Below are 288,358 nucleotides of genomic sequence, written 5' to 3' on the forward strand. Positions count from 1 at the left end.
GGAGCAGTTTGCCTCAATATCCAGTTGTTTCCATGGTGGTCTGAATCTCCAGAACAATACTTTCTCCTAAGGATTGATGTCTTTCACATTTCTTATCAATAGTCAGTGCAGTTCTTTTCTTCCAACCACCAAGCTTACCAGGCAAAGGGGCAGTGAAGGCAGTATGGTAATGACCCTCTCTTCATAAGGTTCTCCCATGGCTGCTGGATGTTGACCAATGTCTTCCTGTGACTCTGACCTCCTATTGAGTTGGTCTTCTCTGACTGCCCTGCCCCAGCTGTGTGGCCATCAGTGTGACAGGCTCCAGTGATGCTGCACTGGAATTGGTCTTCTGTGCTTCTGGGAACCTCCAATACCGAAGTCGCCATTTCCCAAGGAGGTCTGTTCCTCACGATATGTTGCTAGGGTGGGGTGGCACTCCTTATTCAGACTTCTAATGCCTTTTCCTAAAGTATAATGCTACTTATGTCAACCTCAAGTTGCCCATTGGCATCTCTTTCTCTCTTGGGAATTCCCTACCTCAGGAGAAAGGTCAAGTGTTACAGGATTGATAGCACTACACCCTTTCTGAGCAGTGGTTAGTGGGAGAACTAGCCAAATATAATGGATGACTGACACTTTTAGTTGCCTTCCCAGGAACTGCCCTCTCCCTCTCCTTTTCCTAATTGGACAAGCCCTTCTCTGACTATAGAAAATGCCAGTTACTGATTTCTGAGCCTCCCCTACAACTAATGCATAGACACATAACTCAATACTGGTTCATGGGACCTGAGGGGATGTCTGCTAAGGACTTTGAGAAAAGATGTCTCTGCCTAGAAAAAAGGAAGCATCCATTTTTCTTTTCTGAATGTGGTTGTGTCTGCATGATTGTATCTGGAACTCCTGCAGCTTTTTAGGGGCAAGAATGGAGCATCAATGTCACACCGAGCATAGAGGAGAAAAGTGATTGGGTTCCTGAGCTGTTGTACCAACCCTGGAACTGTCTGTCCTCCCTTGTCATAATGAAAGTAATGACGATGATGATGATATGAATTAACACTTCAAAAGGGTATGTTATATGCCAGACACTTAATTATTATGTGATATTGTAAATATCTGTATTGCTTAAAATGTATTTTTTGTTGGATATTTTGTTCTTTCCAGCTGAATATCCTCCTAACTGACATATTTATCACTCTGGTTCTTGTACTCACTAAGCCTTACAGGTCTTAGAGAGCCCTCTTTGGGAAGCAGGCTTGAGTCTGTGCCCTCCGAAATTTATGATGCTTCCACCATGAGAGAAATCATCTTTCCCTAGGTTTCCTCAGTGAAACCTGTTCTCATGTGCTAGCATCCTGGAGTCCACATGCAAAGGGTCAATTCACCATGGCCTTTATTTTTGACCTGGTGATCTTCCAGTTACATGAAAAACAAGAATTAGCACATATATAGTTCCTAGGCAACTGGTCTGTCATGAAAACTTCTGAAAATGAAGGCAAGGGGGAGGATGGGGGAAATATTTCTGAGAATCTTCCGTTATCTCATACCCTGATTCTGGTACATTGAGAAGCCAGTTGGAGTACTTTCAAAGGCTAAGGCTCTTCTGAGCCTCTGTGAATTAGTCCACTGAGTTGAATATTTATCCAGACATACCTACCCATAGCAATCGTTTTCCTTGAGAAGCTGGGACCACAGAATCTTAAGAGGAAAGAGGAAGGCTGAACTGCTGCGGATATCATCTGCCATCTTGCATCAACACATGGCAATAGACTTTGGGTGAGAAAGTACCTCTTAAGTAACCTTGGGTTGGGCTTTTTAGGGCCTTGTGACTGTAAGCTTCTACCCCAAATAAATACCCTTTATAAAAGCCAACAGATTTCTGATATTTTGTATCAGCTCCCTTTGGCCAACTAACACAATGGGTAAGGGGTATTTTTTGGAGGAATTGTGAGATGCATGATGGAAAGGGCCTAGATTGCTTTGAAGAGACTTTTGGTATATGGATGCTAAAGAGACATTTTATTAGGCCTTAGAATTAAATGATGAAACTGTTATTAGAAACTGGAGGAAAGGTAATCTGTGTTTTAAAGTTGCAGAGAACCTAGCAAGATTAACTTCTGATGTTTTATGGAAGGCAGAATTTGAAAATGGTGAGCCTGCGCATTTAGCTGAAGAACTTTCCAAAGTAAATTCAGAGAATGCAAGTTGGCTTCTCCTTGCAGCTCATACTAAAATGCTAGATGAGAGAAATAAGCTGAGAACTGAATTGTTGGGCACAAAGCAAAATAGAAAAATAATTCTGGAAATCCCAAGCCTCTGGATATCAAACCCCCAGATGATAGTGCCCCATTTCAGGACTTAACTAAACTTGGAACTTATAAATAAGGATTGAAAATGCAGTTATCTAGGAAGAACTTGTGGAAAGTCTTACTGTCTAATGGCTTGGACCCTTGCTTCTTGCATGCTAAACCAATGAGCTTTTTGTGAGAGCTGTATGAACAAAACCATTGTCAGCCTGGACTAAAAGGGACATGGACAGGAGATATGGAAGGGAAAAGAGCTTTAAGAGGAAAACCATGGAAGCTGAGATCTGGAATTAAGATATCTCCTTTGGCCAAGAGAGGAACCCCATCCATATGTACAGAGAGGGTGCATTTGCCTGGCATTTGAAGCGGGTTAAAGTCCCAGCCTGCTCTTCAGGGAGAATTTTGCCACCCCAGGCTACTGAGAGGGTGGTGCACAGTCCCCAAGGTTTTGGGAGAGTAAGGTTGGCCCCTCATAGGTCTGAGGCTGGTGGGCCTTCCTCCCATTGATTAGAGAAGGCCATGTCACCACCTCACTGCTATGAGAGAGGTGGGCTTATAGGCCAGAGATTATGGAGAATGTTGCCTCCCCCTCCATGTACTAAGGGGGTTGAGACTCTACCCCAAAGTTTGGGTAAAGTGTGGCCATCATATCAACGCCCTTGGAAAGTTAGGTCTGGAGCTCTGAGACCTCACCCAGATGCTTGAGAAGGGTGGAATAAAAGAAATGGCCATTGGGCAAGCCTGTGGAAGGGTGGGTCCATATGAGGCCCCAGGGAGAAGAAACCATCTGTATTAATTGGCCAAAGGGGTGCTGATGCAAAATACCAGAAACTGATTGGTTTTTATAAAGGGTATTTATTTGGGGTAGGAGCTCACAGATATCAGGCCATAATGCATAAGTTACTTCCCTTACCACAGTCTATTTGGAGCAAGAAGGCTGCCAATGTCTGCGAGGGTTCAGGCTTCCTGGGTTCCTATGTTTCTTTTCTCCTGGGGTGGGCTTCTCTTTCCTTTGCTTGCTGACTTCGCAGAGCTCCAGCTTGTCTTCAGCATCAATCTCCAACATCAGAAACCCTCAACTCTGTTCTTTGCCGTGCCTTTTATCTGTTAGTCCCCACCCACCAAGGGGTGGGGACTCAACACCCTAATCATAACTCAATTATGCCCAGGTACAGCTCAGATAACAATCATAATCCAATATCTATTTTGGAATTCGTAACCATGTCAAACTGCTACACCATCATCTTGAGAATGACTCTCAGATTTTGAAATCTAATGAAGTATACCCTGCAGGTTTATGGAATTGTAGGGGGCCCATGACTCATGTTTCCCTCTCAATTTCTCTTTACAGTAATACAAATATTTGTCCTTTGTATATTGGAAGCAGATAAATGGTTTTGTTAGTTTCAGAGGTCTAAAGCAAGACAGGATTTTGCCTCAAGACAAACTCTATTTCTTTAAACTGATTGTGATATGATTTTGTACTTAGCATTGTTACTGATTTAAGTTTTTTCTGAATGTTGTAAAGTCTTTTTAGAATTCAGAGGGTAGAGTGAGACAGTTTGGTATTGTTTATGAATTCCAAAAATAGACATTGGATTGGGTTTATAAACTGGTCCATTCCTCTGGGCATATTAGATTATATTAGATTCAGAGGTTTCACTTTTTACTTTATTAAATCAAGATTAGGGCTTTTATTTGACCATGTCATTAGGGTGACTCAATTTGAGTCCCTGCACCCACCGTCCCCCTTTGTGGGCTATATAAATTGATGCTCAATCAAAGACAGGGAAGTAAATAAACAGAAGGAGAACACAGAGAGTTTAGTTTTGGATGCTGGAGCCCCAAGAAGAGAGCTGAGCTGTTTGCCTGATAGTTTGCAGCTGAAGAGAATGGAGCATTTGAGCCTGGAAAGACATGAGCCCTCAGGAGAGACATAAGCTTTATGCGAGCCTATGATGGAGCCTTAAGAAGAGAGAGGAAAGCTGAACCCTTGTAGACATTGCCCACCATCTTACTTCAACAACTGGAAACAGACTTTGGGTGAGAAAGTACCTCTTAAGTAACCTTGAGTTGGACTCTTTAGGGCCTTGTGACTGCAAGCTTCTACCCAAAATAAATACCCTTTATAAATGACAACAGGGAAATGGATGTGGCTCAACCAGTTGGGCTCCCATCTACCATATAGGAGGTCCAGGGTTCGATGCCCAGAGCCTCCTGGTAAGGGCAAGCTGGCCCATGCAGAGTGCCGGCCCATGAGGGAATGTGGCCCTGTGCAGGAGAACCACCCTGCATGGGAATGCCCCCTTGAAGGGAAAAGCCGCCCCACACAGGAGTGCCAGCTGATGTGGAGCACTAGTGCAGCAAGATGATGTAACAAGAGACACAGAAGAGAGAAAATAAGATGTAGCAGAGCAGGGGAGCTGAGGTGGCATAAGAGAGTAATCACCTCTCTTCCACTCCGAAAGGATCCAGGCTTGATCCCCAGAGCTGCCTAATGGGAATACAAGCAGACACAGAAGAACACACAGTGAATGAACACAGAGAGCAGACAATGGGGTATTGGGGGGGGGGGGGGAGGGAGAAATTAAAAAAAAACTTAAAAAAAAAAAAGACAACAGATTTCTGCTATTTTGCATAAGCACCCTTTTGGCTGACTAATATTCTCCCCTTTAGGTCATGTATGGCTTTAACACTGACTTGGGTTAAATGTCTGTCCTACCCAAATTGATTTACAGATTTAACTCAATCCCAATAAAAATTGCAACAGCATTTAAAAAAATTTACTGAATTGGAAAAGCTAATTATGAAAATTATTTGTAAGGGCAAGGGGTCCTGAATAGCCAAAAACATATGAAAAAGAAAAAATGATATTGGAGGAATCAAGCTACCTGATTTTAAAGCATACTACAAAGCTACAGTGGTCAAAAGTGCATGGTGTTGGCATATGGATAGACATACAGACCAATGGAACCGAAATGAGAGTTTTGATATAGATCCTCACATATATGATCAACTGATATTTGACAAGGCCACCAAGCCCACGCAACCAGGACAGAATGGCTTCTTCAACAAATGGTGTTTGGAGAATTGGATATCCATATCCAAAAAAATGAGAAAGGATCACCATCTCATGCCCTATACAAAAATTAACCCAAGATGGATCAAAGACCTAACTATAACAACCAAGATCACAAAACTCCCAGAAGATAATGTAGGGAAGCATCCACATGATTCTTGCATTAGGAAATAGTTTCATAAACTTTACACCCAAAGTATGAGCAATGAAAGGAAAAATAGATAAATGGGACCGCTTCAAAATTAAAAACTTTTGCACTTCAAAGGAGTTTGTCAAGAAAGTGAAAAGGCAACTTCACAATGTGAGAAAATATTTAGTAACCATTTATCTGATAAGGGCCTAATATCCAGCATATATAAAGAAATCCTACATCTTGAAAATAAAAACACAAACAAAAAGAGCAAGAGATTTGAATAGACATTTTTCTAAAGAAGAAATACAAATAGCTAAAAAGTACATGAAAGATATTCAACATCGCTAGCTATCAGGGAAATACAAATCAAAACTACAATGAGATATCATCTTATACCTATTAGGTTGGTAGCTATTAAAAAACCTGAGAACTACAAGTGTTGGAGAGGATGTGGAGGAAAGGGAACACTCATCCTGGTGGGAATGTAAAATGGCGCAGCCATTGTGGAGGGAAATATGGTGGTTCCTCAAAAAACTAACTACAGAACTGCCATATGAGCCAGTCATTGCACAGCTGGGTATACACCCTGAAGAATTGAAAGCAGGGATATGAACAGATATATGCCCACCAATATTCATAGTGGCATTATTCACTATGGCCAAAAGTTGGAAGCAACCCAAGTTTCCATCAACAGATGAATGGATAAGCTAATTGTAGTATATATACAGTGGAATATTATTTAGCTGTAAGAAATAATGCAGTTTTAACACATGGGACAATGTGGATGAATCTTGAAGACCTTATGTTGAGTGAAGTAAACCAGTCACTGAAAGACAAATATTGCATGACCTCACTAATATAACTGAAGCAAATTGAGCAGACTTACAGAGCTAGAGTCTGGAAGATATGTTATCAGGAGATAGAAAGGCAGTAGAGGGTGGTAAGTTGAGGCAAAACCTGTGATAAGGTGGAAATGGGTGGCTGGGCAGTGGATGGGGTGATATTGGTACAGTGATGTGATTGGGGTTGATGGTGCTGAACTGTGAAGGGGATTAGGGTGTGTGGGGGGGTTGGGTTAGACTATCCATGGAAGTGGGGGGGGAGGACTAGTGGAAGGAACAGGTGTACTCTTGGGATTTGTATGTCTGTGATTAAATCTATAATAGTAGGAATGTTCTTTTGGCAAATATGGCAGGGCAGAATTTCTGGTGCAGGACATCAGGGATGGGGGGATATGCAGGATAGGCCACATCTGGGGTATGTTTCTATGGAATATGAAAGTATACACTTTGTTATACTTTCGGGTGGAGACCCACACAAATAAACAGAATACTAAACTCCCATCCTGGGGAGTCCTTCTATGTTCTCAATTAGAGGGCAAGAATCTCTGGGGAGCATAAACAGTGCCTAATAAAAGAAAACAGACCAATATGTCAAGCCCGCAAATATTATTGCATGTAACTTCAAAGTTTATTCTTAAAAAAAATGGAAACTTAGTGGTTATCATAGTTTCCAAGGGGAGGGGGAAGGAAGAACAGAATAGATGGAACATTGGGCATTTTTAGGGCATTGGAATTGTTCAGCATGATCTTGCAGCTTCGGATACAGACCATTATACATTTTGGCATGACCTTTAAAAGGGTACAGTTCAAAATTTAAACCATAATGTAATCAACCATGGTTAGTAGCAATGATTCAATATTTGTACTTCACTTATAACAAATATATCATACTCATGTATGATGTTATTAATAGGGGAGAGTGTGAGAGGAAGAGGGGGTTGGGTATATGGGAATATGTTTTCTATGTGACTTTTCTGTAACCTAAAGCTTCTTTGAAAATAAAGCAAAAAATTAAGACATTGGGGGAATATACAGAAGGAATTGTCACTGTACATAAAAGATAACAGATCTTATTGTAATGAAAGACAAACTGAAAAAAAATTTTTATTTTTAATTTTTGTATTTTACTTTATTACTACTATTATTTTATTATCTCTTGAATTTTTTGGCTTTGGTTTTGGGGAGGTTTTGGCTAACAAAAGGGTCACAACTGTGGTAGGGGAGGAAAACTGGTGTGTGATGTCAGTGATGGGGGGATGTGTGGGGAGGGGTGCACCTGGGGCATGCCTCTATGGCATATGAATATGTTCACATTGTCATGGGATGTTTCCTCAGTGGGTGGAGACCCACATAATAACCAAAAGAATATTGTGTTGCTATTCTGGGAAGTCCTGCCACACCCTCTAATAGAGTGACAAGAATTTCCTGAGTACATGGGCATTGCCTAGTGAAAGAGGATAGATCAATATGCCAGGTCCTTGATATTGATAGTTGTACCTATAAACCTTGTTCTAGTGAAGTTGAAACTTAGCTTAGTATTATATATTGCCTAAGAGTTATCTCCTGAAAGCCTCCTTGTTCCTCAAATGTGGCCTCTCTCTAAGCCAAAATTAGCATATAAACACTACCTTCCACCTGGCATGGGACATGACTCCTAGGGATGAGCTTCCCTGGCAGCAAGGGATTATAATCAAGCACCAACTAGTGATGCTTTTGGAAGAAGACCTTGATCAAAGGGGAGAAATATTAAATACAAATGAGTTTTTATGGCTAAGAAATTTCAAAGTGAGTTGGGAGGTCATTCTAGAGGTTATGCTTATGCATGTCTCAGGAGGCTCTCATTGACTGCCACAGGAAACAATGCCTCAAGTAAGGAAGTTCCTGAGGCTTCTAGAGACATCCAGATACTATAGGAAGGGCAGAAAATCTCAGGAATTTGGCACGCTGTCAATTAGACCTTACTGTGGAATATATACTCTATAATGTAACAGAATTAGACTCATTTATAATTTTCCTACATAAGGATCTTCTGCCCTTTTTATTTGAACCTATATTTAGCACTATATTCATTAAATATATGTCTCAAAGACTTAAATGGTAGGTCTGTTCATATGCTGGTTGAGCTCTGAATCTCAACAGAGTTACAACACTACTTTCCAGTTCATTGGACTTGCCCAGGACAATTAATAAAAGGATGATGAAGGACAATGTCCATCCAAAAAAAAAAAAAAAACCCAAATAGTATCTACAATGGCAACCAAGACAGTTCCATACATCTACCCCATGGGATCTAAGCCCCCTGTCAGTTAGAAACAGAGTGGGCATCACCATCCCCAAATCCTCAATATTAAGAATGGACAAACCTCAGGGGGGAATGCAACTATGGGCTAAAGTAGACATTATTATTTTAGCAATGGAAGAACTTATAACATTGATATAAAGGCAGTGGTCACCAGAGGTTCTAAGGTGAGAGAGGGAAGAACTGGTGCAACATGAAGCATTTTTGGGACATTGGAATTGTCTTACATGACATAGCAATGATGAATAAAAGCCATTATACATTCTGTCAAAACCTATAAAATTGTGTGGTGTACAATTTTTACAAAGCCTAAGGGTGTAGGAAATTTGGGGTGGGGAGAGGAAAGTTGTGAGCTGATGCCTACATGGACGAAATCTACGATAAAGTGGAGGTAAGTAGTTGTGCAGCAAAGGGATAAGACAGGGACAGAGGAATACTATTGGGTGGGGATTTGCAGGCTTGAGGGGAGCTAGTATTGGGAGGGTGGGTCAGATGGTCCAAGGAATTGGGGGCAGGGCTGGGGGAAGCAGATGAACATGGGAGATTGTCAGATATGAGGTTGAAATTATAATGTTGAGAAAACTCTTTAGAAAATATAATAAGGAAGGGTTACTTGTTTAAGGTGCTTAATGGGGGGGGTATCTGGCACAGGGGCAGACTTCTAGGAAGCGTATGACTGCTTATCTCATCACAGTGTGTTATATCATTGGGTGTACCCCCATCCTGGGGAGGCCTGATGTTCTCAAACAGCGGGAAAGATGCCTCTTAAGAGCATTGGTGGCTCCCGATGGGGGAGGACAGTGTAGTGTGTGAAGCCCTCTGCATTGTTGCAAGTATCTATGAATCTGGTCCATCAAACAGTGAAGCTTGGGTGTCACTGTAGGCCCTGAGGGGAGGGGGAGAGAGGAATAGAATAGATGGAAGCAGGGTAAATGGGGGGCAATGGAAGTGTTCCACAAGATCATGCAATGATGGATATAGGACATGTTAAATTTCACCAAAAATTTATAGAAGTGTATAGTCTAAAATGTAAACCATAATGTAACAAAAATTTAGAAAAGTGTACAGTCTAAAATAAAAACCATAATGTAAACCAAAATGGAACCATGGTTAGTAACTATGTTTCAATATCTGCACATAAGCAGTAGCAAATATAACAGGAACATGTAAAAAATCATTGCTGGGGAAGGGGGAAAAGAGTTTAATGTTGGATATATGCAAGTCCCCTGTATTGTATATGTGACTTTACTGTGATCTAAAACTTTTTTGAATTAAAAATTAAATTAAAAATTTAAAAAAAAGGATGTAGACGCTGAGGAAGGAATGAAAGAGTTTGCCTTGCCACTGTACATACAGGGTTTAACAACTATTAAATGATGAAAGGCAAAACATCAAAAACAAAGTTTTTTGATATTTTTCATTTTTTAATACCCCAATTTATTTTTTACTTTATTTTAGTTTTTCTAAATCAATATGTATTCTATTTCTAATCTTTAAGTCTATCATTACTATTTCATTTTCCTAGTAATTGAACTTGGCAATATATTTGGCTTCATTTTTAAAGAAGTTTTGGATCACAGAGGGGTTCAACTATGGCAGGGGAGGAAAACTGGTGTGGGTGTTATTGATGGGCAAAACATGGTTGGGAGGGATTTCTCCAGGGCATGTATATAGGGTATATAAAAATGTTTAGATATTTGTAGGGTATTGTCATAGTAAGTAGAGTTACAAATGACAACTGAGGGAGTGCTGAGTTCCTAGCCAGGGGAGCTGTCTCATTCCCCAGTGGAACAGCAACAGTTCCTCAAGTGCAAGGGCAAAGACCAGTAAAGAAGAATGGTCTAACGATGAGCCCTTGATACTGATGACTATGCTTATAAGCCATGTGTCTGAAATTTCAACTAGGCCTAGATCTGCAGGGTGCTAAGAGTTACCTCCTGAGAGCCTCCATTTGTTCAAATGTGGCCATTGTCTATGATGAACTCAGCATGTAAATGCATTACCTTCCCCCCAGTGTGGGACATGATTCCCAGGGATGAGCTTCCCTGGTGCCAAGGGATTACTACCAATCACCAGCTGGTGATGCAACTATAAGAGGTCTTGAATAAAAGGGGGAAATGGTAAAGACAAATGAGTTTATATGGCTAAGAGACTTCAAAATGAGTTGGGAGGTCATCAGAGGGGTTGTGCTTATGCATGTCTCAGCAGGATCCTAGAGATAGCCAAAGTAGATACAACCCCAGGTAGTGGTGCTCCTGAGGGTTATGGAGACACACAGGTTCTACAGTCATGGCAGATGGCTCTGAAGCTCAGTGCCTTGTCAGTGGACCCTACTTTGGAATTTGTGTTCCTGTGATGGAGTTGGACTCAGATGTGACCTTTCTACACATGCTGTCACTTTTATTGAACCTGTTGTTGGTGCTGGGGTTGGTGTATACTCAGGAGACATGAATCTCTGAACTGGCCATGTGCCAGCTGGGTCCTGGCCCTCAGCAGAGTTGCAACACCTACTCTCCAGTTCGTTGGACTTATCCAGGTCAGATAACAGGGAGGTGAAAATGGCCAACCACCACACCAGGGAATTGAAAGTGCTTATAACTGCAAGCAGTGCCCCCAACAGCCATGTGGGATCTAAGCCCCCTCTTGATTTAGAGGTGGAGTGGACATCACCATCCCAAGGTCCATAGGATGGAGGAATAAAATATGGATTAGAGTAAACTTATTGGTATTTTGCTATAGAACTATTGTGACTCTAGCAATGGAAGAAATTGTATTATTGATGTGGAGACAGTGGCCACGGTGGTTGCTGAGGGCAGGGAGAGGGAAGAAGAGATGAGATGTGGGGGCATTTTTGGGACTTGGAGTTGTCCTAAATGATATTGCAGGGACAGATGCTGGACATTATATATCCTGCCATAACTCACTGAATGGACTGGGTAGAGTGTAAATTACAATGTAAACTATAATACAAGCAGTGCAGCAGTGCTCCAAAATGTATTCACCAAATGCAATGAATGTGCCATAATGATGAAAGAGGTTATTGATGTGAGAGGAGTGGGGTATATGGGAACCTCTTATATTTTTTAATGTAACATTTTTGTTATCTATGTATCTTTAAAAAAAGACCAAAAAAAAAAAAAAGAAAAAAAAATTAATTGTGTGGTATAAAGTGAAAACTATGATGTAAACTATTGACCATGGTTAGTAGCAATGCTTCATTATGTGTTCATCAATTGTAACAAATGTACCACACTGCAAAGCAGATTTGGCTCAATGGATAGAGAATCCGCCTACCACATGGGAGGTCCAAGGTTCAAACCCAGGGCCTCCTGACCCATGTGATGAGCTGGCCCACATGCAGCGCTGATGCATGCAAGGAGTGCCAAGCCACGCAGGGGTGTCCCCCACATAGGGGAGCCCCACACGCAAGGAGTGTGCCCTGTAAGGAGAGCCACCAAGCGTGAAAAAAGTGCAGCCAGCCCAGGAGTGGCACTGCACATACGGAGAGCTGACGCAGCAAGATGATGCAACAAAAGAGACACAGATTCCAGGTGCCGCTGACAAGAATGTAAGTGGACACAAGAACACACAGCAAATGGACACAGAGAGCAGACAACTGAGGTGGAGGAGGGTGGGGAAGGGGAGAGAAATAAATAAAAAATAAATCTTTGAAAAAAAGTGTACCACACTAATGAAAGATGTTGTTAATGGGGAAAAGTGGGGGAAGGAGATGAGGTGAGGTATTTGGGAATCCCCCTATATTTTCGATGTAATGTTTATACAATCTAAAGCTTCTTTCAAAATAAAGTTTTTAAAAATAAAAGAAATAGTAAAAGAAAAAAAAACTGAATAGGAAGCAAAGGGGTGATGTCTCAAAGTTCGGTAAGAGGGATAAGCATGCTGAAGATGAGCCTAGCAGAATCTTTCAGAGCTATTAATAGAATTGCTGTGGAAGAGAGATTTAAGGAATTTGTGATATCTTGAATGACCACATAGTGGACTTTGGTGGCTCCAGAGCAAGTAGCTTCGGTCAGTTATTTGCCTCAGTTTCCTTACTTGTTAAGTAGAGTTTCCAATAATACCCTAGTACTCACTTCATAACCTCAAACCTGTTGTGATGTTTACATGAATTAGAACAGTGTTTGCCCCATAATAAATGCTTTGTAAAAATTAGGTATTTTGGTTTCTATCCTGTATGAACACATTTAGCAGTTGAGGAAAAAAGTGGGGCAAGTCAATTGCTTTTATCTCCTTACAGACCTTTCCCTTTCTCTGTCTTTGAAAAAGTTCAGGATAATGTATGGATTACAGAGCCTGTGCCAGAATGTCTTCAGGGATCATCTAACCTTGAGTGTGAGCACCATGGGAGTAAAGTGAATCTTGAGCATAAATGAAAACTGCAATATTCAGCTCTGTTCACTGTTTAAAGACTTCCCTTAAAGAGCTTAATATAGAGGATCAGCAGGATTCCTGGGTATTAAACACGTCTTCCAATGTAATATTTTAATGAGGTAAGTGTAAAACACAAACCTTTGAATTAATCTTTCCTTAAACGACCCATAAGCTCAAGGTGCAGAGAAAAATAACCTTGGAAAATTGTGGGGACTTTATTGAACCCAGTGTCAAATGCAAGAAAATTATGGGTTCTTGACTCCTAGCTCCCACCAGTGCTTGCTTTCTCTCTTTAAAATGCCAAGCAAAAATGAGTACCATGCCGAGAACTTGACAATGCTTCTTCTTTGTTTATCCCTCTCCTGTTTTTTTTGTCTGTGCCTGGAATTTTTGGGGCATTGGTTGGAGGACTGGGGCAGTTGTGTCCATCGTAGTTGTTCTCCATGCTTGTGGTTGAGAGCTTCCCGACCCAGGCTCCACCGTGTGTCCTCTGCAAAAACTGTGTTTCCTCTGTTAGCTCGCAGTTTATTTTTAACAATTGGTACTGAGATATTGTGTTGTTTGCCTGCATCAGAGTGTGGGCAGCTAGAAAGCACATGTGCAATTTCAGAATCTAGGAGCCGCTTATCTGGTGTTACTCATTATGAGGTGGCTGCCACCTCCTACAGCCGCACTTTCTAACTGGGCTGTTTTAGGTTGCCTGTTCTTATGCATCCAGTTTTAACTTATAGCTCTGTAGTTTAATTTTGTCTTTTGAATTCTTTTATAAATTATAGCATCTTGTGATTATTATTATTTTGTTTCAAAAGGAAAGGACTAGGACATAAATCTCTAAAATGTGAGAGAGAGGAAGAAAAATAACCATTTTCTTCTTTTTCTCCTTTATCTTGGACATTGCAAGATTGGCACAAATTACCTCAGAGGACTTGAAAGGCAGATTTCTGTGAGATTTGATTTGATGAATACATGGATTGTCCAGTTGCCCCAAAATATCTTTTCCACTCTTTGCTCTGATTTTTCCTTTTGACCTAAGCATTGCCTTTCTCTGGGAGGCTCTTTTAAAAGGGAAATCTCTTTGAGAAAGCTAATCAGGCAGTTTTTAAGGAATGGAAAGAATGAAATTCTTGGGTTGGTGGTTCCCAAATCAAGCTGCCATCCCAAGTCCCTGGAGGTGCTTATTAAGCATACAGAATTGTGGTCTCATCTCTGACCTACGGAAGAATCACTGTATCTAAGGAGGAGAACCTGGCATCTGTATTGATTTAAAAAAGCTTCCTAGGCATTTGAATGATTTAGGAATTACTTCCAGACTCCCAGTCTTGGAAGGCATATCTTCCTAGGAAGAAAGGAAGGACAGGGCAGCAGAACTGTATTGGGTCCTTTGGGAAAATCAAGATCCTAGTAGGAGAGCATAAGAGGGTCATTAAAAAAATTTTTTTAAAGCAGTGGAAATCTCCAAAGATAGTTTACTTATCTCACAGCTTTGCTCTAGGGTAACTGTGTCAGTGGAGAAATGTGCCTGATTCAAAAGACATCTTTTGATAAATTTCCTTTTTTCCCCCCTGGCACTTCAAGCATTGATGTCAGTCAATGAGGTGACTCTGTTTCTCTGACCTCAAGATTTTGCTGCTTTGGAGAGAGTAAAGTCATTAATTAATTAATTCATTCATTTAAAAGAATATATACATATATATTTGTTTAAATGAATAGGTTACTTCAATTTATTTGTAGGTATGATAATCATGGGTGGAAGTCCTGTTGATGTAACATCATTTTGGCTTATGCTCCTTTCTTCCTTTAGTTTTCTTATTTCTAAAATAAAAGGAATAGATTAGACTGTAGACTTGGGGCACATGAAGGTGATAATGGGCATATGTTGTTTTCAATATCTGAAAAAGAAGACAGGAATAAACATTATACATACATTTACTCTGTAATAATAAGTAAGCTAATCCCCAAATAGTAAAGTTTTTTTTGGTAATAATTGTATCAGTTTATTTTAAAACACTGGTTCACTCCTGTTGAATTGATGCTATGATTGGGAGTTATATTACTGATATATAAACAAGAAACAAACTGTTTGAATACATGATTGAAGTCTATTCATTCATTCATTCATTGGCTTAAGTAGGTTAATCTATCATCTCTAGAAACATTTAGATAAAAGAATCAAACATATTCCTAAGCTTCAATGCACAAAACAATGGGAGAAATATTTTGAATAGGGGTCCTATCCATAGCCCCACAAATATAAAATTCTATTCCTTTGGAAGATCTCTGTTTTATGGTGGGGTTCTTTAGGAAATAGGTTGTAAAAGGGAGATTTGCATACAGGAAGTTTATTGGGGCTTGCTCACAGGAACAACTTGCAAGAGTGATTGGGTAAGCCAGAAGTCCTCAGCTGATCCCAAAGAAAGCTCAGGAGCTGAGACGACCCTTCAGAATTGTGGCAATTTCTAGAGAGGGACTCAGTAGAGCTCACAGCACACTGCACTCCAGCAGGTATGTAGGGATGTACCACAACATCCATTCAAGCCTGGCTCTGCTTTTGTGCAATCACTGATGCTCTACTTCCTCTGATATTTGTGGACATTCCAATCCCAAGGATCAGCTTCTCACATATACTGTATAATGCCTTTCTTTTCAGACTTCCTAGTTACTAAAGAATGTTAAAAGAACAATGTGAGCAACTTTAAGATGCCACGTATTTTCATGATTTCAGAAGAGGTGTGGCAGTTTGAGATTATTTTTGTGAATCCCCATAAAGAAAAGGATTGTGTTTGTAAACTGGTCTGTTCCTCCGTGCGATGCCCTTTGAATATATTAGATTCAGTGAGGGGTGTCTGATTAAGTTTACTTGATAAAATCAATTTAGGACTTTGATTTGACCACATCAGCAGGGCATGACTCAGTTTGAGTCCCTGCCGCCTTGGTGGGCTGATATAAATGGACACACACAGAAGAAGACTCATAGAGAGCTCCAGAGTTGAGAGAGGAGAGAAGGCTCAAACAGCTGAAGCCTGGGGAGAGATGAGCCATTTGCCTGACAGTTTGCAGCTGAAGACAACAGAGCAGCTGAGCAGTTGAAAAGGCCCAGAAAGCAATGAGCCCTATGCCAGCCAAGAAGCTGGGCCCATGGAGCCTTAGGAGGAAAAGGAAGCCCAGGAAGGAGAGATCACGTAGAGATCACGTAGAGATCGCCCTTCCCTGCCCCCATCTTGCTGCAACATGTGGCAGCTGACTTTGGTGAGAAAGCAACCTTAAGCTGGACTCTTTAGGGCATTGTAACTAAAGCTTTTACCAAAACTAAATACACTTTATAAAGTCAACAGATTTCTGGTACTTTGCATTAGCACCCCTTTGGCTGACTAATACTGGAGGTGGGCCCATTTTATGGAATCTGCTTTGAGCAGCTTAGCAAACTAAAACACAAGAGAAGGGAAGAGAAGCTAACAGTCACAAGCATCTACCATGTATAGTTTGAATCTGTATGTACCACAGAAAAACATGTTCTTAAAGTTAATCCATTCCTGTTGCTGTGAATCCTTCTCAATCAGGATGGTTCTTAATTGTATTACTGGAGTCCTATATAAAAGAATGAAATTCAAAAGAGAGAAAGAGCCACAGGAAGCAAGAAGGTAAAACAGAACCAGAAGAGATGAAGAGAACAGGAGACACTGCCATGTGTCTTGGCCTGTGACAAGTTAAGGCCAGCAGCCAGTCTCAGAATGCCACTATGTTGGAGAAAAAGTGTTGCCTTAATTTGGACATTTTCCCAGCTTCAAAACTGTAAGCTAATAAATTCCCATTGTTTAAGCCAAGTCATTTCATGGTTTTTGCTTAAGCATCCTAGGAAACTAAAACATCCTATGTGCTTGATCCTAGTGATAAAAAAATGAGTGCGACACAGTAGGAATGCACAGCACAGATTTGCAATATGTAATTGCAGCAACACATTATGATTGCTCTGAAGGAAGTATGATTGAGATTCAATGGAGACGTAAAGGAGTGTGTGATTAGTTTACTTTGAGGGGTATTCAGGAAAAGCTCTCTATGAAAGGTAAAATTTGAAGTGACTCTTGAAAGATGACTAAATATTAGCCAGGGAGAAAGTGAAGGGAAAGGCATTTCAGGTAGAGGGAATGCAGTATGCCAAGATCTGGAGGCCTGGATTTGCTTGGGTAACTTCAGTCATTTTGTCATTGTTGAAGCTTTGGTTTGGAGGAATGTCATGAGTGGAAGAGCTTAAGCAGTGGACAGATGATAGAGATTGTTATATTTTGCCAAGGAATTTGACAGCATCTAGAAGGCAAAGGGGACTCACTGATGGATATCTCTCCCTCTGTTTCTCTCTCTGTCTCTCTTTTTCAGTCTCCATCTATATCATATCCACTTCAAGAGAGGAGTGACATTGATCAGATGCACATTTTTGAGAGCTCACTTCAGTCCAGTACACATCAGTACTGGACTAACGCAAATTGTACGCTCCTTGAGGATCAGGCCCTTTTGGTCTTCATTTTATACAAATGGTGTGGGTGCTAAGGAAATAAAGCTGAGAAAAATGGTGCTTAAAATATGCCTTTTATTCATATTTGCTTTTTTCCTATTAAATAAAAGTAAATTTGAGGACTCATATTTATCAGCCCTAGCCAACACTGTAATTTTCATTAAAATCAAACAAATCAATTAACCTTTGCCAGGCTATTTTTGAAATTCAGGATGGTGGTTTCTTTTTATCCCAAAACAATATAATAAAACTTTATACATTTAGAGCATTTCCTTGGAACATGTTCGACAAAGAAAGTATCCTTAGATATACTGAAAATATAGATGTAGAGCAAAAATGCACTCCTATATCCGTGATTCATCCATCCATCCACCTCCATCCTGGTCCCTCCGGGTTCTGTATGACACACCAGGGCTGCAAAGATGAATACATTTGCATCTGCTCAGAGAGCTCTTACAATCTAAGTCCAGAGACACATGTATAAACAGGTGATGGTAATATTAGATGTAGTATCATGTAAATGCTACTATAAAATATATTTTTTTAAGTAAAGTAGACATTTAATTTTGGGGAGTCAGCATGGTGACGTAGAAAGGGTAAAGCACTTAAAACTGGAATACCAGAGTTTAAGTTCCAGATACAGAATTTATTATTTAGATAACAATAAACCACACAGACATCTAAGTTTAAAAAACTAGAAACTTAAAGGAAATAATGATTGTACTCTATGTAAAAGAATCCGCTGAAAGGCCATTCAAATTAACAAGAGTTCAATAAAGTTTCTGCATTGAATACAAATACATAAAACCCAACAGAATTCACATTTATCTTTAGTGAGAGACAATCTGCAATGGGCAGGGAGTGTCCATGCACATACTTGCCAGGTATGCCAAGTATGCAAGGCGCTGACCACTCTACCCTGGCCATCTCCTGGTGTTGTGTTTGCAGCAAGCAACCTTAAGGGAAGAGGTAACCACCAAGGCAAAGAGCAGGCTTACTTCTGCTCACTATTCAAGCAGAGAATCCCCTAAGTTCTGTGCTCCTCTCCTGCCAACACAGCCCACTATGTGGCATCCATCATGGGCCTTTTGCTTGATCCTCATAGGATTTGAAGGGCATGTGGAACCCACATGACATCATGCTTTTGACTACTGCTTTTGCTAGGAATAATAAAGTCCTTTTTATCTGACTCTAGAGTATCATGTCTTCTGTCAGCATTCATAAACAGTAGTGGGCTGGCTTATTAGCTTGTAATTAGTATAAAATCTCAGACCCTCTACAATTCTTGACAATAACTACAATAGATAACTAGTACCATAATAAAGGAGATCTTACTGTTAGTGTCAATAAAAATATGGACTACAGAGTGGCAATTTATAGAAAAATTAGTTTTGACCTATATGAAGAAAAATGAACTTTTTTCAAGATTGAAAATGGAGACTTGGGCAAATATAAAGCATATTCCATATTCTTGTATGGAAAGATTAAATGTTATGAAAAATCAACTCTCTTAAAATATTTTTATATATTTAATGCAACTTCAGTGAGAATGCAAATAGGATGTTTGGAAACATTACTACATAATTCCAAAGATAATATGGATGGACACACCAAGGAGTCTATCAACACAATTCCAGAAAAGATAAGAGGTGAGCAGCACAGAAGTTAAGAGCATGAAGGTGACAGTATAGTAGCATGGGTAATGTGGCTTGGTCATTTGAATGATCTGAGCCTGGGTTCTATCATTTATAGATGTGGGACTTGGCCCAGGTACTTAACTTTCCTAAGCCTCATCTTTCTCATGCATGTAATGGTGCTTGCAATAACAACTACTTTGTAAGTATGTTGTATGGATTTAAAGCACTTAGCAACATGCTTAGCCCTTACTTATAACTCAATAAATACTGGTTGCAATTAGTTTTAACTGATACTAAAATGTATCACAAAACTATTTAAAACTGGCACTAGAATTCATAGAAATGAATCGGAATATCTATCTATCCTCTTCATCTATTAACACAGTGTAATTTATAAAAAGGGAAGTAACACAAATTAGAGAAGGGATACACACACACATATATATGCATATATACATACATACAACAAACTTTTGTAATAAAAGAAATATCACAGATGAAGAGAGAAGAGAAACACACACACACACATATATACATAAATATACACACATACACATGAATATAATGAAGTGTCAGCTTCGAAAAGTTGGGAGTCAGCACTGTACTCAGTGGACTAACAATTCAGAAAAAAATCCCTCGGAGCACACTAAACCTTATTGATATATAATCCCTTCCACTAGGAAGTATTTTATGCAGAATTCTCATCAAATAAACTCTTCTTTTGGGGTGCCAAATTGAATACAGGCTCTGGTGCAAAGGCTAATCATATCCCTTTAAGGGGAAAACCCTCAAAAATCTGATTGCCAAGTATTAGGGAAAAGTTGTAAATATGTAGTAGGTTCTGAATTAAGTTTAAGGTTATTTTAATTATAAAAGCATTAATGACAGCGGGAAATTTAATGAAATAGTGGACCATGAAATCAGTGTTATCATTTTAATACATAACAGAATATGACAAACTCTATACGATTCCTGTTCTCTTTCATGTCTATTACAATTTCCTTCTATTAGTTTCTACAAATAGAAAATTACATATAAAATTGAGTTTAACCAAATCTCTGTTAAAATCAGACAATCTGATTTGGTATTATATAACCACACTGAAATTTCATTTAATTTAGAAAGGGCTTCTCCTGGTGCCTTGAATACTAACTACTTTTCTAACAACACGTACAGCTTTGGATTTGACAGGGGAATAATCCTGGTGCTGAACAATAGATCAAGATTTTAACAGAAAGAATGAAGACGGATAGAAATGGAGAGCTTGACCGAAACTTACATAGGAGGGATTTCAAAAGCATTTTTTGAAATGGTCTGAAAATATTTACTCTTGCTTATCATCTTACAAAAGAATTCTTTTTGAGAAAAAGTTGAAAATTCATATGTCAGGCCTGACTGTCTCCAAATACAGCATGTGTGTCTCCCCTGTGGTCTCTCTGAAGAATAAAACGTCTTAGAAAAAAGTTCTTATGTGCTTCAGCTATATCTTCTGGAATGCTATTATAGCAGTCTGCTGTAAATTGGTAATTATTTGAGTTCCTCCTACTCTTACACTCGGATGAGAAATGCTTCAAAATGAAGTGTTTTAACAATTTAGTTTGCTGTAGAGAGAAGGGCATTTACTTTTACTGCTTGGTGAAGGGTTGTGAATTGAGGGAAAAGTGAGTGGGCTTCTGGGGAGCTGCTGGTGTTCTTGACCTGGGTGCTCGTTATAGGATATGTAGTCTGTGAAAATTAATTGAGCTATATGATGATAATATATACCATTTTCTGTATGCATAATATACTTAAATTTTTTTTAAAGTACTTACCTTAACACTCCCTGTTAGGAATATAGATACCTGAAATAATTTAATAATCTTGAACAGTAAAAATCTGTAGGTTAGCATTTGGTGGAAATTTCTAGGTTTGGCTTTATCTTGCATATTATAAATTATAGGATCCTTATTTCCTTTGAATCTAGCTAGTCCATTGTGAATCATCCAATGCTATTAATAGCTCCTAATATCCACTCAGTGAAAGTTTTTAACCATGCAATCCTACAGAATCTTAAAATGTGTGTCCTAAAAAGAATGCCCAAACCATTAATCTTATTATGGACGATCGAATTTGGACCTCTCTGCCAGCACCTAATCTGTATTGAAACCCTAGCACCTATCAGTCATTGAATCACTCATTTAGGCAACTTATCCTTCTGAATATGTAGAAATATAACTTGTTTCAGTCCCTTATGGATTTCAACATCCAGATAACTGTCTTTTCCCTTTTGGCTAACTCTACCCTTAGTGGCATGGCAGATGATTCTATCTCCCCACCCCCACCCCCCACCTCTAAATTTCTTGAGGCAATTAGTGCAAAACCAGACTGGGAAGCAATGCAAAGTAATAAAAGAAGCACAAAAGCAAGAATCAGAATGAAAATCCATTGGATTCAATCCAAGCTTTATAGTTCAATAGCTGTTCGGCCTTGGAAAACTCTTTGTAAAATAGGGGTCAAATATTTGCCCTCATGGGTTTGTTAAAAGGTTTGAATAAGAGAATGTATGCGAACATATTTTGTATGCCATAAACAGCAGTGCCAACATTATTACAGTACTGTGGGTTATTTATTATAGGGTGTTTGTGCTTGAGAGCATAGAATGTCTATCACTTTAAATTTGCATTTATAGCTCTCCTTGAGAGTCGCAGTCACAGCCACATCCAAGGTACAGGAGTGCAGCGTTGGTTTTGTTCCACTACTGGCCACTTCATCAGGCATCTTTGAAAGGCAGCGTGACTTAGCTAGGCTTGAAGTGTAGATGCCAAATTACAGTGCCACGCCTGGGGGGCAGGACCGTCCCTTCTCTCCTTCCAGAAGACTGCCTGAAAGAATTCTGCATTTGTCCTCAATTTGCTGTATTGGGTATTTCCCAGATAATGAATGAAATGTATATTGTGACAGCAGCATCTAGGTCATTTGAGGCATGTTCAAGCAAGACTTTACAGAAAATAATTAAATGAGATTAAAATTTTAAGTTCCATTGATGATGGAAAATGGGTCAGTGGGCTATACTAAAAAGTTGGTGTGTGAGTGTGTGGGGTGACTTCTTGAGATTCTTAGATTGAGAGCATTGATTTAGACGTAGCTCAAGATGACGAATCTTTGTGGGAAAACTATTGTATAATCTTGGATTGTCTCCTGTGGATCTTGGACCCCATCTCTGTTTAATGCAAGGAAAATGTTTTTTAAAATATCCCACTTCAACCCTGCTGGAATTCTGAAACTTGCCTGAAAGGGTCTGAAGGGTTACAGAGCCCCAGAGGGAGTTCGAAACTAAATTGAATTCTTTAGCTTTACCATTTCTTTACCCAGCTGGAGCTAACCTATTACATTATTTACTGCACTTCTCAGTCGTAACCTCTTTCTTGTTCTTAAGTCCCAGATAAGCCATAACTAATACTTAAAGAATTACACATTCAGAGGATAGACAGCTTAAAATAAACATAAAGATGTTTGCAATTCTCATGGAAAAATAACAACTCTCTATTTCAAGGAATATAGGCCATAAATATGCCCAAAGACCAGCGATCTAAATCTTTTTCAGAGGAGGCCGGATGGCTAAGCGAGTTAATTATTTTGTCCTCTGTTCTGGATGGAAGATCATGTAACTCCTTCAAATGCTTTCTGCAGTGCTACATACTAGAAGAATGGCACTCTCATTAAAGTAGCAATCAAGCCTTCCCTTTTGCAGTCACCACTTCATTATATGCTTTCAAAAGCTACACCTCTCTAACTATAACCCAGTGCAATTCAGAGACAGGAAAGGAGAGACAGGCTGGGGCTATAGAAACAGTCATCCTTCCTCCCACCTTCCACCCGCTCAAGACAGGATGGGGCATTTCTAAGGAGAGGGACCTGGGGAATGTAACTTCAGATGTAAACGGAATTCTCAGCAAAGTCGTTTGTGTCAGGTACAGGTTTCACCTGAGGCCCGTGTAAAGTTGGCAGAATGCACTGTGCTGTGAATTTCTGCAGACAAACATCTCCCTCCCTGGCCTGATATGGTATGTTTCATGATGCGTCCCTTATGTTAACCATAGGCTTGGCTGAGCTGCCTTTCAAAAAACACAAATCTTCTCAGGAGAGGTTCTCATTAAGCCACTTTCCCCTTTGATATAAATGAATTTCATACGGTGAGGAAGTGATCAAGGGAGTAGAAAAGGAAGGTGAGGGATGCCAAAAAATAAACTGCAGCTGTATCCAGTGCCTTTCTTAGGGAAGGCAGGGTGGGGGGACATCTGGCAGAGGCAAGGTTACTTGCAGCTTCTTGGCCTGCTCAGCGCCAGGGAAGTGCCCCGTAGGTGGGAGGTGGTGGTCAGGGCGGAGACCCTGCTTATGCAGCAGCGCCTTCCCGTTTTGGTTTTGCCAGCCCCTCAGGTCTCTTACTCTTCACAAACTCACCCTCCTTCTGGGTTGCCCCCCAGCATTTGGTTCTCAGACCTGTCTGAAGGTCACTCCTGGACATTTCCGTTTTAAGGCAGCCCAGCTAAGCCCGGATGGGTGCAGCACTCAGCTCACTCCGTCAGGGAGGGAGCCGGTGAGCATGAAAGCACAGCGGCTGAAGGACTTGAAGAGAACACCTGTGAGGAGAGAAGAAGGAAGTGGGATGCTGCGGCCTAGAGGAGGTAAAGCGGAAGGACAACTGAATGAACCTTTGAGCACCGGAAGGCCCCTTCACAGGAGGTGGGGATCACTGTCCTCTCCTCTCTCTACGGGCCCCATAGAAAGAAGGGAAATGGCTGGATTTAAGGAGGGGTTGTCATCCCGTTTTAAAAAAAAAATAGAGCAGGAGAGAGGGAGGGGTTTGGTTTAACCAGGTATGTACTAAAGAGAAAACGTGGGAAAAAAGAATTTGCGAGCTACAGCAATTTTCCAATTTTTTAAAAGTTATTGAATCATTTTTCTTTGACCTGAATACAACTAATCTAATAAAAGCTGAACTTGTTACTTGAACTGGGGGTAGGTGACTAGGAAGCCAGTCCAATAATCCCTCCCCAGTCTTTTGAGGCTCTCCTGAGGAATGCTAGACTTTGCTGAAAAAAAAATGTAAGAACACTGTTACAGCGTTTTTAGTTTGCAAAGCACGTTTACGTCTGATCCTAACAAAAGCCTCAATACCATCATAACTTCACAAATGAGGAGATGAAGCTGAGAAAGGTGAAGGAAACCGCTCACGCTTGGTTTAACGAGGACCTGCAGCCAGGTCTCCTGGCCACAAAGAAACATCCTAGTCCCCATTACATCACATGCTCTGCTGGCCTCCTCGGAGGTGCCTGCGAACTAAGAACCCAGAGTCTCTACCTTCTGGAACCTAGGTGGCAAAGCTTACAGGCATAACTTAATTTGAGAGTCTTTCAATTTCTAAGGCACAAAGCTAGAAGCTCGAGCTATTTGTGATTATGGAAGGACAGACAGCCATCAGGCACGCTGGGGCAAGGTGATCCTTATGTGTCTGACAACTCTTCTCACCTTGTAAGTGATCCAGGAATGGATGGTTCCCAGGGACACAGGATCAGCCAGAAGACCAAGAGCAGGCTCTGTGAAGCAATTAAGGGGAGAAGATGAGGTGGGCAGAAGAGCAAGCTGACGCTGTCAGACTAATTGAGAAAAGAGGTAGATGCGTAAGGGAAACGACCAGCTTGAAACACATTGTTAAAACCAGAAAATAAAGGAGGCAACGCCTGTTATTAATTTTAGGCCTTGTTCAGAAGGAGGTGCAGGTTCCGCTTCCATCACTCTCTGAGCACACTTTTGAGGTCAGTTGCATGAGGAACAGGAATCAATAATTGAAGTTAGTTTTTCAAGAGGTGCACATCCCCTGCATGCACAGTATATTAGTGGAAATTTCCTCCATTCCTTCTTTCCCTCCTTCGGTCCTTCCCTCCCTCTCTTCTTTTTCATTTCTCCCCTTTCTTCCGTTTAAATCTTCATGGAGAATTAGCTCTGGTGTTTTAGCTAGGCTTAGCACGGCTGCTGCTCTGCTGTCCCCTCCCTCTTTCTGCATCTCTTCTCCGACTTGCCTTCCCACCTCCTTTTTAATGCACCCACATCCTTCTCTCCCTGTACTGCTTCTCCCTCTCTCTGACTCCTCCACTTCTCTCTCCAGAGAGGAGGGTGAGGAATGAAGGGCAGTGAGGGGATTTCGTGGCATGAATTCATTCTGGCCTTATTCTGCGCGTTCCCTAAAATTCACTATCAGGGGAAGTTGTTGTTCTGTATTTTAAAAACAATTTTGTTTCTTTCTTCATGTGCTGATATGTTTTAAAATGTTCAAAAAATTTGTTTGCCTGCATGCCATGTATGGCAAGCATGACAGAAAGTGGCTATAGCAGGAGCCACCCCGGATGCCCGACTTTTGTTTCAGCTTCCAGGAACACCTACTGCTCCAGGACTCTGCAGCATGGGTGGGCAGCCTGGGCCAGGGCACAGAGTGTGGGGCGCTGTTCCAGGACCCCAGGGCAGCAAGTCAGGGTGCTCTTCCTGGCCTCGTGGGTGCTGGAGTCCTGGCTCCACTCTCCCAGGACACTTCCCTGATGCCACTCAGGCATTGCCTGATTGCCGTGGATGTGGCCTCTGAGCGTCGGCACCGTCCCAGCTTTCCCTTCTCTTTCTGCTGGCCCCTTCCGATCTGATTTCTTACATTCAATCTCTGGTAGCATGATCTGTTTGCTGTACAGAAATGTTGATGGTCAGAAACAAAAACAAAAACAAAACCACTTACTAAATGAAAAGGGAAACTTTAATATGCAGAAAATTATGATCAGCAAACTTGACTTTTTCCCTGGTCCAGTTCTCCCGTGTTTATTAGGTTGTTAATGGTATCACTGTCCAGCAATCCTGTTGCCTATTTTCATCTCTTCTTTTCTCTATCATTTACATGGTAATCATGCCTCAGCCCTTTTTTCCCTGTGTGGGAATCATTTACTCCTGACTCCAGAGCCCATGCTTTCTCTACCGATCCATGCCTGATGCCTGAAAGGAAAATTTCATATTAATAGAAATTTCTAAAGAATGTACCTTTTCCCCTAACCCTTTTCATATTGTTCCCAAAACATTAAACTTAAAGCCGCCTTAGGCTGTGGGCTATTTTCCTCAGGACCAGAAACAAGACCCCACCTCTTTTTTATTCTCCCTCAAAATGCCCCTTGGCTTGCCCCCTCCTTTCCATTTCTTGAATCACTGCCCTAGCACAGGTTCCTGTTATCTTTTATTCTGAAAATTACCACTCTATGATTCTTTCCCCTTTTCTATCCACCTTCTATTCTCTGGATAATATCCTTAAATCTGAAATATGATTTTTATCACTTCCTGACCTAAATACTGCTGCTGATTCTCTACTGTTTGGCATTATGTTGAAGCCCCCGATGATCTGGACCCAGCACACTTTCCAGTCTCAGCCCCATAATCTGCCCTCTCACCCCTCATTATATATCAGCTCCTGTTTAGACCATAAACCAGCTCACCAGACCCCTTTCCAGTTCCTGAACATACTATATAATCCCCAGTCTTTATGCTTGAGGTCAAACTGTATCTTGGCTTGGAACGTATTTTCCCATCTCCACTCATCCAATCCCTACTCAACTTTCAAGGTATAGTTCAAACGCTGCTTCTTCTCGAGAATCCCCTTCTGCCGATTAGGCAGAAGGAAGCAGCCCTCTCTGTTCCCATAGCACTTGGTTCATGCATCTCTTGTTATACTCACCAATCCCCTCCCCCACCCCCAGTATTGTAGTTATTATTACAGATCTGTTTTTTCCACTAATGTGTGAGCTCTTCAAGCTTTAGGGACTATTTTTCCCTTTGTGGTCAAAATATCCCTAGCACAGTTCCTGGTACTAGGCACACAATGCGATGGAGTCAGGGCCTTGGTGATTATGGCCTGAGATCAGTAACATTTACTGGCCCTGAAATCACCTTGTTAATCCTGTAGCTGGCTCACAGATAGTGGTATCCTTTGGGATATCCAGACCAGGAGGAGGGGCCCTGTCCAGGTGAGTGAAATAGGGTATTCATGTCTTGGGGTTTTGTCTGAAGCCTCAAAGCTGAGTACACCAGATTCCAAGTACCTCCATATGCTAAGGCAGATGGTAGACCGTCTATGAAGAATTAAAAAGGGAGTAATAAAAACCAGTGCGATCAGTACTATCTAGACTGTAAATGAAAAGATTAAGAATTCGTGAACTAAAGTAGTATCCAAACCAGGCTCCCTGATTTCACCCTTTCCTTTCTCTCTGATTTTATCAACAGAGCAGCCAGAGTTATCCAAGTCATCTGTGTCCCTCCTCTTCTCAGACACCCATGGCTTCACTCAGAGTGAAAGCCAAATCCTTACAATGATTTCCAAGGCCCAAACCAAAGCAGCCCCCCTTTACCTCTTGAACCTCGTCTCCTGCTAGTCTTCCTCTAGCTCTCCTTCACTCCAGCCATACAAATCTCTTTGCGATTCTTCAAAAGTGCAGATACATTCCTGCCTCATGGTCTTTGTGCTGGCTTGTCCTCCTCCCCTTCTCCCAGTCTTTGCATACAGGGCACCTTCTTTAATTTTTTAAATTTTTATTTATTTCTCCCCCCGAACCCCGCCGATCCAGTTGTCTGTTCTCTGTGTCCATTTGCTGTGTGTTTTTCTGTGTCTGCTTATATTCTTGTCAGTGGCAACAGGAATCGGTGCTTCTTTTTCTTGTGTCAGCTCTCCGTGTGTGCAGCACCATTCCTGGGCGAGCTGAACTTCCTTTCGCACTGGGCGGCTCTCCTTACAGGGCACACTCCTTGCATGTGGAGCTCCCCTATGTGGCGACACCCCTGCGTGGCAGGGCACTCCTTGCCTGCATCAGCACTGAGCATGGGCCAGTTATGTACAGGTCAAGGAAGCCCTGGGTTTGAACCATAGGCCTCCCATGTGGTAGGTGGACACTCTATCCATTGAGCCAAGTCCGCTTCCCCATGGCACCGTCTTAATAAGGCCTACCTTATGGTTCTGTTTAAAATCATAAGCCTACACTCTGTTTCTCCTAATTTCCCATATCCTGCTCTACTTTTTCTTTTTTCCACAGTACTAACACACCATAAAATTGGATTATTCATTGTTTTATGGTTTATTGTCTGTCTGTGGGTGAGAATTTTATCTTTTTTGTTCACTGTTTTATACTATGCATTCACTTGGCCAATGATTAGAATATACTCATTTTCTTTTTTTGTCATTATCCTTTCTTTAAAACAAGTAAATTTTATTAATGCATATTAATAAAGCATACAATTCATCCAAAGTGTACAATTAATGGTATTTGGTATAATCATGTAGTCGTGTGTTCATCACTCAATCACTATTTGTTGTTGTTACCGTGCTTCTCCCCTCGGTGTACCCAGCCTGGATGAGTGCACCGGAGCTGAGGAACCACACACAGTGAACACTCCGGGGACACAGGCTCGTGGCACAGGTCTGGTTTATTGAAAAAGTACAGTGGTATATATGGGTGAGTGAGGGGAGGTTGGATGGTGTGTAAGAACTGGATTGGTTATGTTTATTTGATAAGGCTGATTGGCTCCAGAGATTTTGTTACTGAGGACAGGGGCAGTTTAGGCGGGCTCACAGGTTGTTTACTTGAGCACTTCAGCGCCATCTTTGAGGAGTGAGTCTTTTGTTTCACCCACAACTATTAGAGCATTTTCGTTATTTTAATAACAATAATAATAGTGAAAAAAGAAATACAGGCAAAGAGACAAACAAACAAGAAAATGTCTCACCTCTCAATCTCTCTATGCTTTCCCTGTTGTACATAGTTGCTATTTCTGGCTATTGTACAATTATTTATTTATTTATTTGTTCAGCAGTTTTACTAAAATATATTCACATATCATACAATCTATCCAAAATGTATAATCAATTGCTTTTAGTATTCTCACAAAGTGCATTCATCACACGAAAAATTTTAGAACAATTTTGTTACTCCAAAAAGAAAATCTCCACACCCCTAAGCATTCCTTCCACAGCCCTACATAACCACTAATCTAATTTCACCTTTATAAATTGACTTAGAGTGACATTTTATAAATATGGCATCGTATTATATGCTGTACTTTGTGTCTGGTTTCTCTCACTTAGCATAATTTTTTTTGTCTGATATTAACATTTTATAGTATTAACATATGTTTGTTCAGCTTCAAAGAAAAATGGTCTTATATATGCAGTTTTACCCATATTCATATTTCACATGTGGTTTTACTGTGCTATAGGGTTCCATGTTACATTTTTTAGCTTTCCTTTTAGTAATATACATGACCTTAGACTTTCCCTTTAAACCATTTTCATACCCACATAATAGTACTGCTAGTTACAAACATTTTGTTGGGCTTTCCCCTTTTTTATTCATTTCCAAAGATTAATACATCTTTTTTTTTTTTTTTTTTTACCAATTCTGCACTAGTTAACCCTTAGCTTTCCATTCTCTAAATTCATCCTATTTTCTGGTGACCCATATTCAAGTTAGTAACTCCATGAGATTATACAACATATTTAGTTCATAGCAATGAAATCATACAGTATTTGTCCTTCTGTGTCTGGTTTTCTTCACTCAGCATAATGCCCTCCTGGTTCATTCATGCTGTCATATACTTGACTTCATTTCTTCTTACAGCTGCATAATATTCCATTGTGTGAATGCACCACAGTTTATTTATCCATTCATCAGTTGATGGACACCTGAGTTGTTTCCAACTTTTGGCAATTGTGAATAATACTACTATGAACATCAATGTGCAGATGTTTGTTCACGTCGCTGCTCTTAGGTCTTCTGAGTATATATCCAGTAGTGGTATTGCAGGGTCATGTGGCAAATCTATATTCAACTTCTTTAGGAACTACCAAACAGTCCTCCACAGTGACTGTACCATTCTGCATTCCTACCAATAGTCAATAAGTGTTCCTATCTCTCCACATTCTCTCCTACACTTGTAGTTCTCTGTCTTTTTAATAGTGACCATTCTGATAGATAGGACATGATATCTCATTATAGTTTTAATTTGCATTTCCCTAATTTAGTGAGTTGAGCATTTTTCCATGTGTTTTTCTGACGTTTGTATTTCTTCTTTGGACTAATGTCTATTCAAGTCGTTGGCCCATTTTTCAACCATGTTATTTGTCTTTTTATTTTTGAATTGTAGCATGTTTATATATTATGGATATTAAATTCTTATTAGACATGTGATTTCCAAATGTTTCCTTCCATTGTCAGCTGCCTTTTCATCCTTTTGACAAAGTCCTATGAGGTGCAAAAGTGTTTAATTTTGAGGAGGTCCCTTTTATCTACTTTTTTTCCTTTTGTTTTGCATCTTTGGGGGTAAGTCCAAGACACCACTACCTACCACAAGGTCTTTAAGATGTTTCTAGTAGTTCTATGGTCCTGGCTTTTTTATTTAGGTCTTTGATCCATTTTGAGTTAATTCTTGTATAGGGAGTGAGATAGGGATCCTCTTTCATTCCTTTGCTTATGGCTATCCAGTTCTCCCAGTACCTTTTGTTGAAGAGACTGTTTTGTCCCATCAACATGGACTTGGTAGGTTTCTAAAAAACCAGTTGGCCATAAAGGTAAGGGTTTATTTCTGGACTCTCAATTCTATTTCACTGAATGGCATATCTATCTTAATGCTAGTATCATGCTGTTTGACCACTGTAGCTTTGTAATAAGTTTCAAGATTAGGTAGTGAAATTCTTCCCATGTTGCTCTTCTTTCTTATTTTAGAATGCTTTTGGCTATTTAGGTGCATGGTCCCTTCCAAATGAATTTGGTAATTGCCTTTTCTATTTCTGTAAAGTAGACTGTTGAAATTTTGGTTGGTATTGCATTGAATCTATAGATTAGTTTGCGTAGGAATGACATCTCTACAATATTTATTCTTCCAATCCATGAACATGGAATGTCTTTCCATTTGTTTAGGCCTTCACTGATTTCTTTTAGTGTCATTTTGTAGTTTTCTGCATAGAGGTCCTGTACTTCTTTGTTAAATTGATTCCTAGATATATGAGTCTTTTGTTTGCTAATGTAAATGAATTTTTCCCTCTGATTTCCTCCTCAGATTGTCCATGACTAGTGTACAGAAACATGACTGGCTTTGGCATGTTTATCTTATAGCCTGCCATTTTACTGAACTCATTTATTAGTTTAAGTAGCTTTGTTGTAGACATTTCAGAATTTTCTAAATTTGGATCATGTTATCTGTAAATAGTAAGAGTTTTACTTCCTCTTTTCCATTTTGGATGCCTTTTATTTTATTTTATTTTCCTTGTCTAATCACTCTAGCTAGAACTTCTAGTACAATGTTGAGTAACAGTGGTGGCAGTGGGGATCCTTGCCTTGTTTCTGATTGTAGAGGGAAAACTTTCAACTTTTTTCGATTGAGTATGATGCTGGCTATGGTTTTTTAATATATGCCTTCTATCATATTGAGGAATTTTCCTTCTATTCCTATTTTTTGAAGTGTTTTTATCAAGAAAGGATGCTGGATTTTGTCAAATGCCTTTCCTGCATTGACTGAAATGACATGTGTTTTTTTTCCCTTCAATTTGTTCATGTGGTATACTACATTGACTGATTGTTGAACCACCCTTACAGACCAGGAATAAAATGTCACTTGGTTGTGATAGTTAAGTATTTTGATATGCTGTTGGATTCTATTTGCAAGCATTTTGTTGAGAAATGTTGCATCTATATTAATGAGAGATATTGATCTATGTTAGCTTCATAAAATGTGTTGGGTAATTTTCCCTCTTCTTCAATTTTTTTTTTTTTTGCAAGAGTTTAACAGGATTTGTGTTAAATCTTCTCAAAATGCATGGTAGAATTCACCTATGAAGCCATTTGCTCCTGTACTTTTCTTTGCTGGGAGATTTTTTATGACAAATTCAATCTCCTTAAATGTGATTGTTTTGTTAAGTTCTCGTATTTCTTGTAGTATTTCAGTGTAGGTTTTTTGTGCATTTCTAGGAATTTGTCCATTTCATCTAGGTTGTCTAATTTGTTGGCATACATTTTCTCATAATATCCTCTTATGATTCTTTTTATTTCTATGGCGTCAGTTGTAACATCCCCTCTTTCACTTCTGATTTTATTTATTTGCATCTACTCTCTTTTTTTCTTTGTTTGTCTAGCTAGGAGTTTGTCAATTTTATTGATTGATCTTCTTAAAGAACCAGCTTTTGGTTTTGTTGATTTTCTCTATTGTTTTTTTTTTTTTTTTGTTCTCAATTTCATTTATTTCTGCTGTCATCTTTATTATTGTGTGCTTTGGGAATGGTTTGCTCTTCTTTTTCTAATTTCGCCAGTTGTTCAGTTAGATCTTTGATTTTAGCTCTTTCTTCATTTTTAATATAGGCATTAAGGGTTATAAATTTTCCTCTCAAAACTGTCATCACTCTATCCCATAAGTTTTGGTAAGTTGTGTTCTTGTTTTCATTCATTTCAGTGTATTTACCGATTTCAATTGCAATTTCTTCTTTGACCCATTGATTATTTAGAAGTGTGTTGTTTAACCTCCACACATTTGTGAATTTACTTCTTTTCTGTCTATTATTGATCTCCAGTTTCATTCCATTATGATTTGAGAAGGTGCTTTGTATAATTTCAAACTTTTAATATTTATTTAGAGCTACTTTGTGACCTGAGATGTGTTCTATCCTGGAGAAAGATCCATGGACACTTGAGAAGAATTTATAACCTGCTGAGTTTGGGTGCAAACTTCTGTATATGTCTGTTAGGTCTAGCTCATTTATCATACTGTTCAAGTTCTCTTTTTCCTTGCTGATCTTCTGTCTAATTGTTCTAGTTAATGATATCAATGGTGTGTTGAGGTTTCCAACTATTATTGGAAGTTTCCAACTACTATTGTAGAGATGTCTATTTCTCCCTTAGGTTTTGCCAGAGTTTGCCCCATGAATTTTGGGGTAACTTGGTTAGATGCATAGATATTTATGACTGTTATTTCTTCTTGGTGGATTGTCCCTTTTTTTAAATATATAATGACCTTCTGTAGTTCTCAAATCTTTCTTGCATTTAAAGTCTGTTTTGTCTGATGGGAAGTAGATTTAGCTCAACTGATAAGAGTGTCCCCCTACCACATGGGAGGTCCAGGATTCAAACCCAGGGTCTCCTGACTTGTGTGGTAAGCTGGCCCATGAGCAGTGCTGATGTGCACAAGGAGTGCCGTGCCATACAGGGGTGTCCCCCATGTAGGGGAGCCCCATGAACAAGGAGTGCACCCTGTATGGAGAGCCGCCCCACATGAAAAAAGTGCAGCCTGCTCAGGAGTGGTGCCGCTCACATGGAGAGCTGATGCAGCAAGATAACACAACAAAAAGAGACACAGATTCCTGGTGCCACCAACAAGAATGCAAGTGGACACAGAACACACAATGAATGGACACAGACAGCAGACAACTGGGGGGGAGGGGAGAGAAATAAAAAAATACATCTTTAAAGTCTATTTTGTCTGCTATTAGTATAGCTAACCCTGCTCTGTTTTGGTTCCTATTTGCATGGAATTTCTTTTTCCAACCTTTTACTTTCAGCCAGTTTATATCCTTGGTCTCTTATAAGCAGCATATATATGGCTAATGCTTTTTAAATCCATTCTATCAGCCTATATCTTTTGACTGAGGAGTTTAATCCATTCACATTCAATGATATTACTGTAAATGCATTATTTACATCCACCATTTTATTCTTTTGTTTTCATATGTCATATCTTATTTTCATTTGTCTTTTTATTCTTGGTTACCCTTCCTGCTATTCTTGCCTTTTGTACTCTCCTCCAAGTCTCCCTCTCCTGTCTTTTTCCTTCAGGCTGTAAGGCTTCCTTTAATATTTCCTGCAAAGGTTGATTCCTTTTTATAAACTCTCTTAGTTTCTGTTTATTTGTGAATGTTTTAAACTCACCTTCATATTTGAAGGCCAGTTTTGTTGGATAAAGAATTCTTGGCTGGCAGTTTTTCTCTTTTAGTAACCTGATTGTATTATACCACTGCCTTCTTGCCTCCATGGTTTCTGATGAGAAATCCACACTAAGTCTTACTGGGCATCCCTTATGTGTGATGGTTTGCTTCTCCCTTGCTGCTCTCAGAATTTTCTCTTTATCTTTGACATTTGACATTCTGAATAGTATGTGTCTTGGAGTAGGCCTATTTGGATTTATTCCGATTGGGTTTGCTACACTTCTTGGACATGTAAGTTAATTTCTTTTGTGAAAGTTGGGAAATTGTCAGCTATTTCCTCAAATAATCTTTCTGCCATTTCCCCCTTCTCTTCTCCCTCAGAACTCCCATGATACATATATTGTTGTTCAACTCCCTGAGTCCCTGCTCTATGTTTTAAAAAATTCTTTCCTCTCTTTGTTCCTTTCCTTCTTCAATTTCAGCTATTTTGTCTTCTGTATCACTTATTCTTTCTTCTATTATTTTGAGTCTGCTGTTGCATGCCTCCACTGTGTTTTTGATCTCACCTATCATGTCGTTCACTCCCATGAGTTCTGTAACTTTCTTATTCAGTTTTTCAAATTCTTCTTTGTGGTTTTTCAATATCTTCTTGAGGCCCTTTATCTCTTTAGCCATATTGTCTTTTAACTCATTAATGTGACCTTGGAAATTTGTATGCATCTCATTGATTAGTTGCCACAAATCCTACATTTCTTTTGGGGCTTTGATATATTCCTTTTCTTGGGCCATTTCTTCCATTTTCTTAGTATGGCTTCTAGTTTTTTGCTGATGTCTAGGCATCTGATCAGGGTGGTGAGTTTGCTCAGATGCTCAATTTCTCTCTTTTTTTGTAGGGTTTTAATGGCAGGAGGTGTGTGTAACAGTTGTTCTTTGATTCTTGGTTCACCCTGTACTAGGTCTTTAGGATTGTCCCTGTTTGTTGCTCAAATCTGGGCCCTGGGCACAGTAATGGGTTGCAGACCCTCTTCCTAGGGCCTTGAGGATAGAGTCTGTAAGGCTGGAAAAAACCCCTCTTACTTATTTACCTTTTATTTTCTCCTGTGCACTTCTCTAGTCTGCCAATAGATGGTGCTCTTTGACAGCCCTCTTGGTTCAATGCCTGGTGAGCTTGCATTTGCTGCATCATGGACCAGATGAATGTGGCAGAAATTCCTGCCTGGAGACTAAGAGTCTTGTAATTCAAACTTTCTCAGGGGCAGTTCTCCAACCTTTGCTGACAGCCTCTTCCCTTTTCCTGGGTAGGAAGTAATTCCACACCCCCTGAGTCTTTAACAACCAGTCTTGGTCAGTAAAGAGTGAGATTGAGAGATCTCTTTAGTCCCTTGAGGGCTCCCAAGACAAACAATGATAGCCCCACCCAGCCTGGAAGGGCTTATGGGATACAGTAGAATAAATTTGTGGGTCAAACTCTGAGTTAACCTTAGGCTGTCCTCCAGAGGTAGCTCCCTGGGGCCCACTTTGTCTGTAGCCAAAGGCCCTAAGGCCTGAGAATTCAAAAGTTTCTATAGTTTTTGGGAGGGTGCCAGAATTTGCAGCTGTGGCTTTTAACTCACAGTTTTTCCTTTGCAATTCTTTTCCTTTGCCCTCTCTTCTCTAGGTGGTGTCCAGCCTTTCCCTGGTGTTCTAAACCCTAGAAGATTTTTTCCCACCCTGTTTCTGCCTATCCTCTAGCTATTTTTCTAGGAGAGAAGCTATAATTGTTTTCTGTACTAGTCCTTAGCTAAGTCAGAATTTTCAATAAAGCAAAGATGGCTCATCAAACTCAACAACCATATTTTTCCTGGGATTTGACTCCTACTTACACTCTTTCACTAACATAACCTTTACTACTGTTTGCAAATATTTTAAAGAGGTTATTTAGAGTAGCTTTATCATAAAAGCAGTCCCTTTTCAGATGTTGGTGATAAAAAAAGATTTTCTTACTAACTTCTCCCTTGTTTTATTTCATTTGTCTTTTTAGTTTTGCATTTTAACCTTTCCCAGATAAAGGAAACAACTGATCTGTGTGTTTTATTTTAATAGAAAGAAAAGGAAGAGAGATCAAGTGAACTGAATTGGGCATAAAAGAATGGAAATGGAAAGGAGGAGTGTGACGGCACATGACCTTAGTTTGCAAAGAGTTGTTGAAAAAGGTAATTTCTAATGCCAGGCTTATAAAATCATATAATGAGATAGCTGTTGCCACAGATTTCAGGATGTGATCAAACCTCAGATTCATAGATAGAGGTGCAAATATACTGAGTTTCTTATGCTTTTCCACAAATCAAAGAGACAGTGATATGGTGGAAGTACCAATGGGCTTGAAGCCAGAAGATTTGGGCCGAGTCCTGATTTATCTGCAGACTATTGTACAGACATGAGACTGTCAATCTCAGACGTGGGGATAGAGATACAAAGATTGTTCTCTTTCTCAGAGTTGTGGGAAGATCAAATAAGAAAATACTTAAGAAGGCACTTTGCTAAGTACTTTATAAATATTGGAATCATTGCACAAGAATAACTGAACCTGTTTATTAGCCTACAGAAAAAAAGGCTACTAAGATTCATTTGCATCCCAGTGAAAAAAAGCCAGTGTTGTTCTATTCTGCACAATCGGGGAAGCAAATCCTTTTGCTGTTATATGTCTATGTTTATCAACTGGGTACATCCAGTCTTCAGCTGTCCTCCTTCCTACCAAGATTAAGAAGCACAGCTGTGGCAAGTGGAACAACCTAGAACTGCGAGTAGGAGATTAGGAGATAAGGATTATAGACTTCTTAAAGGTTTTGGTCTCCAATATTTTCCAGGCCAGCAGAGTTATTGTCATTGAGGTTTCCTATGTAGTATGATCAGAGTAGAGTTCAAAAATTACTCTACATGCTAAAAGTGTTCTCACTGTTGCCTAATAGTCCATTATTAGTGATCTCCTTTGTTTGCATGATGACATTAATTTATGCTCAATTCCTTTTGAATTGTCACAAAGAAGAAAGATAAAATGAGATCCAGACACCATATAGCTCTGGAAAGGCTTAAGGAGGAAGTGAGGAGATGCTGGTGATCAACTTTATCTCTTTTGTATTTTACCTTGTGTTGTCCTTCCTGCAGAGCAACAATTCCTTTGTCCCAACTCTTTCTAGCATGATGAAAGATGCTGGACAGCAGAGACTGAATCAGAAATGTTCTTTAGTGACTTACTTGTCAACTGAAGGTTAAACACAATTTCCAAAAAGGAGGTCAGTTTTACCCTTGAAGTGTCTTAGCTTCTATGAAAGTCTGCCCCTGGTCAATTACATACTCACTTTCCTGCCAACATTTTTGAACCGTTTATTTCCTACTATTTGTGCTATCAGAGAACAATTGGGAGGTTTGGAGTAGCTGTTGCTTGCCTCAGTTATGAAGTATGAAGTTAGTTATGAGGTGCTACAACTTCACCAGGTATAACCAGATGATCTACCCTGGAATCTAGTACAGTCTTTGGGTGTCTTCACTAATCTTAGTCTTGGACATTTTATTATAAGAGAAACCTGGTCTACCCTAGAATTGATTTTGGGAATTCCAATGCAAACCTGTTTGGTCATTGATTTGTACTTTGGGCCACATAAGTATATGTTATTTTGGTTTATGTAGAGCTTCTCATTCTAATGGGATGTTTTCTTTTTTAATAGCATTTTTTGGGGGAGGGTTGGAGATGGGAGGGATGGGAAAAATTGAAAATCAATCAGTGATGGGTGAATCCAAATGTTACATGAGAATTTTAATATGAGAATAAGCAGTTTTGCAAGGACTCAACTTTTGAGGGCAGGTAAATCAGTAGACACAAATGTGATTCTCAACATTCTGCTGCCTGTGCATATAAAATGCCATTTAGAGCTGTTGAAGAAATTTAGGAAGAATGTCAAAGGAGAGAATTAATGAAAACCAAGATTACTAAGAAACAAAATTATATCTCTACTGCAAGAAAATCAGCCACATGTATTAAAAATATCCTCCAGATCTTCCATGATTTTTATAACCAGACTAACTGCTACTTCTACATAACTGAAATTGAAGAAAAATCGTAACTGTCCAAGAGGACTAATTCAAAGGTTTAAATGCCCACAAAGGAGCACAGTGAAGTAGTAATAATTACTTTTATCTATCTCCCATGGCTTCAAAGATTAGATGAGAATCTGCTTAGAAATTGAAAGAAAACAGCATTAAAGGCAAAACAAAATTGGCTGAGTGTCCAGTCAAACAAGACGGAGGCATAAGGTACTCTTAAGTTTCCACTCATGCACAAAATCTAGTGAAAGCTGGCAGAGACTTCATCCTCAGAATTCCAGGAAAAAGTTAAAGTGTTGCAGGAAATGGGAGAGTATTGAATCAGGACAATGCAACTTAAAAATGGTGGGAGAAGCACTTGTGGTACCTTTGATGACCCCTTCCCCAAACCCTCCCTGGTGCAGTGTGGAGCCAGCAGGTACTCCAGTTCTGGGTCCCTGGTTCTGTTCTGGAGGTAGCCGAGTAATCCTTATATGCATACTCAGGTGCCTGCGTGTCAGGGCAAATCTATTGGGTAGCAGCCTGAAAGACTGAACCAAGATACTTGTCTCTGACTTGCCATTTCAGAACTTGTCCTGCCCATGGAAACAAATTGCAGACAACTAAAGCAGTATAAGAAACAATCAAATAAAAGTGGCCTGGGGCAAAGGATTACTGGCTTCAAGACATACAACAGAATACCCAGGAGGGGGAAAGTCTATTTCATAGGAGTAGAGGGGGCATTTGAATCCTTATAAGTGAGGGAATTCCTTAGGCCATGAACACATGTCTAGGACAACACACATGCTCAGAAAAGACAGAGAAGACCCTATGCTGTCTCCTCAGATGAATATTCTTGAAAAGAAGACTAAACTCTGAAGGAGAGCAGCAGCCAACACAGAGTCAATTTGTGAAGACTGTGAATGGTATCTTTTTTTTGCATTGGCTTCTTTGTGTTAGCTCCTGGCACTTAAAGAAATTTCTGTCATATCTCTAGCTGGATAAAAAATAAGGATTATGCAGTTCAGGGGCTAAATTCCAGGGTTAGCACATTTAAAATATTAAAATGCTCAGTGTGCAATAAAAGATTACAAGACAAAAAAAAGGAATGAAGTGTTCATGTTATATATGAATTTTATCACAATAAAATCTTTAAAGTGAAAAAATAATTCTAAAGAACTCTTAAAATATGAAAATTTATTTTCTAAGTGACAATTACAATAAAGTAGACACTGCATTACAGTGGAGAAGGGATAGGTTTTTTTTGTATTTCAGATATTTTTATTTCTTCAAATTTATTATTAGGAATGACTAAAATAAAAAATATAATTGAGTCCCATCATCATCATTATCATCATCATCATGGAAATGGCTTTAAGAGAAAACTGGTCAGATGAATATTATTGCTTCCCATTTTCAAGCAGTAGATAGTTGCCATTGATAAATAGACAGCCAACTGTCCAGAATGCTCAAGATATGTTATATAATACAACATGCCAGTTCACCGGGGTAAGGGGGTAGACGCACTAGAAAATAACTTATGTGAACTTCTTGATTTCATCATATAAGACAAGCACAAAAGCACCACCCATGCCTCTGAGAACATTGGACCATGCACCCTTGAAAAAAGCTTTGGGTCCTTCATCATGAGCCATCTTCCTCCAGCAGTCGATCGTGTCTTTGTACATGATATCAATTCCTTTACACCCTGACTGCATCATCATGCGGTGACGGACAGTGTCAAATGGATAGGAAGTCAACCCAGCCACAGCCGTGACGGACTGTGCATCATCCAGCTGATGAAGATGTGAGTATTCTTGGGATCTGGAAGCATTCCCTTCGCGGTGTCATAGATACCGAAATAGGTAGCTCGGTAGATGATGATACCCTGTACCGACACATTAAAGCCTTGGTACAGGCCCTTAATCCCATCGGATCTGTAGATTTTAAACAGGCAGTCACCGAGGCCTCTGAATTCCCTTTCCACTCCGGCTTTCCCCACATCCGCTGCTAGACGGGTACGGGCAAAATCGAGAGGGTACACGAAACGTAGCCCCAGCGGCACCACCAGATGCCAGATTCCCTGCCAAGTAGCGCCAGAACTGGGTCCTCTTATCGACGCCACCCAGGAAGATCTGCTTGTATTTATCTTTGAAGGCAAAGTTGAGCGCCTGGATGGGGAAGTATCTGATGACATTGGCCAGGTTACCGCGCCAGAAGGACAGGATTCCCTGCTCCTTGGGGATATGAACCACACAGTCTATGATGCCCTTGTACTGCTTATCTGCAGTGATTTGCTTGCTGGCATGCTGCACCTGCAGCAGCAGCTTGACTCGCTCAATGGGCGCTACAGTGGTCTTGGAGATGGCCGCGGCCACTCCACCTGCCAGGAAGTCCTTGGCGAAGGACACAGCGGCATCTGTCATGTTGAGAGGAAGGAGGAGGCGGGTGGGTGCCGAATGGGACTGAGAACCGGCTTTGACTACTCCAGGGCTCTGGAGGGGATAGTCTTCTAAATAAATTTTCTGGATCATTTTGACTTCCACATTGGGAAAAGATCTTGATTCTCCTTATGCCATACCATATCAAAACTCAACCCCAGTTGGAGTGTAGATGTACCCCGGGAAATATATTATAATGAAGTTACTAAAAGATAATGTAGGAGACTCTTTATGAGCTTTGGTTGGGAAAATATTTATTAGACTGACTTAAAAAGCTCTAATCTTAAAGAAAACCACTAATTAACTAGATTACATTCAAATTAAGACTTTGTCTTTATCAAAAGACACCATTAAGTGAGTGTAAAAGCAAGTTACAAGGTGGCAGAAAGTATTTGCATTGTGTATATCTGACAAAGGGCTATGGCTCATATAATAAAAAGAACTCTACAAATCAATAATAAGAACACAAACATTCTAATAGGAAATAAGCATAAGCATGAACAGACACTTCACAAATGAGGATATCAAGTGGTCAATAAATATATGAAAGATGCTTAACCTTGTTAGTTATCAGGAAAATGCAAATTAAAACCACAATTCAGTATCACTGCATTCTTACCAATGTCCCAAATTAAGCATGACAGACAATAACAGGGACTTGTGAAATTGTTGAGCTGCTGGTAGGTGTGTAAATTGGACAATTTAGGTGTGTAAATTTTACATTGGAAAATGATTTGGCAATATTTACTAAATATTTATTCTGAACTGGAATTTCCCCTAGGTATGTATCCAATAGAAATCCATATAATTCTTCATCAAAGGTATAGGAATATTTGTAGCAGCACTTTAATAATGCCCCCAAACTTTAAACAATTCAAATGTCCATCAATGATATAATGGATAACTATACTGTGATATGTTCATAAAATGGAACACTAGATAGCAATGTCAATGAATATAGTACAACTATAGGAAGTAACATGGGTGAATCTCATCAACATTTGTGGAGCAAACAAAGCCAGATTCAAAACAGTATATAATATATAATTCTCTTTATGTAAAATTGAAAACTAGGCAAATATTATTTATGTAGTTAGAAGTCAGGATAATAGCTACCTTTGACAGGAGGCAGAAACTGAGAGTGGCCAGGGGGCCCTTGGCAGTTTGAGATTATTTTATGAATCCAAAATGAGAAAGATTATGTTTTTAAACTAATCTATTCCTGTGGTTGTGATACCCTTTGATTACTTTAAATTCTGTTGAAGGACCTTTGATTGAATTACTTGATAAGATCAATTTAGGGTTTTTGATTGGATTATGTCAGTGAGGCATGACCCAGGTTGAGTCTCAGCCCTCTTGCTGGGTCTGATATAAATGGAGACACAGATAGAGACAGACAGAGACACAGGAAAAGGAAGCTGCCGTTTTTTTTTTATCCTGCCGCATGAGAGAGGACTAGAGGATTGCTTAAGCATAAAGCCCCTGCCTCCAAGAGGCTGGGCCCATGGAGCAGCTCAAGAGAAGACGAGTCCTACTATATGCCTGATAGCTTACAGCTGAACTCAGGAGGAAAGTAAAGCAGTCAAAACTCACGGAGGAGACCCAGAAAGAGACCAGCCCTATGTCTGGTTGCTCACAGCTGAACTCTGGGAGCAGTGCTCTGAGAAGTGGCGAGCCCAGAGGGGAAGGCCGAGACCTCAGCAGAGATCGGCGGCCACCTTGCTTTGCCACGTGCCCAGACAACTGAATCGACAGTAGCTGACTTCGGTGGGAAAGCACCTATTATGGTGTCTTGACATGGACTTTTCATGGCCTTGGAACTGAAAGCATTTTTTTTCCTTTTTCAATTTTATTGATTCCTATTAATAAAGCATAAATCCATTCAAAGAGTACAATCAGTGGTATTCAGTGTAATCATGTTTGTGCATTCATCACCCCAGTCACCCCCAGAGCACTTTAATTATTCCAATAATAATAATAAACAAAAAACAAACAAAACTCATCTCCTCTCAATCTCTCTATGCCTTGCTTGCCATACATATCTGCTATTCTTTTTCCTTCTCTTGGGTGTATTTCTATTTATATTTTATGAAAACAGTCTTGTGTATGAAATATCACCCATATTTGTGTTTTACATGAGGTTTTATTATCTTATACAGTCCTATGTTACAGTTTTTAGCATTCCTTCTAGTAATATACATGACCTTGGACCTTCCTTTCCAACTACTTTCCTACCATACAATGGCACTGCTAGTTACAAACACCATGATAAGCTTTAACCATTTCTATTCATTTCCAAAGATTTACAAACTAACTTTTTAACAATTCTGCATAGATTAACCCTCAGCTTTCCATTCTCTACCCTCCTTCTATTTTCTGGTGACCTATATTCTAATTATTAACTCCATGATTTTATAGAGTATATTTAGTTCATAATAGCACAATCATACAGTATTTGTCTTTTTGTGTCTGACTTGCTTCACTCAACATAATGTGTTCCAAATTCATCCATGTTGTCACATACTTCATGACTTCATTTCTTGATATAAGAAACACCACAATTGTTTATCCAATCATTAGTTGATGGACACCTGGGCTGCTTCCATCTTTTAGCAATCGTGAATAATGCTGCTTTGAACATTGGTATGCAGATGTCTGTTTGTGTTCTTTTCGCAGTTCCTCTGGGTATCTAACCTAGCAGTCATATTGCCAGGTCACAATGCAAGTCTATATTCAACTTTCTTAGGAACTGCCATACAATCTTCCATGGTGGCTGTACCATTCTACATTTCCAAAACAGTGAGTAAGTGTTCCTATCTCTTCACATCCTCTCTAACATTTCCAGTTGTCTGACTTTAATAGCAGCCAGTTCATAGATGTGAAATGATATCTCATTGTAGTTTTGATTTGTGTTTCCCTAATCACTAGTGATGTTGAACATTTTTTCATGCGTTTCTTCACCATTTGTATTTTTTCTTTGGACAATTGTCTTTTGCACACTTTTTAATCTGGTAGTTTGTCTTTTTATGGTTGAGCTGTATGATCTTTTTGTATATCATGGATATTAAACCCTTATCAGATATGTGATTGCCAAATATTTTCTCCCATTGAGTCAGCTGCCTTTTTACCCTTCTGATAAAGTCCTTTGAGGTACAAGTGTTGAATTTTGAGAAGGTCCCATTTATCTGTTTTTTCTTTTGTGGCTCGTGCTTTGGGTGTAAGCTTTAAGAAACTACCACATATCACACAATATTTTGAAGATGTTTTCCTACATTTTGTTCTAGGAATTTTATGGTTGTCTCTTTTATATTTAGGTTCTTAGTCCATTTTGAGTTAATTTTTGTATAAGGTGTGAGATAGGGTCTTCTTTCTTTCCTCTGAATATGGCTATTCAGTTCTCTCAGCACCATTTATTGAATAGACTGCTCTGGGCCAGCTGGGAGTGCTTGACCACCTTGTCAAAAATCACTTGACTGTGAGTGTCTTATTTCTGAGTTCTTGATTTGTTTCCATTGGTCAATGCGCCTGTCTTTATGTCAGTAGCCTGCTGTTTCTACCACTGTAGCTAGGTAATAAGTTTTAAAGTCTGAAAGTGAGAGTCCTTCATCTTCATCTTCTTTTTTAAGATCTTTTTGGCTATTTGGGGCCTCTTAACCTTCCAAATAAATGTGATAATTTTTTTTTCTGCGAAAAAGTTTGTTGGGATTTTTTGGAGGATTGCCTTGAATTCGTAAATCAGTTTGGGTAGAATTGACATCTTAATGATATCTAGTCTTCCAATCCATGAAAAATAAAGCAATACTTTGTAGTTTTCAGATTATAGGTCCTTTATGTCCTTGGTTAGGTTTATTCCTAAATTTTTTATTATTTTCATCACTATTGTAAAGGAATTTTCCCCCCCGATTTTCTCTTTAGATTGTACATCAATATTGTATAGAAATGCTATTGATTTTTGCATACTAATCTTGTATCCCGCCACTTTACTGAACTCATCTATTAGTTCTAGTAACTTTGTTGTTATTTTCAGGAGATTGTAGATATAGGATCATGTCATCAGCAAATAGTGAAAATTTAACTTCTTCCTTTCCTCTTTGGGTGCCTTTTATTTCTTTATCTAGCATAATTGCTCTAGCTAGAATCTCTAGCACAATATTGAGTAACAATGGTGATAGTGAGCATCCCTGACTTGTTCCTGATCTTGGCAGGAAAGCTTTCAGTCTTTCACCATTGAGTACTATACCAGCTGTAGGTTTTTTATATATGCAATTTGCCATACTGAGAAAGCTTCCTTCTATTCCTATCTTTGGAGTTTTTTTTTTTTAAACCACGAAAGGGTGCTGTATTTCGTCAGATGTCTTTTCTGCATCAATTGAGAGGATCATGTGATTTTTCTTCTTCAATTTATCAATGTGGTTTATTACACTAATTGATTTTCTTGTGTTGAACCATCCTTGTATACCTGGGATAAAACCTGCTTGATTGTGGTGTATAATTCTTTTAATGTGCTTTTGGATTCTGTTTGCAAGTATTTTGTTGAGGATTTTTGCATCTATATTCATTAGAGAAATTGGTCTGTAATTTTGTTTTTTCATATTATCTTTATCTGGTTTTGGCATGAGGGTGATATTGGCTTCATAGAATGAATTTGGTATAGTTCCTTCTGGTTCAATCTTTTGGGAGATCTTGAGGAAGATTGGTATTATATCATGTTTGAATGATTTGTCTGAATTCACTTGTGAAGTCATCTGGTCCTGGGCTTTTCCTTTTTGGGAGGTTTCTGATGGCTATTTCAATCTCCAAATTTGTGATTAGTTTGTTGAGGTCTTCTATTTCTTCCAGGGTCAGTGTGGGTCATTAATGTATTTCTAGGAATTCCTCTATTTTGTCTACATTATCTAGTTTGTTGAGTTATAGGTGTTCCTAGTATCCTCTTATGGTCTCTTTTATTCCTGTGGGTCAGTGGTAATGTACCGCTCTCATTGCTGATTTTAGTTATTTACATTTTCTCTCTTTTTCTTTATCAGTCTACCTAAGGGTTTGTCGATTTTGTTGATCTTGAAGAATCAACTTTTAGTTTTGTTGATTCTCTCCACTTTTTTATTGTTCTCATTTTATTTATTTCTGCTCTGATCTTTATTATTTCTTTCCTTAAGCTCAGTTTGGGTTTAGTTTGTTCTTCTTTTTTTAAGTTCCTCCATGAACTTGAGTTCTCTATTGTCATATTGTTCTATTGTTTGTCTTCTTATCCTTTATTTTTCTTAATAATCTTCATTTCTAAACTCTTCTCCAAATCTCTCACCCCTGTTTTTCCTTTTCAGGCTATAGCTTTCCCTTTAATATCTCTTGTAATTCTGGTCTTTGGATAATATATTCTATCAGTTTATGTTTGTCTGTGAAGACTTTGAATTCACTCTCTTTTTTGTAGGGCAGTTTTGCTAGATACAGAATTCTTGGCTGGCAGTTTTTCTCTTTCAGTACCTTAAATACATCATACCACTTTCTTCTCTCTTCCATTGTTTCTGATGAGAGTTTGGCACTTGACTTTATCAAGTTTCCCTTGTATGTGATGCTTTGCTTTTTTCTTGCTGCTTTCAGAATCCTCTCTTTGTCTTTGATATTTGTCATTTTGAATAGTGGTTGTCTTGGGGTAAGTCAATTTAGATTACTTCTGTTTGGGGTGCATTGTCCTTCTTGGATATTGATATTTATGTCTTTCATAAGGATTGGAAAGTTTTCAATCATTATTCACTCAAATATTCTTTCTGCCCCTTTTTCAGTTTCTTCTCCTTCTGGAACACCAATTATGGAAAAATTTATGCATTTCATGTTGTCATAAATTCCCTAAGACTCTGTTCCATTTTTTCTATTCTCTTCTCTTTCCGTCCTTCTTTCTTTTCCAGCTCAAATGTTCTTTGAAATCACTAATTCTGTCTTCAAGCTATTCAGATCTGCTCTTATTGCCTCTAATGTCCTTTTAATCTCGTCTTTCATGTCTCTCAATTCCATAATTTGACTTTGCAGCCTTTAAATTGTTCGTTATACTCATTCATTGTCTTCTTAATATCCTGTATTTCTTTAGTCATATTTTTTTTAAATTGTTTGAAGTGATTTAGGAGAGTTGTGTGATTATCACTGATTAACTGACTTAAATCCTTTTGTATCTCTTCAGGATATTTGATCAGTTTTTTTGGCTGGGCCATCTCTTCCTGTTTCCTAGTATGTCTTATAATTTTTACTGATGTCTAGGCATCTGAATATGTTGGTGAATTCACTCTGATGGCCAATTTCTCTTTCTTGCCTCTTTTTGTCCCCACAGCTCTTCTTTGCTATTTGGCTCAGCTTATTCTTGTCTTTAAATTTCCCAATTTCAAAATTGGGTCAGTGACTCACTTGTGGGACACAGATTTTCTCCCAGGGGTTGGTTACAGAGAGCTTGAACAGTTTTTTCCCATGCAATTTCCAGACCAGACAGCAGATGCCACTCATCATTGTACCTTTCCATGGCAGTGTTTCAGTCTTGGCTTTCCTGTGTTTCTGTGATGAATCTCCCGATCGGAGATTCAATGCAGGCTCTGTTGGTGGAATTCACTGAAGAAAAGCACTCTGATCTCCCCTACCTTTTCCTTTGAAACAGCTGAGAGGGAGGAAGATCAGTCAGCTATAGTGAGCCAGGTGTTTTACCCCATCTTAATATCTTGTGGGTGGGGGAGGGGAGCCCTTCCTGGCCAACATGGGGGCTTAGTAACTCATATTTGTAATTCTTCTTCTTCATCTCTCTGTCCCTCTTCCTTCTGGAAGTTGTGTAGCACTGTCTTGGTTTTCTGACCCCCAAAGCAGGTCCCTCGGACAGCTTTTGGCTCTTTCTCTGCAGTTTTTATGAGAAATTGAACTCTGCCTGTTAGTTCATTGCCATCTTCCAGTGTAAGTTCTTACTCCAAATAAATTCTATTTATAAAAGTCAACCCATTTCTGGTGCATTGCATAGACAGTCCTTTTTGCAAACTAAAACAGGACCTTTTAGGGTACTGGCAATGTTCTATTTCTTGATCAGGATGCTGTTTTCATGGTTGTGCTCATGTTGTGAATATTCATTGAGCTATATGATTTTTGTACTTTTCTGCAAGTGTGAAATGAAAGCAGCGTGTCATTGCTTAATTGGCAGTATTTTTTCTTTCTTAGCAGTCTTGAAATAATGATGTTTTATAATTGATGATATTTTGGTTGAGATAAAATATGGTATTATTAATGTTGTTTTTGGTAGTCATGCAGCAGAATTTCTCTGACACTGATCTGTCTCTTACTCCCATTTTTCTAGCTCATCTCAAGGGGTCAGTATGACACCCCAATATGTGTTCTTAACATTTTTTAAAGAGTAGAACTTATTCTTAGCTTGGTGTTCACTTACCTGGAATAGGTATTACCTACCTGAGACTCCCCTGCAGATAGTTGTGGTCAGTGGGATTGGATTTTGATCTTTATTAGAGGAAGACAGTGTGCAGGGAAGAGTTAACTCAGGGGGCTTGGGCTGCTCAATCCTTGCACATTCCCAAGAAGTACCTTTTTCCATGACTGACCCTTGGCTGGCTCCCATGTCTTGAGATTTTGGAATATTTTAAATGATAAGAGTATTTCCCGTGCTCAGGGCTTTGAATCAAACTGAACCAGTTTGTCAAGATAGTTTGTGCAAACAATGTGATTCATGTTAAATACCTGCTTTCTCTCTGGGGGTCTGGCACTTCAGTGACTAACCCTCAATAAAAGGCTCAAGAGAGCTTCCCTAATAGACAATACTTTGCTTGTGCTGTCACAGCTCATTACTGGAGGAATTAAGCATGCCCTGTATGACTCTACTGGGAGAAACTCTCCCAGTTTTCCTGCGTATTTTGCTCCACTTGCCTTCTCCCTTTGCTTGTTTTGCTTTGTATCATTTTACTGTAATGAATAGCAACTGTGAGTATAATGACTTCTGAGACCTGTGAGTCCTTCTGGTAAATCACCAAATTTTGAGGTGGCATTGGGGACCCCAAACACAAATAGTGTAATAGATTATTATTATTATTCAGAATATATTTCTCTTTTCCCTTACCTTCTGGGAAGAGTGTATTTACCCATCTTTATTGAACTTGACCTTGTGACTTACTTTGGCCAATGGCATGTGAGTGGAAATGACTGTGTGGCAGTTCAAAGTTTAGACCCCAAAAGCATTGCATATTTTTGTTTGCCCTGATGGGGAACATTTGACCTCCTCCATGAGAAGAATGTTTCAGGAAGCTGCTGACTCTTCTAGCCTGGGCCATGGAATGAATGTACATGAAGCAGACCTGAGTCCAAACTGTAGTGTGATGCCAAGCCTGATCAGACCTGGAGCCTAAAGCAGAACGACCCTGCTGAGTTTGACCTGGATCAGAGAGCCACGAGCACAGAGTAATTTAACACAGCGTTATTGGGGCATGTGTTTACTGATAGAGGCAGCCTTAAAAGACAGCTGGTGTATGTCTTTTCTTGCTTTGTCCTTTCTGTTGTAAAAACCAGAACTGGTGCTTCCTCTAACCAATATTGTGGGGAGTGAGGATACAGGCCAGACCCTAAAGATGGTGGAGCAGTGAGCTCGAGACATATGCATCCCTAATGGATTTGTGGAGCTGCCACACTTCTGTCATCTGTTAGGTTAGAGTAGCTGTCACAATGAAGCTGACTTAATCCTAACTAATGCAATCAGCAAATTTTATCTATCTGTAAAACTCTAGGGCTTGAAGAGCCGGGGGGAGACCAGGCAAATGCAGAAAGCTCAGGTGAACTGTTTTTGCTAACTCCTGAAAGGTCTGAGCTATTTTCAAATTTGGGTCTGTTACCATTTTTGGTATTTTCCCCTCCTTTGCCTAAAAGAACTTCAACTCTTGGAGGAAAGGAAAAAAGGGCTAATGCTGATCTTTGGGATATTCCACCAGACTTTTCTTTTCTAAAAAAATTGTTTTTCTTTTATTGCCTCCAAGCTCTTTCAAATGAAACCTGAGCAGAAGCCAATAAGTGAAATAAATATAAGCCAAAATGTCTGGCAGAAGGATGTCAGTGAAGTCTGGCTTTGTAAATCTTCCCTGTGCTGGCCCCTGAGGGGTACTGCTGAATCTCTCTGGCACATAGAAGTAAAGTATTGTGCCTAGAGTGGTACATGTCACCTTCATCTCTGAATTCCAGCCCTTCCCTTAGACCGGCCCAGCCCAGCCCAACCCAGGGTTATGCTGAGAACACTTTATTGAATGACACATTATTATTCTCTTCAACATTCTCTTTTTTCTGTCTGGGGTGGAAAGGAGACAGTGAGGCAGACAATTACATTGCTGATGTGGGATTTTTAGAGCAAAATTGAGGAAAATTATAGGGACTACCCAGCTGTGGTGAAAACTCTTTGCTCTCTTCCCACAGGACCTATTATTTTACAAACTACAACTATTAAAAATGATTTATTGTCATTTGCCAACTTTGCCATGCTGTTAGCATTGGTACAATTCACTTGAATCTTATCCAGCTCTTTAAAAGGGTACAGAGAATCAAAGCATGTCCACTCTCAAAATGGCATGTAATTGGATAACTACTCTTCAGAAAGTTGGAATCTAGCACATGATCAGTATCAATCTTATCTGCCCAGTATCCTCTGTTCTATTTGATCTTATTTCTATTGCCTAGATCCTGTCTCCTATATCAGCTTATTTTTACCTTGTAATTTTCCATCACTGAAGATGTCTCTGGGCTTTCGCTTGTTTAGTCCTTGCCTTCAAAATATAGAGCAAATCCCTATATTTTTACCCCTTATTTAAAGCCATTCACTATTTGACCATATTCAGTTTCCTCCTTTCTTCCCTTTCATGTTCATCAAGAAAGACAGAAACTTGAGATGAATAATAATCCTGTAAGACTGACCCAAATCCGTTTGGTTTGGGGAGCTGACAGGTCCGACTTGTAGCCTAATCTCCCAGCTGTCTTGTTATCTTAGAATTTTGAAGAGCTGTGGTACAGATGAAGGTAAACAGTCAGGTGGCTATATAGTGGTGGCTGTGAGCAGATATACAGCTAATTAAGAAAAAGGAGCATCTCCAAAGCTTGATGTAAACTTTGGGGACCTGACTTCAGATGGAAGTTGCTATCTGGTTCACTTTGTATTACCACTTCAGAAGCTACTGCTCTATACAATTAACACTTAGGAAATGGAGAGGAAAGTGATTTTTCTGGAGAAAATTCTCAGAGGACTTCCCGGTAGTTTAGATAGTAGCAAAGGAAAAGTCTTGAGTGTGACAAAAGCACGAACGGAACAGGGATAAAAGGAGTCACTTCTAAGATGTGCATAGGTTCCTGTGAGTTGAAGGAAAATTGATAATTTTACTATTTGGGTGTCACATTACATCACATTAGGCAGCTTTTTTTTTCTTTTCTTTGAAAAGAACTTCTAAGATTCTAGCCGAGTTGCTTCTTCATAAAAGCGTGGCTTAAAATGTTCTAATCTTTGGTTATTATGTTGTAAAAGTAACTCATGGTTGCTGTGAACAATTTCAGACAGAAGAGAAGAACATTGCATTGGTCAGGGTAGTCTAGCAGCGTGGTGTTAGTTAGCCTCTAAGATGGTCCCCAGTAACCTGCCTCCTGGTATTCATGCCCGCGTGCAAATCCCAACCTCTTGAGTAAAGGCTCGATTTGGTGACTTATTTCTAATGAAGAGAATAAGACAGAGGTGATAGGACTAGGTTATAAAAAGACCAAGGCTTCTGCCTTGGGGGCAGGCTCTCTCTGACTTGGAAGCAGATTCTCCAGTCCCACTGGGGCCTTGAGAAATCTTGGCCTTGGCTGACACCTTGACTGCAGCCACATGAGAGACCCTGAACTAGAACTATTTCTGAGTTCCTGACTTGTGACATAATCAATGATTGTTGCTTCAAGCTGCTAAGTTTTTGGGGATAATTTGTTATGCCTTAATAGATAATTAATATACTATGTTAACCCCAAAGTCTCAGTGGCATCCATAATGAGGTTTACTCACAGATGTATTTTTGTTAGTTCAAGGAAGCTGTCCTTAGTAATTTAGACTGCTTCCACTTTGTGCTTTGGAGATTCCTTGGAGAACTCACAACTTTAGGTATTCCAGAGAGAAATGTCACTTCTGCTCACATTTCATGGACAAGAACCAGTCATATGGTCCCACCTAACTGTAAAGGAAAACAGAAAATTGCAGGAGCATGTGGATAGTGAATGAAAATTAAATGTTTCTGTAATGTGTATAACATTAAAAGTGAAAATTCACTCTCCTCCTTCCCATCAAGCATCCTGTGTTTGTTTGAATTGTATCTTTTCAGATATACACATTTATCACACAAACACATACACAAATACAGAGGCATGTAAACACACACATGCATATATATACACACACACAAATGCGTGAATTTATATCATACACATGTTTTTCTTACTTAACAAAAATAGAATTGAATTTGTCATATCAGTGCAATAACAGCTAGCTCTTTCTTGGTAACATCTGGTTGGTAGTCCACAGTATGGGTGTATCATAATCCATTTAACTACTCCCCATATCAGTGAAAACATAATTTAATCATTTTTTGGGCTACAAAATTGTTTTAATAGCCTGAATTTCACCTGGTACTTCTCTATTCTTGTCCATATGACATCATGCGCATGTATTGGAACCCGCCCACAGAGAGAACAAATCCCTACTCTACCAGCCCTTGTTTATCCCACTCTTGTTAATTGCTTAAATGGGACATCATTATGTTTGCCCTTTTCCTCTTTAATTTGGGGTTAGTAAGAGATGTTAGAGAATCATGAGATAGGTTCAACTTCACTATCATCCCGATATGTATTCAAAAGAAAGGGACAGAAGGTAACTAGCATTTAGTAAGGTGCAGAGTGTATATATTCAAGGCACTGTGCCATGCAATTATGTTTATTTCACTAAAACCTCATAGTACCCCTATGAAATATGTAATTATTATTTAAATTTCACAGCAAAATCCTCTTCATGGGTGTTTGGCAACCCCCCTACCTCCACCTCCACCACATGTGAATTATCACCAAGTAATAATTGCCCTTTCCTTCTTCCCCCCTCCCTCTCTCCTCTTCTCTCCTCTCCTTCTTTCCTTCTTTCCTTCCTCCCTCCCTCCCTTCCTCCCTCCTTCCTTCCTCCATCTCTGTCTCTCCCTTTCTCTCTCTTTGTCTCTGTCTCTCTCTTTTGGAGAGAGCAGATAGAATTAACAGGCTATGACTATTGCTCTTCATAGTGAGGATACTACAAAGATCTGTGCTCCCTCTTCCAGAGGGTAGACTCTTTCTGTATAATATATTTAAAAAGAAAAAAGAACATACAGTGTTTACAAATATCTATCCAGAGAAAATTCTCTTTGTCTAAAATTATACAATTTGATTTCCAATATTTCTATTAAAGAATGCAACAATAAAACTGTATCGCCCAAATCATGGGTGAGACATATGATTGGATGTCCCCATGGGGCCTTCATTTCTACGCTGGGGAATATTATTAAAGGGACTAGAACATTCTCACCCTTTGAAGAAGTTGCCAGGTCATGTCTATGGTATCTGAGGGGTGCAGACAAAACTCCTCTGAGTCTTTCTCTCCCTCCCAGTGAGCTATGTCAGTCCAGGGGCTTGGGACTTCTAGATAGCAAAGAATTCCAACTTTGGTAGAGAAGTGGGAGCAGGGATGGTACTATCTAATTTTCCTTTTTTTTTTTTTTTTGCACTTTCCAGGATGGGGAATAAAGGGAAAGGAAGCTTCTTTGCCTGGCTTCTGACTCCTAGAGTCTTGCAACTTCCTTCTTTCTGCAATTAAAATAAATCAAGTAAGGCTTGGACCAGACAAGGAACCACTCTAATCCCAGTGGGTGCTTAGATAGTATTGCTATTTCAGTTTTGCCAATGAGTCCAGGGAGATCGAGGAACTTGATCAGAATCTTAGAGTGACTACACCAAACCACACAGGCCTTAGCACACAGACTTTACCTTTATGGGCAGAGAAGTTTGGAGTAGGTTATCTCTTGGGGTCTCTTATAAATTTAAAATACATTATTTTAAGCAGAGCTGTGGCTAAATTATATGCATTTAAAAGAAGCTTCTCCCCATCCCAAATCCTTGAATACTTTCTCATATAACCTAAAAATAAATGTTTATTCTATAGCCTTTCAGCTGAAAGAAGGTTGGGTAGTATTGGAGAGACACTCTGCCAAAGAATTGATCTGCCCAAAGTAAAGGAAAATTTTAACAATAAACTTTTACCAAGTTTCTCTGCAAGTGAGCATAAGCAGCAGAGGATAAAGTTTCTGTGGTTAGGTAATATAGTGGGCCTTGTGTATCTGTAGTTTCCTGGATATTGTATGGAAACAAGAAGGGGGGACCGGAAGCTGTGCTAGAAAACAACGTAAAGTGGCATATCCAGATGGGAAAGCTATACATATCCGTTTACATTAATGAAAACTATTTCATTTTCCTTTTATAAAAGAGACTGTTCCTCCAGGAATTACTGTTTACGTGTAGGTGTGTGTTCTGATAGTTCATTCATCCATTCATCCAAGAAAGATTTATGAGTGCCTACTGTGTATCAGACACTGATGTTGTTGCTGGGAATAAAATAATGAGCAAAGGAGACAAAAAATCGTATCATCCTGGATCTTCATTCTGGTGGGGGAAGAGAGGCAAAGCAATAATTAAGCAATGTAAGTAATGTGTCAGATGCAAAGGATCATTATGGAGAAAAACAAATCAGAGAAGGGCAAAAGGAGTGTGAGCTGGTGTGTGTGTAATTTAAAATAGAATAGTGAGAAAGGGACATTTAAGCCCCTTCTGACATGAGAGAGGAGTGTCCCAGTAGGGGAGCAGTAAATGCAAAGGCTGCCAGGGAAGGCAGGGAGAACAGAGAGGTTGTAGAGGAGTGGAGTGGGGGAGAAAAGTGAGAGGTAAGGCCCGATAGGTCAGGGGGAGGGCGGAGCCTGTAGGACCTTGGGATCTAACATCTGGTTGGTAGTCACTGGTCTGGGTGTAGCTTTCACTCTGAGTGGGATGGAAGCATTGCAGGGATTGTAGCAGGAGTGATAAGATCTGATTTATTTTGTAGTAGGATCACTGACTGCTTTGATGAAAATCAGCTCTTGGGAGGTCATTGCTAATCTATTGCAATTATCCAGGGGAGAGATGATGGCATCGAATTAAGATAAATTTGTTGGAAGTTCTAAGAAGTAGTTAGATTTTGGATATATTTATTGATCCATTGAATTTGGGATGTAAGAGAAAGGGAGAGTCATTAATGACTCCTACATTTTTAACCTAAGCAATTGGAAGGATGGAGTTACTACTCAAGGAGAAGACTGGAAATTAGAAATTTGGGGGGAAGGGGTGGGCAGCAATTGGGAGTTTGGTTTTAAACATGCTGAAGTTGAGATGCCTACTAGATCTTTTTTTTTCCCACTTTTTTTTTGTTTTTTAGAAAATGCTTCAATTGCATAAATATTACAGAGAATATATAGGGGATTCCCACATGCCCTACTCCCAATACCTCCCACATTTTCCCACATTAGCAACATCTTTCATCACTGTGGTACATTCATTGGAATTAAGAAACAGATTTGGGAGCATTGCCACTAAGTATGGATTATAGTTTACATTGTAGTTTACACTCTCTCCAATTTGACTCTGTAGGTTATGGCTGGATATATAATGGCCTATATCTGCCATTGTAATGTCATTCAGATGATTCCCAAGTCCCGAAAATGCCCTCCTATTACACCTGTTTTTCCCTTTTCTAACCCCAGAACATCCATGGGTCATTGATTCCACAACAGTGGTATTTCTTCTATTTCTGGATTCATAAGTAGTCCATAGTAGAATACTAGTAAGTTAATTTTGTCCATAGTTCATTTCCCAACCTACTAGATCTTTAAATGTTAATCTATGAGTCTACATTCAGGGAAGAGGCCTGGCCTGGAGAAAAGTTTTGGGAGTTGTAGACTGGCACTGAAAGTTTGAGATTGATGAGTGCACCTAGGGAGTAGATGTGGATGGAGAAAAGAGGAGGTCCTGATACTGAGACCTGGGACATAACACAGTTTAGAAGATCCAGGGAAAAGGAAAAACTGCATGTGAGACTGAGAAGGAGAAGTAGTGAGATGGAGCAAAACCAGTTGGTGTCCTGTCACAGAAGTCAAGTAAAGAAAGTGTTTTAAGGAAGAAAAAGTGATTAATTACTGAAATACTACTGATATATCTGGTAAAACCAGGCCGGAAACTTGGCCATTGGATTTGGCAATGTGGTGATCCTTGGCGGTCTTACCAAGGGAAGTTTAGAGGAGGTGTGAAAGTAAAAGTCTACTTGGAGTAGTTTCAAGAGGTACTGGTATAAGGAGAATGGCAGGGAGAGGCCAGACTTCAAAGTGTGCGTACTCTGAATTTAAAGGGTGCTCATCCACACAGTCCTGTCCTGTGTCACTGAGCCCCTTCATGGAGTTTTCCTCTAGACTTTGAGATGATCACAGTGAGAAAGTATGGATTCTAATGTAATCTAACCCCTGTGAAATTTTCCAAAGTGGGGTAGAGATTTACACTGGGTAGAATTGAGGAATATATCTCTTTTGTAGAAAAAGAAGAGTGGATCCTGAGCAGTTTTTTATGAGATATTCAACATCAGATTTTAGATTTGGCTAGTTAGTTTGCTTCATTGTAATTCTCACTATTTATCACTGGCCCCAAACTGGAAAAAAACTAAATGTTCTTCAATGGGTAAGTGATTAAACAACAGTGTTATGTCCATGCTGTGAAATACTACTCAGCAATAAAAAGGAATGAATGATTGATTCACTCAATTTGGATAGATCCCAAGGAATTGTGTGGCGTGGAAAAAAGCCAATTACATTTATCTATATCATTCTTGAAATTACAAAATTATAGAAATGCGGACTATATTGATGGTTGTCAAGGGTTGGAGTAAGGGAAGGCGGTTTTAGCTATAAAAGGGTAGCATGGAGGATTTTTGTGATGGAACTGTTTTTGTGTCTTGACTCTGGTAGTGGTCATATGAGTCTACACATGTGAGAATGCTGCTCAGAATTAAATATACACACAAATACACACACATGAGTGCATGTAAAACTGTTGAAATCTGAGTAAGGTATATGGATTGCATCAACATCAATTTCCTGGTTGTGATCTTGTAGTATAATGATGTAAGAGGTCACCATTGGAGAAGCTGGGTGAAGGACATATGGAATCACTCTGTATTCTTTTTTTCCATTATTAAAGAAGTTGAGGGTTTACAGAACATTCATGTACAAAATACAGGATTCACACATACTACCCCAACAGCAACTTGCACTGGTGTGGAACACTTGTTAAAATAGATGGTAGCACAATTTCATAATTGTACTATTAATTAAAGTCTGTGGTTTAACTGTTTGTATGGTATAGTTACATGGATTTAAAAAATTTTTTATTCTGCTACCATATACACAATCTATTTCTCCTTTTTAATCATAACTATTATTTTTTTACAATTCATTGAATCTATAGTTACTAAAGTTTTAAAAAAGTTTGAGAACACTGTTTTTGAAATTAAGTGAAAAAACCTTCACTCTCTTGCATGGAGGGTGAAGGGGAAAATATCTATTTCTCCAATATAGTTATCCTACTTTAAGAATAGAAATTTGTCAATAAGAAAATGAGCACACTAATTCTTCCCATCCTTTAAAATATTAGCATTTAGTTATATATGAAACACAGAATCAGCTTTCTAATCCTTTATCCCTTATACTTGTGTGGTGTTTTAGAGATCTAAATTAAATTCACATACATTATTTCTTTGTCACTGAAAAATCCCAGAAGATGAATAATATTAGCAGAAGGCCACAATGAAGCTCAAAAATAATATATGAACTATTTGATTTAATCCTCACAACTACTTGATTAGGTAGGTATTATTATCACCCCCAATTTAGGTGGAGAAGTTGAGGCAGAGTAATATGGAGGGATTTTTTTTTTTTTTTTTAAAGATTTATTTATTTATTTAATTCCCCCCCCCTCCCCTGGTTGTCTGTTCTTAGTGTCTATTTGCTGCGTCTTGTTTCTTTGTCCGCTTCTGTTGTCGTCAGCGGCACGGGAAGTGTGGGCGGCGCCATTCCTGGGCAGGCTGCTCTTTCTTTTCACGCTGGGCGGCTTTCCTCACGGGCGCACTCCTTGCGCGTGGGGCTCCCCCACGCGGGGGACACCCTTGCGTGGCACGGCACTCCTTGCGTGCATCAGCACTGCGCATGGCCAGCTCCACACGGGTCAAGGAGGCCCGGGGTTTGAACCGCGGACCTCCCATATGGTAGACGGACGCCCTAACCACTGGGCCAAAGTCCGTTTCTATGGAGGGATTTATTGAGCTTGAGATTTCTAAGTATTTTGGCTGCAGAGTTGGATTTAAAATTAGTTTATTCCCCTCAGAAGTATTCACTGGGTGCTGGTGACACAGGGATGAGTAAAGTGCAGTTCTTCTCCTTTCTTAAGCTGGGTTTTGCGCTCTCATGGTTTGGGGCAGCGTTTCTCAAGCTCGCCATGGTTGAGTTTGGGGGCTGGATAGTTTGCCATAGGGGGCTGTCCTGTGCTTCATAGGATGTTTAGCAGCGTCTCTGCCCTCTACCCACTAGATGGCAGTAGCATCCCCTCTTGTGTTCGTGATAACCAAAATGTCTCCAGATACGGCCAAATGTGCCCTGGGGAGCAAAATGATCCCTGGTTGAAAATCTCTGAGATCGGGTGTCCACTCTGTTTGGGCTGGGTCAGGAGTAGCCCGCAGGTGCTCCGGGCTGCATGCAGCCTGCAGGGAGGATGCTGAGGCTTCAAGACCCCGGCCTGCTGTGGCGTCCCCTTCCCTCGTGGTGTTGCTGCTCAGCCTCTTTCCCAGGGATCTCTCTTTGGCCCATGCCTGTTTCCAATGAGGTTGCCTTCTGTACACGCACCTTTTCTCCTCCATGTCCTCCAGCATCCAGGATAAAAAGCAAAGGACGGGCCTGTGGTGGCTTCTTTTCTGGTTCTATGTGTATTAGTTAAATGTACAGCAAGTCCCGGTGGCTGTTAAATTCCAGGGGTTAACGTTATATACCTGGATTTGTTTGGATTTATCTCTGATTGGGATAAGTAAGTCGAGAAGCTGAGGGATATTTGCTGGGGAAAAGAATCACCAATCAAATTGTATTTAATGAACACCTACACAGAAACTAACCCCAAATGTGGACTTTCCATACACAAATGAGGAGACATTAATTTAGAGTTTTATTTTGACTATCTTATTGTGGTGGTTTGGAACTGTATGTACCACAGAAAATCATGTTGTTAAAGCACATCCATTCCTGTGAGTGAAAACCTATTTTAAGTAGGTTTTCAGGAGGTTACTTCAGTTAAGGCATGGCCCAGGGTGGGTCTTAATCTTCTTACTGGAGTCCTTTGTAGATGGCTTGAATACAGAGGAAGCCATGGACACAAGAAGCTGAAAGCAAGGAAACCTGGAAGAGAAGGGAGAGACCAGCAGACGCTGCCATGTGCCTTCCTATGTGGCAGAGGAATCTTTGGGAAAAAAGCATCACCTTGATGATGCCTTGATTTGGACATTTTTCTCAGCTCCAAACTGTAAGTGAATAAATTTTCACTGTTAAAAGGCCTGGTTTGTTTGGGTTTTGTGTGTTTCAGTACATTCTATTTGAATTTTTCCTTCAGATGTTTATGTCTGCCAAATCTGTGACATTTCTCTTGTGATGTGTGTCTCTACAAGTCACCAAATGCTTATTGTTAAGCCATAGCTTAATTTCTGTGTGGACTAATTCAGCCTAATGCAAAGAGCCTGCTGGGGTTGTGCCCAGAGAGTGGACTCAGGAGTGACTATTAGGACGGAGTGATATATGCGAAAAAGGAGAATTTCAGGCCCCACCAATTGTTTTCTGTTTTAAATTCATTAGGACAATCTATTCTTAAGTCAGAGCATGCTTTGATTTTGTAAAGAATTAATGTTCATTCTTCCATTTTTGATTTATTAGTCAGTGATCCCCTAGATGATAAAAGGCTTATGATATCATTTGTTTGGCAGATTTAGGTTCCTCTGATTTTTTTTCTATATTCCAATTTCTCATTTTCTTTATAATTATCTCCTTATAGAAAGGTTTTACTTATAGCCAACCATTTAAATTGTGCAGGATATTGCTTGATTTGATGAATATGTTTGTATTAGTGATGTAGGTTTAAATAAAGATAATTTTCTCACGAGTAGTCTCATTTGGTAAAGTGAAGTGTTCGGGAATGGCCACTGTCCTACCATGCCTAACCACCTTCTCTTTTGTCTGCTTTCCACGATAAAGGTTGAAAAAAATTGACACCCACTTTCCTAGACTCCCTTGAAACTAGATGTTTCCATGTGGCCTCGTTCAGGCCAATGAGATGGTAAAGCAGGAGTTCTTAACCTTTTTTTGTTCTATGGACCCTTTTGCCAGTCAGGAGAAAACCACGGACCCTTTACTCAGTCCATACTATATTGTGCATTTATATCACACCCGCACCAACATGTTCCTACAAGAATAATGTCTTTTTGAATTTCAATTCAAGCTTGTGAACCCCTTGTTAAGCACCCCTATGGTAAAGTAAGTCTACTGGGGGTGGGAGGTGGAGGGTTTCTGGGAAAAATTTTTCCTCATGGATGAAAGGAGAGACGTATACAAGGTCAGTACTCTCTCATTGCCCTTACTACCCCCCTGCATGCTGCCTTTGAATGTAGCCATGTGAAGATGGCTGCAGTTGTAGCAGTCATCTTGTAACTTTGTACCTCAAGAAAATTGTAAAGATGCTAGACCCAGCAACTTGATATAATAAAAAATCCAACTAAGAGGAGCTTAAAACATAAAGATGTGTATAAGGACATTTATTGTTTCCTTAGTAGCAAGTGTTTTTAGGCATGGTTCGAGTAAGTGCTGTTAAAAGCAACTGAACAGCAACTAAAGCTCAATCCCCCAAGCTCACTCGCTAATTAGCAGAGCTAATGCTAAAGCCTGGAACTTTTGACCTTTAGCAGAACTCTCTTCCTTTTTGGCTCTCTAATCCTGCCTGTGTAGTTTGTAAAGTTAAAAAAAAATCACTTACAAAATACTTCTACAAATGAACAAAAAGATGTATGGAGAATAGGGCAGGAAAAGACATAATTTCATATTAGGTTTAGTTTATAAGAATTTTTAAAATGACCAAATCCAGCAAATGGAACAATAAAAGCAAGACTGAAAGTAGGATCTAAAGCTGAAAATATCCGTATAATATTTAAGTTTGAATTAAGGCAAAATAATACAAAATAATACATGAAATCCCATAGTCTGATGATTAAAATGACCTAACTACAATTTAATTTGTCTCTACCCTCTTAACTCTGGAGTCTCCTTTAGATCCTTCACCTTGAAATCAACCCAATAGTGGGTGCTTTAAAGATCATTCTCTTATTATCTCTGAAAGAAAGAGAACAAACAGAGAGCAGTTCCCCTGCTCTATTAGCCAAGTTTATCCATTTCTCCTTGGCTTCCTATGTCAAGTCAAACAGAATGTAAACAAAGCAATTGTCTAACATTTTGATTTGGCCTTTTGTTCACAATTGCACCTACATTAAAGGCAAACATAAAGTTGGTAAAGGTCTAGATGTGCAGATGGTATTTTGAATATAATTCTCTAGGATATAGAACCTTATAGGATTTTGAAATTGAAATTACATTTGGACTGATGGCTTGTGTACAGTAAGATTCATGTCAATGTGACTTTGAAGAGCTGTGATCCTAAGCTGCCTGAATCAGCCTTTGAAGGACAAAGACTAACTCAGTATGCCCTGGCTGTACCACTCCAATGACTACAAGATGCTTGAATTTGCTTACTCTGAGCAGGGTAATGCACTGTGACATGTTCAGAGGAAGAATCAAATTCTACAAGACAAGAAAGCTGTTGATAGCCTTTTATGCAAATTGATTAATAAAGTTCTGAAAGGATTATACCAAAATCAACCCTCTTTCTCTGGAATAATGTGCAACAAGGGGTGGAAAATTTCACAACTAATGGCTAGCAATGGAAATCATGGTGGAAAGGAACACGGCTCTGGCAGGCAGAGGACTCTCGTAACTCTTTTGGGGAAGAGAGGAGACCCCAAGGGCTTGGGTGTTCACTGGTTCTCCAGAGGCTCGAAAGGAAATGGCAAACTGCTGTGCACTATAGTTATTGTGTGTGAGTGTGTGTGTGTGTGTGTGTGTGTGCTGTCCAGGTCAGGTATGAGAGGAGAGGTACAGAGATGTGTGAGGAGATGGTGTAAGACTGAGGAACTAAAGAGTATGAGGTAGTCCATGAAACACTCCTGGTGGTGGAGGGGCTGAAGAGCCTTCAAGAACGAGGATATCTTGTTCATATTGAAGTCTGCCGCATAAACTCTTCTTCAGTCTCCCTCCAAATGGTAAGATCTTATGGTAGATTGAAAGACTGAATTATGGACCCCAGTAAACAACAACAACAACAACAAACAACAACAGCACACGTTTTTAATTTTAATCCATTAACCATGGGTGTGAACCTATTGTAAATGGTGCCTTTTTAAGATGATCCTAGGAATGGACATCGCCATCCTAGAGTCAACAAGATGGAGGAATATAATATGGATTGGAGTGGACTTGCTGGTATTCTGTTATAGAACTGTTGTGATTCTAGCAATAGAAGAAATCGTATCATCGATGTGGAGACGGTGGCCACTGGAGTTGCTGAGGGCAGGAGAGGGAAGAAGAGATGTGATGTGGGGGCATTTTGGGAACTTGGAGTTGTCCTGAATGATATTGCAGGGATAGATGCAGGACATTGTTTATCCTGCCATAACCCACTGGATGGACTGGAGGAGAGTGTGAACTACAACATAAACTATGGTCCATGTGGTGTGGCAGTGCTGCAGGGTGTATTCACCAAATGCAATGAATGTACCTTCCTGATGAAAGGGGATGTTGATGTGGGAGAAGCCAGGGTGCAGGGGTGTGGGGGATGGGGTATATGGGAACCTTTTATGTTTTTTAACATAATGTTTTGTGTGAACTATTTATATATAAAAAAAGGCAATAAAAAATAAACGTGAGAAAAAAAAGATGTTATTTTCAGTTAAAGTTAAGATGTGGCCCAACTGAATGAAGTTGGGATTTAATCCTATTACTGGAAGCTTTATGAAGGGAAACCCAGGGGAAGAATCTAAAGCAGGAAGTCAGCAGAACCAAGAAGAGAAAGGAGAGGATGTTGCCACATGACAACAACCTAAGGATCACTGGCAACCAACCCCAGAATGCCACAGTCTCTGGGGAGAAAGCATCATCTTGCTGACACTTCAGTTTTGGACTTCTTCTAGCCTCGAAACTGTAAGCCAATAAATTCCCACCGTTTAAGCCAACCCATTGTATAGCATTTGTTTTAGACATGGGAAACCAAGACATATCTGATAAACACAGGAATTGTCTTCTGTGAATGGATGTTTTTTGTGGAATTTGAGGAAGCCCCTTTTTTGAGGAAGCTGCTTTTTCATTTGGATCTGTGTAGTACAGATCAGAGACAACATCCCTGGGATAGCAAAGGGATGTATCTACTGAAGAAGTAAGAGGTGGGAGCCAGCAGAGGGAAGCAAAATAATTTAAAACTCCTCCTCTCCCCTGCTCCCCTTTTGTTGGGAATGTCTGGAAGTCTTGGGGAGGATTTGAAGGTTTACACCATACCGCCTTGTTACTTGCAATGAGATTTGTGAGGTTCATATTGGATGGGGAATTGGGCATCTCAATCCTGGCTATTATGTATGCCCTTGGGATAGGATGGATAGTTCCATTTGATGCTATTAAAATAAAATATTAGACAAGATAGTATCTATGGGAATTTGAGCAGTTTACGATTCATGAATCATGCAGCCTCCAGATGGAATGTGAAAAGTAGCTCCATGGAGGGAATGGAAAAGGAAGGTTTGTGTGGGGCAAATGCAAAAGTAAGCAAGGAAATATTCTGATTGGCTGATGTTAAGTTTCCATTTTACAGGGGGCGGGGGGGGGGGCGCGTCTTACAAAGCAGGGAGCAGATATACATTGATTAGTATGTTATGCTTGTCAATTCTGATTAGCTGTCTCTGCTAGACTGAAACTGGTTTGTCACCAGGTTTTGTTTATTTGTAGGTCTGTAAAATGCATTCCATTGTTCCATTTTCTCAGAAAGCCTCTGGGTCAATTGTTTTTGTCTTCTGGAAAATTCTTTCTTGGAAAGGGGTCCCTCCTGGGAACCCCAATGCAGGTGGCCATTTTCTTTACCACTGCTTAAGGCCCATCCTCTATCCTTCTCCATCCTGCTCTCTGCCCTTGGAGGCTTTGTCTCGTGTGGAGTCTAGTGTGAAGCCTTCATATGAGGGTGCGAGCGAGGTCAGGGTTTCTGTTTCTCTGGCTGCTGCCTTGGGTTTTGAAGGACAAAAGCATACCTTGTTTGTATTTGCATCACCAGCAAAGAAGACATTGTTTGTCACACGGAGGTGCTCAATAAATGTCTATTTCATGAACCAAAGACATTCACGGAGCATCCACTGAGCATTAAGTACTGGCAACACTAAGGCCAACAAGTAGAAAAACAAGACACAAAATTTCTGTGTCCATTTAGTTAAAGGCTGTGAGTGGACCTTGAGTTCAACTAAATGGAAAGAGACATTTGGATACTTTCAGAGAAATTTTGAATATGGAGTGGGTATTAGATGAAAAGAGAAGTTATTATTATTTTGTTAGGTGTAATAATGGCATAGTGGTTGTATAAGAAAATATTTTTTCATTTTAATGATACAAAGAGAAGTATTCAAGGGTGAAATAAATATTAGGGGTTTGCATTAAAATACTCATACCCAAAAAATATTATTTAAAAAATTGTTAAATTATTACAGAAACAGCAAGGAAAGAAAGAAGGAAAGAATGAAAGGAGGAAGGAAAGGAGGAGTAAGAGAGGGAGAAAGGGATGCATGAAAGGAGAATGTTAGTTTCAGCATATGAGAAGCTTCTAGTCTTGAAAATGTAATATTTCAATGTAACATGCTGTTTGAGTTTCCTGGACTGCTCAAAAAAATATCATTCAATGGGCTGGCTTAAACAATGGAAATTTATTAGCTCATGGTTTTGTGGAGAAGAGAAGGTCCAAATCCATCATCATCATGTTGATGTTTTCTTCCCAAAGACTGTGACATTCTGGACAGGCTGTCAGCAATCCTTGCTCCTGGGTTTCTCTATCACATGTCAGTGCAAATGGCAGCCTCTCCTGACCACTGCTTTCTCTACTGCGTACCTTCAGCTTCTTGCTTCCCATGGCTTTCTTTCTATCCACCTGAATTTCATTCTCTTATAAAGGACACCAGTAATAGGATTAAGACCCATCCTGACTGGATTGGGCCATACCTTAACTGAAGTAACCTCATTGAAAAGCCCTGCTTTTAATGGGTTCACACCCACAGGAATGGATTCAGTTTAAGAACATGTATTCCTGGGTACTTACAGCTCTAAACCACTACACATGCACTAGCCATTAAACTAACTTTGTAATGGGGGTATGAAGTAAAAGCACAATCACAATGTGGGCAGAGTCCAAGCAGAATGAATCCTGGAGGAAGTAGTTTTGAGTCAGGTTTCTTAGGCTCATGATGAAAGTCCATGTCTCACATTGCAGTTACCTTTCCTTTCCTATTCTCCACGTTGGGGAAAAATGTTTCTTGTTTCCCTCTCCAAGTCTAATAGCATTTAGAAGATGCAGTAAAAGCATACCTGGTGCTAACTTGGTCACAATGCATAAAAATGATCTGTATCATTATCTATAGATTGTGCTCACTTGAAGGCTAATTGTGGGATCTTGGCTGTTGATAATAATAACACCATTCTTTCATTAATTCATTAAAATTGGAGTGTCTGGTATGCCCTGAGCAATGCATTGGGCATAGATATAAAACTGTTCAGAGTTCTCACTTTCATGATGCTTACATTCTAGCAGAAGTTTAGGGAATATACTCACAGGTTACAAAGAGTTTTGGGTATGGAATTTGTTTCAAGTCTTTGAACTTGGCAACAGCCTGATGAGGTTAGTCACTGTTTAAAACACTCTCCTTTTAAATCTGAGGCTCAAGATTGCTCCATGCCAGTCTTGAAGCCAAACTCAGCATGTAAATGCATTGTCTTCCCCCAGCGTGGGACATGACTCCTGGAGATGAGCCTCCCTGGAGCTGAGGGATTACCAAGTACCACTGATGATATAACTAGAAAATGACCTTGAATAAAAGGGTCAACTCAGACCAGTAGAATATCTCAGCCTACATGTAATATCAGGAGTTAAAAATGCTTTTTGACCTTGAATAAAAGGGGTAAATGGAAAAGACAAATGAGTTTATATGGCTATAAGTCTCCAAAAAAAACCCAGGAGGTTATCAGAGGGGTCGCCCTTACACACACCTCAGCAGAGTCCCAGAGACCAATAAAATGGATACAACCCCAGATATTGGTTCTTCTGAGGGCTACAGAGACCCACAGGTTCTATGGTCATGGCTGATGAAGTTCAGTGCCATGTCAGTTGGCCCTACTTTGGAATTGTGTTCCTGAGTGTGATGGAGTTGGACTCAGATGTGATCTTTGTTCACAAGCCTCTCCTGTTACTTTTACTGGACCTGTGATTGGTGCTGGGGTTTAGTGTATAGTCAGGGGACCTGAATCTCTGGACTGTCCATGTGATAGCCAGGCCTTGAGCCTCAACAGACTTGCAACTCCTACCCTCTTGTTTATTGGACTTATGCCACTCAGCTAACATGGAGGTAAAGAAGGTCAACTACCACACCAGGGAGCCAAGAGTGCCTACAACTGAAAGCAGGAGAATTGCATTCATCATCCATGTGGAATCTAAGACCTCTTGATATAGATGTGGAGTGGACATAACCATTCCAGGGTCCACAGGATGGAGGAATAGGTTATCGATTAGAGTGGACTTACTGATATTCTATTCATGAACTATTGTGATTAGTAATCGAAGAAAATGTAGCATTGATGTGGAGAAAGTGGCTATGGTAGCTGCTGAGGGTAGGGAGTAGGAAGAAGAGATGTGTTGTGGGGGCATTTTCAGGACTTGGAGTTGTCCTGGGTGGTACTGTAGGGACAGTTACTGGACATTGTATGTCCTCCCATGGCCCACTGGGTGGACTGGGGAGAGTGTGAACTATAATGTGGACCACTGACCATGTGGTGCAGCAGTGCTCAGAGGTGTATTCACCAAGTTCCATGATAATGGAGGAGGTTGTTGTTATGGAAGGAGTGGGGTGAGGGAGGTGGTGGGTATATGGGAACCTCATATTTTTTGAATGTAACATTAAAAAAATAAAGACAAAAAAAGATCGTTCCATGACTTGCTAACAGCTAATGGCAGCAACGTGATTCACAATGGAATCTTTTCACTTGGAATCCTGCGTTCTCACCACCACCCCCAGTCTGCTCTTGCTTATGTAGCTTCTGTTAACAAAAAGGAAATACAGGTATGATAGGAATAGTGTGTATATGTGTGGACATCTGGGATGAGGTGAGCAATGCCAGGTCTTTTGGCCTAAAGCAAACATTTGTCTTGGAGCTAATGTGTGGTGCAGCTCTGAAGCGTCTCTCTGTTAAGTACAAACACACTGTGACACTTCAGGGGAGATTTTCTGTTACCAGTTAATTAACACCTAAATTTGTCAGGAAGGGAAAAAGCTTCACACACATTTTATTTTAAAATAAGGAAACCTCAGAAAAATTTGAGGGAGATTTGCTGCTCTTCTACTTCCACAGTTGGCCTGAAGTCAGACCTGAAACAGGAGGTTTCAGGGAGCCCTGATGGGCTCTAGAAGGGGTGTAATCCTGCCGAAGGCACTTCCATGACCACCGTGACGCAGCACCCGAGGGCTTGGGAAGGGAAGACGGGATAGAAATGAAAGTATCTTTAAAACCTGTTAGCCAGGGGTAATTTGTCCCCAGAAAGGTCCCTGAAACTAAGTGAATAAAACCAGACACAAAGGATAAAATATTGTGTGATTCCATTTTGAATAGGCAAATTCATGGTGATGTAAAGCAGATTAGTGGTTGCCAGGGGCACAGGGAAGGAAAGAATGGGGAAAAAGCTGCTTAATGGGTACAGGTTTCCTTTTGGGGTGATGAAAATGCTCTAGAACTAGGTAGTGGTGATGGTAGCACAGCGTTGTAAAAGTACTAAGTGCCCCTAGAGGTAAATTTTATGTCAGGTATAAAATTCACACAAATTTTTAAAAAATCACCTCACATTTTGGTTAATACAAACTTCAATTTCAACAGCACAGGTACAACATACCTGATAAGTGACTGTCCAGAATGTACTTGAATGTCTTCATTGAGAAGGAAATTACTGCTTCCAGAGTGAACTTATTTCATTTTTGAAAGCCTGAATTATAAGAAAACTCCCTATTAAAGTGAATTAAAATCAATATTCTGTAAGGAAAAAAAAGTTACTGAGTTATCAGAATGAAAAGGGTTTCAGGTGACTCAGATATTCTTCACATTTATATTTGTGCAACTCTGGGCAACAGGCAACAGTTCAGTAAAGAAAACTATTTAAAAAAGTGACACGTGTTCTTAAAAAAATGCATAAGCAAACCATACATACCAGAAATGTTATATGCTTTTATAAGCAGACAAACACTGAAATATCTTTAAATAATGAAGCCCCTAAGGCCTTTGATTTGATTTATAAAATACAATTCATCCACATTTCCAAAAACTCATCTATTGTATAAATCCAAGAATACATTTATATGCTGTACCTAAAAAGCACATATATAAAAATGATTTAATATTAGAGGAGATTACTATTTCAGAAATTATTTCTTATTCTGATTTAATAGTGAAAAGGATCAATAGAAAAGAGTAACTGGTTCTCTCTGAGCAGGGATTAGGGCAATCTGGTGGGAAAAGTCAGTAGCAGCTTATCTTGACTTCAAATTCACACAGCCCACGGTTCTTCAGTCCCTCATCATTATGCGCCATCTCCCTTTTCTGCTTCTCACAGCTCATCTGGAGTGCCATGAGTAATTAGGGCTCCGTTCTACCAGGGTGTCGAAGAGCTTTGTGGTGGCACAAAGAAATGTGAATTCTGTCCCTGGGACCTGGCAATGTTTTGTATTTTTAAAGCCCTGCTTCTAGATGGGTCCCAGCATAAGAACATTTGAACAATGTCTTATCTTTAATCATCACTGTAGTGGAAAAATACTAGTCTGAGGATGTGGGCTGCTGAAAGCTGTCAGAGCCTGCCTACCTTTCGTATCTGCTGATGACGTTAGAAGCTTTCTGCAACCCATAGCAGGATCTGACACAGTGTGGGGAGAAGCCAGAGACACTAGGGCATCTCAGGGAAAATATGAGAGCAGCAGGGGAGAACTGATGGGGAAAGGAAGCTTTGTTTTAAACCTAAGACATAACCAGGCTAAGACATAAAGGACATTAGAAGTATATCTCTTTCCCAGAAAGTGGCAAAGGTTGTATAAAGAAGGAAACATGTAAACTGCTATTCACTGAAGCTTTGAGACCTACGATTTTCTCTAAATGTGGGATGGGCAGGTAACTAGAGATGAAGGAGAGGCCCAGGAGACAGTGTGATGGTAAAAACTCTGCCTCTCCCTCCCTCCCTTCCTGTGGATTTATTAGGCAGGCGGGCAAATTGGCGTGCAAATAATAGGTTTGCTGGAGTAACAGCTGGGTAAATGGAAAATTATGCAATTTTGCAGGCACACACAGATCTGCAGTGGCACAGAAATAAAATTACATGAGGCAAAGGACTCTGTTGTGCCAGATTTGGGGCTGAGTGCTTGCCTCACCACTCTTTACTTGAGGAAAGGTTTTATTTGGAAACTGCCTTGCAGCCTGCAGTTCTATGCTGTGCCATCCCTAGCTCAGAGGTAGTGTGTATTCACCCGTGTGAAGAGGACATTTTAATAGTCCATCTTCCCCTCCAGCATGCGGTATTGATTTTCCACTACGCAGAGACAGAAAGACCTTTCTCTAAAGTATCTTTGGAGGCAGAGTTGGCTGTTCACCGAGCTTTGTGTGCAAGGACCTGCACTCAGAAAATGCACAATTGTGTTTGTGCAATTCACTTGTCATAACAAGTTCATGTTTTACTGTTAGTTGTTCAAGAAAAATCCAACAGATTCAAGCTGTTTTATCACTTGATTAGTCTACACAAGTCTAGATAATTAGCCTGGCTAATTAATACCTATGTCTATTGTGCAGCTTGAGCCGACATATTTTGAAGGTGGTGCCAGTTCAAAAATGTAGAAATAATTACTCTATAAAACTGGGCATGAGGCATATTTCCATGGGATTTCACCTTGAATATGCAAATGCTTTCTCTTTTGAAATGTGAATTGCAAAAATGGATATTTGAAAATTCTCCAGTATGGAACTGTTTTTTATAGGAGTTTATGGAATCTCTGACCCTGCCTTGCAGGCATAAAAGGCTTATGAGCAGCATCTTGTAAAGGGAAAAAAGATTTAACAGCTATCCCTCGTTCTAAACAATGTCAATCTAGAGTATGCTGAATTTGTGTAGATTTGATAAAGCAGTCTTTGATAAAAGAAGTCTTTTATTGCCTTGAAATTAAGTGCTCAGCTTCAATGGCTCCCATTGCTTACCAGTTTAAGCACAGCTTCTTGTTTGACTTTCAAAAGGTGTTGAACACATGTACCCAACACCCATAGGCCAAGTATGAGATTGCAACTTACATTTATTAGAAGTAAATACCATAAAATACATAACTCAGATGTAGAAGGTATTTCTGAAGTCTAGAATGAAAGGAAAAACACAGGATGCCTAGAATTAAGGGGAATGATTTATCAATTCATTGACTCATTTGAGATATTTCCTGAGAAGTAACTGACGAAGATACATGATTATTGGTATTTAAAACAATTTTAAAACTAGAACATCTGAAATTAATAAGTTATTGATATCTTTTAGCACCAGAGGTGGAAACATTAATTTACCTTGGAGCACACCTACTTTGCTTTAGAAAGAACCAACTTTGGTGCCTTTACTTATATAGATAAAGGGGTCAAGGACAGTTCTTGGAGGAAGAGGACTGATACTTTTGAATTTGAAGTCCAACATACTATAACATGTCCAATGGATGGTAGTGGCCATGACTGGGGACAGCTGATTATAAATGAAGTTCTTGAAAGGAAACCTACTGTAAGAGAGGAGGGCAGTGTGGTCTGGTGGCCAGGACCAACATCATCATTAGAGGTAGACACATGGCTAGATGCTAGAATACCTCCTGGCTGAGGAGTGTATATATGTGTGTGTGTGTGCATGTGTAAACTTAAAGAGTTGAGTCAACAGCAGATTTAGGCTTTAGAAGCCCAGGCCCATTACAGTGAGGTTGGTGTGAGCACTGCTGAGTGTTAGACTGGGAAGAGACATTTGCTTCCCCTTTCCCTGCACCCTGAGAAAGTACTGCCATTGTTCCTCGTTCCTTATTACCAAAGTATGACCAGGAGTGGGCAGGGGCTGCCTAGGATTGTCAGAGAGCCTGGTTAAAGATCTCATTTTAGCAGAGACCCCATGATGCAGAGAAAAGGGGCTATTCAGAAGGCAGATACAATTTTCCACCCCACAGCAGGGGCAGGGAAGGGAGAGGGTATCTAATGAGAAAGGAAATACATTTTTGAGATATGTGAAAATAGGAATCCAAATTGGTTAGTTTTAAAACAAAATGAAATGTGACCTTATGTGCCCCAAGTTGGAGAGACAAGACAGGCTGATTATATAACATATTCCAACTTGGCAATGGAATAATAAATTTATCTCAAAAACTAAGATATGAAGTAGTATGTGGTATCTGTCACATGAGGAGTACAAACAAGGAAATATAGTGCTTCTGAGGAATGGGAGTCCACATACACCTATGGTAGTCAAGACTGGACATTTCAGATAGAAGGAATGGCCAGAACAAATTTTCAAAAGGATGTTTCAAAAGAAAGAATAAGGGTTCACTTGGAAATAGGCTAGCATGAGACCAATAGGCAAACAGAGGGTGACTGGGAAGAGGTTTGGCAGTGTGGATCGAATGTGGTGGGGAATTATTGAAGTTTCTGAGCCTTACATAAATACAGTGGTGCTGCTGATTGTGTGTGGGGTGGATTGTAAACACTCTGGAAGTGATGGTGAAGACCAAAAGCAATTTGGTTGATTGGCAGTAGGGTGAGAACCTTTACAAATCTGTCCAAACTGCCACCCTCTCCCTGCCACCTCACCCCTTCAGGGACCCTGTAAGCCCTGAAAAGCAAACCACTGGGAAGACGCAGAGATAAAGATGTATGTATATGTGTGTTTGTATATATGTGTGTGTGACTGAAAATTTTGACAGGGAAGACGCAGAGATAAAGATGTATGTATATGTATGTTTGTATATATGTGTGTGTGACTGATAATTTTGCATTTTTGAAAAGTTACTCTGGCCTAAGGATGAGTTGGAGAGAGCGAGACTGAGGGCAGGAAGGGCAGGAAGGGCAGTTCAAAATAGATGGAATAGGAGATGAAGCAATGGTATAGGTGGGGTTTCAAATGAGGAAGAGAGCAGGTCATATGGGGAGCTCGGAGAAGACTTCATAGCAAGCATGGTTTGATGTGCACCATGAAGGATGAGAAAGACTTCAAAAGGTAGATGACTGGAGTGAGAGTATTCTAACCAAAGCTTGGAGATAAAATATCTCCAATGATATATGGTCCCCCACATAGGGTTTGTGGGGGAGACCAGTAGGAGAAAAGGCTTGGAAGGTAACTTGGAGATAAACATCAGATGAGGGAAATTATATGTCATTAGGTAAGCAATAGTGGGTGGGTAGGTGGACGGGGAATCATTGGAGGTTGGATTTTTGCAGAGGGTAGTGATGTGAATAGAATTGTGCTCCAGAAAACTAACACTATAAAGGTTTTCCAGATAGGTTTGAGAGAGAATGATATATGGTAATGTTTGGAAGGCTGATAGCTATTAGGCAGTGAGGGGTGGAAAAAGGATTGAAGCTGCAGCAATTGAAAAGAGGGACCATATTTTAGAGATATTATAGAAGTCAAATCTATAGAACATGCTAATTAGTTCAGGGTAGAGTGAGGAGAAGTAGGGGAGGGGTTGGGGATGTGTAAAAGCAGATATTAGTATTTCCAGACAATGTGACTTAAAAAGTAGAGATAATATTAACAGCACTGGAAGACACAGGAAGAGAAACTGGTTTGGAAGATAAGGTAATCATTCATCTTTAGACATTTTGGTTTAATGTGCTGTTGAGACAATCTGATGAAACTCTTTAGGACCTAGTTAGAAATACGATCTGGAATTTAGGAAGGAAGTCAGGATTAGAAATATACATTTGTTTATAAATGGCTGTCTTGGTAAGAGGTGCTGGGATAATCCTCTTCCTGAGGTCTTCACCCTTTCAGGCAAATATCACTTCATACTTGTGAGGACAATGTGATGTCGTGTTGACACTTATGCTTTGGCTCCAGCTGGATCTAACCCATCTACTTACAAAATCTGTAAGTGTTGGGAAAGTTACTAAGGTTATCTATGACTCCACATCATATCCGTAAATTGGGAATAATAATATCTGAATTGTTGTATTAACTAAGTTAATATACATGAAATACCTGGTTGGGTTGCCATTGTTGTACCTGCTGGGACCTGCTAATGGAAGTGCCTTTCATCTGTCCAGATCTTTTTTTTTTTTAAAGATTTATTTATTTATTTATTTCTCTCCTCTCCTCCCCCCGACCCAACCCCGGTTGTCTGTTCTCTATGTCTATTTGCTGCGTCTTGTTTCTTTGTCCGCTTCTTCTGTTGTTGTCAGCGGCACAGGAATCTGTGTCTCTTTTTGTTGCGTCATCTTGCGTCAGCTCTCCATGTGGGTGGCGCCATTCTTAAGCAGGCTGCACTTTCTTCAGCGCTGGGCAGCTCTTCTTACAGGGCGCACTCCTTGTGCATGGGGCTCCCCTACGCTGGGACACCCCTGCATGGCAGGACACTCCTTGTGCGCATCAGCACTGTGCATGGGCCAGCTCCACATGGGTCAAGGAGGCCTGGGGTTTGAACCGTGGACCTCCCATGTGGTAGACGGATGCCCTAACCACTGGGCCAAGTCCGCTTCCCCATCTGTCCAGATCTTATGGCTGTTGGATATCAAGACAATCTTCTTGTCCTTCCCACCCCAAATCTCACATAAACACTCCTTTTCTTCTGCCAGGTGAGCTGAATCCACCTGCAGTGGTGAGAAAGTGCAACCCTAACTCCTCTCTTTGTCCACGGATCTTCTTTTTTCTCCTCTTTGTCTTGGTAGATGAGGACGTGGTCTGAAGGCAGGATTGTAACCTTATCCTTGTATGTGTGTCTCTGGTTGAAGTCCACTCATCAGGCAGAGAAGAAATTATCTTTATCTTTTCCCCTGGAAAAAGAAAATCAATCATTAATCAGACAAATTAATTGATGTAGAGGTGATTTCTAAAGCTGCAGGAGTGGAGTGCATTGCCATTGTGGGTATATAGAAAGGAGAAGGTCCAGAACAGAACCTTGGGAGAAATTGTCATTTATGAGTCATGGATAATAAAAACTTGCTATTGTTACCATTAACAATACAACACCATGATTAATAGACAAGAATCTTATTTCTTTTGTTTGCCACTGTATCCCAGTATTTATTTATTCATTCATTAGCATATATTTACGGACATCTACTAAATATAAAGGCACTTTTCTAGGCACTGGGAATATAGCAGTGAACAAATTAGGCAAAAACATCTTGGCTGTTAAGGAGCTTGGAATACAGAAGACACTCAAAAGTTAAATGAATGAGAAGCATGTCTGAATGAATGGAGCCTCTACCAAGTGCCAAACACTATATTTGATAGTCACTGGGAGGAAAAAAACATAGGAAGTGGTACTTGGAGGATGTGTGGGACTTAGAGGAATGGAGAGAAGAAGGGTGAATGTTCCAGGCAGGAAGGCTGAGGCAAGGAAATGGCAGAGGTGTGTATTTGCATAATGTCTTTAAGGAATAAAAAGACAGGGGCTAGAGTAGTTTTGGGGAGCAAGAGCAGTGAGCGGAGAGGTAAGGAGTAGAAACAATGAGGTCAAAGCACTTGAATACCTCTCTTTAGTTTCTTTTAGGTCTTCTTGGCACATGTGGCCCCTATGTTAAACAGTGGCTTTGTTATATCAGCTCCAAGATTACATAGCTTGATCATTACAGAATTTTCTGCTTAGTATGGAGAAACAGCCTAAGAGAAAACTAGCATCTGTTAAGCTTCTACTAAGTGCCAGGCATGATCAGATCGGGAGCTGGGCATATACACGATCCGCATGCGTGTTGCATTCAGGTGCAACAAACATCATATTTCTTTTTTTTATTAAATCACTTTATATTTAGGATGGCCCAAATTAGCCAGGGATGGTGAGGAATTCCATTTCAATTCTTGCTGGGGAGGAATGAGCCTCTTCCTTTCTCCCGGGCAAGCTCATAAACTCAGTATGTACATAATCCGGGAAACTTGGGAAGGAAGACTTAGCCTCTGGTCTTCTGTCTGTCATTATTAAGATGCTTATTTGTGTGCCTTCTCATTTTGTCAACTTGGTCCCTGGGATGTTACTCAGCATCCCAACCTCAGGCGCTTGATAAGTCCTTGAGGTCCAGTGAAGCCACCCACTGGACACCTTCATCAGGGCTTTTGCCATCTTTGGTAGTAGGTTTTTGGCTGTCCAGATCCTGGCTCTTTTCAGGTCCCTAGTCCACACTGCACCTTGGGGAGGGGAACACACCCTTCTTCCCCAGAGGACAGACTTCCTCCCCATCTCTTCTCCATAATTCCTCTCTAAGATTCCATTCTCCCAGGCAGGCACGCATGGGAATGTCTTCAGGACAGTTCATGAAACCCAAGAAGTCTTTCCTTCCTGGAGCTAGGAAGTCAAAAAGAGGACTATTACCCCAGGAAATGGGAGAAGGAAGAGGGAATCAAAGGTATAAACTCTTCTGTTCTTTTTTTTAATTTCCAGGAGAAGCAAGATTAAGGTAAAAATTAATATGTCAATAAATTATCTTGTAATATTCATTATTTTATCTAATTCAGCAAATAACAGTGTGAGTTAGCTATTGTTATTGAAATTTTATGGAAGAATTATTTCATTCAATATATACTTATTGAGAATCTTTTATCTGATTTATAGTATTTTAGAATCTGGGGACAAAAACTGTGAACAAGACAGACAGATGAAGACACCAAGCCTCAGAAAATAAATGACTTGCTTGTGCTCAAATCATCCATAAATAAAAATTAGAATTGAACCCAGATCTGTCTTTCTTCAAAGTCCACACACATTTCATTGTGTTATGCTTGTATTGCAATTCAGACTGTTCTGCAAAGAATTGCTTGAGCTTCTGACAAGCTTGTGTGAAAATGAAATGTGATATTGGCTATCACTGACAGATGGCTTGGACACGTCAGGTAATGTAAGAGATTGCATGCTGTATCTCACTTAACCCCATAAGAAACCTACATTCTCATTTTTACAGTTCAAGGAAACTGAAAATTATCAGTGTTAATTACCATGCCCAAAGTCACTGGGTTAGCAAGCGAGTGATCAGAGTTTCATTCTAAATTTATCTTACTCCAATCTAAGACTCTAAAGAGCATTGTGCCTCGACCTACTTGTCTTGGGTCTTGTCTTTGCAAAAATTTGTTAAACCTCCTCCCCTAGCTCAGTCCTGTCTCATGCTGGAAACCCAGCCTTAGGGCAGGTGGGATGATCAGCTTCTTTTTTCCTTGCTCTAACTATTCCCCAGTCACCAGCATCGCTTGTTTTGGGCTCCTCCAGGTTTGGTTATGGGAATCAGGGAGCACAGGCAAGGGGTAGAAAAAGTCTTACTTATGGCTTGGAATCTTCTGTGGATGGTGAAAGCCCAGCATTGACTTTCTCTCAGATGTCCCTATATAGGTTCCTGCCCTCCCCCACCAACTCTAGAATAGGTTACTCAAGGCCCATTTGGTTAGCCTTGGCCTTTCTGCCTTTAGACTTCTCAAATGTAAGTCAAATACTGGTCCCTGAATTCTTGAAACTCATGGGTATATACATTTCACTCTCCAAAGGGTTCCTTCGAAGCCCCATTACTTGGCTTAAACATGGAAGGGGTTGGGCAGGATCACCTCTTTCTCCCTCCCCCATGGGTGGATGACTCAAAGAGAAGGGAAACAATTCTATCCAAAGCATTTCTCTTTGCCTTCCTCTGCAAATCCTCAGTGAATTCCTTACTGTCTTTTACATAGTTTGAAGGTGGAGGGTAAGCTAAAGTGGCAGTACCAGTTGTATGTGTCTTAGCAGGTCCTGCAGAGAATGCAAATGGTAGAACTTCTGCTGAAAACCAAAATAGTGTCATTTAGCACCCTGTTCTATTCAAGTTTGCATTGATCCCAGACCCTTCTTAATGAAGCCCAATATCACTGGCTCTGGAATCAAATTGCCCAGCTTTGAATTTCTGTTTACTCACTTACTGGTTACATGACTTAAGACAAGTTATTAATCTCTGTGTATCCACTTCTTGTTATATCCATCTATAAAATGGGGATTCTAAAATGTCAGCCTCATAAGGTTGTTGGAGTAATATATAAAGCAATGCATGTTAATGTTCAATACCTGTGAAATCATTAAGTCCTGTAACTGCTAGCCGTTATTATTCTCACCATTTTCTTGCATACTTTGACCTAGGAGACAGATTGAAGATAAACACTTTTGATTGCTTCTGAGTTTAGAGCACAGGATATTGTAAAATCCAAACTTAGTAGACAAATATAAGAGAGGCAAAATATATCTTTTAGAACAATGGCTTAATTTGCCCTAGAGATGCAATGATTTCTTACACCCTTCAGAAAAGACTGCTGCATCTCTTCCAAAGTAATTTTTACTTGCTTAGGCTGAATAGAGGCAATGTGGCATGGCAATTAAGAAGGCAGAGGCTGGGTCAATCAGACCTGGGTTCTAGTTTACTTTGCTTAATAACTAATAGCATGTTATTTAATTTTTCTATGCCTCCAATTCCTCAACTAAAAAAAAACAAAACAAAGAAAGTTGTAATGAGGATTAAATAAGATACCATACTAAAGAGACTGGCACAAAGATGTGCTCAATAAACGGTAGCAACTATGTGGTAGATGATTCTAAGTCTTAATTACCGATTATAGGTTAGAAGCAAAGTCATGATGCCTGTTGTCAGCTGGACCCAGAGAGTTAGACCTGATTTCCCAAGAATATGTTGGATATTGCTACTGAGAATCTTGAACACATTAGATTATAAACACATAATCTAAAAACTTGATATAACAATTTTTGAGGGGTGTGTGCGTGTGTCTAAGTATGGGAGGATATCCTTGTTAATATATCAAGAAAGTCACAGGTTTCATCTAACACCCTAAATATTGTTAGAAGCAGCTAACAATCATGGGGGTTCAAGACTCCTCAATGGGAGAATGGAGAGCTCTCTGCTTTCTTCTTAACTGTTGCCAAATGTTTCTTTCAACTTATTTTCAGAGTGTGACCCTGATGGTCTTAAACTCATCCTAAGATACCCTTTCCCCATCCCAGCTTCTTGGAATTTATCTGACCAATGGCCTAATTTATTCAGATTAGGATATGTATTTTGAGTCCATCCTTAGTTTTGTCTAATTCTTTTTATTATATCTTTCTTTTCAGGGCATAAAGGAACTGCTTCTGGAATCCTTAATAACGTGCAATGATCCAGGAACTGACTGCCACTGATCCAAAGAGGAATTGGGACATGGGAGTGGTGCTTCTACTCTGTTCTGGAGAAGCTCTCTCTGGGCTGCTTTCCCCAAATGATTCTGTCTCAGCTGGCTGTCACCAAATGCTTGTATATTAGTCAGCCAAAGGGTATTGATGCAAAGTACCAGAAATCTGTTGGTTTTTAGAAAAGGGTCTTTATTTGGGGAAGAAGCTTACAGTTATCAGGCATAAAGCATAAGTTACTTCCATCACCAAAGTCTGTTGCCACATGTTGGAGTAAGATGGCTGCTGAAGTCTGCAAGGGTCTTAAACTTCCTCTTCCTTTTAAGGCTCCATGTTCCCAGTTTCTTTCAGTATCAGTTGTAGGCTGGGATAAGTCTCATCTCTCCCTGGGGCTCATTTCTCTCCAGGCTCAGTTGCTCTGGTCTCTCCACAAGGTCAGATGTAAACTCTTAGCCTCTCTCTCTTTCCGGGGCTTCTGCCATGTCTATGGAGCTGTATCTATTCCTCTGTGCTCTTTTCCTGTGTGTTTACTTCCTGGGGTTCCAGCATCCAAAACCCCTACTAACTCCTCTGCCATGTTGAGACTCAACATCCTACTGACATGGCTGAATTAAAGCCTTAATCATAATTTAATCAAATAAGAGTGAAACCTCTGAATCCAATACAATGTAATATGCCCAGAGGAACAGACCAGTTTACAAACATAATCCAATATCTATTTTTGAAATTCATAAACAATATCAAACTGCTACAGCTTGTTTAACCCCATATGCACTAATCTTACCCATTTTCAGGCAATGTGTTCCTGAATTTATTGTTTGCAGTTTCTATCCAGGGCTGGTCCTGGCCAAGTGGTTTACCCAAGAGCCAGAGTAATCAGATATCCCTGTAGCCTGGGTCTCTGGGGCTACAGAGTCCACTTTGAGCTGGTATTACCTCTTGCCACCCTCCCATAGTCAACAGTGTGCTGGCTGTTCAAGAATCCCCAGTACTTTTTATGCCAATGTTGCTTGGGTTGCCCTCTCCCTCTCTTCATAAAATTACCTACGTTATGTATTTTATCTTTAGGTAGATTATTACTGTGCTTTAGTTTAAGTTTGCTGACTATGAATTTTCATTTTTACCATCTGTGACAGTCTGAAATTATCTTATGAATCCCCAAAGAGGAAAATTATGTTTGTGGGCTGGTCCACTCCTGTGGGTGTGAGACCTTTTTTCAATTGATTTTTCAATCAGTGAAGCATGATTCAGGTTGAGTCTCCACCCTATTGTTGGGTCTGATAAAATGGAGACGCACTGGAGCTCTGTCATTTTTTAATCTTTCCATGTGACAGAAAGGAGAGGCTCAAGCAGTTGAGGCCCGGGGAGAGATGAACCATTTGCCTGATAGTTTGCAGCTGAAATCAGGAAGAAAGTGGAGCAGCCGAGCTTGAAAGAAGAGGTCTGGTAAGAGAAAAGCCCTATGCCTGGTTGCCCTTAGCTGAGCTCCAGGAGACAGTACAGCCCAGAGCGTAAGACAGACACCTGGCAGAGATCACCTGCCATCTTGCTTCAACTTGTGGCAAGTGACTTGGGTGAGAAAGCACCTCTTATGTGCCTTGGAATTTTCACGGCCTTGGAACTGTAAGCTTTTACCCCAAATAAATACCTTTTATAAAAGTCAACACATTTCTGGTACTTTGTATTGGCAGGCCTTTGGCAAACTAAAACAGCAGTCTTTACACTTGTAAAGGTATGAAGACAGGTGAGGTGTGCTCAGCCATGGATGGGAGTTTGATGGGAGAGTAAATGAAGAAAGGGCAAATGAGCAAGGATGTTGAATGTGTGGACAAGGAAGTTATTGAAAACATATAGCATGGAGTCTGAATTGAACAGGGAGGGCAGTGAAGATAGACTTGTTGTTTAAAGTTCCAGTGAGGTCCCAGAATAGGCATAATTGGGCTGGTTGTGCAGGTAATCTGCAAAAAATAGAGGGGGTGGTCAGAGAGTGTGATGCATATCTGAATTAGGTTTAATTGGGATGTATTAGTCTCCTAGGGCTACTGTAAAAAAGATGACAAACTTGGTGGTTTGAAATAACATAAATTTATTATCTCAAATTTCTGGAGGCTAGAAATCTGAATCAAGGTGTCTACAGGGCTGATTCCTTCTGGAGACACAGGGGGAGAATCTGTTCCAGGTCTCTCTTTCCCCTAGGTTCTGGTGGTTGCCTGCAATTCTGGCATCCTTGGCTTGTAGACACATCAATAAAACTGTCTCTACCTTTATTTTGTGTCACCTCTCGGTATATATGTCTCTCTGTATCCTACTCTTATAAGGACACAGTCATTGGATTTAAGGCCCACCCTTAATTCAGAGGGACCTTAACTTGATTTCATCTGTAAAGACTATTTCCAAATAAGGTTGCATTCACACGTGCTGGGGATTAAACCTTTAACATATCTTTTTGAGGGATATAACTCAACCCACAACAAAAGAAAAATTGCAAAGTCAGGACAATAACTCAAGTGTTCACTAATCAATATAAATGAGCCTCAGGTAACCTGAAAATGGAAAAGGTTGTCATCCATTGCAAGCCTCAATTTCATCATTACTCTTTCTCCTGGTTATATTAATCTCCTTAAACTCTGATTCCCTTACTTTTGTCTCCAGTTTATAACCACATAGATGTCCCTTGAACTGTTGAACGTTACCTCTTTGGAGTTAATCTTTTTTTTTTTATACACATTTTTTAAAATTCATTTTAAAAAAATATTACATTCAAAAAATATGAGGTCCCCATTCACCCCCACCACCTCACCCCACCACTCCCTCCACAGCAACACTCTCCCCCATCATCATGACACATCCATTGCATTTGGTGAGCACATTTCTGGGCATCGCTGCACCTCATGGTCAATGGTCCACATCATAGCCCATACTCTCCCACGTTCCATCCAGTGGGCCATGGGAGGATCTACAATGTCTGGTAATTGTCCCTGAAGCACTACCCAAAACAACACCAAGTCCCAAAAATGCCTCCACATCTCATCTCCTCCTCCCATTCCCCGCACCCAGCAGCCACCATGGCCACTTTTTCCACACCAATGCCACATTTTCTTGATTACTAACCACAAAGTTCATGAATAGAATATCAGTAAGTCCACTCTAATCCTTACTGTATTCCTCCTTCCTGTGGACCTTGGATCGGTTGTGTTCATTCCACATCTATGTCAAGAGGGGCCTTAGATTCCACATGGACACTGGATGTAATCCTCCTGCTTTCAGTTATAGGCACTCCAGGCTCCATCGTGTGGTGGTTGACATTCTTCAACTCCGTGTTAGCTGAGTGGGGTAAGTCCAATAAATCAGAGTGTAGGAGCTGAAGTCTGTTGAGGCTCAGGGCCTGGCTATCATATTGTCAGTTCAGAGATTCAGATCCCCTAGATATATCTTAAACCCCAGCACCAACTACAATTCCAGTAAAGTAACAGGAAAGGCTTGTGAAAAGAGATCACACCTGAGTCCAGCTCCATCATGCAGAAACACCAACTCCAAAGAAGAGCCAACTGACATGGCAGTGAGCTCCATCTGGCATGATTATAAAACCTGTGGGTCTCTTTAGCCCTCAAAAGAACCAATACCTGGGGTTGTATCTACTTTATCTGTCTCTTGAGACTTTGCTCAGGTGTGCATAAGGGCAATCCTTCTGACAACCTCCAGACTCTTTTTTAGAGACTCATAGCCATATAAACTCATTTGTCCTTTCCATTTCCCCCTTAATTTAGGTCAAAAAGCAATTTAACTCCTGTTATTATATGTACACAGGGATATTCTGCTGGTCTGCATTGAACCTTTAATTCAAGGTCATTTTCTAGTTATGTCATCAGCTGGTACTTGGTAGTGATCCCTCGGCACCAGGGAGGCTCATCCCCAAGTGTCATATCCCATGCTGGGGGGAAGGCAGTGCATTTACATGCTGAGTTTGGCTTCGAGACTGGTCACATTTGAGTAACACGGAGGCTATCAGGAGGGAGCTTTTAGGCACGGTGCTGCTCTAGGCCTTGTTCTTATTTCAGGTGTATAGGTCACAAGCATAGTCATTAGTATCAGGGGCTCACTGTTGGACTATCATTCCTTCCTGGTCCTTGCCGTTGCACCCAGGGGACTGCCGCTGCTCCCCTAGGGACCATGACAGAGACCCCCCAGCCAGGAACCCAGCACCCCCCCAGCTGTTTTTAATTGTTTCCACTATGAGTATATCCAAACATTTCTATGCACCCCAGACACATGCCCTGTATAACTCCCTGTCAACCATATGTCCCCTGTCAATAACATCTCATACCAGTATTCCTCCGCTGCCATTGTTGAACCACTCTGTGATCCAAAACTTCCTGAAAAGTGAAGCCCAATATAATGCCAGGTTCCTTAGTAGTAAAATGGAATATAGCGTTGAGTTTAAAGGTTAGATATAGAATACATATAGATTTGGAAAAATTCTACATCCTATCTTTTTCTTTTCTTTTTTCCTAATTATTGAACTTCTCTTCACAAGAGCCATAGATCACAGTAATTCATATATACAATATACAGTACTCCCACATATCCAATATAAAACCTTTTCCTTTCCACAGCAATAATCTTTTAACTTATTCATACCACATTTACTGAAACTGATGTACAGATTTTGAGACAATAGCTTTCAAACAAGGTAACATTTGTGTTTACATTGTGGTTTATACTTTAGGCTATACAATTTTCTAAATTTTTAGTTATCCTTTGTTTTACATTATGGTTTCCATTATTAGTCTGTTGGCCCCTATATGTTTTTGGTGTAATATTACATGTTTTATATCCATCCTTGTGTACTCTTGTGAAACACTTCTATTGCCCTCACAGTTAAGTTGTTCCATCTATTCAATATCAATTTTCCCCTCCCCTTGGGGCCCACAGTGACAGTCAATCTTCATTTCATGAGGAGCCATGTTCAGAGATACTTGCAACAGTGTTGAGGGCTTGACTCGCTCAACTGCCCTAATGCTCTGGGAGCCACCATTTCTCTTGATAGATACTGTTCCCTCTATTTGATGGCATTAGTCCTCCCCAGGATGTGGGTATACCTTCACTCTCATTATATGGGTCTCTACCCAATGGTATAAACCACTCTAGCAAAATGAGCATTCGCATATTCCCTAGGAGTCTGTCCTACATCAGATTATCCCCTTGAAGTATCTTAAACAGGTAACTTTCCTAATTGTATTTTGAAAAGGTTTTCTCAGCATTATACTCTCAACCAACACCTGGCAATCTCCTATGTTTGTATGTTGCCCCACCTTCCCCCCCAATTTCTTGGGCAATATTACCCATCTGCCCATCCCTAGCCCCCCTCAATCCCGCAAAGCCTCACCCAAAGGTAACCCTATGCCCCCATTTTATCCCTTCCTTGTGTATATGGTTACCTCCAGCTTATCATAGATTTCATCCATGTAGATGTCAGCTTACATCCTTCCTCTACCCCCCGATTTCCTGTAAGCCTATCTTCCACTCTAACTCTCTGAGGCAGCTTGGTTTACTTATTTCATATCATTGAGGTCATGTAGTATTTGTCCTTCAATGCCTGGGTTGCTTCACTCAACATAAGGTTCTCAAGATTCATCCATGTTATCACATGTGTTTGTAGTGTATTTGTTCTTAAAGCCGAGTAGTATTCCATTGTGTGTATATACCACATTTTATTGATCCACTCATTTGTTGATGGGCATTTGGGTTGCCTCCAACTTTTGGCGATAGTGAACAATGCTGCTATGAACATTGGTGTGCATATATCGGTTTGTGTCCTTGTTTTCAGTTCTGCTGGTATATACCCAGCAGTGGAATTGCTGGGTCATATGACAAATCTATGGTTAGTTTTCTGAGAAACTGCCAAACTGTCCTCCAGAATGGTTGGATCCTTCTGCATTCTCACCAGCAGTGGATGAGTGTTCCCATTTCTTTACATCCTCCCCAGCATTTGTATTCTTCTGTTTTTTTCATAGCTGCCAATCTTATGGGAGTAAGATGGTATCTCATTGTAGTTTTGATTTGCATTTCCCTGGTAGCTAAAGATTTGGAGCATTTTTTCATGTGCTTTTTAGCCATTTGTATTTCTTCTTTGGAGAAGTATCTGTTTAAATCTTTTTCCCATTTTTTAAATGGGTTGTTTATCTTTTTATTTTCAAGATATAGGAGTTCTTTATATATGTAAGTTATAAGTCTCTTATCGGATATATGGTTGCCAAATATTTTCTCCCATTGTGTAGGCTCCCTTTTTACTTTCTTGACAAACTCCTTTGAGGTGCAGAAGGCTTTAATTTTGAGGAAGTCCCATTTATCTATTTGTTCTTTTGCTGCTCGTGCTTTTGGTGTGATGTTCATGAAGCCATTTCCTATTACAAAGTCTTGTAGATATTTCCCTATACTGCTTTCCAAAGTCTTTATGGTCTTGGCTCTTATCTTTAGGTCTTTGATCCATCTTGAGTTGATTTTTGTATAAGGTGTGAGATGGTAATCCTCTTTCATTATTCTACATATGAATATTTTGGAGTTAATCTTGATGAACGTTATGGCATAGTTCCATTTTCTCCTGCTGGTTGCTCTACTTAAACACCTAATGGGTTTCTTGCCCCTGCAGCATACTGACTTTATTGGACAGAACACTTGCTGGGTCCACATTGGCTACTACAAGGAGAAATCAGATACCAGGTTTTTGTCTTCTATTTCAGTTCCCTTTTAAATACACGCTGCCATGTTCTGCTATGTGCATGGGAGCCTGGCTTTCTATTTGCTGATTTGATGTCAGTAATTATTGTATTTCTGAGGATTTTCTCTTGCCCTCACTATAAGGGATCAGTTGACTCAGCTGACTTTCCTAACCCTAATCAATAAATGACTCACATTCACAGACAGGACAGTGAGTACAGAGATAGATGCTGATGCCAATTTGGGTAACTTTACATTGACTTGAGTTAGAATGAGGGTGTGCTCAGCTTTTGAACATTAACAAATTACTGGGAAATAAAGCCACCTATTTTCAGGAATCCCTGTCCTTCAGTCTATATTTGGAATCCATGAGTTTTCAGTAAAAAATGATATTTCTTACTGGGCTTTATGCAACCTTATGTTTACCTAACCCTATTATTAGACTGATATACTGTGTTTGCCCACAGTAAAATGACAACAATTTCTAGCACAAACACATATTCCCTAAAATCTAGAGTAATGGTAACAGGAAAGTAATAAAAAAGTAGAATTTATTAACTTTCTGTTGTTTCCTTGTTTAATTTCCTTTAAACTTGTGTGAGTTTCATCTAACCAAATTATTCATGAAATAACTAGTGTGGTTGAAAGAACACAATCTTTGAAATGAGGTAGGTTTGATTTTTAATTAGAGTTCACCCCTATCAGCTATGTCCTCTGGGACAAGTTTCTTAGACTTTCTGTGCCTCTGCCTCCTTGGTAAAGTGAAGATATTAGTACCTACCTTACTCAGTTGGAAAAATGCCTGCTATGTAGGAGACATTTGTGGTGGATACCATGGATTTGCCTATTCAACATCCATCCCAAACTCCCACTGGTATACCCCACTCACTGCAGAACCTAGAAAACTAAAAATGATATATTTCTCAGACTCTGTTGCAGTTAAAGTTCTGAATGCATGGTAGGTTCTATCAACTGAGTACACCCACAATCTTGAATATAAAACTAAATTAAGGAGAGAAAGATGTTGATAGGGAGTAAAGTGCTCAATCTGCTGGCACAGACTATGACAGAGGCAATGAGACTAGACAGTCAGCTGCTTCCTGAGGAAGTGGCTTTCTGCAGCAGCAGCATCCACTTTCCTTATTGTGCTGAAAGAAGCAAGATTCTGAGAGCTGAGAGTTGTTTCTGAAAATTTATTCTAGACCTGCTCCTCCAGCCCTTCCAGCAATTTTGTAAACCACCTAATCCCAGACATAAATCTATTTCTGCATAATTAAACTAGCTATATTAAATATAGACAAATTCTGTTGTCTAAAACTCTAACTGAAACAAAACCAAAGAAATAGCAGCTAGCGTTTCCCTTCATTATAACTGCATATATACTGACATTGTACTAGCAAGGAATTGGGCACATTTCCTGTCCTAAGTGCCTTATTGCTTTGTGAAAGACATACTTACAAATGGCTGTATTTTACAGAATCCAGAAGGATAAGTAGGTAGGAAAAAAGGGAGGAAGTGAAATGGGAGAAGAAAAGAAACTATAGTCAAGGGCTCAGGATTTGCAAAGGGGTAGAGAGAGGCTTGGTGTGACAGGCTGAAGGTGCATGACTGGGATGGAGAGCAGTGGGAGTGGGATGGGGAGGAGATGAATTTGAAGAGGTAGGTTCTGACCAGATTGTGAAGAATTACATGTGCCTATTTAGGAAATTTGAATTATATCACCCAGTGAAAGAGAACCAGCAGGGATTGTGAAGCAAGGGAGTGAAAATAAACAACTCTTTTGTTCATGAGGCAAAACTCAACATAAGTGTGTCAAATACATTGGAATGAAGGGTCTTTGAAGTCAAATAGGTTGTCTTAAAAAAAAGGTGAGTAATGATAAGGATGGTGGTAATGATGAAGAGGAGGGGGCAGAATTCAGAATATATTTCTGAGATAAAAATTTATGATATTGGAGACCAACTGGATTGGAAGGAAGGGAAGAAGAAGGAAATGAAGTTTTTAGCTAAAATGTAGGTTTTACTGGAGTAAGGACTTTGTTTCTGGAGATATCTTCAGTACCTCAAATAGTGCCTGACACGTAATGAATGAATATTTGCTAGGTGAACTGGGTGAATGGTGATGTGATGAACTGTACTGTCTTGGATAATGAATTTATCTTTAGATGTGTGTGGGGCATTCTAGTAGAAATGTTCCCTATTCAAGTCTGTTGCCTAGGAGAAAAAACTAGATTGAAGCTATAAACTGAGAGGTCATCAATATAGAGATAGAAGTTGAAGTGTAGATAAATTGTTCCAGGAAGAATGTATCAAGAGAGGAAGGAACTAACAATGCACTTCTGAGATCCACCAGTCATTTAAAAATTGACACAATAGAAAGATCTTGTGAAAATGAGTAGCATACTGGATAGGAAGATTAGAAGAAACTTGTCAGTATACTATGTCAACTCTGTGAAGAAATCAAATAGAATAAAGATTGAAAATAGGTCATCAGATTTTTAAATTGGGAAGTTTTTATTATTATTATTTTTGCTTATCATTTTACTAGAGCGATAAGATGGAAGTCAGATTGCAATGGGGTTGCACTGAATGTAAAGTGAAAATTTAGAAATAAGTGTAGACTTCTACTTCAGGATATTTTGGGGCAAAGAGAAGGAGAGAAAGTAATAACCAGGAAAAAAAAACAAGACTGTCCTGTATGGAAGTGATAGAAATTAACCCAAACTATTTTAAGGAAATAAAAATGTTGGATGGAGTTATCGGCATACATAATCAAACTATGTGTAGGACAGGGGTGCAGCTGACCTTAGAAATGACTGGACTAGAATGGCTGGAATAGAACTATGACAGAGCAATCTCTCGGGTCTTAGCACAGCTTCTCTCTGGCTGTCAGTTCTATTCTCTTAGGAAGCTTCTCCATGGGGGAATAGGCTACTGGCAACTTCAGCCAATAGTTTTATAATTAAGAGGAAAAGGACTTCGATTAGTCTATTTTGGGCCATTTGGACCACTCACTGTGGCCAGGGCCCTGGTTATTGGCTAGTTTTGCTCACTCCTTGGTGATTTACTATGATTAATCCTAGATGTGTTCCTGTAGGAAGATGGAAGGTTGCATGTGGAACATGTGTTGGAGAGAAGAAGACTTCAAAGGTAGAAGAAATTTCTCCAAAGAGGCAGAATGTCTCAAACATAGGCCTGGGGGAATAACTGTGAGCAGGGCATTTACTCCAAAATTTCTCTACTGTAAGAAATGGAAAACAGAGAGTAGTAGGTTAAGTGGTGAATAAGAGGGGTAAAAGCTAAGACAGTAAGTGTCTCTTTCTTTTTCAAGAAGATTGGGGGTCAGTAGAAGCCCAAAGGGGAAGGTAATTTATCTCTCCCTTCAGAGTATGAATGTCCTCTTGAGCCACTCCAGATAAACAATATTAGTAAGTAAATATAGTATCAGTAAAACATTATGATTGTTCTGCAAATTCACCTTGAAGACAAATCATCTAGCTTTGACTTTTGCTGGTGAAGGGAAGATATCTGGTGAAGAAGATAAGATTAAAGATAAAGGATAGGGAGGAAGAGCCTTTGTGAAAGGTTGCATAAAAGAATGAATTTACTCTTAGAAAGGAGAGTCACCTTGCCTTGAAGAAAGATCCAAAGGGAGGGGGCAAGATGGCGGCTGAGTGAACATCCCTGTTAGGGTCTTCTGCAGGGAATCGGCTGGGCGGCGTTGGAGACTCTTTGGGACCGGATTGTTTTGGGATTTTTGCTGGTCCGGAGGTGTCTGGACATCGATTTGGAGGGAAGGTAACAGAGAGGATTCGTCTGTGAAATATACACGGAGATCCCAGCTACCTGCAGAGGATTCCCTTCTTGGGTAGGCGGAGACGAGGCATCTAGCCCCGCTCGGTGGGGCTGAGCCAGGCCGGGCCGGGCCGCGGTAGCGTTTGGAGCCGGGCGGGGCCGGTGCAGGCCCCTGCTGCGGGCCGCGGTAGCGCTTGGAGCCGGGCGGGGCCGGTGCAGGCCCCGGCTGCGGGCCGCGGTAGCGCTTGGAGCCGGGCGGGGCCGGTTCAGGCCCCGGCTGCGGGCCGCGGTAGCGTTTGGAGCCGGGCGGGCCCGGGTCAGGCCGCGGCGGGTACGGAGCCGGGCAGGGCCGGTCCAGGCCGCGGTGGCGGGAGGTGGATGCCGGAGCCGGCTGGGCCGCTGTAGCGAGCGGAGCTGGGCGGAGCCAGGCCAGGCCAAGGCGGCGTGAGGAGCCGGGCAGAGCCGGTCCAAGCCTCCGCGGCGGGCGGAGCCGGGCCTGCGGAGGGGTTTCTGTTTTTTTTTGTTTTTTGTTTTTTTTTTTTGTTTGTTTGTTTTTTTTAATTTTACTTAAATTTTTTTTTTTTTTTTTTTTTTGAGCATCTGCAGTACTGGGGAGTTCGTGGGCCCTGGGCGGCCTATTGGGGGTTTGTGGGAAGGGAGGTGCTTGCAGACCCATTTGGGCAGACAGACGGGGGGGTTTTAGGGCAAAGCGGGGGGAAGTTGTTGTTTTAGATAGTGTTGCAATTGTGACACGTGTGTACCTGTATCTCTCTTCTCCCTATCCGTTCCCCACCGTTTGCCCATCCTCTTTTTTTTTTCTTCCTTTCTTCTTGCCTTTCTTTTTTCTCTATTATAATTAGTTTGTTTTTTTTTTTTTTTTTGTTTTTTTTTCGGTTTTCTCTTTCCCTCTTGTCCCTCATCTTCCACTTATTTTTACCTTAATTCAAGTATACAATAGGTGCTACAGGGAACACCTCACATTTGCTGGGTTTTCCCATCCTCCACTGCCTCATTTCTGTGTGAACTGATTTAGGCTACCTACACTATCCCCCTTCCCCTGCATCTTGATATCCACTATCATCTACTGTCTCTCCTATATTCCACCCCCCACCTCCCGTTCTTTGATCCACAAAGTGTCTAACTCTTAATTTCTAATACCTTTGTTCTGTTTTCTGTCTATTATCCACTCTTGAAACTATTACCTTTCTTTTCTTTTTCCCTCTCTCATGAAAACAATAGCTGTGTAGTTCACACCATATTCCTCCCAAATTCAGTCATCAACTTCATAAAAGGTACTCTACCTACAGCTATAACTCTATACAATCTACATGAATCTAACCTCCATCCTTCCAGATCTCATATTCCTGCTTTATTAACATACATCACCAATACAACTTTACACTTTTCCCTTGCTTACACAATTGCCTTTCCCCAACACTAATACTTTCCTCTAAAGTGAACTTAACCAACAACAAGTAACTAGAATAAGAAGAAAAAAGTGACAAAGAGAAGATATAACACCTGTGCAAAAATAACAACTAATTAACCTCCAAGAGCAGACAAAGAAGCTAAGGAACTGATTAAATTCGTCAAAATAAAGAGATGACCAGAAAGCAACAAAAATCTACGAACCAAACCAATAATCAGGAAAACATGGCTGAATCCAATCAACAAACCAATAATCACGAAGGGGAGCAAAACTTGGCACAAGCAATGAAAGATCTCAGAACATTTATCACTGACAAATTTGATGCAGTAATGAAAGAGGTTAACAACATGAAGACATCACTTGGAGGGGAAATTGCAGACATACGCAAAAACATAACAGATATGATGGGAATGAACACCACAGTTCAAGAAATCAAAAATACACTTGCAGCAAATATCAGCAGACTAGAAGAGACAGAGCAGAGAATTAGTGATGTGGAAGACAGTACATCAGAAATCAAACAGATAGTAGAAGGGGTCAATAAGAAGATAGAAAAAATCCAATTAGGATTTAGGGACCTGAATGACAATGCAAAACGCTCAAACATACGTATTATAGGCATTCCAGAAGGTGAAGAGAAGGGAAAGGGGTCAGAAAGAGTGTTGCAGGAAATAATGACTGAAAACTTCCCAAATCTACTGAAAGAGACAGATGTACATATCCAAGAAGCACAGCGCACTCCACAAGTCATAAACCCCAACAGGCCCACCCCAAGACATATACTTGTCAAATTATCCAATGCTCAAGACAAAGAGAAGATCCTAAAAGCAGCAAGAGAAAAGAAAACCATCACATACAAGGGAAGCTCAATTAGATTAAGTGCTGATTTCTCTTCTGAAACCATGGAGGCAAGAAGACAGTGGTATGATATAGTCAAGGTACTAAAGGAAAAAAATTTCCAACCAAGAATACTCTACCCAGCTAAACTAGCATTCAAACATGATGGAGAGTTCAAAATATTCGCAGACAAACAGAAACTGAAAGAGTATACCAACAAGAAACCTCCCCTTCAAGAAATTCTAAAGGGAGTTCTGCAGGAAGAAAGGAAAAAACAGGAAAGGCAAAGTTGGAGGAGAGTATAAGACCAACAACAACAACAAAAAAGACAAAAAAAATATACAAACAAAATATGACAAACACAAATCCAATCAAAATATGGCTAACACAAATAATTCCTTGATAGTAATAACACTGAATGTCAATGGATTAAACTCACCTATCAAAAGATTCAGACTGGGACACTGGATAAGGAAATATGACCCATCCATATGCTGTCTACAAGAGACACATCTTAGACCCAGAGACGCATGGAGATTGAAAGTGAAAGGCTGGAAAACAATCATACAAGCTAACAATAACCAAAAAAAGGCAGGAGTAGCTATATTAATATCAGACAAAATAGACTTTAAATGTGAAACAATTGTGAGAGACAAAGAAGGATACTACATTTTAGTCAAAGGGAAAATCTGTCAAGAAGATCGAACAATCATAAATATCTATGCCCCTAACAAGGGTGCCTCTAAATACGTCAGGCAAACGCTGGAAAAACTAAGTGAAAGAATAGATACATCTACAATTATAGTGGGGGATTTTAATACACCACTATCAATTCTGGACAGAACATCTCAAAAGAGAATCACCAAAGACACAAAACATCTGAATAGTATATTAGAGGAGCTCGATCTAATAGACATATATAGATCGCTACACCCAAACACAGCAGGATATACATTTTTCTCAAGCGCACATGGATCATTCTCCAAGATAGATCATATGCTAGGCCACAAAGAAAGGCTGAACGAATTCAGAAAGATTGAAATCATACAAAACATTATCTCTGACCACAGTGGAGTCAAGCTGGAGATTTGCAAGGGAAAGAAGCCCAGATTTCACACCACGATTTGGAAATTAAACAACACACTCTTAGAAAAACAGTGGGTCAAAGAGGAAATCTCAAAAGAAATCAATGACTACCTTGAAACAAATGATAATGATAACACAACATACCAAAATTTATGGGATGCAGCAAAAGCAGTACTGAGAGGGAAGTTTATAGCCATAAATTCATATATCAAAAAAGAAGAAAGAGCAAAAATTGAAGAACTAACTGCACATTTGAAGGAATTAGAAAAACAACAACAAAGTAACCCAACAGGAAGAAGAAGGAAGGAAATAACAAAGATAAGAGCAGAACTAAATGAAATAGAAAATAAGAAAGCACTTGAACAGATAAACAAGACCAAGAGCTGGTTTTTTGAGAAGATTAACAAAATTGACAAACCTTTAGCAACACTAACAAAGAAAAAAAGAGAGAAGATGCAAATACACAAAATAAGAAATGAGAAAGGCGATATCACCACTGACCCCACAGAAATAAAGACTATCATAAGAGGATATTTTGAAAAACTATATTCCAACAAAAATGACAATCTAGAGGAAATGGACAAATTCCTAGAAACACATAAACAGCCCATATTGACAAAAGAAGAAATTGATGATCTTAACAAACCAATCACAAGCAGAGAGATAGAATCAGTTATTAAAAATCTCCCAACTAAGAAGAGCCCAGGGCCAGATGGCTTCACAGGTGAATTCTATAAAACATTCCGGAAAGAACTGACACCAATCCTGCTGAAACTATTCCAAACCATCGAAACAGAAAGAACATTACCCAACTCCTTCTATGATGCCAACATTACCCTAGTACCAAAGCCAAACAAAGACATCACAAGAAAGGAAAATTACAGACCAATTTCTCTAATGAACCTAGACGCAAAAATACTTAACAAAATACTTGCTAATCGTATTCAACAACACATTAAACGAATTATACACCACGACCAAGTGGGATTCATCCCAGGTATGCAAGGATGGTTCAACATAAGAAAATCAATCAACGTAATACACCATATAAACAGATTGAAGGGAAAAAATCACATGATTATATCTATTGATGCAGAAAAAGCATTTGACAAAATACAGCACCCTTTCTTGATAAAAACATTCCAAATGATTGGAATACAAGGAAATTTTTTGAACATGATAAAGAGTATATATGAAAAACCTAAAGCCAATATTGTTTACAATGGAGAAATCCTAGACTCCTTCCCTCTAAACTCAGGAACAAGACAAGGATGCCCACTGTCGCCGCTCCTATTTAACATTGTCTTAGAAGTACTTGCTCGAGCACTGAGGCAAGAACCAGAAATAAAAGGCATTCAAATTGGAAAGGAAGAAGTCAAAATTTCATTATTTGCAGATGACATGATCCTATACATAGAAAACCCTGAGAGATCTACAACGAAGATTCTAGAACTCATAAATGAGTTTAGTAAAGTCGCAGGTTATAAGATCAATGCGCAAAAATCAGTAGCATTTCTGTACACCAATAATGAGCAAGATCAGGAGGAAATCAAGAAACAAATACCATTCACAATAGTAAATAAAAAAATCAAATACTTAGGAATAAATTTAACTAAAGAGGTAAAGAACTTATACACTGAGAACTATACAAGATTGTTCAAGGAAATCAAAGAAGACCTAAATAAATGGAAGACTATTCCTTGTTCATGGATAGGAAGACTGAACATTATTAAGATGTCTATCCTACCAAAATTGATCTACACATTCAATGCAATCCCAATAAAAATCAATGCAGCCTTCTTTAAGGAATTAGAAAAACTAACTATGAAATTTATTTGGAAAGGAAAGAGACCCCGAATAGCCAAAGACATACTGAAAAAGAAAAACGAAATTGGAGGAATCACACTACCTGACTTCAAAACATACTATAAAGCTACGGTGGTGAAAACAGCATGGTATTGGCATAAGGAGAGACATATAGACCAATGGAATCGAATTGAAAGCTCTGATATAGAACCTCACATATACAACCACATAATATTCAATAAAGCCACCAAACCCTCTCAACTGGGAGAGAGTGGCCTATTCAACAAATGGTGTCTGGAGAACTGGATAGCCATATGTAGAAGAATGAAAGAGGATTACCATCTCACACCTTATACAAAGATCAACTCAAGATGGATCAAAGACCTAAATATAAAAGCCAAGACCATAAAAACCTTAGAAAGCAGTGTAGGGAAACATCTACAGGACCTTGTAATAGGTAATGGATTTATGAATATCTCACCAAAAGCACGAGCAGCAAAAGAACTAATAGATAAATGGGACTTCCTCAAAATTAAAGCCTTCTGCACCTCAAAGGAGTTTGTCAAGAAAGTAAAAAGGGAGCCCACACAGTGGGAGAAAATATTTGGCAATCATATATCTGATAAGAAACTTATAACTTGCATATATAAAGAACTCCTACATCTTGAAAATAAAAAGATAAACAATCCATTTAAAAAATGGGAAAAAGACTTAAACAGACACTTCTCCGAAGAAGAAATACAAATGGCAAGAAAGCACATGAAAAAATGTTCCAAATCTCTAGCTATCAGGGAAATGCAAATCAAAACCACAATGAGATACCATCTTACACCCATAAGATTGGCAGCTATGAAAAAAACAGAAGAATACAAGTGCTGGAGAGGATGTGAAGGAAGGGGAACACTCATCCACTGCTGGTGGGAATGCAGAAGGATCCAACCATTCTGGAGAACAGTATGGCGGTTTCTCAAAAAACTAGCCATAGATTTGCCATATGACCCAGCAATACCACTGCTGGGAATATACCCAGCAGAACTGAAAACAAGAACACAAACCAATATATGTACACCAATGTTCATAGCAGCATTGTTCACTATTGCCAAAAGTTGGAATCAACCCAAATGCCCATCAACAGACGAGTGGATCAATAAAATGTGGTATATACACACAATGGAATACTACTCGGCTGTAAGAACAAACACACTACAAACACATGTGATAACATGGATGAATCTTGAGAACCTTATGTTGAGTGAAGCAACCCAGACATTGAAGGACAAATACTACATGACCTCAATGATATGAAATAAACAAGCTGCCCTAGATAGCAAGAGACTGAACGATAGGCTTGCAGGAAATCGGAGGGTGGAGGAAGGATATGAGCCGATGTCTGCAGGGGTGGAATTTAAGACGAGATGGTGGTAAGTATGAACACAAAGAAGAGATAAAAGGGGGGCAAGGGGTTGCCTTTGCTTGGGGCTTTGCGGGTTTGAGGGTGGCTGGGGAGGGACGGGTGGGTAACGTTGCCCAAAAGTGGGGGGAGGGAGGGGTAGCATACGAACCAGGAGAGGGTCAGGTGTTGGTGGAGAGTAAAATGCCGAGAAAATCATATCAAAATATAATAAAGAGGGTTACCTGTTTAGAATGCTCGGAGGGGAGGGTCTGATGCAGGACGGGCTCCTGGGGAATGTCTAAATGCTCATTCTGCCAGAGTGGGTGACACCATGGGGTAGAAACCCAAGTAGTGAGAGTGGGGGTGGACCCACATCCTGGGGAGGACTAATGCCATCCAATAGAGGGAAATGTATCCCTCGAGAGAAAGGGTGGCTCCCAGGGCATTGGGGCAGTTGAGCAAGTTAGGCCCTGAACACTATTCCATCTATCTCTGGAAGTGGCTCCTCAGGAAACGGAGGTTGGCTATCACTGAGGGCACTAAGGTGGAAGGGAAAATGGACGTTAAATGTGTGGAACCAAAGTAAATGGGGGGTAAGAGAGGAGTTTCTTGAGAGTACACAAGGATGGATATAAAACATGTAATATTACACCATAACATATAGGAGATGACAGACTGATAATGTAAACCATAATGTAAAACATAGGATAACTAAAAATGTAAAGAACTGTGTATCCTAAAGTATGCACCATAATGTAAATACAGATGTCACCTTGTTAGAAAGCTAATGTCTCAGACTCTGTACATCACTTTAAGTAAATATGATATGAATAGGGCGTAAGAGTATCACTGTGGAAGGGAAAAGGTTTTCTGGTGGATGTGTGGGAGTGCTGTATATTATATATATACATTGCTGTGGTCTAGGACTCCTGTGAAGAAAAGCTGAATAATTAGGGGGGGGGGGGGAAAAAATAGGATGTGGAAATTTTTTCAAGTCAACATTCTTTATCTAAGTTCTTTATCTAACTTTATCCAAGTTCTTTATCTATCCTTTAAACTCATCGCTATATGCCATTCCCTAGTAAGGGACCATGACATTATATTGGGCTTCAAATTTCGGGGAGTTCTGGATCACAGAGTGTTTCAACAATGGCAATGGAGGGATACTGGTATGGGATACCAATGACAGATGATATATGACTGACAGGGAGCTGTACAGAACATATGTCCAGGGTGCATGGTAATGTTTGGATATACTCATAGTGGCAACAATTAAAAACCACAGTAGGGGGGGTACTGGGTTCCCGGCCAGTGGTGCTCTGTCGTGGTCCCTAGGGGAGCAGCGACAGTCTCCCAGGTACAGTGGTGGGGACCGGGAGGGAGTGAGGGTTCAACAGTGAGCCCCTGATACTAATGACTATGCTTGTGAGCTGATAAACCCAAAATAATAACAAGGCCTAGAGCAACTTTGTGCCTGGGAATTTCCTTCTGTCAGCCTTCATGTTACTCAAATGTGGCCAGTCTCGAAGCCAAACTCAGCATGTAAATGCAATGCCTTCCCCCCAGCGTGGGACATGACACCCGGGGATGAGCCTCCCTGGCAACGAGGGACCACTATCAACTACCAACTGATGATGCAACTGGAAAATGACCTTATACGGAAGGTTCAATGCGGATCAGCAGAATATCCATGTCTACATAAAATACCATGACTTTAAAATGCTGTTTGACCTAAAGTAAGGGGGAAATGGAAAGGAGAAATGAGTTTATATGGCTACGAGTTTCTAAAAAAGAGTCTGGAGGCTGGCAGAAGGTTTGCCCTCATGCACAACTGAGCAGAGTCAGAGAGACAGATAAAGCAGATACAACCCCCAGATATTGGTTCCTTTGAGGGCTAAAGAGACCCATGGGAGTTATGGTCATGGCCGATGGGGTTAACTACCAGGGCAGATGGCCCCTCTTTGGAAATGGTGTTTATGTGTGATGAATCTGGACTCAGATGGGATCTCCCTTCATAAGACTTTCATGCTAATGTGCAGGAGGTGCAGTTAATGTTGGGGTTTAAGATATATTTAGGGGATTTGAATCTCTGGACTGACAATGTGATAGCCAGATCCTGAGCCTCAACAGACTCCAGCACCTACAATCTGATTTATTGGACTTACCACACTCAGCTAAGATGGAGGTGAAGGACAACCACCACACCATGGAGCCTAGAGTGATTACAACTGAAAATGGGAGGATTGCATCCAGCATCCAGGTGGAATCTGAGCCTCCTCTTGACATAAAGGTGCAATGGACACAACCAATCCAGTGTCCACATAGAAGAGGTGGCATTGGATTGGGAAAAGTGGACATAATGGACAAAGGGTATGGGGAAAGGCAGGAAGAGATGAGAGGTGGAGGCGTCTTCGGGACATGGAGCTGCCCTGGATGGTGCTTCAGAGGTAATCACCGGACATTGTAAATCCTCACAGGGCCTACATGATAAATAGAGGAGAGTATGGGCCATGATGTGAACCAATGTATATGAGGTGCAGAGGTGCCCAAAGATGTACTTACCAAATCCAATGGATGTGTCATGATGATGGGAACGAGTGTTGTTGGGGGGGGGGGAGAGGGGGGGTGGGGGGGTGGGGTTGAATGGGACCTCACATATATATTTTTAATGTAATATTATTACAAAGTCAATAAAAAAAAAAATTAAAAAAAAAAAACAAAAAAAACTAAAAAAAAAAAAAAAAAAGATCCAAAGGAGGTGAAGTATAAATATGTAGATATAAATATGGATTAGTAAGTGTTTACCAACATGCTTAGGGTAGAAGAAATGGAGGAGGAACTCTTTCCCATGGCCTTTCTCTTCCCTGTGAAGCAGATAGCACAGACTGGCTTGAATGAAAGGGGTAGAATGGGGTGGAGTAAAGGACTTGAAGAAAGTGGTAGAAATATTGAACCAGGATAACAGTATGAACAAGAATAGCCTAGGGATAAATTAGAGGGTTTTTGAGCAGAATTATGGAACTTTGCTGATAAACCTGAATTGCTTAACAGAAAGGGGATATTAACTAAACTTAATCATAAGAGCTAACATTTTTGGAACTCTTCCTATATGCAGCTCACCATATTAAGTGCTTTACTTGTACTAGCTCAATCACCTATGAAGCAGATCATATCATCCTTCTATTACAGGCGTTAGTTTGCCAGGGCTAACTAACAAAGGACTGTGTAACAAAGGACCACAGACCAGTTGGCTTAATACAACAGCAATTTATTGTTTTACAGGTTTAGAGGGCTGTAGTCCAAAATCAGGGTGCCTGCATGCTTTTTCTGAAATCTGTAAGGTTCTAGTGGTGGCTTGCCAGCAATCTACAGCATAACACAATCTCTGTTTTCACCACATGGCTGTCTCTCTTTCTTCCTCTGTGTCTCTATGTCCTCCTATCCTACTTCTTATAAAGACAGTGTTCACAGTGGAATAGGGCTCACACTTAATGCAGTTGGGCTCGTCTTAATTAAGAACATCTTCAAAGATCCTGTTTTCAGATAAGTTCACATTCACAAAGGAACAGGGTTTAGGAATTGATCATATCTTTTTGGGGAGCCTAATTCAACCCATAGTAGACAAAAAGAGTCTTTCTCAAGTTTGAGCATTAGTAAACAGCAGAAAGGGGATTGGGCCTCTCTACCAAAAACCCTTCCTTTGGTGTCCGTTTAACTGTGGTCTGGTCCTACCTTTAGTGAGCTGATGTTGCCAGAATTCTTAGTTATGAACACTTCAGTATTATTTCAAGTGTTCAGGGTGTTTCCACGTCTCGGCTGCTCTTCTCACCACACACCAAGGTGGGCTTTCCACAGGGGAAATAGAAAGCTCAGGGCCCCAAGGCACATTCTTACAGCTTCTCCTGGGCTGGGCCCTAGATCAAGCATTTGGATCCCAGCCCTGACCTTGCTAGCACTGTGACCTTGGGCAAGACACTCAGCTTTTTTAGGAGTAGTAGAACATGTCAGATGATAAACAGCAGAAATGAACCAAATGATTAGAGCCAGATGCTGTAGTTGAAAGTACATGGGAGACATTTTTGGTTAGTACAGATAGGGATTGTTACTGTTATCTAGTGGGTAGAGGCCAGGGATGATGCTAACCAGCCTGCAATGCACAACAAAAGATTATTCAGCCTATATTGCCAAGGTTGAGAAATTTGCTATAGAAGAATTCTCTGCTGAAATGAAGCTAGTAGGAAAAAATGGGGGTTCATTAAGTAAGCGTTTAAAAGGCTGGATCAGTGGAATTCAAACAGGCAGGGTTACCAGCACAGCAAATGGCCTCTGGAATACTGTGCCTCCCTCTTTTCCCCTCCACATCTGATGATGGATACTAGCCTATGTCTGGCAGCTGCCTATCATTTATCTTCTTTGTTATAGAACATTTCCTGAAGATTCTTGTGGTCACCACTGGGCTATGTGTTATCAAGACTGTGATCACTTTTTTCTGAATTAAAAATTGGGCTACCTGATCTAATGAGTCAAGTGGGAATATATTTATGGGCACGATCCTGGAGCCACCTGGTTAGGTCAATGGAAGAAATAATACTGAAAGAGTCCTGAACGTGGGACTATGAGACTTAAGTATAAGTCTCAACTCCTCTGATTAGCAGCTGTCTGATTCTAAGATGGCCCTAAACTTCTCTGAGCCTCCATTTCTTTATTTGTAAAATTAGATTAACTATACTTACCTCCAGTGGTTGATGTGAGGATTAGTGACAGGATGCACTTTGAAATTTCTTTGTAAATTGGTAAGTTCAGCCAGCTAATGCTGTCAGGGTGTTTTAATGAACAACTATAGTGACATATACAAGGTGTGACTACAAAATAATAAGATTACATATATATATTTAAATATATAGTCATAATTTAGCCCCCAACTGGATAGAAGTTCCTCAAAGGGAGGGTCTTTGACTGTTTTGTTCACTTCCTGGCACACATGTCAAAGAAAAACCACATAGACAATGTTTGAGTTTTGAGTGAAGATTTTCGTTCTTTTCCATTTTTTTCTTTGATTTTTTTTTTGTAAATATAAAACATGTGCAAGGTATGCCAGCTTTCAGATTAACTGGTTCCGAAAATAAAGAGAGAAACAGATGCCTAGAGTTCAAATTATTTTTTGGTAGTTGATAATTCTGATTAGATATACTTTGGATGGGTTTTGATAAACAGAAAGTCCTGTCTTTGATTTAAAAAAGTTTGCCCTCTTCACTCAAACAGAATGTTCTTGGTGTGTGTGCGTGTGTGTATATGTGTGGTTTATCTCAGAGTAGAAAAAACTTGGGAAGCTTCTATAATTCATGGTTTATCTCTTGGAAAACAAATCTCCTGGGCCATGATTCACTGTACACCCTGACAGGCTAAGTTTTACTATTTTTACACAGTAAGAGTTTAATAAATATTTGTTGAAGGATTAGAGGAGGAAATGAGATAATGAGTATAAAGTGGTGATCAGAGAGCCTGGCTCATAAAAGGTGCTCAGTAAGAGAGCCTTGGATTTGTAAATTTGTAAATTAAATCCAAGAGAACTTGGATTTGTAAGTGATGAGGTGCCATGAATGAGAATATTAAAAAGGAATATGGAGGAATTGTGGGAAGATACACTAACAGGCAGAGTTCAATGCTCTCACAAAAACAATAGAGAAAGAGCCAAAAGCTGCCCAAAGGACCTCCTTTGGGGCTCAGCAGACTAGGACAGTGCTACACAACTCCCAGGAGAGTGAGAGGCAGAGAGATGAAAAAGCTGAAAAAGCAAAGGTGAGTTACCAAGCCCCCACAGCAGCCAGGAAGGGCTACTCTCTCCCATCCCTAAGATATTAAGTTGGGATAAAACTGCTGGCTCACTGCAGCTGACTGAGAGGGGAACAGACACCTTCCTCCCTGTCAGCTGTTTCAAGGGGAATGAGAAGGGCTTTTCTTCAGTGAATTCTGCCAGCAGAGCCTGCTTTGAATCTCTGCTCTGGAAATTCAGCACAGGAGCACAGGAAAGCTGAAACGGAAACATCTCTGTGGAAAGGTGCAATGAGGAGCGTCAACAGCTGGCTGGTCTGAAAACTGCATGGACAAAAACTGTACTCTGTTCTATCTGTATCCTAACCCTGGGAGAAAATCTGTGCCTCACTAATGAGTCCCTGGCCTAATTTTGATAACTTAACCTGGGCAATTTTAAAGGCTGAAAATAAGTGAACCAAACAGCAAACAAGAGCTGTGAAAAAAAAATAGGTGAGAAAGAAATTGGCCATCAGAGTGAATTCACCAACATATTCAGATGCCTAGACATCAGCAAAAAATTACAAGGTATACAGGAAGAGATGGCTGAGCCAAAAGAACAAGACAAATATGCTGAAGAGATAAAGGATTTAAGAAAATTAATCAGGATAATCATGCAACTATCCTAAATCAGTTAAAGAATTTAAAGAAAATATGACTAAAGAAATAAATATTAAGAAGACAATGGTGAGTTTAAAGAACAATGTGGGAAGTAGATGTGGCTCAACTAATAGCTTCTGCCTAGCATATGGAAGACCTGGGTTTGATTCCTCAGGCCTTCTGGTGAAAAAGAAGAAGAGAAAGCATGCCCGCATGGCAAAACAGTGCCCATGCAAGTGCCCAGGTTGTGAGCCAGTGCCCCGTGCAAGTGAGTCAAGCAGCAAGATGATGAAACATCAAAAGAGAGACAAGTTAAATGAGGCAGAAAAACAAGAACTGCAGTGGTGCAATTGACAGGGAACCTCTCTCCACATCAGAGGTCCTAAAGGAGAGAAAATGAGAAGGGAAGACAGCACAGACAGCAAAAACAGCAAGGTCAGAGAAGGGAAAGGGAGAAAAAAAAATATATATATATATATATAAGAACAATGTGAAAGCCTGAAAAGAAGAGAAACAAACCTTATGGGATTGAAAGACATGATGAATGAGATTAAAAGTACATTAGAGGGACATAAGAGCAGACATAAAACGCTTGAAGAAAGGATTAGTGATTTTGAAGACAGAATATCTGAATTGGAAAAGACAGGAGAACAGAAGAGACGAGAATGGAAAAAATGGAACAGAGTTTCAGGGAATTGAATGATAATGTGAAATGTGTGTTTGCATTATTGGTGTCCTAGAAGAAGAGAATGGAAAAGGGGCAGAAAGAATATTTAAGGAAATGATGCTTGAAAACTACCCAACTCTTATGGAAGACACAAATATCAATAACCAAGAAGGGCAATGCACCCTAAACAGAATAAACCAAATAGACTTACCCCAAGACACCTACTATTCAGGATGTCAAATATCAGAGATAAAGAGAGGATTCTGAAAGCAGCAAGAGAAAAGCAAATCATAACATATAAGGGAAACTCAATAAGGTTACATGCCAACCTCTCATCAGAAGCCATGGAGGCAAGAAGAACATGGTATGATGTATTTAAAATGGAAGAGAAACACTGCCAGCCAAGAATTCTTATTCAGCAAAACTGTCCTTCAAAAATGAGGGTGAAGGAAGCAGATGTGGCTCAAGTGGCTGGGCACTTACCTACCATGTGGGAGATCCTGTGTTTGGTTCCTAGTGCCTCCTAAGCAAGGCAGTGAGCTGATGGGACAGGTTGACATGGCAAGCTGATGCAACAAGATGATGCAGTGAGATGACACAACAAGGAGACATGGCAAGGTAGCATGATGAGAGATGCAGTGAGTGGGGAGTGGGGGTGGCTTGAGTAGTTGGGTGCCTCCCTTCCATATGGAAGTTCCTGTGTTAGGTTCCCAGTGCCTTCTAAAAAAAAAAGTAAACAAAGATCAGATAGCGAGTGCAAACAATGGGCAGGGGGCATGGAATAAATAAATAAAAATTAAATCTTTTTTAAAAATGAGGGGAGTTCAACGTCTTCATAAACAAAAACTGATAGAATATGTTACCAAAATACCAGAATTACAAGAGATACTAAAGGGAGTGCTGCAGCCTGAAAGGGAAAAAGCAAGGGCAAGAGATTTGGAGAAGAGTTTAGAAATGAAGATATTATGAAGCATAAACTAAAGGGTAAGAAGAGAGACAGGCAATAAAATGATATGACAACAGAGAGCTGAAGAACAAAATGGATGAAGTATTATCTTTACAGTAATGACATTCAATGTTAATGGATTGAACTTGACAATCAAAATGGTTAAAAATATATGAGCCATCTATATGATGTCTAAAAGAGACCCACCTCGGATGTAAGGACACAACCGATTAAAAGCGATAGGTTGGAAAAAGATATTCCATGTAAATAGTAACCAAAAAAGATCTGGAGTAGTGATATTAATACAGACAAAATAGATTTCCAAAGCAAAACTCTTATAAAGGATGAAGAAGATCACAAATAAAAGATCAATTCACCATGAAGAATTAACTATAATAAATCTTTATGCACCTAACCTGAATGCCCCAAGATACATGAGGTACACACTAGCAAAACTGAAGGGAGATATAGATGTTTATACAATAATAGTTGGAAATTTCAACCATTATACTTAGATTTCCACTGTAAGTATTGGTTAGAACATCTGGACATAGGATAAATAAACAGAGAACTTGAATAATATGATAAATGATTAGACCTAACAGACATCTATAGAGCATTGCATCCCAAAACAGCAGGTTATACTTTCTTTTCAAGTGCTCATGGGTTCTTCTCCAAGATAGGCCACATGTTGGGTCACAAGGTAAGTCTCAATAAATTTTGAAAGACTGAAATTATACAAAACACTTTCTCTGATCATAACAGAATGAAGCTAGAAATCAATAATGGATGGAAAAAGGGAAAATTCATGAATACATGGATATTAAACAATACACTCTTAAATTATCAATGGGTCAAAGAAGAAATTGCAAAAGAATTAAGCAAATATACTGAGATGAATGAAAATGAGAGCACAAAATATCAAAACCTGTGGGACACAGGAAAGGCAGTGGTGAGAGGCAAATTTATAGCCCTCAAAGCTTACATTTAAAAAGAAGAAAGAGGTAAAATAAGATTTAACTACACACATGGAGGAACCAGAAAAAGAAGAGCAAACTAATGCCAAACTAAACCAAATGAAAGAAATAGTAATGATCAGAGCAGAAAAAAATGAAATTGAGAACAAAAAAACCAAGAGAGAGATTTAACAAAACCAAAAGTTGGTTCTCAGAGAAGATCAACAAAATTGACAAACCCTTAGCTAGACTAATAGAAAAAAAGAAAGAAGGTGCAAATAAATAAAATCAGAAATGAGAGGAGGGATGTTACCACTGACCCTGCAGAAAAGAGATCATAAGAGGATACTATGAACAACTGTATGCCAAAAAAACTAGACAATGTAGAAGAGATGGACAAATTTCCAGGAACACGCAAGGCACCTACACTGATCCCAGAAGAAACAGAAGACCTTGATAAGCCAATCACAAGTAAAGAGATTGAAACAGTTATCAAAAATCTCCCAAAGATGAAAAGCCTGGGACCAGATGGCTTCATAGGTGAATTTTACCAATCATTCAAAGGTGATCTAATACTAATCTTGTTCAAGTTTTCCAATAAATTAAGCAGGAAAGAAACACTAACAAACTTATTCTATGAAGCCAATATCACCCTAATACCAAGGCTAGATAAAGATACTACAAAAAAAGAAAATTACAGACCAATATCTAATGAATATAGATGAAAAAAGCCTTAACAAGATAGTTGCAAACAATTCCAAACCACGTTATTATACACCATGATCAAGTGGGTTTTATCCTGTCTATGCAAGGGTGGTTCAAGACAAGAAAATCAGTTAGTGTAATAAACCACATTGATAAATTGAAGAAGAAAAATCACATGATCCTCTCAATTGATGCAGAAAGGGCATTTGACAAAATACAGCACCTTTCTTGATAAAAAACACTCCAAAAGATAGGAATAGAAGGAAGCTTTCTCAATGAGGTGCATATATGAAAAACCTATAACTGGCATTGTACCCAATGGTGAAAGACTGAAAACTTTCCCACTGAGATCAGGAGGAATGTAAGGATGCCTGCACTAGAGGTTCTAGCTAGAAATATTAGGCTAGATAAAGAAATAAAAGGCACCGAAATAGGAAAGGAAGAAGTAAAACTTTCACTGTTTGCTGAAGACATGATCATATATGTAGAATCTCCTGAAAAATCTACAACAAAGCTATTAGAACTAGTAGATGAGTTCAGTAATTTGACAGGATACAAGAGTAATATGCAAAAATCAATACCATTTCGATACACTACTGATGAGCAATCTGAAGAGGAAATCAGAAAAAAAATTCCATTTATAATAACAATAAAATATTTAGGAATAAACTTAACCAAGGACATGAAGGACCTGTATGCAGAAAACTATAAAACATTCCTAAATGAAACTGAAGACTTAAATAAAGGGAAGGACTTTCAGTATAGAAGACTATACATTGTTAAAATGTCAGTTCTACCCAAACTAATTTACAAATTCAATGCAATCCCAATAAAAAGCCCACAGCCTATAATGCAGAAGTGGAAAAACCAATTATCAAAATTATTTGGAAGGTTAAGGGGCCCTGAATGCCAAAAAAACCTTAAAAAAGAAGAATGAACTTGGAGGACTCTCACTTCCAGACTTTAAAGCGTATTACTTAGCTACAGAGGTGGAAACAGCATGGTAGTGGCAGAAAGACAGACACATTGACCAATGGAACCAAATTGAGAATTCAGAAATAGATCCTCATATCTACAGTCAAGTGATTTTTGACAAGGTGGTCAGAGCCTCACAGCTGAGCCAGAACAGTCTATTCAACAAATGGTGTTGGGAGAACTGGATAGCCACATCCAAAAGAAAGAAAGAAGATCTCTATCTCACACATATATAAAAATTAACTCAAAATGGATCAAGGACCTAAATATAAAAAAGAAAACCATAAAACTCCAACAAGAAATCTAGGAAAACATCTTCAAGATCTTGTGGTAGGCAGTAGTTTCTTAAACCTTACACCCAAAGCATGAGTAACAAAAGGAAAATAGATAAATGGGGTCTCCTGAAAATGAAGGTAGCCGAATCAATGGGGGAAAATACTTTAACAATCACATATTCAATAAGAATTTAATATCCATGATATACAAAAAGATTATACAACTCAACAATAAAAAGACAAACTACCCAATTAAAAAATGGAGAAAAGACTTGAAAAGATAATTATCCAAAGAAGAAATACAAATGGCAAAGAAACACATGAAAAAATGTTCAATATCACTAGCGATTAGGGAAATGTAAACCAAAAGTAAGATGTGATATCATTTCACACCTATTATTAGACTGGCCACTACTAAAAAGTCAGAAAACTAAATATTGGAGAGGATGTGGAGAGATAGGAATGCTTATTCATTGTTGGTGGGAATGTAGAATGGTACTGCCACCATGGAAGACTGTCAGTTCCTAAGGAAGTTGAATATAGACTTTCCGTGTGACCTAGCAACACCATTACTAGGTATATATCCAGAAGAACTGATAGCAGAGACAGAACAGTGCTCTGCACTCCAATATTCATAGCAGCATTATTCCCGATTGCCAAAAGTTTGAAACTACCCTGGTGTCCATCAAGTGATGAATGGAAAAGTAAATTGTGTTATAGACACACAATGGAATATTATGCAATGGTTAGAAGAAATGAAGTCATGAAGTATATGACAACATGTATGAACCTGGAGAACATTATGTTAAGTCAAGCAAGCCAGACACAAAAAGACAAATACTGTATGATTGCACTATTATGAACTAAATATATTGTACAAACTTAAGGAGTTAAAAATTATAATATAGGTCACCAGAAAATAGAAGGAGGGTAGAGATTAAAGGAGTTTAATCTTTGCAGAACTGGTATAAAAGTTGTTTGCAAATCTTTGGAAATGAATGAAATAGCGAAAGCATATTATGGTGTTTGTAACTAGCAGTGCTATTGTATGGCTATGACTGTTTTTGAAAGAGAAAATCTAAAGTCATGTATATTACTAGAAGGAAAGCTAAAAATTGTAACATGGTACTGTTTATGACAGTAAAACCTCAGGTAAAACACGAATATGGGTGATATTGCATATATGACTGTTTTTGCAAAATATAAATAAAAATATACTAGAGAGAAGGAAAAGGAATAGCAGCTATGTATAGCAGGGGAAGCATAGAGAGATTGAGAGGTGATGAGTTTTGTTTGTTTTTTTTGTTTATTATGATTAGAATTTTGAAAGTGCTCTAAGAATGATTGAAGTGATGAATGCACAAATATGTGATTACACCCAATGCCATTGACTGTACACTTTGGATGGATTTTACTTTATTAATATGTACCAATAAAATGATTTGTTAAAAATAAAAGGAATGTGCTGTGGATTCTGACAAAGACACTAGATGGAAGTATTCTGGGAACCCCTGTGAACACTTGCTTTCTTGGTAAGTTTACAGGGACAGGTACAAATAACTCTTATTTGTATATTGCCAACAGACAGGATGCCTGACATTGTGGCATAAAATGACAGGGATGCGGGCAATGCTAATGTTAAGGGTGGCTGAGTAGAAAGCTCAAAGGATTCTGTGACTCTGGCAATGTAACAGAGAGCCTCCATAGCAACCCTGCTGACCTCTGATTTACTGAGGAAAAAAAAAACCTGGTTGGGTAAGTCACTGTGTGTTGGCTATTTCATTATGTGCAGCCAGATCTAATCCTAATGATATCACCCCATGACACTCAGCAGGCTCATCTGCACACCTACAGCCCACCCCTATCAGGGCAGCATCTCGAAATGGAAGAGCAAAGACATTCATCTCTGTTTCCTTTACATTTGTCTTCACCTTTATTTTTTGGCAAGTTTCAAGTTGCATTTCTGTTAACATTGTATCTAGCCTTACCATATTTTGAGCTTTCTCTTATTTCTCATCTCAAGTTCACTGGTGCCAGGTCATCAGAGCAATGTACTTAAGGGGAGAGTGGTGTCCAGACCCATTTCAGTAAGTTCCAGAGGCCCCCCTCAGTTGTTTGCTAGTGCCCCCTAAAGAGGGCCACATAAGTTCATAGTTGGAGGGGGGCAGATGTGGCTCAACTGATAGAGCATCCGCCAGCCATATAGGAGGTGCAGGGTTCAAATCCAGGGCCTCCTGGCCCAAGTGGTGAGCTGGCCCACATGCAGTGCTGCTCCTTGCACAAGGAATGCCATACCATGCAGGGGTGTCCCCCACATAGGGGAGCCCCACAAGGAGAGCTGTCCTGTGTGAAAAAAGCACAGCCTACCCAGGAGTGGTGCCGCACACACAGAGAGCTGACACAGCAAGATGACACAACAAAAGAGAGACACAGATTCCTGGTTCCACCGAGAATGCAAGTGGACACAGAAGAACACACAGTGAATGGACACAAGAGAGCAGATGACGAGGGGTGAGGGGTGGGGGTGAGGGGTGGGAGTGAGGGGTGGCGGTGGGGGTGGGGGTGGGGGTAGGGGCGGGGGGCCGGGGAGGGAACGCGAGGGGAGAAAAAGAAATAAAATGAATCTTAAACAAAAAAAAAAAGTCCACAGTTGGAGCTGCCCTTTAGGCAATGAGAAAGTAGGCAGAAAATGTCTAGTCCAAGGGGTCCTTTTTATCTCTTGGAATGCAAGTCACCTGGGCCTTATTTTTTAGAAGGATGGGCCTGTGGGGTGCTGGGAAGGCTGGGATATATTTCCTCCCTTCTCTCATCCCAGTAAAATACCTTCATTTTGATCTGAATTTTATAATGAGATTTAGAAAAACAATTCTATGGCTAGATTTAGAAATTGGTAAGTTAGACCCACAGAGGTTAATCCAACTAATATTTGTTGAAAATACATATGCACAAAACGCCACTACAGGCAGGGCTGCCCATTGCACAATTTCAGAGGATGCAGTTCCCATAAGTGATAAATAAATGCTGCCCTGGAGTTGTGCAATGAGGCAGCCTGACTGTGGGTGCTACCTAGGTGAAAAGAGAGTGTCTTACCTTAAGGGACTTACAACTATGTACTGAGAGAATGAGGAAGGTATCAAAGATGCACTGTGGTTGGTATGTAAGGCAGAGCAAGATAAATATGATAAATGAAGTATCAATTCAATGTTATAGAAGTATAAAGAGATGACATGTATAAAAAGAAAGGTATAAGCAACAGGTTCGTACACGAAGTGGCATTTGAGATGGGCCTTGAAAGAAAACTGGAACAGCGTGTGGATAAGTATAGATTGGTAAGGCTGAAATAAATCTTCACGGAAGACCGACTCCAGGTGACAGGTTGAGTACATAGTTCCTATTTCATTTAAACCGCATGTGAAGCAAATTTATTACTCCCCTTTTTAAGGTAGGGAAATGAAAAGAAATAGGTTAAAGAATTTAGCCAAAGTCTTACAGCTAATAACTGGGATACACAGGATTGAAAATCAGATACATTTGCTGTCAAAGCCAATGCTCTTTCTAGGTTCGTACCCAAATTATTTTAGGCAAAGGAGAAGGAAACTCTCTATAAATTCCTGCTATGTAACTTAGTTTGTTGACTTATCATTTTACCCTCTAATAACCCCAGAAAGTCAGTGCCATTATCCTTGCTTTACGTAGAACTTTGTGCAGGGTTACAGGGTGAGTAGTAAATTGTACAGCCTTGGTTTCAGTCTAGATATCCCTGATTTCAAGGCCATACACCCTGTGATGGCATGGCCTCTGAAGTGCATAGCCTCCTCACGTGAATCAAGAAATAAAAATGAGGGAAATGGGTGTGGCTCAAGCACCTGGGCTCTGTCTACCATAAAGGAGATCCAGGGTTTGATTCCTAGGGACTCCTGATGAAAGGCAAGCTGGCCTGAGCAGAATGCTGGTACATGTGGAGTTCTGGCCCATGCAGACAGCTGGCACGCAAGATGAAGCAAGAAAAAGAGACACAGAGGAGAGACAATAAGAGACACAGCAGACCAGGGAGCTGAGGTGGTGCAAAAGATTGAGCGCCTCTTTCCCTCTCCAGAAGGTCCCAGGATCAGTTCCTGGTGCTGCCTAAAAAGAAGACAAGCAGACACAGAAGAATGCACAGCAAATGTACACAGAGAGCAGACAGAGAGCACAAAACAACAGGGGTGGGAGGGGAATAAGTAAAATAAATTGTTAGAAAAAAAGAAATAAGAATGAGAACCTATGTGCATGTGTGGGCAATTGTAGATTATATTACAAGAGTGATAGAAGTTGGCTCTACTATTGAATGCCAGAGTAAGTGCTGTATCAGAAGCTGAAAACCTCCATGGCCCCACTTCAATCATCTGGTTTTTTCTGTGAAGAGTCAGCTCTCTGACAAAGGCATGGTCTTCCCTCTGGAAAGCAGATCCTGAGGCAAAGCCTTGTGCTTTGGTATTTCTTTTGGGAAGTGATCCCAGAGATCAGGAGTGGGGGGAATGAAGTGGGGAAGAAGGGTGTGGGCAGTTGAATAGTGCTTTCCCCAACCACCCCCAATTCATGTCCAGCCAGAACCTTAGAATGTGCCCTCATTTGGAAACAGGAACTTTGCAGATGTAATTAAGTTGACATGAGATTATGCCGGATTAGGGTGGGCCATAAATCCAATGACTGGTGCTCTTATAAGAAGAGGAGAGGATGCAGAGCCACAGAGAGAACGTCCTGTGGCGGTGGAGGCAGAGACTGGAGTGGTGCAGCTACAAGCCAGGGAACTCCAGGGATTTCTGGGAGTCCCAGAAGCTAGAAGAGGCAAGGAAGCATCCTTTCTTGAGCTTTCAGAGGGGCAGAGCCCTGTTGACACATTGACTTCAGACCAGTGAGAGAATACATTTCTGCTGTTTAAAGCCTCCTAGTTTGTGGTACTTTGTGACAGTGGTCCTGGGAAACTAAGAGAGAAGGAGGACCAGTACAGAATGTGGTCTGGAGTTCATTGCTACTACGAGAAACGGGGTCTTGATTCTGCTGGCACCTTTTCAGCAGCTGTGCAGAATGCACCTCGGGTGGGCTGGCCAAGGAACAGGGGGCCTTGGCATTGTCTACCAACTTCTGGCCCCAGGTGCTAACTCTCTCGCACTTCCAGGTGGTGCCTGCATGAGCGCTGGGTGAGATTCTCCAGGGTTCCTCTGCCCCCTCCACAGTGTCAGCACAGTGCGGTGTAGCTGGGGTGTGGTGCCCATTCCCACAGCCACAGCTGGGCTACAAGGTGGAGGGAGAGGGTGTGGGGTGGGGCAAGAGGTGTCAGAGCACGGGGCTAAGTTCAGGAGGTGCCTCCATTCTGAAGCAACAGTCAATAAACACAGCCCTGATGTCATTTCTTGACTGATCAGTTTGTGCTCTCTCACTGTGAGATTCCTAGGAAGCTGAACAGGTGTAAATGCCAGAAAGCAAGGAACACTGGAAACCATAGATTTGTGAGCGTGTGGTAAAATACACTTATCATTTTAATCATTTTAATGTGTACCTTTCAGTGGCAATAAATACACAGTTTTGTGCAAACCATCACCACCATCTACTCCCAGAACATTATCACCACCCTAAAAAGTGACTCTGTAACCATTAAGCAGTCACTCCCCATTCCTCCCTTCCCACAGGCCCTGGCAATTACTAATCTGCTTTCTGTCTCTGGATTTGCCTATTCTAGGCATTTCGTATAAGTGGAATCACACAATATGTGGCCTTTTGTGTCTGGTTTCTTTCACTGAGCATTTTGTTTTTGCAGTTGGAAAGCACAAATTTTGAAAGGAGTATGTTTGTTGCCATCCACCGGCTCTTTCATCCTGAAGGGAGATGGACAGCGAGTGCTCCCCTGGAGATTTCACTGCTTGCAGGACAGCGGCCCCTGGTGGAGTCCAGGCTAAGTTGGCTGGCTCCACTGTACAGACAAACATTTGCAGCCGCCCTCTCTTTGAGTGAAGACATGAAGTTAAGAATGTTCTTTTAAAAAGCCAGGGGAATTTTAAAAATTAAACATAGTTTGGGGTTACTGCTGAGGCTTTACTAAAACAAGATTGCAGGGAGGAAAACCTGTCAAACTGGTGTTAGTAATTTTGGTCATCATGCTCGATATTAAAAGGGATCTGGAGAAGCGGGTGTGGCTCAAGTGATAGGGCCTCTGCCTACCATATGGGAGGACCCAGGTTTGATCCCTGGGGCCTCCTGGTGAAAAAGGAAGAAGAGAAAGCGTGCCTGTGTGGTGAGCCAGTGCCCGTGTGGGGAGCCGAGTGCCCAAGTTAGCGCCCACGTGGTGACCAGTGCCTGTGTGGCGAGCCAGTGCCTGTGTGATGAGCCAGTGCCTGCCCAAGAGCCTGCATGGTCAGCTGAGTGCCCCTGCAAGTAAGTCATGCAGCAAGATGATGATGCAACACAAGAGAGACGAAGGGAAGAGTCAAGGTGAAGTGCAGCAGAGACCAGGAACTGAGGTGGTATAATTGACAAGGAATCTCTCTCCACATCAGAGGTCCCCAGGATCGAGAACCAGTGAATCCTAGAGGAGAAAGAGGAGAAGATAAAAAGATAAATAAAAAACAGAAGATCACACAGTGAGTGGACACACAGAGCAAAAAACAGCAGGGCAGGGGAGGGTGAGGAAAAAAAGAGAGATCTGTAAAGTTGAGATAAGTATATGGGGTCATTTGCATTGCCAGTGATTACTCCAGCAGGATTTGATGTCCTTAAAGTTTAGCCCCAGTGAAATAGCAAGTACATTTGGAAAAATCCATACTTGAAGTTATGTTAAATACCCATAAATTAACCCTAAACACAGTTGTGCTATTACTTTGGTTATTAGTAGCAATCAAGTGTTTAAGTTCTGAAAATTGCCCCATCAAAATTCAAGGCCATGGCAAAACAAGATAATAAAGAAGAAGCATATTCTTATGTTAAAAAGGCTATATTAAACCATGTCCTTCCCACAATGACACACACAGTCTTGTTAAGTAGATGATTGGCCAAATATCTGTTACAATTATTTGCCTCCTCTTCAGCCCACATTTTCTTCTCCTGACATAATCTAGACCTAGCACATAGAAGGGACCCAGCACAATAGAAGGGAGATACCTAAAAAGAGATTTCGTTGAGAGTAGATGGGAAGCTAATATTCACTAAACCAAACAAGAGCCCCTTGGTATATGTTTCCACAGCACCCTGAACTTCTTTCAGTACTTAGTGCATTTTTTCTCCATGTCAGTATATTCTGTGCTCCCAAGACCTAGGAGAGTGCTTAGTATATAGTGGGTGTCAATAAATATTTTTGGATTGATGGTTTAAATGAAAGCACTCTGAAGATCTGGTTTCTAGTTGACTCTGTGATTTGTGTTTTGGACTATCTCATTAGGTTCTTGCAAGGATTAGATGAGATAGTGCCTTTTAAAATAGCAAATTTTCATTATATGATATATTAAAACCAGTATTAATAGCCTCCAGCAGTCTTTGGTTTGGTCTAATTTAATTTATGAGTGCCTATTACATGTAATATATCTGTATAGATAATGACCAGGAGTCCTAGAAAAGTCAGAGAGAGCCTAACTTTTCTGAAGAGGCTAATAATGTTTGATAAAATGGAGAAGAGAATAAAAAATAAGCATACCAAGCCTGCTATTTAAAATACTTAGATACTTAAACATGAGATAGACAACTAACAACAAGATTGGAAGCCTGCTGGTAGAGCTGAATATCAATTCTAAGTAGAGGAAAATAAGGACCTTAGAATAAAGTGTTCACCTGTGGAAAAAAGAATAAAGGACAAAGTAGGAGCACTATTCAAACTTTTCCACTGAAGTACATATAACAGCAGGTAGCAGTTAAAAGAAAAAAAAAATTTTCCCAGGGATCTGGGGCTGTTTTCATTTGCTGCAGGCTGCCAATGCAAAACACCAGAAATGGGTTGGCTTTTAAGATGTGAATTTATTAGTGTAAAATCTTAAAATTCCAAGGCTGTGAAAATGTCCAAATCAAAGCATCATCAGAGATGCTATCTCACCAAAATTTGGCTGCTGGCAATCCTGGACTCCTGCCACAAGTCAAGGCAAAACGGCACTGGTCTCTGCCTTCTCCTCCAGGCTCACTTTCTCCCCGAGCTCAGCTGTGGATGATCAGGCTTATGGCTCATCTCTCCCTGGCCCCCTGGCCTCTCTGTCAGCCTCTCAGGGGTTGTCTGCTTTCTGCAGCTGTAGGTGATTCTGGAGTCCTCTCTCACATGGCAGGGTAAAATGGTAGCTCTCTTTCTCTATGTGTCTCTGAATGTTTTTCCCATTTATAAAAGATCCAGCAAGAGGGCCAAGACCCATCCTGGGTCACATCTCACTGATGTACTCCAATCAAAGGCCCCCAAATGAATTCAATCCAATCAAAAGTTCCCATGCCAAGAGGAATGGCTTGGTTTAAGAACATAATTTTCTGAGTTCCATGAAAAACTCAAACCAGGACAGGGACCATAGCCTACTATGATTTTTGAACTTCTGGGCTCTATCTCAAAATCATGTACATTTTGTATTCTGCACCATACTTTGTTATAAAAATATCCACCCTCCCTCGCCAAAAAAGAAGCTGAATACAGTTGATGTTCCCGGAAGCCTTGCTGAGTTTATTTAGGTATCGTTAGGGATTCTTCCTTGCTCTGTGGAAGATACACCCCAGTTTGAGAATCTGGGGACCCCAGTGGGGAAAGCATGGAGGCGATCATTCAATCAAAAGAAGACTTTTGTTCTAAATGGTTTGTTTCTTTTTTAGGACTGCGCCTTCTGTATGTGAAGGACTACACATCTTTTTGTTTTATCTTTGTTTTAGGACTTTATTTGGCAGTGAGCAGCATGAAGACAGCACTAGGGTCTGGCATGGGAGGTCCTATGCCTGGAATACTTAGAATTCTGTTGTTCTCTGTGGAATATCGAGATGAAATAATTAGTTTTCCTGTTTCTAGATTAGTTTTCAAAGGTAGTTATGTATTAAATACTTTACACATATATATTGTACTATAGTAAAAAAAACCACAACACAACGTTTCACTTACTCTGAATTTAATCCTTCAATAATTCCATTTACACCTATGGATGAAGGAATAAAGGATCAAGGGACTGATTTGGCCAAGTTCTCACAGTTGGTAGATGGCAGAATCTGAACACCAATTGATACAAGAATTCAGAATTTAAATCCAATGCTTTTTTTCATTGTACAACATTTGCTTTTGCTTAAACCCCAAACTGCAGAATATAAACTTGCATTAAAAAGTTGTCCTTACACAAAAGGAAGTTTCTTCAGTGGTGATTCTGGTAAATAATGATGCCTTTAGAAACCTCCTATACTTCCTGCATGATTCCCAGGGCTAGCTAAAGGCAAGTGGGTCAGAAGATTTGACCCTTCAACTCTTGAGATTTCTGGTGATATTCTGATAACCAAATTCAATTATTTTTTTCCAAAATTCATTTACCTTGACTTCTCTGCAGCCTTTGAACATGGGACACTATTTCCTTCAAGATGAAAAAAAAATCCTTGCCTTGGACTTTTGTGCACTGTCCTAGCTTCCTTGTAGTTTCTATGTCACCATGTTGGGGTTTCCTTCTTACTCTTGTCCTCTAAATATGAATGAACTCCCAGTTTTGATTTTTGACAATATGTGTCTCCCACTTTACTGTTTACTGCTGGATATACAAACCTTGCCTAATTTTCACCTGTTACTAACATACATATGATGCTAAATGTAGGCTTTCATAGGTAATTCCTTAAGTTCTAACCCCCTTCTGATCTCTTAACTCTTTATTCAACCAGCATAGAAGACATTGCACTCCACCAAAAATTCCATTTACAGTAACAACTAAAAGAATTAAACATAAAGAATAAATTTAACTGACAATGTGTTAAAAGAAAAACTTTCCATGCAATTTAGGAACTCACAGCTTTATTTATTGAGCGATTAATGAATTAGGCAGCATCCCATTCAGAAAGCAGAAGGGAGCTATGTTGACAGAGTAGACAGGGAAGCAAGTGAGGAAATGTTCTGATTGGCTGACATTAAGTTTCCATTTTACCAAGGTGGGAAGGATCTTACAAAGTAGGGAGCAGATATTCATTGATTAAATGTAATATGCTTGTCCATTTTGCTAAGCTATTTCTATTGACCAAAACTAATTTTATCATCTGGCATTGCTTATCTACAGTTCTGTAGGATGCATTCAATTTTCTTGGAAAGCCCCTGCCAGTCAACTGTTTTTGTCTTTTGGAATAGCCCATCTTGGAAAGGTGTCCTTCCTGGCAATGCTTACTGCACGTGGAAATGCAAATCAAAACCACAATGTGGGGAAGCGGACTTGGCCCAGTGGATAGGGCAGCCGTCTACCACATAGGAGGTCCGCGGCTCAAAATCCTGGGCCTCCCTGACCCACGTGGAGCTGGCCCACACGTAGTGCTAATGCACACAAGGAGTGCCGTGCCATGCAGGGGTGTCCCCATGTAGGGGAGCCCCACGCGCAAAGAGTGCACCCCGTAAGGAGAACTGCCCAGCACGAAAGAAAGTTCAGCCTGCCCAGGAATGGTACCACACACATGGAGAGCTGACACACAAGATGACAAGAAAAAGAAACACAGATTCCTGTGCTGCTGACAACAACAGAAGCGGACAAAGAACATGCAGCACATGGACACAGAGAGCAGACAACAGGGGGGTTTGGGGGGGAAAGGGAGAAAAATAACTAAAAAATAAATCTTAAAAAAACCACAATGTGATACCTTTTCACACCCACTAGAATAGCTACCATTTAAAAAAAATAGTAACAACAAGTGTTTGGGAGAGGATCTGGAAGCATAGGAACTCTCATTGTTGGTGGGGATATAAAAGGGAACAACTATTGTGGAAAACAGTTTGGTGGTTCTTCAGAAAGTGAAGTGTAGGATTACCATATGACTCACAATCCAATTCTAGGTCTATACCCAAAATAATTGAAAGCAGGGACTCAGACAAATAATTTGCACACTCATGTTCATAGCAGTATTATTCACAATTATCAAAAGATATAAGCAACCCAAGTGTCCATCAACTGATGAATGGATAAACAAAATGTGGAATATAAATGCAATGGAATATTATTCAGCCATAAAATGGAATGAAGTTTCTGATATCTGCTTGAAGACATCATCTTGAGTGAAATAAACCCGAAAGAAGGACAAATATTATATGATCTCTCTTATATGAAAAAATTAGAATATGCAAATTTATAGAATCAGAAACTAGTGTACAATTTACCAGGGACTGGAGTGGCAGTGGGGAATGGGGAGTGAATGCTTGATTGGAACAGAATCTCTGTTTGGGTTGATGGAAAATTTTTAGTAATGGATGGTGGTGAGTATGGCATAATATTGTGAATGTAATTAACACACTGGAGTGTATATTTGAAAGTTGTTAAAATGGGAAATTTTGGGTTGTGCCTATATAATCTGAATAAAAAGAAGAACTTATAAAACTATACAAGAAGATGTAAACTAATGTAAACAATGGACAATAGTTAATAATATAATTTTAATAATATTGTCTCCTCAGTTGTAACAAAATTACCACATGAATGAAAACTGTTAATAATAGGGAAAACTGTGTGTGTGTGTGGGGTTGGTTATGGGAGCTCCATACTTTCTGCAAGATTTTTATGTAAACCTACAACAGCTCTAATAGGAAAAAAAAAAAGAAAGAAAAAGGAAGACATTCCACTTGTATATCTTCTTATCATCTCAGCCTCAACAAATGCTGAGCATAAGTCATGATCATCTTTCCTAGACCAGCCTCCCCTCCCAATTTGCCTATTTTTGCCAATGCCACAACTTTCCATCCTATACAGCAGCCTAGGTTGACCATACGACAAGCATGGCACCCACATTCCACAGCAACAGTATAAAAGGCAACAGCTAAGGTTGTTACGTGTCTTTAAATGACAATTGCAGTTCCACCTGGCACAAAAACCACTGATATATAGAATCACCAGAGGGCAAGCCTTACTCAATATCAAGACTTGATAGTAGAATTATACAACTCAGGGGTTAACCACCCCACATCACAGATTCCTCTTGTCATTCCATGCAGATAGGAGCAGTGCAATCTATGGTGACAGACTCAGCTGTTAACCATCCTAAACCATTATATACAGCATGTTCTGAAAAAGGCCTGGGCTTATTCACCTGTCCCTTTACAGGAGAAAAAATATAATTATGAGCCTCATTTAATGACATCAGCTGAATCTCAGTCTTAAATGAAAAGTTCTTGTTCCAAACTTGCCGATGGGTTTTATTCTGCCATGCCAGCAAGGTGTTTCATGCTGCCCAATGTGCAGGAGTTATGGTCCAAGGAAGGTCAGTAGCACCCAAGCATGGTAGGTTTGTGCAAACCCAACATTGAGTTTGATCGTGGGCATGGGTTACTGCTGAAGCCCTCTATAGAAAGGTATTGGCTAGGGCACTACAGGTGAAAAGAAAGATCTTTATGGGGAACAATAAGTGGCAGATTGTGCTGGTCTAACAGTATGCAAACATTTCCACTAGAAGATAGTCTACACAGACACACATAGAGCCCCAGCTATTATGGATCTATTCTGACCAGCTGTTTTTCCTGTTTCCTATACTAACCTGCCTCAATTCCCCTCTAAGAGAGTTTACATCCTTATTCTTAAGGGGGAGCAGAAGGGCAATGGTCATTCTTCTGAAGGTGTTTCCTGCTGGTTAGGGGCAGTAGACCCTGCCTGATGAGGTGTGAAACTCTCTTGCTCTTCTATTAAGGTGGAGGGAAGGCAGGTCTGGTACCATGGTTGGGACTAGATGAAATCCCTGCATGACTAATGCCTTGTTCTGGAGGGCACTGATTCTGGAAAAAATAAACTTATGTTAGAATTTTGAAGATACACAGCCCTACTAAAATGATGAAGAAAATGCTGGTAAGTGGCCCCAAAAAGGGGACCAGCCATGACATACTGGACCATGGGAATGAGAAAGGCCAGGTGCTCCAGAGGCTACATCCTCCAAAAGCTGATGGGCTTGATCTTGTAAGTTCCAAATGGTATCTAGGAAACTGCCACCCCCAGTTCCCTAGCAGTGGTTTATGCCTAGGACATCTAGGAGAGGTATGAGGAGAGACACTGTCCTTGACATAAATGCACAAAGACAATATAGAAAATAACAAGGTGAGCATATGGCAAACAAAATACAGACAACAATTAAGAGAACCATCCTCTTATCTTATAGGCACATTCATTAATTAGAAAATGAATTAAGTTTGCAAAGACTTTTAACATGTTCAATATCCTTCTGCATATGATCTAGAATAGAAGAGATATTATATTTATTAGGTATATAGGCATGACACTTAATACTAATCAATGCACTAGTCAAAAATTCCTCTTTGAGCTGCAGTTAATAGATATCTAAGCTCTAGGTTTGCAGTATCATATGTGTTGTCTCTCCATGGGAGCAGAGCATAATGTCAATTTTGTCTGGTTAGATTCTACTTACATTACTCTGGTATGTCCTTCATACAGCCAGCATGCTGCAGCACCATTAGCCCTTGGAAGGAAGCTCCAGTGTTTCACTGGCCTGGTGCGTAGCACCCTTTGGCACTATGAAACAGAGCCAGTCTGGAGGCAATGTCCATTGTAAATCTGGCCACACCAAACCATTAGAAGCTGCTGCAGGAGTCTGAAACTGCAATGTACTTTCCATTCACTTCATGAGGATGTCCAGACATGTTGTAGATCCTTTGATTATTTTAGTGGTCGTAGTGACCAACCTAGCGAATAACTCAAATGGAGAGGCACCATGCAGAACTGGAGGTCCTTCTCTTGAATGCACAAGAGAGTTAGACAATACTGAAGTCTATCTCTTAATTTTTATACACTTTCTAAATCTTCCAATGCAGTTATAACATATTAAATGAACTTAACTCTTTTTAGTACTTTATGTTTTACTTCTACACCTTTACCATGATGACATAATTAATAGGTATTTTACTTTAGCAGTATAGGAAAACTACTTTTCCATTATTTTATGAAAACCTAAGATTCCCAATGGAATCAAGATTGCCTTCCCCCTACCATCACTGTAATATACAGATTGTGGTGGCCTCTGACAGGTTTCCCTCTTATGAAGTTATTTTTGTTATCAACATCAATTCAGGTTTCTATTTAATAATGGCTTCCTGGAATTAGCCATTTAAATATGTCAGTTTAGAAAATGCTTTTGCAAGCTTCCTATAACTATCCACAGCTACAGAGACTATAGTTACTTCATCTCAAGACAAATTTCACCTTTATGAAATACATTCCCTTATTTAATGTTACCTTCTACAATTACTTTACAAGTCTCTATATTCATTCAAGCCATGTCTTACATATTTACACCCTGATTTTATGAAAACCAGCTATCTTACCTTAAAACAAAACACATTCCCTTAAACAAACATTGAATTTTAGTCAGCATTGACTATGAATTCACTCCCACTAACACTATACTTATTTTCTTTTACTTCTTTCTATATCCATTTACGTCTCATATCCCTTATTCTATTCTGTGAAGAAAAAAAAACCTATTCATTTCAATTAGGCAAAAGTAATTCTTAAAAAGAGGTTCCTAATAATTTCATTAGCCAAAAACTTACAATTTCATCATCTTAAAGATTTAACACATATAAAGCTAATTTATTTTATTAGTATCCTATAAACCTAGGGAGATTACACCCAAGCTAAATCAAATGGAAATCATTATCATTTATGCAAGAGATGTTCTTTTTTCTGCCTTTCTCCACAGGAGGTTAAAACCTCTTTTTTTCTTTAATAAAATTCTAAAATTGTGACTAGCCTTAAAAGCATACTGACTGCCAAGTTCTGAAATATATTACAATTGTTTCACTTGTTTAATCATAATTTAGAAAAATCTTTCCATAGCTTTCAAGAACTTTTTCTTACTGAAATTTGGCCAGTAGATTATTACTGTCATCTCAAAAGCTGTGAAATTTAATTAGGGAATTACAGGACAGATTATACAAAACAAGGTTTATTCTGTAATATTACCTTTGTCCCTATAATTTTAATTTCCAGTCCTAGTAGACAGAATTCTAGGCTAAACTCACATCTCCCCTATTTTTCCACATTCAGCCTACTCCCTTAATTTCCTCAACTGGTTTTAATGAGTTACTGGAAATTCAGTCAAGGTTAGGATAAGATCCTGGGGTACAATGGGTTATGGAAAGATAATGGGAAAAACTTATAGTTTTTTTTAAATAGTTTCTTTATTCAGATTTTATGTGACTTTTGATCCTGTTTGACTTCTTCAATTTGAGCTTTAGGAGTATTCATTTACCTATATAAGCACGCATTTAATTTTTAGCAATTTGAATAGAGCTCTTTTAAGAATTTTCATTTGTTAATTTAATATAGTGGTATCTTGGTATTGAAGCAGGCTAGTAAGATAGGGAATCAATAGATGGATCTGAAACCTGGCAAGAAGTCTATGTGGACATCAGCAACCCCAAGATGGCTGCTGGAAGACCCTCCCCAAGATTCTGCCACTCAGAAGAAGACTTCCTCCAGAACCAGAGTAGCCCCAGATATTCCGCCAAGGACTTTATCATTGGGCCATCCTGGAGATTGATGGGGGAGATAAGCAATCAAAGCAGTGAACAACTGGAACTCTTCTCCTGCCATTAGCAAAGGGGTAGAATAATTAGCAGTTTAAAAAGCAGCACCAGGCCTGAGTTCACTCTCTCATGCTCTCTTGCTGCTGGACCTGGGCTCCAGCTGCTTCTCCCCTACTTGGATCACCATCCAAGTAAAAACTGGGCATTTATAGCCTACAATGGGAAATTTTAGCCTGTAAATCAGCCCCCTTTATCACTTTTCAGCCCCTTACTCTCTACCTCGGATCCTTGCTCTGTTATTTTCTCCCATTTCTCTTCCCTCCCTACCTGAATAAATTACTGGCCTAACTCACCTGATGTGCTCTTGAAATTCATTTCTCCAGCATAGTCAAATAACCTAAATGAAATCTTGTAATAGTACTTGTCATTAATTGGTTCTGGGAAGCACAATGAGTACCAAAAACAATGAGAATCAAATAAAATTTTCCCATAAGGAATAATGTAAATACATTTTTTTATTTGTTCCCAAAACAAAGACAAGCACATTTTTTAAGGCAATATGTAAAAAGATAGTGTTATATATCATTACTTTAAATGAGAAATAAACCTAAAAATTAATAAATTCTTAGATTAAGTAAAATAAAAACTTCACTTTACCTGTACTGAGAAAAGTCCATGGTCTAATGGATGGTGGGAGGAGATTAGTGAGGAGAAGAGGTTACATGGAAGGAGAGACCCTTCCAGTAGAATATTGGGCACTTGCACTTCAAGTGTTTTCTCCTTTCTGTCATTTTTCAACTTGCACCACAGGCTCTGACACACTCTTTGCCACCTTCACTAAAAAACTTATCCAAAGAGGAGTGTTTCTGTCCTTTTTTCAGAATTCCTTGAAAGTATGAAATTGTTTGGTCATTCAATAAATTCACATTTCTGTTTGTCAGAGCATTGTCTTGATGGTTCTTTTCCATAAAGTTTTGAGCTTCTGCCCATTTTGCACACATTTCTTTTTATCAAGGAACTGGGGACATCCTCCCTTATCTCCTTCTCACCTGAAGAAATCTCTTCAGCCACCTCTTGTTGCTTTTCCTTCTGTAGTTACTGCAGCTTCTCAGTGCTGAGCTCTTCATGATGTTCCTCCACTAACTACTCAGCAGCAGCAGTATCAACCTCCAGACCCATGGATTGGCCCAAAGATACAATACTTGGCCCAAAGAACTGTACCTTTTGTACCTGCAGGCTTGGGGTCAACCTTAAACCCTTTGAATTCTGGCCTGGTGATGCCTTATCCTCTTTTGTGATGTAGGCTCTACTGGGCAGTTTTTTCCAACAAAACTCCAGTGTCATCACAGTTAAAAACTTGGTGGGGAATAAAATCCTCAGCCTCTATGTAGTCTTGAAATTCACTGACAAATTCATCAGCAGCCTTTTTATCAGCACTTGCTGCCTCATCATGCCTTATGACACTATGGATACTAGTCTTCTTTTTAAAACAATCAAACCAGCCGTGACTGGCCTTAAAAACTTCAACAATCCAATCATTCAGTTCAGGTATGTAAAAGATCAGTATATAACACTTTCACCTTTTCACATATTGTGGCTTCCGATACTCTGCCACTGGCTAACTACTTCTTGTTTACCCAAATTAATAACTGATTTTCTCTTCCTCCAGTGTTTGGGGATGCTGCTTTGTTACTGCTTTAACTCCTTTCACAACATTAGCCATTTTTATTGCTTCTTTATTCTTAATGATGATGGAGACTGTTGTTCTAGGCATACTGTATTCCCTAGCAAGATCAGTAATGCGAATTCTGCTTTCATATTTACCTATTCCCTTTTTTGATCAATGGTGGTGTGAAGTAATTTTCTTTTCTGCTCAGTGCTATCACTGCTCATTTTCTCAGAACCCATGATAAGGAAAAAAAAAAAAAAGCCAAAATACACACAATGACCACAGAAGATAAGATAGACTGCAATGTGATATGCACAGGGGCAAGAGCAACCATGTGACTAATGTGTAACCCTTTGTTTTGATTGGAAATGATAGTGAGTCAGGAGGCAACCAACACTGGTTAAGTTGTAGCTTGTGTATCAAGTACCAAACAAATGATGAATACCGGTACAAAATTTTTGTGTCAAAATGTGTTGGGTACCAAATTCGATGACTTTCAAAGCAGTCAAGTACAAAGGTATGACTGTATTACCATCTGGAGGTATGAAAATATATACTTAACAAACACACAAACACAAAAAGAGTTAAGACACATCAACAGAAACATGAAACTCACTAATTTGACTAAAAATTATCATTCCTTTGGTATGGCTTTATCCAGGCTCTCTATCATTTCACAACTCTGATTTTTACTGCCTTTAAGATCTCCTTTGAGGACAGGCCAGTATGTCAAGGTCTCATTGTTGTTGCAAGTAACTGTGAATCTTATTCTTCAAGGAGTTATGCTTGGTAGTTGTGGGTCCTGAGGGGAGGGGGAGGGAGGAATAAAATAGATGGAACCTGGGTCATTTTGGGGGCATTGGAATTATTCAACATGATCTTGCAATGATGGATACCATGTTAAATTTCGTCAAAATTTATAAAAGTGTATGGTTCAAAATGTTAACCATAATGTAAACCATTAACCATGGTTAGTAGCAATGCTTCAATACTTGTATATCAATTATAACAAATGTACCACCCACATGTAAAATGTTATTAATAGGGGAAAAGGGAAAAGGGAGATGTTGGGTATATGGGAATCCCCTATATTCAGTACTTGACTTTTCTGAAAACTAAAGCTTCTTTGAAGAAAAAATGAACAAATTAAGAAATGAATTTTAAAAAAATTAAAAATTAAGAATAAAGGTAAGAAAATGTCACTGTACATACAAGACAACAGATCTTACAGTGATGAAAAACATAATGCCAAAATACATTTTATCTTTTTTATTATTTCAAATTCTCTTAATTTTTTTTGTATTTTATTTGTCATTTTAAAAACTATCATTATTATTTCATTTTCTTATTAATTTTATTTGGTTATTTCATTAGGTTCATTTTTGAAAAAGTTTTGGTTCACAGAAGAGTTACAACACTGGTAGGGGAGGATCATTTTTGTGGAGTGTCTGTGATTGGGGATGTATGGGAGGAGGTTCACCTGGGATATACCTATAAGGCATATGAAAGAGTTCAAATGTTCATGGGGGAATTGTTACAGTAACCAAAAGAATATCAATTCCCATCCTGGGGACTTCTGCCACATTCTCCAATGGGACAGTAAGAATCCCCTGAGTACAGGGGCAGTGACTAATGAAGGAAGATGGACTTTTGATGAGCCCTTGATATTAATAACTGTATTTATGAACCTTTTATGAAATTGAAACTTAGTCTAGTATTATAGGTTGCCTAAGAGTTACCTCCTGAGAGCCTCCTTGTTGCTCAAATGTGGTCTCTCTAAGCCAAACTCAGCATATAAATGCATTGCCTTCCCCCTGGCATGGAACATGACTCCTGGGGATGAGCCTCCCTGGAACTAAGGGATTACTACCCAGAAGCAACTAGCAATGCAACTGGAAAAAGACATTGACCAAAAGGGGGAAAGGGTAAAGACAAATGAGTTTATATGGCTAAGAGACTTCAAAGTGAGTTGGGAGATCATTCTAGAGGTTGTGCTTATGCACCTCACAGCACAATCTCGTTGACTGCCACAGTAAATATTGCCTCAAATAGCAGGGCTCCCAAGAGCTCCAGAGTCATCCAGACACTATAGGCAGGACTGACAGCTCAGGAGTTTGGCATCCTGCCAGTGGACCTTACTTTGGAATTTATGCTTCCCAATGTAATACAGTTAGACTCAGTTGTGATACCTTGCACATGGCTCCTCTGTCCCTTCCATTTGAAACTTTAGTTAGTACTAGAGTTGATAAGTTTATGTACAAAAGACTTAAATCTTTGGGCTTTTCATATGCCATTTGGACCCTGAATCTCAACAGAGTTGCAACACATACTCTCCAGTTCATTGGACTCACCCAGGACAACTAACAAGGAAATGATGATGGACAATGACCATTCCAAGGAACAGAGAAAGTCTACACCTGCAGCAAGATAATTCCATGCCCCATGGGATCTAAAGCCACTCTCAATTAGAGGTGGAGTGGGCATCACCATCCCAGAATCCTCAGAATTGGGGAATGAATGATGAACTAGAGTAGACTTACTGTTATTCTACTTATAGACTTATTGTTATTCTAGCAATGGAATAACTTTTATCTTGATGTGGAGGCAGAGACCACCAGAGCTTCTGAGGATAGGGAGAGGGGAAAAATAGGTATAATATGGGGGCATTTTTGAGACATTGGAACTGTCCTGAATGACATTGCAATGACAGATACAGGCCATTATATATCTTGTCATAACTTACAAAATTTTGTGGGAGAGAGTTTAAACTATAATATAAGCTATAATCCACACTTAGTGGCAATGTTCCAATATGTGTTCATAAATTGTAACAAATGTACCACACTACTGAAGGATGTTGTTAATGTGGGAAAGTGTGGGAGGGGTAGGGAGGGGGGCATATGGAAATCTCATATATTTTTAATGTAACATTTATGTAATCTAAGTATCTTTAAAAAAGAATAAAAAATACATACTTCTTTAAAAACAAAACAACAAACAAAAGATCTCTTCTGGAATCAGTGTTGCCTATAGCATGCAAGCTCATTCTTGGAAACACTATTATTGGTAACTAGTAACCAGCAACCAAGGCATCTAACAGGGCCAGACTATAGCTGCCACCATCTGGTTGTCTCCCTTCCCCTTATTTAAGTGCAGCTTCTCTGTTACCTGCTGTATTGTAGCTAGCATAACTGCTGGAGGTTTTATGGTGTCCCCATATTCCCTTGGCAGTCCCTGCTTGTCTAGGAGGACAGCCACCCCTCCCCACATGGATGTTATAGGCCAAACCCAGGATTTCCCCCATGGATTCTCCTTTCTCTGAGCTCATGCCCGCTATTGCCAGTGGTCCTTTAGACTGTTGGCTGTGGCTCACTAGTTGTTACAACCCGACTCCTGGAGGGCAGGAGTCGGTGTGACTGCAAGACCAAAGAACACACCTGGAATTTAGTCAGGCATAAGCTTTATTGGGACTTATGGACAGGAGAGACTGGATATAGTGCTCTGTAAAGAGGTGAGAAAATGAGGGGTGATATATAAAGGCTTTTAGAACAAGAACATTTCATAGGGTATGAGAGCAGAGTTTCTGCGAGGGTCACGTGATACACACATATAGGGTCTGGTGATGTTTTCACTACACTTGTAGGGAGGATGTTTACCAAGGATGTTTACTGCTTTGGGAATATTATAATTTATGATACCATCTATGCATTCTCTCCCCTCTGGGGACGTTTGATAACCTTTAACTTATGTCTAGGGCATGCAGGTGCCTCAGACATGGGGAAGGGGCCAAACTTATACTTAACTGTGTGAATGATTACCAGTCATTGAAGTCTGAAAGAACTAGTAGCAAGATTTCACTTGCTATTAATCTTGGTACTCTTCTTACCTTCCTCCCCAGACCCTTTCCCTAGTCCACCTAAGGCAATCAACATTGCCTCAAGGAGTATTTCTGTGCAGGAATATAAAGATAAGAAAATAGTATTCAGACTTCCAAATTAGGCCCTTGAGAATCAAAAGGGAAAGCACTAAGCAGGTTAGCTTTGTTCTTCTTCCTGTTGGGTTACTTTGTTCTTGTTTTTCTAATTCCTTCAAATGTGCAGTTAGTTCTTCAATTTTTGCTCTTTCTTCTTTTTTGATATATGAATTTATGGCTATAAATTTCCCTCTCAGTACTACTTTTGCTGCATCCCATAAATTTTGGTATGTTGTGTTATCATTATCATTTGTTTCAAGGTAGTCATTGATTTCTTTTGAGAGTTCCTCTTTGACCCACTGTTTTTCTAAGAGTGTGCTGTTTAATTTCTAAATCGTGGTGTGAAATCTGGGCCTCTGTCCCTTGCAGATTTCCAGCTTCACTCCAGTATGGTCAGAGATATTGTTTTGTATGATTTCGATCTTTCTGAATTCATTAGGCCTTTCTTTGTGGCCTAGCATATGGTCTATCTTGGAGAATGATCCATGTGCACTTGAGAAAAATGTATATCCTGCTGTGTTTGGGTGTAATGATCTATATATGTCTATTAGATCCAGCTCCTCTAATATACTGTTCAAATGTTTTGTTTCTTTAGTGATTTTCTTTTGAGATGTTCTGTCAAGAATTGATAGTGGTGTATTAAAATCCTCCACTATAATTGTAGATGCATCTATTTTTTCACTTAGTTTTTCCAGCGTTTGCCTCACATATTTAGAGGCGCCCTTGTTAGGAGCATAAATATTTATGATTGTTCGATCTTCTTGACAGATTGTCCCTTTCACTAAAATGTAGTATCCTTCTTTGTCTCTCACAATTGTTTTGCATTTAAAGTCTATTTTGTCTGATATTAATATAGCTACTCCTGCCTTTTTTTGGTTATTGTTTGCTTGTGTGATTGTTTTCCAGCCATTCACTTTCAACCTCCACGAGTCTCTGGGTCTAAGATGTGTCTCTTGTAGACAGCATATAGATGGGTCATATTTCCTTATCCAATGTCCCAGTCTGAATCTTTTGATAGGTGAGTTTAATCCATTGACATTCAGTGTTATTACCTTCAAGGAATTATTTGTGTTAGCCATATTTTGATTGGATTTGTGTTGTCATATTTTGTTTGCGTTTTTTTTTCCTTCTCTTTTTGTCTTTTTTGTTGCTCTTACACTCTCCTCCAACTCTGCCTGTCCTGTTTTTTCCTTTCTTCCTGCAGAACTCCCTTTAGAATTTCTTGAAGGGGAGGTTTCTTGTTGGCATACTCTTTCAGTTTCTGTTTATCTGTGAATATTTTGAACTCTCCATCATTTTTGAATGCTAGTTTAGCTGGATAGAGTATTCTTGGTTGGAAAATTTTTTCCTTTAGTACCTTGACTATATCATACCACTGCCTTCTTGCCTCCATGGTTTCAGATGAGAAATCAGCACTTAATCTTATGGAGCTTCCCTTGTATGTGATGTTTTTCTTTTCTCTTGCTGCTTTTAGAATTTTCTCTTTGTCTTGAGTGTTGGATAGTTTGACAAGTATATGTCTTGGGGTGGGCCTGTTGGGGTTTATGACCAGTGGGGTGCGCTGTGCTTCTTGGATATGTACCTCTGTCTCTTTCAGTATATTTGGGAAGTTTTCAGCCATTATTTCCTGCAACACTCCTTCTGACCCCTTTCCCTTCTCTTCTCCTTCTGGAATGCCTATAATACGTATGTTTGAGCATTTTGCATTATCATTCAGGTCCCTAAGTCCTAGCTGGATTTTTTCTATCTTTTTATCGACCAATTCTACTATCTGTTTGATTTCCAATGTACTGTCCTCCACATCACTAATTCTCTGCTCTGCCTCTTCTGGTCTGCTGATATTTGCTGCAAGTGTATTTTTGATTTCTTGAACTGTGGTGTTCATTCCCATCATATCTGTTATCTTTTTGTGTATGTCTGCAATTTCCCCTCCAAGTGTTGTCTTTATGTTGTTAACCTCTTTCTTTACTTCATTAAATTTGTTGGTGATAAATGTTCTGAGATCTTTATTTCTTGTGCAAAGTTCTTCTCCCCTTCCTGATTTTTAGTTTGTTCATTGGATTCAGCCATGTTTTCCTGATTACTGGTTTGGTTTGTAGATTTTTGTTGCTGTCTGGTCATCATTTTATCTTGATGGGTTTAATCAGTTCCTTAGCTTCTTTGTCTAGTCTTGGGGATTAATTAGCTGTTGTTTTTGCGTAAGTGTTATATCTTCTCTTTGTCACTTTGTTCTTCTTATTCTAATTTCTTATTGCTGGTTGAGTTCACTTTAAAGGAAAGTATTAGTGCAGGGGAAAGGCAATTGTGTAAGCAAGGAAAAAGTGTAAAGTAGTATTGGTGATATATGTTAACAAAGCAACAATATGAGATCTGGGAGGATGGAGGTTAGATTCATGTAAATTGTGTAGAGTTATAGCAGTAGGTAGAGTACCTATAATGAGGGAGTCGACTGAATATGGGAGGAAAATGGTATGAATTAAAAAGCTATTGTTTTTGTGAGAGAGGGAAAGAGAAAAGAAAGGCAATAGTTTCAAGAGTGGATAACAGACAGAAAACAAAACAAAGGTATTAGAAATTAAGAGTTAGACACTTTGTGGATCAAAGAAATGGAGGTGGAATATAGGAGAGACAGTAGATGATGGAGGCTATCAAGATGTAGGGGAAAGGGAATAGTGTAGATAGCCAAAATCTATTCACACAGAAATGAGGCAGTGGAGGATGAGGAAACCCAGCAAATGTGAGGTGTTCCCTGCAGCACCTATTGTATAGTTAAGATAAAATAAAATAAGAAGAAGATGAGGGACAAGAGAGAGGGAGAAAAAAAAAAAAAAGAGGAGAAAGGAAGAAAGAAAAAGGGGGTGGGTAAAGGGCGGGGAACAGATAGGGAAAAGAGAAAAAAGATATACACCAACCACCACAGTCACAATACCAATATTAAAAAAACCCCTAAATAACTGAAAAAAAAAGACTTTGGGGGATACGCTGGGAGAAAAGACTACGGGATAATGCAATGTTAGCAGTCAGAACATTAAAAAAAATAAAAATAAAATGGAATAAAAATAAAAACAAAACAAAACAAAAAAGAAAAAACGCAAACATTGAGGGCTAGGACATTCAAGGACCTCAGATGGACCTCAGGGCGTGATGGATTCAGGGATGGAAAGTCTGAGATATTGAAGACTCAAGAGGTGTGAGTCTCTGGGGTGTGGGCCACCAGGGTTTAGGGGACTCAGACCTGGCAACCTCAAGTCCGGTTAACAGGAAGCCTGGGAGCACCGCAGTGCATCACAGCATTCAGGGATCCCCGTAGCTGGGTGCCAGTCCTATGGGTGAGGTCAGATCTGAAAGCTCTATCCTGTGCTCTGTACCCCACAATTCACTCACTCACTGGGGTCTATTCTGTGGATGTATCACCAATTGACTTCAGGACCCCTCCCACCCTGTGATCCTCCAGAACAGCCACCTGGGGGCACCTCTAGACTGCAGCCAATTTAATGACGTAGATCAATAGCCAGGCCTGGGGGTGGGGCTCCAGCCTGAAATGCTAATAACAGAGTCCAAACCCGAAATTCCCACGCTTCGCAAAATATTCCCCTAATCAGCTTCCAAACGTCTCCCACCCTGCCAGACCCTGGTGGCGTCTCTTTATTGCTATCAGATTAAGTCTACTGTAGATTGGCAGCCGGGTTTGGGGGGGGGGGGGCGGGCGGGGTTCTAGGCGGAAGCGCTATTGTTTGTGTCCGCAATCAAAAATTCCCCTGCTTCGCAATAAAACTCCCGTTTGTCTCCCCAAATCAGTCTGCAAGCGCCTCCTGTCCTATTAACCCCCCAATAGACCACTCAGGGCTTATGAATTCCTCAGTACTGCAGAGCCTCCAAAAAAAGAAAAAACGCCACAGCAGCGCCTGGTGCTGCGGCTCCGCCCACCCAAGGAGGGAGCTTTCCACTCGCAGCTGGGACCTCCGTGTATATTTTATAGACGTATTTTCTCTGTTACCTTCCCACCAAATCGATGTCCAGATACCTCCTGTCCTGCAAAAATCCTGAAACAGCCTGGTCCCGAAGAGCCTCCAACGCTGCCCAACCGCCTCTTTGCAGGAGATATTATCAGGTAAGCTCACTCAGCCACCACCTTGCCCCGCCCCTCAAGCTTTACTCTTTATGCTGTAGTAAAGGTTGGAAAGAGAACTGAAGTAGAGGGCTAAAGGAGAAAGGCCACCTGGATTAGGTGGGGGAAATGAACATTGGTGGGAGTGGCATGGAGGTGGTGGGGGAGGGGGTGTTTGAAAGGCCTGGAGGGTGACAAATGTCAAGGAGCCACTGGGAGCTGAACCCTCACCTACCACACATTTTGTCAGCTCTACCACTTAGCTCTTGGAGAAGGGTGGTCCATCCAGTCACTCTTCCCATCCATAGATTATTATCCTGTGGCACTTCTATTCTAATTGCCCCACATCTTATTTCACCCAGAAACAGAGAGGATGGGGTCCTTACTCCTAGCAGAGCAATGGTGTTATGGAGAGAGAGCCCCAACAACTGGACTTGGGCAGAACTCTTGTTACAAACACCTCAGCAACTGGTATTGACCAGAACAACATTTTGTAGCATCTCCAGGGAGGTCCAGTAGGAAAGTCAAAGATTCTCTCCTTCCTTTAAGCAAGATTTGTATTGCCTTGAGGAGAACTGGGAGATATTAGTCTTCCACTAATTAGTCCTAAGGTCTGGCTGCTTAAAATAGAGTGAAAAAAACATTGGGACAGATGCGAGGGTACAAATGACCATTAAGGAGATGATTTTATTCAAGCTATTGCAACAGGGAAAACGTTCATTAATGAGGGAACATCTCAAAGAAGAGGGAGGAAACCTGGGATTTTGTAGAGGCAAATAAACATGGGAGTCCTGAGGAAAGGTGGGTGGATTTTATCTAAGCACTAGAAGTATGACAGGCCAGTGTGGTCCTTTGTGCTTTGCCTTTTCTCTGAACATGAAAAAATTGAGGGGAGAGGGGGTGGGAACACAGGGCTCAGATAAAGTTCAACACTGTCAGTGGAAACCTTTAAAGCAAATATCTGTATCCTGTTATTTCCCACCTCTAAGGTGAAAGACTTCATTTCACACTGCTGGCATCCTATCTTGTTCCCAGCTAGTTATCAACTAATTCTTAATAAAGTGTGAAAAACCTAAGGTCTGATCTGCATAAAATGGTATTTGTGAGGTTATGTTTGGACTGTGTTATGACTTTTAAAATAAAAAGAGGTCTATTTTCATAGTGATCATTAAAAGCTAAGCTGCTGACAGGTGACTGTTCTCCCAGACTATTACAATGAAATCCTCTCTGACACAAAAGGAAGAAACTTGCCTTTTCATCATACCCCAAGTCTTCTTTGATAGGGCACCTATGATGGTAGGTCCCTTCTGGAGCCACAGTCTTCCAAAAGCCTCGTTTTAAGTCAGAGTTCCTCACTTGAGTCACTATTGACATTTGCGGAGGGGCTGTCCTGTGCATTGCAGGACGCTTAGCAGCAACCCTGGCTTCTACCTTCTCGAATAGTTGCACCGCACAGATCCCCACAGTGTGACAACCAGGAATGCCACCAGCTGTTGCCAAATGTCCCCTGGGGAGCAGAACCACCTCCAATTGGGAAATACTAACTTTGGAATTTATGGCTGAGATTCAGAAAGCGTCAGGCTTTAAATAGGAATGGAAAAAGTAAGCCATACTTAGACACAAGAGTTTAATAAAATGGTTAGGCTGATAGGATAGCAGCAGGAAACAACCTTGGAGGCCAGGGAAGTTGATGGAGGAAACACTGTGCGAGTAGCAACAAGTGTTAAAGATCCAAAGGCAAGGGTTCAGGAAAGACTGCTGCCTAATCTGGAAAGATCCTAGAGTTTCTAAATGAACAAAATTAATGAATGAATGTGTTGAGAAGACTGAAAGTTCACCCAATGGAGAGGGGTTATAATTATTGAGTTCCTTTTCTGTTATCTTTATATTTTATTGTTTCATAAGAAAATGTTTACTACTTCATTTAACTTAATGTTTTGTAATAAGTGATATTTTATATTTTAAGGGGAACATATTGACCCACAATCTGTCTTCTTTTTAATAATCCCAATTGAGGGAACCTAATCACTTGGTTTATGACTCAATTATTCCACCTGCTATTATAAACCTCAAACGGCAGGGGGAAGGAACCTGAAAAACTTTCTCGGGGACTTAATATAATAAACAGTTTCAATCGTTTCAAAGACACAAAAACGACCAGGCATTATTGACAACAGCTTAAGATGTTACTTTTCTCCGAGGTATTTGTATCTTAACAGCATTTTCACTCGTTTTACATTTCTTGAGGGCAGAGTCCATATCTCACTTGCCTTTGTATCTCTAACAGGGTCCTTGGAACACAGTAGATGCTTAATAAATATCTATTTATATATGGATAAATGAACACAGTTGCAATGTAAAGAAATGGATCTCCTATACAGAATTTCATGCACAGACAGGCAAGTTGTGGAGGCCGTGGTAGGGCAAGTGAAGAAGTATCATAGCAAGTAAATAGTTTCTATATCATCCACTTGGGAGATAGGTACCTATAGGATAGACCTATGTAGCAAAGGAGATCAAACAACATTGCAACATAACCTGCAACTTTTGCCATTATCTATGCGAAGATCATTAGTAGGGACTGTTTTCAATGCATTCTCACCTCCGCACATCTATCTTCTTCCTGAGTCCAGATATGCTAAGAGGACTCATCGTCCTCATTCTGAAACCAAACTTCTGAGATTTACAAGCCTGGATTTGTGCATATCTATAGCTAAATTCACTGGTAGAATTAGAGTTTATTAAGTGTTTTAGACCCTGCTATCTCCTGAATTTGCATATCTTACTTGAAGAGTTTTATGAAAAGATGTCATTTTCCGTTACATTCTCCTGTTGTGTTTTTTCCCCCCCATAATGTGCTTGAGTGCCTTGATATTTATAGCTAGAGAATATGATGACCAGATTATAACATCTCATGGAGTTTTGCTAGAAAAAAAGGAAAAGGGTCTGGCATTTTTCTGCTTTTATGTATTTATTTTATAGATTGATGAAATGCTAATGATTTTCATTCATTTTTTTCACATATTCTTTCTAAAATATATACTTATTCTGAGAAGAGAATTATAGGCAGAGCCTCTTTCCTCAAGAGTTTAATCCAGTTGGGGTGATTTGGAGGAGATAAGGCACACTCGCTATCTTTAAAAACAAAGAAAAGAAAGAAAAAAGTCTGAGAGTTACATAAAAATGTAACCAATGCACCTTGATAAACCCCTGAGTACATTCTGGGATTATAGTTCTTATTTGAATATGCTTATTTGGTGTAATGAAGTGAGAAGTTGAGTAGAGTAAATCCTCATTGTTCATTCTATTGTTCATCATTTTGTTAATTCATTGTTGGGAATTAATGAATCCTAATCAGTATTCCTTTAAATGTTCTAGCTAAGTGCTGTCATGCTCTTATTAACTGTCAATTTATTGAGGAAGGTAGAAGAGAAAAAGAAGTGTTTCGTCCTTTTTAAAGGAGAGATTTTGGCTGTGATTTCAGGTCTCAAACACGTATTACTGAAAACAGAAAGGCAAAGTTGTATGCTGAGAGAGAGAAAAGAGAGTTGGATCTTGAAAAGTAACTGGCAGAGTCAGGTAGGCAAGAAATACTCAGGTGAAAATGATTAAAGAACTTGGTGGTGTGTGCCCTAGGAGCTCACGTGATCCTACAGTGTTCTGAATTGGGGAGGGCAGGCATTAGTCTCCTTTTACAGAGGAGGAAACTGAAGTTTAGAGATGATAATTGATTTGTCTTAAGCATAAAAGTGGTAAGTACAGAAGCCAAGATTCAGAAATTGGATCTTCTGATTCCAAATTTGAGGTTTTATCCTCATTCTACCAGGGTCTGTTTACCTTGCAGTTGGGATTAAACAGAGTCAGTGAAGAAGAAGAAAAACATTTTGTTCTTGTTTACTGTCCCTCATGAATTCATTGTTTGACAGGTCTTCATTGTGTGCCTTATACACACTCAAGGGCCAGACAAAAAACATATGTCCCGCTTTAAGGATGGTAGTGAGGCAAAGGTGAGTAAAATCTGTCACTGTCTTAAAGGAACTGTGGGAAGCTCTCCTGGAAACACTCTTTTGCCTTTTATATTGCCATTCTGTACTGCATTATTCTCCATTTCATTCAGTAGCACCAATGTCCTTCCAGAACTCTTGGTGTAAACCTGGAGATATCCTTGTTTCTTATTTTACACTCACACCAAAATGGTCATTGGATCTGCCTCCCGGTTCTTCTAATTTTCCAATGCAGGCAATCTAGGCCTTCAAGACTACATGTTTTAACTTAACAGTGTCCTGGGCAACTCTTCCTTATCCAGCATACTCTGCAGGAAGCTTCTGGAGCCATATTTTATGAACATGTTTTACAATCTGTCTTTGCCCTAAGAAGATATAATCTCTCCCTTTTCCATAACTCATCCTATCTGAACTCCAGCCAAGGATGAAAGACCCTATCTGGTGTAGCTGCATGTCCTTTCCTCTAAGGTCATCCTCAGTATTCCCAGTGTGATTCCTCCACTTCCCCTGGGCTAGATGATTACCATCCCTACATATATGCTTACTATTCCTCTCAATTAGAATTCTTCTTCAAAAGTGAAAAAAAAAAGATGGGATTAATAATATCAATCTCAGAGGATTGCTATAAGATTAAATAATACAGCATGTAAAATTCACTGCCTCACACAGAATAAGCTTTAACAAATACATTTTTAATTCACACTCATCCCTACTCTAATCTCAGTCCACATTGACTGCTCTTTTGCTTTGGGCCTCTGCAGGTCTCCTTGTGTATAGTTTAGATGATATTATCTTGTACTTGTTTACATCGCTTAGATTTGCTTGTTTGTCTACTAGCTCCATCTTATCTTCTCAAGGAGGTTGTAAACTGCTTTGGATCAAGGACCATATTTGTGAGTGTGTGTACACATACCTGTGTGTAATTTATGGCCCCTATTATAGTGTTGTGAATATTACAGTATTATGTGAGTATCTGTTACAAGTTGACATCTAGAAGAAGCAAAATTTTTGAATGAATGAATAAATGAATAAAGGAGGTCATGGTAACTAATGGATATTCAAGATTAGTCCCCTAATAATTATTCTCCAGAGGGCAAGGGTGTCTATCAAGGCTTCTTTATAACCATTTGCTCCTTTCCAGCTGCTATTATTGATTCCTTCTACTTCCTTTCAAACACCATCTCCAGTCAACCATTATGTTTTGTCAATTCTGCTTTCCTCATTGCCTTAGAATCTATTTTCCTATTAGTCTAGGTAGTCCATCATTGTCTCTTGCTCAGATTCATACTCCACAGGGCATCCTAGATGTTTCTTTCTAAAGAACAGTGATGAGTTTTCACTCTCTAGCTTAAAATCCTTTATTGGGCCCCCCACCACCCTTGGGGAAAGGGTCCAAATTTCTCAGCATGGCTGCTTTTGTTTGAATTCTCTGGAGAGCAGAGCTTGAGATGTGGATTTGGATGAAGGTGGTTTATTTGGGAGGTGATCCCAGGGAGAAGAGTGAGAGAACCAGAAAAAATGAAAGAAAGGAAGAAAGGAAGAAGAAAGAAGAAAAGTCAATAAAGGGTTTGTATTTAAGCTATAGTGGACAACTGAGGCTCAATCCTTGGGCACCTTCGGAGGTCCATGTAATATCTTTCTCTGAATTGTCCACCAAGGATGGGACTGGGGTCATGTATCTACTGACTTCCATTTCCATTGGTTGGATTGTTGTGCCTGGAGGTGTTGACTGTCTACTTCTTCTGGCTTCTGGCTGCTCCTATGCATAAGCCGAGTAGTCTTCTACAGTCACAGAAAAAGCCTTAAGGCAGAAAAGAGACTCAGGCAGTGTGAGCAATCCACACTCCAGCCATTCTGATTTTCCTAGGCTCCCCCAGATGTACCATGCTTTCTCTTGCTTTTGCACATTTGTACATCTGAGTTCTCTGCCTGGAATGCTTTACTCCTTGATGATGTCTGCTTTCCTTCAAGTTTTAGGTCAGATTTTACCTCCTGCAGGAAGTCTTCCCTGACTATTCCATGCTGCATGTCCATAAGGAGTGAATTGCTTGCTAAGTGTTTTCCTAGAACACATTTATTTTCATTACACTCCTCACTCTGCATAGACATTATGGTTTACTTGAAAATTGAAATTTACCTGAGGGTAGGGGCTGTGCTTTTTCCACATTGATGCTCAGTAATTATTTATGGAATGAAGAAAAAAAAGAACCAGGAGAGAGCTGTATCCTGATGTCTTCTATTTTATTAATATTCTTTACTTTTTAAGCCAAAGAAAATCCAAGCCAAACTGGTGTAAGCAAAAAAAGAGAATTCAGTAATTTATTTGACTGAAGAATCCAGAGATAGGGCTAGTTTTAGGTACAGCTTGATGAGGACTCAATTCAGACATTGGCCTTGGAATACTGTTTCTTCAGGTACAGGGGAGGGGTACAGGATGAGGAGGTAATGTCTTAGGCTGGGCTCCCGAGAAGCAGAACCTGTGAGAGGGATTCCAGTGCAAGTGATTTTTTGTGGGACAGATCCTAGGAGAAGGCAAGTGAGGAAAGCAGGATCGGGCAGGGGGAAAGCTAAGCAAAGATGTAGTCTCACCAGGAGACCCAGTTGCAGCCTCATCCTATGGTTAGCTCGGAGCATGAATTTCACCAGGAGTTGGTTCCACCTTAAAGGAGGAGGGCTTTAAGCGATGTAACAACCCTAGTGTTGGATATTGACTGTGGGTTGCCCCTGGAAGAGGGGGGTGGGGTAGGGAGAATGTAAACTTCCTTCTAGGTGGTTCCCGTTTGGTCAGGGGAACTCTCCTGGAAAGGAGAGCTGTGAACTGTTAGCAGCTGGGAAATGGGGACATTGGCCTGGTAAAAGGGGTCCAGGCCATCGTGTTTAGTAAAGGCAAAGAGAAGATTCAGCTCCTCTGGAGTTATTTGGCTTGAGACTCAAGGGAGGTAGATCTACAAAGGAAAATCTGAGAGCTGATATCCAAAGAAGGGAGGTGGATGCTGGATGGCAAAAAAGCAGTCGGGTACTACGCCCTGGGAGCAGCAGTCTTCTCTGTTTGTTAGAGATGGAGGGGCACCTCCCCTTTCAGGCCTTCCATTGCCAGCATCCCTGAAGGGACAAGTAGTTAGTTTTAACCTGTCCTGTGCTGAATCATAGAGGTTTTGAAGTTTTTCTTTACTGGATAGTTTGGTTCAGATATACTCCTGTACTGTCATTTTATGTGGTTAACTGCTTGAATGGCTTAATGTTTAATTTGCGTGGAGAAAGGGGGAAAAATGTGACCACTGTAGAAGGGCAGTGAGGGAGAGAAAGATAGCAGCACAATCTCTGATAGAGAAAATGTCCCACTTTTAGCTTTTTCACCTGTTGGCTAGAGAGAGAGAGAAAAAAAATTTTCTCCTAAATTCTGTAATCCAACCAATCCTGGGAGGCCTTGTTCTGTTTTATATCATCAGTTATTAGGATCTGGGAAGAAATCTTTAGCAAGACAACCAGACCAGTTTCAGTTGAAAGAAAATGTAAAATTTTTATTTTACCTAGGAACCATGAGAAGTTTATAACTTTTGATCTACCTAAAATTTGACAAAGTCAGGCCCTTTATTTATTTATTTTCTGTCCTTTAGTTTCCTTTAATTAGCTCTAGGTAGTCGACCTTAACATATCTGGCAGATGGTACATTCACACTTTGTCTGAATCATTTTCTTTCACAGTCCCTTACTTCTGTCAAGCATTGCAGTAGGTTTCAACAATCATGCATTTTAGTGGTTGCTCTGTTCAGATTTCAGCTTGAACATATGTCTGTTATGGTTTCTGAACTTGAGTTAATATCTTAAAGGGACAACTATGAGAAAATTCTTTAATTGGGGTTCTGTTTGAGTTTGATTATTAAGGATAATGAGCATAACTATTTGTTAGTCTAAGTAAGTCCCTCTGCCATGAAAACATCTGTCATGTGAAAATACTAAGACTATGTACTTGTTGGAAAATACAGTATATAATTCCCTTACAAGGATGAAATTTAACTTACCAGCCACCAGCAAAAGAACCTGCAATTACCTTAATTAAATGGTCTTACTGGAAAGAAGTATAAACTTGACTTTAATAAGCATTGCTAGCAGTTATTCCTTACTTACAAACATTAATCCTAATTTGATCTGTAGCCTGATGTCATTAAATTGTTCTGATCCTGTCTGTTTTGGTAGTACATTTCTCCATCTCTCCCCCATCTCCAAATTTTAATTACTCTTTAAATAATAATTTCATGCTGTAGGCTGAATTGTTGAGAGAATCCTGGAAGTAGACCCAGTGGGTGGTATGATGGTTGTATGCGAACAATAAACTGGATATAATCATTGCTGGTTACAGGTTACAGAGACTGCTGCTTGTGGCTTTGCACATCTCTTTCATGGGCTAAGGCATGATATAATAGGAGTTTCTCAAAGTTCAGTCATTGCTTATTATCTTCACAATTTTTGCCTTATCAGTATATCACCTGCACAATTTTTTATTTAGATTTTTCTTTAAATTAATCCACAATTAAAAAATTTACATACTCCAACCCTAATTAAGTAATGCTATCCATTATCATCCTTATTTCATCAGTTCTATGATACATATTTTTCATATTAACTTACCTGAAGTCATGATATATCTTGCAACTGATGTCAGTTTTTATCCTTACACTCTCTGTTGACCAGGCTGCAGAGGACATAGTTATCATTGCCTGACACCTTCTGGTGAGAAGAAGAAAGCAACAGATAAAAACTTGAAGAATGGGTGTTGGTTACATGGGTGAAAATCCTGAAAACAGTTGGGGGAGCACTCTTCAAGAATTGAGGCTTCACCAATGCTATTGATGCTATCATGTGGGAAAACATGGGCATTGTTGACCTCAAATTTTAAAAGTGATTCAGAAGTGAGAGCCACTGAGTGTACACTCTAGACAGAATGTATAAGTCATGGGTCTCTATAACACAGTGAACCATGTGGTGGATGATGGACTAGGGTTAACAATAGAAATATAAGAATGTTCTCTCATGAACTATAACAAATATACAATACTAATATATAGTGTTAATAGTAGGGATGTGTATTAGGTAGCCAAAGGGGTGTGGATGCAAAATACCAGGAATCTGTTGGCTTTTTAAAAAATTCATTTTTCATTTTTTTGGCTTTTATAAAGGGTATTTATTTGGGTAGAAGCTTATAGTTACTAGGCCATAAAGCGTAAGTTACTTCCCTCATCAAAGTTGGTTGTGTGTGTGTTTTTTTTAAAGATTTATTTATTTATTTCTCTCCCCTTCCCCTGCCCAGTTGTCTGTTCTCTGTGTCTATTTGCTGCGTGTTCTTCTTTGTCCGCTTCTGTTGTTGTCAGCGGCATGGGAATCTGTGTTTCTTTTTGTTGTGTCATCTTGCTGTGTCAACTCTCTGTGTGCACAGCACCATTCCTGGGCAGACAGCAATTTCTTTCGTGCTGGGCGGCTCTCTTATGGGGCGCACTCCTTGCACGTGGGGCTCCCCTACGCGGGAACACCCTTGCGTGGCATGGCACTCCTTGCACGCATCAGTACTGCTCATGGGCCAGCTCCACTTGGGCCAAGGAGGCCCGGGGTTTGAACCACAGACCTTCCATGTGGTAGACAGATGCTCTAACCACTGCGCCAAGTCAGCTTTCCAGTTGCCATGTGTTGATTAAGATGGCTGCCAATGTCTACAAGAGTTCAGGCTTCCTCTTTCTCTTAAGACTCTGTGGTCCCAAATTCTTTCAGTATCAGCTATAGGCTGGGATAAGTCTTGTCTCTTTCCCTGGGCTTGCTTCTCTCTGAGTTCAGCTGCTCTGCTCTCTCTACAAGGCCAGCTGTAGACTATCAGGCTAACAGCTTGTCTCTCTTCTCTGGGCCTCTGCTGAGTCTAATGGAGCCTTCTCTCCTTTCTCACTTATCTGTTTCTCTGTGTGTTTACTTCCCAGGGCTCCAATATCAAAACTCTAACTCCTTTGAGTGATTTTCTCTGAGTCCCCATCCACCAAGGGGGCAACTCAATGTTCTACTAATGTGGCCCAATCAAAGCCTTAATCATTACTTAATCAAGTAAAAGTGAAACCTCTGAATTGAATACAATTTAATATACCCAGAGGAAGAGACCTATACAAACATAATCCGATATCTATTTTTGGAATTCATAAATAATGCCCTACTGCTACAGGGTATATAGAAAAATAATTCCAAGTGTATGTTATGGACCATAGTTAGTGTGTAATAGTCTGATCATGTTCTTTCATAATCTGTACCAAATGTTCCACAAAATGTAAGGTGTTGGTGGAAGGGTGATATATGGGAATTCTTCATATCATATATAATTGTTTTGTAAGCTCACAACTTCTCTAATAAATAAAATTTTAAAAAGTGATTCAGAATTGGGCACTTGATTGTAAAGACATTTAAGAAATATTTTAGCCAATTAAATTTCCTTATATATTTCTTTTTATGTAGGCCCATGTATAATTTATTTTTAAAAACTATACCAAAAGAAGCTAAAATAGTTTCTTTCAGTTTTAAGAACAAAATAAAAATATTAAGTGATAAGGAAACATTGGGTTATAGCAATTTTTTCCCCTTGGAAGTATGTATAATAATGGTGCACATTATAATTGAAAGGGTCTTAAATCTGACAAAATATTGTATCACTTTTCTTTTCTTTTTCTAAGACTTATTTATTTATTTGCACCCCCTGACCCTTCCTCCTGCTCTGCTGTTTTTGCTGTCTGTGTTGGTGTCTCTTCTCATTTTCTCTCCTCTAGGATTCACTGGGATTAGATCTTAGAGACCTCTGATGGGAGAGAGGTTCCCTGTCAATTGTGCTACCTTCAGTTTCTGGTTTCTGCTGTGCTTCACCTTGACTCTCCCCTTGTCTCTCTTCTGATGCATCATCATCTTGCTACATGACTCACTTGTGCCGGGCACTGGCTCACCACACGGGCCCTCCCGTGGGCACTCATGCAGGCACTGGCTTGCTGTGTGGGCATGCCTTCTCTTCTTTTTTCACCAGGAAGTCCCAGGGATCGAACCCAGGTCCTCCCAAATGGTAGACTGAAGCTCCATCACTTGAACCACATCTGTTTCCCTACTTTTCTAATATACCTTTAAAAATTGTAACAATCCATCCATGCACAATCTCCCTTTTCAAGGGGTGTATGAACGATGTTTGTGATGACACTGTCATAATGATTAAGTGGAGTCAGTTATAAGTTGGAAAAGGGCCTTATTTACTTATTAGAAGTATGAATTGGACAGGTTACTTACTTGAGGAGTATCAGTTATTTCATCTTTTAAATGGGTATCTTGAGTTGGGTTCCCCAAGAAGCAGATCCTGATAAAAAGATAAAAATTTGGATGCAAATAGTATAGAAAGCAATGGTAGAGTACTGGGAAAGGAAGACAAAGGACACAAAGGAAGCTAATGCAAGTTGTATTAATGCGCAGGTTATCACTGTGGGCAATTGGGATTCAACCTTACTGGGAATTGAAGTGTAGAAGATACCTCAGAGTTAATCCATCCATGGGACTGGAAAACAATCTAGAAAGCAAAGGTATTTATGTATCAAATATAGTTCTTGATTGATTGAGGGCTGCTCCCAGGGATGCTAAGTCTGTAACATTTCTGGTCTGCCACATGCATGGGCTTAACATGCACTGGCAGCCAGAAAAAATCCTGAGAGAGAAAACTGCTGGTACTTCCAGGAGAAAGATGTGAGTACTGAGGGAATATGGCAGGGCACCAACAGCATCTCCTCAAATGGGGGTAATACCATCTTCCTCAAAGCACTATTGTGAATAGCAAATGTTATTAGACATATGAAAACTTAGCCATTTGCACCTAGTAAAGTTTAATGAATATTGGCTAACATTATTACAGATTGTCTTCATCTTGGGCTCTTATACAGTCTTACCAACTTGTTGGACTATAGCTCAATATTCTGTAGCAGCCTCAAAATATGTGAGGTTTTGCATTCATGTGTCACTAAACTATTTCTTCTACTCCTCTTGGTTAGTGTCTTTACTCCAATTGCCCAGCTGGCAAAACATTAATAAAAAACGTTCTCCTCTCTGTATTTGAATATGATACTTCTTCCCTTCAATAGTAAGGCATTTTCAAGGATCTTCCTTTTTTTAGTATTGGTTCATCTTGGATCTACTATTTTTTTAATTAGAGAAGTTGTATGCCACCCTATTATTAACATCTTGCATTAGTGTAGTGAAAGAGCATTTTTATAATTGTACTGTTTGCTATAGTACATGGTTCACCTTATGGTTCACTATTTGTGTTCTTCAGTTCTATGGGTTTTCTTTCTTTTTTTAAAAAAATTATTCTAGTAACAAATATACAACCCCAAATTGCCCCTTTTAACCACATTCAAATATATATTTTAGTGTTGGTAATTATGTTCACAGTATTGAAGGGGCAGGGGCTGATAGAAATGTTAACTTCTAGCTTTCTTCCGTAGATGAGAACTTTCCTTGAAGTAGGTGCTAGGAGTTGAACTGGAGGTCTCTTTGTTTTGGGAATTTTCTACTCTTCTCAATACTGGTAGAAGGTGTGGTTTCAAGTGTGTCCTAACCCACCACTACTTCAGACCGTTATAAGTTTATATAATTAGAAATTAAGAGGAATGTGAAGGGGCTCTCAGATAACAGAATCTCAAGGGAAGATGAGCACTTGAATGAAATGGCATGGGCCTGATTGGTGTTAATGAACCCCCTTGCAAGGCCTGGGAGTCCTGGGATATTTGTCTGATGGACTGTGTACCCTACAAGCAAGCCTACTTGCTGGTGTGGGCCCAGAAGCCCTTTGAGCCCAACCACACCTGAAGAATTGTCCCATTGGCTGGCAGGGCAGATGTTTCAGTCCTGCGGAATTGGGTAGATAATAGCTGATGCTGAGTTGATGTCATCACTGCAAAGTAAGCATGTTGAGTTAAGGAAAAACTGGGAAATTTTTTAAAATTAAAAAAACTGATTAAAGAAAAAATAGAAAATGTTTTTCAATGTAGATAAATTTCTATTATGACCCTGTACAATTTTGTTATCATGCATAAAATACAGGGTTCCTGTATTCCACCCTGTATTAACACCTTGCATTGGTGTAGTGTATTTGTTACAAGTGATGAAAGTACATTTTAAAATTATACTAGTAACTGTATTTCATGCTTTAACTTAGGGTTCACTGTGTTGTACAGTTCCATGGATTGTTTAAAACAAATTTGTTTCTAGTACCATATATATAATATAAAATTTCCCCTTTAAATTATATTCAAACATATAGTTTAGTGCTGTTAATTATGCTTACAATGTTGTGCTACTATCATATCCAACAGAAAGTCTGTACATTTTAAGCCTTAATTCCCTATTATTTACTCCCATTCCTTTCCCTGGTAACATATTCCAGATTCTGACTCTATGAGTTTGCTTATTCTAATTATTTAATATCAGTGATAGCATACAATATTTGTATTTTTGTGTCTGACTTATTTCACTCAGCATGATATCTTCAAGGTTCATCCATGCTATTGCATGTATGAGAATGTCATTCCTTCTTTTTTATGGCTGAATAATATTCCATTGGGTGTATATATTGCGTTTTGTTGTTGATTTCTCTGTTGCTGTTGATCTCTACTTTCATTTCATTGTGTTTGGAGAAGATGCATTGTATGATTTCAACAGTTTGTGACTTATTGAGACTTGTTTTGTAACCTAACATATGGTCTATTCTGAAGAATGACCCATGCACTAGAGAAGATTGAGTATTCTGTTGCTTTTAGGTGACATGTGCATGTATGTCATGAGGTCTAGATTGGTTTAGAGTATCTTCAAATCTTCTATTCCTTTATAGAAACATCTCTAGATGCTTCATCAGGTATTGAAAATGGTATATTAAAGTATCCTAATAACTGTCTAAGTGCATATATATTTAGTATGTTTAAACTGTGATGTTTTCTGCTGAATTGACCCCTTTATCAGTATAGAATGCTCTTTTTTTCCCCCTTGTAACAGTTTTGATCCAAGGTCTATTTTATCCAATATTAATAAAGCTATCCCAGCTGTCTTTTGGTTACTACTTACATGGCATTTAAAAAAAAATATCTTTTCACTTTCAACCTGCTTATGTCTTTGAATTTAAGATGAGTCACTTGTAAATAGCAGGTACTTGAGTCATGCTTTTTTTAAAAAAAGATTTTATTTATTTATTTCTCCCCATCCCCTTGTTTGCACTTGCTGTGTGCTGTCTTTTGGAGGCACTGGGAACTGAACCCGGGACCTCTGATGTAGGAGGAAGGTGCCTAATCACTTGAGTCACCTCTATTCCCTGCTTTGTTGTGTCTCTCATTATGCTTTTTCTTCTTGTGTCTCTTGTTGCATCACCTTGCCATGCCTACCCATTGTGTCAGCTTGCTGTCTTGCTAATTTTCTTTAGGTGGAGCCTCTGTTCCCTGCTTTGTTGTGTCTCTCATGTCTTTCATCTTGTGTCTCTTATTGCATCATCTTGTTGTGTCATGTTGCTGCACCTGCCTGTCATGCCAGCTCACTGTCTGCTTTTTAGGAGACACTGGCAACTGAAACACAGAACCATTTAAAATACTGATAATGCAGGGCTCTTTTCTGCCATTTTCTTCCTATTTAGTCTTTGTAATTCTTATACTGTTTTTGACTCTCACTTCTTCCATAATGCCTACTTTCATATTTATCTGATTTTTTGTTTTGTACCATATAGAGTTCCTTTACAGTTCTTTCTGGATATATATTTTTTATATTTTTGGTTGTGTTTATCATGGACTTAAAATTTTGCATCCTAAGTATATGACAATCATTTTTTATTTGATATCAATTTAACTTAAATAGCATACACATACCCCATTCATTACTTCTTCTTTGTAAAATGCTTTCACCAACACTTTCTACAAACACTACTGAATATTAAATAGTATGGCAGAACTCCTTATAGAATGTGTGGCAGTTTCAGATTATTTTATGAATTCCCAATAGAGAAAGATTATGTTTGTAAACTAATCCATTCTTCTGGGTGTGATACCCTTTGATTGCATTAAATTTAGTTGAGGGGCCTTTGATTAGATTACTTGATAAAATTTCTTTAGGGGTTTTGATTGTACTACTCAGGTTGAGTTCCCACCCCCTTGCTGGATCTTTTTCCTCAGACAGACAGAGGAAAAAGGGAGCCTGCATATTTGATTTTGCAATGTGAGAGAGAGGATTGCTTAAGCACAAAGCCCCCAAGAGACTGGGCCCACAGAGAGATTAAGAGGAGACAAGCCCTGTTATTTGCCTGATAACTTACAGCTGAACATGGGAAGAAATCAGAACAGCCAAAACTGATAAAGGAGACCCAGAAAGAGACAAGTCCTATGCCAGCTTGAAGCTGAAATTGGGAAGAGAGGAGCAGCTGAGCCTGAAACAGGCAGCCCAGAGGGCGAGGCAGAGACCCTCCATCTTGCTTCAACATGTGGCAGCTGACTTGGGTGAGAAAGCACCTGTTAGGATGCCTCGATTTGGACTTTTGATGGTCTTGAAACTGCAACTTTTTACCTTAAATAGATACTCTTTACAAAGCCAAAACATTTCTGGTGCTTTGGCAAACTGAAATAGAAGGTAAGACTCGTGTGTGATTCACCTACATAAAATTCATGTATATACTCTCTAATAACCCAAGAAATATTAGCAATAGATTAATTTGGGTAGGGATGGGGCATGGTATGAATCATCTGAAAGTTAGGGCTAAAAACAGGAAAGGGAGAAGGAAACTAACATCTTCTATGTTCCAGGTGCTTCATATATGTTCTCTCATAGAAAATATAAGTATCAATTTATAAAAGAGGTATTATTATTTCCACTTTGCTGCTGAGTAAACTGGGCTCAACATCACAGGCGATAAGCAGCACAATCTACATTCACATCTAGGGTTGTCTGATTTTAAAGCCCATGTCCTGTCCATTAACACCATGCCCTACTTGCATTTTAAATAATAAAAACTGGCCTGTGATCAAGCTAAATGAAGCTTTCATGACAATAGGTTGCACTGAGATAACATAGTATACTGCTCTCAACCACGATTATTTAACGGCTGTATTATTCAGTTAAAAGGGTGCTGATGCAAAATACCAGAGATCTGTTGGCTTTCATAAAGAATTTTTATTTAGGGTAGAAGCTTGCAGTTACCAGGTCATAAAGTGTAAGTTACTTCTCTCACCAAAGTCTGCTACCACGTGTTGGAGCAAGAGAGCTGCCTACATCTGCAGGGTTCATCCTTCCTCTTCCTCTTAAGGCTTTGTGGTCCCAGCTTTTTCCGATATCAGTTCTAGGCTGGGATAAGTCTTGTCTCCCTCCTGGGGCTCATTTCTCTCTGGGTTCAGTTACTCTGCTCTCTCTGCAAGGCCAGCTGGACACTACCAGGCTTGTCTCTCTTCCTGGGGTCTCTGCCATGTCTAATGGAGCCTTCTCTCCTTCCTCACGTATCTGCTTCTCTGTGTGTTTACTTCCCGGGGCTCCAATATCACAACTCTAACTCCCCTCCTCTGCTGTACAGTTTTTTTCTGTGAGTCCCCGCCCACAACTCTACTAGCTTTGCAACTAAGTGGACGGGAACTCAATGTCCCACTGATGTGACCCAATCAAAGCTTTAATCGTAATTTAATCAAGTAAGAGTGAAACCTCTGAATCCAATACAATCTAATGTACCCAGAGGAACAGACCAGTTTACAAACATACTCCAATATCTGTTTTAGAATTCATAAACAATATCAAAGTGCCACAGAGGGCTCTGCAAGTTCTGGCCTCATTTTATCTCTTCAAATCTTTATTCAACTAGACCTCAGTGAAGCTTCTGTTCTAGAAAGGCCAGATTCTGACTCCAGCACATTCTCACCTTTTTGCCTGTGCTGTTTTTCACATCTGGGATAGCCCCTTCCCACCAATTAAACAACAAATGCTTCTTTACCCAATCTTCCTGTTATTCCTTTCCGTTGCTGCCCCTAATTTTGAATGTTAGGCCTGTGACTTTGATCCGTAGGTCAGGTGGCAGAAGTCAATACTTAAGTTTTATTTCAAAACCTCGCCCTGGGGATAAATTAGATATTTAGACAGCTGCATGGTAAGTAGGTGCCAAACCAAAAGTAGAGAAGGATTCCCAGGACAGGGAAGAAAATAGAAGAGAAGAGAATTAGAGGGGATGAGGATTTATGTAGGCAGATCCCTAATATGCCAGCTTTCTAGAGGCTGAGTCCTTGGAGTGAAGTGGGTTAATAGAATCCTGTTAGTATGGGGATTTTTTAAAAAAAATTTTATTAAAGTTAATAGATCACATAGAATGTTACATTAAAAAAAAACATGAGGTTCCCATATAACCCACCTCCTACCCCCCACCTCCATCATTTTTATAAATTGTATTTTTTTGAAGATACATATATCACAAAAAAGGTTACATTATAAAAAAACATAAGAGGTTCCCCGATACCCCCATCCCCCCACCCCACTCCTCCCACACTAACAACCTCCAGTATGGGGAATTTGAGAGCAGAGATGCCTGTGCCCCCAGACTTCAAGTAAAGCCTAAGAAGTGGCAAATCTCTAGAGTTCCCTGAGCTTCCATTTATATGGGCAATATAATGATGCCCTATGTCTGAGAAAGGCCCAGAGGCAATTTCCTGTAGCCCCGAGTGTGGGCATTAAGTAAATGGCATTCCCTCCAGAGAGTCTGGACAGATGGTTGAGAAAGCATTGGGTTAAAATGACCTTGCAGTTGGGAATGTGGAGGGCACTGCTTTGAACTATATAGACAGGTAACCAAAGTCCAGCTGGGAAGGAAGACATTGAAGTAGATGCCAGTGCAGAAGGAGGAGAACAATGAGACCTGATGCACCAATCATCTCCTTATCTGAATACTATGTGTTGTGGGTTGAATTGTGTCTCCAAAAAGATATGCTGAATTTCTAATGCCTGGTACCTATGAATGTGACCTTATTTGGAAATAGGGTCTTTGCAGATATAGTCAAGTTAAGGTGAGGTCACACTGAATTAGAGCAGGGCCCTAATCCAATATAACTGGTGTCTTATAAGAAAAGGAGGGGACTCACAGTGAGACAAGCCTTGAAAAAGTAGAGGCAGAGATAGAATTGATGCACCCTCAAGCCAAGGAACATCAAAGATTGCAGGCAAACACAAGAAACTAGAAGAAGGATTCTCCTGTACAGGTTTCTGAGGGAGCGTGGGCATGCCAATCCCCTGATTTTGGATTTCTGGCCTTCAAAACTGTGAGACAATAAATTTACCTTGTTTTAAACCACCTGGTTGGGGTATTTCATTATGACAGCCCTAGGAAATTAAAACTTCAAAACTCAGTTTAACCTGGTGGGAGCAGGGGAACATGGGTTAAAATTCTGTGCCTCAGATGGGCTCAAAACAAAAACTGTCAGTTTAAACAAAAACATTTAGTAAAGTGCTATTCTGCAGTCACTGAGATGGGCTGGTGAGGTAAAGGGTGACCACTCCTGACCAGCTCCTCTTTTATTCCTTTGCAGCCTGGGAATCCAGGGTAACCTTCTGTTCTTCAGCCTCACAGAGATTTAGGTAACTTCATGCACAGGTGGGGGACAGGACAGTTACTTCTACAAGAAGCAGTTGAGAGGAGACAAGGTTCTGGCAGGGCAGTGACATGGTGTGGGCAGCAGCCAGAGTCAGGGATACACTAGAGACAGCTCTACCTGCTTTGCAATCAAGTAGAAATTTGCATGGAGACATTCCATCTGGCATTCTGGGAGAAAGTTACAGGTCAAATACCTACAGATGTTTACTAGCAAGAAAAAGGTAGAAAGGTTGGCAGTTGACTGTACAAATAAAAAATATTCACAAGTAATCAAACAAATATCAAGATAAGAAAAACTCATAACACCCAGTGTTGGTAAGGAAAACTGGTGGGAGTATAAATTGTTCAAACCCTTCTGAAGGGCAGCTTGGTACCATGTTGTTTCCCTTTGACTCAGCAATTGTTTGAGGAATTTATCCAAAGGAAATGATCAGACCAGTATGAAAATCTGCATGTATGAGAAAGTTAATCCCAGCATTGCATATGGTAGTGAAAAATTGGAATCCACAAATATATTAATAAAGAGTAAAGGGAATAAGTTATAGAGTATTATATACAAATCATCAATCTATATGCAAATGAATCCAAAGATGCTATCTAGACATTATAATGATTATGCAAATTTATATTTGTTAGCATGGTAGAGTGTCTAAGATATATTGTTAGGTAATAAAAACAGTTCAGAAACAGCATATTCTGTGTCAATGAATTAAAGATAAGTATAGATAAAAGTATGGAGGTCATTAACACCAAATATTAAAGGTAGATGTTTTGCAGGGAATGGTAACATTAACATCATTAAAGTGGCTTTTTACTTTCTCCTTTCTACTTTAAGGAATTTTCTAAAAACTTTTGTAGAATAACTATGAATTATATTTATTCAAGCACTTATATTTATGCTTGTATAGATGCTTATATTTACATTTTTTCAAGGGTATTGTAACAGGGGACCTCCAAAGTCCTTCCCTCCCTGCCATGCTTAGCTTTACTCTTCCACACTGTCATTCTCCCTTCTCTGAATTTCTGGGGCAGGTAAAACCTGAGTCTACACAAGGTAGGGGTTCCATAAACCTTTTCTCATTAAAGTAACTGTTGATAATAATACCGTCTTGTGCTGCTTCTCCAACAGCTTTGTCCGTTCAACTAAATTCTAAATTATTTGAGGTCAAGAACCAAGCAATGGGGAAGCAGTTGTAGTTCCACTGATAGAGTGTCCGCCTACCATATAGGAGGTCCAGGGTTCAGTACCCAGGGCCTCCTGATCCGTGTGGTGGGCTGGACCACGAGCAGTGCTGCCACGTGCAAGGAGTGTGCCCTACAAGGAGAGCCGCCCCGTGTGACAAAAACGCAGCCCGTCCAAGAGTGGTGCTGCACACATAGAGAACTGAGCAGCAAGATGACACAACAACAACAAAAAGTGACACAGTTTCCCAGTGTCATGTGATAAGAATGCAAGCGGACACAGAAGAACATACAGTGAATGGACACAGAGAGCAGACACTGGGGGGGGGGGGGAAGGGGAGAGAAATAAATAAAATGAATCTTAAAAAAAACACAAAACCAAGCAGTGAACGTTCTTTGATATGCAGCCACTCTTATAGACTTCTGAGAACCCAGCAGGGGTTACTTTTGGTGTAGACAGGTTGTGGAGAGAAGCAGACCAACTTGGATTTAGATGCTATTTCTCCAGTGGGACTTGGAGACCTGGAATAGTTACAGGGTCAGTTCCAAGCACCCTGTTATGATCTGAACTGCAAAGCAACAACAATGAAGGAGGAATGTGCCAACAATGACTCTGTCCTGGAATCCTTCTCCTCTTCCCTCTTTCCTAGTTGTACACATGCATACTGTTTTTACAGCACCAGGCGAGATACTTCCTATGGAACATTGAACATCTGCCTGGTTCTGCTTGTGGTACAAACATTTTCTTCTTGGGCTGGAGGGAGAGCAGGGACAGTGTCACCTGGAGGAGTAAAGTTTGAAAAACAATGACCTAGATTTCAAATTGCATACTGCTCTCTAATTCTTTTTTTTTTTTTTAAGATTTATTTAATTTATTTATTCTGCTCCCCCTTGCTGCCTACACTCACTGTCTGCTCTGTGTCCATTCGCTGTGTGTTCTTTTGTATCTGCTTGTCTTCTCTTAGGAGGCACTGGGAACCAATCCTGGGACCTCTGACATGAGAGAGAGAGGCACTCAATTGCTTAAGCTACCTCAGCTCCCTGGTCTGCCGTGTCTTCCTCCGTCCCTTCTCTGCGTCTCCCTTCGTTGGGTCATCTTGCTGTGCCAACTCTCTGTGGCACGGGTCTTCACCATATGGTTGATGGGGGCCTAATCGCTTGAGCCACATCTGCTTCCCTGCTCCCTAACTCCTGATGAGGGTCAACAAGAGGTAGGTTGTTAAAAGAGAGAGAGAAGGAAAGAAAGAAAGAGAGAGAATATAAGAGGAAAAGGAAGGGAGGGAGGAAGGAAGGAAGGAAGGGAGGGAGGGAGGAATTGGTAAGAAAAAGGTTGAAAGAAGAATGATCCAGGAATTTTTACAGATACTACCTCATTCTGAAAATAGTTGTATAAGATTTTGAAGGCATTGAACTGTGTTCTCTTAAGAGTGCTCTAGGGAGCTTTGGGGCCCTGAAAACATGGAAAAAACAAAACAAAACCCAAAACAGAAGGCAGAAAGACTGGGTAGAGGTCTAGTTCTTTCATTAACCAGTCGTGTGACTGTGCTGCTTCTTGAAAATGTGGGATGAACTAGAAGATCACAGTTTCCTTTCAGCTCTAACTTTCCGTGTCTTACAAATTGTGAAGCACGCATTCTAAAGGGAAACTGGGACAGAATGTGTTAGTGGGGCCCTAGTCACAGACTTAACTACCTGGTCAGCTTTCTACTTGCCTTTGTTTCAATTTTTTGCCTAATCACTGAAGACCTTCTAATAGACCCACACAGAATAATGGGCTCTGCCTCATGAAAACACTGCTCACTTCAAACTTGAAGTTCAGGGACTGTCCTTAAATTTTCAGCAAAATTATAGAAATTACAAGTAATCTTTTACTTAATGATGTTTAGGTTTGCTAGATATTCAACTTCTTATCCACAGTCCCATGTCTTATCTAAATTCCTCAGGATCCATAAAAAATCTATGTGGGACTTGACTCTTTCTAGGCTACAAAAATGTTACCCTGTGGTTATTCTCTCAAGATTGGGGTAAAATAACAGTTACGGAGAAGTCTCATTAAAAAGAAACATTTTTATGGAGGTATAACACTCATATGGTAAAAGTATACCATGCGTAAAGTACCCTGATCATAAACCTTCAGTTGATTGAGTTTTCACATATGTACACATCTATGTAATCACCACCCCGAAAAAGCTAAAGAGCATTTCAGCACCTCAAAACATTTTCTCATGCCCCTCTCTAGTCAGCACCTATCTTCCCAGAGAGAATTGCCAATTTGATGTCAGTTATCATTGACTGGTTTTGTCTATTCTTAAACTGCATGTAAATGGACTTGTGCAGTATGGACAATTTGTGTCTGCTGGAGAAGCCTGTTGGCTCCCTTCAATGTAACCACAGATTTTACTCTTTGGTTTAAGCCTCTCTTGTTAACTGCTGTAGAGCAGGGCCACCAACACAATCAGTAATCTGATTGTTACACATCCTGGTGCCTGCAATATGCACTGGACAATTTTACTCAGATGATTTAAACTCATGTCTACAGTTTCAAGTCATATGAGTTAGAGAATGAATGGCGATCCAGGGAAATGGTTAGACCGTGTTGAAAACAGATGACCCAGGCTCACAGTGAATCACCCTAAGTGTGTAAAGGGGGTGAATGATTCCCAAGGGTACTTTTTTAAAGGGCACAATAAGAGGAGGCGTCTCACTTCTGAACAATGAATCAAATAAATGCCCCATTTATTCCATGTACAGGCCTCTCCAGGCGCGTAAACAAATAACCTGCTATTCAGCATAGCATCACTAGATGGGGATCTTGAGTCAATCATGGCTTGCTAGTTTTCTTTAGCCGCTGTTTTCTTTCTTTGAATGTTTCACCATGGTCTGAAAACACATATAATGCAAGTTTACGATTTTGGCATTTCACATTTTTTTTTTGCTGAACTTTTTGGGGATGGTACTTTGGAGTAACATGGATTTAGTTTTAAATGTATTAGCTTAATTAATTTCTCATCTGGGTTCCAGGGAGGTGGAAGCTCCCCTGATGTGTCGACTGCATGCTATTAATCTGGTGTTTATTTCTGGCACAAGCTACCAGTGTTTATTCACATTGCCCCCACAGGGTGTAGCTGGTTGGAGAGACTGTCATTATACCTTAGAACTGATTAAAAGAGGAAATCCTCACTAGAAATCTCTCTGTAGCAGCCAAGTGAACTCTGCTGTTGTATTTTCACAGAATATGCAGTTTCAATAGTTTTATTTATTTAAAAAGTATAGCAGCAAAAGCTAATATTTTCTGTCCTTTATTCTGAATGAAATTCAAAGCTGACTTTTAATATTCAATTACAATTTGATCTTATAGAGAAATATGGAAGCATGAAATAAAAACCTTTGCCTTTCTCTTTTATTTGTCAGGGCAGTAATACCATGCTGGAATCAAATCCTCAGTTTTCTGAAAACAATGACTGAAACAGCTTGTCTTCAAGTATAAGTTTTCTAGCAAACTCAGGAGCTGGACGGTTTTGCCTGTAACGTGCTGACCTTCCGCTGAGGGACAATGTGGCCATTTAGCTTTGGCTGCTATCTGAAATGAGTTTGAATGTCTCAGCTCATTTCATAAGAAACACAAATAAAGCCCACACAATAAAACATGCATTTTGGGATTATTGCCAGTCTCTGTTCAGAAGGTGCCCAGAACTACATTTCTGAAAACTGAATTCCTGTTCCACATAGATAGAGACTCATACTTCCAGATGGGTCCAGTTGGAGGGGAAGGAAGGGAAAAAAAAAGGAAAAAAGGGATGTACTGAGAGGTGTCCTTCTGGTGGAAATGACTCTTGGTGACCCAGGCCGAACACCCTACGGTCCCAAGGACCCTTCGTTCCAAACGGTGGCACATCTGAACCTGCTAGATTAACAGTCTCAGACACAGGCCGTTTCTGCTTTCCCCTTTCAAGTTCTGCTTTTCGACTTCTTCCAAGAGGCATAAAAAGAATGAGCTGGGCTCACTCCTTACTGCCTCTGCCTGCTCCTGCTCACGAGGACACCCACGGAGGCCCCTGCCCACAGGCCGGCCCACTGCGCAGGCACTTACAGCAGCTTGTCTTCTTTCTGCCTATCCAGGTAGAGAAATAGGCTCCAGGAGTTGGGTATGGGTGCTAAAGAAGGGTTTTTTGCCATTTGGGCATTACTCTCTAAACCAGTTTTTATAAGTGTGGGATATTATTCAACAACTGTTTCAAATTTCAGACCAGAATGATGATCGCTTTCATCAAGGGAGGGTATTTTGATTGGCTTTTATTTCTTTAAAGCTCTCTTTCTTAAACATAAGCAGACCTTGTTGATTAGAGAGAAAAATTCTAGTAAACATTGATAATCCAAGAGAAAAGAATTAAAAATCAATGATAATTTTACCACCTAGAGATAAACTCTCTTAATGCTTTTTTGAATATCCTTGTCTAAATCAAAGGTCTATGACCAGGTACACATAATATTTTTATAAAGTGGAGGTCATTCTGCACATACTGCTTTATGACTGTGATTTTCACAAAATGCTATATAGCATGGTATCTTTCTGTATTACCAACCATCTATATATAACCTCACATTTAATGGCTGCCTGGTATTCTATTATAAACAATCCCTTACTGTTAAACAGCAGTTTCCCACCAATTTTAATGAGCACACAAACTAAATGGTCATTAATAATGAAGGGAGAATTTTACTGTATAATCTAATGTTCAAATATATCCAATTTGGAGTACTTGTATTAAGAGGTTTCTTCCAATACGAGAATATATGGCTTTTATAACAACATGAGGAACACGAATCAACATTTATAAGGAATACAATATTTTTCTCTCCCTTCTATTCAAATGCCACCCCTCCCCCATATGGTATCTGATTGGTGTATATCCAAATACTCCCAAGTGGCACAGGATTTTGATGTAATGGCAAATAGTTACGTTATTCCTTAGTGTCAGTTCTTATGTGGGCAAATGTAAAAAGAATATGCTGGGAATACAAGATGCAGGAAAAATGCTTTAAAGTCTTTATTGGGCTTGAAATGATGAGAGTTTACAGAATTAATCATAAGGGTAAGTTTTTAGTCACAGAAATGATCATTAGTACTGCACTAGAGTTAAGTAATCTTTATAGCAATATAAAAATGCCATTTCACCCTTAGATCTTACCGAGATTTTGTCTCCCTTTTATGCTCTTTGGCATTACAACACTCAGTAATTGAATGCTACTTAATAATGAGGGTGGGTAATGAAACCAGCTGAGCTAATGTGTCATGGAAATTTCTGAAGCACAAACCCCAAAATATCACAATACATTGTGTTAGCCCAAATCTAGGAAAAGAAATATTAGATTGCTATCTTTTGTGTTTAAAAAAATTACCCCTAATTTAAAAATTGTTGTTGTTATTGTTATTCCCTTCTATTCCGTCTCTTCCTTCTCCTCCTCCTTTTTCTTCTCCTTCCCCTCCTTCTCTTCCTTGTTTTTAAGTTTTTTTTAAGGTGCATATTCACCATTCCAGCCTTGGCTCACAGTTTAGTTAGTTGTCTGGTGGGGCGGTCACAATTTTTAACTATCCTTCACAAATGATAAGAACGTCTCTGGTGAGTTTTTAAAAAAGAGGCGGTTCATATTCAATCTATTTTGTCAAAAGGAATAGTGAAGACATTTAGTGTTTCCCATTTGCTCACGTGAGAATACAGGTCAGTGGTTAACGCTGCCGCCTCTGGAATGAGAGGACTTCTGTAGTATTCTGACAATTCTGCGTCCTCACCCTGTGACCTTGAAATGTTCTGCCACCACCCAGGGGGTATTTCACCTGAAAAATGAGGATAAAAGTGTTGTGAGGATTAAATGAGGAAATGCAAAATGCTCACCACTGTGCCTGATGCGACGAGGAGTTCAGCAAATTGTTAACTATTGTTATAAAAAGTTGGCTATGTGCAGTTGAATGTTTGATGGAGTGAAATTAAATTTTATTTTGTCCCCAAAGCAAATGCCTGTGCATAAGGGTAGTTGCAGTTTTTCTTGCCTATTTGGTCAGAATTAAGTGTGCTGTCATGTAGCTGAAAATTCCAAAGAAGTTAGTTCAGAGACATTTACAATTATAGAAACAATAGCATACAACTTTGGTCTAGATGTTTTGGCTTCTCTGATCTGTTCAGAGAAATGACCCTTCAATTGAGGTACATGTCTTCTTATCACAAGTGTCTCCTCATAATGGATTTTAGCAAATGGAGCATATTGAAAATAGGAAAAGCTACCTAAAGTATCATTTAATGAAGCACGTTTAAGTTAAAAAAAAAGCGAGAATATCTCTTGTGCCTTAGAAATGTAACCTAATTGGTTCCAAACATGAGCAGCTGGATTTTGATCTCAGTATATAAAAAAAAAACTTTGGTTTTGACTGTACAACTTGCTTTAAAATTCAACTGAAAGTAATTGATTTGTAAAATTTCAAAAGCAACTCTTTAATCTTTTTATAAACTATTAATAAGTGAATAACCTTATTCCATTGAATTTGATCTTTTATTATAAAGTCCTGATCCTTGAGTGGGTCCTTTTTTCATTTAAAAATACGCTTTTATTTTTTTACATGAAGATCTTGCTATGTAAGAAAAATGAATTTGTAGCATCTTTCCTGAGTTGCATTTTTCTGCTAAATTTACCTTTAAGTGAATTTGGAGTGAGGGGCAGGAGAGGCTGACCATGAAAACGTTTCTTACCTCATATTCACATGGACTCTGAATTTTAGCAAATTTGATTTTTTAAGTACGTGAATTCTGTTTTTCTTTAATCTTTCCTGACAATAGACACAGTTGAAAGGAAGATCATCAGATTCTTTCTTCTATACATTTTGGAAACATTTTAAAAACTATCGCCTGGGAAAGAATATAATCATGTCTTCCCCATAATAAATAGGCTTTCCTATTCAATTCTGTATGGGAAACAGTTTATGCAAACTTTTTCTGTGTCTACCCTTTACTTATCAAAATTTCCTTGGTGTTGGTCATACATCACTTACCCAAATATTGACACCATCTGTTTTAAGCTTGGGATGATTGTCTTTTTACTATATGAAGTGAATCTTATGAAACATGAGTTATTTCTGTTCAGTACCTCTCAATTGTTAGAAGACTCATATTTAAATGAACTAAGGATGGAAACAAAACATAGACCAGTTGTCTTTCCTTTGAGATCACTAAGCAAACATTAAAAAATAAAAGTGAAAGCAGATGAAGCCTTAAGTGTTTGATTCTATCAAAGATGGTGACTATACAGGCCTGTGTGCGTCAATGGGAATAATTAGGCTTGGTAATTACTGAGAACTGCTTTTCTTTAGACTTTTACAAACAAACAGATTCACATAGTAGACAAAGGTAACTCTAGCCTCACCACTCTTTCATAAAGATAGCAAAGATTTCTGAGCACATATTTATAATTTGATTCTAGAGATTTTCTTTGTTCATTTGTTCATACAGCTCAAGTCTTTGGGTTTTTAACCTTCTAAGAATTCATGACTGTTTTAGATAGTGATTCATGATCCAGAAGATGAGATATTTATTTTCTTGTTTGTTTGTGTAAGATTTATCTGACCCCAATGGAAGGTAATTTATCTGACAACAAGTTTTGTTTTTTACCCACTGTTGTGTCCTTAGTGTCTAGAAGAACATTTGGCACATAGTTGGGGCTTAATATATATTCATGGAATGATGACATTGATTGAAAAAAGCAAAGCGAGAAAGAATGTGTTCAGAGATGAGGGACAAGAAAGGAGAAGCAATGACGGTTTTCGACTGCAACCAGCAAGCAAGTCCCGGTTTTTCCTGAAAGATTAGAGGTGGTTGTGAATGATGGCATTGGATAACCAGGCACTTGGTATTCTAGTTCCCTCTTAAGTCACCCGTTGGCCCAGAGGATCTGGCTACTTCCTAGCTTCTCTGTTTGTCAGTTCTCGGGGGCTTCTTCCTTTTTCCAACTGCCTTCCACTTGTGTCACCATGAAGCTTGGGCTTTCTAGGGATTGAGTGGAGCAGTAAAGTGGTTGAGAACATAGCAATGGGTTTCAGATAGATCTGGGAATCCGTCCAGCCGCGATGTATCTGATCCTAAACTACTTAGTGTAGTGCAGTCTCATTTTCCTCACCTGTGAATTTGGATTGATAATAATTATGCTTATCTTGTTGGACTGCTGAGGATGAATGAGAAGATACCCAATGATAATGATATTGTGGGTGGCTTATTGCTTCATCATGGGGGGGCTATGCATGCCAAACCCTTATCATAGGACTGACTCTTGAGCAGCCCTTGGCAATATGCTGCCTTTATGTCCATGTATGGCTTTTCATCATTCCGAGTGTTGAGAACCTGAACATGAGTAGAGAGCAAAGGAGTGGAAGATGGAAAGGCTCTTACCATAACTAAAGATGTGGAGCAACAAACTGGCAGTTGGCACTATGCTTAGCAGCATCTCTAGGTCCGTGTCCTAGGATCTCAGGTGAATCGGGCATGAGTAACTATCAACATTGCAACGACATGGTCTGCATGTAATAAACCCTCTCCAATCAGGGTATTAAAATTCTTTATGTATGTTACCTCTGTCAGTGTATTTTTGTTATTGCAGAAGGCATTTCTCACCAAAGTTTTGTTTCTCCCTTCATGTTAATTTAAAAGACCCAAATAGTGTTTGCCATCCTGTTCTAGGCTTTGGCTTGTTAGACTGGTGCTTAGGAGGCTGTTTATGGCTTCTGTGTTATGAAATACACTACTTCAAAGTGGCCTGTGCTTCCTATCTGGTCTCATGGTTCAAGTGACGAGGCCACGCCATGGGTGTGGTTAATCCAAGGGAGCAGTGGGCAGGAAAAGGAAGAGAGAAACAAGTCGACAGGTTTTCCCTACTTAACTATTAGTGTTCCATTAGAAGAAAAGTAGAACTCTTTATTAAAATAACTGAGCATAAAATAGGCCAAGGCTACTCATCTCCCTGTATAGAATATGCAATTAGAACAAGATAATAAAGAAAATAAGCACCTAATTACAATTTGATGTCTTTATCATTAACCTTCAATTGTCATGAATATTAATTCTTTCTCTTGCTTTGCTTTATAACTTTAAACTAAGATAGAAACATGGGCAATTTCTTTTCACACATCTTCCTGTATCCTCCCTTACTGGCTTTAGGTATTGACTCATTGGCTTTGGAGTCAAATTATTCATATCTTTCTGAAAACCTAACGTTCCTTATTCCTCTTTGCCCTCCCATCTTTGCATACACTGTTCCCTCAGTCAGGAACATTCTTCCTTAATAGCTCCAGTTCTTCTTCTACCTGGAAAACCCCTGGTCATCTCTGATATTAAGATGAGGGTCACACAATATCTTCCCTGTAGCGGCTTCTCTCTTGTGGGTTCCTGTTGATCACATTATCATTCTAATTATTTGTTTACACATCTCTCAGTCCAGCAAAATGAAAATGTATTGATGGACCAGTCCTTGGTACTGGAGTCATCATTTTAAAAATATGTATATAACAGCTCTATTGTGATATAATACACATACCATAAAATGCACCCATTAGAGTATGACGTTCAGTAGTTTTTAGTTTATTCAGAGTTGTGCAGCCATCACCACAATCAATTTTAGATGTTTTTCTCAATCCCTATAAAAACCCTGTACCCATTAGTAAGTCACTCCCCTTTTCCTCCCAACCTCTCCCACCCACAGTCCTAGGCAACCACTAATGTAATTTTTGAACATATAGATTGGCTTATTCTGGATATTTTTAATAAATATCCTTTGTTTTTAAACAATACTGTATATAATAAAAGACAATGAAAGTTCACTTAAATGCCAGATTCAAAATTCATCCCTATATATTTTGCCTTAACACAGGAGAGAAATCCTTTGGGATAAGGGCAGCATTATTTGAATTGTTGTATAATGCAAATACCAGGGCATCACAGATTAAGTTTACCAAAAATCACTTTACCTGCTGTTTTAGTGAATCACTCAATATCAGGAGGCAAAGTTACTGGCTCCCCTCATATGCTTTAGGGACACAATTCTGTTCAATATAGACAAAATTTTGGAAGAAAAAGGCACCTCCTAGTATTATGTGCAAGCCACTTGCCTTCTCTTGTCATAACTGAATGCTGACGTAAATCTTTTTTAATAAAATGAACTATTAAAATTATTTCTTTCCTGAATGATGGCTGAAACAGATGTATTTTAGTCTACAGGGACTAGAAAATGAAATTTACATGTCACTAAGGTCTTTCTGGTTAATAAATGTTTTAAATAGAAAGAGAGCACTAAGTTAAAAAAATATGAAACTATGCTGCTTTGCATAGGATTATAAAAGTAAATTTGGAGGTCTTTTTCTCCACCAAAGAATTGATTTGCAAGGCAGAGGTATTTTATGCTATCAAATATCATTCTTTCAGAATATCATGCAAAAAGCTGCCTTGCTTTTCTTTTTAAAAAGAAAAAATTTGCAACATATAGTTCAAAATATTGCCTCTGCATTTCCACCTTGGTCTGTGTGCCTGCTATGTCAATAGAAACCTGAGTGTTTTCATTAATATTGTAACTTTTTTTTCCTATTTTTATGTGCTCCTGACCTGAAATAAATATGCTCCATCCATAGCTTGACTCTAAAAATTCACAAATTTTTAAAATTAAAATATATCATAAGGTCTACCTAAATTTTGTTTATTACTCTCAGGAAATGTCCACTATAAAAAATGGGGACATTAGAACTACCCCTTAAAAAGCTTGACAGGCAATTCTCTCTCTACCTCTCACCGTCCTTTTTTTGTTTTAACTTTTCCTGGATGCTATGAATTGTTGCCAAGCATGATAAAGATAAAAATGGCTGAGTTATCCTTAATTGCTTGCATTGAAAACATTCAAATAACTAACTTTCATGGCCAAGCAGCCTAAGCATTCAGTGCCACGAATCTATTTCCCCCAACCCATTTATGAGATGAATCCCTGGTGGAATCAATCTTGGAAAATAAAATGGCAGTTCAGATGACCTGAATTGTACCCCGAACACCACAATACCTTGAAAGTTACTCTTTTCATTCTAGTCAATGGACTGAAAATACAGGAATTCTATTCCAAATTCACCTCTCTACAGTTAAAAATTGTGCTAAAAATCATATTTAAAAGAGTGTTTATAGGAAAGGCTGAGGTGTTATCCTTGCTGATTAAAACTGGTTGTGCATCCTCCTCCCCCTTTCAAATTGCAACAAGACAGACTGATGTGATGCAAAGATTTTTTTTTTTTTGCTACAAACTGAGTTTTAGAATTATAATTTAGAGTGTGTTGGATGTATCACCAAAAGACAGGGTGGTTGGGCAATTGTAAGGCAGTATTGTATTGTTGCTAGTCTGAGTAAATCTAAATCTTTTCAAGCTTTGGTTGAGTGGGTTAATTCCAGGACCTGAATTACAAGTGCAATTTGAATTACATTGCAAATGCTGAACTTACTTCACTTTAGCAAAGTGCTTTCTTTTCCCCTTGTAAGACTTACGAATTCTAGCTATTTTGATGTTTTTCAAATGTTGAAATATTTTGGTTAGCTGTAAAAAATAGGAGTTCCAACTAGAAATGGAGGTAAATAATTTTTTTCTCTTTGCCTCTTTGTTTATTAATTCCCTTTTGGTTTGCCTCTATTTTGTGAAATCTCCACTTTAAATATCGACTTAAATTTTTGAAATTGTAGCAAACTCCCAACCATTCCTGGCAGTATGACTAAACCTTCAATCCTAAGATAAATATTTTGTAAAAATACTGTCACAGAATTTCAAAACAGCTCAGGCTTCAGGTTGAGGGGTGTGAGAAATGAAGAGGTAAGAAACTAACTTACAATACAAATGAGGATTTCTGGTTTGGGAATTTCCCAATCTTGAACAAATATTGACAAATAAGTCTCTTAGAAATCCTGTGAGGTAAATCCATAGGATGACACTTATTTTATGGACAAAGAACAAAGAAGGTAAGTGGATTGTTCAGAGCTTGAATTGCCATCCATGAGCCTGGTTCTAACCACCAGTCCCAAGTGCTCTGTAATGAGGATAGAAAAGTGCTGCAAAGAGAAAACAGCAGGCATGAGATGAGACCAGGGGGTTTTGCTGTGATGCTGGAAATAATGTTATGCATTTCAATAGTCAGGAAAGGCCTTAGACAAACTGCCTGGTAATTATTTAAGAACATACCAATTTATTTGTAGCATAAAGTCTAAGATCAGGCTGCTCAAGCATGACACTATAGTTTTCAGACTGTGGAAGTATTTATCTTGCATTCTTCACAAAAGAAGTCTGATTGAATAATTGTCGTCAGAAGACAAGAAAATACAGGTTAATATTGGGAGTTCAAAAGCTCGACAAATTTTTAGAGAACCTGCTAAATGGGGTACTGACACTGTAGAAAATTGCAGTAATCAAGGGCTTTCAGCAAAGGGACTGGAAATGAGTAATGCATCTAGAACATTGCATGCCATGGTAACAGTGGGAGTTTGGGGCTTTGTTCATCAGTACTGGCATTTCCCTTCCAGTTTTAAAGTCTCCATCCATTAGAGTACCCTCTCCTGCTTGGGACCTGCATCATGTGCTTTCTCATTTATTGAGTGTCAAAGATGCACTAGGAGACCCTGCAGGAGACACAGGAACCCTGTCTGTCCTCATCAGAGATTATCGCTCCAAATAATACTGCATATTTTTGTGGCTTGCTTATTTATTGCTGGTCTTTCATTCCTTTAGTTTTTGCAACATCACAATTTAATGAAGACAGATTTATCCAATCCAACCTTATGTAATTAATGAAACATTTTGTAGTACCACTGTATATTTATAGAAGAAAGACTAGCTAAATTTGAAAACATTTAGTGGAATATATTATTTCCAACTTTTAGAAATATTTAAACAAAACACTATGCTTTCCTTCAAGATTCAGGGAGAATGGCCCCAAGAAAAACTATGCTAAAAAATGACGTTAGTTCCAAATCTGGGATTAAAAACGTCATGGAATTATATGATATTTTTATCATTTGATGTATTTTCTCCCCATAGCCATATTTTATAAACATTCCCCTTTAAGAATAGAATTTTTGTCCTTTGCATAATTTACATAATATACATACATAATAAAAATACAATTTCACACATTTTTACACATTTCTGAAAATCTGTACTCTAGAATACTTCAATGTGCCATGCAATTAATCCAAGCCAAATGGATATTTTTCAGCTGGAAAAAAAACAATATTTTTGTCCTCCCCATTAACCAAAATACAGCATAAATTTAGTCTCCTATGTAGATGGAAAATGCATTGACATTTGTTCCTCTTCTGTTTTCTTTCTATTTTAAGAAAACAGTATTATGAGAATGGGAATAATATTCAAGTTGTAACTTTAAAAACAAAGTCAGGGATTGTAAAATTTAGGGTTCTCATAACTGCATTAACTTACCCATGTTACACATATAGTACATTAAGGGATTGCATTTTGCTGTCTTCCGTGTAATTGGAAATATTCTATATGTACAATTTGAGTGAGTTAATGTTTCTAAGAGAACCTTAACTTTTGCATTTCTTGACTTTTTTATGTTTGAATTTGTAGTCTTAACATTTGCATTAACATAGTTATTTGCATTTCATTACAGTTGAAGTTAGGCTATCCAAGGACTGAAGTCATAAGTGGGTGTTTACATAAAGGTCTGTTTGAATGAAAATTTTCAACCATTTTTTGGTTTACGTATTTATAGTTACAAGATATATGATTCAGGACTGTGAATTTTTTGTGCTAACTCAAGTCTAAAACAATTTTTGCTCCTGATAAGTGCCCAAGAATTAGGCAACAATTGAATATATGAGCAAATGAACAATTTGTTACAAAAGTTTATTAGCAATATAGAAATAGGAAAAACTGAAATTAGGACCAGTGGATTATTTGGACTTTAAAGTAGGCTGTTTATATGTTACCAGAATTAAAAAAAATTTAAAAACCATAGAATTCTACAATACAAACAGTGAATCTTAATGTAAACTATGAACTAGAGCATTATTATAATAATATTGTTTCATCAATTGCAACAAAGGTACTACACTAATACAAAGCATTAATAATAGTGAAAACTGTTTTGTGAGTGGGGTTGCATATAGGAATGCTGTACTTTCTGCATGATTTTTTCTGGAAACCTACTACTCCTCTTACAAAATTGATAGGTAAAAAGTAAAAAAAAAAGTCTAGCATGATGACCTTGAAAAGTCATTTTACTTCTCTGGATCTCATATTTTTTTTAAAGATTTATTTATTTATTTCTCTCCCCTCCCTCCATTGTTTGTTCTCTGTGTCTATTCATTGTGTGTTCTTCTGTGTCTGCTTGTATTCTCATTAGACGACTCTGGGAACTGATCCTGGGACCTTCCAGAGTGGGAGAGAGGTGATCATTCTCTTGCACCACTTCAGCTCCCTGATCTGTGTCTCTTTTTGTTACATCATCTTGCTGTGCCAGTCCTCCACGTGGGCCAGCAGTCCTGCGTGGGGCAGCACTACTGTGCAGAGTAGCACTCTTGTGCAGGGCAGTACTCTGCGTGGGCCAGCACTCCATGTGGGCCAGCACTCCATTTGGGCCAGCTTGCCCTTTACCAGGAAGCCCTGGGCATCGAACCCTGGATGTCCTATATGGCAGATGGAAGCCCAATTACTTGAGCCTCATCCGTTTCCCTCTCTGGATCTCTTATTTCCACCTATCATTGGTTCCTACTTCCAAAAGCCTTCAACTGGAGAGATAAGAGTAAAATTTGGCTTAGGGAAATAAAACAAAGCAAAGCAAAACAAAATAAAGCAACTCCTGGAAAACTTGTCCCAGATAGGGAAGACTGTCTCAGCTGCTTTGACATCTTACATTTGTTTTTTGCTTTTCTGTAAATTCTTATTGCTGTTTTAAATATTACTGAGTTGAAAGGAGGGGTAATAATTCTCAACTTTGCACATAAAGAGACCAAATTCCTAAGAGATTATGTCATTACCTGAAGAGACACTGAAAAAAATTCTAAATCCAGCTCTGCCTTGATCTTTGGAAGTTTATTGTTTGAAAATATGGCTATAAGCAAATGTGAAGTAGCAGGGATAAGGAAGAAAAACTATCATTTGATTTAAAAAGAAAAATTTGGTGTAGATATTCCTTCCTTAGACTATAGACTTTATAAGGGCAGGAACTGCCTTGTTTTTCTATCCTAGTATTTAACAGGTAATAGGTACGCATTAAATATCTTTCTAAATAACATAGTTAATAGAGAAAGCAGCCAATTATACTATTGTATGTACTTCAGATTCAATTAACTAAAGGTTATGGTTTCAGGGGCACAATTACTACTTAAAAGGGGTGAAACCAAATACTTTGTCCTGCCTTTGATTATGCAACTTTTCATATAAAAGGTTTTTAGGCACTTGTGAAAATTTTATATTTAAAAAATGTTTTAGAAATGTATACTAAGGATTTTTTCCTTAATAGAAAGTTTGTTTGTAGAACAATCTCAGAAGTTGAAAAACCTGCAGCACAAAGATTTTTTTATAATTCTTAAGTACAGGAGTGCAAAAAAAATCTGTAATAGAGATAAATATTATGGACACTATTCAGGTTTAAATTTTGCCTTGAAAGGCGGAAGCAAAGAAAATATAAAGGAAGTGTGGATAGAATCCAAGAGATTACAAAGCAACAGAGCACATTCACTCCTTCATTCACCATATTTTTGTTGAGTACTTACTCTATGCCAGATGCCTGAATGCTGGGGATATAGCAGTGGCCAAGATAAAGTCCTTGCTTTTATGGAATTTACAAGTAAGTAAGATAGGGGGGTAGATTGAATTAGGTACCCCAATTTAGTCATGCTCTTCATCTTAATCCACATTATTGCAGATTTAGGGTGTGAACCAATTGCAAATAGGATCTTTTGAAGGTGTTTTTAGTTAAGGTGTGACCTGGCTGGATGAGGTTGGATCCTAAACCAAATAAATGGAGTTTTATAATAAGCAGAAGAAATTCAGACATTGAGAGAGAGGGCCACAGGAAGCAGCTGGAAGCCAGAAGTCAACAGAACCTGGAAGAGAAAGGAGAGAGTGTGAGCATAGGCGTGTGACAAGAAAGCCAAGGAATCCGAGACTTGTTGGCCCAACCTGAATGCTGCCAACCCCAGGAGGAAGGCAGCCTTTTAGCCAATGCCTTGATTTAGACTTTTGGCCTCTGAAAAACCATGAGCCCATAAATTCCTGTTGTTTAAACTAGAAATATTTGTCATAGCAGCCAGGAAAAATAAGACTGATAGTAAAGAAAGAAAAACAGAACTAAAATGATTTCATATAATTAAATACCATAATCAAGTAAATCAGACAAAAGGGAATTGCTTTAAACTGGGGAGGGGTGGGTATTGGTATTTTTGATTGGATGTCTGCAGAGGTGACATTTGAGGCACAATCTGAAAGGTGAGAAAAGGCAGCCATGTAACAGCTTGTGGAAAAGTACTCCAGAAAGCAAGTGCACAGCCCCAGATACCAGACTGAGTTTGGTGAGCTTAGGGAACATAAAGGAGGTCAAGGTCACTGGATTTAGTGATTAGGCGGGAAATTGCTAAGTGCTGAGCTCAGCAAGCTTGGAGGTAGCCTGATCATGTGGGACTCCCTCAGCAATGAAAAGAGTTTGGATTTTATCTTAAGCATAACCGGGAGTCATTGGAAGGAGAGACCTGGCTAAGATTCATTTATTCATTCACTCATTCATTCATGTACTCATTCTGTTTTCATTCAGCCAAATACGTGACAGCGAACATGCTTGTCACTGAGGATACAGTGATTAGTAAAATACCTTTAGCCCGTGGAAGTCAGAGTCTAGTGGGATGTGATAGACAATAAATAATAGAATATAGAAAAGAACACAGGTAAAATTATAAAGAGATAGGTGCTCTGAAGGATTAGGTATCTTTTGTTGGGTATGGGTAAAGAAGGTGCCTGGGGGTCCAGGAAGGGATTTCTTGATAAAATGCTACTGTTATGAAATAAGGTCTGAAAGAGAAAGTGAAAAGGGAGGCAGTGGGTGGGGGGAAGAAAGCAGCTCAGTAGGTGATGGGTGTGAGGGAGGTTGAGGGTGTGAGGTGCCTGCCTGAGCAAGGCTTTCTGGGCCAGGCAAACATCATGCTTTCATCCCAGGAGCATTGGGAAGGCACGGATGGGCTCTAAGCAGAAGCAGGAAAAGAGAGAGGGCAGCGGGAAGGTGGGTATGGCAGGTGGCCAATGAGGAGACTGCTCCAGCAGTCCAGGTAACATTTGCTGGTGACTTGGATGAGGTGATGGGGTTGGAAATGGAGAAAATACACAGATATTAGGGATAAAATGGGCTAATCTTAGGGATGAGAGTGAGGGATCACAAGGCATCAAAGTTCTCCTAGGCTTCTGGCTGGAACCACAAGCTGGACTGAGACAGGGAGCATTAGATAGAGACCAGGGAAAGTTGTTAAATGAGTTAGTCCCTTTTTCCATATTAGGAAAAATATATCACTGGGCTGCTATCAGGTTTATGCAGAGTCTAGAAACTCAGAGGAGAAATCCCTGTTTGAATTGTAAAGGGAAAACTACCTATTGGGGATGGTGCTTAGCAGAGGAATTATAAATACAGAATTAAATAAGGAGTTCTTTTCCTTTCTTGCAACTTAGTAACTGAGAAAAAGTTAAATTCATATAACTTTTAGCACAGTCAGACTTCTTTTTAGGATCAGCAAGATTTATTAGAATAGCATCACATTTTCCTATAATTTCTTAATAGACTACACTCTATAATAATATAAAAATAACATTTATGAAAGCTTATGTACCCAGAACTGTGCTAAGCAATTTTGATTTAACCAAAAAACTTAAAATCGTATTAATTAGATGCTCTCAGTAGCTCCAATGGTGTACTGGTAAATGCCTATCTGGCTCTCTGGGGAGAGATGGAGGAGAGGCTCTGTTAATAGCTTTTGCCAATTTCCTCCTCTGTGTTGTAAATTTACCCATAATGGCTGATTTCAAGTGATGCCCTGAACAGGAAGTGGAGAAGAGATGTGCACAACCCTTGCCCAAGTTTGTGGGAGCTGGTACCAGGACACTGGGGAATCTCTCTCTTATTAATAAGGAACTTAGGGCTTGGGAAGGTTAAGTAACTCCCCCAAGTTCATGGAGAGTAAGCAGCAGAGTGAAAATTCAAACCCTGGCAGAGACCCTAAAGCCCATGTGTTTAATTTGCTGTGTCATATACCCCAGAGTTGAATCAAAATGTTGAGAGTGATGTGAACCCAGAGCTCATTTAAGTCCAACTTCTTTTAACAAGGGAAGAAACTGGTCCCCAAAAGGCTTTATTGATTTGCTCAAGGTTAAAAGGCTGTTTATTTACAGAACTGGGGCTATAACCCAGTTCTCTGGTCAGTGCCCTACACGATGCTGTAGCTATTTGCTTTTTGCAAAGCTTCTGAACAAAATGTTTAAATAATTCATCTTTCACAGAAAGACCCAACTGTGGGGGCTCTTTCCCCTTCCATACATTTGGAGTGAAAATATAATCACTAGGCAATGTAACTCAACAGTGTCACTATTCTTGGAAGTGGTAATTAATTGTGTATAGAATTCCTAAAATTAGTCATAATAGTAACAGTCAGAGCAGCCATCATTTGCTCAGAACAAACTACATGACCGTACATTTTACATGAAGGCGGCAAACCATGGAGATGTAAATTTACTCCAGGTCACATGTACTCTGACGTGTTTGTGTAAATGTAAAGCAACCCAGCACTCCTGATAGGCCACAAAACTAGGATTTGAGTTATATTCAGTGACTCTCTAAAGCCTACCCTGCAAGAGGCTGGTTCTATGCAATTCTAGCTCATTTTAGAGCAAAGTAAATGTCACGTTTGACTTTACTTCTAAACTTTGATGTTGAAAAAAGAAGGAGAGGATGAAAATAAAGTATGGATGGAATGTAAACATGACAGTCAAACTTCCAGAATGATTAGTGGAATTTTAAAACTCAATAAGACCAAATTACTGACCCTCTCTGAATCAAGAAAAATAGTTATGCATCTCAGAGTACTGTGCTTTGGGAAAATTAACTAGTGATGTAATGCAATTCCTAAAGAAATTCTCAATTTCAAGGAGACTCCAGTTCTTAAAGCAATTGAAGATTGAGAATTTTATTAATTAAGAGAAGGTATGAAAGAACATATTTACATACATTTTTGACCAAAAGTTTTCAAAAACAAAGCAAAACTGTTACATATGAAGAAACATTGCCTGTAGGAATATTTAAGACTTGCTATTTATTGCTTATTTAAATTTTTTTATTTCTTTGTCTTGCTCTTTAAATCATAGGTCATTGAGGATGGAAATTAGGAATACTTCTAAGAGTTATATGTGGAAATTACTAAGGAAAAGTGACTGTCATTAAGGTGCATAGGTCATTATATTTCTTACATGTAAATATGCCTGTTTCTGTTTCTATAGCACAGCAGGTAGACTTGTGGGCCTAGCAAAGAAATGAGAAACGAGTTATTACTCGCCATTTTTAGAATGTGCCGAGCACAGACTGGGCCTGTGAAAATATGATATCTAAATTAACATTAGATTGAAGGAAAGTATGAGATACAAGGAAGATCTTAAGTATATGCTTGAACATTATAGATGCTCCTTTGGAGGCTCCTTGAGCTTTTTTGGAGCTGGCACTTTAAGCTTAGGGACAAATAGTTGCTTTTCTGACAGTCATGTGAAAATTGCATTGGGGATGGCAGATATGAGACCCTTTCTCTGTCAGAACTCAGAATTAAACCCACATCAAAAGTACTACAGAAAGCAGAAGATCAGTGGGACATGCTCAGTAAAAAAAAAAAAAACAACTCTTAATGAGCAGATAGACTGCTGTATAGCCTCTCTGATGTGTGTCAACTTAGTCTTGACACAGCCATTTCTCAATTCTCTGTGGAAGATTGAATGGGGGTAACAAGGATAATTGAAACCCACAGATAATCCACAGGTTCCATTTCAACCCTCAACTGTAATGGACTGCCTAAAAATCCTTCTAGGAGACCCAAGAAAGCATTGCATATCTTCACCATGATGTTTGCTAATCAGCAAATCCTGAAAATGTTGAGAAACCATGAAATAAGTGGACAGAAGAGGTTATACCATTCAGAGTTCTGGCAGGAGACAGAGGGTACACTCAGAAGCTGATTAAAACAAGTTTAATGAAAGGGCCGTTTTCAAAGGTGTGGGCAGGGTTAAGTGATGCCAAAAGGATGGGAAAACACCCTGGCGTTAGTATCAGCCCGAAGCTGCTACCATGCTTAGGGATGAAAGAACAAGAGGAAAGCTCTGTTAGTAGAACCAGGCAAGACCTGACTGTAGCACAGGGCTCCTTGGCAAGTGCTGTGGTCTTCCTGAGAGGAAGGCAGCCACTGGCAACCACAGACCCATGGAGTCAGACCCAGGGCAGTAAACACCTAACCTCTCTCTCCTCTAGCTTTTGATCTCCTGCCAGTGCCTCCCACTGGTGGAAACCAGCTGGAAGCCAGAAAGGAAGGAAGGACTGTTGATGTGGTCCACAGAGGTCAGTGTGGAGAAGGGTGAGGAGTGGATCTGTGGAGGTGAACAGAATATCCAGCCCAGAGGGAAAGAGGAAAATGATGGGGTGGCCAATCTAGTTGTGGTTATCAACCCCTGCATTGTAAAGCAAAATTGCATCCAATTTTAGATAGCCAACCAAGACAGATGGTAAAAGAAAGCAAAATTCTCTAGGAAATAGCCATATGCTCAGCATATCATATACAAATTGGGAATATAGTCTTTCATCATAAAGAAGGGAGAGATAATAAGGGGAAAGCTAATATACTCATTAGTTGCTTAAATATTTGGAGTAGAAAATGCTAGCTGTGAATTATATTATCTTTTATCAACATGGAGTCTAAGAGGGTCCTTGATGAATATCTGGGTGTATGACAATCCCTAAGGCCAATCTCCATTGCTCCTTCCAAAATTCAGACCCGGAGGAAATGGCCTCACAACTATATCTCGGTGACCCTTGCAAGAGATGATGCTACTTGTATCATTAGCTGTGAGAAGTGTATTAAAATGAGCTTAATTAATTTTTTTCCTTTGTTTTTAATTTATTTTTTATTATTGTATTTTTCTAAAGATAAATGAACTTATTTTAGAGATGCAATTACTGCTGAAATTTAAACTATGCTATAATGCATAACATATATATGTTTATAATTTTGTATATTTATATATGAATATATATGATTTATAATATGTAGTATGTTAAATAGTCATCCTTATTAAGGTTTTTGATTCAACCAAATGGAAGAGCCTGTGTTAATGCAATGATCATCCCACTACCTCTTTCTTAGTGGCAAAAAATATTCTGGGGGATTTCAGGAGTTCACATAAACATGCAGGAGAAAATTAATGCCTGTTCCCATATTCCTATCTACTTTCCTTCATAGGTTTAGCCCTGTTCAATTTCCAAGCCTAATTCAACCAGCGCTGGGGGCATTGTAACATTTTTGGCACAATAGTTCTTAGAGGCGAGGATAAGTTTTACTGCCACTGTCTCTGAATTGAAAGTACTGGGGTGAGCTCTGAGTGCCTGGTGCTTTCACTGACCCCAACTATGGGTTGTACTTTAGATGATAGGTCAGCTTAAGACTCAGTAGATTCTCATAATCTTACCCTATACCCCAACAAGCATGGCCAAGAATTTGGCACTTTCCTTAGCTCCTGCAGATGCTCTCTCCATCCTAACCATATTCTGGTCCAAGATCCTGCCATCTTCCTTGCTGTTCATCTGGGTTCTGCTGCTACACTCTGTCCACCATACTCGGGCTCATCCAAGGAAGTCCCTTCTTTTTCTCTACCTCCTTCCTCCTGCCCCAAATCCTACCTTGTTGCCCCAGCCCATGTGCCTGGGCTGTTGCCTCTAAACTGAGAAGTTGGTCTCCCACTGAGATTGGTGTACATGGAGAGATGGAGCAGAACCTAGGCACTTCTTCATTGTGAAGACTTCTGCCATTTGTCCTCTCACATTTGTTCCTCACTTCCTGGGGGAGATTTTATATTGTCACCTGCCTCCACTAAATCTGAGTTGGCTAAACTCCTGCCAATCCTGCTGAGGCTAGTCCTGTTGACTGTCAGGGTCAGTGATAGTAGCTTCCCATCTTATCTAGTTGTAGGTTCTTTCTCCTTTTTATTGCCCCACTCACTTGGAGGCTGAGTATGCCTAAAGTATGACAGATTGCCTCAGTTGAATGAATTCCCTGTTTCCAATCATTGTTTATAGTCTAGCAAGATAAGATATTGAGAGTTACTGAAAATCAGTGAAACACTAGAGGACTGGGACTTTATTATTTCCATGGGAAAATATCATACAAGTTTAGATTAGGATACTTTAAACTCCTCTTCCATTATTTCATTAGGAAAAAAGTAATCTCATTTAACCGACACTTTTACGTCTACATTCATGCTTTTAAAACACTGAAGTGAGTGTTCTACAGCTATGTAAAGAAACACATTATCAAAGCATTAGGGAATGATTAAACTGACATTTTCTTAAGAAAACGAAAGGAGCAGGAAAAAGCCATTCTAAAAGGACTGAGTGCTACATACTCTAGATATTATCTTCAGTGCTTACTCAGGGATCTTTAAAGAAGCTTATTACCAAGTACCCTAAGAAGACAAGTGTGGATGTGTACAGATCAGAGGAATGCAAGTTAATGCACCTGCCAGATTTTACTATCGTACAAAGTATGTCAATCAGCACTTAGACCTTGCATTTAAAAAGTGTTCTTTCAGGTTTCCTCTGTACTGTATCATCATTCATAACTCAATCTTCCAAGTCAGGAACCATTCCTTGTTGCCAGTCGTCATAAATGGCACGTGCACACACCCACACACACATGCTCACATGTGTCAAAGGTGGTGCTTGAGGTATGGTTACCTTTTTTTTTTTCTGGATACCAGGAAAGAATTAGAAAGAAAGAATTAGAAAGAAAGAAAATTAGAAAGAAAGAAAATTAGAAAATTTGTTAAAAGATTCTTGTTAAGATAGTACTTAATTAAGCATTTTCTATGTGCTGGGTACCACTTTTCATGCTTTCAAGCATTGTATCTCAGGCAATTGGCACGCAAAGCTCCAGGGTATAGATCCAACTTTTTGGGTAGTTATAGTCTTCTGTGAAAGAAGAAAAACACACATGATAAACCGACTTTATTAAGAGAATATTTTTAGCAGCAAAGCCAGACCCCAATGAAAGAAACAGATCAGGAGGTCAGAGACGGTGAACAGTGGTTTTGAATGGTCTTGTCTCTTTTTTAAAGCCCCTTTTATGCCCTTGCCTAGAACAGGGTGAACAATGTCAGATAATTGCTCTTTAACATATATGGGAAGAGGAGTGATCAAGATTTGTTTAGGTGCTGGTTATTTGTAGATATAAACACTCTCCAAAATTTATCTGATTTGATTTCTCAGTAACATTTGACACAGTTGATCACACTCTTCTTAAAATGCTCTATTTCCTTGGCTTCCCAACACCACACCCTACAGTTTTTCTTCTCTCTCTTGACCTTTACTTCTCAAGGTCACTTGCAGTTTCCTCTTTGTCTTCCCTGTCTTGAAAGTCACTGCTTCTAGAGGTTCTGCCATTTTTCAATCCTCATACACTCTCTAAGAGATCTATATTCCCTCGGCCTCTAAGACATCAAATCGCTTCCTGCCCCTCAGATGTGTAAAGCTTACACCTGCATTACTGTCTTTACTAAGATATCCCACAAACACTTCAGATTCAACACAACAGAAAAGCTCATCTCCCCCTTCCAACCAACCTGCTTTGGGTATTCCACATCTCAGAAATAATGTGCCATTATTCCATGGCACATCATTTTTTACTTCTCTTCCTTTCTCCCCATCCATTCTCTAACCCAAGATTCACCACCACGTACAGTTATAGGTTGGCCTGTATGTATCCAGAACTTTTTACAACCATGTTCTTCTATCTTGCCTACTACCTTTACACCCCTGATCTCTTTTATAGAAAATTCCATAAAGCAAGCCTTTTATATCATGAGAAATTGGCAAACTGAAGGAGCACTAGAGTGAGAATTTTGAGACCCTGATTCCTGTCTCCACACTGCTACCATCTGACCAGAAGGATCAGAATTGTCTTTTATAAAGCAATAGTATTGTTCATTTGAGAATAAGGGTTATGTCTTATCCATCTCTTTTGTAGGGCCTGGCTCTAATAGATGTTTCATAAATGTTTGTTGCATGAAGGACAAGGACTGGGGACAATTCATTAATGCAAAATTTTAATAAAATCTAGAATTTTCTTCTGCCTCTAGAAATAAAGACAATTTATGTAAAGGTGGGGTAAAAATAAATAAGTGGATAAAATGGTGTGCTGGAATAAGGCCAAATCCAGGGGTCAAATTCAGGTTCTGTTCCTTTTCAGTTGTGGACAGTGTACAACATTAACTGTGGTAATGCTATAATGTGGGGTACAGGGAGCAGAGCCCATTTATTTTTATTATTTTGTCTTCTTTTGCTTGTGCTATGTAATGTTTTTGGTCCTGTTTCCCAGAGGCAGACCCTGAAATGAGCATTCATGTGCAAGTAATTTATTAAGGAAATGTTCTTGGGAAAAACCGGTAGAACATGTGAGAAGTGGGACAGGGAAGGGTAAAAAACCAAGCATGGATATGATTTCTGGGAAAGCCCCATGGAGGGTAGATTTTGCCTGATGCCAGAGGAGAATTCTGAACTATAGATTCTGCATCTAAATTGTCCTAATCTGATGGAAGGAACCTGGGCTTTCTTCCTCTTGCCCTAGCCTGAAAGTCACTCCGGGGGCATATAGACCCTAGACCCTTCCTCTGTGCTGGTGGACAAGGGCAGTCCTCTGAGGAAGAGTGGGCATGGGAAGCAAAAGTCACTGAAGTCAGGGCAGAGCCCATGAGAATGGAAAAAAATCTGGGAAGGGATCTGGTGGGGGTACTGACAGAGTATATCCCACTCAGCCATCTTCAGATATCCCTGTCCTTTTGGGAATTGATTGTTCTGATAAAAACGTTACTGAGTGAAGAAAACACAACCACAATAGGTGGAAATTGCTATTTTGAGGGTCCGCTCTCATTTGTCCTATTATGTGATAGATGTGTGGTTAGGACTAGTTCTTTCTTTTGGTTGCCATGGTCACCCCAACTTGAGGATAAGTGAACTGGGCTTCCAGAAGAAGGCCAGAGGAGACCACTCTAAAATATATTTGTTTCAATAGCCATCTTCTGCATTGCTTCTTGCATTGCTTACCCCCAGAGGGATTGCCTTTGGGGCAAAAGAAAAGGAGAGATTGTGTTAGCACATGAGGTAATGTGCTCAGGTTCACAAAAGGAGGCTCTTCTGATTCTTGGCCTGAGAGGGGAGATTTGGGACAGTGTGTGTGGTCTCAGTCATGAGTCTTTCCCCAATAATGAACACAAAATAGAAAAAACAATGGGCTCTTGGAACTGCCATGGCTCCTCCCACTAGTGGCTGTGTCCTCTTGGTTTGGGGCACAGCCTCAGGCTCCCAGGCTCCACCTCTGGAGAATGGGCCTAAGACTATCTCCCTGCCTATCACACAAGGCTGATATAAGGAAAAAAGGAGATTGTATATCTCAATGCTTTTTGGCATTTAGTGCTAGACAAGTGAAAGAGAATATCATGTTTATTTTCCTGGGTCCACCACTTACTAGCTGTGTTATACCATCACAGCTAAGATACTTAACCTTTCTCTTCGGTTTCTTCTCATCTATATAACAAGCATATTAAATAAAAGTAGCTTCCTTGCAAGGTTGTTTTAAGGTTAAATTTAGATTATACATGTAAAAGGCTTAGCACAGAGCCTAGAAAATAGGAAGCAGCCTATGAATATCCACTATTTTTATCCTCTATAACATGACAACCTTAACACATTTAAACTCAAGCTTCACTGCTTTCTACATTTTATAGTCCTTCTATTGTACCTGAATTTACATTCCCTTATTTTATAGTATTTCGGTATGTAGCAGACAAATTTATATTTTTGACTTCACAGTCATGTCTTTTTCAGCCTCAACTTTTCAAATTCATACATTTTATTTTTTTCTGGCTATTTCCATATCATAGACCCTATGATTTTTGAATCATCTCTAGTCGTATCTCAAAAATTAAAAGAACAGATAATTAAAGAAAAAGCAGAAAGAAAGAAAATGAAGAAATGTTGATAAGCACATATGGTATTTTAGATATGGCTGTCATGTATTTATATAAAGGTATTTTACTGCTTTGCTTCCAGTAGTGTTTTCATGATGCCCTTGGGCATGGAGTAGTCAAATTAAACTCAGGTGTCAAGAATCAGAAGACTCAGGTAGGTAGTCCTCTCAGGGCTGCAGTTGCTTGCTTGTGTGTCCCTGATGGAGTTATTTAACCCAAGTTTCCTCATCTGTTAAAGCCCCTTACAGGAATGTTGAAAGGATAAAAAGAGATCTTATGTATCAAGAGCTTGGCAGATAACTGCAATATGGTGTATACTGGGCTTAGTAAAGCAGGATAGTAGATCCTTAAAATTTCCAGATTCTTTTCTTACTTTTGTCTTTCACATTTCTCTGAGCCTCGGATTCCCAATCTGTAGGATGTGGGTTTTAATTCTTAACTTGTGTCTCTATGGGATGGTTATGAGGCATGGTTGAGATAAAGTTTAAAAGATATTATTTACAACCTCAGAGGCTTTTTGTTTACTGGGTTATTCAGGACTATGCTGGGGATGTAATGTTGATTGTTATATAGTCTCTACCTTCAAGAAACTTTTAGAAAGAAAACACATGCATAAATAATCTTTCCTGGTGCCTGTTTTAAGAAAGTAGAATATTAAAAAGCTCTATCGATAATTAAACCTGCTTAGTTTTGTTTACCTTAACATTTCTCATGGTTATTTGATCATAGAACCGCCCTCCCCCCCCATTATTTTTTTTATTTTTTATTTTGGGAAAACCATTAAGATGCCATGGAATACAATTTGGGAATCACTATTGAAACAAGCAGGATTCCGGACCGCCCCCCCCCGCCCCCCCGGCTCTTCCTGCAATGGTCTGTATGTGCATAAATCACATTATGTAGGTAGCTGCCTGCTCCAATCACGGTCAGGACCAGTCCTAGGTAGGGTGTAACCCTGGCGAGAACAAAACAGAAGTCACTCCTGGGCAGAGAACACAAACTTTTGTCAGAAAATAAATTACTGAAAACATTTTTATTAAAGAAGAGGAGTAGTTTTGAGGGCGTGATAGCTTCTGTTAAAGCTTACGCAGTTAATCATCCCTTGTTTGAGGTTCGGACTTTCTTCCCTTTGATGTAATTAGCCATTAGGCTTTCTGACGTACATTTTTCATGTCAAGGAGACAATAGTTTCAAAGGCGAGACAGGGTGGGGCTAAAAGGAAGTGCAAGTGAAAGCACAGAAGAGCAAAACACAGAAGACAATATCAACATTTCTTGCAGGAGCCATCTGCAGACAGCACATTAGAACATGATGCTATTTTCACTTTCGGTACTGCAGTGTTTCACACTGCTTTACTGCATCGTAAAGATTTTATGGAGCTTCTTACAGAGCTGTGCAGCGGGGGAGTGTGTGTGTGTGGGGTTGATACAGGACTTCTGGTTCAACCAGGGAAGTTCTCCCATTGTGTTTTACTTGTTTATGCTTCAAAGTAATATGTCATTTGAAAAAACACTAACTTAAAAACATTTAAAAATCTCTGAAATATAGTATTTGATTAGCCACCTGTTGCTCCACTCCTATCAAAACTAGCTTTACTGTATCGGAACAAAATACCAAGTCAAGTTATTCAAAGAAAGAATAGTTTATCTGAACTGCTTATTCATTTATAAATGTTTATTGAACATCTACTACATGTAAGGTACTATTTGGTTTGTGTGTATATCCATGAGCATTTGTGTATGTGTGTATATATACAGATGAACATATATATGTGCACATATATGTATATATATGGATGTGCATATGCGTGTATATGTAAATGTGTGGTGTGTGTGCTGTATACATGTGGATTAGAGGAGATTCAAAATTGATATTGGTCTGAATTCTACCTTCAAAGATCTTGGTTTAGAATATGAGATAAGACATAAAATATAAACATTTACAATCCAAGGGAGAAAGTAATCAGTGCCATCTAGTAGATGAAGATAAACTCACATTCAAATTCAAATGTTACTATCCTGGAATACATCCTTGTCTTAGACTTGCCCTTTTGGAAAAATATATTCACCAAATGCAGTGAACGTGCCAGGATGATGAAAGAGGTTGTTGATGTGGGATGAGCGGGGTGAGGGGGGTGGGGCTATATGGGGAACTTATATTTTTTGAATGTAACATTAAAAAAATAAATTAAAAAATGATCTTGATATAAAAAAATAAAAAATAAAAATAAAAACAAGATTTTTGCCATGCAGAAATGATTGTTTTAAAACTATTTTTTAATGTTGACTTTTCTATGAATTAAAAAAACTAAAGCAAATTTCAAGTTTCCTTTGATCCTCCAATTTCATCCCCATTGCCCAACTCCGGTTGCAATTACTCTCATGAATTTGGTATGTATCCTTCCAGTCCATGTTTAATATTTATACATACATACTTATGTATCCAAGTATAATGTTTTCTGTTTTTCCAAATGTATATGTATGGTATCATTAAACTTTCTGTACTTTGCTTTTTTTCCATTCAACTTTGTAGTTTTGAGATATACATGTTGAAATAAACATGATAACACTAGTTCACTTCTTTTACTGCTATTTTAGTATCTTATTTCCTTTAATTTATTCCTTTGTCTAGTGATGGATATTAAGTTTTTTCCAATTTTCAAATTACCAACGGTGCTACAACTAGCATCCTTGTGCATATGTCCTAGTGTAAGCAGACAAGTTTTCTAGCTCATATGAGAAACTATAGATGTACACCTCACTAGATCCTGCCTAACTGATCTCCAAAGCCACTCAACCTGGTTTTACTTCCAACATCAATGTCTGAGAGTTCCTGTTTTTTTCCTTCCAGACCAGTTTATGGTATAGCTGAAATTTAAATTTTTTGCAAATTCGTTGGGTGTTTTCTTTGCCATTCCTTGTTCAATGGTGAGTATGTACATCATTTCAAAAATTTAGTGGCCACTTGAATTTTTTATGTGAATTATCTTCTTCATTTCTTCACTTTTCTACTAGGTTATACTAATTGCATCTCAATAACATACTTTGCAAATATCTTCTTTCAGTAAGTTGTCACTTCTCTTTAAATTTATTCATCTTTTGACATATATAAGGTTTTTGTTTTCACATACTCAAATGATTAATGTTGTGCACTTTGTGTCTTTTGAAAGAAATCTTAGGTGATAAAGATATACTTCTAGTTTTCTCATCAATTGGAAGTCTAATTTTTAGATTAGTAATGAAAATTATGTAATGAAATTAGTAATGAAAAGCCCTAGTGATGAAATAGGGATATAATTTATTTTTTCCCCACCACATCATTGATTTTCTTTAGGTTCCATTCAATATGGCATTTTGATTGAGAACAGCAGAGCACAGTGATGGAGAACACTGGTTTTGAATCCAGGTTGCCTGTGTTTAAATCCCAGATCTGCCATTTACAAACTTTGTAACCTTAGGCAAGTTATTCTCTGTGCCTCAGTTTTCTCATCTGTAAAATGGGGATGGTGATATTAGTTTTTATAGGGGTTGTTGTCAGGATTAAATTAGTTAATGAATGTGAGGCATTTAGAACAGCCCTAAGATTAGGTGTATCAGCTATTATTATTAATCCTTTATGAGAATAAATATTGTAACTTGGACATTTTAAAAAATATCATCTCTAAGCCAACTTTTATTTCAGGTATTTGTACAGAGCAAGATGAACCTGGGTCACAATGACATACGTATTCAGAGGACTAAATGATATTTGGCTAGCTCTTAATTATATTTATGTGCCGGTCCTCCAGGGTAAGGACTTTTAATACCTTATTTATCTTTTTACCCTTAGTACCTGTTATAATGCCTGGCACACAGTAAGCGCTCAACAAGTATATGATGAATGAATGAATGAATACTTTTCTTACATATCTGGTTAGCTATATACCTCACCTTTTCCTGTCAGTATTTTTTTCAGAATGAACACTGTCTTAATAGCAGCACAAGCAAACCCTGGAGGATCAATCAGCTGCAAAATTATTATGCAAAGCGTTTCTGGGCCAAATATAAATGACTTTTGGATTATCTGATGCTATGTATTTTCTGCTTCGCTACCCCTCCATCAGTGTGAATATTCAACAGATAGGTGTGTTGAACAATCTTATGCCTGTTTCACCAGCAGAGAGCCAAGAAAATAAAAACATTCCAAATTATTTTCGTTATGGTTAATGCTATGCACTTCATTTGTGCCTTTGGGTCCATCACAGCGTAATGTACTCAGGGTTTTTTAAATTGAACTTATTGTGATTTCATTTATTGGTTTCTTAATTAGGGAGGCCAAATGTGCCATGATTCATATATCAAGTAATTATCCATCCATCCAACCATCCACCCACCCACCCACCCATTTACCCATCTATTCTACAGTTATTTTGGGAGATACTGCTGGGGGTATGTGTGCATTGGATGGAGTTGTGGAGGAGGCAAAAGATAATGTGATTTATCTCTCTGTTCCAAGAGCTTATAGGAAATCATGATAACCATCCCTTGAAAAATGTACATATTCTAGTTTGAGATTCTCTGTCTTCAAATTCAAGACTAATATTCTTGGGGCAAACATTTAGGCCTTCCTAAACATAGGTGAGGAAATGCATTCACACTTTGTGGAAAATAGTCAATACTCCATAAAGTTTAGTTTTCATTTTATTACTTTGGGCACCAATGGGTAAAGGAGAACCATAATTCTGACTCATAGGAAATATGACAAAGTTATTTGTGAGTATTGGAAACTAGAGTTGGCGCCTCCCTGATCCATGAGTTTTAGCTTCAGCCTCTGCAGTTGCACATACATGTCATTCATTACAGCTAATACTTATTGGGTGCCTATGATTGGACAAGCTCTTTTATAAGTGCTTTTACATGTATTAATTATTTTAATTCTCATAACAATGACTTGAGGCGGGTGCTATTTTCCCAAATTCACTGGTGGGGAAACTAAGCCATGTGACTTCTGTTTACATGATAGTAACTGGCAGAGTCAGTTTCAAAGTCTGACATTTGGCTCCAAAGCCCTTGTTCCAGCCCCCTCTCTTTACTTGGATGATGGGTTGAGGATTTTGTTGGACCCACTGGGCAAAGAAGTGGTTCTTTGTCTACTAGAAAAAGTTCTCTTGACTTCTATGTGGCAGGAATATATTCTTCTGAATTTGAGTCTAATTTATTCAAGAAATATTTATTGGACACATACATTTTCCTGAAGAGATGGTATCAGGAAATAGTGGATAGCAAAATGGATCTGGTCCTGGCCCTAAATGAGTATATTGCATCATATATCATTACCATATTCTAATTTATTCTACTTGGGGGAATCAATCAAATCTGATACCTGTCATCAGATTTATTACATTATTATTACTTTTTACCAGTATGCATGTACTGAGGATCAACTTACATTTCCCTGAAATATAGAAAGAATTTTTTCCAGTTAATTAGCTATAAACAGGGATGGGGTAGCTGTTTACCAGACCTTCTGGGCATTTCACTGGACTGCATTTCCAAGTATCTTTTGCACTTCAGGGTATGTGATTGAGTGCTGACTAATGGGATGTGGGCAAAAGAGAGGAACATCATTTCTAGGCCTGCCTTAAAACACCTCCCATGTGATCCTCCCTGTCTTTTCCCCTGTCTGCTGGGTGATGCTGACATCCAGGGTGACACTGGAAACTACATGGAAGATGACTCTGTCTGCTTGGGACCCTGACTGCATGGAGCCTCTACCGCCACCTGTACCACCTACTCCAACCAATTGAATTTCATGTGAGTGACAGATGAAATTCTATTGTGTTAAACCACTGATGTTTCAGAATTGATCTGTGACAGGTAATTTCTTATATGGGTAAGTTTTTGCACAGTTCTCTTGCATTCTAATGACTTTTTATAAGTTTAATTATCTCTTGCTTCCTGATGCCAAATCAGGCTCTCTACATCCTACTGTTCTTTCTGTCATAGCTTCTACCTATGAACAGGTGTAAATCAGCACCTTGTTAAAAGGAAGATGAGCAATTATTGAAGAGAGGCCTATGACACAAGCCAGATATACACCTAATGCATGCAGGCATAATAAAGGAATATTTAAAATGGAAGAGATTTGGAGAGAAATGTGGACCACTATCTGAACCAGTTTGAAGTAAGAAACAAATGGTCCCAGATTTCTATATTCATTAAGAAAATGTACAGTCTTATACAACATCAGAGAACCATAGAATCTAGAGCCCGTTCTCTGCGAATGAGGAAGACATCTTCCAATCAAAATAAACACCTAGGAGACACGTGTTTATCTTTCCGAGGGAGGGGAGTAGTATTTCATTATAATTAAAATGCTACCATCTTTCAGTTTGTTGGGGTCCTGTGATCCAGCCATTTTTGTTGTATTCCCTTTCTTGTGTCAGTTTCTGTTCTACAGTTATAAAATATTTGAAATTCTAGTATTGAATTTCATCCCCTCATGAGACTTTCCCATTTAAAGACATGACTGTTTAGTAGTGCCAAAGTTGTAGCTTCTAAAATTCAGATGCAAAGATTTAAGACCAGTGACAATCTGGGCAGATGTCAGCGGGTGAGAGGTTTCCACAGCCAGTTCTCATAAAGCACATGTCCATTCTGCATTGTGGCTTCTAATCCACAAATAAAGCACAGATCCTGCCGTGATCATCGGCAGAGGCTCATGTCCAAAGGCAGATATTTTATTCAAATAATCACACACTGCTCTGTGGGAAATACTATTTTCATTATGTTTGCAAACATGTTAGCATTCATTAAAATGTGCACTGCCGGAAAGAAGGATTCATAGTGAGCATTTCCTGTTAAAGGACATTTGTGAACAGCTTTCATGAGCCAGAATTTTATAACACTGGTAGTTTGAAGTGTGTTTTACTTTGTGTTGCTACTCTCATTAGGACGTTTCAGTGTGCAGGAGCTGGGGTACCTTCCATCCTTCCAGCCATCTGACAGGGCCTGTCCTTCATCAGGCTTTGAGGTTTGTTGGTTTCTATATGTGCCACACCGGACAAATTGTCAAAAGGGAAGGCGGTTGAAATGTGGACTCCAGCTCAGGTGGAATCCAGAATGGGGGTTTTGTCTTTCTCAGTTGGAGCCTGGGAATAAGGAGCACTTGGGTGTTTTCTCTATGGAAAATGTGTTGGGGTCTGAAGATAATTCACTAAACCAATATTTCAGAACTACAGAGTTAAAAAAGTAGAAGGAACTTAAGACCTCTTTTCCATGTATAGGTCTTCATTTCATTCTGATTGTTGGTTTTATACTGTTTGTTTTCTATTCCTTATATGGTCTATTTTATATTTTGGAAGGCTTTCCTTTGGTTTCTATATAATTGCTCTTATGCCATTTTTGGTGTTCTGTTTAGATTTTCCTCTTGTCTTAACAACTTCATAACATACTTTGTCTGTTGAGAACATGCTTTGCCCTTTTCTTTCATTGTATCTTTTTTTGCCTGTCTAGGTATTATTCTGTTATACAATGAATATGATACTAAAAATTCAAAAGCAAAATGTGTTTCTAAATTGAATCTAACTTTTACACAGACTAACATAATATTTTCAAAGATGCCTAATATTAGAATGGTGAAATATTATCAGTTTCAGAGGTGCAACTAGAATAGTTTCTGTTCTTTCTAGAAGAGTGGACATTTATTCAGAAGCAAAGATTCATTGAGCATGGAAAGAAATGTAAGCAAGCTTTAATGTCTTACTCCCATTCATATATACAATTGCATGCATGTACACTCCATGCACACAAACACACAAGCACATACCCATGTCTGTACTTCCTGGTAATGGTCCAATCCAGCAAGAGCCTGAATTCTAATCACATCAAAAGTGACTGGTGTTTAGGGGTGGATTAGGCTGCCAGAGTTCTTAAGATTTTGATTCTATGTAAATAGGGGACAGCTATTACCCCATACACAGGCAAAATAATCCATCTATCCTTTAAAATTATGCTAAGTGGCAATCACATCTTTTGCTTTAAATGAAGCCTTGAAAGCTAAAACAAAATTGCTGTGTTATTGTCAATTTTTGTCAGCCATGTTTGTATCGAAGGCTTACAGGTTTTAGCTAACTTGGGAAATAGGCTGGTGACCAAAAGAAGAAAATGTTGTACTTAGGAGGCTGTCACTTGGAAGACTTTAGGCCCTTGAAAGAGAAGAATATCCCAGGGATTCTTTATCAAGATTTGTTATTTTTTTTATCTTTATTCTGATGGCTCTTAGGCCAACTGAAAAATTATTTGCTTCTTTGTCAGGGTCAGTAAAAACAGTGGTACAACACCAAGGCATATTTCCTCATCTGCAGAGAGGATCACAATTTGGCTTAATTGGGTTGTTGGAAGGATTAAGGAATGTGATCCCAGTAAAGGTCAGTACAAAACCTGATACTTAATAGGGACTCCGTGTTGTGACTCTTCCTGGCCCTATTTTTTGACATTCCCTTCCTGGTTGGTTTCTCCACTCCTGACTTTTTGTCACCTACTCTCATTTAAAAAAAAATTCTTTAAAAATTTTATTTCTTTCTCCCCCACTGCCCTGTTTTCTTTGTTGTCTGCTTTGTGTCCATTCGCTGTGTGTTCTTTGTCTGCTTGCATTCTTGTCAGCAGCACCAGGACTCTGTGTTTCTTTTTTGTTGTGTCACTTTGCTGCATCAGCTCTGTGTGTGTGTGGCACCATGCCTGGGCAGGCTACGCTTTTTTTTTTTTTGCAGGGGGTGGTTCTCCTTGCAGAGTGCACTCCTTACATGTGGGGCTCCCCTATGCAGGAGACACTCCTGAGTGGCGCAGTACTCCTTGTGCACATCAGCGCTGAACGTGGGCCAGCTCACCACAGGGATTAGGAGGCCCTGGGTTTGAATCCTGGATCTCTCATATGGTAGACGGACGCTCTATCAGTTGAGCCAAATCCATTTCTGGGGCCAGAGATCATGCTGGAACCCCTTATAAAAGAGCTTAAGTACTTCATGGTCATCTGTGGCCCACTTTTCACAACCTTGGCCCCCATGACCTCTGCAATCCTTATATGTGCTGTGAAACCTTACTTATCCTATCTTCATCCATCCAGCACTGAGATTTATGTTGACTCAATTCAATGATTCAATTTCACACTAATTTTTGAACCCTGCTATGTGTTTTTATTTCCAAATTGACAGAAAATCTGATAATCTAACCAAGGCATTCACTCTAAGCCAAGTAAGAGTTAGGACTTCTGGTGATCGGGGCTTAGTATTTTGGCTTAATTTGAAGGAGGAGCTCTAATTGCAGAAAATTGCAAAATCGGAAAGTGGGAAGCAGACTGCTATAGGTTTAATAGAATTATGGTTGGAAAAGATCTGAGAGATTCTCTAGTTCGACTTCTCATTATATAGATGAAACGGAATCCCATAGAGATTAGGGTAAATTGTTCAAAGTCACTCAAGATTAAAGTGGGAGCTCAACTAGAAATTGAGTATTCTGATTCCTAGACTAGTGTTTTCTCCTCCCGTACCCCATTCTCTTTTGAAAACAGATGCTCTCTTGTTGGCTGGGTCCATAAGGCTGCTCAATTCACAGAGTACAGACAACCCAATGCTTCTATCAAATTTTCATGACCCCATCCTTTACACCCCATCTTTTCTCTTTCTGTTATTTCTAATAGTCAAAGATGTAAAAGCTGTATACCAGCAGTCTTTCATTCATTGATAAATACATAAGAATTTATGCCTAATTAATGATAAAATTATAGAAATGCAGGATCCATCAGATATATATTGAGCATACATCAGGGAGACATTGTGCTAGTTGCCATGGATACGACAATGGACAATATAGAGTTTCTGCCATGAAGCAGCTCACAGTCTAGGGGGGAAAATAGACTCATAAACAAATCATTGTAATTCAAATAATTATAACAACTAACCATGTAAACAGGACCTATTTGTAAATAGTAGGGTGTAATTGGGAAGGATGGATGAACTCAGTTTTTAAAATATTAATGCCTTGTATTAGATGAATATATTTGTATATATAGAAACCAATTCTTTTTTTCCTTCTCCCACTCTCTTCCATCCATTTAATATAAAATGTGTTAATTTTACCTTTAACCTCAATATTTAAGTTATAGGATATCAAAGTGGGACATAGCTGGAAAAAGAAAGAATCTCAACCAAAGATGGATGAAACGACATTTTTGTGTTCTCCTTTGGTGGGCAACTTAGCATGTTTTCAGTTGTACGAGGGATAGTTGCATCCAGTTAGGTGGAAGCAGGATTTTGCTATTTCTTTACTTAGACCTTAAATAAGGTTTAAAGAGGTGTGTATGGGTGCCAAATTGACAAGGGTTGGATTGTGATGACTTTGGGCAAATGAGCTAAGCTGGATCTACATTTCCCAGAATTCCTTTAACTGCATGGGTCCTGGTTAGGGGAATTGTAAGAGATGTGGAGGGCAGAGTGAAGCAAAGTCTTTATGCTCTGAAGTTCAGTGAGGGTGTTGGGCACCACTGCAGCTCATGAGTCTTTGGACTGATCTGCTGACCCATTTTGTGAGCAAGACACTGCTATGGGCTTCACAACCCCTCCAATCCTGACCCAATCAATCTCTTCCTTCATTTTCACCTAGTTCTGGGTCAAGCATGTGCAGGTCTAGAGCTAAGGGCACCAACTTTTACAGAATCATTGAAGTTGCAGATGGTGAGAAACACATGAAGGTTTGTTTGTCCTTCTGGGTTCTGGATTGTCCTTACTCTCTCACTTAACGTGTACAAATTTTTTCCTGACTGACAGCTTTGTGACCTATAGTAAGTGAGTTGAGGATCAGACCTCTTCTCTAGTCTCCAAAGGTGAAATCCTATTATAAAGCCATTATTCCTTATCACTCTTACTGATTCAGGGATCCAAATGCAAGCTTCTGACGTTTATAATTTTGTATTTCCAGTTTTTTAGTTTCAACTCCTCACTCCAATCTCCTATGTGGTTCTTTTTGATGTTGAAACTGGCCCCATATCCTTTTGAGTTTCATGTCCTTTGCAAATTTGGTGAGCATGTCATCTGTATTTTCTTCCATGTCATTTGTAAATGGTCTATATTGGACTTATTAACACGCTTTACTAAGTTATATAAACAGAACTATCACTTGTTGGAAGGGAATAACTAATAGAACTATAAATAATTAAATAGATAAATACATTTAACTAAGTAATAGGTATTAATACTGCAATAATGAGATACAAGTTGGAAGTTTCTACATCTTCTTCCTCTACATGTGCACTCACCTATCCTAGACATTCTGAGGAAGGAGTGCTGCAGCATTTCCCCACGCTGCCAAGTCTAAAAAATCACCTGGGTTGCTTGTTAAACACCAACAGGTTCCCAAGTTCCTTCCTTGGAAATTCTGGTTCTTCATTTTTAGGGGGTTGGATCAGAATTAGTATGTTTAACAAGCACTACAGGTGATTATATTATCAGGTGAGCTTGAGAAACAATGGAAAGAGCCCATTACTTTAAAGTCAGCCTGAGCCGTGTTTGAATTCAGGATCTAAAGCTTATCAACTATGTGAACTCAGTCACATTATTTAACCTCTTTGAAAATCACTTTCCTCTTTCTCTAAGGAGGGAATGTTAACACCTTCCCAAAAGGATTTTTTTTTATTCAGTTATATAAAGTGCAAAACATGTGACTTTTGCCAAGTACTGTTAATATCGAAAACTATTTTTCTAATTGTTTAGTCTTTACTCTTGCTGGAAGGGAAAATATAAAAATTCTGAAGCAAAACAAATGCAAATAGCCTTTTTCCTCAGTGTAACCAGTAATAGAATCATTTATTCATTTATAATATATTTGAGGCATAAAAGCCTACATTTAGAGAATTGGTAAACCAATTAGTGTTTGACATCTTTCAAAGATGTTCAAAGGTAACCCCCATTTTGATTAAAAGAAAGATAAAATAATTTTTGGTAGGATTTGTTTGTTTGCCTGTTTATTTGTTTGTTTTTGACCATCTGTATTTTTTAAAATGCCCATAGGAGATTTTGATACTCATCAATGCTTTAAATCAGTAGTTCTCAAAGTGTGGTCCCTGGCCCAGCATCATCATCATCACCTGGGAACTTTGTAGAAAAGCAAATTTCAGGCCATACCCTGGACCATTAAATAAAACCTGCTGGAAATGGGGCACTGCAGTATGTGTTTTAACAGGTCCTCTAGGGGGTTCTGATGCAAGTTCAAATTTTGGAGCCCCTGTTCTAAAACAAACTCCTGATTGCCTTCCTCCTTTTTACCTGGTCATCTTGTCTTTCTGTTCTCCGTTTATGCAAACACTATCTTTCAAGATCTTTAGGCTAAAAACCTGAAATCATCCTTGATTTCTCATTCTGTCTATCCCATACCCAGTATATTAGAAAATTTGATTCTTCTATCTTCAATCTGCCAGACTCTCACCATTTTACACTCCATCCACTATAAATATTCTGATCCATGTAGCCATTTTCTCTCACATGGATTATTACAATGACCTTCAAGCTGATCTCTCTGCTTCTACTGTGGCTTTCCTACAGACTGTTCTCAAACTGAAGCTACAGTGATACTCTTAATTCAGAAGGTTGAGCATGTTTCTTGTACTGAATTGTTTATGGCACTTTAGTGCTATTCCTTCCTTTTTATACCCTCTCCTGCATCCTAGGGGCTGGAAGCCTGGAAACTACATTTCCCTGAAGAGAATTCTTGTCACTAGAGTTCTGGGTTAAAGGACAACAATGGCAGGACATTCCTAGAGGTTTGGAAGTGGAGTCGAGCAGAAGCCATTTTATTGTTCTTCTACAGCAGCAGAGAGATGCATGGGTTTTGATGGATGTGAGATTTTTTTGTAGGGCCCTCTGGGATTTTTCTTTGACTCATACTTGCACTATGCTTGTATTTCTTCAGCTGTTTTCTGAAATTCTTACAATTTCCTGACTCTTTGAAGTTTAGTAATGAACCTAAGACCTACTTGGCAGCAGCCTTCTCTGATCTTTTTTACTCTAACCCTTTCAATGGTTTTATAAACACTAATTCCCCAGTTTAAATCCCTTCCTGCTTGAAATACTGGGGGTGGCTTCTGTTTTTCTGACAGAACATTGGTGTTTCTTCTGACCAAAATGCTTTATTAGCTTCCCATCTTGTTCAGAGAAAAAGTCCTTAGGCACCTACAAAACCCTACACAATCTGGCCCCCTCTACTCTACTGATCTCATCCCCTGCCATGCTCCCTTACACTCACTCTGCTCCTGCCAGGCTGGGCTTCCTGCTATCACTCGTACTTGCCAGGTACTCTCCCACCTCAGTGCTTCAGATGGCTGCCGGGCTTCCTCGCTCACTCAGTTCTTTGTCCAAATACCATCCTTTCCAAGGACATTCCCCTGACCACCCAATTTAACATTAGCCTCTACCCCCCACACAGGTTATGTGAAATAGGTGGTGGAATCATCTTCATTTAAAGATGGGAAAATATCCAACCAGGAAAAGAAACTCACCAAGGTCACATGGCTATTAAATGTTAGATCTAATACTTATCTCATCCAAAGCAAAATACCTTAAGAGAAGTGCATGTTTAATACATGTTATTATGTTTAAAGTGATGGGAGGCTGATCTCAACTCTATTCAAGAAAGATCAGTTAGGACTGCCCCAAAATTGGGAGATTTACTAGAAATTGAGCAACTATGAATCATAGATGTCACAGTTTATTATGTTCCCCAGGAGGTTAGACTAGACCAGATCTTTTTCCCCAGAGACAGGTCAGAATAAAAGAAATTCCAGTTTTTAAAAAAATGTATCTTCTCTTCTACCTACTGTCCCAATTTCTGTTTAGACATTCAGGGCAATCTGAGTATTTTCTAATGTCAGTATGTTATATGTTAGGCTTTCGTGCAGGTAAAATTGCTCGACTACTTTACTCCAAGTTCATGGTGTACAATGTGATGGGATTATTTACTATCAGAAAGTTGTGGGCAACAAGGAATTTGAGTTTGTAAAAAGGTAACAGAATGGATTTAATATGGCAGGAATGCTCCAAAAGTTCTCATATCTCTCTCTTTTTTTAGGATGTATTTATTATGCTTAGAGGTGAGTGGAAAAAGTAATTTTATGTAGAAAACCATGCATTTTTTAGGATCAAGAGTAAAAATAAATCAACTGGAGCTAGAATTACATTGAAAAAGTTTTGGCAGAGATAACTAGAAAACTAAAATGGATCTAGTAATTTTTGTGACCTGGGCTATTAGCCACAGGACTGTGCTCCTCATTTAAAGAAAACAACAAACTCTTAAAGAACAAAAATAACTCTCTTAAAGGAAAATGGATAGAACAATTCACAAATAAATGTAGCTGGAAATGATAAAAGAAAACACTAAGGACAAAACTGTCTTTTATCTAATTTAAGTAGTGAAAAACAAGTAGAAAGTGTGCTGGGATCGTTTGCAGGAAGAAATTTAAGGAGAAAAAATTGAAGGTTAAAGTCCTGGTCACAGTTCTCCTTGAATTGGGCTGTATATAATAATATCTGGGCATTGACAGAGAAAAAGCATTCATAGCTGGCTTTTTTGTTGTTTCCAGTAAGCCCCTTATAACAGGTTTTTTGTACCCTCTCTAAGGTTCCATAGTGACACCAAAGGACATTTACAGACTTCTGTTTTCATAGCTATATTTTTGCTTTGGATTATGAAAAGAACAGCTAAATTTTTCTTTCTCTAGTTTTGCCTCCACTAACTTGTTCTCAACAAAATCCAGTGTGATCTTTCTATATGTAAATCTGATCATGCCTCTTCCCCAATTGAAACCATTCAATAACTCCCCATTGACTACAGCAGCAGTTCCCAAAGTCCTTTTCAGAACTCTCAAGAATATTAGTAGATATTAAAGGAAAGATGTAGAAAATTCTAAGTAAAGATTAAGCAGTTTACTATAGTCTCCTCATGGACCTTACTGCTAATGTTCACTGTGAACCCCAAGGTTTCCAAAACATACTTGATTACGGACTCCATTTCTTTTTTTAATGGACTGTTCACTGGGCTAGTTTGGTGTGGAACCCATTTTTGGAAATTATGGCTTTTAGAATAATCCAAACTTATGAGCAGTACAGGGCCCTTAATAAATAAGACTTAATCATCATTTTGGACTCATCATAGGTATCACCTTACTGGTCAGCTTCATACTTCTGGTTTTGTATATTCATTCTTTTCAGTTTCCAGAATTGTTGAACATGCATTACTAATTTACATAAATCATTCCTCTAATTTAAGAAATGGAAGAAAGAAAATTAAGGAAATTGAGAAAACTCTATCAACACCATTTGTCAATAAATAGCTCTCTCCTCATTCTTGGAGAAGTAAAGAGAAGGAAAAGGGACCTAGGAAAAAATTCTGCAAAATAAAAGATGGACAATAATTCTCAAAATGGATAGGAAGAACATACTTTTGAAAACACTTTATTACAAGAAACAAGTAAATTTCATATGAAATATGCTTTATTTCTGAATAAAAAAAAACCTATAAACTTGAAAAGCAGATGCTAGATACAATAAAGTAAATTTTTTTTTCTTTTTTTCAATAAAATAAATTTTTGAAGACCCAAAAATGCAATGATATTTCTAGTATATTAACTGGAAATTGGAAAGAACAAAAATCCACAGTGCATAAAGCCAATATTATTTTGGAGAAAAATATTAGCAAGTCTCCTAGTATACACAGAAGAAACTGAAGTATGTAGCAGTAATGAAAGAGATTATAGTTATGAAGGATGAAGAATAAATATTTGGTCTACATATAATTTGTTTTCCTAAAGACAAGTCCAGAATAAACAGAATAGAAACAATCCACATAAATGAAATAAAAGAAGCTAAAGAAAAACCTCAGAGTACATATACAATGGAACTTTTACATACCTGACAAAATTAAGGAGAGGAGGTTATTATCTAACCATATCCTAGAGGAAATTTAAAATCACAAAGTAAAAAAATCTTATAAGATTCATAGGTAAGAAAAATTTTACCTATAAAAGTAGAAAATTTTGGCTGGCCATGATCTTCTCCCCAACATTGAGTGCCAGAACATAGTGGCCCAATGTTTATATAATTTTGAGGGGAAAGTGGTCAAGAAATTTATATATAATTACAATTGTTAAGTTGTGAAAGAAACAGAAAGACATAATCAGCTATGCTCAAATGTGCTTCACATATCCTTTCCTGAAAAAGTTACTCAAAATATATCCTGCTAAATGAGAAATGAATCAAAATAAGAAACTTAAGAATTAGAAAGTTATGTATGAATTGACTTACAATGAGCATTGAAATCAGATAAATATGGACTTTAAGTAGAATTTTTATAAAAATGAAAACCCTTAAATACATTAAAAATTATTAAAAATCTAAGGACTAATTGTCAGAGAGATAGAAGACAATCTTATTAGGGAAGATAATTATATAAAGTATTTTATTAATGTGTATAAGATTTGATACATATATGTATATATGCTGAGTTTTATATCCTAACTATAGAGAGTATTTTCACCTTGGTTTCAAGATGGCTCATGGAATATTTACAAAATTGATCACATATTAGACCACAAAATAGCCCCATTAAGTTTCCCCAAACAATTAAAATAAATCATATTCTTTAAACCACAATGTAATAAAAATTTTTCGAGTATGCAATTGCTATTTAAATAGTTTTCTAAACAGGTCTTGGTTAAGTTAGAAAACAAAACTGTAATTAATAGACTTTAGAAAATATTAGCAATGAGAACTCGGCATTAAAAAATCTGAGACTTGTCTAGATAAAAAGATAATATTTTTAAAAGTTTTCATTTGTAAAGAGGAAAGAATGAAGATAAGTGATTAAAGGGTATGAACAATTTATGGCTTTTGTTTTATATTTCTAAATTCCAGTCTCTGTCCCCATCCTAGCACATGCAGAAAGTTTATACATTATCACCAGCAAGTATCTGTTTTATAACAGCATCCCCCACCTTGGCAATTATATTTTAAACAGTTGCCAATTTGGTATATTTAAAAATTACAGTGTGATTACCCACGAGGTGAAACAATTTTTATACTGTTTATAGACATTTATATTTCTACTTTTGTAACTTGACTTTTATGAGAAAAGGATTGTAAAGTTTATCAGAATAGTCAAGATAATTTTGAGAAAGAATAATAAATGAAAATGATCCATGCTACTAGATTAATCAGTGCAGAACTGATAAAAGAGTACATGGATGGATCAGTGGGAAAGATAAAAAGCTCTGAATTAGACTGTGGCATGGACTGCTGTTTGTTCACCAAATGCATTTCCTCTTCCTCCTAAGCCCATGGCAATACTACATTTCCCAGCCTCTCCCGTAGTTAGCTATGACTGCATTGTGAATTCTAGACAGTGGAATGTACCACCTCCATGGCTGGTTTATAAAAACTTCCTGTGAGGGTGGGGGTTGGCGGTGCAGGGTACTCCGTGTTCTTTCTCCTTCTGTGGAGACAGACCAGCAGATACCATGCAAGTTGCATGGAAGAAATCAAGTCTCAGTTGGAAAGTCCAGGGTTCCAGAATATTTGCTTGGAGGAAAGCCAAGTGACAATCAGGAAAACTGTGTTGGATTTGGCAAGAGCAAGAAGTAAACTTCTATTGTGTTAATACTGATATTTTGGTATTTTTCTATTATAGCAGGTAGTCTAAATAAGAAGTGGGCTTTTGCATATGTGTATATGAGTATATATATGTATATATCTATTTACTCCACTAAAATATAAGGATATGATGGTTATTAATTTATGGTTGTTGTGAACCTATGTTTTTGGTCACACCTATTATTTATTAATGGTTAATTAAAAATAACAATGATAATAACAATGATTAATTTGGCATTTAAGATCAATTGGGAAAAGATTAATGATTGAAAAAGTAGTTTTGGATTACAGGGTTAAAAATTTGAAGAAAGAAATGAAACTAGATTCAAACTCCATCACTTTATATTATAGTAAAGATCAAGGAAAGGGCGTAATGTAATGTTAAGAACAGATATCAGGCGGTTTGAGTTCACACCCCATCCTTGCCTGTTTTCTAGGCTGTGACATCAGTTGAGATACAACAGAGAAATTTAAGAATATTCAGGAAACGGACTTTGGCCCAGTGGTTAGGGCGTCCGTCTACCACATGGGAGGCCCGCGGTTCAAGCCCCAGGCCTCCTTGACCCGTGTGGAGCTGGCCCATGCGCAGTGCTGATGCGCGCAAGGAGTGCCCTGCCACACAGGGGTGTCCCCCGCGTAGGGGAGCCCCACGCGCAAGGAGTGCACCCATAAGGAGAGCCGCCCAGCGCGAAGGAGGGAGCAGCCTGCCCAGGAATGGCGCCACCCACACTTCCCGTGCCGCTGACGACAACAGAAGCGGACAAAGAAACAAGACGCAGCAAAAAGACACAGAAAACAGACAACCGGGGGAGGGGAGGGGAATTAAATAAATAAAAATAAATCTTTAAAAAAAAAAAAGAATATTCAAGATAATGATGATGCATAAATTAGTTGCAGTTACTCCTAGTGAGATTAAATTGGAACATTTTTCTAGATGGAAAAATATATATCAAAAACCTTAGAAATGCCTCTAATTTTGGTGTGGCAGTTTTGTTTCTATTAATTTACCTTAAAGAAATAATCACAAAAGTGTTAAGCATATGTACCATCATGATACTCATAGTAGCATTAGTCTGAGTAACGATAATCTGAGAACAAACTACATGTGTAACAAGGGGATGACTAGCTAAATATTGCTGCATGCGTCAAAGAGACTGCATGGCAATTAGGGGTGTGGCTTTAAGTATCACATAGGCCTGGGTGTGATTTCTTTCTATCTCAAGCTTTTATTAGCTGTGTGAATTTGGATAAGCTACTTATCCTTCAGTTCTGCTTCCTTGTTTATAAAATGGGGTAATGGTAATAATCACATATATCTATCTTATTGGGTTGCTATGAATATTAATTAATCGAGATAATTGATTTAAAACATATGATGCATTGGAAAGTGGTGCATATTATCATCAATATTTAAGGAATTAGAAAACTATCATGCAAATTCTATTATGGTATATGTGACACGAACATCTAGATGGATGAACTCAGTTGTCAATAGGGTTACTTGGGAATCATTTTTGATTCTTTTTTCTCCCTTTTTCACCACATCTGATCTCTCAGCAAATCCTTTATTCCCACCTCCCCTCCTCCCCCAATGCATGCTGATTCTACCCACTTACTGTCTCCACTTTGTGAACTTAGCCTGAGCCACCCTCATCTCTTGCCTGAATAATTACTGTGAGTTTCGGACCAGCGTCTGCCTCTACACTTGTTCTCCTGGAGTCTGTCAGCTGCACAGTGGAAAAGGTGAAGTTTTGAAACCATAATTAGATGATGTCACTCCCCTGCTTAAAACCTCAAAAGGCTTTGCATTACAAATAGAATATAATCTAAACTCTCTTCAGGCTCTCCTTTACCTGACCCTTGCTTAACTTTCCAACTTTCTCTCTTTCCACTCTCTCTTTATTTCACCCCACTCCAGAAACACTGACCTTTTTGCCCCTCAAACACTCCAGGTTCATCCCCATGCAGGGCCTTGGCTGATGAACGTTCCTTTGCTTGGATGTTCTTTCCTACATCTAAGTGTCATCCCTTCAAAGAGCCCTTCAAACCACTTGCTTTATAGCAGCTTCCAGTAACTCTCTACCACTTTATCCTACTTTGTCTTCTTCATAAGCATTTATCATTTCGCTTTGCCTGCTCACCCCCCACCCTCACCCCAGCCATTAGAATATAAGTTTCTTAAGGAAGGGGGCTCCCTTTCCCTTGTTTAACACTGTGTCCCAAAGACCTAAAACAGTTCCCGGTGCATGGGGCACTCAGTATTTGTTAAACAACTCTCTTCCTTGACCGCATGTAGATGTTTTAGAGGAGTGGAAGAAAGGGACTTCTGCTATTACTTTAAAATGTCATTATTGTAATTTTTTAATAAAATAAAATAAAAGGATAATGGTTATTTGTGGATATGGAATTAAGCGTAAATTTTTTTATTTATAATTTTCTTTATTTCTCCAATAAGTCCATTCTTTTCAGAATCAGTGTTTTAAAAAATACTGTAAAACTTGATCAGACAAAATTTTAATTATATATCTTCATATATACTTAATTGGAAAATGGTAATAATAAGAATGTATAATCACTCACAGCATGTTTAAGCAATGAGTGATGATTAATAATTACAATGTCAATGATAATAAACATGGTAATTAGAATATAGGAGAGGTTGCACCTGGTTATGATGGAAATTGGAAGAAAAGATCTTTCTTCCTTCCTTTCTTATTTTGCGATTTTTTTTTTTTTTGCCTGTCTCTCAGTAAAATGGATGTAATATTTTTTGTCTACAGGTGACAGCATATGTACTGTGAAATTTCTAGTGTGGCTCTTGAATGTATCTGGGAATAGATAAAATACTCTGGGGTGAAAAAAAGACTATAATTTAGAAATGGAAGAAGGGAATGACTCTGAATTCAGAAAAATATCCTAGAAGACTGAAACAAAAAATGATAGTTATTTCACAAAAAAATCCTAGGACCTAATTTTTCTTGGGAAAGATTCCATGGGGTCCTAACCAGCTTCTGAGGGTTTCCTTTAACAGAATGTGGTTATGCTTTAGTATTTATCCATCCCTTCATTTATAAAACATTTTTCTTTTGTTTTACTCTGTGCTAAGTACTGTGCTAGGACCTGGGAAAGGAATGATGACAAAGACAGACACAGTTTCATTACAGCAAACACCAAAGGTGGAGATTATGAAATATGGTCCCAGGACTTTGAGAGAAACCAGAGTAACCTCGTGAAATATAATAGAAAGGGGGGTTAAATTTATATTTGACTTTGGTAAAATTTCTATTTTTGAAGAGTCGAAACATTGAAAGGCATCTATTGTAGTAATTCATCTATTTTCTTCCTCTTTTAGGTTTTGTGTCTTCTTTCATTCCTGTCATTTCTTACTCTCAGAGGCTCAAGCTGGTGTGGGTGTGGAGTGTAAGATGATTTTTCTGGGAGCAATTGCCCTAGGCTGATCAGAGTGCAGCAATTCATAACCCTACTGTCCAAGTATTTCCCTCCATTTTAAAATTTAGCTTTGCTGTTATTTCTTTGACCTGCCTCCACTCTGTTTCAGATTTGTGTACTCGTGTTTCATGTATCAGTGATGATTCCAATTACACGCTAGGTAACAAGAGTTTAATAAAATGTGGCAATAAATTGTGGAAAGACATCATGCATGTGAAAAAAATGTATTAAGAAATGTGTTCCAGGTAGAGCCTCCAGTATTAAATGACTAATCACTTCCACACACATACACAAAGTGAAGGTTTTATTTAGTGGAACTTGGCCTTTCAAAACTAGAGCGCCCAGCAGTGCCTTCCAACTGGTTTTCTAGTCTGTTGGAACATGTGGCAAAAGTTTCTTTTTATGGGGAACTTTTTAGATGGTCTTCAGGTGCCCTTCAGCTGATGGGAGGTAGGGGGACTCATATTATTTTGGTTTTAATGAAAAATGATAATAATAAGAATGTATAATAATTTATACTCAGTACAGCCTAGCAATCAGACAACCTGGAGCTGAATCTAGGCTCTACCTTTTATTATATCTAATAATACATGACCTTAGGCATGCATCTTATATGCTTTTCTTTTTTATTAGCAAAACTGGAATAGTAATGTCTCCCTTATTGGGATCTTGTGGGGGATCAGTACTTTTAAAAACTATTACTAAAAGAATGTAAAAGATTTAGTTCAGTATGGGGCACAGTGTAAGTCCTCAATATTTTGCTATAGAGAGTTAAATTTAAAGATTTGAGCTGTTCTGGAATAACTATTCTAGAACAAAACAGAACAGGTTATATTGAGGGGAGGAGATGTTATCTTTTTTTTTTTTTTCGGTCATTTCCAAATTACACTTTATTAGATTTGCTTCTCTGTCAGCTGTGCCATCAATTAGGTTTACCTGCACTCACCTCACAGGTTTCAGTAATCCCTTCTTGACACAGGAATAATAATTAAGACCCGCCCTGTTTCAGATGGCCACACCTGAACTAAAATTAATATCTTCAAAGGATCCCATTGACAAATAGTTTCACACCTACAGGAATGCAGATTAAAGTTAAGAACATATTTTTGTTGGGGTGTATAATTTAATCCACCACAGATGGTAAGACTAGAACTGAATGAAGCATTATACATTTATAAACAAGTAACTTTATCCTCAGAGATGTAACACATAAAAATAAAAAGGTTACCCATGATTGCAGTTTCGGATTCAAGACATTTACGGTGAAGAACAGAGACATTGGAAGCTAGATTTCTTGGCCAATATGTGACTATGAAATAAAAGGGACAGTCAGATGATAACTGATTTGTAATATTGGTCGGTGTGGACATTATTAGATGCTGTTCCACTCATAATTTGACTCTGAAAATATGTTATTTTTAAAAATGAGTTTGGATGTGCAGGAATTTGGGAGTTCTGCTCATGAGTAAACATTTGTCATAGTAAACATTTGTCTAGTGCGTACCATGTATCTGGTGTGTTTCTGAGTTTATTGCATGTACATGATTTAGGTAATTTAATTCTAATAACCCCCAGATGCGGATACTACCATTCTTACCATTTTACATGGGAAATGGCCATTTTTCACTGTATCTTTCTAAAGAATGGTGGAGATCTCCTTTTGTCCCAAGGCCGAAGTGATGAACTACAGCTGGTCTTGCATGGAAGGAAAAGATTACTACAAAATCCCTAACAGGGAAGGAAGCCACACTTTGAATAGCTTCTTATTGTTCCAGTACTGGGCATAATTATGCTGATAATGATTATAACAATAACAGCAACATCACTGTTATTGTTATGAATAATTTATTGAGTGGTATGTCTTTTGTAAAAAAACAACTACATGTCAGAAAGAATAACCAAGGAGAATGATTTCTTATTGTCTTGACTATGAGTTAGCTATATTTTAGGAGTGCTAACATTCTCTTAGTAATACCAATATTGAAGATTTCAGTTTATTATTTTTAGGAAGGGATGTCAGCTGAATTCATTTGGGTTAATGATAACTTCAGTGGAATTTGAACTTTAGGTATAGAGTATATAACGGAACTTTTTATAATAAGTATTTTTACAAAAACAGGAAAAATAACACCTTAGCCAATAACCCCTAATAACTGTACTTTGTTGATAGTTATAATAAAATATTATATTATAAATAATTCCATTCAGATTTACCTTGCTTCAATTAGGTTGAATGTTTTAAACATCTCACAGTAAATTATGGGGCAACTGCTTTGCCAAAAACATTCTTTTCTTTTAAAAGGATTTGTGATAGGAGTCTTTTAAATAGAAAATCCTTTAGTATATTTGAAATATGTGTAAATTTAAGAAAATTTAATTTATCATGTATTTCTTACAATAAAAAGGCAGTATTTTATACTAGACGTTATACATATTTGCCCCTGGATTTTCACCAGACTTCTACATTCATTCTTAATGTAGTTGAAGTGTTGGACTGGATTTTTTTAATGTCTGTTTTTACTCTAAAATGCTAAGATTATGAAAAATTTTTTTTTTCTTTTTAATCCTCTTGTGAAGAGAAAGTGTAGTTGATAGACTATAGGATTGGAACCGCTGGGTGTAAATCTTTATTCTGCTACATGTTAGTCCCATGATCTTGTGTGAGCAATTTAACTGCTGAGCCTCAGTTTCTCATCTGTAAAATGCATATGTACCTATCTTATGTACTTTTTGTGAAATTTTTCAAATCCCTTGGAAGAGATGCTGTCACATATTAAGCATTAAATGACACATCTATACTATTACTTAATTTAAAATCCTAAGCGCTTCTTCTTGACTGAAAATTATAGAAAGCCTCTGTGTTTAGACAATTTTTAGTTGAGGAATTTAAGAGCTGGGGGAAAAAAACAGGATTGAGGAACCAACCTATGAAAATTGTTTAATAAACAAATAAATGAATATGTCTGTATTCTGTAAAATAAACAATAAAGATGGAATGTTAAAGAGATGGAATTTAGTTCTGTTTGACTATCAGACATATTTTCTACATTTTAAAATAAGCAATAATGGCTTATCTGAAATCAATTTCCATATGTTCACCCACCATGTTTTACCTGCAAATATTTAAAGTTCTCCTTCCCAGGACCTTGCAACAAAAACTTCGTGATTTCTGATTTTTTGCTTGTTACTAAGGGGTACTTCTCCCCCTGTGTTAGTTAGCCAAAGGGGTGCTGATACAAAATAACAGAACTTGGTTGGTTTTTATAAAGGGTATTTATTTGAGGTAGAAGCTTACAGATATCAGGCCATACAGCATAAGTTACTTCCTTCACCAAAGTCTATTTTCACGTATTGAGCAAGATGGCTGCCAATGTCAGCGAGGGTTCAGGCTTCTTGTGTTCCTCTCTTCCATGGTCTTGCTTCTCTCTGGGTTCAGGATTCCTCACTTCCCAGGGCTTGCTTCTTCCTGGGCTCAGGGTTCCTCTCTTTCTGGGGTTGGCTTCTCTTTCCTCTGTGAGCTTACTTCCCAGGGCTCCAGCATAAGGCTTCAGCATCAGACTTCAACATCAAAAAACCTCAACCCTGTCCTTTGTCATGCCTTTTGTCTGTGAGACCCCACCCCTTAGTACCCTAATGACATGGCACAGTCAAAGCCCTAATCTTAACTTAATCACACCCAGGTACAGACCAGATTACAAACATATAATCAAATATCTATTTTTGGACTTTATAACCATATCAAACTGCTACCACCCCCCATAGGTAGTCCTCCATCCAGATGTTGATGACTTCTCAAAATTCACTTCTTTGGATCTTTGGGTTTCTCTTCATGATGTGGGGCCACCTGCAATTCAATTCCTGCATATTAAAAGCATCTCTTATTCCTACTCCCATTAGGCAGGGCTAATTACTTCTGCTGACCAAGGCCAGAAATCCTTACCATCCCTGCTCCCCCAACTTCTGGAACAAACAGATTTCTTTCTGACAATACCATGAGTAGAGATGGTCAAGCGCCCCTGGCTACTTGTGGCAAAGCACAAGGATATATGTTTAGATGAGAGTGGATGGAAACATTATTATCTTCGTATTACAGATGAGACAATTGATATTATTTAAATAATTTGTTTAAGGTCACAGAATTTGTGAGCAACAGAACTAAGATTGAAACCATTGGCAGGCTGCCACCAAAGCCCATGTTTCATGAAAGCAATATCAGGACCTGATACTGTGATTTGAGAGCAGGTACTTAGTACATAGGAAGGGAAAGGGAGGGCCAGAAGAGTACAAGCAGTTATTAGTATTTACTATGCTTAAGCACTGCTTATAAGTTTAAATAACTTATTTCTTTGATTATAGAAATATACATGATCATAAAAATTTTGGGAAACAAAGAAACATACGGAAGACAATACAGGATTTCACAACACAGAGATACCACAGTTGACATTTTGGTATATTTCTGCCCAGTCTTTTTACATTAACAGATTGATATCTGGAATGACACAACAGAGATCATATTGTAACAGTTTTGTATACTGCTTTTTCCATTTAACATTCTGTCTGGGGTATTATTCACGCTAGAATTTGAATAGCTATTTGAAAATTTGGGAAATTATAATTTGACCCGTGTTATTCTTTCACTGAGAAGAAAGGCTTGATTTAGCTAACTGTAATGAAAAAGCCAAGATATAGATTTTTATAGAAAAAGGTTACAGAAAAGGAGCAGATACAAGATATCTTGGAATTTCCTGAAAATGCTATTCATGTATAGCAGGCCCACTTCATGTGGCAGTTCTCTTGTAAGAAGCTTCCTAGAGGTACCACAGGGAGTGTGATATGGGGAAATGGTCAAACTGAGTAGATTCCAAACTCTTGTCTTATTTTCTGAGAGGGGTCTGCTTTAGTTTCCTAGGCTGTTTAAGTAAATATTATGAAATGGGGTGGCTTAAACAATGGGAATTTATTAGTTCATGGTTTTGAGGCTAAAATGAAGTCTGAATCAAGACATCATGAAGGTGGTGCTTTCTCCCTGCAGACTGCGATATTCTGGGGCTGGCTGCCAGCAATCTTTGGCTCCTCTGTCACTCGGCAAGGCATGTGGCAGCATCTCCTGGTCTCTCCCTTTGCTTCTGGGTGCATTTGATGTTCGTCTCTTGCTTCCTGTGGCTTATTCTCTGAATTTCATTCTCTTATAAAGGACTCTAGGAATGGGATTAAGACCCACCATGATTCAAGTGGGCCATACCTTAACTGAAGTAACCTCATCAAAAGGTCCCACGTACAATGGGTTCAAACCCACAGGGATGGATTAACTTTAACTTTCTGGGATACATTTAGCTCCAAACCACCATGGAGTCCCAGGTGGGTCCTAGTAGACTTGAAGTCTGAGTTTAATCTTAAGTTTGGAATTGTTCTGGAATGACCTGGGGCTGCTTCCTTGTCTTCCAGTATTGTTTAGTCAGCCCAGGGTTTACTGAGCTCCCTTACTGGACCAGACACCATGTGAGGCACAGTTAATGAGACTAACCTGGCATACAAGTCACAATCTAGTTGGGGAGAAGGACACTAAACTACTATTTGTCTGCTTCCCACAATTGTGGGAAGTGCTATAGAAGAAAAGCAGAAGGTGCTGTCAGTATTGGGGCAGGAGTGGTGGGGAGTAGGTAGTTAGGGAAGTCTTTCCTGAGTAAGAGGGGTTTAAGTGAGGCTTGAAGAAGAAGTAAGGCTAAAGGAAGTAAGGGGCAAGGAGGGTATCCAGGTAGAAGGAGAAAAATATGCAGACTCCCCAAGGAAGAAAGCAACATGGTTTTTGGGAAAACTGAAAAAGGTCAGCACAGTTAGAGCATGATGATCAAATGATTTAAGGTGATTCTAGACAGGAATAGACCTATTTTCCATCCTTTGATTAATACCGCAATAGAACCTAATAAAAGACGTGCCCACCAAGGACTGAAAAACCCAACTCTTGTTGGCAGATGAAATTTAAATAGGCCTAGAAAAGGAACAATTTTAGTTGTTAGGGAAGGAAATATGAATAAATGAAAACATGTCTGGGAAGACAAATGCAAGAGGTAGATTGATATAGAAAAGACGTAAACTCAAGGCAAATTCAAAGGGCAGTTTTCCTTTATTTTAATTTCCAGTGTTTATTCAGAAGATAATATGAACATACTCATGAGTTTAATGCTCCTCCTTGAAAGAACAATTTTTAAACCTGAATTTTTTATCCCAAGAATAGAAGGAGCCAATGCTCACATTTTTATTCTGAATGAATTGCCAACGTTTTATTTACTAGTTTCACAAAAGAGCTAGAAACCTCACTGAGGTTTCTGAATTAAATTAGCTTTCAGAACCATTTAAAGTTCTTCCATTCTATTAATTCAGCAGACAATCAAGTTGTTTACTTGTTGACTTTTATCCACATGCACTCAATCAAATCAACTATCAAAGAAAGATACCTATTAGTTGTTAATTTCATATGTTAGATAGGAATCCGAGGACTCCTGTTTATATCTGTTTGATAACCTTCTAATCTTTGCCACCTTCTTACTAACAGTGGCATTAACTAGTCTGCCATCTATCTTGATTAACAACCCTGGGACTCAGAAAGATGCACAGCATCTGATAAGCCCAAACCTCTAATAATGCCTATGGCCCTATGGAAAATAGCATCTACCACCACTCATACAAACCTCTAAAAGTATCTTAAATCACCGTTTTGCAAATTTTTATTTTAAGCAAATTAGAAGAGCTTATTTTAGTGTAGGAATTCTTATGAATAATTGGTAAGATTTGAATGTTGTGCAATGTTTTTGCCCTGCATTTTGTGTTCTCTAAGAATGAAATTGTTTGCCTTATATTGAATTTACATGTACTGTCATCTATGGATCAGATCAATTCAACAATTATTTACTAATAACTATGACTAGTACTCTACTAGGTACATAAAGGATATGGAGAACAGCTCCACATACCATAAAGCCACATATATTTGAAATCACAACAACTGAATTTTCTCTAAGAGGTATTATTTTGACTTTTAACAGAGTAAATAAATACGATTTTTACCCCACATGGTAACTTCTTTCAAAGTATGTTTATACTTTATTCAGTTTCATTTCTGAAAACTTAAGAACACTTTACTCAATGTCCTTGATGATTTTAGCAAATGGCCTGCAACCTTTGTCTCCTTGCTGTCATAGATATTATCATCTTTGGGACCAACACTGTAGTTCAGTAGAGGGTCTAAAGTGATGTCTGCCAGTTCTTGAGAGGTCCTTTTTTTTGATTTCTATGTACACCTGGCTGATGCTTCTACCACTATAGGCTCATGGTTTCATGTTTTTAAAACTTCTATTGACCTTGTCATTTATTCCACTTCAGACATCTCTAGGCACTACTATACCATGGAACTTGGTAGGGTCCATACCATCTCCAATATTGTATTAAAAAAAAGTTATTTTTTCTCTTCTGAACTTTTATTTTTCCACTTGCTCCATTAGGTTGCACGTGGGAAGTACATATTTATAGTAAAGTCTATATCAACAGTTTGGAGCTGAAGAATATAGAAAGAATGATTCCTAGCGTGGGACATCCCTAGAAACACCTAGAATATATTGTGTGAAGTTGAGGGAAAAGGGTTGAATTCTGACATCATCTCATGTGAGCTCTGCACTAATACATTTTAGATATTAATGTCAGTGTGAACTCATTTATACCCTTAGGATATTGGGGTATGAGGACATCCAAATTGCTTTATCAGCTCTTATCTATGGAAGTGACTCTTTAACCTATTTCTGAAGTCAAGGTCATTCTCCCAAGTTCCAACCCTGAATTTCCATGACTTGTCCTATCTTCAATGGCATTTCACAAAATCTTCAAGCTCAGTATATCCCATTTTGTATTCATCATCAATCCTGTTATACTAGCACCATCCAGGATTTCATATGTCCATTAATGTTCTCCAAGTCATGCAAGTTACATATTTATCCCCCCATTTCCAATTCATCATCAACCCCTAGCAATTCTTTTCCTAAGTCTAAATCTCTTTTTTAAATTCTCAAAATCACTATTTCCATTCAGCTCTTCATTATAACTCACTCTGAGTAATTTAATATACTTCTTTCTGATTTCCCTAGACTCTTATTCCCCTAATACATATTCATAGATTACTTTCATAAAGCTGCTTTAGTATAGTCATTCCCTGCTCAAAATACTTCATGGTTCACTGTCACCTTCTCAGTGAAGTTAAGATGTTGTGGTGGTTTGAAGCAGTGTACCCCAGAAAGACATGCTCTTAAATTTAATCCATTCCTTTAGGTGTGGACCCATTGTAAGTAGGATCTTTTAATGAGGTTACTTCAGTTAAGGTGTGACCCACCTCATTCAGGATGGGTCTTAATCCTCTTACTGGAGTCCTTTAGAAAGGAAATGAATAGATAGAGAAAACTATGGAAGCAAGAAGCTGAAAGCAAGGAAACCTGGAAGAGAGGCCAGCAAACACTGTCATGTTCCCTGTCATGTGACAGAAGGAGTCAAGGATCACTGGTAGCCAGTCTTTGGGAAGAGAGCATCGCCTTGATGGTGCTGTGATTTGGACATTTTCTCAGCCTCAAAACTGTAAGCTAATAAATTTTCATTATTCAAGATTAACCACTTCATGGTATTTGCTTTAAGCAGCCTAGGAAACTAAAACAGACATTTTAGTCTGGTATTCAAGTCCTTCACAACCTGTCCAACTCTCCTATTTTATTTCCTACTCATATATCTTTCTCTATGTCTCTATCTCTACCAACTGCCTTGAGCTTTCCATTTCATGCCTTTTCCTTCTGCCTCTAACACCCTTTGTCTATATCCCCATTGATTGCCAAAATGATTCTTAAAACTCCTTCCTTCCTTCATTCCTTCCTTCCTTCCAATAAATAGGTGCATTCATAGGTATTTATATGTTCTAAAATATCACACACACATTATAGATCTCACAGACCAGGGGAGATGACCAATGCATCAATAGGCACAAGCTATTATGGGAGCAGAGAGGGGGGAAATCTAATACAATTTTATTTTGGGGGGTAGGGGTAGGGTGAAAGGTGAATCAGAATTCTTATTCAGTCTTTTTGGGGGTGGGACAGTGAAGGTAAATCCGAACTTTTTTTTTTAAAGTTTTTGGAGCTGGGCATGGAACCCAGGACCTTGTATGTGGGATGCTGGCACTCAACCACTGAGCCACATTAGCTCCCCAGAATTTTTGGAGAAATCTGTGGCTATGCTGATTCTTAAAACTCTGAGGAAGAATTATCCGGACAAAGAATGTAGCAGAGAGTGAAGGGCTTTCAGTGCTAGTATGAGCACAGACTAGTTGAAAAATGAGATGTTTGTGGAACCACCAGGGAAGGTGTTGAGTGAATCAAACTATGGGGGCAGGGAGCAGCAAAAAAAATGCGATCGGAGAGGAAATCAAGGTTTTTGGAAAAACTATTGTTGCATGTTAAGAATTTTGGAAAATGTTCCATGGGTGATGGGAACCGTGAGTGAATTTAAGTAGGGGAATGAGGAGGGCATATTTGCATTTCAGGCTGACTAAGCAGGAAGCTATGATGAGGATGGAAGATAAGACCTCAGCCAAAGCCCATAGATGGAAGATATTAACGTAATTCAGGGGAGAGAAAAAAGGAGGGAAAATAATTTTTAGTAGCTACTGTTGGTAACATTCTATTAAGGGTGCTGGAGAGTAGGAAGAGTCAGTTAGTGATGACTCTCAGATTCCTAGTTTGAATAATTGTGCTTGTGCTAGGTTGAATCACATACCCCAACTTAAATGTGTTTTTGGTCTTGGCAACATTCCTGGTGTGAACCCATTGTTACTAGGATCTCTTGAAGATGTTATTTTAAATTAAGGTGTGGTCCAACTGAATGAGGTTAGGTCTTAATCTGGATTACCAGAATCCTTTATAAAGAGAAGAAATTCAGACATAGGGAGAGAAAGCCATGGGGAGCAACTGGAAGCTGGAAGTCAGCAGGAACCCGGAAGAGAAAGGAGAAGATATTGCTGCATGCATCACCAAATGAAGGAGAAATTGAGGAGTCCCAAAATTGCCAGCAACCAGCACTGGACCACAGTCTTTGGGAAGAAAACATCGCCTTGCTGATGCCTTAATTTTGGTTTCTCCTAGCCATGAGAAACCATGAGAATAAATTCCTGTTGTTAAAGGGCAAACCAGTTTGTGGTATTTGTGATAGCAGTTTAGCAGCTTAGCAAAACTAAGACAGTGCTGTACATTGAGATAAAACATAATACAGAAACAATCATGCATGAGTAGCAGACTTGGTGGGGGAAGTGAGAGGGAACAGTTAGAGATGAATTTGAATGGGTTTACCATCTCATCAGGTGAATATGAAAAAAAAATAGATAATGTAAAGGATGTGTGGCATGAAACCTGATGCTCAGGAGGCAGGTCTGAACTGAGCTTTTAGAGTGGGATTCATCAGCACCTAGGTGATATTTTATACTTAGATCAAGACTGCATGCAGTGCAGAGTACTCTGGAAGGAAACCTTAAGGATAGGTGAAGGAGGAGGAGCCTAGGAAGTAGACAGAGCAGAAAAAAATTGAAGAGGAAAAAACATCAGAAATATACTTTCCCCTCCATTTCTATGTCTCTCATTTCTTTGAGTTGTTAAGGTATTTGACACTCTTTTGGCAGGGGACAGAGGGAGTTTCCTTGTATCTCCCTTATTTTTTACAATACACTAAGGTGGTCAGATTAGAATAAACACATTGGGTCCTGTTTAGTAGTGGATGGATTTACCTTGCACCAGTATCTTTTTCTTCTCCATCACATTGGTTTCAAGAGATGTCATTGGTAAGCTAATCAAGAGCACTCTTGCAAGTCTCTTTTGTTCTTCTTTTCTTATAAACTCCTGCATTCTTACCACTTCTGGAGAGTAGGTGGAATATTAAGATTGGGACATGGTAGGAAGGAGAACTCTTGTGTGGGCTTTCAGCATCAGTCACATGATTTACAAAAAAACCCTGCTTTGGAATATTGGGCACCAGCCCTACTAATTCTGAAGTGTTATGTACCTACTCATCTTTGTCCCTCATATATAGCTTCATCAGTACTTTAGAGGGAGATGAAATATTGGGCAAATGTAGAATTCAGGCATTCTTTGGTCCTATATCCAAAACCATCAAATCTTTCCATCTCTACTTCTATTCTCTTTCTGGCATTTGTTACTTTATGCCTTATGTTTTGTTTACTTCTATCTCCCATCCCTTCTTTTATGTGGTTAAAGGTATTTTATTTTCAATGAAATACCAGATCCTTGGGTAGTTTGAAAGGTTATGCCAATATGTACCATTGTATTTTGAGGCGAACAAAAATGAAATATTGGAAACATGAATTTGACAGCCTTTTTAAATGAAGGCTACAACTGTGATTTGAAGTCAGGATCATAGACAAGACAGATACTTGCGATAGTCTTATGTACACTCTGTCCTAACAATTCAGTGCCTCATTCAATGCTTTGTACACATATTATTATATTATCTTTCTCTCCCCAACAATGTAAGTGGACCTTTTACAGTCATTTCTTTAGATGCTGTGCATATTGTGGTGTTTGGGGATCCAATATTTCAATTTAAAGAGAGAGAGGTGTCAAGCTTTTAATATTGATTTTGTGTGTAATGGTGAGGAAGCCTAGGTGCTCACTGGGAGCATGCAAAGTGCATTCACACTGAGGACCTGCAGTGAGGAAATACCTCTGCACTTTGGCTTATTTCAGATGTCATTTGTATGTGCTCATTAGTTTACTCTGAGCATCCTAGTGCCTTCATGCTAGTTTTTCATCAGAGGGACTTTCCCAATGGTGAGGGATTTGTTTGTGCAAGTGACTCACATTTTGAACATGTCCTTTGAGCAATATAAAAATGATTCCAATTTGCTGAAAACTGAATTTGAATCACTGATGCTACACCAGTGGCTAGGATTAAGTGTTGAGTCTCTTAACTCTAGAAAGAACGTAGTTCACTGCCCAATACTCTTAGCTCAAAGCAATCAGGTTATTCTCTGTCTATGCTCAATAACTCTCCTTAAGGGCTGAAGGGGCCACATGAATTTTTCAGTTGTAATCTAATGGATTTTTTAAAAAGATTTATTTATTTATTTCTCCCCACCCCCTCATTGCTTGTGCTTACTGTGTCTGTTTGTTGTGTGATTGTCTTCCTTTTAGGAGGCACCAGGAACTGAACTCGGGACGTCCCATGTGGGAGGGAGGCATCTAATCACTTGAGCCAGCTCTGCTCCCTCCTTTGTTGTATCTCTCATTACGTTTTTCCTCCTTGTGTCCCTTGTTGCATCATCTTGTTGCTTCAGCTTGCTGCACCAGCCTGTCATGTCAGCTCACTGTCTTATTTGTCTTCTTCAGGAGGCACTGAGAACGGAAACTGGGACCTCTCGTGTGGTAGGTGAGACCTCAATTGCTTGAGCCACATCCACTCTCCAATGGATATTTTTAATAAAGGAAACCAGGTATTTTGGTATATTAAAAATTTGGAGATTCTCAAAGATGCTGTGACACTTCATTGTCAAATTGTTCAACACCTTCTTTACTGTTAAATATAGGCTATGATTGCTATCTTCAAGGAGTTTAGAATCTAGTTGAAGCCAAAGTGAAAGTTAAATTACAGTGGCTAATGAATAATACAAAACTATAGTACATGAGATATCAGAAGGCAGTGAGTGATTATTTTCTAGACAAGTGCTTGGTCTATATATACAACACTACACTATATTGTGTGAGAAAGAGAATTTAGGCCTTACCATGAATGAAAACATAGGAACTTTTTATTGTTCTTGGAACTCTAATAATACCTTTTAGGGACTCCTTTGGAAAGCAGTAACTACAAACCAATTCAATAAATAGTTCTCTGCTGCTACCCAAAAGTTTGAAAGCTCATATAAAATGTAAATTACAAGCTACTCTTTGTAGAGGTTAAGTGGGAGAAAATTGATTCTCTAAACTTTAAAATGAAGTTAAATTCATTTTAATACAATATTCTTTTGACCTTTTATGATTCTGTAGATGTCCCCAGTTCCTGTTAAATGCCTGGGAAATGGAGCCATTGTGAGTGCTTGGCCCGTTTTGTAAGGCATGGATGATAACTTTTGAAAATTTAAGAGAGAAGGAGAGCTTTATCAATGAAGTTGGGCAAAATGCATTATATCATATCATGACCATCAGAGTTCCATTTTTCCGGAGTCACTCAGGTATGGCCATGGAGCCAAGGCTTGGATATTGCTGTCTTGTTTTCTGCTCAAATGCTAGCAATGATGGAAAGGGAAAAAATAATTATTACACTTTTGATATTGATAATTCTGGTCTGGTTTCCCCAATCTGAAATCTGAATCTAGAAATGACCTGAAAGTTTCTACCTTTTTGATGACTGCCTTTTATGAAATCCTATTTTTCCATATTTCTTGGCAAAAGCATAATTTTTTCCTAGTTGAAACCCAACACTCTTTATATCTTCTTTTCCAAACCATTGTTTACTTCTCTTTTTTGCTGAGTGCAAATGCTATTAACATTCAGTTTCGGAAGGAATAAATGCCTAAATTAACTCAAAGCTGGTTGTGAGAATTAAATAAGATAATGTATGTGCAAATTCTTTGCAGAAAAGTTATGACCAACATTTATTCACTTATCAGTAGACATTCTAATAAGTACTTTTAATGCATCTAATAAGTTAAGTGTTAGGAAACCCCTATGCGATTGTTTTTGTCCCCATTTTACATAAGGAAACGGAGGCACATATAGACTAAGTAATGCCTGAAGTCACCCACTTAGTTAAGTTTCAGAGTCCAGATTTGAACTCAGGGAATCAGCATTTAGAATATATGCTCTCAACCATCGTTGTATATTGCTATAAATTGTAAGGTATTTGTAGGATGACAATTTCAGACTAAGTGAAGCAATATCAAAATGATACAGGAAATTAGGAGAGACCAGTGTCAGCTAAGAGCTTTGGAGAAGTGGAACACTGTTTAACATCCTGTCATCCAAAAAATGCTAAAGGCATTATTTCAAGGAAAGTTGATCTAGCCCATTCAGGCAATCCTCATAGCTCTACATTGACCCATTAACAATCCTTAGACTATCTGCAGTACAGTGCCTTGGTAACATGACGTGTCCCCTGAAGAAGGAGTTGGAGAATCCTAGCAGGGAAGCAGCATTCCCTTAAAAAGATGAGCATTTTGTATACATACGTACATATATATGTATTCAGTAAAAGAAGTCACTCTTCTGGGAGATTTATGCTAACAAAGCTCAGAATCCAGGGTATACACTTATGGTTTGCATGCTTCCACTCCTGGTCATGACCTTGTGACTGACAGACAGAAGTAATCTGACCCAGCTCTCTTTTCTTCTGGGCCTGGAGGTGGCCTGACTTCTCAGCATTACTCTGGGACACCACCACTAATTGAGTAGAGTTGGCCTGAGAGACTGCTGCACTACTTAATTGAACTGTTTATTGATTTATGTTTGAATGAAAGTTTATATTTATTTAGATGATAAAAGAAATAAAAACAACAGCATATTTTAAAAACTGACAAATATAAACATAACAAAATTAAGAAAAATAAAACAACAATAATTGTCTGCTGCTTTTATTACTTATAGTGATAAGTAATGAATTAACTGCATAATCAAGATCACGGCTTCATATGATCATTTTTTAAGGTCATGGTCTTTTTTTTAAATAACAGCTTTATTGAGATATAAGTCACATATCATACAATTTACTCATTTAAAGTATACAACTGAGTGTTTTTCAGTATATTTATAGATAGGTGCCAGCGTTATCCCAATCAATTTAGAACGTTTTCAACATCCCATAAAGAAACCTGTACCCTTTAGCTATCACCATATCTCTCCCTCCTCCAGCCCTAAGAAACCACAATCTACTTTCTGTTTCTATAGAACTGCATTTTCTGGACATTTGTGTAAATGGTAGAATACAATATGTGGTCTTTTGTGAACAGTTCCTTTCACTTAGCATATGTTTTCAAGGCTTCTCCATGTTGTAGTATGTATCAGGACTTTATTACTTTATGGGGATATGCCACATTTGTTTCTTCATTCATCAGCTGATGGACATTTGGATTGTTTCCACCTTTTGTCTATTATTAATAATACTGCTATAAACATTTGTGTTCAAGTTTTTGTGCAGACTAATGTTTTCATTTCTTTTGAGTAAATTGCTGGGTCATATGGTAACTCTATATTTAACCATAAACTACCAGACTGCTTTCCAAAGTAGATGCATTATTTTACATTAGCACCAGCAGTGTGTGAGGATTCTGATTTCACTATGTCCTTGCCAACAGTTGGTAGTAGCTGACTTTTGGTTCTAGCCATTTTAGTGGGTGTGAAGTAGTATCTCATTGGGATTTTGATTTGCTTTTCCCTGATAACTAATGATACTAATCATCTTTTCATGTATTAATTGATCACTTATATACTTCTTCAGAAAAATGTCTATTCAGATATATTACCCATTTTTAAAAATTGAGTTATTCTTACTTTTATTATTGAATTGTAAGTGCTCTTAATCCATTCTAGAAATGAGACCTTCATAAAATATATCATTTGCAAATATTTTATCCCATTTGGGGTGTTCCTTTTCATTTTCTCAATAGTGTCCTTTGAAGTCCAAACATTTAAAATTTTCTTGAAGACCAATTTATCTATTTTTAATTTTGATACTCTTGCATTTGGCATCATATTTAAGACTCCACTGCTGTGAAAAGGTGCCCCTATGTTTACATCTAAGCATTTTATAACTTTATCTCTTATATTTAGATCTTTGATTTAAGTTAATTTTTATATATTGTGCGAGGTAAGGGTCCAATTTCATTTTTTTGCATGTGGCTATTCCCAGCACCATTTGCTAAAGAAACTTTTCTTTCCCTATTGAATGGTCTTGGCACCCTTATTGAAAATCACTTGCCCATAGACACATGAGTCTCTTAATTATGGCCTCTCAATTCTTTTCCATTGATTAATATGTCTGTCATTATGCCACTACCACATTATGTCTTGAAATTGGGAAGTATGTGTCTTTCAACTTTGTTTTTTTTCAAGGTTGATTTGGCTACTCAGAGAGTTCTTTGCAACTCCATATGAAATTTAGAATCAACTTGTCAATTTCTACAAATAAGCTAGCCAGGTTTCTGATAGGAATTGTATTGACTCTGTTATCAGTGTGGGGAGTATTGTATCTTAACAATATTAATTTTTATGATTTGCAAATATGAGACTTTTCCGTTTGTTTTGTTTTCTTTAATTTCTTTTAAAAATGTGTAGTTTTCAGATCATGTTTTGCATTTCCTTTGGTTAAATTTATTCCTAAGTATTTTTGGTGCTATTGTAAGTGGAATTGTTTTCTTAATTTCATTTCAGATTGATCCTTAATAGTATATAGAAATAATACTGATTTTGATATATAAAGCTTGAATTCTGCAACCTTGCTGAACTAGTTTATTAGTTCCAACAATTTTTTTAGTGGATTCCTTATTATTTTCTGTCTGTAAGAGCATGCCATTTGAAAATATAGATAGTTTTTCTTTTTTCCTTTCATATCTGGATGCTTTTTTTTTCTTACCTAATGTACTGGGTGAGGCCATTAGTGAATTTTGAATAGAAGTAGTGCAAATGGACATCCATACCTTGTTTTTGATCTTAGAAAAGTTTCAGTCGTTCACCATTAAGTATGATGTTTGCTGTGGGTTTTCATAGATGCCCTTTATCAAGTTGAGGAAGTTCCCTTCAATTCATAGTTTGTTGAGTGCTTTGATCATGAAAGGGTGTTGAGTTTTGTCAAATGCTTTTCTTGCATCTATTAAAGTAATCAAGTGTTTTTCATTCTATTCATATGGTGTAGTACATTAATTGATATTCAGACGTTAAACAATCTTGAACACCTGGGATAAATCTTGATCATTTGGTCATGGTGTGTAATTCCTTTCATATGTTGCTGGATTGAGTTTGCTAGTATTCTATTGAGGAGTTTTGCATCCATATTCATAAGATACAATGTGGTCTGTTGTTTTCATATTATGTCTTTGTCTAGTTTTATTTTCAGGATAATAAAGGCCTCATAGAATCAATTGTTAAGTGTTTCCTTTCTTCTATTTTTTGGAAGAGTTTGTGAAGAATTTGTAGTAAATCTTTTTTAAATGTTTCATAGGATTCACCAGTGAAACCATCTGGGTCTAGGCTTTTCTTTGTAGGTAGTTTTTTTTATGACTAATTTAATCTATTTACTTGTTACAGGTTTATTTGGATTTCCTGTTTCTTTTTGAGTCAGTTTCAGTAATTTGTGCCTTTCTAAGAATTTGTCCATTCCACCTAAATTATCTAATTCATTGGCATACAGTTGTACATACTATTCATTTAAATCATTTTTATTCTTATAAGTTTGGTAGTAATGTTCCCTATTTCATTTCTGATTCTAGAAATTTGAGTATTTTTGTGTGTGTGTGTGCGGTCAGTATAGCTAAAGATTTGTCAATTCTGCTGAACTTTTCAAGGAACCAAATTTAGTTTCATCAGTTTCCCCTATTTTTATATTTTCTATTTAATTTCTAGTCAGATTTCCATTCACACCGTTATTATTTCCTTCTTTCTGCATGCTTCACATTTTGTTTGCTCTTTTTCCTGTGTCTTAAGGTAGAAGGGTAATATATGGATTTGAGATATTTCTTCTTTTAAATATAGTGATTAATAGCTATAAATTTCCCTGTAAACACTGTTTTAGATGCATCCCCACAAATTTTGGCATGCTGTGTCATCATTTTTGTGCATATCAAAATATTGTCTAATTTCTCTTTTGGTTTCTTCTTTGAACCAATGGTTATTTAGGAATGTGTTGTTTAATTTCCTAAATTTTCCTAAATTTCTTCCTATAATTAATTTCTAATTTCATTCCTTTGTGATCAGAGAACAATACTTTGTATTGTCTTTATCCTTTTAAATTTATTGAGGTTGTTTTATGGCCTAAAATATGGTCTATCTTGGGGAATTTTCCATTTTTACTTGAGAAGAATGTTTATTCTGCTGTTACTGGTTGGAGTGTTCTATAGATATCTGTACAATCATTTGGGTTATATAGTGTTGTACAAGTCTCATATTTCCTTGTTGATGTTTTGCCTGGTTGTTCTATACATGATTAAAAGTAGGATATTGAAGTCTAAGGCTCACATGTGGAAAAAGCACACTGCACTCCCATTCATATTTGAATCATTGTTGGAAACTACTGTTATGGTCACACCTAGGTGCTAGAGAAATTGGAAATTTCAGTTGTTATCCAGACATCCACGTGCCCAAATCTAACTCTATTTCCAGAGGAGAAGGGGTCTATGGATTTTAGAGGACAGTTAGCAGTTCCTGCCTAAATCAAGATTTATACTTGACTGTAAGAGCAAAGAGTAGTCATTGTAGGGCTTTAAGCACAAAAAGATGTTATCAGATTAACATTTAAAAATCGCTTCGGTAGAGAAAATTATTGTAAGTACTTAAGAATAAAGGTAGCAAAATTGGATTGAAAATTATTGTAATAGTTCAGACAAGACATAGTGATAGTTGGTACAACAGTGGTGCAATAGTAGCAGATAGTTGAGGTATAACCTGGAAGTATAATTGTCTATACTTGGCAAAGTGTTGAAGGTGTGGAGGGAAGCTGTATGAAGGAGAGGGCTATGCAAAAAATGACTTAACTGTTTCTGATTTGAGGGACTGAGTAGACTTGGGAATAGAAACTCTTGTCTCCTGAGAGCCTCCTTGTTGCTCAAATGTGACTTCTCTCTAAGCCAAACTCTGCATATAAATGCATTACCTTTCCCCCAGCATGGGACATGACTCCAGGGGATGAACCTCTCTGGCACTGAGGAATTACTACCAAGCACCAACTACCAATGCAACTGGAAAAAGACCTCAAATAAAAGGGGGAAAAGTTTATATGGCTAAGAGACTTCAAAGTGTCTCAGGAGATCATCCCAGAGGTAATGCATGTCTCAGCAGGATCTTATAGACTATCAAAGCAGAAACGACCCCAAATAGTGGGGCTCCTGAAAATTCTGGAGACACCCAAGTCCTATGGTCAGAGTAGATATTTCTGTAGTTTGGTGTCTTGCCAGTGGACACTACTTTGGAGTTTGTGCTCCTGAGTTGACCAAATTGGACTAAGTTATGGCTTCCCTACAAGTGGCTCATCTGTCCCTTCTATTTGAACATATAGTTGGTGCTGTAGTTGGCAGGCATATGTCCAAGAGACTTAAATCTTTGGGCTGTCCATGTGCCAGCTGAGCTCCTGAGCCTCAGTGGAGTTGCAACTCCTACTCTCCAGTTCATTGGACTCACCCAGGACAATTAATACGGAGGTGAGGATGGACAAATACTATACCAAGGAAACAAGAGACTCTATAACTGCAAGCAAGAGAGTCTGATCCATTAGCTGTATGGGATCAGAGTCCCCTCTCAATTAGAGATGGAGTAGACATCGCCACCCCAGAATCCTCAGGACTGGGGAGTGAACTATGGACTAGAGTGGACTTACTGGTATTCTACTATAGACTTATTGTGATTCTAGCAGTGGAAGAAATTATAACATTGTTGTGGAGGCAGTGGCCACTGGAGGCTCTGAGGGCAAGGAGAGGGAAAAACAGGTGTAATATGGGGGCATTTTTGGGACTTGGGAATCGTCCTGAAAGACATTGCAATGACAGGTATAGGGCATTATATATCTTCCAACAAAATTGCGTGGGAGAGAATGTGCACTACAAGGTAATCTATAATCCATGCTCAGTGGCAGTGCTCCCAAATGTATTTATCAATCGCAATGAATGTACCACACTAAGGAAGGATGTTGTTAATGTGGGGTAATGTGGGTTGTGTGGGGAGCTGGGCATATGGGAATCCCTATATTTTTTATGTAACATTTATGTAATCTAAGTATCTTTTAAAAAATTTAAAAAATATTTTAAAAAAGAATTCCATTTTGTATACCTCATATTTAATATGATTGTTTCCCTCTAAATAGGTATAGAAACATTGTGAGTAAAACTAACTTAACAGCTATACCTGGGCCAACTGAGATAATACCCTAAACATGTATCAGTGGATTGTGAATGGAGCATTATATTTTGCTTTATACTTATAGGCATCCTTTGCTTCAGCCTAAATGAAATACATAAACCTCTTCAAATACTTTGTACTCGTGCATGCTCCTTCAAGCATTGGCCTTCCTAATGCTCTTTCCTCCTGCTCCATCGTTTAGATCACTCCTGCTGGTCTTCCCAAACTCCAACCATCTCAGAGAGCCTCGCCTGAACACCCGGTCTGATTTAGGGGCCCTCCTTTGGCCCACAGCACACTGTACATGCCTCTATCACACAGCAGGTCACATGGAACTATAACCAGGGATGCAGTTTTCTCTCTTTCCATTCAATTCAGCTTCCTAAAGCCTTATTCATCTCTATGTCCCAAGAGCCCAGCATAATGCATGGCACAGGACAGATGCTCATATGTATTTTTAAGTGGATAAATCATTCTAGAACTACCCACTCTCTATTATTAGAAATGCCTCATTTGTTTTGAAATAGAAACCACATATTTAGAAATGAATTAGCTAAAATATTTAAAATAGATATCTAATGTGCATAAAGTATCCAGAGGGAAGAATATATTTTATTTTTCTTTGTTTAAAAAATTTTTTTTTGTTATTGAAGAATATATTTTAACTTGATTTAAGCTTCATGATAACAGGGTTGATTTTGGGAAAACGTGGTTCTACAATACAGATTCCACTTTAACATTAAGAAGCATAGAGCTGCTTGTGGTTATCCAGATACCTTCTGTGTATGCAAATGCTGACATGTATGACTAATGTAGGTGCCCTCTCTTTTGAGGAAGGAAAAAGAAGAGATTCTCACCTGAACTTCTATGCAGATATAAGCATCAATAAAGATTCATGTAGGAATTGCAGATTGCTGAAAACAGGATGAATGTGTAAAAGAGGTCAGATGAGAACAACACAAAAAACCCATGCTGAAAAGTTTGTTCCTAAAACCTTAGTGTTTCAGTGTTGTTTGTTTTGCATTTTTCCCTAATTTTTATTGTTTTCTATACTCCAGACACTTAAGTGCCTCACATGTTTATCTCATTTAATCCACACAATTTCCCTGGGAGGTAGATAATTAGATAATTTTAGTTTATGCTCTAAATTTCTGAAATCCCCTACTAGTTTTCATGGACTCTCATCAGGATTTTGAGGTATATTCTAAGATATATTTGCTAACAACCTAAACCAGAGTAAACCTGGCTTCCCAGTTATAAATTTTAATGTTATGCCACTTTTACCTTTCTTGCAATCAAGTGAATATTTGGGCATTTCTATTTTGGACTGGTAGAATCTTTCATTAAGATTAAATATTGTTTATTGTGAACCTTGCCATGGACTCTTACTCATTTGAATCTAGCCATCCTTTTTACTTTCTCTTGTGCTTGTGGTTGGTTGGTGGAGGAGTTGCAAAGAATCTCAATAGTGAGCAATTTCTGGTGTTGAGGCCTTCAAGTTCTTTGAGGAAATGCCAGGTGCCATGAACTACAACCAAGGCAGTTGATTTGAGCTCCATCTCAACCTTGAAGACTCATGGAAGGATGGCTCTGTGTGGCGATAATTCTGTGCTTTTGAAGGCTCAGAGGAAGCCAAATTGTACCACTATCGGAGTGAATGATGCCCCCAATAGTCCTTCTTTATTCTCTCAGGCCTCTAATGGTAAAAAGAACCAGCTGAAAGTTTCAGGCACCCTTCTGAATCTTTCCTTGGATTTTATCAAGAAGGGTTCTTGTTGCCTTGGTGAAAATCTTTTTTCAAAAGCCTTTGCAGAATGCACAATCAAATGTTTTCCAGTTGGGATGTTCTAAAACACAAACATTTAGGTCCTGGAGGCATTCAACTTTGAAAAAGATCATTAGATTTGAGAGAACAAAAACTGTCTTATGTGTTTGCATTCCATGGTTTCCACAACATGACTGGACCTAATTGCTAGTTTACAACATATATGTTAGATTCAAAATTAGATACGTGTACTTTATATAGTACAGGGTGAATTTATACTGGGGATTTTTTTTTCTCCTCAGTTTAACTACTTATGTACCACTTAATTTAAAGATTTTCCATGGAGATATTATAATAGAGTGGCACACTGCATTTTACTCAGTTTATATTTAGTTTCTGGATGCTAGAATTCTATAAAATGTATTCCAAGACTCCCTAAAAAGACAAAATAGACAGTCTTTAAGCAGTTGACAAGATACAGATCTTTATCTCCTACAAAGGAAAGGAAACAAGAAGGCTGTAAATAATAAGTTCTGAATAGGAATGACATAAACTGCCTAATCAATGTCTTCCAGAACTGGCAAGTGACACCTCTTTGTTTTTTGCAAATAAAAACCTTCTTACCATCACAATATAAACCATTATCTCTGCTGGCAAGGTATATTTAGAACTGTACAAAATGTACATTTCCTGCCTGCTTCTAGATCAGTAGGTGGAGATCTAAAGTCATGCAAATATTACAGTAAATGCAGGCAACCAATTTCTAATTATTCCATATCAGCAGATTTGTGAGGAATATAATTTATTAAAAAAAGAACAGTTTATGATCAGCAGACCTTGGTTATGACTGTTTAGGAATTCAGTGCATTTTGATCTAATCACAAAATCAAAATATTCATGAAACACAATGATATCTCCCCAAAGCAGCCGGGCAGCCATTAATTTTGAAATTCGGGTAATTTATTAACACTTATCTGAAGCTGTAAAAGCTTACCTCTGTGTTTGTAATATGGGGAAAAGTGAAAGCAGTTTTAAAACTGATTCCTAATGATTTATAATGGTTTGCTGTAATTTGAGCCAGAAATTCAATTAAAATGTATGTCTAGTTTTGTTTCAAGATCTTTAGTTAAAAATTCTATTAAAATTCTATTTCCTTCTTGCATTAAATGTATCTGTTATCTGCATATACAAGAAATATAAGAAAATTCTATCATTTATTCCCCAGTCTCCATCAATGCTTTTAAAAAAGCATTTATTCTTATTGCATAATTCTGCTAAGGTAGCATTTGGAATATATATACATGGAGAAAGAATTACTATCTACACCATTTTCTCAGTAAGGTAAGAAATCTAAGACAATACTTTAGGGACAAGTCAAGTGATATTTGCTACTCTATCAAACTGGAGGAAACAAATAAAATGAAACAGTTACACATTTTGCATTCCAAATTATTAACCTAATAGGATATCCCTGAGGCACTTTAAAAAATTAAAACATTCCAAAGGAAGGGGCAGGGGCTGGGATGAAGAATGGGGAGACAGTTCAATTTCTTGCTGCAAATGCAAACAGATTAAAACTTTGCAAGGATTGTCTCCAGGTATGAGATTTTTTTTTTTTTAACACAGTGGGCTTAGTGGGCTAGTTGAAGAAGAATCTGATTGGTTCCTGCCTTTTGTTTTCTGCTATTTTCTTAAACTATATTAAATCTTGCAATAATTACCAAATGCAAACGTTAAAAGATCTAACTTGTGTCTTCATTTTTTTTGGTAGCAAGAGTCTGTGAGCAGAAATAGTAATGAAGCTGTAGGTTAATGAACATTTGGTAGGACAGATACTTTGCATGAATTTTTAAATATTTCAGACTCTTCAATAGCATACATAGTATGTACATATACTACTATGCATATTTTGCTGAAGTAACAGAGGCACAAAGTTCCACAGAACTAATAAGTGGAAAGGCCAGGATTTGAATCCACTGGGGTTATGACTGATTTTACTTCAATTTGATCATATGGTGGGGTGAGTGGTGGAATATTCTCTTAAAGTCTAGAGTCAAACTGCAGTGGGCTAACTCAGGGTTTGTGGACAGGTTATTTGTGAGAAAAGAGAAGATTTATTAACAAAAGTTGATAGGCAATGGGAAGAAAGAGAGTGGCAAATTTCTTTTGGTGTACCTCTGGTAACTTAATAGTCACAGGGTGGGGCACTGGAACTACCTGCTTTGGTGAATCGGGCAAGTGAGCAGAATACAGAGCTTGGGAACATAGCCCTGAGTGTCCTGAAAATTTGCAGAGCACAAAATGAGTAAACATTTACAATCAAAGTCACCAAACCAAATGACTAAGAAAGACAAAGAGAGAACAAAAAGAGAGAACAAGCACTCTAAGGTATCGTCATGAGTGTGAAACAGAGCGAAGCCTAAGAATGAGGGTGTAAAAAAGGTGAAGGAGAGGAGATAGGCCAGAGTCCCCAGGCTAAGACAGCTTTTAATACAGCTCCTAAGGTCCCTTGTGGGATGAACTGAGATCATATTATGGGACAGACACCAGTAAATCACAGTCTTGTCTTTGGCTACTTCCTTAGAACAGGACTGAGATTTCCCTGTGTTTACCTGTTGAAAGTTACTCCTAGCCGGTGGGTTTCTATATGATATTCTCATGTGGGCCAGGGTTTAACAGCATCAGGGGACCTGCTCTCTCTTATACATAGAAGGGTTCATGCAATGGGGTCATCAGAGTGGAGGGTTTTATTGGACGAGGTTTGTTGATAAATGATAGAATCTGGGGTAGATGCCAAAACTGCTGTGAAGATTGATGTTGAAAGAAATAGTTTTACAGATGTGATACAGGGGGCAATTGTGTTGCAGAAGTGTGGTATAGGGATGGAGGAATTTTTCTAGGTGTTAATATGCTCTGTGAATGCATCTGACAGCAATGGATAGGGGTACATGAATGTGGAAGTATGATATAAGAACATTAACAGCATTACCTAAAGCAGGGTCGGGGGCTGTGGCCAGATGTAGCAGGTGGATTAGAGGTAAGGATAACGGAAAGCTCAGAAGTTGAAATGAACCACAGCCACCAAGCTGGCCTCATGGTTGAGGAAAGTCAGAGTCAGAGATGCAGCATAATGTAGTAGTATTCAGGGAAATCCTGGGAGCAGCAATTCCTTGGGTTCTTGACACCTGAACCATTTCCTGTCGTGGGTGGGCCCACCAATAGTTTCTGAAGACCTTGGTTAAGTGGTTTGCCTGGGCCGGGTTGGCCAACCAGAATGCAATTGTGGCATAACCTCATATTTGGATTCAGACTTTCCTGGTATGTTTATATAGCTGACTGCTTTTCTAGAACAGGTCTTTTGGCATTCTTTACACCCTGGGGTTCAGTCCTTGGAAATCCTGAATTTTGGGGAATGTGAGACCAGGTGATAAACTAGTTATGCAACTATATGCCTGATGAGGGGGTAGTTTTAGGCTCCTTGTTAAAAAATACCTCCTGTTAGGCAATATACTTGTTCTCCCCTGGGCAAAAGAATGATTGAGTGAAAGGTTCTGAAAGATTTAGTCCTTTCCAATTGTAGAATTCTGTTAAGTAAGAGGTGTGTGTTTCTAGAGAGGTGGCCAACTCATGAGCCTCTAGCCATGTTTAAAGTGGCTACAGTTATTTCTGAGCTGAATATGGGTGACTGTTACAACTCCCTCTGTGTGTCCCCTGAAGTGGCCATGCCAAGAACGCATAATAAGCAGAAATGGAGTCGATGGTGATTTAGGGAGCAAGACAACATTGTGGAAGAATGAAAGACAGCAGCAAGGTTTAGGAATGGATGGATACAGACAGGACTCTGAGAATATCCTGGCTCCCCATTCCCTGCTCACTTGTGAATTTAGTGAAAAATTCTTACACAAGAAGCATAAGACTTTTCTGAGCATTTTGCCTATTTGTTTCTAATGAATTGTCTCTGCTAATTAAATTTCTTTCTATAAACTTATAATTAGGATGCTTTTTCTACAAGGCAGATGGCATATGAAGAGAATATCTCTAAAAGTTATTTGTGGAAAGGTGTGGTTGGCAAAAGGGTTACATGGCAAGAGTTCAATTCCCAAGGGTTACATAGGGAAGACAAAATAAAAAAACCCTTCAAATGAAATCACTGATGCTTAATGAATGCTAAATAAGGATGCATGGAAAGGAGGTGAGATCATTTGGTTCCATTTATAAAAATCAATGGATTTTAGGGTCCTGTGGTTGTTAAAAATGACATGAGAGTATTAACAAATATATTGGAAAATATTTATGGGTTTTTGAATCCAAAATAAAACATGAAATTTGAGCTGATTTGTTAAAAATCAGTACAATTTATTCAGGATTGTTACAACAACAAATACATCTTGTTTTGGCAGGTTTTAATTTACTTAATTGTTTATTTTTTAAAAATTCACTAATTTTACTTCAATGCAATCTCATCATTCTTTTACCATTAAACTTGTTGAAAAAGTGTTTTACATTAGATGCTTTTACTTCTTCCACTTTGACTTTTTGTCATGCTGTAGTCTGGTTTATGCTCCTTCTATTCTATTGAAATAGTTTTCATTAAGTTCTTCAATACTTTCTTAATTATTAATTCTTTTGGCTTATTTTTAACCATCATCTCTCTTGATTTCTGCAAAACATGCCATTCTGTCAACCACTTGCTACTTAGCATTCTCCGTTCTTTTGTTTCATATTTTACCAAACTCCCGTATTTTTCCTTGAGCATCCTTCCCAGTTCACTTTGTGGTTTCCTATGAATCTATCCTTTATTCAGTTCTGAGACCAGAACCCAAGCCCTCTGTCCTGTGAGTCTGGCTTTTCCAACAATGCTATCCTATCCCAACACAAACGTAAGGGCTTTGTAGATTTTGCCTTTTGCTCAGTGTAGTAAGATGAGTACTTCCTATAGCTGAAATATTTTTGGTGTCCTGCAACTAGCCTCACAAAGGACTATGTAATTCCTTCCAGAATTTAGTAGTAATTCATACTTCCTATCAGAACCTACTCTTCTATTCACAGAAACGGCGTATTCTGCTGAAGTCCAGGGCATTACATGACTTTATCTGTATCATCCTGACTGTATATCTATAACTCTCTCCCTCTCTGTCTGTCTCTCTGTAGTATTCCCAAATGAAGAGATTTGCAACTTGGCATGGGAGCACCATATAACATAAACAAGTAATTAATCCCTTGATTTCATAATCTGAGAGAAATTTTGCCACTAATTACTTCCTACTTTTCATTGTGTAGTCTGGGACTTGCTTATGGCTCACAGGTAAATCTATGTCCTGGTGGCCTTTGACACAAAGCATTTTTCCTATGTGTTCATTAGCAATTTGCATTTCCTTTCTTTATGTTCTTTTTCTTTCTGTTTCTTTTCTTTCTTGCTTTTTCCCCTCCTCCCATTTTCTTTCTTCCTTTTTTTTTTTTTGATATGTTGTATAGTCATGTTTCCTCCTTATAGATTTATACTATTTTCCTTATTTAAGATATTTTAGTAGAACTAAGTTATTAATCTTTTGTAATTTTTGTTGTAAATGCTTCCTTTGTTATTTGTCATTTAATTTTGGCAAATTGAATCTTTGAGATTTTATTTGACCATTTTAATATCAATTATGGACAAACAATATGCTTATGTTTGCTTTATTTATTTTCGTATGCACTTGTTTGTTTATTCTTTTAAGTTAAATTGCCCTCATTATAATTCTTGCCTATTTTGAAAATGGAAAATAAAAAACAGAAAACAATTCCCATAATTTCAGCATCCAGAGCCAATCAGTTCTGTTAATATCTCATCAGTATCCCTGCTTTATTACTTGCTAGTGGTAGACTTGTCTTTGGGCAAGTTATTTAAAATATGTTATTTAAATATATAGTAGGGGCATTTTTTATACTTACCTCATGGGTTTGTTTAGTATTAAATGAGATAAAATTTAGTAACACTGAGGTCCTTAGCATTGTCTAGCATGAGGCATTCAATAAGATGAGGCATTTTTATCATGACTATCCTTTCATTTAAGCCTTGTTAGTTTCCTTCCTTTCCCTGTTTCTTCCAATATTTATGTACATTTTATATACCTGTTTTTATATTCAGTACATTATTTTGTATCTTCTTCTTTTTTTTCATTGTGTATAATACTTTTAATACTAACTTTTTTTAAAATACATTTTTTATTTTTTAAAAGATATGTAGATTACATAAATGTTACATTAAAAATAAAGGGGATTCCCATAAGCCCCACTCCCTACACCTCCCACATTTTCCCCACATTAACAACATCCTTCATAGTGTGATACATTTGTTAGAATTGATGAACACATTTTGGAGCATTGCCACTAAGCATGGATTATAGTTTACATTGTAGTTTACACTCTCTCCCACACAATTTTGTAGGTTATGGCAAGATATATAATGGCCTGTATCTGTCATTGCAGTGCCATGTCCCAAAAACGCCCCCATATTACACCTGTTTTTCCCTCTCCCTAACCTCAGAACCTTCACTGGCTTCTGCTTCCACATCAATAAGTTCTTATATTGCTAGAAAAACAGTAAGTCTATACTATAATACCAGTAAGTCTATTTTGGTCCATAGTTCAGCCCCCAGTCCTGAGGATTCCGGGATGGTGATGCTCATTCCACTTATCGTTGAGAGGAGACTTCAGTCACATAAGGCAGATGGATGGGACTCTCTTGCTTGTGTTGTAGACTCTCTCTATTCCTTGGGATGGTTGTTGTCCATCATCATCTCTTTGTTAGTTATCCCGGGTGAGTCCAATGAATTGGAGAGTAGGTGTTGCAACTCCATTGAGATTCAGGGCCCAGCTGGTACATGGAGAGCCCAAAGTTTTAAATCTCTTAGACATATACCTATCAACTCTAGTACTAATTATAGGTTCAAATAGAAGTGTCAGAAGAGCCATGTTTAGGGAAACCACAACTGAGTCCCAGCTCTCACACTTGGATGCATAAATTCCAAAGTAGGGCCCACTGGGAAGGCAACAACCTCCTGAGCTATTTTCCCTGACTATAGTGTCTGCATGTCTCCAGAGCCCTCGGGAGCCCTGCTATTTGAGGTAATATTAGTCTTTTCACTCAATATTATAAATGAACATTTCTTAGGTTATTGCAAATTATTTTAAAGCACCATTTTAATGGCTGCTAAATATTCCATTTTCTAGGTGCACTATACTCTATAATAGGTTTTTCTCTATTGGGGTTATTTATTTCTAAGTCCTGGAAAGAATAAATAGTACCACTTTGAAGTTTTCTTTACTTTTTTCTACATTCTATATTTCAGAATCTTTCCTATAGCTATATTTCTGGGAGAAGAATTAGGTAAATTAACACATATATTTTAAGGTTTTTAATACACATTGCCAAACATTTTTGCAAAAGACTATATATATTAATAACGATTGCCAGACTATAAAGAATACCCACCTCATCAATTTCTTCCTAGTATTACTATTCTGGTTTAAAAATTATTTTCTAATTGAATAGGCAAATTTCATATCATTGTTGGTTTAATGACTGATTTCTGATGAGGATGGCTATTTTCCCATATGCTCATTAGTGATTTGTTTCTTTGTGTAATATTTTCTGTATTGATTTAAGAGTTTTTAGTAAAGGTTTTAACTCTCTATTAGTTTCAAATATTTTCTTTGTTTCTTTTTCTATTTTGGGAAAGGTTTTACATTTTATAATCATATCTATTCTTTCTTTGTAAGTTCTTCTATCACCTATAAGCTATAAAAGTCTTCCCACCTACAAGGATTTAATAAATATTTGCTTATAATTTCTTTTGGATTTTTTCCATTCTATTCTACATTTAATTCTCTGCTGATGCAAAATACCAGAAATCTGTTGGATTTTATAAAGGGTATTTATTTGGGGTAGAAGTTTACAGTTACCAAACCATAAAGCATAAGTTACTTCCCTCACCAAAGTTTGTTGCCATGTGTTGGAGCAAGATAGTGCCAACGTCTGCAAGGGTTCAGGTTCCCTCTTCCTCTTAACGTTCCATGGTCTCTACTGCTTCCAATATCTGCTGTAGGCTGGGATAAGTCTCATCTCTCTCCCAGGGCTTGTCATTTCTCTCTGAGCTTAGCTGCTCTGCTCCCTCCACAAGGCCAGCTGTAGATGATTAGGCTAACTGCTTATGTCCCTTCCTGGGGCCTCTGCCATGTCTAATGGAGCCTTCTCTTTTTTCTCACATAATACATGTCTGCTTCTCATATATTTAGTTCCTCAGGCTCTAGTTCTAAACTCCAACTAACTCCTCTGCATCCTGAGGGGTTGGGGACTCAATGTCCTACTGATGTGGCCCAATCAAAGCCTTAATCATAATTTAATCAAGTAAAAGTGAAACCTCTGAATCCAAAACAATCTAATATGCCCAGAGGAACAGACCATTTCACAAATAATCCAATATCTATTTTTGGAACTCATAAACAATATCAAACTGCTACAGCTATTCTCTTCCATTAATTGTTTATCCAGGCTTATGAAATCTTTAATCATTGCAGCTTTGCAATATATTGTTCCCTGGGAGGGCTATTGTTTCTCTGTCCATTAAGCTTCTCTTTTAAAATTTTCTTTAGTTATGTATTGCTGTTTATTCTTAGTTTGACAAATATGGGTATAGTTTTTGGTATTCTATGTGTTTCCCATGTTTCAATTTGCACCAAAGAGAAAATTTCACTGAGGTTACAATAAAGGCTTTTAACAGTGTATAAGGGTCTTGTGAAAACAGCTCTAGGTAAAAGTTAGAAGATGCAGATTCTAGCTATGGCCTTCATTTATAATGTGGGAGATTTGTTTTTATACTTTTTTTAAAGGTTTATTTTATTTATTTGTCCTCCACCCCAGTTTTACACATTTTAAAAACTTTCTCTCAACTCAGGATTTTTATATGCAGAGTTCTGATATTAGAAATTTAAATCATTCATTAACATATTTATTCTCTCCTTAAGTTCCTGAACACTTTTAGGAACATTGGTGGTGATGGTGGTAAGAATGGGTTGGGGGAGGCAAGGGACCAAAACATATGCATAAAGTATATTTCCCATCTTAAAGCAATTTTCCATATTATATTTGCACATCTATGCTACTGGACTGTAAACTGTTTAAGGGTAGCAGAGCTTATGCCTTGTTGTTTTATGCCTGACAAATAATAAATGCCCATAAAAATAATTTACTGAATGAACAAGCACCGACTTCTGTAATTTGGAAGATCAAATTTTTAGGGCCTTCCAAAATGATTAAGGCAATATTCTTTTTTTCTCTGACTGCCCTACACATAAAGATCTACCTCTTACTATTTTAATCAGTCAACACAGTTTTAATTTCCAACCTATACTCCTGGGACCAGCTGCAGCAAATCAAGATGAGAAATTGGATCCACATTGGAATAATTACCAGACTTCTGCCAGCACCCTGCTTAATTCTAATATTTGGTGGAATGGAAAGGGGACTTAACATGTAACCCCACAAGGATCTCCATAAATTGCCCATGAGCTCTTTCCTATTTCCGGTCTTCTTTCATTTCAACCTAATCTCTGATCACTCCTGATCTTCTTTCTTTGTCTAGTTCTTTGGCCTTGGTGGTCACACTTGGTATGTCTTGTTTAAACCATGGCTTTTCCTAACTGCTCCAACTTTCTGGTTGTGGTTGTCCCAAGACTGCCTAGTGTAGAAACCCCTGGTCCAGCCAAATGGCCTCTCTAAATTGTAATCTTGTCCACTTGGTTGGCATTCACTTGAACTAGCTCTATCATCCCTTTGGGGAAGTGTCTATTCGGAATCACTGGATAGCTCCTGTAAGACCTCCAAACTGAAGAGGAAGTGCTGCTACTGAGAAGGCATCAGAGTCTATGGTTTTAAAACTTGCACCAGATCTTATTTTTGCTCTTCCTGAATTTTCCAGAATCTAATTTTCCTACAGTGGAGAGTTGAATTTTACCTCTTCTCCAAAGTCCTTCCTGATTCCATTTGCCTCAACTGCTATCAAAATAATCATACAGTAGATTGGCATAAGCAAAAAGATTTTATTGACTCATGTTTTGAGGACAGGAGAAGTCCAAAATCAAGATGTAAGCAAGGCTTGCTTTCTCCACAAAGACTGTAGCATTCCGGTGCCAGTTGTGGGTAATCCTTAGGGTTCTGTCATTTGTATTTCTACTTTCCATGACATAGCAACATCCTCTCCTTCCTGGCTCATATGATGTCTTGGTCCTCTTTATAAGGCCTTCAGTAATCTAGATTAAGTTTAAGGGTAGCGGATATGGTTCAAGCAGTTGAGTGCCTGCCTCCCACATGGGAGGGCCCAGGCTTGGTCCCCTGGTGCCTCCTAAAAACAAAAACAAACAAGCAACCAAATGAAGAAACCAACTCAGGGGAGTCCATGTGGCTCAGTGGTTGAGAGGTGGCTTTCCAAATACGAGGTCCCAGGTTCATTCTGCAGCCCCAGTACCATTAAAAAAAATAAGAACATGTTGGGGTATTTAATTCAACTTACCACACTCCCCAAGCATAATTCATTCTTCCATTTCTTTCAGCCCATATCTTGTATACACCACTTAAAACATTTGTTCCATTGCTTTGTAATTAACCTATTAACATGTTTCTTCTGAGCCACTGATAAGGTTAGCAACCACGGTTTATTAATCTTTGCACATATAATATTTGTTACTATACCTAGAACAAAGTTGATGCTCAGTGAATTTTTTGAATGAATAAATCTATATTTTAATTATCTATGTTTAAAATAAATTTTTTTATAGGCAACTGAACATTTAGATCATGGCATCTTAAGAAATTAATAGGTGGTACCTATTAAGGGCACCTGCAGTGTTGTGTTTTGTGTTTTGGCGGGGAGGGAGGTTCTCAACTCCAGCTAAATAGAATCATCTCATTCTTGGTTTAATTTCAGAGATGCCAGGTGAGGCCTGGGCATTGTATTTTCTACAAGTTTCTTAGGTAATTCCAAGAGAATCACTGAAAACCGATCACAATGTCTATTGATCTCCTCCAGCTTTATAGGGCTGAGTCGCGTTAGTGTCACATGATAGGGAAGAGCTAACACATCAGTGAAAAATTTTTGTAGATCTATTGATTTCTTAAATATTATTTTCTATATTGATATAATCTAACACCTCAACCCTGTACTTCACATCATATTACAATCCATTTGGTAGTCAGACAGTCATGAGAGTGCTGCTTTTTTAGTTTAAGTTGAGAGACATAATTTCAGGTATTAATCCAGGCATTTTAATCCATGGAATCAGGTAAGAAGCATGCCATATCTCTAAGTTCAAGTTATTTCCATGAGAAATGTTATCAAAGTTTGCAGGGAAATGTTGGTAACCTCTTTGCACTGGTAGATGTGGGTTTTATAATTACTTGTGAATTTTCCTCTTTTATTGTCTCTTGCTCTAGCCTTGGCATTCTTTTAATGTACATTTCTGTACAAATTAGAAAAGCAAGAGTTAAGACGTAGAATTTATGTGTCTGGCTACAGCTGTTCAGAGCAATTCAGCAAGTCAAGCTGAGGTCAAATGAATAGGGAATGTCATTACTAAATGGTAACATTTTCTGAGGGCTTTAAAGAAATTCAAGTCCTTTTAAAATCTACATGTATTTTATCTCTTTTCAGGGTGATAGGTTGCACTTCTAGTTCTTGTCAGAGGTTTGTACATTAAAATGACTTTAAATTTAACTATTCTAAAAATCAACTTTCCAAGCGGTTATTTAGGCAGCTCCAGTAGAATGCCTACAGTTTTATTTGAGATACAGACTTTGCTTTAAACTCAGTGAAATGTCCTTATTTATTAGTAAGGCTGATGTGATGTATGTCCATATATAATCCTTTGATATATTAACAAAGGCCCTGGGGATTAAATTATGTTTCCAGATTCTGTGATCTGAGTTATAGGTATCAATTAAATCCTCTCATGGTTTGTTAAAGCGCTACAAAATTCAGAGGTTTAGGACACATTTATACTAGTCTGGAATTTAACAAAGTGAACAACATTCCTGTGCATCTGTGCTTTGTATCATGATAATACATGCTGGTAAGCAGGATGATTTGGCTATAAAAATGCACAATGTGTGTGTCAAGCCAATGATGTAGCATTTATGGTTCAGAGTTTGCAAAAAGCGGATCAAGGACAAAATTGGGTTATTGAGGCAACATTTTGGTACCTGCCATCTCTATTGAATTGACTAATATAGTGAACAAGAGGAAAGTGGGTGTTTCCAACTCTTAATTATCTATGGTATAGAAATGAGCAGAAATATAGCTAAAGAAAATAGTGGAGGGGACTTCCGGCAAGATGGTGGCTGAGTGAGCTTGCCTTGCCGTCTCTCCTGGGAAGAGGCAGCTGGGCACCGCTGGAGGTTCTCCGGGACCAGGCTTTTTCAGGATTTTTTCAGGGCAGGAAGTGTCTGGACATCGATTTGGTGGGAAGTGAGCTTAACTAGCAATAAGAAATTGGAATAAGAAGAACAAAGTGACAAAGAGAAGATATAACACTTACGCAAAAACAACAGCTAATTAATCTCCAAGACTAGACAAAGAAGCTAAGGAACTGATGAAACCCGTCAAGAAAAAATGTTGACAAGACAGCAACAAAAATCTACAAACCAAACCAGTAATCAGGAAAACATGGCTGAATCCAATCAACAAACTGAAAATCAGGAAGGGGAGCAGGACTTCGCACAAGCAATGAAAGATCTCAGAACATTTATCACCGACAAATTTGATGAAGTAATGAAAGAGGTTAACAGCGTGAAGACAACACTTGGAGGGGAAATTGCAGACATGCGCAAAAAAATAACAGATATGATGGAAATGAACACCACAATTCAAGAAATCAAAAATACACTTGCAGCAAATATCAGCAGACTAGAAGAGGCAGAGCAGAGAATTAGTGATGTGGAAGACAGTGCATTGGAAATCAAACAGATAGTAGAAGTGGTCAATAAAAAGGTAGAAAAAATCCAGATAGGACTTAGGGACCTGAATGATAATGCAAAACGCTCAAACATACGTATTATAGGCATTCCAGAAGGAGAAGAGAAGGGAAAGGGGTCAGAAGGAGTGTTGCAGGAAATAATGAATGAAAACTTCCCAAATCTACTGAAAGAGACAGATGTACATATCCAAGAAGCACAGCGCACTCCACTGGTCATAAACCCCAACAGGCCCACCCCAAGACATATACTTGTCAAATTATCCAATGCTCAAGACAAAGAAAAAATTCTAAAAGCAGCAAGAGAAAAGAAAACCATCACATACAAGGGAAACTCCATAAGATTAAGCTGATTTCTCATCTGAAACGATGGAGGCAAGAAGGCAGTGGTATGATATAGTCAAGGTACTAAAGGAAAAAAATCTCCAACCAAGAATACTCTATCCAGCTAAACTAGCATTCAAAAATGATGGAGAGTTCAAAATATTCACAGATAAACAGAAACTGAAAGAGTATATCAACAAGAAACCTCCCCTTCAAGAAATTCTTAAGGGAATTCTGCAGGAAGAAAGGAAAAAACAGGACAGTCAGAGATGGAGGAGAGTGTAAAAGCAACAAGAAAGACAAAAATAGAAGGGGAAAATAAAATAATACAAACAAAATATAACAAACACAAATCCAACCAAAATATGGCTACCATAAATAACTCTCTAAACGTAATAACACTGAATGTCAACGGATTAAACTCACCTATCAAAAGATTCAGACTGGGACACTGGATAAGGAAATACGACCCATCTATATGCTGCCTACAAGAGACACATCTTAGACCCAGAGACTCATGGAGGTTGAAAGTGAATGGCTGGAAAACAATCATACAAGCAAACAACAACCAAAAAAAGGCAGGAGTAGCTATATTAATATCAGACAAAATAGACTTTAAATGCGAAACAATTGTGAGAGACAAAGAAGGATACTATATTTTAGTGAAAGGGACAATTTGTCAAGAAGATCGAACAATCATAAATATTTATGCTCCTAACAAGGGCACCTCTAAATATGTGAGGCAAACGCTGGAAAAACTAAGTGAAAGAATAGATGCATCTACAATTATAGTGGGGGATTTTAATACACCACTATCAACTCTGGACAGAACATCTCAAAAGAGAATCACTAAAGAAACAAAACATTTGAACAGTATATTAGAAGAGCTGGATCTAATAGACATATATAGATCATTACACCCAAACACAGCAGGATATACATTTTTCTCAAACGCACATGGAACATTCTCCAAGATTGACCATATGCTAGGCCACAAAGAAAGGCTTAATGAATTCAGAAAGATCGAAATCATACAAAACAATATCTCTGACCACAGTGGAGTCAAGCTGGAAATTTGCAAGGGACAGAGACCCAGACTTCACACGACAATTTGGAAATTAAACAGCACACTCTTAGAAAAACAGTGGGTCAAAGAGGAAATCTCAAAAGAAATCAATGACTACCTTGAAACAAATGATAATGATAACACAACATACCAAAATTTATGGGATGCAGCAAAAGCGGTACTGAGAGGGAAATTTATAGCCATAAATTCATATATCAAAAAAGAAGAAAGAACAGAAATTGAAGAATTAACTGCACATTTGAAGGAATTAGAAAAACAACAACAAAGTAACCCAACAGGAAGAAGAAGGAAGGAAATAACAAAGATAAGAGCAGAACTAAATGAAATAGAAAATAAGAAAGCACTTGAAAAAATAAACAAGACCAAGAGCTGGTTTTTTGAGAAGATCAACAAAATTGACAAACCTTTAGCGAGACTAACAAAGAAAAAAAGAGAAAAGATGCAAATACACAAAATAAGAAATGAGAAAGGTGATATCACCACTGACCCCACAGAAATAAAGACTATCATAAGAGGATACTTTGAAAAACTATATTCCAACAAAAATGACAATTTAGAGGAAATGGACAAATTCCTAGAAATACATAAGCAGCCCATACTGACGAAAGAAGAAATTGATGATCTTAACAAACCAATCACAAGCAAAGAGATAGAATCAGTCATTAAAAATCTCCCAACTAAGAAGAGCCCAGGGCCAGACGGCTTCACAGGTGAATTCTACAAAACATTCCGGAAAGAACTAACACCAATCCTGTTGAAACTATTCCAAAAAATCGAAACAGAAGGAACACTGCCTAATTCCTTCTATGATGCCAACATTACCCTAGTACCAAAGCCAAACAAAGACACCACAAGAAAGGAAAATTACAGACCAATTTCTCTAATGAACCTAGACGCAAAAATACTTAACAAAATACTTGCTAATCGTATTCAACAACACATTAAACGAATTATACACCATGACCAAGTGGGATTTATCCCAGGTATGCAAGGATGGTTCAACATAAGAAAATCAATCAATGTAATACACCATATAAACAGATTGAGAGAAAAAAAACACATGATTATATCTATAGATGCAGAAAAGGCATTTGACAAAATACAGCACCCCTTCCTGATAAAAACACTCCAAAAGATCGGAATACAAGGAAACTTTTTGAACATGATAAAGAGTATATATGAAAAACCTAAAGCCAACATTGTTTACAATGGCGAAGTCCTGAAATCCTTCCCTCTAAAATCAGGAACAAGACAAGGATGCCCATTGTCTCCGCTCCTATTTAACATTGTCTTGGAAGTACTGGCTCGAGCACTGAGACAAGAACCAGATATAAAAGGCATTCAAATTGGAAGGGAAGAAGTCAAAATTTCATTATTTGCAGATGACATGATCCTATATATAGAAAACCCTGAGAGATCTTCAACAAAGCTCCTAGAACTCATAAATGAGTTTAGCAAAGTCGCAGGTTATAAGATCAATGCGCAAAAATCAGTAGCATTTCTATACACCAATAATGAGCAAGATCAGGAGGAAATCAAGAAACAAATACCATTCACAATAGTAAATAAAAAAATCAAATACTTAGGAATAAATTTAACTAAAGAGGTAAAAAACTTATACATCGAGAACTATACAAGATTGTTCAAGGAAATCAAAGAAGACCTAAATAAATGGAAGAATATTCCCTGTTCATGGATAGGAAGACTGAATATTATTAAGATGTCTATCCTACCAAAACTGATCTACACATTCAATGCAATCCCAATAAAAATCAACACAGCCTTCTTTAAGGAACTAGAAAAACTAACTATGAAATTTATTTGGAATAAAAAGAGGCCCCGAATAGCCAAAGACATATTGAAAAAGAAAAACGAAATAGGAGGAATCACACTTCCTGACTTCAAAACATACTACAAAGCTACAGTAGTGAAAACAGCATGGTACTGGCATAAGGAGAGACACACAGACCAATGGAATCGAATTGAAAGTTCAGATATAGAACCTCATGTATATAGCCATATAATATTCGATAAAGCCACCAAACCCTCTCAACTGGGAGAGAATGGCCTATTCAACAAATGGTGCCTGGAGAACTGGATAGCCATATGTAGAAGAATGAAAGAGGATTACCATCTCACACCTTATACAAAGATCAACTCTAGATGGATCAAAGACCTAAATATAAGAGCCAAGACCATAAAGACCTTAGAAAGCAGTGTAGGGAAACATCTACAGGACCTTGTAATAGGAAATGGCTTCATGAATATCACACCAAAAGCACGAGCAGCAAAAGAACAAATAGATAAATGGGACTACCTCAAAATTAAAGCCTTCTGCACCTCAAAGGAGTTTGTCAAGAAAGTAAAAAGGGAACCCACACAATGGGAGAAAATATTTGGCAACCATATATCTGATAAGAGACTTATAACTTGCATATATAAAGAACTCATATATCTCGAAAACAAAAAGATAAACAAACCATTTAAAAAATGGGAAAAAGATTTAAACAGACACTTCTCCAAAGAAGAAATACAAATGGCTAAAAAGCACATGAAAAAATGCTCCAAATCCCTAGCTATCAGGGAAATGCAAATCAAAACTACAATGAGATACCATCTTACTCCCATAAGATTGGCAGCCATGAAAAAAACAGTAGAATACAAATGCTGGAGAGGATGTGAAGAAAGGGGAACACTCATCCATTGCTGGTGGGAATGCAGAAGGATCCAACCATTCTGGAGGACAGTTTGGCAGTTTCTCAAAAAATTATCCATAGATTTGCCATATGACCCAGCAATACCACTGCTGGGTATATACCCATCAGATCTGAAAACAAGGACACAAACCGATATATGTACACCAATGTTCATAGCAGCATTGTTCACCATCGCCAAAAGTTGGAATCAATCCAAAAGTCCATCAACAGATGAGTGGATCAATAAAATGTGGTATATACACACAATGGAATACTACTCAGCTGTAAGAACCAATACACTACAATCGCACGTGATAACATGGATGAACCTTGAGAATCTTATGTTAAGTGAAGCAACCCAGGCATTGAAGGACAAATACTATATGACCTCAATGATATGAAATAAGTTAACTGCCTCAGAGAGCTAGAGTCTGGAAAAGTGGCTTACTGGAAATCGGGGGGTGGAGGAAGGATGTGAGTTAATATCTGTAGGGGTGGAATCTGTGATGAGCTGGGGGTAAGTATGAGCACAAAGAAGGGACAAAATGGGGGCAAGGGGTTACCTTCGGGTGGGGTTTTCTGGGTTTGAGGGGGGCTGGGGATGGGAAGAGGGGTAATATGGTCCAAGAAATAGGTGGGAGGGAGGGGCAACATACAAACATGGGAGAGTGCCAGAAGTTCGTTGAGAACTAAATGTTGAGTAAAACGTATCAAAGTATAAATAGGAGGGTCACCTGGTTAGGACGCTCAGGGGGTATGGTCTGATGCGGGACGGACTCCGGAGGGAATAGCTGAAGGCTCATTTTGCCAAGGTGGGTTCTACCATTGGGTGGGGTGGACCCATATCCTGGGGAAGACTAATGCCGTCGAATAGAGAGAACTGTATCTCTCGTGAGAAAGGACGGCTCCCAGGGCATTAGATTGGCAGGCGTTGTGGGCCCTAAGGGGAGGGGAAAATGGACGTGCAATGGATAGAACAAAGGTAAATAAGGGGGCAAAAGAAGAGTTATGTGAGAGTACACGAGGATGAATATAAAACAGCTAATATTACACCAAAAACATATAGGGGACGACAGACTAATAATGAAAACCATAAGACAAAACATAGGATAACTAAAAAATTTAGAAAACTGTACAACCTAAAGTATGGACCACATAGTAAGCACAAATGTTACCTTGTTTGAAAACTATAGTTTCGGAATCTGTACATCAGTTTCAGGAAATATGATATGAATAAGTTAAAAGATTATTGCTGTGGAAGGGAAAAGGTTTTATGGTGGATCTGGGGAAATACTGTATATTGTATATATGAATTTTGGTGATCTAAGACTCTTCTGAAGCTGACATTATGTTGGGATTCACTTTACGGGAAGTTTTGGATCACAGAGTGGTTCAACAATGGCAGCGGAGGAATACTGATATGGGATGTTATTGACAGGATATATATGGTTGACAGGGAGTTATACAGGACATATGCCCAGGGTATATGGTAATGTCTATATATACTCATAGTGGAAACAATTAAAAACAACAGCTGGGGGGGTACTGGGCTCCTGGCCAGGGGGTCACTGTTGTGGGCCCTGGGAGAGCAGCGGCAATCCTCCAGGTGCAACGGCAAGAACCAGGAAGGAAGGAGGGCCCAACAGTGGGCTCTTGATACTAATGGCTACACTTTTGAGCCTATGCACCTGCAATAAGAACAAGGCCTAGAGTAGCATTGTGCCAGGGGGTTTCCTCCTGACAGCCTTCATGTTACTCAAATGTGGCCACTCTCACAGCCAAACTCAGCGTGTAGATGTGATGCATTCCCCCCAGCGTGGGACACAACACCCGGGGATGAGCCTCCCTGGCACCGAGGGATCACTACCACATACCAGCTGAAGAAGCAACTAGAAAATGACCTTGAATTAAAGATTCAATGCGGAACAGCAGAATATACCTGTCTACATATAATAACATGACTTCAGGAAGCGGTTTGACCTAATGTAAGGGGGAAATGGAGAGGAGAAATGAGATTATAAGGCTGTGAGTCTCTAAAAAAGAGTCTGGAGGTTGTCAGAAGGAATACCCCTATGTACAACTGAACAGAGTCTAAGAGACAGATAAGGGAGATACAACCCCAGGTATTGGTTCTTTTGAGGGATAAAGAGACCCACGGGTTCTATGGTCATGGCAGAAGGGGTTCACTGCCATGACAGATGGCCCTTCTTTGGAGCTGGTGTTTCTGCGTGATGGAAATGGACTCAGAGGGGATCTCTTTTCACAAGACTTGCATGCTACTTTATTGGAATTGTAGTTGGTGCTGAGTTTAAGATATATGTAGGGGATTTGAATCTCTGGACTGATAATATGACACCCAGGCCCAGAGCCTCAACAGACTTCAGCTCCTACACTTTGACTTATTGTACTTACTCCACTCAGCTAACATGGAGTTGAAGAAGGTCAACCACCACAACATGGAGCCTAGAGTGTCTACAACTAGAAGCGGGAAGAGTGCATCCAGTACCCATGTGGAATCTAAGCCCTCACTTGACATAGGTGTGCAATGGACACAGCCAATCCAATGTCCACAGAGGAAATGTGAAATGGGTGTGGGAACGGTAGCCATGGGGGCTGCTGGGTGTGGGGAATGGGAGGAAGAGATGAGATGTGGAGGCGTTTTCGGGACGTGGAGTTGTCCTGGATAGTGCTTCACGGACAATTACGGGACACTGTAGATCCCCCCAGGGCCCACTGGATTGAACGTGAGAGAGTCTGGGCTATGATGTGGACCATTGACTATGGGGTGCAGTGATGCTCAGAGATGAACTTACCAGGTGCAATGGATGTATCACGATGATGGGAGAGAGTGTTGCTGTGGGGGGAGTGGGGGGCGGGGGCGGTGGGGTTGATTGGGACCTCATATATTTTTTTAATGTAATTAAAAAATAATAATAATAAATAAATATTTAAAAAAAATAGTGGATAATCCAAAGAAATCACTTCTATTAATAATTGGCATAACAGATATTGTTGAAGGCTTATCCATATCTTTCAGGCCTATTCATTTCTGGTGTACTTATAGTAATTTCCATTGCTAGCATCTCTAACTTTTTTTTTTATTAGAGAAGTTGTATTTATAGTCAAATCATGCAAAAAAAAAAGAGTTCCCATATACACCCCCTCACACATAGAGTTTTCCCTATAATTAACATTTTGCATTAGTGTGGTACTTTGCTACAATTGATGGAGCAATATTATTCTAATTGTACTATTAATGATAGTCTATAATTTATATCAGGCCTCATTATTTGTGTTGTATGATCCTATGTTTTTGTTTTTAATTTCTATTTTATTAGCATATATACAACCTAAAATTTTCCTTTTTAACCATATTCAAAAATATAATTTAATGGTATTAATTATGTTCACAAGGTTGTACTACCCTCTCCACCATCCATCACCAAAAATTTTCCATTATTACAACAAATTTTGTACCAATTAAGTATTAACTCCTCATTTCCTACCCTACCCCAGGCCCTGGCAACCTGTATTCTAGTTTCTGACTAGGAATTTTCTTATTCTAGTTATTTCATATCAGTGAGATAATATGGTATTTGTCCTCTTGTGTTTGGCTTATTTCAATCAACATGTCTTCAGGGATCATTCATGTTGTTGCATGTATCAGGACTTCATTTATTTATATGGTTGAATAATATTTCATTGTATGTATATATCACATTTTTTCCTCATTCATCTGTCGATGGACACTTGCATTGTTTCCACTTTTGGACAGTTGTAAAAAATGCTACTATGACCATCTGTGTACAAATAACTGTTCAAGTACATGCTTTCAATTATTTTGGGTATATACCTAGAAGTAGGATTGCTGGGCCTTATAGTATCCATACTTAATGTTCTGAGGAACTGGAAAATTATTTTCTACAGTAGCTGCACCATTTTAAATTCCCACAATGAATGATTGTTATTATTTTCCCACATCCTCTCAGACACGTGTTATTTTCTCTTTTATTCTAAATAGTATCCATTCAAGTGGTATTTCATAGTTTTGATTTGCATTTCCCTAATGGCTAATGATGTTGAACATCTTTTCATGAGTTTACTGGCCATCTCTATATCTTCCTTGGAGAAATATCTAGTCAAGTCTTTTGTCCATTTTTAATTGAATTGTTTGTGTTTTTGTTGCTGAGTTGTAGGATTTCTTTATATATTCTGGATATTAAACCCTTATTGGAAATGTAGTTTCCAAATATTTTTCTCCCATTCTGTTGGTTGTCTTCTTACTTTCATGATGAAATTTTTTGATGCACAAAAGTTTAAAATTTTGATGAAGTCCCATTTACTTTTTTTTTTCTTTTGTCACACATGCTTTTGGTGGAAAGTGTTGTGGGAAACTGGCTTAGCTGTTGCTTATTGTAAATGTTACACCTGTTCTATTGTAGCTGTTGCAGTTAGATGTTGCAGTTGTACCCTATCATTGTAGATGATGTTGCAGTTCTAATAGCAAACAGCTGCTAGGTAGTTTCCAATAAATATGAGGTGGAAACTAAGGTCGAGGTTCTCAGTTCTAGAAGTTGTGAGTTCCCTGGTCCCATCTTTATTTCCCCTCTTGTGTCTCTCTCTCTGTCCCTTTAATTCATAAGTTCTGTGTTGCTTTCCCTTTGAGCCAACCTATCACTGAGCTTATCTCAGCAGGAAAGTCTAAGTAAACTTTGTTTAACACAAGGTCCTGAGATGATTCCCTATCTGTGTTAGTCAGCCAAAAGGGTCCTGATGCAAAATACCAGAAACTGGTTTGTTTTATGAATGGTATTTATTTGGGGTAGAAGCTTACAGTTACCAGGCCATAAAGTATAGGTTACTTCCCTCACCAAAGTCTGTTGCCATGTATTGGAGCAAGATGGTGCTGACATCTGCAAGGGTTCAGGCTTCCTCTTTCTCTTAAGGTTTCATGGTCCCAGCTTCTTCCAATATCTGTTGTAGGCTGGGATAAGTCTCATCTCTCTCCCAGGGCTTGTCATTTCTCTCTGGGCTTAGCTGCTCTGCTCCCTCCACAAGGCCAGCTGTAGATGATTAGGCTAACTGCTTATCTCCCTTCCTGGGGCCTCTGCCATGTCTAATGGAGCCTTCTCTTTTTCCTCACATAATACATATCTGCTTCTCATGTATTTAGTTCCTCAGGCTCTAGTTCTAAACTCCAACTAACTCCTCTGCATCCTGAGGGGTTGGGGACTCAATGTCCTACTGATGTGGCCCATTCAAAGCCTTAATCATAATTTAATCAAGTAAGAGTGAAATCTCTGAATCCAATACAATCTAATGTACCCAGAGGAACAGACCAATTTACAGATATAATCCAATATCTATTTTTGGAATTTATAAATAATAACCAAACTGCTACTGTATGTTTTCTTCAGGAGTTTTATACTTTTGGCTCATATATTTAGGTCTTTGTTCCATTTTGAGTAAATTTTATAAATGATGTAAGGTAGGAGTCCCACTTTCACTCTTCTTGCATATGAATTTCCAATTTTCCCAGCACCATTTGTTGAAAAGACTGTTCTATCCCCATTTGGGACTTGACACCCTAGTCAAAAATCAGTTGTTCGGAAGTTAAAAGGGGGTAGATTGTGGATATCTTTGACATTGCTGATATTATCTCCACCTGTGTATTCCTGGCAATGGCATAATCAAATTAAGAGAGCAGCAAAAAGAATCCTTTGAGGATGAATTTGATGAACATGTAATAATCACATTAGTTCCAGTAAAAGAGAAACTGTAAGAGGAGTATCATATGGAACCAAGTACTTGAACTGCAGAAGTTAAACTAAAGAAGTCAAGGAAAAAGAATAAAATTCATCTCCCTTAAATGAATGAGCAATTCGAAGCTTGTTCAAAGCCTAGTTATAAAGAACCAGTGCTTGCCTTGCTGACCATTTTGCCTCCAGTCAAAAAGATACGTTGGGACACTCTCTGGAAGTGAGGCTAACAATGTAATTTGAATATTGAAGCCAGAAAATAGAGATTTACTGAGACTCCAGTAACTTGCTTACCCTGAGCAAAAGAGAATATTCTTCACACACCACAGGAAGCCAAGTTGTGGCCACACTCAAAGAAATGCAAGATGGTGACCAGGACATCAAAGAATCAGAAAGCTGTAAGAGGGCAGCAGACTTGGCCCAGTGGTTAGGGCGTCCGTCTACCACATGGGAGGTCCGCGGTTCAAACCCCAGGTCTCCTTGACCCGTGTGGAGCTGGCCCACGTGCAATGCTGATGCGCGCAAGGAGTGCCCTGCCACCCAGGGTGTCCCCCGCGTAGGGGAGCCCCACGCACAAGGAGCGCGCCCCTGAGAAGAGCCGCCCAGCGCAAAAGAGAGTGCAGCCTGCCCAGGAATGGCGCTGCCCACACTTCCCGTGCAGCTGAGGACAACAGAAGCGGACAAAGAAACAAGATGCAGCAAAATAGACACAGAGAACAGACAACCGGGGGAGGGGGGAATTAAATAAATAAATAAATCTTAAAAAAATAAAATAAAATAAAATAAAATAATGAAAAAAAAAAGGTCGTAAGAGAAGTGAGAGAGAGGAAATGAGTAATACAGTTGAAGTGGTTAAGTTCAGCTCAGGAGGCAATACTGGCCTCATGGACAAGAATTGCTGCAAGAGCAGCTCAGCCAAAGACTGAATTCGTGTCCCATTCCTACTTCTTTTGAAACCTTTTTGCTGCAAACCCCTGGTGTCTGATGGTGTGTGGTCCGTGGCAGAGTTCTCCCTGCAGACACGAAGTGCTGGGTTTGCCTGCAGTTCCACGCAGGGCCGGCATGGGTACCAGACACTCCCAAACGGATGATCTCTCTTCCTGTTAACAGCCTGCACTTTCCTATCCCCAGACAGAGAAGATAATACGTTGTGCCCCGAATGTATGAAGGGGAATAAGAAATTAGTAAAAAGATTAATTATAATGGGAAAGGAAATGTGACCTGCTTTAAACACACCAACACTACTCTTTTAGAATGGACAATGTTTTTATAACAAATGACAGAGAACCCATAGCCAAATTGACTTGCATCCCAATAATTGCTGTGCTGTGTGCTAACCATCCTCAGTGCTGCCTGTTTTCTCGAGTATAAATGGGAATATCTGGATTCTGGACTTGCCAAAAAGTGACTGCTACTGTTGCTTTTCATGCGAAGAGGTTTTCCCATCCACTCCAATTGAAATGTTCTTCTATGTATTGGTTCCATATAAATCACTGTTGAGGAAGATTTTCACTACAGAAAAAGCATCAGTAAATATTTTAGCATTAGGTATGTAGCTACATAGAATATGTTTTTGCTCCTTTTAAAAATTGTTTGCATGTATAATATATTCACAATATTCAAATGTACTTAAGGGTATAGTGAAATATTTCTTATTATGATATGACACAATTAGCCTTGTTCTATCATATTGTGTGTATGTGTATTTGTACCATGAAATTTCTACAAGTGGTTTTGCTGTAGAATAAAATTCCTATAAGTAGAATTGCTGAGTAAAAAAAAATCATTGGTCATAGACCTGAGGGTTTATTTCTGAATTCTCAATTCTATTCCATTAATCTATATGTCTGTGCTTGTGTGAATATCATGCCAGTTTGTTTACAATAACTTTGTAATAAGTTTTAAAATTGGGATGTGCGAGTCCTCCAACTTCCTTTTTCAAAATAGTTTTTGCTATTCAGGGCCCCTACCCTTCAATATAAATTTGATGAATGGCTTTTCAATTTCTGCAAAGAAGGCTGTTGGAAATTTGATTTGGGATTGCTTTGATTCTGTAAATTGCTTTTGGTAGAATTGACATCTTAACAATAGTCTTCCAATCCATGAACGAGGAATGTCCTTCTGTTTTTTTTTTTTTTTTTTTTTTTTCCTTTTATTTCTTTTAGCAGTGCTTAATAGTTTTTCATATATATAAGTCCTTCACATCCTTTCATTAAATTTATTCCTAGATATTTGATTCTTTTTGTTGCTATTATAAATGGGATTTTTTCTTGACTTCCTTTTCAGATTGTTCATGACTATTGATTTTTGCTTGTTTATCTCGTACTCTTTAGCTTTGCTGACTTTATTACATCTAGGAGATTTGTTGTAGACTTTTAAAAATATTTTCTATATATAAGAATTCTTAAAAACAGGGGAATTTTTACTTTTTCCTGTCCAATTTGGATGAAGCTTTCAATCTCTTGCCATTGAGTATGATATTAGTTGTGAGTTTTTATATACAACCTTTTTAGTGTTGAGGAAGTTTACTTCCATTCCTAGTTTTTTAAGTGTTTTTTTAAAAAGATTTATTTAAAAAACTTTTTTTATTTCTCTCCCACTCCCTACCCTCCCATCCCCCTCCCCCCTGTTGTCTGCTCTCTGTGTCCATTTGCTGTGTGTTCTTCTGTGTCTGCTTATATTCTTGTCAACAGTACCCGGAATCTGTGTCTCTTTTTGTTGCGTCATCTTGCTGCATCAGGTCTCCATGTGTGTGGTGCCATTCCTGGGCAGGCAGCAATTTTTTTCATGCTGGGCGGCTCTCCTTATGGGGCGCACTCCTTGCATGTGGGGCTCCTCTACATGGGGGACACCCCTGTGTGACATGGCACGCCTTGTGTGCATCAGCGCTGTGCGTGGGCCAGCTCATCACATGGGTCAGGAGGCCCTGGGTTTGAACCTTGGACCTCCCATGTTGTAGGCAGATGCCCTATACGTTAGGACAAATCTGCTTCCCTCTAAGTGTTTTTTTAATCAAGAAGAGGTGCTAGATTTTGTCAAATGCTATTCTGTATCAATTGGGATGATCATATTTTTTTCCCCTTTTTTTCCTATTAATGTGGTGTCTTACATTAATTGAGTTTATGTTGAACAATCCTTGCATACCTGGGATAAATCCCATTTGATTATAGTGAATAATTATTTTAATGTTCTACTGTAGGATTCAGTTTACAAATACTTTGTTGAGGGTTTTTGCATCTACATTTACGATGATATTGGTTCATAATTTTCTTTTCTTGTGGTATTTTTATCTGGCTTTGATATTAGGGTGATGGTAGCCTCATAGAATGAAAGATTGTTCTCTTCAAGTTTTTTTGGAAGAGGTTGAGCAGGATTAGTGTTAATTCTTCTTGGAATATTTGGTAAAATTCACAATGAATCCATCTGGTCCTGAGCTTTTCTTTTTGTGAGGTTTTTGACTCAATCTCTTTACTTGTTATGGGCATGTTGAGATAGTCTAATTTTTCTTGAGTCATTGTAGGTAGTTTGTATGTTTCTAGGAATTTCACTAGGTTATATAATTTGTTGATATACAGTTGTTTGTTCATAGTATCCTCTAATAATCATTTTTAATTCTGTGGGTCGGTAGTAATGTCTTCATTTTCACTTCTGAATTTATTTATTTGCATCTCTCTTTTTTATTTGTCAATTTAGCTGAAGGTTTGTCAGTTTTATTGATCTTTTCAAAGAACCAACTTTTGGTTTCATTGATTCTTTTGCTTTTTAATTTTCTATTTCATTTATCTCCACTCTAATGTTTATTTCCTTCCTTGTGCTTATGTGAGGTATAGTTTGTTCTTCTTTTTCTAGTTCCTTCAGATGTGAGTTTATTCTGATTTGAGATCTTTCTTCTTCTTAGTGTAACCATGTAGAGCTATAAATTTCCCTTGTAGTACTGCCTTTGATGCATCCCATATATTTTGATATGTTGAATTTCTGTTTGCATTTACCTGAAGATATTTCCCTTGTGTTTTTCCTTTGACCCATTGGTTGTTTAAAAGTACATTGTTTTAGTTGCATATATTTGTGAATTTTCCAGTTCTGCCTCTTGTTGATTTCTAGCTTCATTCCATTTTGGTTGAAGAAGATGTGCTGCATGATTTCAATATTTTTTACTTTATTGTAACTTGTTTTGTGACATAAAATATGGTCTATCCCGAAAAAGGATCCATATACTGCAGTGAAGAAAATGTATTCTGCTGCTGTTGGTAAAGATTTCTATTTCTGTTAGGTCTAGTTGGTTTACAGTATCATTCAAGTTTTCTACTTCTTTATGGATCTTCTGTCTAGATATATGCATTGTTGAAAATACTATATTGAAGTCTCATTAATATAGAACTGCTATTTCTCTTTTCAAACCTGTCAATATTTGCTTCAAATATTTTGGGACTGTGCAATTAGGTGCATATATATTTTTATAATTGTTGTGTCTTCTTGTTGAATTGATCTCCTTATCAGTGTATATTGACCCTTTTTTGTATATTGACAAAAAGGGCCAATATACACTGTTTTATAAAGATATTTCTAACAGTATCTCTTTTACTTGATGTTAGTAAAACTATACCTGCTCTTTTTTGGTTACTATTTGCATGGACTATTTTTTCCCATCCTTTCACTTTCAACCTACTTATATCTTTAAATTTAAGGTGAGTCATGTAATTAGCATATAGTTGAATCATACTTTTCAATACACTCTGCTAGCCTCTGTCTTTTGACTGGAGAGTTTAATCCTTTTATATTTAAAGTAACTACTGATAATGCAGGGCTTTCTTCTACCATTTTATTATTTCTTCTTTTGAAGTCTTACAGCTTTTTGTGCTCCAGTTCTTCTGTTAGTACCTACTTTCATATTTATTTGAGTTTTTCATATTATACCATTTTGAATCTCTTCTCAATTCCTTATGTGTATATATTTTCATATATTTTCTTTGTGGCTAACATGGGGCTTAAATTTAACATCCTACATCTTTAACAATCATGTTTGATCTGGTACCAACCATTTTTAGTTTTCTAAAAGCTGCCAACAGCAATATACCAGAAATGTGTTGGCTTTTACAGTGGGATTTATTAGCCTAAAAACTTACAGTCCTGAGGCTGTGAAAAAGTCCAAATCAATGCATCAGGTCATGGTCTCTCCCTGAAGACCTGCTGCCAGCAGTCCTGAACTTCTCTGTCAAATAGGAAGGTACATGGTGGTGTCTTCCTTCTCCTCCAGGTCTTGTTACTTTCAGCTTCTGATTTCTTTTCTCCTGGATTCCATTGATTTCAGCTCCTTGCTTTCATGGCTTTCTCTCTGCCAGCTACTGTGTTTCTCTCTCCCTGTATCTCTCTCTGTATTCATCCTGTTTATAAAGGCCTCCAGTAAGAGGATTAAGGTGCACCCTGGGTAATGCCCTACTGAAATAATCTAATCAAAAGTACCTTAACTGAAGTGACCTAATCAAAATGTCCTACCTATAATAGGTTCACACACCCAGGAATGGATTAGCTATAAGCAGATGATTTTGGGGGGTCTACCCAGTTTTAAACTGTCACACTAACTTAACTTCAATAGCAAATATATATATTGTTCCTATATCTCTTCATCCTCTTTTGTTATACTGTTACACATATTTTTATACATTGCGTATGTCTAATACCATAGATTTTTCTTTATTATTTATGCATTTGCATTTTGGAACCTCTAAGAAGTAAAAAGTAGAGTTAAATACCAAAAAGTACAATGCAGTAATACTGGCATTTATAATTTCCCATATGATTACCTTTACTGGAGGTCTTTATTTCTTATTTCTTTATTTCTTCAGTCCATTGTCTGGTGTCCTTTCTTTTGAGTCTGAAGATCTCACTTTAGCATTACTTGTAGGGTAGGTCTACTGGTAATAAAACTCAGATTTTGGTCATCTGGAATGTCTTAATCTCTCCCTCATTTTTGAAAAAAAATTTCACCAGATACAAAATTCTTAGTTGGTATTTGTTTTCTTTCAGTACTTTCAATATTTCACCCCACTACCTTCTGGCCTTCATGGTTTCTGATGAGAAATCAGCACTTAATCTTATTTGGACTCCCTTGTACATGTACATTGCTTTTTTCTTGCATCTTTCAGAACTCTCTCCTTGCCATTGGCATTGGCATTTTACAGTTTGAGTACTGTGTGTCTGGGTGTGGTTCTCTTTGAATTAATCCTAGTTGATGTTCATCAGGCTACTTGCATGTGCATATTTGTTTCTTTTGTTAAATTTGGGAAATTTTCTGCTGTTATTTCTTTGAATATACCTTCTGTGCCATTCTCTTTTCTACTTCTGGGACTCCTATACTACATATATTTGTAAGCTTGATGGTGTCCCACAGGTCTTTAAAAATATTTTTTCTTTCTATTTCTCAGGCTGAACTTTTTCAACTGTCTTGTCTTCAAGTTCACTGATTCTTTCTTCTGCTAGTTCCAAACTGCTGTTGAAACAGATTATTTCTGTTTGATTCCTTTTTGTAATTTTACCTCTATTGAGATTCTCATGTTGTTTATTAATTGTTCCCCTTTATCCTTTAATTCTTTCTCCATATTTTCCTTTATCTCCTTGAACATATTTCTAATTGATTTTTAAAAACCTTTGTCTCTTTTATCCAAAGACTGATCTTCTTCATTAATGGAGTATGACTTTTTTCTTGTTCTTTTGGATGGGCCTATAGTTCTTGTTTATGTACACAATAGATTTTAATATTTAAAGTGTTAACTCTGGGATTTAGTTCCTGAGCTGTATATTCCTTAAATTTGTATCCAGCTGGTGATATGGCAGAGATTTCCTTGAGGGCCAGGAGCAAACATAAACAAAAACCAAAGCAATAAACACTTCAAACTCTATACAAATTGTCTCTGTCTTGCTTGGTGCTCTCCTTCAATGTTTAGACCTCTCATCAGGAAGTTCATCCTAAAGCAAATGTAAAGTGTAGGGTGGTCCTCTCTGTCTTTTATGAGCCTAAGTCTTGTCCTGGGCTTGTGCCTGTTCTTGACCTTAGAAATACCCTGATTTACAGGAATTTGAATGGCCCCTCTATTGCCTATGAATTAGACTTTCTCCCCCTCCCTGGTGATCTATAGTATCACTTAAAGCTAGTAATTCTTTGTCCCCAACTGCTTTGACTTGTCTGTAAGTTGCTTCTGCCTACAGAAAAAATCTAGGAGGGTTAGATGAATTTCCTGGTTCATTGTTTCATATTCCTACCCTATTGACTTGCACAGACATACTGGCACACCAATGTGTACATAGGGTATCTCTGCTCCCTCTGGAACAGGACCAGGGGCCTGTAGTGGGAGTGTAGTTGTCTGTCCATTGTGCTGGGAAGGGAATAGAGGAGGGCCAGTAAGGATGCCATGGGCTTCTACCATTTTTAAAACTACATTTTCTTGATTCAGCACTCATTCAATTACTGCAATCCTTTAACTGTTTTTTTGCAGTTTTAAGGAAGATAGTTCTGCCAGTTTTTAAAAAATATATTTTTAAATTTATTTTTAAAAGATACATAGATCACACAAAATGTTACATTAAAAAATAATGGAGTGGGAAGTGGCTGTGGCTCAATCAGTTGGGCTCCCACTTATCATATGGGTGGCCCTGGGTTTGCATCCCAGGGCATCCTTGTGAAGGCAGGCTTGCCCACATGCCACAGAAAGCTGCCTGGTCTGTATGCATCATGGAGTGCCACCGGCCCATACACACCACTGACAGCCGACTCAGCAAGGTGATGCAACAGAAAGGGAGACAATTAAAAAAGCACAGAAAAGCATGCAGTGAATGGACACAGAGAGCAGACAACAAGCAAGCCCAAGGGGGGGGGATAAAAAATAAATAGGAGGTTCCCATATACCCCACTTCCACACCCCTCAGTTTTCCCACATCAACAACTTCTTTCATTAGTGTTGTACATTCATTACATTTGATGAATACATTTTGGAGTACTTCTGCACAGCATGAATTATAGTTTACTTTGTAGTTTACATGCTCTCCCAGTCCATTCAGTGGGTTATGGCAGGATACATAATGTCCTGCATCTGTCCCTGTAATATCATTCAGGACAAATCCAAGTCCCGAAAATGCCCCCATATCACACCTTTTCCCTCTCCCTGCCTTCAACAACTCCCATGGCCACTGTCTCCACGTCAATGATATAATTTCTTCCACTGCTAGAGTCACGATAACTCTATAGTAGAATACCAGAAAGTCTACTCTAATCCCTATTTTATTCCTCCATCCTGAGGACCTTAGTATGGTGATGCCCACTGCACCTCTCAATTGAGAGAGAGCTTCAATCCCACATGGCTGGTGGGTGGGCTCTGCCAGTTTTTGCTAGTTGTTTACTGATTCTGTGGGGGAGTGGCACCTTAGAGTGTTTTATGCTTCCATCTTGCTCAACCAAATCATTTCCAGTTTTTCACCTGAGGATATTTTGAAGCAGAAGTTGTCTGTTTAGCTTACCTTTAGACCAAGTGGAAGGGCCAGGGTATTAGCTCCTTTTAGAAACAGTCCTCAACAAAGGACAGATGGGAGTTTGGGATTAAGTACTCCAACTCCCGCATTCCAAAAGTGGAAGAACTCTGAAATATAAGAGTCTATTAGATGCTATTCCAATCTCTCAGTGAGATTAATTCCCATTGCCCAGAGAGGCAACTTGCTTGATAACACATCCTTTATTGTCATCATGCTTTATTGGCATCCTTTCCATTCCTGTTTTATTTCTCCATTCCCCTACCAGTTTATCTGTACCTCCCAAATAAAATACTTGCAAACAAATCCTTGTCTTAGGGCCTGCTTCTCAGGAAATCAAAACTAAGATAATTAGAAATGAAAGCTTATGGAAATTCTCCTAAGGCATATTTGCAAAGCAATACCTTGAGGAAGTCTGTTGCTTTAAATAAATCACACATCCCACTGGACTTCAGTTTCCTTGTTAATAAAATTAACAGGTGGAACAAATTATCTCATTCTAAGATTTTATTATTTTAAGACCTGAGTCTGGGTTTCTTTCTCCCTCATCCTAGCACTATCTCAGCAGCTTACAGTTCAGTCTTCCCTCTTCTCTATGCTGGTAAGTACCACTCTCTTTCAGGAGCCTCTTAACTGAGCTTCCAGAAAGTCTTCATGCTCGATGTATCCTTTGGGCGCCCAACTCTTGCTTGTCATCACCTCATACTCTGGGTACCATTCCTCCTACTGCCTTCTCCTAATCAAAGGCGGAGAGCGTCAACCTCAGCTGCAGTGTAGGCAGGATTACAGGCCCCTTCCCTGTAGAACTCTTCACTTTCTTCTCCCCTCCCTGTTTGCTCTGTCTGATGCAATCAGAATTTGCCTCTCTGTGGGGCTCCCACAGTTGCTCCTTACATAAGGCATGAGCATTTGCTGCTCTATCTGATTTCATTTGTATAGTTTAATCAAAAGGGATTCCATACCATACTGAATAGATTTGTACAGCATGACAGCCTGTTTCTATAGACTAACTTGGTACATTTTCAGGTGGTTGAAATAATTGCTAGAATCACCAGCATGGCTTGCCTTCAGGGAGTTGGAAGTAAAGACAAAAAAGTGAAGTGGGAGAAAGCAAGGATTTTAAATATTTGTTTTGTAAAATGCAAACACAGTTGTTATTTTCCATGGCTTGGCTTGACTGGTCTGGAGAGGGCTCCCATGCATTTCCTGAGCACCTGCAGCTCAGCAGGCTGTCCTCCTGGCAGAGAGAAATGCATTTCGATTCTAGGTATTTGTTTTCTTTTGTTTGCAGCTATTCTTAGATTTGGAATAGACATGTATATAAAGGACTATGGCAAGAGCCTCATGGGGTCAATGTGGCATCATTGTTGCTCAGAAGGGCCTTCTGCAGAAGTGCTGCCATTCATTGTTTTTCAGGTGGTTTATCTCAGTTTGTTGGGGCTTTGACATCAGAACCTCAGAATCATGGTAATTCCAACACACATCTTGCCATCTGAATGAATGAGAACAGATGTATGAATGTATGTGGATTTGATTAGACCGATGGCCGGGATCTAAAGCTCTGAAATAAGACCCTGGAATGTGGAACCCCATGGAGGAGTGAGATAATCAAACAGGCAGATACAAAGAGACTTCTACCCCTACTCTAGGATAAATTGAGGTAACAGTGATGGTTGATTACAACAGAGCTTCTAGTGTGGGGCTGGTGGCCTTACTCATATCTACCAGGCTCTGGGGTGCTTTTAGGCATTTCCAAGTCATTACATTCACATTGGTTCTGAGCCAGGCTAAACTTGCTTCCAAGTATACCATGATAGTACATTATTATCTTGAATTCATTTTGTGGAATGGCAGAAGTTCCCCAGGTCAGCAGATCATTTATCAGCTCCAAAATCATGTTTTCCCTCCCTTCCAAGTTCAAATCTGATCAAGGAAACACCAGGATGGGTAAAGGAGGAGAGATTTCAAAATGGACATAAATGACCTAGACTCTTTCTTCCCTAGATTGGAGCAAAGCTTGAGGATCTAGATCCAACCTGGGTTGCTGATAGTTCTTTGCTAATAACCCAGACTTGGTTTTGAGGCAGCTGTAGATGGAAGTGACTTCAGAAAAATATTTATCATGTGTCTTGTGTTATGGTATATTTCCTTCATGGATTTTAAGCCCCTTGTTCACTTGGCAGCGTCTTTCATTTTTCTCATTTTTAAAATATCTTTTCACAATCTTAGTGTGTCAGAGACAGTAATTATCACTGAATATGCTTCTTGTGTTCTCTGGGCCCATGAAGTATTATTAGTGGGCTATGTGGGTAGTTCTGGCCAATGAAATAATATTTGTCACTGATAAGCTGAGGCAGCAAAAAATCCACGAATGATCCGATGGTCTCTTCCCTCCTCTGTTTTTGAGGATAACAATGTTCCAGAAGGCGGTGTCTCCTTTAGTCTGTGTTCCTCGGTAACACAGACTCAGTATGGAGCACAGCCCCCTTCTGACACATCTCAAGCATGTAATGTGAGTGAGCAATAGAGTTTTCATGTATCAGATCCCTGAGATTTTAGGATTTATTTGTTACCACAGTATAACCTAGTCTTTCATGACTAATATAGTATTTGGATGCTCCTGAGCAGGGTGGATCAAAACAGGTTCAGAAACAGGGCACTGATGAACTAAAATATAAAAATATGTCAACTTGGTTTAATGATCAGGGCACAAGGGATAAGTAAACTGATATAGGAGACTGGGAAGGTGGCGATTATAGAATGCTGCAATATCCCCCATAATATCTATTGATAAGGCAAAGCTGAGTTTATTGTGTACTGCAGTAAGAGAGTACACCACCTTGACAGAGCCCCTGGGATAATGGTCACAATATAACAAAATGAACTGTAAGTGAAAGGGATGCATCATATTTGGGTAGGCAGTGCACAGTTCATATATGATACACCAAAATCTTTCTTTCTCTGGTACTGCCACCAACATTCCAGATGTCAAGTTCTCTGTCATCCTATGCTCCTGAGTGACCAATCTTTTTTGCACATGTGGCATGAGAAATAAACTTGTCCTGTTTCAAACCACAGAAAATTGAGGAAGTTGTTCTTATAGCACTATTACCTGCCCCATCCTGACTAACAGACCAGTAAAGTGCCTTGCATTGAACAAGTGGACAAAAGACATTATTCCAGTCAGATTTGTTGGAAATCATTGATGTAGCATGGTTAATTAGCCCAACCTATGGTACACATTGCCCAAACTTTAGGAAGTTCTCGTGCTTGCATGATAATTTAGGAGACATAAGGGAGAAAATAGACACAAGTTAACTCTTAATACAAAGTCAGTCCACGTTAAGTGCTAAAATAGAAAGATCAGTCAAGTGGTCTGATAGCAAGAGTGGGGTTGGATTAGCTCTATTTGGTACATCTGAGAAGGATTCAAGGATGATATGCTGTTAAATTGTTAAATCTGTTTCTAAAAGAACTAGTTGGAGATGAAAAGCAAAACGAAAAAGAAGCCATACGAATAAAGGCTGATCTGCCTTTCTGTTGGATAATAGAGCTAAATAGTCATCTAATAAGAGCCTGCAATGGTTTTTGTATTTTTGGCAACTGATAAAATCAAAAGGTCATTTTCTAGCTGCTAAGTTATCTCAGTGGAAGTCTGCTCAAGAAAAATGATACTTTACATAGTGAACTCATGTAGGGGTAGCTGTTAAGATGCTCTAGAGACACTAGATTCTAAAATAAACATTTTAAAATGTTATTAAATGATCAGGACTTTTCAATAACACCTTCATATTAAAATTCTACTGTGTGTAAAACAAAACTAAGCTAGGAGACCAAATCATCAAATGCTGTTTATTCCTATGTTTGCTGTAGTAAAGGGAATTTCTACTGTCATTTTTGCTCCTGAAAGGTTTCCATGAGGATCTGAAAGGACAGTGAGTTTTATAGAATAAAAATGGGAAGTGTTGAGAGATTCTCTGATTGGAACATTATTAGAGTGAGATTTTTAGAAGAGGAGTAGAGAGGCTTTGCTATTATTAGCCTTTAAACTATATTTGGAGGTCCTCTATTGTTTGCAAGGCAACAGGTGAGCAGGTTTGGAGATTTCGAGAGAAGAGGCTGTTCAGTCTCAGGAGCAGTCAGAAAGACCTCTGTGACTCATCATTTCCTAGAAATAGTGGGGATTAAAAGAATGTTCTTTGTGGTTAAACCAATAAAATATTGAGTCATAGTCCTGTGGGCTGGTGATAGCATATAGTTTTTAAACTGAATTATTGATCTTAATGAGTTTTGGAAATGGTAGAATTCTCTGCTTTCTCATCTGTTGCAGAGAGTTGTGAGGGTTGGGACCAGCCAACAAATCTCCCTTGATTCTATTCTTTTCATATAATGAAGCCAGTAAAGCAGGTGATATCTAAGTTCTCTTCTGATTCTTTCAAGTCTAGGATTCCAGGTGGCCACAGACTAATTTAACTGCCTCATGTTCCTCAAATGCCAATTGAGATGAATAGCAATTTTTCTTTTAGGGTGGTTTCAGGGAGAAATCATGTCCTATCAAGAAACTTATAGATCATTACACCCACCAAGTTATAAAACTCTCTGTAATAACCAGCCACTCTCTGTTATTCAAAGATGATTGCTTTTGGCAGTCCTCATTCCTAACATATGTCTCTGTGGCTCAAAAGACTGGTGAGGGTGAGTCCTCCTTTTTGTACATCCCTGGAGAAAAGGCTTTTTTCAGATTGCGGATATAGCCTTGCCTCCCGGAACTTAGGGACATTCATGACCCTGCCACTTAGATGTGCAGCCAGCTGGAAACCTTTATTCAAAGGAGCAGCTCCAGCCTTAGCGGCTGCCAGGTTGATGCAGCTGCAGTTGCCCAGCAGCCCACATCCATGCCACAAAGCTGGAATCTGTGCCCTGGAACAACCTGCATCCCTCCCTGCATATGGTTTCTCCAATCAGCTCGCCCAAGTGCTGTGGCAGAGTTCATCTCAGGGCTGAAAGGACTGTCATGGTTTTAAAAATTGTACAGTAGCCCTCTTTTCATGTAAGTTATAAATAATGGATACTCAACAATAATCCGAGAATGTATTTATCAATGATCAGTATTTTGCTAATGCTGTCTCTGCCATAAACACTTCACAAAGCAGGGATCTCCTTACCCTTCTATTGGGATGCATAATCATTTACCAGTTCAAGTAAGACATTTGAACTACGCATGGTATGAGCATTCTTAATATTTACTAAGCTGTTACTATGTGCTAAGCACTGTGCCAAGTTCTTTACATGAAAAATAACTTATTTAATTATCAAAATCACTTAAAGAAGTTGTAACTCTTTTTTTAGCCCCTTTTACAGATGAGAAAAACAAAGCATAAAAAGATTAAGTAACTTTCCCTGAGTCATACATAGAGTAATGATATCCTCTAGTAATGTCACTGAAGAGTCTTGCTGAATAGGCAGGCTTTCTATTTCTATGTTTGTTCTTTTGCATTGGCTGTGGATTTTCATTTTGGGAAAACAAGTTAGTGGATTTCAAGCATCTTAATTTCATTTCACTTTGAAAATAGCATCACAAAGATGCCACAGTACTGTAGGGGCTTAGTTCCTGTGAGAGGCTTATCCAGAGTTGGTATTAGTTGGCATGGTTGCCTATGAGTATCTGCCATCATAAATTTCAAGTTGTCATCCCAGAAAAAAGAGAGAAATGTGTTCTTCATTTTATACTTATTGATAGTCATGGTAGATACTATGTTTCCTGGAGAAAAATGGCCACCCTGAGAGCTGTATCCCCAAGATCTGGCAGAGTTGTTGTATTTTAATATCATTTCACTGAATAAAGAAGGAGCTTACTTATTTCTGAGAATCTAGAATGAAGCAGCTGGGAAAGGCATTACGTCACCTCTCTGCCTCTTTCTGCTTGCCCATCTATAAAATGGGGAGCACAAGAATGACCTCAAAGAAAATGCTTGTTGAACATTCTGGAATGCGCTGTGCAGATGGCAAATGTGCCTCATTTTCACACATGGCCCTTCCCTAGAGAGTAGGACTGAGTATCAATTTCCCTGAATCTTTGCAAGCATGGGCTTAGATGAACATTTATGAAGTACTTATAACTGTTCGGTGTATCACTTGTGGAAGCATGCATTTGGTTTGAATCTTGATGAAGTTTTCTTTTTTTTCTCTCTCTCTGTTTTCCTGGCATAATATTCTGAACAGCAGCAATGCAATCTGTTGTTTGTTTAGAAAAGATGGCAGAGGGTGTTTATTGTATGTGTGCATGAGTGTGTGTGTCTGCAGAAGAGTGCTCACATAAGATCTGTTTACAGTTCAGTATAAAAGAAATTCTGTAACAGAGTTACCTGAGTTAGTGATCATCATTTTGGGTGGAGTTGAGGTTTGAAATGAGTTAAAGCTACACTGCCACCACAGCCACGTAGTAGAGAAAATCTACTATTTGGCTCTTTCTCCTCAACATATGCATCTGGGCACATGCACAGATACACACACGTACATGCACACACACAGCAGAAGTGTTCGTCATCTCATGGTTTTCCCATAGTAGCATTCTGTCCTTGGCTTTGGTAGCCCTATCTTCTCCTCATTCCATCCCCATCAATGCATCCCATATTTTGAGTCTGGTCTCTGTTAAAACCCAGAGGAAGCCTCTGTGCTGGTGGAAGCATCACCATAGCAACATGGCACTGAGTCCTGCCCTGAAGGTCTCAACCATGCTTAGCTTCTGGTCTCAGCCCAAGTGAAGCAATATGAGGGTCTTGCTCACTTCCCACCTCCCACTGCCCTATTAATGGTGACCTTGCACTACCTTTCCTCCCCAGGTAGGTCCATTCCCCTATCCTTTGCCCACTTTTATGAGCTTGTCCATTTTTATTTTTCTCTCCATCAAGCCATACTCAGTGCCAATTTATTTACATGATTCTGATAATAAGCCAGCTTTTCCCAAAGGTACAGTTGGCAGTCACCTACTGCTGAGATTCAGGGCTTCTGAGAAGAGTTCTTTCTGAATAATTAGTCACTCAAAGATGTGAGGAATTCTTAGAGCAAAAGAGAGGCAATTTTAGGGTAGTGGATCAAGTGTTTGTCTTATGGTTAGGAGACTGGGTTCAAATCTATTTCCTATAAATAACAAAGAACGGAACATTGTGTGTGTGTGCATTTTTAAACCAAGGCTTGAACTACACGTATGCTCAACAATATGTATGAATCCTAGTCATGTGATGTTAATTGTGAAAAATGAGTTCCAGAAGATTACCTATTATGTGAGAGGGGGAAGAAAAGGATTGGATAAGAGAAGTGAATGTAAGTTATTGTCAATGGGTTGGGCAGTGAGTTTTTGGAAAGTCATTATTTTACTTAAATTATTTTGCTTAAAATAAAGAAGGCCATGCTTGAACAAATGATGGTGTGTCAAGAAGCAATGGTTATGGTTTGAGGGCCACAAAACCAATACAAAATACCTCTTAACTGGTTGCTGAAGCAAGTAACTGCACCTCAGCTATCTTACTTGCAAAATGAAGGGGTTGAGCACAGTCATCTTATTGGTCTGTCTTAGGCAGAATAACACTGTAGTTGGGAGAGCAGGCTCTGGAGCCAGACTTCCCAGGTTTGCATCTCAGTTCTGTGACCCTTGTCAAGCCAAGAAACCACTATAGTATCAACAGCGCCTGTGAATTTGTTATTACTATCACAGATAATTCCATATCACATTACAATTTTGCAGATACCTCAAAAAATCATTAATGGTCATAATTACTTTGAAATTATGATAGTTAGTATACCTGTTCTAGATCTTATTATTGAATGTCCTAATAAAAGAGCACACATATTACCATATCACAAATTTGTTATTTCTACAGCTATATTTCAATATATTTTATTTCCTTGGTAATCTTATTTTTCAGAGGGATAGCTTAGGTTTCACCAGAGAGCCAAAGGAGTCCATCATTTAAAAAATTTATGCAATCTTTATAGAAAACTCAGAATTCTCTAAACACACAAGAGCACATACACACAGGGAGAGACATACTTCTATTAAGTGGATAGCTTGTGTGACCTGAGAAAGTTTGAAATATACATATGTATATTTATTTCACTAATTTTCCATAGCTATAGTTTTGATGTTTGTCATTTCTTTTGATATGAGATCTGTATATTCCTTTGAATATCTATAGCAAGATGGTAATTTTGACACATTAAGTGCATGGAAAAGAAGTGTATTCACTGCCTCTTGAGTTAAACTCTGCAAAGGAAAACACTCTTTTCAAACTGATTTTAATGTGTTAAAATATTTCTTTCAAATTCTAAATCATTTTTGAAAACTCTTGAGAGAATTTCAGGACCTGAAGATCTTTTGAGTTTTTTCTTCCAACTGAAAAAATGTGAGGGCCAATGTACAATATGACACCATTATATTTCCTATATTATACTCTTAGAAAAATAGGCACACAAGGCCTTATGTACTGAAATTTCTCCAGGGAGGAATACATACAATTTCTTTTTACCTTTTTCTCATCCACTGACTTCTTTCCAGAGATTTTAATCCCAATTAGTTCTTCTAAAATTATTCAAATTATATGTAAGTTTTCAGTGTAACTGTGTAGTAGAGAAGCATGTACCCAGCAGTCTGGGAGAAATTTATCAAGGATCTATTTGTATAAGGGATCAAAGTGTTTTATAACAATAATTCATCTCAAGGTGAAGAGGAAATGAAGGTAGTACACAAGCTAGATAAGGAGCTATTGTCAGAGAGATGCTATTTTTTAGCAGAGAAAGAAATGTACTCTTCAGATTGTTCTCCATCTGGGACTTGAGCAGATCTCTAAGGTGGCAAATATAACAAAGCTGAATGACAGAAGAATCTCTGTAATTTTCTGGGAGCTACTTTCTAGTCTCTGTGGCAGAATCTAAGAAGTGGGTACAACTTTTGATCATCTCAACATCCATTTCTTCCTAACTCTTTAGTTTCCTTGTTGTGGGCAGCAGTTACCTTGCCTCCACTCTCTGACTCAACAAGTATAATTCTATCCCTAACCATAAGGACTGGTTTCCAGCATGGGCATAGGATGAAAGATGGCCAAATCAAAGGGAAGCTCAGGGCTTATGTATGATTGGCCAGGGAAGAGAAGTGTTTTTTGTTTTTTTTCCTTGAAAAAAGTGATGTGAGCTAGTAATATCTGGAATTAGTGAGTCCATTTTGCATATGGGAAGCCAGCCTGAGCCATGAAGCTGACCCACAAAGGAGGGTAGAGAGACAATACATTTGTGCAGGTTAAAACAAGCCTGAAGAACTCCAATTCTGGATTTTTCTGGTACATAAGTAAAATGTGCCTTTACAATTTAAACCACTTCAATTGGGAGTTTGTTATTTGGAAGCCAAAACTATTGCTTCTTTTGGATCCTTCATCATGGTTGCTATTGGGGCATGCTAAATTTTATAAGAGAAAAGGGAAAGAGGCAATGGAAGAAGTTATCTGGACTTCCAGCTTCAGAGCCCTTGGTGGAAGCAAAGTTTGTGCATGATGCAGTATGTTTAATAACCCTTCTTTACAAATTAAAACAGGTCTGCATCAAGAAGTCTGCTGGTATATCTCATGGTCTCATATCAGTTACTATGTCAGTTAATGACAGAAACCCCATCTTTTGATTCTGTGCCCAATGAGCACAGTATTGTGGATTTTAAGTAGTTATTTAAAGTTTTAAAACCTGGAGATATTTTACGAAATTCCTTTGGATCTGGGGCATGTATATTTATATACCTAGAACCCCTGAAATTTGCCCACAAAGGATAACTAGGTAATTTTGGGTTAACTTTCTTTTATTATCATTAGATGAGGAGGACAGAGTATAATTATTGAGATCACCTCAACCCCCAGTAGAAAAGTTGTATACATGGTCCTGCTAATGGAATGCCTTTGGCTGGCATGAGAGATAAACTATAATAATAACAAATGCTCTACTGAGCATTAGTTTTATGTTAGATACTGTGTTAAGTGCTTTATGTGCATTATCTCAATTATGAGGTTGTTGCCATTACGTTATTTTTAATACTTTACAACCTTAGAAATGCAGTGGGACTGTGACTAGGAGGTGTTGGTAAGAGATATACGAGTGTTAATAATCTCAGGCCACCCTGTGACATTGATACTTTTCTACTCAAGATTATAGAAATCACCATAATCCCACTCAGGATGCAAGCAGGTCCATCTAAAATGGGTTTGTGTCATTCATGAACCGAAAATTGCTATTTTAGATGCTACCACTAATCTTTTTCTGAAATCTCCAGTATCTGTCATTTTGAGTTTGAATAACACATCACAATTTTTGAAAATTTGATTTCAGTAAAAGAAAATTAATTTTTCAAAATACACTTATTTTATATTTGAAAGTAATTTGATTGAATGCTTCATGCTTCATTGGTTGACAACTATATAATAAGGAACTATAAAGAAGAGAGAGGTATTGCATTTCTGAATATATGGGATAAAGAATCAATTTTTGTACCTGCATATTGTTTTATTTTTAAAGTTGAAATAGCAGTTTTATAATTCTTCTGAGGTATTTTAGAGAAGGTTGATGATTCTGACACTTTCATGAGAATAAACATGTATCTCCTGTGACATGCTTATAAAATGTTTATAAAACAATCAAATGTCTTATAATGAAGTTTTTAAAATTTCTTGAATGTGGATGCTATTTCTGATTGAAGTTTGTTATAAAATTAAAAATAAATTCCTCCAGTAGTAGATTTATCAAAATATTTGAAGTATTTTTAGAGAGAAATTGATTAAGATGGTTGCCAATCCTGGAGCTTCTGGGCTTTATAGTACTTCACTGGACTCTAAGATATTGGCTGGAGAATGTTTTAAACTAGAAATTTACCTTTTCCTTACAAGTTTTTCTTAACTTGAGGATATCTTTTTTTTTTTCTGAGGGTCAAGTGCCACTTGCTTTTCTTTTCTTCTTGGGTCAGCTGGGTCTATATATATTTGTAGTCTTCCTGGTGGTTCCTTGACTTCACACTCAAACACAGCAAGGCTTCATCACATTCTCTCTCTACTGTTTAAAATCGAGCCTAGGTCATTATTCCCTGTAACTATATGAGGCTGCAGCATGTCGTACTTGGCCAATAGGTCTCACCATCTCACACATGATTCACAACTCTAAAAAATCCTCAAGTTCAAGGTTTCTGTAAGCAGTTAGCTTTCTACTAATTGGATAGAATTTAATAAACTTCAAAGTCTATTATCAAATAAGCTTAGAACAAGGCATACTGGTATCATCAGAATTTTATCATTTACAGGAGCAACATTGCTGAAAGGTAAAAAGTTCTGACAGAGTGGATGTGGCTCAGTCTGCTGGGCACTGTCCTCTCGTGTGGGAGGTCCCAGGTTCAGTTACCAGTGCCTCCTGGAAAAGGTGAGGAAATCATGAGTAGACAAATGAGAGAACCATCTGGGGGAGGAGGGGATTAATAAAGAAAAATAAAGTAAAAGTTCTAACAAATGGTATCAAATACAAACACATAATTAACTTATCTTAGTACTCCTGTTGAAATGAGGCAACTCTTGCCAATCCCTGGAGCTTTAGAGACAGACGAAGGGAGATGGTGAGGAATGTAGGTTTCACTGTCTGCAGTATCTTTCTTTATCCACATAGAGATAGGGTTTCTTCTCATACTCTTCAAGTCCTTTTAGGATCCATTATTACCCATCTCTAAACTTGATCCTCTGACTACTGATTCAGACATAGCTTTGGAAGGGGTGTACTAGTCTTCTCTGAATACTAGACTTTACTTGTCCTAGTTCTTATCTAGTGTGCTGCTCTCTCTACTTCCTGTAGGCAGTAAAAGAGAAATTGTTTATAGTGTACATCCTGAAGTCATGCTGTAGTAGTGACTTTTTAAGGCAAAGACATGAAAATTATGCATATTGAAACTAATTCTTGAAATAAGCATGCATGCACCATTCACCTAATCAATGTGGGGTTGAATCAAGACAGTAATCAGTCAGAATTAGGGAGGGAGTTAGATGAGTTGACCTAGAAGGCCCTTGGAAATCCTGATTGTCTCTGAATCTAAAGACTGAGAAAATTAGACCAGCCCTAAAACGCATGGAGCATATGCTGTTTCTTGCTGTCTCTCCCTCTTCACTACCTCTATGCAGTTCATAATGAAGTCCTGTTGATTTCACATCTTGATCTTTTTGCTTCTCTCAATTTCTACTCTAATCCAAATTATTATTATCTCTTCCTTACAATGGTCTTCTAAACTTTATCCCTGCTTCTCAGTGGCTGCCTTCCAATCTGCACTCCATAGTAAAGCCAAAGTAAAATGGTGGACATGAACGTATATGTTATTGCCATAAAGGCTTCCTATTGTTCCTAAAATCAAATCTTGTATTCTAAAATGGACAACAAGCCCTGAATGGCTGAGTACCTACTTTGCTGGTCCCACCTAAGCCTGGGAGCAAGACCTCCCAGAAATCACTTCTCTTCATGGCCTTGTGTTAGAAACTGCTGATGAGGGTAGCTGATGCCAGATTTGAAAGGTGGAGCTGAAGGGGGAGCCATTAATCTCAGGTGGTCATGGAATTCAGACTTGGGGCTTTGTCACATACACAACAGCTTCACAATCCTTTCTGGGAACTCCAACTCTGTGGTCAAGGTGGGCTTTGCAGGCTTCACTGAAAGTTTGTTTCTCTGTCCACACTTAGGTGCTCCAGGCTGAAGTCACTGGTGACTGTTTCTCTGCATCTTTCTAAACTTTCACTTGTCCGGCACTTCTACTTTCATGTAAGCTTTAATTCCTGTATCAAACCACACTTGCCTAAATCTCCTGTTAATTCTCTGCATTTACTTTTTTATTTTTAAAACATTTGTCATTCTCTATCATCATAGGCTCTTTGTCCACTTCCTTAAATATCTCCCCTTTGCCCATCTGGACACCCTTTCACCAAGTTAAACTATAATTTGTCTATTTAGGTCTGAATGTAAATCTGACTTCCTCAGATAATTCTTTCCTGAACCCCTAGATTAGGTCATATCCCACCATTATGTGTTCTAAAAACTCTGTATGTTTGTCCTTCTACATTTATTTAGGTGGTTATTTGCTTAAAGGGCCTCTTCTGCACAGGACTGTAAGCTCTGTGGGAGCAGGGACTGGGTCTGTTTTGTTTGGTGCTTGAAGCATAGTAGGTATTCAATAAATATGTGTTGAGTGAATGAATGAATGGAATGGATCTATGGATCTACCCATTGGGCAGACCTGAATAGACATAAAGGCAGTCAGTTAGATTCAATGTGGACCTTGTCCTCTTTGATTTGAGTTGCTTATCCAGGGTCTCCCTTTCTCAAATGTACATTTTCCTTTTAGCTGATATCAGTTTGGATGGGCTATGTGATAACTGCAACACTCCACTTTTAACCACATTCATGGTAATGAAAACTTTTAAAGCATGATGATTTAAAATTAAATTTTAAAAAAAAGTGCCCTTTACTTGAAAAGCCTGAAGGCACAAGCTCAGTAAAATATACCAATAATGAAAAAACCTCAAGTTCTCAGCAGTGGAAATTAATAAAATATCAAACAGCACACAGATGGTGGTCTCATCTTGCCCTACGTGGGGCACATGCTTGCCCTCTGCTCAGGGACTCTCCATCCCTAAGTGGTGCTTTGTTGTGTGTACTTTCCCTCTTCTGACAATTGTGATGGATAACGTTTTATGTTTGAATATTATGTAGCACACACGATATCCTATCTTTTCATTAAAAATATTTTTTCTCCACTGTCTCCAAATTCAATTCTAATAATTAAAAGATTCCACAAGCTGATTCTCCGATAATTTTGACCAGCTATTTTTGCCTAATTACCCAAGGTATTTTCAATGCTTTATATATCACTTTGGCCTAATAGCCAGGCCCTCAGCAAGCACTGAGCTGTGTGTGGACATGATGATAGCTTCCCAGGGCATGAGGCTGGTGAAGAAAGGAATGAGGCTGGTGGCAGAGCACAGATTGCAGACAGAGAATGTCATCTCCTCTCCAAAGTAGGAAAGCCCTGAACAGATGAACAGGCCAAAGTTAATGACAGCCTTGAGCAGCTGTGAGTCTTCTTTTTCCTTTTCTTTAAGTTTTCTCTTCTTCCCCAGTTTTGCAGTCTCCTTTAATCTAAGGACTATAAAGCACAAAAGTGAATAAGCACAGATTTCTCTCTCTCCCTCTTTCCCCCTCTCTATGTCTGTCTCTGTCACTCTCTGTTTCTCTGTTTCTCTCTGTAAAGTCCCTTAGAACATAGAGAATATTGCCCCAATAACCATAATTTCATATTTACCACCCTTTCTGATTTTCTGGTGGGCAGAAACTATTATAATCAATCAACATTGATTTTCAATTAATTTTGATATCTTGTTCATTATGGATTGGTTAGACTAATTTTGGCTTCTTAAAATATTACATTAAAATATACTTTATCTTCATTACTGGGTTTTTGGCATCCCCTTATATTTTACAACCAAGGAGAAAGCCTTACTTGCCACACTCTAGTCCTTGCGCTGCCAGCACAGGATACAAGAATGTCCTTAGACATGGACCATAACGAGGCTCATTAATGGCTATGTGATCACAATTATATGTAGTGATTTTCTTTCCAATTTAGAAGCCTGGCTATTTTATGATAAACCACATTATTGGAAATTGTTGTGTTGCTGTTTATTTTGTTTAGCTCCACATGGTCATTTAAATAGTAATCTTTAGAAATAGGGAATTGTTCATATTTCTTCAGTGGATTTCAGCCTTTTGGAACAAAATGGTGCAACAAAGGCATCTTTATGCTCATGTTTACTTGGGCAATCTATGAATCTCACCACATATCCTTGGCAGTTAGCACAAAGCAGACACACACAAGAACAGCTCAGATTGTATCAAGGGAAGCCCTTCATTTTCTGGTGGGTCATTTCTGTTGTTTTCAGAAAAAGACCTCCTGATGGCCCTGGGACCACTGTGTTCAGCCTGTGGTGCTGCCACACTGAAGTCCACAGCTCTGCATTTCAAATGAAATTATAATAGCTGCAGGCGCATATAGACATGAAATGCACCAAAGACTTAAACAGGCACCAACTACATTGTGAGTGGAGAAATGTTAGGTCATACTTAAAGGCCAGAGACTTTCACTAGGGAGACAAATGGCCCTAGAAAATCTGAGAAATCACAAGTAAAATAATTTTATTCCGTAGGAAATATTCAAATCAATTGGTCAGGAAAGGCTGACGTTGAAATGACTTTCTATTTTAGTGTCAAGTGGAAAAAATCTTGCTCCATTCCAAGTTGCTGTGACATCAAAGCAAAGGACAGATTTGAGACTTTTATTAGAAAATGGAAAACAGTAACTTTTAACAAAGAGTAGGGGAAATACCAACTGAAATAAAAGACTCAAAATTTAGAGGACAATGTACGGAACCCTACATATCAAACCACCCCAATTGAAACAATCAAAATAAATGCCAAATACACAAGAAATTAAAAGTAACTTATGAGAGGCCAAGGCCTTTAATGCTTTGTTCATATAGCAACTTGTTCTGTGATTAGATAAAAATGACAGGGCATGAGGTTTTTCTAATTCACTTTGAGCCACTACTGACTCTGTGTGACGTCAAGAAACTCTTTGGAGTTTGTTGATCTCACTTAATCTAATATCTCTGTATCTACTTGGCTGGTAAAAAGGGGGAATTAGTAGGCCTGTGAAATCTGGCATTTTGGAGATCAATTATTTCCTCTGGTAAGTACAGAGAAAGGGGACTGAGAGAGGTGATCAGATCTGCAAAGGAATAGATTCCTGTTTGGTTTTTGGTGGGATGACTCTCATGAAACAGAATGTTTACTGTACACATATTCCTGGCAAAGGTTTTGGAGGATTGACCGCCCTGCTGATAGGAGGATAGTTTATTCCTACAGGAGCCCCTGCCATGGGCTGCTGTGCTCAGCACAGTAGGAGAGTCAGCCTCTTCTGTCCTCTTTGCTGTTATGGTGGAACATGCTGGAAACTCCATTGGCTTTCTAGATGTAATGAGAGTTTATTTGGGAGACTAGAAGACCTTTCCCAGTACCCACCAAATTACAACAGAAGAACCTGTCTACTTTGCTCAAGTATAAACCCTGCCAAAATATGCACTGTGGGACCACAAAGACTGTGTGCCCTTAGCTATTGAGCACCAGCTTTGTTCAAGGGCTTGCAACTCCACAGGCTTCCAGACTTGGCACCTGCCCCTCTCTCTTCCTGGTAAATCTCTTCAACAGCACCCCAGGACTGGGTTAGGAGCCCATCTGCTCTCATTTGCTCCTAGAGCGTTCTGTGCTTGTTTGCATTGTTACATTACCTTAACATGAATTAAAGCAGCACCCTCATGCAGCCCATGCCTGCCTTTCTAAATTCCAATTTCCTCTCTTCATTGTGCTCTACAGTTGAGTCAAACTAATTTCTAGTTTATCATCATGTATACTCATTACTCATGCAACTTCTCTTTCCTGGATGGTCCTCTTGGTAGACTGAATCATTGACCCCACTCTTCACCATCCTCCTCCAATAGCAAAGTATCTGTATCTTTTGCTATTCATGTGTAGCTCTTCACATTAAAGGCAGGGTGTAGCTCCCTCCCCTTGACTTTAACCTCACTTATATGACTTTCCTTGGCCAATGGCCCTTGGGTAAAGTGATAGCGTGCTCGTTCTAAGCTGGTTCCAAGTTTTCCATGTTTCCATTTGTCTTTTTGTACTTCTGTTTCTCTGAGGAGAGGTCCCATTAGGTAGGGGCTGCCCTTTCAGCCCAGGCTCTAGAATGAACACACATGGAGCAGGGCTGTCCCAGTCAAAGGGCGGATCTTCAGTAAGGACCTTGAAGCCACCACAGGTTGAAGCAGATTCCCTCTGCTGACCTGCAGATGTTTGAGAAATAAGTTGTTTCTGCCAAATTTGTACCTTTACCTGGTGAAGTCCTTCTCATCTTTTAGGATTAAGCTAAGGGAACTTCCTCAGGAAGAAACTTCACATCCTAAGACTTTGGTTCTTTGTCCTGTAGATCCTGTAACTGGGAGTGGTGTTTTAAATCTCTGACTCAGTGCCTCAGTCTTTATTAACTTTGCGATGCCAGCACTTCCATAACCCTTTCCTCAGGCCATCTTCATACCCCACACCAATCAATTCAATCCTTCTCTGACTGTCCATGGCCATGAAATAAATGCAGTAGCCTCCAATCTGGGTGCCTGCTCTTGCTTTCCACCCCTCTCTACCTGTCCTTCACGCAGTAGCCAGAGTCACTTGTCCAAACTTGAACCCCACATACCACTCTTCCACCTCCTTCTCACCCTCACCTCCTAGGCCTTCTTAGCTAGCATTCTATGGTCAGATATGCTCTCTCTTTCATTCACTTAAGAAATATTTGTTGAGTCCTGACTGTAGTAAGGCACAAATTATAATCCCTATTGTGAAAACTCTGCAACCTCTTTCCTCCATACTGACCTGATACCCAATACCTTTCCCCTGCTAATTCTTTCCACTTATCTGTCAAGGCATAGAACTTGTCATTTGCTCTGAGAACCCTCCTCTAGGGAATCTCTGTCATGTGCTCCTTGGGTATTCCATTCTTTCCTAATTTGTTAGGGACTGAACTGTGTCCCCCAAAAAGATATGTTCAAGCCCTAACCCTGGGTCTTGTGAATGTGAACTTATTTTTGTAAGGATCTTTGAAGGTATTATTGGTTAAGGTGAGGTCAAACTGTATTAGAGTAGTCTCTACTTCAATATGACTAGTGTTCTTATAAGGAGAAGAAATTGGATACAGAGAGAGAGATAGAAGGAAAAGAAGGAAAAGAAGAGGAGAAGAGGAGAAGGGAGAGGAGGAGAAAGAGAGAGAGAGAGAATGACAGCCATGTGACAGAGGTTGGGATGGAGTTATGCTTCCATAAACCAAGGAATGTCATTGACTGCCGGCCGCCCACCAGAAGCTATGGAACAGATTCTCCCCTTTGATAGGAAGCATGGCCCTGATGAGACCTTGATTTCAGACTTCTGTCCTTCAAAGTTGTGAGGCAATAAATTTCTGTTGTTTAAGACAACTAGTCTGTGATACTTTGTTATAGCAGCCTTGGAAAACTTTTTTGTTCTTATTTGCATGTACCTACAGAAGGTATTTAGTAATACTCTTTAAAGTGCTTAATTTGTGTAATACTTTTGGCCTATGAAATAATTTCTGAAGCATACACATGAAATTACCCATTCCAGAAGGTACATATATACACACACACATACATATACAAGCTCTGAGTGCTATTGTTTGCTTTCGGGCAGTGAGAACTAGACAGTCAGACTGCATTACGAATTCTTGCTAATGAGTGCTAGTTCCCCATGCTAAAAGGCTCCCAGCCTACTAGCACTCTGATACTGTATCCTGAATGGATGGTGTTCAGCAATGTCGTCTGTTTATTTTGCTCTGGACTCTCTTTCCACCATGTATTTCATGCCTTGGGAACAGCTTTGACTTATGACAGTTGACAAAAGTTGTACAAGTGAAATGCAAGTTTTGCATCAGCAGGAGTAATTCTCCTTTGACATTGTGAAGATCATAAACATCAGTGCAGCCTGGGAAGACTGGCCAATAACTGTATCAAAGGTAGCTGAAGCCAATATGGATGGAACCATAGCATGGCTTCAAGTTATTTAAAGAGAAATGCAAAATAATTGTTAATGTGCCATGCCTGAAATGTGTTTCCTTAGGGATTCTGTGGAAATAACCCTAGCAGTGTCATGACACAGTTGGTACTCTCATTGATAGGAGCAAGTCCTCAATTTTAAATAGGAATTGTCTGCATTGAATCAAAAATGCCTGGTTACCTTACAGTTTCTCTTACTATTCTGAAAGTTATTGAAGACTGAGCTGATGTCTTTCCTCATCACTGTTACTGCCCTAGGGTCTCTCGGGATTCTCATAAATAAATATCAGTAGAGAACAGGATAAAGGAAAGGCCAGATAAATCACATCCCCATAACCATGGTGATCTTGAGGACCCTTATCTGCCCAGTGCCCAAGTCATCTCATCATGTCAGAGCTACTGATTCACAAAAGTAAATGGATATAATTCTAGGATGCCACAAAGACATTGCACCAGAATACTGAGAAATCATGGATAGATCCTACAGTACAATGGATGGTTCAGCCTTGGGGTACAACCAAGAGAACATGGATCTTAACAACAGTGGATTTGCTTCAGCAGCATCATTAGTACATTATCTGAAACCTCAGAATCCATATCCATGAGCCTCTTTACCTTTGTGAGGTCCCATGGGAACTCACACATCCTTTGGCCTTTACATTTCTCTTTTGAGTTGCTATTGAGGTAGGAGAGGTTAGTGGTGGTAGTAGATAAAATTATTGGTCTGAATTCTTCAATTTGCTCTAATAAAAGTATACATCCATGGCTCTTGGCTCAGGCATGTGACTTGCTTCAGCCTAAGAGATGATAGCAAATATGATGTGAGCAGAGGCTTGAAATGTGCCTGTGAAGTTTGGCTTGGCCCTCTCACACTTCTCCCACTGATATGAGAACATTCCTTGAGTAGCTGCTGCCCCTTCAGCCTGGGCCTCTCCTGAGATGTGGTGGAACAGACTTGAACCTGGCTGGCAGTTTGGAGCAAAGCCCAACCAACACCAGAGATGATCAAAACCCCAACCAACTGCTGTTCTGTGAGCTAGGAAAAAATACTTTTGACATAAGCCACCAAAATTTTGAAGTTGTTTTCTATGCAGCAATATTGTGACAATAGCTGACTGATACAGCGGCTAAGCATGCATGTTCTGCCATCAAACTGCCTGAGCCCAGACTTGGATCCACCACTCACTATGTGAGCTTGGACAGTTTTCTTAAACTCTCTATGCCTCATTTATGAAAATGGGTTAAAGTAGTATCTGCTATACAGAGAAATTATAAGAAATAATTGAGTTAGTTCATATAAAGCAGTTAGAAACTGCCTGGCTTTTTCCAATTCTTGGGGATTATTATGTTTTTCTTCTCTGCACGGATTATGAGGAGTTTGCAAATTTGCCATCATCTGGAGAAATTTAGGCCTACTGAGGTGTTTGGTCCTCATAGAGTATTTTTAAAGCTAACATACTTGGAGGATCAACACGGCGCACTGCCTTTTTCTGGCCGCTTCCTTCAATTGTGTCATTGTCTGACCCCTCTGTGCTTTTTGGCTGGGTCATCTCTACATTGTGGTTTCATCCTTATGACATCAGTGCTGGGTACACTCCTCAGGCCCCAATGCATTACTGCATTGATGTCACTCTATCTTACTGGTGTCTTGGTACTCTATCTTACCGGTGTCTTGGTGCTCTATCTTTTGATCTCCAATGACTAAAATTCATTTGGACATTTGATCAAAAGACAAAACAAGTGACACTACCCAGTGCTACCTTCAAAATCATCCTTCTCATCCACATGTAATTGGCCATCTTGACCCAAACTGGTGCATAAGACTATTTTTACCCTCAGGTTGTGATCTTCCCCAATTCATTAAATTAGCCAAAAGGTTAAAAGCCACATTGTCCTTGTGTTCTGCCCAAGGGTCTCAGCCCTGCTACTACTTCTCCAGAAGGGTCTCCTGGAGAGTCCCTCAGTCCCCTCTGAAATAGGACCCAACCATTCCAACATGGCATGTTTGAATTCCAACTGTGGTAATTCTGAGCAGAACCTGTTTGGAGTCCTCCATGCACTTTTACCTTCAAATGCCTAGATCAGAGTATACAAAAGAACTAGGACTCAGAAGCATTGAGATCATCACCTAGAGCCTGAACTAGGACTGGGAAGGTAGAACAGTGTGGAATTGGGATTGTCCTGCTGGAACACTTCTGAGGAAGACGAAAATAGCAGAAGAGTCAGTTGTGGGGTGGGTGGGGTGGGGTGGGGTGGGAAGAGCTTTTTAGGGATAAGCCACTTTTTTCTGTATCAGCTGGGGCTGGTGCTTTAGCAAAACAGACTGAATTTATGCCTTAGATTTTAGTTTTTTAGCAGGTTGATAGATTCATTGTCTTTATCAGAAAAATCTTCATAGAAAAATGTGGGTTGTTTTAGCTCTAGCAGCCCACTTCTGAACTCTGAGAAAACTGTCTTCTCCATGCTACCTAATCTTTCTTTTGGGAAAAAGACATTTTGGGATGGTTCCACCTCTTCTTTTTAACTTGTTTCTTGGGCTGTTTCTCACAGACTGTATTTTCTAAAAATGATGGTTAGATTCCGTGAAGCAGGTAGCAATGCCTTAACTATATGCATGTTGTATAGGCCAAAGGCCTTCTTCCATCCTTTTCAAGAGAAGTGCTGACCTTCCCTCTTTTCACATAACACTATTCCTTAGATTTTTTTTTAACAAATCAGTTTTATTGATACATATTAATAAAGCATAAAGTCACGCAAAGTGTACAATCAATGGTATTTGGTATAATCACATAGTTGTGCATTAATCACTTCAATCATTTTTAGAGCATTTTCATTATTCCAATAATAATAATAATAATAATAAACCAAACAAACAAACAAATAAAACTCATCACCTCTCAATCTCTCTATGCTTTCCCTGCCTTACATAGTTGCTATTCTGTTTCTGTCTCTCAAGTTTGTGTTTGTATTTTGTAAAAAGTCTTAAAGTCTTATGTATGTAATATCACCCATATTTGTATTTTACATGAGGTTTCACTATGTTATATAGTCCCATGTTACATTTTTTATCTTTCCTTAGGCTTTTCCCTTAGGCTTTTCCTTTCACCACTGTCATACCCATGTAATAGCTCTGCTAGTCACAAACACCATGATGTGCTCTAACCATTTCCATTCATTTCCAAAGATCTGCAAGCAACTTTTTAAACCAATTCTGCACAGATTAATCCTGAGCTTTCTATTCTCTACCCTCATTCTGTTTTCTAGTAACCTCTATTCTAATTATTAATTCTGTGACTTTACATGATATATTTAATTCAAAATAGTAAGGATGAAAAAAAAATGGAAGATGGTTAAAGGAAAGTTTGAAGTTTGAAGCAAGGGCTTTCTCTTGCAGGTTAGTGGGAATTTATAAATAGATGAGGAAGTGATTAATGGGAAGGGTTTAATTGTCAGGATATGGGCAATGGTCAAGAGAGCAGTTGAAGCAGAACCAACTGGCATGTCCAAGGCAGCCACAGAGGAATTCTGTGAAGGCAAGTTACACAAATAACACATTTAAAACTAGAATCCTCACTCTTTAATATGAGGTCTTCCTAATCAGCCTTATGTCATCATCATCATCTATATTTTCTAGTTGTATTACGTTTTGTTGTTTATGTATCACTATTCCAAAAACTTAGGTTTTATCATTGGGTCTTCACCAAAACTCTATTAGTAGACAGATGGGTATTTTATCTCCACTTAATAAGGAAAGAAAGCTGAGGTTCAAGCTAGCTAATTGATTTTTCTAAAGTTACCCTGTTATTGACTGTCAGAACTAGATTTCCAACTACCAGCCCAAAGTTCATTCTCTTTCTTCCTATCTCTTAGTTTGAAAAACATCTTGCTTCTTTGGGGTTGGAGATCCTGAGAGACCCAACACCTAGATAGACATTCCCAAAGACAAAAAAATAATGTTCTCTCTATTTTTCCTGGCTGTAGATGAAATCTGAAGGAAATGGTAGTAAGAAATTGAGAGCAACAGAAGCCGATACTGTCTTTCAAAGGTTTAACCAAAGGGTTAAAAAAGTGAAAAGACTTTTTGGAGCATAGGGAAGAAACCTTTTCCCAGTAAATCTGATGATATGCCTGTAATTAAGTCAAATAGGTTAAAGGCTTGTTATGCTAGCATTAACACGTAATTCATCCATTGAATTACAATGAGATTCATGTAAGGATTACACGTAAAATTCCATGTAATGAGATGTATTCATCATCAAAAGCTTTTTGCTCTTTAAGAAAATGTTACAATAATTATCCCATGAACGTGAAAAGTCAATAGAGGTGAAAATGAATGTCTTTTTATACCATCATTGTGATTGTATTTATATTGGCAAGGCCTAACCCTGCTGACATTTAACTTTACAGGGAGAGCACTAGGCTGCTGCTCTTTCCTCTCATCTTACCCTTTCCTCTTGGGCCATCCAAGAGATGCTCTTTGCCCTCATTCTCATCTCTTCTACTAGAGATACAGAAACAAGAATCTTGTTTCCCAACTTACAAAACAGATAAGTTAGAATGTGATTATTCACTTTGCAAAAGGATTCACTAGAGGATTCCTTTAAATACTCTTTCCCCTTTTATAATTGCAGGCTTTCTTAAAGTGAAGACTCAGCAGCATTTAGAATACGAGCTTTAAAAATGATTATGTAGTTAATGTAAATTAATCCCAAATTTCTGTGAACCCGTGTGTTCTAGATTTATTGGAGAAATATAACCTTTTGAGAATGCGTATATAGAATTCGTTATTTAGAAGTAGAAATGAGTTTCGAAAAAGCTACAACATAGATAAACATTTAAAGAGCTGGCTGCCTATGTGCCCAGTGCTATTAAAAAAGTTCACCTAAATGATATCAGACAATCGATCTTGATAAATTTAAAAATTTTGCTCTTAGAATCTATACCTATGGTAATGCCATATTTTATTAATGTCTTTAAAATTCCCCTTTCCATTTTATGAAAGCAGAAAGAGGTAAGTATGGATATGTGAAATTCGACATTTTAAAAGCCAAATTTAGGTACCACATGAAGAAGGTTAGTTTATCTAGGCCACTGGACAGTCCCATGAATAAAGCAGCTCAAGTAACCCAGGGTACTCTATTTTTCTTGAGTTTATGAGTGATTTTAGACAAGATCTGTCAATTTAAGTGAAAAGTTCAAGTAATTTTGTGTAAATATGCAAAACATTTCACAGCAGGACAATAGGATTCAGAAAGACTTGGTCTTTTAAAGGGGGGAAGAAAAAATCCAGGCATGCTTTGTTTAGTACACTTGATGAGGTATCTAAATGATGTTTCAGCCATAAAATATCCTTTATCTATGACTGCCTAGGAAAATACTTGTCACTCATAGGCTCTTGCTTTCAGTCATACTTAAAAAGAAGAGTGTCATTTGGAGTATTAGAATTTAATTTGATGGGTATCTTTAATGTATGTGTCATGTGATGTCTTAATTTTGTATGGGTCAGCAGGTGCTTTTTACTGAGACTGCTATTATCTGAGGTAAATTCTCTAGTGTTCTTTCTGTACAGTGTAGTTTCTTTTATGTAAAAGAGATAAAGAAAATGTCTTTATAATACTTTTTTTCAGTACATGGGAGTTGATTGGAAGATCTTATGTTCCTAAGAATCAAGATAGCCATTGCCAGAGCCAACAAAGTCAGCTCTGAGGAATGGGGGCAGGGGGGGTGGTGGTGGGGGAAGAGGGGAGGGCTGGCTGTCTCCTTCTGTTGCCATGGAAACTTCTTGGAGAAACCATCCAGTCACCAATGTGCCCATGACTAAAATAGTAGGTTCAGTAGCCAGGATATTTTTTGAATGACCATTGGCGTTCTTCTCAATTAAATTAATTTTCTTTCCCATTTGTATTAATATAATCAGGAGTTGGGCTCTTTTCAGGTCTCCATGTCCCTGAGCTGAGATTGGCATCTATAAAACCTTTTTATTTTATTTTATTATTATTTATTTTTTATGAAGAGATTTTAAACCCTAGGTCCACTCTTTTTTAAAGAATTCTTTAAACCCCTTGAAATGTGTAAAATTTTGTATGATTGTGGGTAAGTGAGCCATTGTAGCTTTCACCAGTTATTCCTCAAATGATCTATGATTAAAAAATGATTAGCGATAACCCCTGATTTATGACATTTTGAAAGACTTTACCTTCTTTATCAGCATAATTTAAGGCTATCAAAAACCATGATCTCAAACTTGAATTACCATCACAAGTTCTTTGTCAGATCCTAGCCAAAGTGAGAAATAGGAATGAATTAGCAAAGATTTAAGCTGGTTGAACCCCAAGTGCAGATTTCAGGAAGGGCTTCTGTATTATTTGCTAATTGCAAAAATAAACAGATCTGTCATTCCTTTGCTATGTAGGAGTCCCATGTGTCACTGCTACTTATCACCTTCTTAGTTCAAGAGTTGGTAGTCGAACTGATCTAAAAGCACAGACTGGTGGTGACTAGTCCAGGGAATCTTTCAGAATATAAAGGCAATGAAGTCCCTGGTACCCAGGAGACACATCTCTGCTTTTATAATGAAGTCAGTAAAAAAAATATAATTCCCTTTATCAAAACTGACTGTTTTAGTTTCCTAGGTTGCTCAAAGCTAATAGCATGAATGGGCCTGGTTAAACATTGGGACTTTTTTTGCTTAAGGTTTTGAGGATGGGCAAATGTCCAAATCAAGGCATTTTCAAGGCATTGCTTTCTTCCTGAAGACCGACTGCCAGTGATTCTTTGCTCTTCTGTCACATGGCAAGGCACATAGCTGTGTCCGCTGTTCACTGCCTTCTCTTCTGGGTTTTGATGGTTTCTCCTTCTTGCCTCCGTATCTTTCTCTTTCTGAATTTTACTCTCTTATAAAGGACTCCGGTAATAGAATTAAGACCCATCCTGGCTGAAGTGGGCCAAACCTTCACTCATCCAAAGGTTCTACTTACAATGGGTTCACACCCACAGAAATGGATTAAATCTAAGAACAAGTTTTCTGGGATACATACAGCTTCAAACTACCATGCTGACCCTGCAAAATTTGTCAAAATTAGGTAATACGTAGTGTGAGATGGATTCTAGTGTACTTACCTGAAATTCAGAAGAAACTTTCTTCATTTTTTAACTAACTACTTTCCAGTTTGTTTTGTTTTGAAAGGTAGGAATTAAGACTTCTCTGTGAGCATTTTCACCCCTTAAAACTTTTTTTTTTTTGTAAATAACTTATGCTATTTCCTAAATAACTTAATACTATTGTGTTTAGGAAATCACATGAAGAAAGAGGAAGGATTCTTTAGCCCCAAGCCAATGGTGTGTGTTTATTACTTGCTGGGTAGTCACTAGGCTATGCCTCCAATATCACCTTCTCCCCTGTTTCATTGACCCATGTAAGAGGATTATAATTTTTAAAAGTTATTGACAATATTGTTGGTATTGCAACAGTCTATCTGCCTTCTTCATTTTGAACTACAAGATATGTCTCTCCTTGAATATATTTTCTTTATCAGTAACATGCATGTAATTGTACCTAGCCACTCAGTTTTCTAGCGAGACCTCTAAAAAATGACCACAGCATATATTAATACCTTTAAAGAAAGCCTCATATCAAGTGGCAGATGTGCATATTCTGCTAAACCAGGAGACCAAGGTCATGTCTTACACAGATATTTTGGAGCTGAAATTATTTTAATCTTGTACAATGTCAAATGTGGTGCCAGATTTGTGACAATATTGTAAAATTTTATGTAAAAAAAGATACTGTAGTAACTATATACAAAGTATTAAGAATATTCCAGCATATACATTTTGAAGATTCATAGATTTTCTGTGATGGTGTATTATTGATTCATAAAATTCAGCCACTAAAAAGACATAAACATAGAGGCCAATAGCTTGTCATTTCACGATTACCTGAACGGAGCTTGAGTCCTGGATCTGCCACCGGTATAACATTTGTGTATGCTATTAACTGCCAAACCTCAGTTTCCTTATCTGCAAAATTAGGATTATTATAGGTACTGTGAAGCTCTGTGAAATAATGCATGTTAAGTACCTGGATTAAGGGCTTGGCAGGTTTTAGTGCTCAATAAATATTAGCTATCATCATAATTAGCAGCAGTAGCAGCAGCAAATTAACAAATGAAGAAAAAATTTTAACCCAAAAGAAAGCCGAGAGAAATGTCAGAGATGGTCTTAGCCATACAATTATAAAAAATTCTCAGATTAGGTCTTTATAACCACAGTATTAAACTTGCTGCCTTTAATTTTCATGGCCCAGTAGAGGAAAATTAAGCCATAAGTGTATATTACTCAATTAAGGCCCTTGAACCAAGTTTTCATGGATATTATTTATTTATTATTTTAATATATTTATTATTATATTATTATTTATTATTATATATATCCTTTCAGGAGGAAACACACTGTTCAGTTTCTATGTAGACCTCTATTGTAATGATATTGATAAAGGGTGAGTACATTTAAAATATGATAGAGGGAAAAGGACTTGGCCCGGTGGTTAGAGCGTCCATCTACCACACGGGAGGTCTGCGGTTCAAACCCCGGGCCTCCTTGACCGGTGTGGAGCTGGCCCATGCGCAGTGCTGATGCGCGCAAGGAGTGCCGTGCCACGCAGGGGTGTCCCCCGCGTAGGGGAGCCCCACGCATAGGGGAGCCCCACACACAGGGGAGCCCCACGCACAGGGAGTGCGCCCCATGGGGAGAGCTGCCCAGCGTGAAGGAGGGTGCAGCCTGCCCAGGAATGGCGCCGCACACAGGGAGAGCTGACGCAACAAAAAGAAACACTGATTCCCATGCCTCTGATAACAACAGAAGCAGACAAAGAAACAAGACTCAGCAAGTAGACACAAAGAACAGACAACCGGGGTGGGGGGCGGGGGAAGGGGGAGAAATACATAAATAAAAATCTTAAAAAAAATGTTGATAATATATGATAGAGAGATAAGGTTTTATAATATCTTTTTGTTCTATACATAACAGGGCAAAGTATATAGTCAGAGCAATATATGCCACATGTATAATTAAGTCTTTGTTTTAGGTTGGATAGGAATATATATGAAAAAGTGTTTTCCTTATCATCACCCTAATAGTATATAATCAGGTACTGTCTTTTCTGTTAAACAAGATGCTGTGAACCAGATACTATGAACAGTTTCTAAGGCAGGATATTTAATTACATAAAGATTTACAAAAGAAAAACTCATCCCCATATATTCTCTTCCTTATAACAAAGAGCATGATCTAGGGGGAATGTATATAAAACATTTTAATTTAACCCGTCATTTACCTCTTTTCCATGAGTCATGGAATGATAGAATTTAAGTATCACCACTGGTCTTTCTAGCCCAGCTTCTCCTAAAGCTAGGCCTGCAAGATTTATTGAGCTCTGCTTTGAGTCTAGTATGGTGCTTGATGCTGTGAAACACAGATTTCCTAACCTTTATTTTCTTCTGTGAAGGGAAATGATTCAAGAATAGGGTAACAAATTTTATATCAATATTTTTTGATATTATATTTATATCAATATTTTATATATTGAAATCTAGGAATTCTGACTGGGCACTAAGAAGTGTGGTATATTGTGCCTCTATTTACTGTCAGGGCAAAAGGACTTGTTCTGAATTTGGTAGAAACCATTACTTAGTTGAGGACTTCCAGGCGACTGCTTAGAACTGAGCACCCAGAGGGCAAGGAGGCATGAAAGAAACAATTTAATTGAAAATTGGCAGTAAAAATATTGTCAGCCTGGAAAAGGAATTAGATAAATTAAATATGAGAGGGCATTCATCATTCTGAGTCACAGGAAAGCAGTTGAATTAATAGTATATATTCTTTTCTATTCAGTGCAATGGTTTTCATGTTGAAATTATAATGTGAAAGTCGCTTTGATGATTACAGTATTTGTAATTGTCAAAGCAGCCTAATGGTTTTTATTTTGGCCAAAGGTACATAGTGGCAAATAAACTGTAAAGGTGCCCACCCCCCTGCCTTGTCACACCCTTGTATAATATTCTTTCCCTTTCAGTAAAGGTGGAACCTGTAATTTGCTTCTAACTACAGAATGTGGCAACAGGTATAGCATGTTTTGTTCTTTGTTGACTGCTTTAGTAGCCTGGAGTGAGAGAGATTCCCCTGCTGGCATTAAGGAAGCAATGGCCGTGTTGTAAACTGTCTGAAAGTCCCATTGCAGAGAAGTGCAGGAGCCTCTGGGACCCAAAGGCAGCCTCCAGCAGGCAGTCAGCAGAAAACTGGGGCCCTCAGCCACAGGGGAACGAGCTCTGCCAGGGCCTTGAAAGAGCTTCTCCCTTTAGCCCTACAGACAAGAATGCAGCCTGGCCAACGCCTTCATTTCCAGCCTGTGAGACCCTAGCACAGGAAATGACTAAGTTGTGCCCAAACTCTTGACCCATGGAAATTTTGAGATAGTATCTGTATATCATTTGAATCTGATAAGTCCATGGTAATTTGTTATGCAGCAATAGGAAACTTAAAACTCTAAATCGTGGCAAATAGTGAATAGCTGCTCTAATTTTAACCATACTTCAAAGCTATCCATATACAAAAAATATTGCTTAAATAATCAAAGGTTGCAATTCCATCATTCCCTCCTCCCCACAAAGTTCCATCCCTTTTCCTTCAATCATAATATATAAATCAGAAAATGAGCTGTATTACCATTTTAAGGACTTTTGTGATGTAAAATGATTCAGAGTGCAACTATGAAACCAGGAATAGAGATGTCTGTGGCAGTTTGATATTATTTATGAATTCCAAAAAGAGATATTGGTTATGTTTGTAAACTGGTCTGTTCCTCTGGGTGTGATACCCTTTGGTTGTATTAGATTCAGATGAGATGCCTTTAATTAAATTATGTTAAGATTAGGGCTTTGACTCAACTATATCATTTAGAGTGTGACTCAGCATTGAGTCCCAGTGCCCTTGGTGGGCTGATAAATCAGACTCTCACATGGAAGTAGATACACACAGAAGATGCACAGAGGATCCTTTGGCCTGGGGAAGAGAGATGAGCCTGATAATGCACAGCTGACCTTGGGAAGAGAACAGAGCAGCTGAGACCAAAAGGAAACAAGTCCCTGAGAAAGAGAGACAAGCCCTATGCCAGCCTACAGCTGAGATGGAAGAAGCTGGAAGCATGGAGACATAAGAGGAAAGAGGAAGGCTGAACCCTCATAAACATTGCCTGCTATCTTGCTTCAACATGTGGCAACAGACTTTGGGTGAGAAAGTACCTCTCTTGGTACCTTGAGTTGGACTATTTAGGGCCTTGTGATTGTAAACTTCTACCCCAAATAAATACCCTTTACAAAAACCAACAGATTTCTGGTACTTTGCTTCAATACCGCTTTGGCTGACTAATACAATGTTTTTTAAGAGGGGTATTGTCCAAAGGTCTAGACTGAGAGCTTTCTGCTTTTTTTAAAAGCTTTTTTTTTTTTTAATTCTCCAAATGACTGCTGCTGGATAGGAAAAAATGACATAACATCTTGAATGTTCTTAAGAAAATAAGAAAATTGGTGGGCATTTGCAGTGGAAAGGGAAATTGGGGCCAGATTGTAAAGGACCCTGAATGCCTGGCTGAAGAATTTGAAATTTGTTTGGGAGCAAGTTGGGAACCCTGAAGTTTTAAAGGGCTTAGCCTGCTAGCTCATGTCAGAGTGGAGGACAGCAACAGCACGAGGCCGGGGGTTCCTCAATGTCCTGTTCCATACAGATATTGTGTACAGGGGACTGGCCAAATGCTGGGATTCAAAAATACACCATCCCCGCCTTCAAACAGCCTCAAATCTAGTTGGAGAATGCTGTATGCATAAGATGATAATTAATAATACAAGCTATGATCCAAATATTGAAAGAGTTAAATTAGAGTTCAGTTAAAGTTCAGACAAGCAGGCGGAGAGGTCCAGCAAAGCACTTGGGGAAGGTGTTTATAGAAGAAAAGAACTAAGCAGAAACAATAAAATCAGGTCAACATAGGTAAGAAGAATGGGGAGATTATTCTAGACTGAGAAAATGCAACCCACACATGGGGCTTTGTTTGATGTACAGAGAACAAGAAGGGTAGATGGGTTGGCTGAAATTGAGAGGTGGTAGAAGAAGGAATTAAGAATCTCATTTCCGTGAGGTTGGAATATGGCCTATTTTATTAACTCTTCTATTCTTGGTAACAAGAGCAATGCCTGGCTCATGGTAGGCACTTGATAAATGGTTGCTGAATGAATGAATGAATGAATAGATGGAAGATGGGATAAAGATGGAAAATTGGTAGGTAGATGGTCTACCCTTGCTAGTCTTACTTATATAAGCAATTGAATAAGTCAAGGGTCTTCATTTCCAGAAACAGATGCTGACGCTTGCTGATTGTTCACCTACAGTATTTATTGAGCAGCTCACAGCATTATTGAGCAGACTAAGATTCAGAGTTGAAACAAAGCTACAAAGAATAGAGTTGGATCGATGAGGAAACTCTGGCCCCATCTATAGCCCTACTGAACCTAGTACCTCTGCCCATCCCTTGTGCCACTTCTGCATCAGGAACTTTGCCCAGCAATGAATAGGAAACCAACAAAACTACTGTTGCCATCCCTGGCTAAGGACAAGAAGAAAAGGGAGAAGAGAAAAAACTTACATTTTTCCTGTTTCTGTGATCCCAGATGGTTTTGCAGAAATCAGAGAGCAGAACATATGTCTGGTTGCTCCCATCTGGAGATGTGGGATGTGCTACCTCAGAAATTTGTTGGGATGCAATGTAGGATCAAGGGAGTAGAGATGTCTGAGGAGGCAGTTGGACAGTTGCTGGCACGCCCAGTCCTCTTGTAACTCCAGAGGGATGAGGGAGAGAACAGTCAGCCTTCCCTGTGTTCATGAGAGAATGGAGAAAGCATGAGCGAGCAAAACATTAGTACACCAGTAAGGGCAGAAGGTCCCAGTGCCAAACAAGGGTGGCCCAGAGAAGAAGCTGTCCAGTTGGAGATTGCATTAGAACTTGGCTATATCTCAATGGATTGCTTATGTGGAAGAAGTCACATCTGAGTATCAGACTGGAGCAGGAGGCCAGCTAGGGCCAAGAGAGCTGAAGGTTTGAAAAGTGGAACAAAAAGTCTCCCATGGTCTGCATTCACGTAAGTCACCAGAGCATAGCATCAATTCCAGGGGGAATTCCTGAGTCTTTGGAATATATATCCAATCACAGCTCAGATTCTGCCATCTCACCCCCTTCTGGTCTCAAGTTCTGCTTCCTTTCACGGTAGCTTCCCAGACAGATTCAAGGAATTCTGGAGTTGCTAGAGGTGTAGTATTTCATGATCACTCTGCTAAAGGAAACTTTTGGAATCATCTGTATGCTACGATTTATTTGAAAAAAATTACTTGGCTTCAATTACCTTCTGAAGGAACCCCCAAAGGGCATACTCCCAGGCATCTCCCATATTTTTAGACATGTCCCTGTTCTATCAAGTCTAGTGAGAAATGTACTCAAGTTTTCATTTATGTAATAAGTGAAGAAAATGTTCTTCGTACTCTAGGTTCATTTTGCTAGTGTCATTGAATGAAAATAGCTTGAAAGTTTTTTCTTGGCTGTCAATTACAAATGAAGCTCAGCAAGAGATTTTGTTTAAAAGCTGTGCATTCCAATGTTAGTATGGTCCTTCCTGGAAAAGCAGCTGCCTTTTATGGATTTTTAAAAACAACCAAGTTTTATCAAAGTTTCCCTTTCATGTTCTTTGATTGCTAAGCTATGTAAGTTAACCAACAGATAACTAAGCATTAACCCATTTGCCTTTTGTTTTTATCTTCTTTTGAAATCCCATGAGTTTAGCTAAGCACATTAAATGGAGCATAAATCTTTATGTTGTTTTCATTAAGTCACATATTTGGAATATATATCCAAGACTATTTGATCAATTGTAAAATATTAGCTGCTGCACTGAAGATTTGTGACATGGATTTTAACAAGTGAGCAAACATTTCAGGAGCACAGTGAACATCATTGGCTGGGCAGCTTGGATGAGTTATGACAATTAGGCTTTAGAAAATTAAGAGTTTTTACTCCACAGTGTTTACAGATATACATTGTGATGGCATACTAAACATGAATGGATTTGGAAATAGCTTAGTTTCAGAAATATTTTTCATTTTTCAGGTTTTCAATTTTTATATTCTCATGATGATTGTCTCTCAAATTAAGTACATATTTCTCAGATGATTATTTAAAGCCCTATATTATTCTGCCCCAACCAAATATACATTTCTAGCTGTATATATTTGACTCCTTTCACATTCTGTAAATATAATCTCAATTACACCCTGTATCTGTTCCTATCACATACTGTAAACATAATCTCAATTATTCCCTGTGTCCATCCCAGTCTTACTTTGTTATTTCTTGCCTCTGAGGCCTTGCTGATGTTATTCTGTCTAAAGAGTTCCCCCTATTTTGCTGCTTATCAAAATGCCATATGTAATTATACCATTTATACCATTTATAATTATTAATCCCCTGCTACATGCTACAGACTATGTTTAGCATCCTTCAAGGTATAGTTAAAATGTCATTTAATCCATGAAACTTTTATAATTTTGGCTCTTGTTTCAAACTCATTCTCTCTTTCATTCCTCATTTTAACTGTAGTAGCACTTCATTTACACCTCTATTTTGGTATATTAAATGTAATCTCATGTTATGTTATACATATAATTGCTTATTCCATCCCACTTCCCCCAGTCCTAACTCTAGAATGTTGGATTACTAAGGACAGAAACTGTGTTTTATTTATTTTTTGAATAAAATTTTACTAAAAGTATATCATTTAGGGTGGCGGACTTGGCCCAGTGGTTAGGGCGTCCATCTACCACATGGGAGGTCCGCGGTTCAAACCCCGGGCCTCCTTGACCCGTGTGGAGCTGGCCCACGTGCAGTGCTGATGCGCGCAAGGAGTGCTGTGCCACGCAGGGGTGTCCCCCGCATAGGGGAGCCCCACATGCAAGGAGTATGCCCCGTAAGAAGAGCCGCCCAGCGCAAAAGAAAGTGCAGCCTGCTCAGAAATGGTGCCTCTCACACAGAGAACTGATACAACAAGATGATGCAATAAAAAGAAACAGATTCCCCTGCTGCTGACAACAACAGAAGTGGACAAAGACGACGCAGCAAATAGACACAGAGAACAGACAACTGGGGTGGGAGGGGGAAGGGGAGAGAAATAAATAAATAAATCTTAAAAAAAAATTAAGTATATCATTTATACATGAACATACATAAACAACAAATTTATAGTAAAAGTTGTGAACTTACAAAACAAATATGTATGTCATCATACAGGGTTCCCATATATCACCCACCAACAACTTGCATTGTTGTGAAACATTTGTTACAAACTATGAAAGAGCATCATCAAAACATTATTATTAACTATAGTCCATATCTTACATTTCATGTATTTCCCCCCAATTTACCCAGTTATTAACAGCCTGTATAAGTATTATACATTTGTTATAGTTCATGAGAGAATGTTCTCAAATTTGTTTAATTAACAACAGTCCATCTTCTACCACAGGATTCATTGTGCTATACAGTCCCATGCTTTGTACAATCCATTCAAAGTGTACACTCAGTGGCTTTCGTTTTCATCACAGAGTTGTGCTGTTATCACCGCAGTCAATCTTAGAATGTTTTCATTACTCCAAAAGTAAAATTCCCATATCCCCTTACACTTCCTATAGTTGTCTCTTAGAATTGATATATCTTCTTTACCATTGTCATAAAAATATTACATATTACTATTAACTATAGCCATAAATTGCATTAGTTGTGATTTTCCCATGTATCACCATTTTAACACTTTGTAAAAGAAGAATATTCTTATGTTTGCACTACTAACCATAACCTTCATCCACCACCAAAATCATTGTTAGACCTACTCTAGATAATTCTGTAGCTTCCTTTCAACTGACTTTTATGTCCATAGACAACCCCTTTCAGTCAAAATCATATTTATGAATCAGTAGTGTTATATTCACATGTGTTACCATTATCCCTATTCATTTCCACACTTTTACAATAAACCCTATTAAAAATTCTACATACATTAAGCATTGGATTCCATTTTCAACCCACATTGTATTTTCTAGTAACCTATACTCTAGAGTTTACCTCCTTGAGTTTGCTTATCATATTTAGTTCATATTAGTGAGACCATACACTATTTGTCTTTCTGTGTCTGGCTTATTTCACTCAACATAGCATCCTCAAATTTCATTCATGTTATCATATGTATCCTGATTTCATTTTTTCTTACAGCTGTGTAGTATTCCTTTGTATGTATATACCATATTATGTTTAGCCGTTGATCAGTTGATAGACACTTATGTTGTTCCCTGTATTTCAGCAACTGTGGATAATGCTGCTATGAACATTGGTGTGTGAATGCTAGTCTGTGTCCCTGCTTTCAGTTCTTCTGAATATACTACTAGTAACAGGATTGCAGGATCATACAGCAGTTCTAAATTCATCTTCTTGAGGTACTGCCAACCTGTCTTCCACAGAGGCTGCACCATTATACAGTCCCACTAACAGTGAAGGAGTGTTCTCATTTCTCTGCATCCTCTCTAGCACTTATAGTTTTCTTTTTTTGATGATGGCTATTCTATAAGGTGTTAAATGGTATCTCATTGTAGTTTTCATCAGCATTTCCCTATCCTAGTGATGTTGAACATTTTTTCCATGTGCTTTTTGACTATTTATATATCCTCTTTGGAAAAATGTTTATTCAAGTCTTTTGCCCACTATTTAATTGGGTTGCTTGTCTTTTTAAATTGTTGACTTATATGGTCTCTTTATATAACATGGATATCAATTCCTTAATGGAGATGTGGCTTTCATATATTTTTTCCCATTGAGTAAGCTACCCATTGAGTAGACTTACTTTCTTGACAAAGCCTTTTTTTTTTTAAGATTTATTTTATTTCTCTCTCCCCCCACCCCCATTGTTTGTGCTGGCTGTCTGCTCTCTGTGTCCATTTGTTGTGTGCTTTCTGTGTCTGCTCATCTTCTCCTTAGGAGGTACTGGGAA

The 288,358-nt window shown here is 38.8% G+C and overlaps 1 non-coding gene and 1 pseudogene across 1 annotated transcript; both read right to left on the minus strand.

The window, feature by feature from the left end:
• Positions 1-39,704: 39,704 nt before the first annotated feature.
• LOC101416539 (ADP/ATP translocase 2 pseudogene) lies at positions 39,705-40,669 on the minus strand (annotated as a pseudogene).
• A 233,118-nt stretch (positions 40,670-273,787) lies between these two features.
• On the minus strand, positions 273,788-273,914 carry LOC111763918 (U6atac minor spliceosomal RNA). Its single transcript, XR_002796644.1, has one exon. It is a non-coding gene; the product is annotated as a U6atac minor spliceosomal RNA (small nuclear RNA).
• Positions 273,915-288,358: the final 14,444 nt, after the last annotated feature.

Source organism: Dasypus novemcinctus, chromosome 14, assembly GCF_030445035.2.
Source record: "Dasypus novemcinctus isolate mDasNov1 chromosome 14, mDasNov1.1.hap2, whole genome shotgun sequence".
Classification (NCBI taxonomy): Eukaryota; Metazoa; Chordata; class Mammalia; order Cingulata; family Dasypodidae; genus Dasypus; species Dasypus novemcinctus.